Here is a 287056-nt window from a genome sequence, read left to right on the forward strand (position 1 = left end):
TGGAGGTTCCCAGGCTAGGGGTCTAATCGGAGCTGCAGCCACCGGCCTACACCAGAGCCACAGCAACATAGGATCCGAGCCACGTCTGCAACCTACACCACAGCTCATGGCAATGCCGGATCGTTAACCCACTGAGCAAGGGCAGGGATCGAACCTGCAACCTCATGGTTCCTAGTCGGATTCGTTAACCACTGCGCCACGACGGGAACTCTGACTTTTTTTTTTTTTAAAGGGCCACACCCTTGGCATATGGAGGTTCCCAGGCTAGGGGTTGAATTGGAGCTACAGCTGCCAGCCTATACCACAGCCACAGCAATGCAGGATTCGAGCCGTGTCTGTGACCTACACCATAGCCCACGGCAAACGTCAGATCCTTAACCCACTGAGCGAGGCCAGGGATCGAACCCACAACCTCATGGTTTCTAGTCTGATTCATTTCCACTGCACCATGACGGGAAATCTGACAGTGACGTTTCTGAACAGTGGTTAAATCTGCACATTCATTGTCTACTTTCCTCCCCTTTCACTGCCCTATGGTCACCTTCAAACCCCACAGCCTGTGGGTTCTATAGGCAGGATAGGCCATCCCTCACTCTGCTATTTATGGCATGGACGACTCACGTTCCAAAGCCCATAATCTTCAAACTCAAAACCTCTTTCTTTAAAAACTCTGCTCTCTCACATATATTTCTGAAACCTGCTTTGAAAGATCAAAAAGACTTGACACTCCTTTTTTTTTTTTTTTTTTTTTTTCCTGCACCGTCATCCCTTCCCTGGAGTAGGAAGCAGAAAAAGCCCTGGCTGCTTCCTGAATGGAGGAAAAGCTCATAGGAAAACAGACCTTTGTGAAGAAGCCGGCAGTTAATAAAATATTATTGGAGCACACACACTACAGGGGAGGCTGTCTTTTATGGAGAAGCAGAACTGAGCCGAAACGTCTCAGAATTGAAAGCAGAGGCTGCAATGATACTGGAGTTCCGTGAGACTAGTGATGTCCAATAGAATTTTCTGAGATGATAGGAATCTTCTTAGAATGTGGCTAGGGTGATTGAGGGACTACATTTTAAATTTTACTTAATTTTGACTTCAATAGCCACATGTGGTTGGCGGCTACAATATTGGCCAGTGCAATTCTAGACATGAGTAGAGAGGGTGTGACTAAAAGTCATACAGCCCCACAATTATTTATATATATAAAAACGTGCCACGCCTTTTTGGTTTGTTTTTTGCTTTTTTAGGGCTGCACGTGCAGCATATGGAAGTTCCCAGGCTAGGGCTTGAATCAGAGCTGCAGCTGCCAGTCTGCACCACAGCCACAGCAATGCAGGATCTGAGCCACGTCTGCAGCCTACACACAACTCATGGCACTGCCAGATCCTTAACCCACTGAGCAAGGCCAGGGATCAGACCCTCAACCTCACGGACATTCGTCAGGGTCATTACTGCTGAGCCACAACGGGAACTCCCGTGGCTGATTTTTTTGGTGGTGTTGTTTCTTTAAATCTCAAAACGGAAATATTTCAGTTTGTAAAAATTATATTGATAGTGTAGCCATAACATAGTTGGTTAAATCAAATAAGACCATCGTTTAATTGGCGAGAGATGCTGACCTAATAAGCTGAGGCTAAATTCACAATTAATTAAAGATTTCATGTTCATTCAGCCAAGACATGCCTCAAACCATCTTTTGTTCAGCTGGCCAGCAAGATCCTTAGAACTATATTCAGGACATCTTGTACCTATCATCAACCTATGCGATAAATCCCATTTCAAAAGAGTTCTTCCATTTATCGGATTAGTAATTGTAGGAATAGCATTTTTCTCTATTGCATTAACTATTATATTTGTAGTAAATGAATATGAGAGTGTCCTAGATAAACCTTCAGATGTTATTTGATTGTTGGTGATTTAACAAATAGTTCTTTAACTTTGTATCATTTCTCTATGAGAGATGAAAAAACGGAGGCTTAGCGAGGGCATGGCCTTTTTTCTCTAAGGTTTATATACTTGGTATTTAGAATTCTAATATCAACTCACATCAGTTTGATCCAGAGATCCTACCTCCCCACAACACTGCTCTTCCTTGGCAGATAATGCTAAAACCTAAATGCAATCACTTTTGTTTGCCTAAAGACAGAAGCTGGGAGAAAGTCCCAGCCCTCTTCAAGAGCCACCTGATGCCAGTGGGCTGCTGCTGTGGAGGACACTGCAGGCCCCCACAGCTGATGGTCCTTGGTCTCCAGCGATGAAACGGAAATGAGAAGAGCCGTGAGGCTGGAATCACATACAAGAAACTTATCCTAATCACAGAAGGCCCATGAGCATGATTTTGGCTTCTGATCACCTGGTAGGTTTGGTGTAAATCGAGGATCGCGTTTCTGGGAGATATGCTGCGCCTGTTTCACAATCTGCCCATCACCCCCTGTGTCCCAAGCTTGACCCCGCCCCTCAACGTTCATCAAGGGGTCTTATGCAACTCGCTGAATGCCTTCCCGCAGGCCTAAATCTTCCTCCTGGGAATTCAAAGCAGCGACGCCTCGCATTCACTTAAAATACAAACAGGTGCATGCGAGAAGGGAGGAGAGTGAGAGGCGGTGGGAGGAAGAGAGGCAGGGGATTCCGAGGTTCAAACCCCCAGTTATACAGTACGTCGCGGGGACGTAATCTACAGCACACGGGGTACCGTCAGGAATATTGTAATAACTTGTATGGGGACCTGTGGTTACTAGGCTATCGTGGTGATCATTCCATAATGTATGCAAATGTCAAATCATTATGTAGTACACCTGAACCTAATAAGAGAGTGAACGTCAGAGCATTTCATTTTAAAAAGATGCAAGGGAAGACAGAAGCTCACTTTCTTCATTTGCTGTTCTATTCTTGGTTCCCCTTTGTTATTTGTAAAGCCGGAAAACCTTTCCCTTCCTAGAACGCTAAAGGCCAAAGCCTCGGGCGACGCCGCCTCCTCCCACCTCCGCTCCCCGCTGCACTTGCAAACTTTGGACAGAGGAAAGGTGGGCGCCGGTCGCGAGACTACAAGTCCCAGAATGCACGGCGCCCTCCGCACAGGCGCAGCGGGGACCCCCCGCCTGCCAGCCGGCCAGCCAGCCTGCGGAGACCCGGGTCCCGCGCCGGACCGGGGCTGGGGGCAGGCGGCCGGGGCGGACCTGGCGGCGCCCAGGGCGGCCCGGGCGTTGCGATGAAGGCGCCGCGGCGCGCGTGAAGAGGATGCGGCAGCAGGCGCCGCGGCGGGAGGAGGAGTAGGCGGTGGAGCCCCCGGGAGGGAGCCGCGCGCGGGCCAGACGGCTCCCGGAGGCTCCGCAGTGCCGCCGCCGTCGCCCCGGAGGCTCCGCGCGGAAGCCATGTAACCCTGCGGCGGGCTCCGGGCTGCTCCGTCCTTCCCAGCTCCGGGCTAGCGCGCCAGCGGGGCCAAGATGAAGAAGCAGTTCAACCGCATGCGCCAGCTGGCCAACCAGACGGTGGGCAGGTAGGTCACCCGCCGGCCGCCGCGGGCTGGTGCGCGCTCGAGGCTGCATCCGCCGGGGCGCGCAGGTGATGGAGCGGGTGCGCCGGCCCTCCCTTCCTCCTCCCTTAGCTCCGCACCGGCCCTCCCCGGGCGCTGGTCCCCTCCGGGCACCGCTCGCGGGCGCGACCCTTTCCTCTCTGAACTTCCCGGACCCCGGAGCCCTTCTCGCGCTCTGCCCGCCGCGCCGGGGCTCCGGTTGCCAAGCGCAGAGTGTGACGCATCCTTTACCTGCGTCCCCAGCTGCCCCTTCACCTCGTCCTCCCTGCCTTTCCCCGGGACTCCCTTCTCCCTCTGGCCCCTTAGCTTCTTGGAAACAGGTGTTTGCTCTGATGGTGCTGGAGGCAGTCGAACCGCAGCCGCTCCCTGAAGACGCCTTCCCCTGAGCCGGGTTCAGGGCTCCTCTGGGGTCCGGGGAAAATGTTGGGCCTGGTCCGCTTGGCAGATCTGAGCCCTCCTGCGGTGTTTGTTTGCTGGGACTGGGTACTGAGATGCCGGATTCCTCTCCTGGCCGGGTTTGTTAAGGCGTTGGGTGGCGGCGAGAGGATCTGTAGCGGCGCGGGGAGCGGGGGCAGGGAAGGTGCTGGTGGAATGGCGCTGCTGTCGGCTTGGTCCTGAGACTGATTTCACTGGAGGGAGGGAGGTTGCAGAAAGGGAGGCCCAACTCCTCTGGAAGATGAGATAAGCGGAGGATCGCGGCCAGGTAGGGGAGGGGGACTGAGGCCCCATAGGCAGGACGAGCCAGGCCCCAGGAAGCTGCAAGACCCAGCCTGCTGTCATCACAGCGAAAATGGGCTACATCTGGGCAAGTGTCTCCAGGAGCGGCTCCGCGGTGTGCCAACATCTATTAATGTTACATAAGGATTCTGGTGGGTCTCTTCCAAAGCTAGGCATGCTCTGTACACAGAATGGTTAGGCAGAGGGGGGTTTTTTGGTGCAACTTCTGTCCCTGGGGAGGGATTTCCATTGCTGATGTGGCAAAGGAATTCAGGTGTGTAGTTCTAAAGCAGGTGGAAAGCCTAGAACCCAGCCTCGGGCGGCGCCGCTCAAGTGCGCCGTTCAAGTGCGAGCTCACCACCTCGAGGGCCCTCCACTAGATTTCCTGAGAAACCAAATACCTTTCTTGGGTGGGAAGTGAACTGGCATGTGGGAGGGGTGGGGGTGGGGGGTTGGGCCCGGGCCCTCCCCGGGGACACTAGACTGCCATGTAAGCACACCACCCTCCTTACAGTGGTCCCTGGAGGGCAGAAGATGCAGTGGCTTCTTATGGAACCAGACTCCAGATGGTTTCCAAGTAGCAATGTCTAAAATTGACTTGGATGCGTTTTCATTTCCCAAACACATGTGCTTTCACATGAGGAAGAATTTATGAATAGCAGAGTCAGATTTCTGGCATGGTATTGCCACAGATAGAGCCTCACGTGGGCTGCCTTTGGATGTGTTGGACCCGGGAACAGTGTTTTCCTGTAAGGGCTGTTTGGCAGATGACAGTCAAGTTGACCTGTCTTCGGTACCTTGACTCCTGCGTCGCCCTGTGGGCCGGCATCCGTCTGCCCACCTGCCCAACCATGTGACCAGGAGGCCCCTGAACTAGACTGGAATGGCGTGTCTCATTTGGTCCTGGGGTTCCAGTTCGGGGCGCGAATCGAAGTGTTAGCAAGGTATTCACCCTTCTTCCCTGGCACCCTTGAAACCTGCCTCTGCCTCTTTCCAAAGTGGTAAGGTTTACGAGCCTCAGGCACAAAACCTTAATCCGTGGGTAGAGTGACCAAAGGGAGAAGGGCAGTTGGGTGTCAGGATAGACAACAGGTGGTCTCACTCATTTGAAAGCACATTCGTGGACGTCCAAGCACCAGGAGGTCCTTGCCCCTTGTTTATTGAGATGCTGGTGGACACTGGCACACGGACGAATTCTGTCTCTCTATCACATGGGATATTACTGTGTCATGTACCAGGTAGAATGATGGCCAGCCCACTATGGTGTGTTGATCATATATCATCCTTTTCTTTTCTTTTCTTTTCTTTTTTTTTTTTTTTTTTTTGGCCATGCCCATGGCATGCCGAAGTTCCCTGGCCAGGGATTGAGCCCAAGCCACAGCTTTAACCTGTCACAGCAGTGACAACGCCAGGTCCTTAACCCTGCTGGGCCACGAGGGAACTCCCAGGTTTCCATCTTGATGATATTCCAAGTGAAACTTTCAGGGCAAAAATCAGTTCATGTTCCTTTGCTGCTTAAAAGCCTCCCGTGGCGTCACATCGCACTTACTGTCCCAGCTCTTTCTGGGGCCCGGAAGACCCTGAGTGACTGGACCCCTTCCTTGGCTTTCCATCTTTGTTCTGTTCTTCCCGCCTGCTGCGCTCCAGCCACAAGGGCCTTCCTGGCCCCAGACACACCGAGCTCCTTTCCCTCTGGCGGCTTTGTTCCAGCTGCTTTCCATTCTGCCCGCCTGGGTCCCAAGACCTTCCAGAGGCCTCCCCTCTTCACTCTCTAGTCCATCCTGTTCATTTTTGTTTTTTATTTGCTGGGACTTCATTTTATGGACTTACTTTTTTTCTTTTTTGGCCTCCCCCCCTTGGCATATGGAGTTCCTGGGCCAGGGCTCAGATCCAAGCCACAACTGCCGCCTAAGCCCCTGCTGCAGCAACACCAGATCATTAACCCCCTGTACTGGGCTGGGGATCGAACCTGCATCCCAGCGCTCCCAAGACGCTGCTGATCCCATTGTGCCACGGTGGGAACTTCTGGACTTAGGTGTTATTGTTCAACCTAAGTGTCCTAAATAATTCAGGTTTACTCACCTGGGTTGTAAAAAACCTTATTTTCACGGTAGCGCACATAACCCGTTGCTCCTAGCCCACATCTTGCAGAAGAACCTTTGACTCTTTGTGAGGAAAACAAAAGGATAGACCTGAACTGCGAGGGAACTGAAGAAAGGGTTCACAACTGGACCTCTCAAGGTGTGCCATTGTGGACTGCGAGTCGGTGTTTGAGGTTGATCTGGCCTGTTCCTTTCGGTCAGAGCGGTCATCACTTTTGAGAGGGGCTTTCAGAATGCGAGCTCCCCTTGAGGAGTTGCTTGAGCAAAAGCCGCTGCATTCTCACCCTTGCGTGTTTTTGAAGTGACTCTCCTGTCTTTGTGGGAAGATGTAGATGGGCGGGAGGTGGCCCTTCCTCCCGCCTCCTCACCCCACTTGCCTTCCAAAAGCAGCAGGGTCTGGAGGGCTTCTGCATATAAAACTGCCAAGGGGCTCAGATCTTAGCCCCTTTAAGAATGCAGGCATCGCTGCGTGTTGTGTGGCATTCACAGTAATTTCTCTTGAAGCACCCACCTCTTGCATGCGGAGGGAGTCGATGACTGGGAAAGGAGTTTTAAACCCACTGCACTTAACTGGGAAAAGCTGTGTCACCTCCTTGGTCTGTGTAGCTATCTCTGCCCATGTTCCTGCTGCTTTGGCCTCACCGCTGTGCCCTGTCACATCAGCCTCATCCTTTGGGAAGCATCCTGGCCCTTCAAGGCTGGACCACCATGCGCCTAATGGTTTGAGGTAGCACTGGGTTTCAAGTGGAATGGGTCTGTTTTGTGGGCTGCTGACTGTAGTTGAGCTGAACTCTGCCCCTTAGTTTCCTCATCTGCAAAGTGGGCATGATAAGGTTTGCACGGTGCTAATTGTGGCAGTGAGGACAGGAGATTACCCCTGAAAAGTGCCCAACATCTCTCTCAGCACTAGGACATACTTCATAAATAGTAGCCACAGGTATCTTTGGGCAAGTGCCATAACTGTCCCTGGGTTGTACGCATGTGGCTCCCATTCATTCTTTTCTTTCATTCACTCAGTAAATGTTTATTGGGTGCCTGCTGTTGTGCCAGGCTCTGTGCTGGTTTAGGGAATATTACCATGCAGTCAACAAAATCCCTGTTCTCTTGGAATCTGTTAGAAGGGCATGTTAGGTTATAGTGTGTCATCAGTTTTATCTCATCTCATTTATCGTTTCCACTAGACGTTACCTTCCTGGTGGGCAGGACAGTTGTCCTAAGGCCTGGTGTATAGTAAGCTCTCTGAAATTCTTTGGCGACTGAATGCTTGTTTGAGCAAGAGGTCCCTTCGTGGTGGACGGGGAAGTCACGCTAAGCAGTTCTAAGACGGGAGAAGCTCCGGCCACTGTGCCTCTGTCATTTTGTGATGGGAGTGGGTGTACAGAGGCGTGAGCACAGCTGCATTGCTGGGCTGTGGAAGGACAGAGCAAGATTTAAGGGAGAAATCTATTCGTGCCTGACTTAAAATGCTAGGAGCGTCTGCAGGTTGCTGGGGTGAGAGGCACCCTGAAAAGCATAGAGTACTTTTCTTGCAAGTGGCATTTGGTTTGTGTTGGGCGGAATAAAGCCCTGAACTGAAATTTAGAGCCCTACTAAATGACCAAGAAAATGGAAGTAAAGTTGGCACCTTGACCTGAGGAGGAGGACAATTTTTTCAGCCTGCACAGCAGCCCTGCCTCAGAGGACTGTCAGGAGGTCAAAGGAGCCCGGCTTCAACCAGGCGCCCAAGAGTTGGTGGGTGTCATTCATTGTCATTTTCTGCTTCTTGCCCAGTCAGTCCTCTGAAAACGCTGGCCTCCCAGACGTAAAGTGCTTCTTACATTTCCATCACTGCCTGGTGATGGCTGTCAGTGGGGCCCTGTGCTCCCCTGCAAGAGTGGGTAATGTTCACGGGGACCAAGAGTAAGCAGGGAGCTCAGCAAGTGTGGGAGGGAGGCATGGACAGGCAGGAGCAAGGCTGGCTGGATTGCATTCTTTTGGGTTTGGGGATTATGCATTAGGGAGCGGGGGGAGCAGAAGGTCAAGTTTGCACAGCCCTGTTGTCTGTTCTTAGATGGCTCAGCCTGCCACCATGCATGGGCTTGATTGCTGGTGCAAAGCCCGGCTGAGCATCATTGCTGCTGCGCAGGTCTCGGGATGTCACTACAGCTGCCAGTGGTACCCAGATAGATGCTGAGGATGCAGCAGCCTCTGGGAGTCCTGGTGCTGCAGGCATTTTTACTTGGGCCTAAGCAGCCGAAGCCAGCACGGATCTTTTCCTTGAAGGTGTCTGTGAGACAGCGCCTGGTCATCAGCAAGCCTCTGAAGAGCGGGGACCTGCGGGTGGGACATCACGGAAAAGTCAGAACCAATTCCAAGTGAGTCATCAGACGGCTTTGTCTGTATTTCCCTGTGAGCTGGACCATGGCTCCCTGATAGCTCAGCAGGGCCGGGCAGACCTACCCTGTCCCCCAGGTAGCACTGTGTACGTTTTCTAGGTCTCAGAGCAAAGGTTTTCATTCATTTTGTCGAGGCCCGTGTCTCGCCACCTGCTGTGGTGTGTGTATGTGACAGAGAACAGAAGGTCCTCACAAACTGATGAATGGGCTAGCACATCTGGAGGGGATATTTTCTGAGCCCATTACTGTGTAGACCTGCCAGCGTGCAGCCTTCCTGGGCTACTTGCAGCAGTAGGATTTCCTGCAGCGTGCTGTTCTCCCAGACCTGCAAGTCATGATAAGGAGCCATGCTTTCCAACAGCAATTAATGCCTTCCCCGCCCATTGTCCATCCTTCGTCTTTTTCATGATGGGTGAACAGGACTCCCTCCCCCCAGAAAAAGGGAATCAGTGGCCCCTGTGCGTCAAAACAGTCATTTAATTCCTGGTTGCTCTTTTGAGAGGGGATTGCTTCCTAATCATTAAGAACAGGTTCTTGCAAATGCTGTGTTGCTAAGGACAGCAAAGCATGCAGCTGGGCTTCTGCTCCATGTGGAGATAGTTGGAGGATGCAGGGAAGAACAAGGGAGAGCCGGGGCTCTTCCAAGGGGCTCGGGGCATCCCAGCAGGCTGGCACCTGGTACCCTACTGTCCTGGGGAAGTGTGTGGCCATCTAGCCATTTCAGACGCCCCTTTCCGTCCAGGAAGCAGATGTTTTTGCTTTTCTTTTCCAAACTCGAGAGTTTATTTTTAGGAGAAATGTTTATTTTCCCACAGAATTCGATTTACTTTTTTTAACCTTCTTTCTGGTTACATAAGTGATAGTTGTTTATCAGAGAGAAGTTATAAACTCATGGGTGGGCAAAAAGGCCAAAAAAAAAAAAATCATCCATAATCTTAGTACCTGGAGGCCCCAGTTAATATGTTGGGTATAGTCTTCCAAGTTTTCATAGGCATATAGCTGTTCTTAAAAAGAGACCGTTTGGTGTATACTGTTTTGCAGCCTGATTTTTTTTTTTTTTTTTTTGGTCCTCCTGTTGTATTATGTCTTGAATATCATCCCAGGGCAATAATCGTGTCTCTACAGCATACGCTTTCAAAGCTCTGTAAGATTCCATTAGAGTCTGCCAATTTCGTTTTGCTAACATGTAGCAAATAATTCTTAGGGGTTTACTTTCCTAGGGTGACATCTTCGCAATGGAATTGCTGGGCCAAAGAACATGTGCATTTTTAAGACTTTGTACGTCTTTTCAAGACTCTGCAAGTGTATGTTTTATGTCTGTGAACACATGCACGTGTTCTGTTTCCACCCGCAGAAGAATCGTTCATTTTCTTCTCCCAACTCGATCAACAACGAAGGGTATAGCCTTGTCAATGACATGAATAAATCCCAAAACTTGTCTTCTCAAATTTCTAGTGAGGTTGAGCATTTTTTAGGTCTCCTAGATATCTGGGGCCTTTTCTGAATTGCCTGCCTAGGGCTTTGCGCCAGTGCTCTAAAGTCATGTTCATAATTGATTTCTGATTGGTTTTTAGGAAATTGTTAATATATTAAGCACATAGATGCTTTGTTTTATGCCATACACATCTCCCTATGGGTTTTGTTTTGGGTTTGTTTTTTTTTTTTTTTTGCCTTTTATGTTTTGTTTCACGCTTTTCATCATATTTTGCTTTGAATGTTAGGGTGGGGAACTCCTTTCTCCGCAGGAGATTACATACATATTTATAGGTTTTCATTACCGTGATATAATTTCATTTGACCATCAAGTCTTTATCAAGTTCTTTAATTTTGGCGTGTGACATATAATAGGTGCCACATGTAGTCTTCCTTTAAAAAAAAGTTATCCCGATCATCAACTTGAGTAAGGTAATTCATGCCCAGCACGTGAAATGTCATCTTCATCATGGACTGACAGATTTCGCCTCCTTGTATCTGTTTCTGGGATTTCCAGTTTGTTCTCTTGACCCATAGGTCGGCAGGGATATGAGGTGGTCTCTGCTGCTCAGATGAGCAGCGGCGGGTTGGTGCGTCCCATGCTTTGGACAGGCGATGCCATGGAGTTGGTCTGGGCTCCTCATTCCAGCTTCATCTGGGACAGCTTCCTTGGCTTGGCAATGAGGACTCAACAGCTTTGCCTAAAGATCTGGTGCTACCTTGGTCCTAGCTAATCTACAGACTGCTTCCTTATAAAAGAGGCGATTATTTTCTTCTGGCTTCGCTCACTGGTTTATTCTTCCTCATTTTTTGAGATGGATATTACAAAACAAATAGATTCACAGACATAGACAATAAACTTATGGTTACCAGAGGGGGGGTGGGGGGAGGGATACATCAGGAGTTTGGGATTAACAGAGGCACACTCCTGTACATAAAATGGACAACTAACAAGGACCTACCATGGCACAGGGAACTATACGTGGTATTTTGTAATAATCTATAAGGGAAAAGAGCCCCCCCCCCCCCAACGTATATTTATAACTAAACCACTTTGCTGTACACCAGAAACTAACACCTTTTAAATCAACTATATTTCAGTAAGAATTAAAATAAGCCAAAAATAAAAAAAATAGATAGAAATTTAAAGAGGTAGATAATCAGACATACTGACAAATGCTTATATGCAAAATGTTTACAAAATAAAAGGAAAAATAACCCAGCACCAGCCCCCACCCCCCGCAATGTATATATTGGGTTGGGGAAAATTGAAAGGTTTTTTTTTTTTTTTGTCTTTTGTCTTTTTGTTGTTGTTGTTGTTGCTATTTCTTGGGCTGCTCCCGCGGCATATGGAGGTTCCCAGGCTAGGGGTTGAATCGGAGCTGTAGCCCCCGGCCTACGCCAGAGCCACAGCAACACGGGATCCGAGCCGCGTCTGCAACCTACACCATAGCTCACGACAACACCAGATCCGTAACCCACTGAGCAAGGGCAGGGACTGAACCCGCAACCTCATGGTTCCCAGTCGGATTCGTTAACCACTGTGCCACGATGGGAACTCCGAGATTTTGTTTTTTAATCATGTTACATGTTGCATAAATTTATTTTGAATTTATCTTTGGCACTGAAGGTAAATTTGATGAACTATATTATCATTGGATTTAAAGATAATCATATGTTTTCTCCTTCATTAATGTCTTCATTCAATAACTGGTGCCATAAATATTTATTGAGCACTTGCTATGGTCCAGGCATTTTTTGGTGCTGGGGATACACCAGTGACAGAGTTCCTGCAGTTTCTACCCACTAGGAGCTTGTGTTTCATGTTCTTGAACCTCAGTAAATTTTCTAATATTGAGCTCTCCTCGCCTTCCTCTAGTTGATCTTACTTGACTATGATTTGCTGATTATTTTTATATAATGCTAAATTGAATTGTTTTATTTAGGATTTTGGCATTCGGTATTCATATATGAGATCATCTGAATTTTTTTCCTTTTGCTAAAGCAGTCAGATTTTGAGAACATTGTAACACAAACTGCCTGCTTGCTTCTTTTTCCATTTTCTTTTTCCATGCAGTGGTGAGGTCAGCTTTGAAATGACCTCTCCAGACCACTTTTTGGAGGTGGTTCTTTGACAGCTTTCCCAATGTCTTCAGTCATCATTGGGCTATTTATGTTTTCTATCTTTTCCTGAGTCATTTTTACGAACCTATTTTATAGAAAAGCATTCCTTTTTTGATGATTTTAAAGCTTAATGGAGTCTGTTTTGAGTACGTGGTTGTATGGCCTTTGTCAGTCTAATTTGCATTTCTCTTTTCACTTGGCTTGGCTCCCCACACCCCACAGAATCAGCTCTTATTAATTATTCCTTTTTCTTTTTTAAAAATTCTTTCTCATTAGCTCTTGATCAGTGTGTTTTTTCTATTTGTAGTAAATCCTTCTTCTTCTTCTTTTTTTTTTTTTTTAATTTTTAGATCCCCTCCTCCCGATTTCCTTTGGCTTATTTTGTTCTTTGCCTAGTCTTGAGTCTTCCGTGTTGAATTAGGATCAGCGAAGCCCTGCCATGGTAACACATGAGCTGTGGAACCTCCATGGCCCAACATAGCCAATGTTTATTTTTAAGCTCATGTGAAATGCGGTGGTTGCTGGGGACTCCTAGGGACAGTCGTCCATGCGTGATTCAGCGGTCCAGTCTGCACCCCGCCCCCCATCTCCATGTGTAGCTTTCAGTCACTGCTAAAGGTGAAGAGAGGATGTAGAGAGGCCATCCGGGCTCTTACATGCCTTGACCTGGGATTTACAAATGTCATCTTTGTTCGCATCTCCTTGGCTCCGACTCTTCCCAGAGCTCCCCTGGATATGACTGGATATAGGGAGCCTTTCCCACAGTTGAATAACCTTGGAGATCTCTCTCCCCTCTCCCACTGCCTGTCTTTGAAATCTTTCCTGTACCCTTGCTCACTCCTGCCCCCTCTTCTGCCCTCTCCTCCAAAGTGCAGCTATGAGAAGGGTCATTCTTTGTCTCCGTCCTAGGAGGGTGGCTGTGGAGTCTCTCAGTGTCCAGGAATCAGCTCCTTTAGGAAGGAGCTTCTTTAGGAGAACAAACATTTTTCATGCTGATATTGACTATCTCATGTCAAAATGTGTGTGTACAAATAGATACATGTATATATACATACATACCCATATAAATACGTATTTTTTTTTTTTTAAGTTCTTCCTGCAGTGGGGAGAGGAATGATGAGAACAGAAATTCTCATCCTCTCACACCGGAATGACACCTGCTGTATTGGGCTGATCACCAGGATTAAATCAGATAAGAAATAGAATATCCTTAGCCTCAGGCCTGGGAAATAATAAGCACTCCCATAAATTATAGTTATTACCACAAGCCTCTGCTGCGCCGAAAGTCTCTTTGACATGAGGCACTTGTTTGGGCCTGATTTATATTCATAAGTAGCTGAAAATTTTACAAGTTGAAATGGATACCCATTTGCCTTCTGCTCGCAAGTCAAACCCAGTTTTTCGATGTTGAGTCCCAGAGATGAAACCTCTTAAGAGAGAGTACGGATGGCCTCACTCATTTGAAATGCACTGTGACGCGTAGTTGTTGCACTCCTTGGGATGGTCCTAGTTGTGCTGCTGTAACAAAGACACTCAGGATCCCGGGTGGTGTGTGCACTGGCCGCAGGGAGCAGCCCTTCAGGGCCCCAGACTCTGTTCCACGTGCTCCTCTGTGATGGCAGGGGCCAGGAATGAGGACGCGGTGCATCATAGCCTGGCCCCCAAGCTTCTCTCTGGAAGTGACACATGTCGCTTCTACTCACACTCATTGACTGGAGCAAATCACCCACCCCACCCCACTTCAGCTGGTGCAGGGGAGGGCATCCTTCAGGGACCCAAAGAAGAAAAGCTCAAAAGGCTCAGCTCTGTCCTCTGTAGCCGAGAACTGGGCTGTGTCCTTCATAGGCTTTTTTTTTTTTTTTTGGCTTTTTAGGGCCACACCTTCGGCATGCAGAGGTTCCCAGGCTAGGGGTCTAATCAGAGCGACAGCTGCCAGCCTATGCCACAGCCATGCCGGATCTGAGCCGCGTCTGTGACCTACACCACAGCTCACGGCAACACAGGATCCTTGACCCACTGAGCGAGGCCAGGGATCGAACCTGCAACTTCATGGTTCCTAGTCGGATTCATTTCCACTGTGCCACGACAGGAGCTCCTATAGGCATTTATTATTATTACTGGTTTTTAATGACCACACCCACTGGCGTATGGAAGTTCCTGTGCCAGGGGTTGAATCCAAAGCACACCTGTGTCCTGTGCTGCAATGGGGCAGTTGGATCCTTTAACCCACTGCCCCAGGGCCAGGGATGGAACCTGCCCCTCTGCAGTGACCCGAGCTGCTGCAGTCAGGTTTTTAACCCACCGAGACACAGCAGGAACTCTTATAGGCATTATTTTTGTTGACTCCTGGCAACATGGATAGAAATTGGGTGCTATTTGTGGCTCCATTGTATAGATGGGGGATGGAGGCTGCAGAAGTACCAGGCTAAGAAAGGGGCAGACCAGGTTGGAGCTGCATCCTTAAGTAGGTCACGCCCAGGCAAACGCTTTCCTTGGTCCCCTCGCTCCTGGGGGTGGATCTTGGCAGCCTCAGGGTCCCTAAGGTCACTTCACGTGGTTCTGGAAATGCCAGTTAACCGCTCTTGACATGAATAAAAATTAAAATGTCACATTCATGTAAGGTAATCGGGTATCTTGTATGTAGCTAGCCACCAAGAGCATGCAGTAATCTGCCGATAGAAAATTCTCCACTTTGCTTCCTGTCTGCAGTTTCAGAAGAAAGGGTAAGAGCGTGCCCTTTGGAAGTATTTCTTTCTTTTTTTTTGTTTTTTTTTTTTTACTTCTAGGCTGAAAGAAAAGCTGTTTCTCTGACTGCAAAAGCCCCTACAGACTCCTACATAACAAATAAACCAAATAGGGACCTTTAAAAAATAAGGACTATGGGGAGTTCCCGTTGTGGCTCAGTGGGTTAGGACCCCGACTAGTATCCATGAGGATGTGGGTTTGATCCATGGCCTCCCTCAGTGGGTGAAGAATCCGGCATTGCCATCGGCTGCAGCGAAGTTCACAGATGTGGCTCAGATGTGGTGTTGCCATGGCTGTAGTGCAAGCCATCAGCTGCAGCTGTCATTCCGCTGTCATTCCGCCTCTAATCGAGGAACTGCCATGTGGGTATGGCCCTAAAAAGACAAAATGAATACATTAATTAATTAATAAGGACTGTGGGAAGCAGGCAGAGCTTTTGGCTGTTTCCGTGCGTGTGCACTGTTGACGAGCATCATTTTCACAGCTGCTCTTGGTCGAGTGTGTCCCGTGACAGACACTCAAGTGTATGTTGCAGATACTCCCATTTCACCCTCACAGCAGCTCTTCAGAGCAGGTTCTGATCTGTCCCCCCCTGTCTATACAAGTCTCAGAGCAGGTGAGTGTGTGTCATGGCTGGATGCATTGTTGGGAAGGAAAGGACGGTAGTTGAGATTTGCTCCCGGAGCCACTGGTTTTGATACAGAAGTTCTTTATCGCTGTACTTTAATGAGCCTGCAAGGGGGGTGTTCCTTTGTGGCTCAGCAGGTTAAGGATCTGGCATTGTCGCTGCTGTGGCACAAGTTCAGTCCCTGGCCTGGGAATTTCCGTATGCTGTGGGCACAGCCAAGGAAAAAAAAAAAAAAAAAAAGGCAGAGTTCCCATTGTGGCCCCCTGGGTTAAGAACCAGACATCGTCACTGTGAGGATGCGAGTTCAATCCCTGGCCTCACTCAGTGGGTTAAGGATCCTGCATTGCCACAAGCTGCAGTGTAGGTTGCTGATGTGGCTTGGATCCAGTGTTGCTATGGCTGCAGTGTAGACTACAGCTACAGCTCTGATTAGATCCCTAGCCTGTAAATTTCCATATGCCACAAGTGTGGCCCTAAAAAGACCAAAAAAATCTGCAAGAGGAGAAAAAGTGGAACACTTTACATGTCTCACGTTAGTGGAATGATTAAGTAAATTCTGGCACATTTATGCAGCTGTAACAATCTTAGTGTTTTCCTAACGTTCAAAAAAATGTAAGGGCTTGGGAGAAATGTTTCAGATAAGGAAACAGGATACAGGAGTGCATACAGAGCTGAGATTGTACAGTCTTTTCAGAAATTGTATAGAACAGCCTGGAAGGAAATCAGGAAAGCCTGGAAGGGGGAGCAGGTCGGGTTTATCTTTGGGTAGGATTACGAGTGATTTGGTTTCTTGCTGCTGGTACTTGCTAAAAATTTGCAACTTCTTGAAAATAAAACATGTCTTTTTTAATAAAACAAAACCCTTCCAGGACTCAAAACAAAGTGGGCAAATGTAAAATGTTGCTGGAATTTCTCATGTTGATGTTTTAGGTTTGGGGCCCTTTTCAGGTCTAGGTAGAAATATGTTCGAAGTCCTCCTGAGCCTTAGTTTTAAACATGGGAACCCTCTTATCTTCATGCTCTGGAAAGGCTGTGCTGTCAGATCTCATTTCACAGAATAAAATCATCTGCTCTTAGGACGTGATATTCTAATAGCCTTTGAGGGCAGCTAATTTAAAAGAAAAAACGTTTTGAAATTTGGTCTGAGATGCATGGTGCCCCGTGACCTGTTAGGGCTCTCTGGTTGCAGCAGTAGAAATAGCTAATTTGGGACAAATGGAGATTTGGGAAAGGGGGGTGGCTCATAAAATCAAAGGAGTGACCAGCTGGTGCCCCTGCTACAGGGCAATGGGACAGCTCTTCAGAGGCCATCTTCAGATGAGCTAGCTTCCCTGCAAATGAGCTTATGTACAAAACAGAAAGACTCACAGGCATAGAAAACAAATTTATCGTTACCCAAGCGGAAGGGAAGAGGGGTAGATTAGGGGTTTGGGATTAGCGGATATGACTAGTATATATAAAATAGATAAACTCAAGGTCCTACGTGTAGCATAAGCCATAAATGGAAAAGAATCTGAAAAAGAATATATATATATACACCTATATACATACATACATACATACATATATATACACACAAAAACTGAATCACCTTGCCATACACCAGCAGCCAACCCGACATTGTAAATCAACTATGCTTCAGTATAGGCTGGTGCCATCTTGAGCTCAGCCCATGCCCCTCTGATGCCTTAATCAATCTCTTTTGCTTTTCTTAAAAAGAAGGAAACTATACTTCAATTGACATACAAGGGTGGGGTTACTTCCCAGTTCTTTCCTGTCGTTAGACCCCTCCGACGGGTCTGTGTCAGATGAGAGTCTGATTGCCTTGGCTCGGTCATGGGACCTGGCCAGCCCGTGGAGACTGTAGGAGGGTTGGAGGCGGACCAGAGCCCTGTCCGCACAGCCTGCTATGGGGAGGAGCAGTTCCTAAGAGGAACATCTGAGGCTTCTGCCCACAGGACCAGGGAGGGGTGGTGACCTTTCAGTCCACCCAGGAGTTGACCAGACTCTAATCAGTGTCATCAAAGGCTCTACCTTGGTGATTTTGCCAGGGTTCTGCGTCCCCAGCAGTGACCTAGAGAGCTGGTTTCCTGGTACTCCGAGGTCCTGCTTCACCCCTCCATAGCCAGTTGGTGCCTCTGAATCTGTCTCTGAATTACAATTTATCTACGTCTGTTCTTGCATTCCGGGTTCTTAATTGTCATCTGTGTCCTTACCCTTGACCGTGGCGGCATCCTCCTCATTTGTATTCTTGCCTTGAAGCTCCTCTCTCTGGCGTCCTGCAACACAGGGCAGATGATATTTTTGAACCACGGACAGAAGAATGTCCTCTTCCTTCTTTATCAAGTTTGGTTCTGTGGGAAAAAAAATCCTTGGACTCTGAGGAATGCGGCTCGCTGTCCATTCTTCCTAGAAACTTAGGGTCTATGTTTCTGTGTAAGGCTCTAAGCAGGTCTGCAGGAAAGAAGACCGTTGCTCGTTTGTATCATCTAGGATGCTTTTAATGATAGGATCAGATGTCAGTTCAGAGAGGCTCAAATGAGAAGGAGACTTTGTTTCAAATGACCGGGGGTCCAGAGGAGGGGAGAGTGCAGGTGCCTGGGACGGCGCCGTCTGTCTCCCCTTCCCCTTCCCTCCCACCTCTTTCTCTCCATGACGCTTTGCTTTGCCTCCATTCGTGGCTCGGCCTTGTCCTCAGACTGGCTTTTTCATGGTTAAAATAGCGGCTAGCAGCAACGGAGGGAATTTTTTGCCATGCTTATAAACCCAAGAGAGGACCAGGGTGAGAGGGGATATGGTCTGAATCCCCCCAAATCGTGCCCCACTCCCCCCAAATTCAGGCTGAAATCCTGATCAGTGAGGCGATGGTATTGGGAGGTGGGGCCTTAGGGAGGTAATAAGGTCCTGACTATGGGCTTGGTGCCCCTGTAAGAGCATCCCTAGGAAGCTCCCTTGCCCCTTGTGCCACGTGAGGACACAACAGAAAGGCGCAGTCATAAACCAGATCGCGGTCACCTTGACCTTGAACTTCCTAGTTCCTGAACTGGGAGGCATTTCTGTTGATTGTAAGCCACGCAAATACCTAAGGTATCGTGTTACGGTGGCCCCAAATGATTAAGACAAGAGGGGCAGACCCAAGGGTCCCAAACCTGGGGTGAGATAGTTTAAGGCAGTTTACTTGCGTGCTCATCACTGACTGTTAACACGTGCCCAGGGGAGGTGTGGGGGGCTGCCGGGGCTCAAGCCTGTGTCTTTGACCCAGTCCCTGGCCGGGCAGGCAGGACAATGATGACCATTTCCACTGAGGGTCCCCCTGGAGTTGAGGTTGGGGACGCTTCTAAGGCAGGAGACGTCCACAGGCATGGGACAGATACCTGAATGCAGTTGGGGTTCTGCTGGAGAGGGAGGAGGAGGAAAGCATCTGGGCAGGGGGTTCACGGGGTCGACTGTGGCATGTGAGAACCCAGCATTTGGAGGGTGGAAACCATTTTCCGTGGGCCCCTCCTACGTCAAAGTAGAGTCTTCAGGCTCATTAGGAGGGCTGGCCAAAGAAGTTACGATCTTCCTTTGGCGATGTTTTCGCCTTGACTCAAGCTGTTGCCTTTCCTCTCTCTTGGTCAGGACTGTTGCTCTGTGTGCCCGAGCCTGCTTCACATTGATCCATAAAGCGCGGTGCATTGTGTCATCAGAGTCGTTCTGCCTGTAGTCTGGCCCCCCAGCACAGCGTGTGGGAGACAGGAGGGGCTCAGGGAACAGTCACGTTCATTCTGAGAGCTCATTCCAATGCCACCCCTTCCTGTCTCTCCCTGCGATCGTGTCTTCCTTTGTGCTTCCACCCACTCTGCTTGTTCTCTGATACCTCCGACTTCACCCCGCTCGGAGTTCCAGTTGCTGCTGGTTGTGTGTTCCTCCCTGGAGGGGACGCTGTGTGTCGGCAGGACCAGAGCTGACGTCTCCGTGCCCCGGGTTGTCCACAGCGCTGTGCAGAGAGCAGGGGCAGGTCCTTGTCAGCGACGTGGAAATGTGGCTCTGGGTCCTGCTCTCACAGGTGTCAGCGTGGATTTTGTTTTTAATCCACTAATTTGGGGTTTCCCACGCTAAATATGTAGCCGTAGGCTTGTAATCATGCCTTCACGATGGCCAAGATTTTACTCCGCCAGCAAAAAATAGGACACGTCTTTAGAACAAGTCTGTAGTATGTTGTCTTTAATTGGAAAGTACGATTCTCCATCCATAAGCCAGACTCGTGCCATGGCGTAGTCATGTCTGCTAAGGGGGCGCATGTAAGGCAGGAAACTTACCGAGTGAAGAAGCCATTCATTAAACAGGTAACTACTGACCACCTGCTGTCACAGGTGGGGGCCCAGGAGGCGGATGGTGAGAGTAACATCCAAAATGGCTTATTAGGGAGCACTCTTGGCCTCAGCATCCGTGGACAGGTGCAAAAGGAAACAGGACCAGGCAGGAAGGGAGATCCAGCTGTGGTGTGGCCCCAAGAAAGCTCTCAGCTGCTTCCCTGCTGGGTCCTGGAGCTTGAGTGTCCCTTCAGAGTTGTCCTGAGCTGGGGAGAACGGATGGAGCCGTCATCCCTCTGCACTGATCAGGCCCTGGAATCGGGCTTTCCCTGGAACACAGCGTGACCTTCAGCCAGAGCAATGCCGGAGGGCTGGCAGCTGAAGGCGCTCTTACGGCTGCGTTCCTAGTAGCTGGGGCATGCGTTTCTCATTCCTGAAGGGGAGTCTGCTGTCCACTGTACCTACCAGGTCCTCTGCTAGAGACAGGAGGGTGAGTAGAAGGGCGATGAAACAGGCCGTCACCACGAGCGGTGTCTTGGATGATGGCTGAGTCGTTCTTGGTACCGTGAGAACATAACGGTGTTGGCGGGGAGGTCCTGCAGGCTGAGATCGAGGGTCCAGGCATTTCTAGCAGGGTAAGAAAAGCGTGAAAGCCAGGGGTTGTAGACTGTGGCCCCTCAAGGAAGTAAAGCAAATTCTTGGTCTGGAACTGCGTCGGGCGTGGAAGTGAGACTTGCCAGTAGGATGATCGTCTCATTCACTGTCCACACGAGGCACTCCTGAGAGTGATTCCATAAATCCGCGCCAGGGACAGCAGGTGAAGACGTGGGCAAATTGTGCGGTCCCCTTACTTAAACCTGACTCCGCTGATGGGGATTTTATCCAAGGACCAGGGGTGAATTACTGGGCGGCCATCTGACCTCTGCCCATAGTCTAGGAGTTGTGACCAGGGCCTCTGATACCAGATTCTCATAGGTTTCTATCTTGCCTCCATCAGTTTGCCAAATCTCGGACACATCAGCTAGGTTTTGTCAGCCTCAGTTGTCTTATTTGCAAAATACGGATATTAGTGATTCCTCCCTTGTACTATTTTAAATGAATCAATACACACAAAGTACTCAAAATAGTTGCCGGGACCCTCAGAAAGCATAAGATGCTGCTGTGACTGTTTTAAAACAAAGGAGTAGATTTGGGCTTTTTAGAGTCATCACTCTGGATGCAGGGTGGAAAACCACGGGGACGGGAGCAAGCCCAGGGCAGGGGACCAGTTAGGAGATGATGCTTTTGACAGGGAGGCTTGATAAGTTGTCCAGGTGGGATTTGGCCATCTGGGTCAGAATTGTGACCATGAAGCGGGGAGACATGGAGAGGTTCCGGAAGTATTGAAGAGGTTGCATCGGGGGACCTGGGTGGAACTTGAGAGAGCAGCAGGACGTAAAGCTGCCCTGAGGTTTGGGAATGGGCAAAGGGTGGATGGTCCTGCCCATCACTGAGAGATGCAGGGGGAGACGTCCAGGGGACATCTGGGTCTGGTGCTTGGGAGGTGGACCAGTGATGGAGTTTGGAGTTCTCAGCAGGTGGCTGGAGGTGAACTGGGGAGGGTGCTGGGAAGAGGGGGGCTGAGGAGTGTCCTGAGGAGCCATGGGAATACTCGGTGGTGTGGAAGCCAGGGGAATGCACCCAGAGCCCCCATTTTAGCTCAGAGTGTTACCCACAAGGGAAAGCCTTGCTCCATCCACCGTGTTAGTTTCCTACAGCATCTTCATAAATGACCGCGGACCAGGTAGCTTAAAATACCAGTATCATTCTCTCACATCTCTAAAGGCTAATTAAGTCCAAAAGCAGGGCCAAGCTCGCTCTCTCTGAAGGCTTAAGGGGAGACTATGTCCCTTATAATAATAATTACATTATTATCACGATGTAATTTAGAATATTTTGTTTTCAGCCTCAGTTGCTGGCACAAAGCTTCAAAAATCTGTGGGATTTGAGTAGTGCTTTCTTTGGTGATGAGGTGGCTCTTGGTGGGTCCCTGGATCGCTTCAGGCTGGGGGCTGGCCCCCACAAAGACCACTGCTCCTCTTTCATTCCTCTTGAAGCCATGAGCTTTAGAAAGCAAGATGCCTTCCCCAATTGAGAAGGTATAGAAGTAACTCTACACCCCTCTGCTGAAACTGCTGCATAAGCTTTTCGACGGAAAGAGAATGGAGTCTTAAATTAGAGTAGAATGTGATGAGGGATTATGTTAGGGTAGCAATGGCCCTCGCCTGTGCCTGAGAGTCTGAGGAAATTAATGTCATTAAAAGTTCCTGGATGTGATAAAAAGTTACGGAAATTGGAAAGAAACCCTAAACTATCATCATTTTTAGGTAAGATTGTCTATGTAAACAACCCCCAAACCCTGAAAATAACCAGTTATGAAGAGTTTGTCACATTTGGTCTGTTCGAATGAAAGGGGTGCACCTTAATATCAAAGGCAGTCAATTTCAGATCACCGAAAACTACAGAGATAAAGAAAGACATTATATAAGAGGTTCAATTAATCAAAAAGACATAAAAATCCTAAATGAGGACAGAGGTTCAAAATCCATGCAGCAAGAAGTGATAGATGGATAGGGCAGATCCAGTAATAGGTGGAGGCTTAAGTGCTCTTCTCTGGTATGGATAGAATTAGGACACAGAAAATCGACAGGAACGAGGAAGAACTAAATATGAGTACAAACTAACCGAATCTGAGTGGCACATAGAGGACACGTCCCCCAACAGCAGGATGATGATGTTCTTTTCAGGTGCCCCTGAAACATATGCCAAGGTTGACCATATCCTGAGCCATTAAATATTAACTTAATAATTCAAAATCATGCCAAGTATGTTCTCTGACCATAATGGAATTCAACTAGAAATCCATAACGGAAAGATAACTGGATGATCCCGGTGTTAAACAATATGCTTATACGTTATCCATGGACCAAAGAGGAAATTTCATGGGAAATTAAAAAGCTTTTTGGCTGAAAATGAAAATACAGCATCAGCATTTAAGAGATACAGCTAAAGCTTAGAGGGCTCTTAATAGCATTAAATGCTTAGAGTAGAAGAGTCTCAATAATCTAAGCTCTCACCTTAAGAAAATTGAATGCCGTGGGTGTGGCCCTAAAAAGACAAAAAAAAATAAAAATAAAAAAGAATAGAAAAGTAGAAAACAGAATGCAAGTGAAACAGAAAGAAGTAAAGGGATGAATGAGAAACAGTGAAATATAAAACAGAAAAACCATGGAGAGGACAAATGAAACCAAAAGTTGATGTTCTGAGATTAATAAAGTTGATTTAACCTAACGGACTAAAGGAAAAAAAAAAAAGAAGACATAGGTGACTAATATCAGAAATTGATAAGTTATTAAAAGTATTAAAAAATACTGCAAACAACCCTGCATATAATTTGGACAACTAAGATAAAATATACAATTCTTTGAAAGCCACAAATTGCCAAAACTCACCAAAGGAGAGACAGATCACTGGAATAGTCTTAAATCTATAAAGAAATTGAGTTCTTTCCAAAAACAAAACTCCAGGTCCAGATGGTTTCACTGGTGAGTTCTACAAAACATTTAAAGAAATAACATCAGTTCTACACAATTTCTTTCAGAAAAGGAAAAAGAACACTTCCCACCCACTTTGTGAGGCCAGCCTTACATGACAACAAAACCAGACATAGACATTACAAGAAAAAGAAACTGTAGACCAACAGCCCTCATGAACATACAGGGAGAAGTCCTGAAAATATCAGCAAATCAAATATAGCCATATATATAATAATACCCTATGACCCAGTGGGGTTTATCTCACTGGGTTGGTCTGACCTTCACAGAATCAATATAACCTCCTACATTAATTGACTGAAGAAAAAACCCCAAATGCTCATATTAACTGGTACAGCAAATCATGTGACAAAATTTAGAATCCATTAATGATAAAATAATCTTGTCAAGTTAGAAATATTAGGTACTTGAATCTAATAAAATGTATCTAAGGAAGCTCTGAAGCTAATATCGTATTTAATGGGGAAAGACTGAATGCTTTTCCCTTAAGATAGGAACCAAGGCAGGGATGTTCTCTTTCACTTCTGTTCAGTGTTGTACTAGAGAGCCTCGCCAGTACAATCAGGCAAGAAAAGTAAATAGAAGATATATATATTGGAAAGGAATAAATCAAGCTGCCCTGTTTATAGATGACCTCATTGCCTATGGATAAAATACTGAAGAATCTATACAAAAACTCCTAGAACTAATAGGTGAACAAAAGCTTATTACCAAAAAAAGCTTACCAAAGGCTCAGGATGCAAAATGATCATAGAAAAGACAATTGTATTTTTAATAACTTGCAGGGAACAGTTGGAAATAAAATTTAGAAAACAGGAATAAATCTAACAAACTATACACAGGATCATTATGCTGAAAAGTACACAACAATGATGAAATTAAGAAGACCTGAATAAATGAGACAGATCATAATCAAGACCGCAAGAGTCAGAGGTCCTGCTGTGGCTCAGTGGGCTTAGAACCCAGCATAGTGTCTGTGAGGATGCACATTTGATCCCCGGCCTCACTCGGTGGGTTGAGGATCCAGTGTTGCTGTGGCTGTGGCCAGCAGCTGTAGCTCTACTTTGATCCCTAGCCTGGAAACTTCCACATGCCGCAGATGCAACCTAAAAAGAAAAAAAAAATGATTGCAAGACTCAATCTAGTTATGGTGTCAGTTCTCCTTATGTTACTCTATAAGTTGAATGCAATTCCAGTCAAAATTTCAGCAAGATAATTTTATACATACAGATAAGCTGACACTAAAATTTGCATGGAAAGGCAAAGGAACTAGAGAAGCCAAAACAATTTTGAATAATACGCTATTTTAAGATTTTATTTATTTAGGGCTGCATCCAGGGCATATGGAAGTTCCCAGGCCAGGGATCAAATCTGAGCCACAGCTGTGACCCATGCCACAGTTGCAGCAATGCTGGCTCCTTAGCTCACTGCACCAGGCTGGGGATCAAATCCATGCCACCATAGAGACAACACTGGATCCTTAACCCCCTGCCCACAGCTGAAACTCCTACTCAATTTTAATAATTACTGTCAAGCTACTGTAATCAAGACAGAGTGGTAGTTTCAAAGACACAGAGAATTCAATGAAGACTATTTCGTTAGGATTGATTTCCACATTACAACCTGGGAAATGTTTTGATAAACTGTTGTTGAGCCTGTACTGTGTACCCCCGGCACTGTCATTAGAATACACAAAAATGAGGAAGTTTCCATGTGGCACAGCAGGTTAAGGATCCAGTGTGGCCATGCGGTTCAATCCCTGGCCCAGAAACTTCCACATGCCATGGTTGCAGCCAAGAACAAAGAATGCAAAAAATGAATTTAAAAGTCCTAGAAGATAACATAGGAGAAAACATAGATGCCTTGGGTGTGAAAATGACTTTTTAAAATATAAAACCAAAGACTATTCATAAAAGAAATAATTGCTAATCTAGGCTTTATTAAATTAAAAACTTCCACAAAAAAACAATGTCAAGAGACTGAGAAGACAAACTACGTACTGGGAGAAGATATTTACAAAAGACACATCTGATAAAGGATCTTGTTATCTAAAATCCACAAAGGCCTCTTAAAATTCAACAATAAGAAAACAACCCAGTTAAAAGATGGGCCAAAGATCTTAAGAGACACCTCACTAAAGAATATAGGTAGCAAATGAGCATAGGAAAAGGTGCTCCACGTCATGTGTCATTAGGAAAATGCAAAATAAAACAGTGGTGAGACACTGCTACATACTTACCAGAATAGCACAAATCCAAAACATCGACAATACCCTGTGCTGTAGAAGGTGTGGAGCAGCAAGAACTCTCATCTGTTGCCGGTGATGGGAATGGAACATGGGATAGCCACTTTGGAAGATAGTTTGGTAAAGCTAAACATACTCTTACCATATCAGGCTCTTTAGTATTTAACCAAAGGAGTTGAAAACTTATATCAGTACACAAACATTTATAGCAGCCTGATCCATAACTGCCAAAACCTGGAAGCAGCCAAGATGTCCTGCCGTAGGTGAATGGACAGATAAACCATGGACTATCCAGACAATGGAATATTATTCAGCACTAAAAAGCAATGAGCTGTCAAGTCATGAAAAGACATTAAGGAACCTTAAATGCTATTACTAAGTGAAAGACACCAATCTGAAAAGGCTACATACGTACTGTTTCTTTCCGATCATACGACATGCCAGAAAAGGCAAAACTATGTAGACAAGAAGAAGATCCGTTATTGCTAGAGATTAAGGAGGAGGGATGTGTAGGCAGAACACAGTCTTTAGGGTGTGGAACTCCTCTGTGTGATACAATAATGATGAGTGCATGTCACTGTGCGTTTGTCTAGACCCTGAGGATACAACACCAAGAGTGAATCCTGATGTAAACTATCTGGGTGAGAATGTTACACTGTCAATGGAGCTTCATCAGTTGTAGCAAATGTACTTCTCTGCGGAGGGATGTTATAAGAATGGGGGAGGTTATACGTGTGTGGAGGCAGGCGTACAGGGGAATCTCTGTACCTTCCTTTTAATGTTGCTATGAACGTAAAACTGCATTTACACACACATATATATGCATATATATATTATAGGCACATGTACACACACACACACACACACACATACGTGGCTTGTGTTGGATCCAAGATGGATCATGTTTTTGAGGGACACATTGACTCTAGTTTTCTCAGCACCACACGGTACCTTCACTGATGCCCTGTACAGTGTGGTGGATCAGGTGATGCAGGATTTCCAGGTAGATGTGGGTACCAAGCAGCTAGAATTAAAAGACAGAGCCTGGAAAAGAGGAGTGAATGATAGGGATTTTACATTATACCCCTGTGATCGTTAGGGAAGACATGGGGATATTTGAATCTGGGGAGAGGAATCTTTGGGTTTCCTTCCCTTGGGACATTCAGAGGCTCTGAAGACTGGATCTAAGCCCTTGGGCTGGCGGGGGGGGATGTTTGTCTCCTGGCTGTATGAACAGGGAAGGCATCATAAAGGCTCCAACTGTGATGAACTGCCCTAGTCTTCATGCTCTTTACAAATGTACCCGTTACATTTTAGTTGGAAAGTTTGACAGACGTTTGGCATGGATGACAGGCTCACCATTGGGGAGAATGTGGGGGTATTTGGACAGCAGAGTTAAAAGCAGCAACATTGTGGACAAATGGAAGGTGCTGGTCAAAGCTGACCCAAAGCAAAACAAGATCGAAAGCAAAACCCAAAAATGTAGGTTTGGGGATGCATTAGGGCTGTGATGCCTTCAGTTGCTTGCATTTACCTGGGTATCTGTGATGAAGGACACCCTTCACAGTGCCACTGAGGTGCCAAGACTGGATTTTTTAGTTTGGATGGTTTTCATTCACAGAAAGATCAGAAGGTTATTTGCAAAAAGCTCTGAATGTACCTTGAACCTAGAAATTTTCAGTGTTGCCCATATGCAGCCATCTCAGTCTTAGTATGCATAAGATGAAATTCATTTCATTGTATATTACACATTGTTAGAAACTGGGCATATTACTATATAATGAGATACAAATGGAACGGGACAAGTAGCTTTGCCTGGCTTCCTGTGAAGCAAGAGAGCCAGCGAGTAGGTATCTGATGGTTGATCTCACACTCTGATCCCAAACACCACCTAGAGAGGATAGAAAAACAAAAGATAGGAAGCAAAGCATTATCTCTCTTTCCTTTGGATTGTTTTCTGAGCAATATGAATCACCACCTTTTTGATTTCATGTTTAGCATTGAGTATTTTTTTTGTCTTTTTTTTTTGCCATTTCTAGGGCCACTCCTGCGGCATATGCAGATTCCCAGGCTAGGGGTCTAATCAGAGCTGTAGCCACCGGCCTACACCACAGCCACAGCAATGAGGGATCCTAGCCGCGTCTGCAACCTACATGACAGCTCACGGCAATGCTGGATCCTCAACCCACTGAGCAAGGCCAGGGTTGAACTTGCAACCTCGTGGTTCCTAGTCAGATTCGTTAACCACTGAGCCACGACGGGAACTCCCAAGCATTGAGTATTTTTTTTTAAAAAGACACCACAAAGACAAATCTCTCAGCTTCACTTTCTGGATCAGCTGACTTGTGATAGGAAAAGATGTGGGCATCTTAGTTTTTGCTTTGCTTTTGATTGTCAGCTTCCTGGATCTCTCCAACAGTGTCCGTGAAAGATTTATACATCACGTAATCATCTTATCTGAGGTCTTGGTGTAGATGAAAGAGTTCCAGTAAAATTAATTATGGACACTGGTATTTGAATTTCATGTAATTTTCACAGTTCATGAAATATGTTCTTCTTTTGGCTTTAAAAAAATCCACTTAGGAGTTCCTGTCGTGGCTCAGTGATTAACGAATCTGACTAGGAATCATGAGGTCGCAGGTTCGATCCCTGGCCTCGCTCAGCGGGTTAAGGATCCGGCATTGCCGTGAGCCGTGGGGTAGGTCACAGATGCAGCTCAGATCCCATGTTGCTGTGGCTGTGGCGTAGGACAGTAGCTGCAGCTCTGATTAGCCTCCTAGCCTGGGAACCTCCATATGCTGTGGGTGCAGCCCTAGAAAAGGCAAAGAGACAAAAAAAAAAAAATCATCCACTTACTATCCATCTACAGATGAATGGATTCGAAAGATATGGTACATGTATGCAATGGAATACTAGTCAGCCATAAAGAAGAACAAAGTAATGCCATTTGCAGCAACATGGGTGGACCTAGAGATGATCATACTGAGTGAAATAAGTCAGAAAGAGAAAGACAAATATCATATGTTATCACGTATATGTGGAATCTAAAATGATACGAACACACTTATTTACAAAACAGAATTAGACTCATAGACATAGGAAACAAACATTTTCACCACAGAGGAGAGGTGGTGGGGGAGGGATAAACTTGTAGTTTAGGGTTAGCAGATACAAACTACTCTGTATAAAATAGACAGATAGCAAGGTCCTAGCGTGTAGCACAAGGAACTGTATTTAACATCCTGTAATAAATGGTAATAGAAAAGAATCTGATAAAGAATATATATATATGTATATATAAGTGTATAACTGAATCACTTTGCTGTAAACCAGCAACATTGTCAATCAACTATACTTCAGTTTAAAAAGTCCATTTAAAACTTACACATCATTGTTAGATTCTGGGCCATATAAGAACAGGTGATGAGCTGGATTTGCCTGCTGGCCATAGTTTGCCAACCCCGCAGTAGGTTGTCACGGACTTCCCTTGGCTTGGGAGGGAGAGTGATGACAACCTTTCTGGTACCTGGGATAAACCCCCTGTGCCTCAGGGACTTCAGTGCCATCAGGTCTGTGGCGCACAAGTAAGACAATACTCCATTTAATAAACCATCATTGTTAATTATTCACAGAAAGAAACCAAGTCTAGAGCACAAGCCATTTGCAAACCGGGGTAGAATTGTCTCCTCACCTTAGGTTCTGAGTGGAAGTGATGAGAGCTGAACAAAGACAGTTGTGCCCAGCCGTCGAGCCAGAAAAAAGTTAGCCTGGATAATGAAATGTTGGTTCTCCTGGCCGCCCTCCTTGCCTGGGCAGCCTCTTCTTCCCAAGGCACATATCCGGCTTGGAGGCTGGACTTAAGTAATTAAATGTTAAGTCTCTGAACGAGGCAGTTGCTCTGCTATACACGTTGATGGCCAAGCCAACAAAAGTGTTGGGTAGATCTTTATACCAAAGACGGTGGTAGCGCTGGGTCGTCCTTTCTCTTTATCCTTTGCGCCGCACAGACAGATTCTGCTTTCTGGCTTTTTTTTATTCCCATGGTCTCATAACTCAGAAATCTGCTGTGGTTAAATATCCAACTCAGTGTAGACTCTGTAATGATGGAGTAATCTTCTGTCTGGCACGCTTGACAGCGGAGATTGGCCACAGCGGGTTGCTTGGGCGGGTGCGACGGTCTTTATGATAATATGAACCTTCAAAATCCCAGGTTCCCTGCCGACTTCTAATCAATTTGCAAACCCTTAAACCCTCTCGAGGTACTTCCCCTGAGCTTTGTGCTTGTACCTGAGGCAGTAAACGCTGCTGCGGGAAGCGACTCCACAAGGCAGGTTGGTACCCTCGTGGATTCTTTACCATCCAGCTCCAGTGGTCCCCTATTGCTGCTTCTGAATCCTACCATCAGCTTCACCTTCCACTTCCGAGAGAAAACTGAAGCTCTGCCAGATGCATGGATGGCCTTAACTTTCCACTTTGAAACCGGAAGCCAGAACCCTGGTCTGTCTGGATCTCTCTTCCTTCCGACCTGTTCCAGCAGAGGAGTTCTGCCTGTGCTCTGGGTCTTACCGCCTCCTCAACCTTATTATGCTATTGAGCATCCCTTCTTTCTCCTGTAGCTTCAACTACCTTTTCAAATAGTTCATCCCATCACGACGTGAAGCAGGTCGGTTTGTTTCCATTTCAACAGCAAAACCTCCCCTGACGCTCCCCGCGCCCTGGTCACCTCTCCTTACAGCCAGCCTTTTTGCAGAGTCTCTGTTCCCTGTTTCCTTGCCTTCCATTCACTCTGCATCCCATTCTGTCTGGCTTCTGGCCCTATTCTTTACCCATATCCCTCTGCTGGAACTCAGTAATGTCCCAGAAAGGCACCAACCTGACCGCTGTACGCAGTGGACACCGCTGAGTTAGCTCCCCTTCAGCTGCGTTGGGTGATCGCTTTTTCTGAAGAGCTTTTTTCTTCCTCCCATGGCTTCAAGGATTCTCTCTTCTGCTGGGATTCTTCCTGTTTTTCTGGCCATTCCGTACCTGTCTCCCTTGCAGGAAATAATGGATTTCCTCACGGATCATCCTCCAGTCTCGCCCTGTGCAATTTCCTCCACACCTTTGGCTTCACCGCTCTCGGCAGACGACTCACACACCGAATTCTCATTACGCCCTCTTTGAGCTGGTCCTTAGGACACCATGGAAAAGCATTTGAATTTTCTATGAAGGAGCAATTACGGTTGCACTGACATTTTCAAAAGCTTACTCTTCCTGCTGTGTGCAGAGTACATAGCAGATGAGGCCAGCGTGGAAATGGAAACAGCTTAGGAGACTCCTACCCCGAAAAGACGTCATGGGGGGCTAGGTCAAGGTTGACGTCTTGGGTTAGATGTTCAGATGTGCCTTAAGCCTAACACTTTCAAGGCCTGATTCATGGCCTTCTGCCCAGGCTTCCCTATTGTCATGTCTCCCACGACCATCCATCTAGTTTGATGGCTGCGAAACATTGACCCTACCTGTCTCAGCCGGTTCCGGCTACTATATAACAAGATACCATAGACTGGATATCCTATGAACAACAGGAATTTATTTTTCAGAGTTCTGGAGGCTGCAAGTTCAAAGTCAAGGTAGCGGCATAGTCTGGTTCTGGTGGGAGCCCTCTAGCTGGTTCGTAACTGGCACCTTCTCACCGTGACCTCACACATAATGAAGGGGGGGGTCTTTCTGTAGGCTTTTCTATTATTATTATTATTTTAATTATAGTTGGTTCACAGTATTATGCCAGATTCTGCTGCACAGCAAAGTGACCCAGTCGTACATCTACATATATGCCCTTTCTCATATTATCTTCCAACACGTTCTGTCACAAGAGGTTGGATATAGTTCCCTGAGCTGTACCGTGGGACCTCATTGCTTAGCCATTCTCCATGGACTAGTTGGCCTCTTTCATAAAAACATTTATCTCATGCATGAAGCCTCCACTGTCATGAGTGCATCAGCTTCCAAAGACGGCATGTCCGAATACCATCATCTTTGAGGGTTGGGGTTTCAGCACATGAATTTTAGGGGGACACAGCCATTCAGATGACAGCATCACCTTTTCCTTCCAGTTCAGCAATGCGTCCCACCCCCCGGCCCGCTTGCCCTTAGCTTCTTACACGGTAGCCTGAGACATCCTCACAGTGCAAACCCGACGTTGTCCCCCAGCAGATGCATGCAGGGCCGTCCCCTTGCTCTGAGGATAACATCTGGAAACCTTCCCGTGCCCCCTTGTGAGCTTCTTCCCAGTCTGGCCCCGATGGACCTCCAGAGCCCTCTCCCACCTGCCTGCTTGTGCTTCTGCTCTGCCTTCTGCCTGAGTTCCTCTCCACCACCCTGACCACCGTTGCCTGCATGTCTCCCTTTCTTCCGGAATCGGGGCTGAAGCATCACTTGGGGTGAAGATCCCCAGTAACGCGTGACCCCAGTTTAGGTCAGATTGTCCCATGTTCCTGGAGAATCGGATTTCTTTCCTTTGGGTGGGCTAATCTGTTTCCTAATATATATTCCTTTATGGGGTCCTTCGATGACTCTTCTTTTCATGACATGAGGGGCTGTGTTCCTTACAGTTCCTGGAACAAAGCCAGTAGGATGTATGTATCTAGACAAGGGGGGATTCTTTTTCAGGAGTTGGCTCATGTGATGGTGGGATCCGGTAAAGTTTGAAATCTGTGGGGCAGGCCGGCAGGCTAGAAAGAGAGAGGGCGGGAGGGAGAAGTTGTTGTGGTCCTGAGCCTGAATTCAAGACTCGAGAGTTCACTCTTGGAGGTCCTGCTGTGGCGCAGCAAGATTGGTGGCATCTCTGTTGCACCAGGACACAGGTTCTGTCCCCAGCCCCGCATGGTAGGTTAAAGGATCTGGTGCTGTGGCAGCTGTGGTGTAGCTTGCAACTGCAGCTGGCCCAGGGACTCCATATGCCATGGGGCAGCCAAAAAAAAAAAAAAAAAAAAATTAAAACATTTAAAAAAGCAAGAAAATAATTCGTTCTTCCTCCGAGGACCTTAATCTCGATCTTTTCTGCAAAAGCCCTCAACTGATCAGGGGCGGCCCGCTCACATCGTGGAGGGAGGGTGGTGTAGACTGAATGTTTGCTTCCTCCCCAAATCCATGTGTTGAAACCTATTTCCCAATGTGCTGTTCTTTGGCCCCCCGGGGTCTGGGGAGGGGGTTTTCTTGAATGGGATGAGGGCTTGCTGTCGGGTGAGGACGGCGAAAGACACAGCTGTCTCTGAGCCAGGAGGTGGGTCCTCACCAGACAGGGACACCAACACCTTGATCTTGGACTTCCCAGCCTCCGGAATTGTAACAAAGACGTTTCTATTGTTTCCAAGGCATCCCGCTTTTGCTGCTCAGTAATCGCAGCCTGAGTGGACTCAGATGGGAATGTGCCTTCCCTCAAGTCTACTGATTTAAATGGTTGTCGCATCTAAAAAACACCATCGTGGCAACATCTAGACGGATGTTTGACCCCAAACTGGGTCCTGTGGCCAAGCTAGGTCGACACATAAAATTAACCCTCCCCTGGCGCCGTGTCTGTTTGAGCCCATCATACCCTCATTGCCTGCCACAGGGCATGATATGTAGAAGGCACTCTATCAGTATTGATTATATGGCTTTGGGAACCTTAAATTTCTAGATTTGCTACCTGCAGCCAGTGCCAGTGGGAGAAACGCATCTTGTGGCTGCATGCACTGTGTTTTAGCATCTTTTTTGGTGTTCATTCCAAAGTGTATTATTCATAAACACTTTTCTGGTTCAACAGATCGCTCTTATTTTTGACAAATTTGCTTCTCTAAAAATTTTTGAAAAATTTGGAGTTCCTGTCGTGGCTCAGGGGTTAACGAATCCGATGAGGAACCATGAGGTCGCAGGTTCGATCCCTGGCCTCGCTCAGTGGGTTAAGGATCCGGTGTTGCTGTGAGCTGTGGTGTAGGTCACAGATGCAGCTGGGACCTGGTGTGGCCGTGGCTGTGGTGTAGGCTGGCGGCTACAGCTCTGATTAGACCCCTAGCCTGGGAACCTCCGTATGCTGCAGGAGCAGCCCTAGAAAAGGCAAAAAGACAAAAATAAAGTATAGTTGATTTACAGTGTTCTGTCAATTTCTGCTATATAGCATGGTAACTCAGTCACGTGTGTGTGTGTATATATATATAGTTTTTTTCATTGTCATCCGTCATGTTCTATGACAAGAGATTGGATGTAGTTCCCTGTGCTGTGCAGTAGGACCTCATTGCTTATCCATCCCAAACGTAATAGTTTGCATCTACTAACCCCAAACTCCCCATCCGTCTCCCTCCCTCCCCCTCGCTTATTTGTGATGCGTTTATAATCCCTCTGAGATTGTTTCTTTACCAGCCCTTCTAGGGGATCTGATAAGGAAGCCGACTCAGCCACGCGACTGAATCATTTGATTTCCTCTTCTCTGGTCTTCTTCTTGGTGTGTTTTTCCCTTTTTCTTGGGTCCGGGAACCAGAGCCAGCCTCGTTTCCAGTGTAACCAGACCATGGCTTTATTTAAAGAAGATAATTGCATTTATGCTTCCCAGTGCTCTTAGATGTGACAGGCCCTTTTGGCTACAGCAGCACATTGTGCTGTTGCTAAAATCAAATGTGTCGCCCTGGCCCTGTCTGCAGAGTTTTCTGTCTCCATCACTGGTGCCAGACACCAAGACAGGACCGCTTGGAGTCTTCCGTGCCTTTTCCAGCCTAACTCAGTTCCAAGGTTTTCTTGGTTCTTTTTCAATACGATCCTTCAAAATGGAGCCTTTTATTTTTCCATTTCTTCCCACAAGGACTGCTGCCGCAGGATAGATTGATCGCTGGTATGTCTACCACTGTTGTCGCCCAACCTCAGCCCATTGTGACCAGAAATGTGAGATGAGCCTTCGGAAGTATTGTCGCAAGGACACTCTCTTCTCCGCAGTTGTCCACACCCATCTGCTCCCTGGAGACTTGTCCGCGAGTCCTCCCCCTACCACGTAGTCCAAACGTTATTTTCTTTCTTTATAGGGCCTTCAGCAGAGGGCGAAGTTAATCCAGCTTCTCAATCAGGACACACCATATCCTCTTTGGTCCCTGGACGTCTGTTGTCTTTTTCATCTTTTCTCTTTCCCCAGAAAAGTGATTTGCGTGGATTGTCTTTTGTCCGTGCCTGTTCTTATAAAATAGGTTTTTTCAGGAGTTCCTGTTACAGGTCAGAGGTCACTAAGCCGACTAGGATCCATGAGGATGCAGGTTCAATCCCTGGCCTCGCTCAGTAGGTTAAGGATCCCGTGTTGCATAAGCTGTGGTGTAGGTCACAAACGAGGCTTGGGTCCTGCGCTGCTGTGGCTGTGGTGGAGGCCGGCAGCTACAGCTCTGATTCGACCCCTAGCCTGGGAACCTCCGTATACCACGGGTGCGGCCCTAAAAAGCAGAGCAACAACAACAAGCCCAAAAAACAAAACAAAAAACGTGTTGTAATTTGGAATGTTTTAATTTATGTGAACTTACCCTAGATCTTGTTTTGTTTTGCTCTGTGTGTATCACTGCTCGATGCAATGGACACGCGGAGATTGGGGCCTCTCATGATGGTTTTTCTTTTAATCACGTCATGGTCTGTACTGATGAGACGTTAATTCTTTTCACTGCAGAGAATGTGCTGGTTTAATTTCTATGCATTTCATGGTTCGCGATGCTCTTGTGATGGACATATTATTATGCTATGTTTTATAGTTGGGTTTTGCTGCTGTAAACCGATGGATTTTTTTGGCAGGTTATCCTATATCAGCAGCCTTGATGCAGTCTCTTATTAATTCTCATAATTCTCTGTATCATCAACCTTGATGCAGTCTCTTATTAATTCTCATAATTCTCTGTATCATCAACCTTGATGCAGCCTCTTATTAATTCTCACTATGAGAATTACTTCAAACTAAGTCACTAACGTCGAATCTTGTGGTGCTGATGGTTTGACCATTTTTGCCTGTAAACCCTGTCGTTAAACCGTTCAGCCTCACAGATGATCATATTTATCTACAAATAATGATACAGGTTTTGTTTTTTTTCCCTTTTGTATACTTCATATTTTTTCTTTCCCTGGATGTTTCAGAAATCCCAGACCATGTTAAGTAGCTCTGATGATATTGTACAGTTTTCCTGTTTTAACTGCCTTTTTGGTTCATGTATAAATACTTTTATCAACTGTATTAAGTTCTTTCTTGTCCTAGTGTGCAACAAGATATTTTTGTTATTTTTAAAAATCACAAGTAACTGTTGAATTGTATCAGTTGCTCTTTCTGCATCCATTGAAATAATGATAAATTTTCTTCTTTACTCTCTATAAATGTACATGAACTAGATAAATTATTTTTTTAATGTTGAATCACCCTGGTCTTACTGGGATAAACACTACTCAATTATGAATTTTTATTTTATTTTTGTCTTTTTTTTAGGGCTGCCCCCCCCACCCCCCATATGGAGGTTCCCAGGCTAGGGGTCCATTCGGAGCTATAGCCACCAGCCTACGCCACAGCCACAGCAATGCGGGATCCGAGCTGCGTCTGTGACCTACACCACCGCTCATGGCAATGCTGGATACTTAACCCACTGAGTGAAGCCAGGGATCGAACCCAAGTCATCGTGGATCCTAGTCGGATTCACTACAGCTGAGCCAGATGAGAACTCCTAATTATGTATTTTTAAAATATCCAGGTGGATTTCTTTTGCATTTTATTTGGGTTTTTTTGTATCATATTCACAAAAAGATTGGCCAGTGGCTCTGTTTGCTTATAATTCTCGTGTGACTTAGGAATTTGATTTGCAGAGTTTAGTCTCATTAAGTAAACTAGGTAACTTTCTATTTTCTGGACCAGTTTGTATCAGGTGGTTATTAAGGGCTCCTTGAGAGGCAGAACCCACATGAAGACTGTGGTGCTCGGCATCCGAACGACCCGTGCACCCTTACCTGGACTGCGTCCCTCTGCCGCCTCTGCCCATCGAATCCTGCTGGCTCATCATGCCTGTGTCCTTCTCAGCCTGTTCCGCTTGCTGTTCTTCTCAACCTGCTGACTCTATTTTCCTCTGTCTAAACCTTATCTCCCCAAGCTCACAGTACCCTCCAGATGACTCCTGTAATCCTTTCTGCTGCTCCCAGCCTTCCAGCAGCCCTCCCATTGTGAGTTTTCAATGGCATTGCTCGTCTCATTCACTCTTTGGACCCTTAGCATGAGCTACCTCGCCCGCCTGCTTATTGATCCCCAGGTGCCTATGCCACGTCACCTCTCCCAGCCCTGGATTTTAAGCCTCACGCATAGCACCTCAGTTTTATTGTAAATTCTAATCGATGGGGAGGGTCATTTGATTAATTCACAGATGGATCTTTTCAGGTTATAATCCCACCAGACGCATTCTCACCTTAAGGCTTTGGCACCATTTTTCCTCTGCCTGGAATGTTCTGTCTCCTCTGCAAGCATGGCCCTACCTTTAGTAGTCTTTGCCCAAATGTCACTTTCTTGATAGCGCCTCTCTTGACCACCTGCAGACCCAGTGCCTTAGCGTGGGATGTCCCCCAAAGCACTTAGCACCTACTTACTCTACGTACATATTTATTTTCCTTCTCCTCCCAATATAAGGTAAGGTCCTCAAAGGTGGAGATGTTGGTCTGTTTGTTCACTAACTATCTTGGTGTCTTAAAGTGTACCTGTAACATGATTGGCACTCAATAAATATTAAAATAAATGAATAAAATAGACCAGCCTTCCATTAAGAACTTGTCCTGCAATTTAGCCTTTCTACCACTATGTGGCAGCACAGAAGTCTTGGTTGTGTAAGTTCTCGGGGTTTGGGCTGTCAAGGAGATTGACGTCCTTTCATAAGTACTTCTTTGAATGCGTACCTTCCTTGCCTAAAACAGCTATGAGTCTTTTTGCTCTGATTGTTAAATTCTTTTAAGCCAAGGAACTTATTTTCTGTCTTGAGATGTTCTGCTGAGAAGATTATTTTATAGGGACAAGAAGGATGCTTCTGTTTCCAGCTTGCTCGGATTGCTCTGGGCGCCAGCGCTCAGCTCTGTTCCTCTCAGATTCATTTGGGAGATGGGGGAAGATTGATTTCTCAGATTCTTAAACCTTCTGTTTTTAGATTGTTTTCCACTTAATGTCTTGCACCACACATGTCTTGTCCTTATGGAGGCCGTTTCTTGGTTGAAGTATTTTCCTTTATAGCGTTGCTGTGCAGAATCTGGATTAGCTTCTAGGTAGTCCCATCACTCATTTCCTTGGGACCTTAGGCAAGTCACTTTATCTCTGGAAGCTGAAAATGCCTCTCCTGTAAAATGCAGGAATCAGATGAGCTGCCTTGGAAATTCTTTTTTCTAGTGGCTTCACATACAAAAAAAAGAAAAGAAAAAATCTATGAAATTTGTTATTTTTTCCCCCTTTGGATAGCGAGCTATTCCAGACAGCTCTCATCTGGTGTTTTGCTTAATTTACACACAATGATTAATTTACACACATGCTTAGCCTGTATCCCTTGGCAACACTTAGCAACCACCTGCTTGGTGAAAGTGGTTTGGTCAGGTTGTTTAAAGGGACATTATCCATGTATCAGAGCAGAGGAGCGGGGATAAAGTTGATTTCAGTTGGAGACCTATCTTCGACTTTGCAGTTATTTTTCTTTCCATTCCCCATCTCTGTTTTCTGCCCCCTTGTACAGTTTTCCTGAATCCTTCCAGAGGTTTATTTCTATTCACTTTCTCGGGATTATTTGTTCAGCACTTCCGATATTCCAGACTGGTCCTAAATTCACGCCATGTCTTATTTCATTCTTCAGCAGCTCTTGTGAGGTAGGGGCTGGTTGTCTCCTTTTGCAGATTCAGGAAAACATCCTGAGGTCACAGGCCTTTGGGGACCAAACCCAGCAGTCAGAGTCCGGGCTGCCTGTTCACCTCCTGCTGTCATTTGCTCCTTAATTTCACCGAAGTAAAATGGCAAAGACAAATCTTAATCATTAATGTCGAATAACATCCAGCATCGAGGCTGCAGAGAACAAAGAGATTTATCTGGGGTCTTAAGAATTGCAATTCGGGGGACACAGATTCAAATAAAAATGAAACCGTCTTCCGGGCGGGAGAAAGGGGCTGATAAAGACAAAAGCCATGAGGTTGTTCAAGAAATTGATTGACTCTGTTGGAAGAAAGGTAGCAGTTGTCCTTAAGGGTTATGCTGTCAAGAGTTCTTTGAAGGTAAGGATGCAAGAAGTATTTTGAGTTTCTGGAACATCGGGCAAATATTCTGGATGCCTGCGTTGAGAAAGAAAGAAAGTTGAGATTCCATCTGGGCTGAGCCGTACCTAAGCCACACTTTTTCAGGCCTCTCCTGGAGTCGCAGGAAGGGGGGACCCCTTCCGAGGTGGGAGCATGGGCTCTTGTCTAACACTTGGAAGTGAATTGTCCGAGGAGACAGACGTGCTGACAAAGCAAAGACTTTACTGGGAAGGGGCACCCCCCCACCCCCCGGGCGGAGAGCAGCAGGTGAGGGAACCCAGGAGAGCTGTGCTGCCATGTGGCTCACAGCCTCAGGTTTCATGGGACTGGGCTTAGTTTCCAGGTTGTCTCTGGCCAGTCGTCTTGCTCAGCCCATACCTGGTCTGTCTCGGGGTCCTTCCTGGTGGCCCCACACCTCTCAGCCAAGATAGATTCCAGCGCCAAGGGTCCTGGGAGGTTGGCCTCCTCTCTGCTGCTCTTGGTTAGTCTTCAGGACAGCACCACAGTCCTTCTCGGGGCCTCCCGTTGAGGGACAGCTCATGCAAGTGGCAGTGACAGCGCCTGGCCAAGGTGGGCGGTTTTAGTCAGTGGTCCCGTCACACAGGCTCCACTGCAGAGAGCTCTTAGCAGTATCAACTCCATTTTGATTTTCCTTTCATTGCTACTATCGCAGTAGAGAAAGAGAGGGTCCAGCCTGAGCTGAACTCCACTCTGATTTGAATGGAGGTGACTGGGCTTTTGCAAGGGATGCTCAGGGAGTGGGGGGGGGGGGGCTGGGCAGGGGCTCAGCAGCGTCTGGGAAGTGAGATGTTAGGAAAGGTCGGTCACAGCCAGTGCCGTCGAGACGGGCAGTGGTCCCTGGTCGGAGACTGGGAGGCAGAGGCCCCATCCTTCAAAGAAGTGGCTTTCAGGTCCTGGGAAGCCACTCCTAAGTTGTAGCGGGTACATGTGCCTCTGAAAGGGACGGAGGAAGGATTCAGAACTGTAAGCCCTTTCTCATAAATGCTCTAAGAAAAGGTGGCTGGGGCCTTGGGGTCAGATGGGCAGAACAGACGGTAGGATCTTTGGGCAGCCTTGAGTTTTCTTGGGCAGGCACTCCAGGGGACCTCAGGCCATCCTAGGAATGTGGTCTTTTTTTCTTTTTTTTTTTTTTTTTTGGTCTTTTTGCCATTTCTCGGGCCGCTCCCGCGGCATATGGAAGTTCTCAGGCTAGGGGTCTAATGAGAGCTGTAGTCACCGGCCTACGCCAGAGCCACAGCAACTCGGGACCCAAGCCGCGTCTGCAACCCATACCACAGCTCACAGCAACGCCTGATCTTCAACGCACTGAGCAAGGCCAGGGATCGAACCCGCAACCTCATGGTTCCTAGTCAGATTTGTTAACCACTGAGCCACGATGGGAACTCCAGGAATGCAGTCTTAAGCTCTTTGAAACTGTTCAGCAGTTCCCACTGTGGCGCCGCAGGAATGAATCTGACTGGTATCCATGAAGATGTGGGTTTGCTCCCTTCGCCCAGTGGGTTAAGGATCCAGCGTTGCCATGAGCTGTGGTGTAGGTCCCAGACGTGGCTTGGATCCCCCGTGAATGTGGCTGTGGCGTAGGCCAGCAGCTGTAGCTCCGATTCGACCCCTAGCCTGGGAACCTCCCTATGCTGCGGGTGCGGGTGTGAAAAACGAAAAGAAAAACAGAGCAAAGATGCTGCGTTCCTGTTTCCTCTCTTGATGTAGGAGGAGGGGCAGCCAGGACCTTTTGTGTTGAGAGTCTAGTTCTTTGAGTCCAAGGTTGAGGCCTGGTGGAGAAGGGGGCTCAGCCAAGCCTGGGCTCAGCGTGGTCAGGGAGGGGTCTTGTCACCTGTGTGGTTTGTGAAGGTGAAGCCTGAGAAGCGGGTCCAGATTATTCCACAGTTGGCTTCTTGGATGGACCAGGTGCCAAGTCATTACATTGTTCAAAAGAGACCCCGGGCCCCAGGTGGAGTCCCTGTGCTCCGCCCACCTCACCAAACCAACACCCAACAGCTGACCTACCTGCGGTTTAGCCTCCCAGGAATGTAACCTGGAACCGGTCAACCTGGAATTACCTAGTCAGCATCAGAAGGTAACCTGCCAAGTAAACTCTTCCCTTAGGAAGGCGACCGTGCCTAAAACAATGGGCTCTTTGCTGGCGACGTGCTCCCCCCCACACTTCTTTTCACCTTTAAACCCTTCCCTTTCCTATAGCTCAACGGAGCTCCTGTCTTTTCTTTTTTTGCTTTCTAGGCCCGCACTTGTGGCATATGGCGTTTCCCAGGCTCGGGGGCAAATCGGAGCTGCAGCTGCAGGTCTACACCACAGCTCACGGCAACACTGGATCCTTAACCCCCCAAGCAAGGCCAGGGTTCGAACCCACGTCCTAATGGATACTATTTGGGTTCGTTAACCACTGAGCCACAAGAGGAATTCCAATTTTAAGAAAATGTTTAATTGAAGTACAGTTGAGTTACAGTGTTGTGTTAATTTCAGGTGTATAGCATAGTGATTCAGTATTTTTACATATTATACTCCATTATCTGATATTACAAGATATTGAATAGTTCCCTGTGCTGTTTATCAGTTTTATATATAGTAGGGTTTCTCTCTTAATCCCAAACTCTTAATTTATCCCTCCTCTCCTTCCTCTTTGGTAACTGTAAGATTGCTTTCTACATTTCTCACTCTACATGAGTCTGTTTCTGTTTTATAAATCAGTTCCTTTGTATTTTTTTTAGATTCCACAAATAAATTATATTATATGATATTTGTCTTTCTCTAACTTATTTAGTATGATAATCTCTAGGTCTATCTAAGTTGCTGCAAATGGCAATGTTTCATTTTTCACGACTGAGTAATATGCCATTGTATAAATACACCCCATCTTCTTTATCCATTCATCTGTCAATAGATACTTGAGTTGCTTTCCTGTCTTGGCTATTGTAAATAGTGCTGCAGTGAACACTGTGACGCATGTATCTTTTCTAATAAGAGGTTGTGCCTTTTCTGGATATATGCCGAGGACTGTGATTGCTGGATCACATGGTAGTTCTATTTTTAGTCTTTTAAGAAACTTCCATCCTGTTCTTCATCGTGACTGCACCAACTTACATTCCCACCAACAGTGTAGGAGGGTTCCTTTTTTCCCACACCCTCTCCAGCCTTTGATATTTGTAGACTTTGTGATAATGGCCATTCTGATAGGGACGAATGAAGTTTTGATTTTGCATTTCACTAATAATTGGTGATGCTGAGCTTCCCGTCTTGTGGCTGTTGGCCTCCGTGACCTTATTTTAACGCGTCTGCACATGTCTTCCTCCTAGTCCAGGGATGTGATGATGTAATGACGTTATGCCTCCAGCTTTTACAGTTGGGAAGCTGGTACCCACTCAGCCTGAATGTCTGTCCTCCTCAACACTCTTAACTCTTTTCTGCATTTTTTGTTGTCATTTTCTCCTTTTCCACTTTGCAGGACGTGTGGTTTCTCTTGGATGGTGTCACAGACCTGGTCACTTTAAAGAGGGTTATCTTTGTGATGGGGGCTGGGCCCTGCCCCTCGGTCCATGGATCATCACCTGGTTCAATTCATCCTCTTCTTTGAATTTTCCTCCTCCCTACCTCCTTTGTAGAACTGGAAGCACTGACTAAATGCCAGGGGCTGTTCCATCCCCTTCCCACTGCCTGCCCTCCAGAAGCCCAAAACTGATACTTCTTTTTTTTTCTTTTTATGGCCACACCTGCAGCATACGGAAGTTCCCAGGTTAGGGGTTGAATTGGAGCTGCAGCAATGGCAATGTTTCATTTTTCATGGCTGAGTAATATGCCATTGTATAAATACACCACATCTTCTTTATCCATTCATCTGCCCCTCAGCCACTCACTTCCTACCCGATCCCTTTCTCGCCTCTTCTTCTCAGTGCCTCGTTGACAGTGTGCTCCTACAAAGTGTGCCAACTGTAGAGATGAGGTTCACCTTCTCTGCGTGAGGAATGGCGCTGCTGTGAAAGTCTACAGCCCTGGAAAGCTGGTCGTGGGAAACAGAAGTGCGGCCCCGGATTGTGTTTTGCTTATTGGTGGGACTAGTGAAATGGCTCCTGTCTCCAGCACTGGCTTCTCCCTGAAGATACCGTGTAGCCTTTTTCCTCCTGCAGTTTAACAAGTGATTTAGTAAAAGCGATTTTCTTTTACCAAAGGGGAGTAACAGTTGGGTGTCAGAGTAGTGGGCGAATTCAGTGGGAGGTGGACAATTTAAGGAAGCTGCCAATCCATTCTTGTTTCAAAGTTTCTTTTACAATGCCAGCGTCCCTTTTTGAATAATGACGTACACACGTTTTTATATATAATTTTGGGTTTTTTTCCTATCATAATATGTGGTATATTAAGTATTATAAGAATAGTTTTTCTAATCATTGAGGGTTTAATTGCTTTTAATTATTTCACTTTTTTGGTTGCTAAGGAGACTGAAAGGCAAGCTTGCTAAGATGATTGGAAAATTAAATGCATTTGTCTTCATCCCAGGTATTCTTGCCTGAGAGAGGGAGGGGGAGGGAGAGCGAGACATTGGGTGTGATCCAGAGAATGTCCATAGAAACCCTTGTGGCTGCAGGCACTGGTCTTAGGACAAGTTTAATTTAGAAAGGACTCAGCAAACCGGGGGAAATGTTTTCAGCTCAACTGTAAATGACAAAACGGGGTCAATCAGTAGGAAAAAAATTGAAAACGTCCCATTGAGTGGGGATCGGTTTGTAACGTATAGAAGCAGCGTCACTGCATCATTCACCCGGGACGAACATTGTAGGTCATTGGACGTCACAACCAACCAAGCCATCTTCTAGAAAAGAGAGATGAGATTCGTACTTACCAGAGATGAGGGTGGGGAAGGGGGCATTGGGTGAAGACGGTTAAAAGGTACAAACTTCCAGTTCGAAGGTGAATAAAAACCGGGGTGTAATGTACACAGAATTATCCTCACGACTGTTGTATGTTATCTTCGGACATTGTTGAGAGTAAATCCTGAGAGGTCTCATCACAAGGAAAAAAAATTTTTTTTTCCTTTTTTATCTGGGGGGAGATCACTGATCTTCATGAAGTGTTTTGTGGTCTTCATTTCATGATACGTGTAAGTCAGGTCCTTATGTGGTACCCCTTAAACTCCCACAGTGATGGGTGTCAATGAGGAGAAAAAAAAAACAAACAACAAAACAGCCCGATTGAGTAGAGGCTTACCAAAACCCATAAGAACAAGAAAAAAAGGTGTGCAGATGTGTGTGTGTGTGTGTGTGTAAGAAATATTTTTGGTGGTGTTCCAACAAGATGAAGAAAAAGCAGTATCAGTTTCTTGGAGTTTCTGTTGTGGCTCAGCAGGTTAAGGACCTGACATAGTGTCGGTCCATGAGGATACAGGTTCGATCCCTGGCCTCACTCAGTGGGTTGAGGATCCGGTGTTGCCACAAGCTGCAGCATAGGTTGCAGATGTGGCTCGGATCCTGTGTTTCTGTGGTGTAGGCCAGCAGCTGCAGCTCCGATTCAACCCCTAACCCGGGAACCTCCATATGCTGCAGGTGTGGCCATAAAAAGAAAAAAAAAGAAAAGAAGTATCAGTTTTGGGCTTCATGATAAAGAGTAGAAAAGATAAGCTAATTCCTTGGGCTTGATGATATAGATTGGTGAATAAGAAGGAGGAAATGAGGCTTCTCAATTACTTTGTGTCTTCTATCCACTGGGAGGAGTGATCTGATTTAAAAGGGTAAAAAGAGCTTTAGCAATTTGGAGTTAAAGCCTCAGATATCGTAAAAGAACATACCTTTACACCTGGGCTGGTCCAATTGCCAAACAATGACTGGTAAATCTATTTAAAACACAACTGAAACATTTTTTAATGGTAAAAACGCATAACAGAATTTACTGTCGTTAGAGTTCCCGTTTGGCTCAGTGGTAATGAATCCAGCTGGTAACCATGAGGATGCGAGTTCAATCCCTGGCCTTGCTCAGAGGGTTAAGAATCTGGTATTGCTGTGAGCTGTGGTGTGGGTCACAGACGTGGCTCGGATCCTGTGCTGCTGTGGCTGTGGTGTAAGCTGGTGCTGCAGCTCCGATTGGAACCCTAGCCTGGGAACCTCCATATGCTGCAGTGTGGCCCTCAAAAGCAGAATTTTTTTTTTAACCATAGTTAGCATTTTTAAGTATACAGTTCAGTAGTGTTAAGTATATTTGCGTTATTGTGCAAGTGATCTACAGATTGTTTTCATCTTGTACAACTGACACTGTGCTCCCATTACCCACCTCACATTTCCCTCTTCCCCCATCCCTTGTAACCACTGTTCTTTTTTAATTTTTTGGGGGGGGTGGGGGCACACATGCAGCCTATGGAAATTCCCAGGCTAGGAGTTGAATCGGAGCTGCCGCTGCCGGCCTATACCACACCCACAGCAACGTGGGATCCTTAACCCACTGAGCGAGGCCAGGGATCAAACCTGCATCCTCATGAATTCTTGCCAGCTTCTTAACCCACAGAGCCACGACGGGAAGTCCTTTAATTTTTTTCTTATAGTTGCTTTACAGTGTTCTGTCAATTTCTGCTATACAGAAAAGTGACACAGTCTTACATTTATATACATTTTTTCACATTATCCTCCATCGTGTTCCATCACAAGGGATTATAGTTCCCTGTGCCGTACAGCACGATCTCATTGCTTATCCACTCCACATGCAATAGGTTGCATCTACTAACCCCAAACTCCCCGTCCATCCCACTCCCCCCTCCTTCCCCTTGGCGACCACAAGTCTGTTCTCCAAGTCCATGGGTTTGTTTCTTTTCTGTAGACAGGTTCGTTTGTGCCATATTTTAGATTCCATATATAAGTGATATCATATGGTATTTGTCTTTCTCTTTCTGACTTAGTTCACTTAGTATGGGAATCTTTAGTTCCATCCATGTTGCTGCAGATGTCATTATTTTGTGCTTTTTATGGCTGAGTAGTATTCCATTGTGTGTCTGTACCACATCTTAATATATTCATCTGTTGGCTGGACATTTAGGTTATTTCCATGTCTTGGTTATTGTGAGTAGTGCTGCCGTGAACATAGGGGTGCATGTATCTTTTTCAGTGAAAGCTTTGTCCGGCTATATGCCCAGGAGTGGGATTGCTGGAGCACGTGGTAGTTCTATATTGAGTTTTCTGGGTACCTCCATACTGTTCTCCATAGTGGTTGTACCAATTTACATTCCCACCAGTGCAACAGGGTTCCCTTGTCTCCACACCCTCACCAGCATTTGCTATTTGTAGACTTACTACTGATGGCCATTCTGACTGGTGTGAGGTGATACTTGATTGTAGTTTTGATTTACATTTCTCTGATAATTAGTGATGGTGAGCATTTTTTCATGTGCCTGTTGCCCATTCGTATGTCTGCTTTGGAGAAACTCTATTCAGGCCTTCTGCCTATTTTTCACTTGGGTTGTTCGGGGTTTTTTTTGCTGTTGAGTTGTATGAGTTGTTGTATATTTTGGAGATTAAGCGCTCGTTGGTTGTGTTGTTTGAAACTATTTTCTCCCATTCTGGCAGGTTGTCTTTTTTTTTTTTTTTTTTTTTTTATGGTTTCCTTTGCTGTGCCAAAGCTTGTAAGTTTGATTAGGTCCCATTGGTTTATTTTTGTTTTGATTTCTATTGCTTTGGGAGACTGACCCAAGCAAACGTTTGCACAGTTATTTGTCAGAGAATGTTCTGCCTATGTTGTCTTCTAGGAGTTTTATGGTATCTTGTTTTACGTTTAAGTCTTTCAGCCATTTCGAGTTTATTTTTGTGCATGATGTGAGGGTGTGTTCTAGTTTCATTGATTTACATGCAGCTGTCCACTTTTCCCAGCACCACTTTCTGAAAAGACTGTTTTTTTCTCATTTTATATTCTGGCCTCCTTTGTTGAAGATTAATTGACCATACGTAGGTATCTGGGTTTATTTCTGGGTTCTCTGTTCTGTTCCATTGGTCTGTGTGTCTGTTGTTATCCAAGTACCACACTGTCTTGATTACTGCAGCTTTGTAATATTGTCTGAAGTCTGGGAGAGTTATGCCTCCTGCTTGGTTTTTGACCCTCAGGATTGGTTTGATAATTCTGGGTCTTTTATGGGTTCATATAAATTTTTGGATTCTTTGTTCCAGTTCTGTGAAAATCACGATGGGGTAATTTGATTGGGATTGCATTGAATCTGCAGATCGCTTTAGGTAGTATGGCCGTTTAAACAATATTAACCCTTCCAATCCAGGAGCATGGACTAGCTTTCCATTTCTTTGAATTCCCTTTAATTTCCTTGATTAATGTTTTATAGTTTTCAGCATATAAGTCTTTTACCTCCATGGTCAGGTTTATTCTTAGGTATTGAATTTTTGGGGGTGCAGTTTAAAAAGTTATTGTATTTTTATATTCCTTTTCTAATATTTTATTGTTAGTATACAGAACTGCAACCAATTTCTGCATGTTAATCTTGTATCCTGCTGCTTCGCTGAATTCATTGATCATTTCCAGTGGTTTTTGTGTGGAGTCTTCAGAGTTTCCTATATAGTGTATTGTGTCTCTGCATAGAGTGACAATTTTAACCTCTTCTCTTCCAATTTGGATACCTTTTATTTCTTTTGTTTGTTGGATTGCTTGCGGCTGAGACTTCCATTACTATGTTGAGTACAAGAGGTGAGAGTGGGCATCCTTGTCTTGTTCCAGGTTTTAGCAGGAAGGCTTTCAGCTTTTCTCCATTGCATATTATATTGCCTGTGGGTTTGTCATACATGGCTTTTATTATATTGATATGCTCCCTTTATACCCACTTTGGTAGGCGTTTTTATCATGAATGGATGTTGGATTTTGTCAGATGCTTTTTTTCCATCTATTGAGAGGGTCATGTGGTTTTTGACTTTGCTTTTGATAATGTGGTGTATGACGTTGATTGATTTGTGAATGTTGAACCATCCTTGTGAACCTGGGATGAATCCCACTTGATCAAGGTGTATGATCTTTTTTTGTATGTTGTTGTATTCAGTTGGCTAACATTTTGTTGAGAATTTTTCTGTTTATATTCATCAAAGATAGTGGCCTATAATTTTCTTTTTCTGGTAGTATCCTTGGTTTTGTTATTATGGTGATTGTGCCTTCATAGAATGTCTTTGGGAGTGTTCCTTCTTCTTTAACCTTTTGGAAACTTTTGGGAAGGATGGGTTTAAATTCTGCTTTGTATGTCTGGTAGAATTCACTGGTGAAGCCATCTGGTCCTGGACTTTTGTTTGTAGGGAGTGCTTTTATTACACACTCAATTTCATTTCTAGTAATTGGTCTGTTCAATTGATCTATTTCTTCTTGATTCAGTTTTGGCCGGCTCTGTGTCTGTAGAAAGTTGTCCATTTCCTTTAGGTTGTCAGATTTATTGTCATGTAATTGTTCGTAATAGTCTCTTAACTTGTTTTTTGTATTTCTGCAGTATCTGTTGAGATTTCTCCTTTTTCATTTCTTATTTTGAGTTCTTTCACTCCTCTTCTTGGGGAATCTGGCCAGAGGTCTGTCGCTTTTGTTTTCTCTTTCAAAGAATCAGCTCTTGGTTTTATTGACTTTTTTTCCTATTGATTCTTGAATCTCTATTTCATTGATTTCCTCTCGGATCTTTGTTATTTCCTTCCTTCTGATGACTTGAGGTTTTGTTTGTTCTTCTTTTGTCTAATTCTTTTAGGTGGTAGGTTAAGTTATTGATTTGAGATTTTTCTTCTAAGGAAGGCCTGTATTGCTATGCACTTCCCTCTAAGAACTGCTTTTGCAGCATCCCATAGATTTTGAATGGGTGTGTGTGTGTGTGTGTTTCCCAATCTCCTAATTTGTCCCTCTGCCTCCCTTCCTTCTGGTAACCATAAATTTGTTTTCTATGTCTGTGAGTCTATTTGTGTTTTGTAATTAAGTTCGTTTGTATCATTTGTTAAGATTCTACATATAAGTGAAATCATATGATAGCTGCCTTTTCCTGACTGACTTCACTTAGCATGATAATCTCTGGGTCCATCCATCTTGCTGCGCATGGCAATATTTCATTCATTTTTATGGCAAAAGGTGATCTCAAAAAGTCAAAAATCAGTCCGTCTCTTATGACCTGCTATTTGCAAGAAGAATAGAGTGGAAAATGGGGAAATTCCTATTCATGTTCTTTTTTTTTTCCCCACTGTACAGCAAGGGGGTCAGGTTATCCTTACATGTATACATTACAATTACATTTTTCCCCCAGCCTTTCTTCTGTTGCAACATGAGTATCTAGACAAAGTCCTCAATGCTATTGAGCAGGATCTCCTTGTAATTCTATTCTAAGCTGTGTCTGATAAGCCCAAGCTCCCGATCCCTCCCACTCCCTCCCCCTCCCGTCAGGCAGCCGCAAGTCTCTTCTCCAAGTCTGTGATTTTCTTTTCTGAGGAGATGTTCATTTGTGCTGGATATTAGATTCCAGTTATAAGTGATATCATATGGTATTTTTCTTTGTCTTTCTGGCTCATTTCACTCAGTATGAGATTCTCTAGCTCCATCCATGTTGCTGCAAATGGCATTATGTCATTCTTTTTTATGGCTGAGTAGTATTCCATTGTGTATATATACCACCTCTTCCGAATCCAATCCTCTGTCGATGGGCATTTGGGTTGTTTCCATGTCTTGGCTATTGTGAAGAGTGCTGCAATGAACATGCGGGTGCACGTGTCTCTTTTAAGTAGAGTTTTGTCCGGATAGATGCCCAAGAGTGGGATTGCGGGGTCATATGGAAGTTCTATGTATAGATTTCTAAGGTATCTCCAAACTGTTCTCCGTAGTGGCTGTACCAGTTTACATTCCCACCAACAGTGTAGGAGGGTTCCCTTTTCTCCACACTTGTTATTTGTGGATTTATTAATGATGGCCTTTCTGACTGGTGTGAGGTGATATCTCATGGTAGTTTCGATTTGCATTTCTCTTATAATCAGCGATGTTGAGCATTTTTTCATGTGTTTGTTGGCCATCTGTATATCTTCTTTGGAGAAATGTCTATTCAGGTCTTTTGCCCATTTTTCCATTGGGTGGTTGGCTTTTTTGCTGTTGGGTTGTATAAGTTGTTTATATATTCTAGAGATGAAGCCCTTGTCGGTTGCATCATTTGAAACTATTTTCTCCCATTCTGTAAGTTGTCTTTTTGTTTTCTTTTGGGTTTCCTTTGCTGTGCAAAAGCTTGTCCGTTTGATGAGGTCCCATGGATTTGTTTTTGCTCTAATTTCGATTGCTCTGGGAGACTGACCTGAGAAAATATTCATGATGTTGATGTCAGAGAGTGTTTTGCCTATGTTTTCTTCTAGGAGTTTGATGGTGTCCTGTCGTATATTTAAGCCTTTCAGCCATTTGGAGTTTATTTTGGTGCATGGTGTGAGGGTGTGTTCTAGTTTCATTGATTTGCATGCAGCTGTCCAGGTTTGCCAGCAATGCTTGCTGAATAGACTTTCTTGTTCCCATTTTATGTTCTTGCCTCCCTTGTCAAAGAGTAATTGACCCTAGGTGTCAGGGTTTATTTCCGGATTCTCTGTTCTGTTCCATTGGTCTGTCTGTCTGTTTTGGTACCAGTACCACACTGTTTTGATGACTGTGGCTTTGTAGTATTTCTTGAAGTCTGGGAGAGTGATGCCTCCCGCTTGGTTTTTGTTTCTCAGGATTGCTTTGGCGATTCTGGGTCTTTTGTGGTTCCATATAAATGTTTGGATTGTTTGTTCTAGTTCTGTGAAAAATGTCCTGGGTAACTTGATAGGGATTGCATTGAATCTGTAGATTGCTTTGGGTAGTATGGCCATTTTTACAATATTGATTTTCCCAATCCAGGAACATGGAATATCTTTCCATTTTTTTACATCTTCTTTGATTTCTTTGATTAAAGTTTTATAGTTCTCGGCATATAGGTCCTTTACCTCCTTGGTCAGGTGTATTCCGAGGTATTTGATTTTGTGAGGTGCAATTTTAAAAGGTATCGTATTTTTGTATTCCCTTTCTAATATTTCATTGCTGGTATACAGAAATGCAACTGACTTCTGAATGTTAATCTTATATCCTGCTACTTTGCTGAATTTATTAATCAGTGCAAGTAGTTTTGGGGTTGAGTCCTTAGGGTTTTCTATGTATAGTATCATGTCATCTGCATACAGTGACAGTTTTATCTCTTCTCTTCCTATATGGATGCCTTTTATTTCTTTTGTTTGTCTAATTGCTGTGGCTAGGACTTCCAAAATTATGTTGAAGAGCAGTGGTGAGAGTGGGCATCCCTGTCTTGTTCCAGATTTGAGTGAGAAGGCTTTCAGTTTTTCATGTTCTTTTTTTAAGTAGAGACGAAAACTCTTTTAATTATTATATAAATAATATGTTTGAATCAGAGGGTAGAAGTGCCAGTTTTCAAGCTGCCATCTTCCTGGGGACTTCTCTCTCATACTGCCCTTTTTTGGGGTGTCAATTTCCAGCCTTCGATACGAACTGTTATTTCAGCATGGAAACGCTGTGCTTCTGTAATCACCTTGTCACCATCAGCCCACTCACTTCTCACTTTTTATTAAGTTTGTTGATTGGGTATGAAACGGGAGTATCCTTCAAGTATTTTTGCTAAAACATTTTCCCCATAATTCATGCCAAAGCCTGCCTTTTTTTTTTTTTTTTTTAAGTCAGAAGCTACTTCTGGAAATTGACTAATAAGTTTTCTGGGAATATTCATTAAACCTGTATCAGGGCACTTAGCTGCCTCTGAAATCTGTGATTTGCTTCACAGTCTTTCCTGGATTCTAAGATGCACGAGGACAGATGGTTCTTATCGGGCAGTGTCTGTGTTGTCAGAGGTACCTCGGCGTACACGTGTGTTTATCCAAGGAAGTGTTGGCTACATCCTAGCTTTTAGATTCTAGCCCATAAAAGAACAGAGTCGGGGTGAGAGCACATTTAAAAGTACAGCTTTGATGGTGTCATGAGTTTCTAAGTTTCGCAGGTCGGAGACCTTGTCCCGAGGTTTCTGTGTGTGTGGACTTTTCAGAGTCTGTCTGACGTGGCTTCTGGAGTCCGTTTGATTGCATTTGGGCCAACAGCGCTGTGGGACCTGGCACTCCCCCTGCCCTGGGCCTCCCTCTCTGCTCTCTCCATCACCTGCCTTTCCAGCCTGACCCCGTACCAGTCTGTGCTCGGCACTCAGGATATCTGACCCTGCTGCGTTTCTAGCCCTGGCTGGGCTTATTCACCTGACTCTGATTTTCTATTTCTGGTTTGAATCCTGCTTGTTGCCTGGAACCCCATCTCTCTGGCTTCTGATGTCAGTTAAGTAACTTAGTTGTTCTTGCTGAGTTGGTTCTTTTTTGTTTTTAGGCCCTTTTGTTTTCTCCTTGTCTGACCCATTAGCCCTGTGTGTGCTAATCATTAAGAAACAGGAGTTCCCGTTGTGGCTCCTCGGGTTAAGAACCCAGCATAGTGTCTCTGAGGATGGAGCTTCTATCCCTGGCCTTGCTCAGTGGGGTAGGGATATGATGTTGCCACAAGCTGCAGTGTCGACCGCAGAGGTGGCTCTGATCCCGCGTTGCCATGGCTGTGGTGTAGGCTGACAGCTGCAGCTCCGATTCAAACCCTAGCCCAGGAACTTCCATATGTCGCAGATGCAGCTGCAAAAAGAAAAAAAAAATTTTAAAAGAAAGAAAAGAAGTAGACTCATAACATGGAGAACAGACTTAGGGTTGCCAAGGGGGAGGCAGATGCGGGGGAGGATGGGCTGGGAGATTGAGATTAGCAGGTGCAAACTGTTATCTATAGGACGGATAAACAATAAGGTCCTACTGTACATACAGCACAGGGGACGATATTCGGCATTCTGTGATAAACTGTAATAGAAAAGAATTTTTAGGAGTTCCCCTCGTGGCACAGCAGAAACGAGTCTGACTAGGAACCATGAGGTTGCGGGTTCAATCCCTGGCCTTGCTCAGTGGGTGAAGGATCCTGCATTGCTGTAGCTGTGGTGTAGGCCTGCAGCTCTGCAGCTGTAGCTCTGATTGGACCCCTAGCCTGGGAACCTCCATATGCTTCGGGTGTGGCCCTAAAAACCAAAAAAAAAAAAAAAGAGAGAGAGAATTTTTAAAAAGAATGAGTATATATGATAACTGAATTGCTTGGCTATACAGCAGCAATTAACACAACATTGTAAATCAACTGCTCTTCAATTAAAAAAAAAAAAAGAATTGCCCAAGCCCTGCCCCTAAAAGAGTCTGAGGATAACTGACAGTATTTGCTAACTCTTGGCTTTCTGAAATATGAATCCCTGCCATGTCCAAAAACATGATGGCACTTATTATAAAAGATAGGTCGCATTTTCTTGTTTATTCCTTTGCTTCCTTTTTTCAGGCAGCATTGGATGCTGCCTAATCGAGGATGACACGCTTGTTTTTGTCCGAGACGTGGTGGAGTGAGTGTGATGATTCAGTGTATCTGTCGTGGAAATGTTCGTTTTTATCCAAGACCGAAAGGAATTGCCTGTAACAGAGCATCCAGGTTGTCCTGCTGCTTCATGCAAGGCACCAGATTCACGTGCGCCTGCTGGGATGGAGGCGGGGCAGCACTGCCAGAGCGGAATGTCACCGCCGTAGGAAGACGCATCAAGGGATATGCATCAATTATAAAGACAGAAGGATCCGATTCAGGAGTCAGGAAAGCTCAAGAGCGTGTTCCCAGCAGCCCCATTTTATAATCAAGGACACGAAGGCTTAGATGCATGACGAGAGTTGTCCAAGACCTGCCCCAGAGCTGATGGAGAAGGAACCTGGCCCAGGGCTTTCGTAGCGACGGAATTACACATAGCCAGTTGCCTTTCACTGTGTACTTTATGTATTGATGGGATTAAACCGTATTTTTCTTTAAAAAATTTTTTAAATTTACAATGCTGTGTCAACTTCTGCTGTACAGCAAAGTAAGCCCATCATACATACATATATACGCACATTCTTTTTCTGATACCAGCTTCCATCATGTTCTATCCTGAGACTTGGATGGGGTTCCCTGTGCTGTACAGCAGGACCTCATTGCTTGTCATCCTACATGTAATAGTTTGCATCTACGAACCCCAAACTTCCCGTCGTCCATCCCACTCCCTCTCCCTCTGTCTTGGCAACCCCGAGTCTGTTTCTGCTCTGTGGGTAGGTTCCTTTTAAAACAAGCCAGAGACAAGGAGTGGGTTGCCATTTGATGGAAATTGCAGTAGCCTTGCTCAGTTTCACTGACCCATAGGGGATCCTTTGTCTTCCTGTGTGTGGAGGGTAAAACCACCTTTCTCTGAGCCCATGCGTCTGCGGACAGGGGTACAGGAAAACGAGGGGCTTTCTTGCGCTCCAAAGTGCACCCTCTCCTGGCTTCGCATCACCGTGGGTAGGTGGGGAGAGTAGCCAGGGGCTCTGGATGTTTCAGCTCCTATCCCTGGCTCCCTCCACCCCACCTGCCTCCGCCTGGAGCCTTGAGCTGTATCCTTCTGTCTCTAGGGTCCAGACCAGCTCCTTCTCCATAGCATTTGCTCAAGAAGCATTTGGTGAATGAATGAATAATCTTTGGCTGAAGATAGATGCTTCTTCTCGTCCCTGAGAATCATGCAAATATTGGACAGCCTGGGGCCTGGGTGCCCAACAGAGGAACTGGATTTTACTCCACTTTGTTTTTTGAATAGTTGTGATTTTTTTTTTTCTCTTTTGCCTCAGTGTGCAGCGGCTCGATGTGGGATCTCATTTCCCAGACTAGGGATTGAACCTGGGCTGAGGCGTGGAGTCCTAACCACTAGACCACCAGGGAACTCCCACAGTTGTGATATTTTGATTTGTCACAGCAAATATGTATTTCGCCTCTGTCCCCTGCTCCTAAAACCAATGGCATTCCCCAGGGGGCAACAGCGGTAAAGGTGTCTTGATATCCCTAACAACCCCCTTTCAACCACACCGGAGCTCATGTAAGTGCGACTTCCTGGAAAGCACCAGTGGAGGGGGGCTGGTTGGCAGAGGGAGCCAGTCATGTGGTCAGAAGGTTAGAACTTTCAGCCCCATCCCCTTGACCTCTGGTGCAGGGCGAATTGATTGCCTGTGGCCAGTGACTTAAGCAGTCGTGACTCTGTATTGAAGGACTGGGCTTGGAGAGCTTCTGGGCTGGTGAGCACGTGGAGGTGCTGGGAAGCGCCCTTGGCGGGATCGGGGCAGGGGCCCCGTGCATCTCGTCTGCTCTGCTGTTGCTGAGTTAGAGCTCCTCAACCAGTAATCGGGTCAGTGCAGGTGACGCCTGAATAACACGAGTGTGCGCTGCGTGGGTCCTTGTACCCGTGGACACGTTTCAGCCAGTACCGTGTATTTAACTACATGATCTGCATCAGCGACTGGTTGAATCCACACAGGGCTGCAGTGGCGGGAGGCCACCTCTGGGACTGCGCCATCCTCCGGGTTTGGGGTCAGGGTGGGTCCTGCATCCCATCCCCTGCATTGTTCAAGTCACCTGTAAAACGTTTCTCTGAATTCTGTGAGCCCCTCTAACGAATTAATCACTCCTGAGAGCGAGTCACAGGGGAAGGGCAGATCTGTGGCAGGTCGCCCAGAGGCACAGGCGACAACCTGGACTTGCCATTGGCGTCTGAAGTGGGTGGTGGGCGGTGGGCGGTAGGTGGTGCAGTCTGGAAGGACGTGCCTGTGGCATCTGCGGCCATCTCTGGGCAGACAGTGTCAAAGGTGAGTTGATTTGTAGGCAGCGAAGCTGGTGTTGCAGAAAAGTGGTTGGTGGCGTGGAAAGAACCCCCCCCCACACACACACGTGGGAATTAAAATCAGAATTAAACCAGTGCATCAGCTTTTGTGAGTCACTTGCACTCTGCTCGTGGGTAGAATGAGAGGGTTAGATGTGTCGATCTGTAGGGCCCTCCCAGCTGTCTTGCCTCTGTGCTCCCGAGTCCATGCAGGGTCCCTCTGCACAGCTTCGCCGGCATCACGGGAAGCAAAGCCTGGACTCCTCAGCTGCTTCCCATCAGGGCCCTTCTCAGCCACGTGGGCAGGGCATTTCCCTTCCCTGACTCTTTCGGGGTCTGTCTTGCTCAGCTGGCCCTTGGAATTGGCTTGGGATGCATATAACAGGAAAGTCCTAGATGGTAGAGCTTTAATCAAAATGGAAAAGCTTCCAAAATGCAAAAGGCAGAAGAAGCTTCTTTATCTCTTCGGGAGACATCTGGAAGGTCGGGAGGCTCCCCCTCCTCTTCCCCACCCCGAACTAGGACCTAAAATCTCATCCCTGAGCTCTTGTCCGCACTCGGAGCTCCGCCCCCCAGAAGCTGGTTCTGATGTTCTAAATAGAGGAAGGGAATTGCTTTCTAAATGGAGGATGTGTGTGGGAGCAAATCAGCAATCAGGTGCTGCCTGCTTTTGTCAGCATCTTATTGGCCCAACATGGGGACCATCTGGGTCAGAGGGTGGCTGGGGGGTGTCATCTTTTAGGCGGCATGATTATGCCCCGCTGAAAATCAGGCGTTATAAACATGAGCTTGTCGGAGCTCCCGCCACAGCACGGATGGGTTAAGAATCCGACTGCGGTGGCAGGGCTTGCTGCAGAGGTGCAGTTCGATCCCTGGCCGGGGGCTGTAGGTTAAAGGATCCGGTGTTGCTGCAGCTGTGGCTTTGATTCAGCCCCCAGCCAGGAACATCCATATGCTGCAGGTGTGGCCATTAAAAAAAAAAAAGAGAGAGAGCGCCTGACTCATCAGTTTTCTTGTGCCGTCTCTGATTCTGCTCTCCAGGGTATAGAAGTCATTGCCCCCGCTTCCCCTGTTTTTTTGGAGTAGTTTGAAGAGAGGACGGATGCCTGCAAAGTCGATTGGTGTGAATTGTTTGCTTTGTTTTAGGGAGTGGTGATCATGAAACGGATAGATTTTTATATTCCGATTACATTTATTTTGCCAAGAAAGCTTTACTTTTAAAGACTTTCTTCTCAGTGTAAGTAATGTATATGGTTTTGGAAAATTTTTAAAAACTCTCCTTTCTCATTCACAGTATTTATCATTTGTGACTTTGCTTCTTTTGTTTTTGTTTTTGTTTTTTAAATAGCTTTCCCAGGGGCTTGTCTGTTTCATGTCTTTTCAAAGACTCCATGTTTAACTTTGATTAATTTCCTCTATTTCTTATATTATGTTTCTTCCTTCATGTTTATGTAGCTATTTATAAATAGTAATTTATGTATGTGTGTATTTATACATTTATATGTAATACATTTATATTATATGTGTTTTTTTCCTCTATGCTGTTTGGTCTGGTTCAGCTGCGTTTTTTAAAAATTATTATTTTAAGAGAGAAGTGAATATTGATTGCATGGTCAGATGAGGGTTTTTTTGGTTCATTTCTTGGTGATTTAACATAACTCATTTCATTACACTGATAGTGGTTTTAACATTCTTATGAGTTGAAAAATCTCTACAGTATATGTAATGATGTTGACTCTTTTTTTGCTGTAATTTTTTTTTTTTTTTTGGTCTTTTTAGGGCGGCACCTGTGGCATATGGAAGTTCCCAGGCTAGGGGTTGAATTGGAGCTGCAGCTGCCAGCCTACACCACAGCCACAGCAACGCCAGATCAGAGCCATGTCCGTGACCTACACCACACACAGCCCATGGCAACGCCAGATCCTTAACCCACTGAGCAAGGCCAGGGATTGAACCCACACCGTCATGGAGACTAGCCAGGTTCTTAACCCACTGAGCCACAATGGGAACTCCCATTGCTGTAATTGTTTTGAATTTGTGGAATCTCTATTTTTTAACTGTCTTGAAAGATGCTTGCCTATTTCATTCTTTTTTGTCTTAGTGATCAATTCTGTTGTTTTCTATTTTTACATCACTCATTTCTGTCCTTAACATTTTATTTTTTCCTTTTTCTTCCTTTGGGTTTACTCTTTCTTTCCTAGGCCCAAGTTTTTTCAAATAACATTTTGCTTGTAATATAGTCAATGCTAAATATTTTTCCTTAAGGAATATTTACCTCTACCCCACAACACTGATCACTTACATTTTAGTTATCATTCAGTTCTAAATATTTAATAATGTCCATTGTGATTTCCTTTTAAAATTTTTTTATTGAGGTATAATTGTATAACACTGAGTTTGAGGAGGACAGGGTAGTGACTTGTTATTTGTAGGTATTGCAACATAGTCACCACAATAAGTAGTTAGCATCTGTCACTGTTTATAGTTACAAAAATTGGGGCCCTTTTTAAGGGAAAAATAAATGTGTAGTCTGCATTTTGGGTGTAAGGAGCATCATTGTATTTAATGGGTACTTTCAGGCACCATCTATGTTCAGAGTAGTATATTAAGTACCAAAGGGCCCCAGATAGGCGTTCCCGTCATGGTGCAGTGGAAATGAATCTGACTAGGAACCATGAGGTTGAGGGTTCAATCCCTGACCTCACTCAGTGGGTGAAGGATTTGGCGTTGCCATGAGCTGTGGTGTAGGTGGCTGATGTGGCTTGGATCTGATGTTGCTATGGCTGTGTGTGTAGGCCGGCAGCTGTAGCTCTGATTGGACCCCTAGTCTGGGAACCTCCATAGGCCATGGGTGGCCCTGAAAAAAATGGGGGTGGGGAGGGCAGATAAAATGAGTAACGGATTTCCCAGGGCCTGGCCCCTGCCAGTGATGTGGGGGGAGGGGGAGAGAGGATGAAACACAGACTGCTAGAGGGAAGGGAGGGAAAGGTAGGATGGACATTGTAAAAGTGGGGGTGAGCCATTATGAGAAACATTCCATGTAGAAGTGATGTCATATGGTATTTGTCTTTCTCTGTCTGACTGACTTCACTTAGTATGATCATCTCTAAGTCCATCCATGCTGCTGCAAATGGCGTTATGTCATTCTTTTTGATGGCTGAGTAGTATTCCACTGTATACATGAACCTCATCTTTATCCATTCCTCTGTTGATGGCCATTTAGGTTGTTTCCATATCTTGGCTGCTGTAGACAGTGCTGCAATGAACATATGGGTGCATGTATGTTTTCAAATTATAGGTTTGTCTGGATATGTACCCAGTAGTGGGATTGCTGAATCATATGGTAACTCTGTTTTTAGTTTGTTTTTTCTTAATTTTTTTTCTCTAATGATTTTTATTTTTTCCATTATAGTGAGTTTACGGTGTTCTGTCAATTTTCTGCTATGCAGCAAAGTGACGCAGTCACACATACATATATACATTCTTTTTCTCATATTGTCTTCCATCATGCTCCATCATAAGTGGCTAGATACAGTTTCTATTGCTATAAGCAGGATCTCATTGCTTATCCATTCCAAAGGCAATAGTTTGCATCTATTAACCCTAGATTCCCAGTCCACCCCACTCCTTCCCTGTTCCCCTTGGCAACCACAAGTCTGTTCTCCAAGTCCATGAGTTTCTTTTCTGTGGGAAAGTTTATTTGTGCTGCATATTAGATTCCAGATATGTGATATCATGGTATTTGTCTTTCTCTTTCTGAGTTATTTCACTTAGGATGAGAGTCTCTAGTTCCATCCATGTTGCTGCAAATGGCATTATTTTGTCCTTTTTTATGGCTGACTAGTATTCCATTGTGTATATATACCACATCTTCTTAATCCATTCATCTGTCGATGGACATTTAGGTTGTTCCCATGTCTTGGTTATTGTGACTAGTGCTGCTATGAACATACGGGTGCATGCGTCTTTTTCAAGTAGAGTTTTGTCTGGATATATGCCCAAGAGTGGGATTGCTGGGTCATGTAGTAGTTCTATATTTAGTTTTCTCTATTTTTAGTCTTTTTAAGGAATCTCCATGCTATTCTCCATGGTGATTGTGCTAATTTACATTTCTGCCTCTCCTACTTTAAAGTCCCAGGAGAATTGGATCAGTCACACATCTTCACCCTGTCCCCATCACTTCCAGCTGCAGGGATGGCAGTTGTCACATTGTCTGTGGGGTGGCTGCTTCCAGAGGTGTTAGGGCAAATGAAGTCAGAAGTCTGTTGTCCCTGGCAGGGGAATGTCCTTCTTCTCTGCTTTCCTGTGCGTGGCCTGAGAGCGGTGATTTTCTGCTGTTTTTTAAAAGCACTGAGACTATATATAGAACCCTATGGAAAGCTAGCCCTAAGCAGTTGTGAAGTCGGTAACTTTTAAAAAAAATTTTTTTTGGCTTCCTCACTGTCTTCCGTAGTAGGTGGTTTTTATTTGGAAGGTACTCTAGGGATTGCCAGGACCTCTGCACTTTTTAAAAAGCTGTGATCATATAGAGGATACGAAAGTGGGCTCTGAGCTCAGAGTGGGTTTGTCATCTGCTTCTCCAAGCTTTGTGACCTTGGGCGAGTTATGGACATTTGCGGAACCTCAATTTCCTCATCAATAAAATGCTGTTATTAATAGTCTTGACCTCAGGGGTTGTTGGGAAAGTTAAACAAATGTCAGGTTTTCACATGCTACAGAGTACTTGGTGGGGGTTTAATAAATGTTTGTTGGGTTGGGTGATTTTTCATAAATAATGACACTGCCCATGATTATGCATGCTCTGGGCATTTTCTTCATACCCCCATGCCTTCCTCAGACTTGGAGGTTGACATTTTATAATTTGTATTCTAAAAGTAATATAATGACCGTACTGCTTTCACTTGAAGGATAATGATGTTACCTCTTTCCAGCAAAATCTTCCCCTGCCTCTTGCCAGACCTTATTAAAAAAAAGAAAAAGTCGCCTTACTTCTCTGAGCCTCATTGTCTTGCTCCTAATTAGTGGCAAAGCCATTCCTGCATCCTACATTGGGTCTCTCTTCCCACTTCCTGCCCCTTCCCCTGGAAGCTTGTTCTCATGCAGGAGCCAAGATAAACCCTTCCTGCAGAGACCTGATGATGTCTAATAGAGGAGAATAGCATCTTAAGCCACCAAAGGGTTGGCTGCTTCATTATGGTATTTGGGGCATTGCTCCCAGCATTTTGAAGAAGTAAGAAATGAGCTACCTTGAAATAACCCAAGTCACCTCACGTGGGCCCTGGGAGCTTAATGAAATGTGAGTCCAGCCCCCATCTGAAAAGGAAAGTCTGCGTTTTTACTAGGTTCTGCATTGGTCCAACCCTAAGTAGACCATGTGGATTCCTGAGCTGCTGATGGTTTGAGAAGGATTTGGAGAACCTAAAATTTAGGATAGAGTCAATATCATTCATATTCAAATTGGAAAGCTAGGAAGGAATATTTCGTCAAAAAGCCAGACACACGCCATGTGATGAACGTCCCAACTACAGTGTTCCTTCCAGCCAGGGCCCAAGGCGTTCATATTTCAGCCCAACTCTGTCCGTGCTGATCCTTAGTTCCCCTGTGTACTCTGGGGACCAAGACCCATTGGTATTGGCTGCTGCCAGGCAGGATGGAGTAATTGTACCCTCTTGCCTTACAGACATGGTGCTGAAGACTGAATGTTTGTGCCCACCCCCCAAATTCTTACAGTAAATTCTGTTAAAAAAAAAAATCCAAAGTTTAACTGAGTAAATTTGAAGATCTGATTTATTTTATTAATGGTTCATGAATTGGACAGCATCCCATCTTAGCAGATAGGAGCTCCTATGTGCAAAATGAGAGATTTTTATCGACAGAAAGGGATGGAAAAAGGAAGTTTCTAGCTAAGAGTGGATTGTTTAGGACAAGGTCACCACCTTCCTTTTGGGACAGACGGGGGTCTCTCAGGCAGAACCTCACTAGTACTGGTCATTAGTTCAAGGTCACATTCCCGGGAGAGGCTGAAACTGCAGTCAGGGGTTACATCTTGGTTTGCTGGCATGGGGGTTGGCACAAGTGACTCCATCTTGAGCTTATTCCTTGGTAACTGTCCTAATCCCCCAATGTGAGGGTATTTGAAGGTGATTCTGTCATGAGGGTGGGGCCTTCCTGAATGGGATTAGCGCCCTTATAAGGGAGACCCCAGAGAGTGCCCGTGCCCCTGCTGCCATGTGAGGACATAGGGATAAGACATCCGTCTGTGAACCAGGAAGTAGGTCCTCACCAGAGTCCAAATCTGCTGGCACCTTGATCTTGGCTTTCCCAGCTTCCAGAACTGAGAGAAATAAATCCTGCTGTGTGTGAGCTACCCCCTCCAAGGTGTTTTGTTACAGTCACCTGAACAGACTAAGGCAGGTGGGAAACAGACACCTACCATTACGTGTCTGCCCCTTGAAGACACCCACGTAAAAATGTAAGAATGGGTTTATAGTCTTGTGGAGGGAAAAAGGCAACACTCTCCAATGTAGCTGTCCTGGAGGACGTTCTGTCGTGGCAGAGTGGCTTGGAGGTAGCTGTTTTCTAGGAAATGATTCGTGACCATGTTTCTTAAAACAAGATATTCTGGCTGCTAACAGGATTTACTTGTTCATGTTATTTATTTATCTATATCCTGCCCCGTGCTAAAAGGGACTTGTAGATTTGTTCCTCAGATGTCATCAGATGTTGCTTAAGATGATGTTTGATTTGGAGTCGGGGTCCCGGATAAGCTGCAGGAACGTAGCCACTCCTCGTGGATGGAAAGGTTGCCACTGTTATCCTGTCTGTCCTTGTGATGCTGATACTGACCTGTGTTGAGGACCCCACAGGTTCTTGCTTCTATTACGTATTTTGAGAAGCCAGAATTTGCTCGAGCTTGGAAGGAGGAACAGGAGTAAGTCTTACGCCAAGTCTGTAGTAAGCCTTTGGCTGTGCGTTCGCCCATAGTGTGTGGGCACAAGAATCTTATGAATGGAAAGTTCTGACCGAGTCTGCTGTGCTGAAAACACCCGGGCAAGCCAGCCAGGGGCACTGTGTGTCCAGCGGTCAGATCTCATTCCCTTCCTTTACCTGCCCTTGGGTGGCGGGGCTGAAGCTCTGAAATCCCTCAAGCAGAGCTGCCCACTCACCTCCACTTCCAATGCCCAGGTGAGGCCTAGGAGAGTCAGGGGGCTGCTGGCCAGCGATGTGTCTGTTCCCGCTGGGACCCTGCGGCTGTGCCAGGATTCTGTCCATTTCTCTCGTGTCAGGCCAGATAAAGGAACCCTCCTAGGCCCCTTTTCCAGAGTTGAAACTCGCAGCCTGGGGTGTTGTCATTTCAAATAAGAAATACACATTTACTCTTTTTCTGTTTCTGGAACAGAACTTTCAAAAAACCCTTGGAATTTCCTAAGTGATGAGCGCTGTAAAGGTGTCTTTTTAGCTTTTTTAAGCTTCTGTTACGTTCACGAGGTGACTCACAGATGCCACCTGAGGATGGAGTCTGGTGGCCTGGAGAACCAGCCAGTGATGAGAGGGTTGGAACTTTCAGCCCCAGTCCTGGCCCTTGACCTTGGAAGGGGAGAGGGGCTGGAGGTTAGGTTCCGTCACCAGTGGCCAATGATTGAGTCAATTATGCCCGTGTAATGAAGCCTCCAGTAAAAACCCAAAAGGATGGGGTTCAGAGAGCTTCCGGTTTGGTGAACACGTGCAGGTGCTGGGAGGGTAGCAGGCTCCATGCTCAGGGAGGGTGTGGGCACCCCCGGCCCCTTCCCCACACCTTGCCCTGTGCCCTCCTCCATCCGGTGGTTCCTGGCTTATGGCCTTTCACGGTAACCGGGTGATCCAGCGAGTGCAGTGTGTCTCCGAGTTCAATGAGCCACTCCAGCAAATCAGTTGAACCCAAGGATGGGGTTGGTTGGAACCTTCCATCTATAGCCAGTCAGCAGCCCAGGTGACAGCCAGGACTTGAGGCTGGCATCTGAAGTGTGTGTGTGTGCATGCGTCGGAGGGAGGGGCAGTCTTGTGAGACTGAGCCTTAACCTGTGGGATCTGATGCCACCTCTAGTTAGATGGTGTCAGCACTGAACTGTAGGACACCCCGCTAGTGTCTGAAACTTGGTACTGTGACCCCACCTGCACCCCCACTGCAATCGAGAGACTAGAATTGATGATCTGATCTTTTTATTGGCCTTTGAGGCTTTGCTTTGATAGTAGCAAAGAGGGACAGATTGGGGTGAACCAAAGAAAACACCAAAGGACCAGGAGCTCCTTTGGGTTGAACTGTGTTCCCCGCTAACCCCCAGCACCTGGGAAGGTGACCTGACTTAGAAACAGTCTTTGCAGATGATCTAGTTAAGGTGAAGTCGTGAGGGTGGGTCCTGATCCAGTGGGCCTGTGGGTGTGTCCTAATCAAAGGGGGAATCTGGACACAGAGAGAGACACGCATGCGCAGAGGGGCCATCGCAAGTCAAGGAAGACCTGTGGCAACCAAACCCGAGGAGAGTGTCCCTCTCTGCCCTGGGGAGAAGCCCCCCTGCCAACCCTTTGGTTTCAGATTTCTGGCCTCCAGAGCCGCCAGGCAGGACACTGCAGCCCCAGGAGACCCGGGCTGGAGCTTTCTTTTCTTTCCTTTCTTCTTTTTTTTGTCCACACCCAATGCACATGCAAGTTCCAGGGCCAGAGATCAAACCTGCACCATGGTAGCAACCCAAGCCATTGCAGTGACATTACCAGGTCCTTAACCTGCTGTGCCACAAGGGAACTCCCTGTACGGGAGCTTTGCATCCAGCCTGCAGTGGTGGCGATCTGCTCTCCAATTCCTGGCACGAAGCTCTTACCCCATCGGGTCAGCTTAGAGCCAGAAGACACCTCTCCTCATCTCTCGCACTTTCCAGGCTGCCCTGCTGCACACATGTTGGTTTGGCCCCCAGGACCTGAAGACTGTTTCTCGATACTTCTCTGTTCTTCTCCCTCCAACTGCCCGAGATGTCCCCCTGTTGTTGTGGAGTCCTGTCTGTCCCCTTCTGCCCTAAAATGTTCCTGGGACTTGTTTCAAGGAGGCAGAATGAGGCACACAGATGTGACAATGAGTGCCATCAGGAAAAGAGCCTTTTTATTGTCCACCGTCCCCTAGAAGCAGGAGTCATGGGCGCCCCGCAGGGCCATGTGGAGAAGCACCTTTGTTCTGGCCGAAGGGGGCGGTGGTGGGGGGGGCAGTGAAGCAAGAGAGGCAGGCGGTACAAGGTCAGATGGGAATATGTGAATAATGGTGGTGGTCGCTGGGTTGTAGGGACCGGCCCTGGTTGTCTCGCCTGGGCTTGGGCTGATTCGGGGAGCTGAGTAGTGTCTGAGAAAAAGAAGGGTAGGGTGTGAAAGGCAGCCTGGCTGGTGAGTTGTTTCTTCTCTTTAGGAACTAGTTAACCCCTCGAGGGGCAGTTCTGGTCCATAGGCTGCAAACATCAAAACGTCAAGAATACAGAAGGAGAAAGAATGTGTGTGTGTATATATGTGTATGTGTCTATGTGCATATGACTGGGTCACTTTGCTGTGCAGCAGAAATTGACAAAACATTGCAGTGACAACAAGCCATTGCAGTAAATCAACTATAATAGAAAAAATAAAAAAGGAAGAAAAATTAAAAAAATCTTTCAAATAAAAAGAATACAGAAGGAGGAATTTCCATGGTGACTCAGCAGGCTAGCAACCCAGTGTTGTCTCTCTGAGGATGTGGGTTCAATCCCTGGCCTCGCTCACTGGGTTAAGGATTGGGCGTTGCTACACGCTGCAGTGTGGGTCACAGATGTGGCTTGGATCCAGTGTTGCCATGGCTGTGGTGTAGGCCTGCCGCTGCAACTCTGATTTGACCCCTGGCCCGGGAACCAGATGCCACAGGCACGGCTCTAAAAAGAAAAAAGAAAGAAAGAAAGAAAGAATATAGAAAATAAGAGAGTTAACCTGTGTTATCCGGTGTTCAGTTTTATCTGGCTCGTTCCAACTGCCCCTCCAATTACACTTGAAAGAACTCCTGATCCCATGGTTACTAGATTTACCGTGGCGATCCCTTCAGAGTGTGTACACCTGAAATGAACATTATTATACATCAATGATACTAAAATCAAAAATGGTTGGATTTGAAAAGAAAAAAAAAAAAGAAGAATTCCTGGTCAAGGTACCAAGACTCCTGACAAATGTATCGTCTCTACTCTTTGCAAGGTGTCTGTGTCTTGACAAGACTGTCCAGAAACGCGGTCTTCCGCATTCACCGTCATCCATCCAGCCCCCCACCACCCCTGCCGTCTAATTTGCATTTCTTCTTTTTTTGAAAGCTGTGACCTTCAGAGGAAAGCAGCGTGGAAATGCCACTTGCAGCCTGCGTTTTCCTGCCGGCCCTTCCAGAATTCTAGACCTATTTCCCGGTTTCTTCTGCCCTCCCGTTGGTCCTCACGGGGTCCTTTCTGCTCCCTTCTGTTCATTTGCCATTCCCTGTTTTTCTGGTGACCGAGCCCTGGTTTCCCCCAGGGAGCCACGCCTTCTCCACTCGGGGTCCACGGGGTGTCGGTGGGGCTGGTCCCACCCTCGCGTGGAGGATGCGACTAGGTCCGGCCGGAATCATTCAAGCCGAGCGGTGAACCACATCGGGCCACTCACTTGGTGTATTTGTTTCCTGTGTCTGCTGTAACAAATGACCTGCTTAGAGATCTTTTTAATTTTTTTTTTTAGAGCCGCACCCACAGCATAGAGGGGTTTCCAGTCTAGGGGCTGTAGCCACAGCAACGCCAGATCCAAGCTGCGTCTGTGACCTACACCACAGCTCACGGCAACACCAGATCCTTAACCCCCTGAGCAAGGCCAGGGATCGACCCTGCGTCTTCATGGATGCTAGTCAGATTCATTTCCGCTGAGCCACGGCAGGAACTCCTCCCCGCTTAGAGACTTTAAAACAACACAACTTTATTATCTTATGCTTCTGGAAGTGGGAAGTCTGACATGGGTCTCCCCAGGCTCAAATCCAGGTGCCCTCAGCAGGGTAGGGGTCTGTCCTGGAGGCTCCAGGAGAGAATTCACTTCCTTGACTTTCCAGGCTTCTGAGAGCCCCACGTCTCATTTCTCAGGGTCCCTTTTCTCCATCTTCAAAGCCAGAAGCTACGGGTCACGTCTTTCTCACGTCGCATCCCTCTGACCGCTCTTCTGTTATCCCATCTCCCTCCGAATCTCTCTTCTGCCTCCTCTTTCACTTTGGAGCACCTTGGGTTACCTTGGACCCACCTGGATAACCTGGGATCGTCTCCCCATCTCAAGCCCATCATTACATCCGTGAGGTCCATTTGCCGTGTAAGGTGGCATGTTCATGGGTCCTGGGGATTAGGATGTGAGCATCTTTAGGGGGTTAGGATTCTGCCTGCTGCTGACCGTGCCATTCAGCTCAGTGACTTTCAGCTGGACTTCCTGAGCACAGAAGCTTCCATCTGGAGCTGCTGGCAGCTGGCTTGGATAGAAGGGGGGGAGTCCGCCAAAGAAAGGAACTCAGACTGAGCGAAACGGACCTGGGTGATGCGGGGAGGCAGGCCCCGCTTGGTGATGCCGTTAGGACCACCGAAGCCCACGCAGAAGCTTCAGTCACTGGGTCACACTGTTCTCCCGCCCCGTCATCGTGTGGCTCCTCCTTGTGAGGTTGGTCACAAAGCTCACACAGGATGGGGCTGTGGGGCATGAACGACTCCCTTTCTCAGTGCTGGTTGGAGCCCTGGGTGCAGCTGGATCCTGAGAACATGCGGGTGGATCCCCACAAGCAGTGTCACAGCCGAGTATTGTTCCAAGGGTGGGATTCTGCTCCCTCCTTTCCTCGGGGTCCTGAGCTCTGCCACTCATGAAACTGCACAGAACGGCCCAGCTCACGGGATCTCCCCTTAAGGATCACTGAGCCCAATTTCCTCCCTTAACAGCGGAGGGAACTTCAAGAGGCTGAGAAGCTTCCCTTGGAGACGGAGGAGCCCAGCCGGAAACCAGGGTCTCTGGTGGCTGACCCCAGGACACCACGTTTCTCAACCTCCTTGACCTAGTTAAGTGAACGCACTCTTGTCACCTACGGGTATTTCCCCTCCTCTTGGTAACATCTCCTGTCGTTCCCTGAGTCGACTCAAGATATTTGCATCTCCGCCTGAGAACTGACATAACATTTAGCACGTCGTCTTCCTGCTAAGTGCATTTTAATCAAATGGAATTATTATATTATGCAGGTGTCTTCCTGTGTTACCTCTGACAGTCGTGTGCGTATCAAAAAAGTGGATGGTTCTAGAATCTTTTCAAAGCCATCCCCCCTCCCCCCAAAAAAAGAAGACGACCAAGAAAAGTGGAGACAAGGCAGAATTCTTGAGGACCGTGGAAATTCTGCATCAAAGTATAAATCCTGGAGGACTCTGGGGAGACGCCGGACTGACTACGGGTCCTTGATTTCTTCTGTGGACTGGCGTGGTGAACAGATAAAATGGTGGCCGTCCTGTTTCTCTTGTAATACGGTGTGACAGGCCACCCCCAAACCTACTGACCTGCAGTGACAATGACGTCTTCCTCTTGAGTCGCTAACAGGGCTCAGAGAGAACACTAGCTTATTTCTGTGATGCTCATTTTCGGCTCTGATGGTTTAGAGGCTGAGGCTGGTGTCATCTCAAGCCTTGCTCACCTGTCCGTAGGTCTTTGCTGGCCATCAGCTGGGGCCTGAGTTGGGACTTTTGGCCCAATACCTGCACTTGGCTGTCATGTGTGGCTTGGGCTTCTTCACGGTATCATGTGTGTCTGGGCTTTAGGCCAGGGCATCCTTGTGACCTAGCCTGGGACGTGATTTCTGTCCCACCTTATATGATGAGGCAGTGACACAGGCCCTCTCCGGTTCAAGGGGATGGACATAAATTGCACATCCTGATGGAGCAGCGGAAAGGCCCTGGTGGGGCACACAGGACTGGAAATAATGCCACTTGGAAAACCACTTTCTGCAGTAGTGACAAAGCTTCAGAGGTTGAGTCTGAAATCAGGAATTCACCTAGGATACCCAGAGATGGGAGACCGTGCTGGGCTCGGTTTTTTGTGTATGGAACTTGGGGGGCGGTGCACGTGGGAGGTGGGGGCAGCTGCTGTGATTGGAGGAGCTGGAGTGGTGCGGGCTGACCCCTCCTCAATCCTGAGCATCAGCACTGTTTGTCTTGCAGGAGCTATTTTATACTTTTGACCACAAAAGATTGAAAGAGGAGTGAGTCGGAAGGCCAAACTACCCCTTGGCCTTGTGATTAGGAAATGATGAGCATTTGGGATGCAGTGCCCTGTGGCACCTCTCCTAGATCCTTCACCCCCAGCCTGCAGGGGGCTGTATGTTCCCCTGAAACTGCACCCCTTCTCGGATGAGGCTCACACCCAGTCAAAACTCAGATTGGGACTCGAACACATAATCCCTGACTTGGGACTTGAACCCGCTGTCTTTTTAGGGCCGCCCCCACAGCATATGAAGTTCCCAGGCTAGGGGCCCAATCAGAGCTACAGATGCCGGCCTACACCACAGTCACAGCAACTCGGAATCCGAGCCAAGTCTGTGACCTGCGCCACAGCTCACAGCAACGTAGGGTCCTTAACCCACTGAGCAAGGCCGGGAATCAAATCTGCATCCTCATAGATGCTAGTTGGGCTTATTACCACTGAGCCATGAGGGGAGCTCCCCACTGTCTTTTAATCGAAACTGTTCCTCTGGTTCCAGGACTTAACCGAAGCTGAAGTTCTTTTGTGTTGTTGCAGGAAGACTTCAGCATAAGGCCAAGTGATAGGTAAAGAGTGAGTTTATGGAGTTCCTGTTGTGGCTCAGTGGGTTAAGAACCTGACATAGTGTGTGTGAGAATGCAGGTGCTGTCCCTGGCCTCACTCAGTGGGTTAAGGATCTGGCATTGACACAAGCTGTGGTGTAGGAAGCAGATGCAGCTTGGATTTGGCATTGCTGCGGCTGTGGCATAGGCCAGCAGCTGCAGCTCTGATTTGACCCCTAGCCTGGGAACGTCCATTTGCTGCCACTGTGGCCCTAGAAAGAAAGAAAAAAGTGAGTTTCTTAGCATGGGATGTTTATGAGAGATAGGAGCGGGCAGGCAAGGGAGCCCAACCATGAGAACAAAGCGGGCTACACTTCTGTCATCAAAGACGAAGGGGGAGGGGGGGAAGACCCCCTTCCTCCTTTCTGGGCAGATGTCAAGGCTTCATCAGTAGTTCCTCCTTTGACCCTGTGTGGTTTAACCGGGACTATCATCGCAGTATTTAAATCATCTGTATGGTAGCAAAAGGGTGGTAAAATACACTAAAGTATGATCATCCATCTCAGGTCTTGGAATAATGGCCTCTTTCCCCAGCTTTTTCACCTTTTACCTACATGCCTGTCCTGGCTACATTGCAGCAATGCTACTCTTCAAGTTTTAACCGTCAGGGTTTGTGGCTTGAGAGTGTGTGGCGCTTAGATGTACCTGGACTTCCTTCAAGGCAGGGAGCACTGTTGCTAGGCTACTGGACTCTTTGCATGAGTGATCGATTAGCTTGCAGCCGTCTCCCAAACCACCATGAGGTTCCCATTCTGTCTTTAATCCCCTAGTGTGATTTCTAAACCGACTATTTAATTGTCCTCCTCTGTCCCTCTCACTGCTTCCCCCCACCCCCGTCGGCTCTTGCTCCACTAACTCAACACCAAGAGCTGAAAGTGTACAGGGGGTAGGGGACAGGTCCCTGTAAGCAGGCAGGGAAACACCACAGCTCACTTCCAAGGTCATGGCCACAGGAAGTTATGAGTGCAAACTCGAAACTGGAAAAAATAGAACCTGCTGAAGTAGAACTAAAAAAAGAGACAGAAGAGGACATTAACAACGTGCAGTTGACTCTCAAGGAAATACTGCTGTCGAGCAAAATAGACATAAAAGCATGAGCACTGTTTCCATATTATAAGGTACTTTTTCAGATTTAGTCAAGAAAGCAGTCACTGCTAAGAATGTAGTGACTATTCTGGACCATAAGAGGAACAGATTTCTCAGGCCACAAAGCAAAGGCCTTGAGAGGTGAAAAACACAAGGGAAAAGATAGGAAACCTGGAGATCAGATTCCAGAGACTTAACCTGAACCCAGAGGAAAAGAAAGAACCAGATAGAAGAGGAGCAGTCGTTAAATAAAGGTAGAAGGAAAGTTCTCAGAGTTGAAAAGTCAGGCAGCATGAATGAATATTTCAAGCTACAAATGTAGACATTCTAGAGTTTTATGGATAAAGAGAAATTTTGTGTGTTTGGACAGACAGAACCAAAAGAATCAGATGACTATTGGATTTCTTATCAGCAGCTCCAGAAGATAGAAGCAGGTGGAACAATCTCTGTAGACGATTAGGGCAAAAAAGTTTTCCAAATCCTCTATCAAACCTAATTACCCAAAACCTAAGGTTAACACGAAGGCTTTAGAGTGACACCGTTATAACAGCTGTTTATGACTAATGAAGCATCACTTCTTAAGAAGATGGAGGCCTTAGAGTTTATTTTTTATGTAATCCAGCTGGGGAAGACAGCTGGTAACATGGCAAAGCTGATGGAGGGCTCCAGAAACTGGACGATAAGAGGACGGAAAACAGCGGTGAACAGTGGCTCTTATGACCAGAATGCAGTTGAGTTGAAACAGATGAGATGATTTTTGCCGGGAGTCCATTGTGTATGTTAAATAATGATCATTGCAACTAAAGAGACAAACCCTAAGGGAAAGATCTAATACTTCGCCCGAGGTCAAATCTCCACCAAACTCGAGTGGAGTTGGGAGTTGGGGCTGGGAGGAGGAGCACTGGGAAAAGAAGCAAGTTCTAAGTGTTTGCTCTCATGGATCGGGGGAGAAGGGTGAAGAAGTAACACAGTTTGGGGGCGGAGTGGACATAATTGTCTTCTACTGATGTGTGGACAGGAGCAAGTAGGTTCAGCTATGACTTAGGCAGGGGTCGGGGGAGTTCCTTTATGAGTGGAAAGGGGGTTCTTCTCTCCGGGTTCTCCCCTTACAATCGAGAGAACGTGAAGTTTTAGCGTGTGTCTTGCTCGTCTACATTTTGTTGTCTACCTTGTTGTTTTGGACCCCAGGCAAAGGGCGGTTTGGATTACTTGGCTTGGAGAAGCTCCCTCTGCCCCAAACCCTTATCTGGAGAGCATCGTCAGAACTCTTGCTCTCTGGACCCCACAGCATCAGCCTAGACCACCGTCGGCCTAGCTTCATTTATGGCTGCACCTCCGTGTGGGAGTCTTCCCAGTGTGGTTTGGAGGTGAATTGGGTCCCGGGTGGAAAGGATGGGGAAGAAATGGTCCAGGATGTGCACCTGTCGACAGCCCACTAGGGCGTCGGACCGGGAACAGTTCCAGGACAGCCGTTGTCTGGGGGTAGGGAAGGACACCAGAAGACCATCCACCAGTACTAACGTGAGCGTCTTGTCTGCATGGGATGCTTCTCTTTTGTACTCAGGGTATAGCACCCTTGTTAGCAGAATAACCTTGTCTTAATCTCCCTGAGCCCTGTCCTGCCAGAACTGCCAAGGGCAGGGAGCCAGTGAAGAGTAAGCCCATGTCCATGGCCCTGGTCCTTTTGTCATAGTGAACCGTGTCCAGAGTCCTGCCTGCTGGACCCTGGGGCTGGCGTCCCCCTGTGAGATCTGCAAGTCACGCTCACACCAGAGCTATGCTGCAGGGTCTTCTTTCATTTTCGATGTCACAGACTTGCACCTTGGAGACCTATACTTAACAAACCACTTTCCCTTGGGCTGGGTGACAGGTTTATTTTTAAAACTGTGCCCAAGCCATAGACCAGAAAAAGACCTTGGCCAGTCATTGAGTCTGTGCTCAACTTCAGAGAGAATCACACTGAAGCTCCACCCGCAGGTGCCTTCTGTAGTTGAAAGACATCATGAGAATAGCTCCCAAGGACGGCTTGGAATCTGCTCGTCCCGAGTCATGTAATCGCTTCTATCCAGGAAACTCATCAGGCCCTGCTCTGTGGGTCACCAGGCCCTGGTCTCTGGCAAACGCAGGGACCAAACCACGAGCAGAGGGCGAGTGTGACAACTGTGCAGTGCTTTCCCCCTCTGTCCTCCGGCCCTGAGAGCAGGTCGTAATCCACCCTTAAGACCACAAAGGGCCACAGCGCTTAGAATTCACAGTGACCAACTGGTGGTTGATTCCAGAGTGTGCTCCTGCCAGGGTCCACCACAGCCACAGTACCAAAGTGCCACCACCAGGCAGCTTTTAACCATGGCAATTAATTTTCTCATGATTGCAGAGGCCAGACGTCTAAGATTGAGGTGTTCACAGAGCTGGTTCCTTAAGAGGCCTCTCTCCTTGACCTGCAGACGGCCGCCTTCTTCCCTTGTCCTCATGTGGTTTCCCTCATGGGTCTGTGTCCTGAGGTCCTTGTCTCAGGAGACACCAGCCATACTGGATAAGAACCCATCCTAACAACCTCGTTTTAACTCTCTTACCTCTGTCTGTAAGTCCAGTCTCCTTCTGAGGCAAGGGAGGTTAGGACTTAACATACGATTGGTGGCAGGGGTACGGAAGACACAGTTTCCCTACAGACACCTCCAGAGATCACCAGGAGCACGTATTGCATCCTAAAACCACTTCCAAAACCGTGGGAAACCCACTCTTCACAACCCTGGTCCAGGTATGGTAACTCGTGAGAAGGTTTTTTTTTTTAAGGCATTTCAACTAAATACGTAAAATGCATAAGAATATATTATATAATTAATATTATTTAATATAACAACTGTATCATACTAATATATATTAGGTATCTTCTTTTGCATACATAGAGTTATTTTAAAAGTACAGATTCTTACCCCACACCAGGCTAAAATTATTTGGAAGACCCAAGAAATACATATTTAAAGATTTACTATAATAAGTATCAAGACATTTGAGATTGAAACATCTAATTTTCGAGGAAGAAATAGTAATTAACTTTGGGGCTTGAAAACGCCCTTGGCAAAGTTTGGCATCGTTGGAGAGACTCAAAGGAAGCCATGAGGAATTGGTCGGATTTGGGTTAGAGACAAAAAAATAATGCCTGGATGTTTTGGAACCAGCAGGGAAATTCCTGTTTGGGGATTCAGGAAAAAGTAACATTTGGAGAGAATCTAAAATAGTGCAGTACCTTTAAAACATCTCTTGTAAATGTACTCATTTGATTAACCTTAGCAATACTAAAAGTTTATTTATACCTTGCTGTGTTCATAAATTTATCATGTGACATATAAAATATTCCACTGTACATTATTTTGTAATTTTGTCTTTAAAGCAGGTTTTTGGTTTGTGTTTGTTTCTTGAGAAGTGTAAGGTTTACAACCAAACCAAGAGGAAGGTACAGACATTTCCCTTGTATGACTGGATCGCTTTGCCCTACAGCAGAGATTGGCCCAACATTGTCAATCAACGCTACTTTTAAAAAAAAGGGAAAAAAAAGTCCCATAACCCCCCTGCCCCACACATGCACGGCCTCTGCCGTGATCAGCATCCCTGACCAGGATGGTACATCTGTCACCCAGGATGTGCCTCCATCAACAAACACATCCTCCTCACCCAAAGGTCATGGTTGAGCTTGGGCTCACTCTTGATGTTGTGCATTCTGTAGATTTGGACAAATGTGTGTATAACACACATCCATCATTAGAATATCATACAACCTATGTCACTGCCGGAAAAATGGTTGAATTTTATTTCTTTTTATTTTTTTAAGTGTAGTAAAATACAACAGAAATTTACCATCTTACCATTCCGTAAGCGTGCAGTTTAGTGATATTAATCACCATGCCACTGTCCCCACCAGTCATCCCCGGAATTGCTCCTCTTGCAAAACTGAAACTCTGTAGCCATGGCACAGGAACTCCCTGCAGCCCCTGGCAACCACCTTCGCAAGACATCTTACAGGATTTGGAAATGAAGAAGAATTAGAACATTTGACACAACAAAGGATGGACAGAGGCTGACTGGTAACACTTTAACATATATTTTAACTTTTTTTTTTTTTGCCTCTGAGTATCCATATATGTAACTTTTTCATTGGCCATGCCCGTGGCATATGGAGGCCCCTGGGCCATGGATTAAATCTGCACCACAGCAGTGATCAGAGCCATAGCAGTACCAATGCTGGATCCTTAACCCACTGAACCATCAGGGAACTCCCATGTGTAACTCTTTTTTTTTTTTTTTTTGCTGTGCATACTGGTTTATAGCTTGCCTCTTCTCGCTTCATATACCTTAAATACCTTTACATGTCAAATATATGGCATCCTTTATTTATTTATTTACTTATTATTGTTTTTTTGTTTTTTGTCTTTTTTAGGGCCGCACCTGCGGCATATGGAGGTTCCCAGGCTAGAGATCTAATCAGAGCTGTAGCTGCCGGCCTACACCAGAGCCACAGCAATGCCAGATCCAAGCCGTGTCTGCGACCTACACCACAGCTCACGGCAACACCGGATCTTTAACCCACTGAGCAAGGCCAGGGACTGAACCCCCAACCTCATGGTTCCTAGTCGGATTCGTTAACCACTGCGCCATGACGGGAACTCCTATGGTGTCCTTTTGAATACTTATATGAATGTCCATCCATTTAAGCATGTCAAACATATGGCATCCTTTTGAATGCTTACGTGAAAGTCCATCCTTTTGGATTTGAGGGAAATCGTTGGGTTTTTCCAGTGTATAGACATCCTGGAGGTGAAGACAGAAGGTTAAATACGAACATAGACCTCCACGGGGCAGTAGCTCCGATGACCTTTCTTGGAGTTAAATCTCTGTCGACCTCCTCAATTACTTCTTCAGAATGAGCTCTTCCATTGACGTTACTTTGAAAAAGGTTTCCTGTATTTTCAGGCTTAAAATATTTTGCCAAATTGCCTCCAAAGGAAGATTGTACCATTTCCCGCTTCCAGCAGCTGTGGGTGGGCACACCTGTTTTTCATGTCTCCAGCACCATTGTCACTTACAAATCAAAGTAACAGGTGGATGTGGTTTAAAAGAATCAAGTTTCAAGAAGGACTTGACCATGAAAAGATATCTGCCCTCTTACCCCGATCCAACTCCCAGGCCTGCTCTCTGGAGACAAATGCTTTTAATTGCTTTGGTATTTAATGCCTCTGTGATCTGCCTCCACATGTCGAAATAACACGCTTATGCTGGTAGTTCTCTCTCCTACACGCGCAAACACACAATTTACTTCCTCCTGGGGAGATAAGGTTTTGAGTCTGTTATACCACCTGACTTCTCCTCCATATCCATTTTTTTTTAATTGTTGTAATGAACAACATTTTACTTCTTTTAAAAAAATTTTTTTATTGAAGTATAGTTGATTTGCAGTGTTCCAATTTCTGCAGCAAAGTGACCCAGGCATACATATTTATGCATTCTTTTTCTCATATTCTCTTCCATCACAGTCTATCCCAAGAGTCTGGATCGAGTTCCCTGGGCTGCACAGTAGGACCTCATTGCTTATCCATTCTACACGGGATAGTTTGCATCTACGAACCCCAAACTCCTAGTCGATCCCATTCCCTCCCTCCCACCCCCCACCTCGGCAACCCCTAGTCTCTTCTCTGTGTCTCTGAGTCTGTTTCTGTTTTGTAGATAAGCTCATATGTGTCATATTTTAGATTCCACATCTAAGTGATAGCATATGGTATTTGCCCTTCTCGTTCTGACTGACTTCCCTTAGGATAAGAATCTCTAGTTGCGTCCATGGCATTTTTCCTTTTGATGCCTAAAGCTCTCCACAGATGGCACAGTGTCGCTCGGATGGCTTTAGTGAGCATTATTCATCTCTCTCAACTGTCTTCTTGTCCCTCTTTCTTTCCCTCCGTTCCCTCCTCTTTTTCTTCTGCATATCCTGACTCTCCTGTAATCATAATTATGTCTTCTATGCTTTGTTCGTGGGTTGATTCTAAAAGTTCAGCCATCAATGAAGTACTTCTTTTTTTATAGCTATTTAAATGTGCACTGCAGAGCCAAGTAATATGTCAACAGTATTTCATTCTCTGTGGTTGCAACATAAAGATACCTACTCAGATAAAGGAGTCTTTGCCTGGCGCCAGGAGGCACAAAAAAGTCTTTCCTTACATTCTACATGTTATTCAATCATGCATCACCTTCCTTTGATTCATATTTGAATCTTACTTTTCTCGGGCACTTTTGCTGGAATTTCTTTGGGATTATCTTGGGATTTTTTTCCTACTGAGAGAAATCACATGCCTTCATACCTTCCACCTTACGCTTTTCATCTGTTACTTTGTTGACTCTCTAAGAGGCCACTGAAGTCTGACCTGGATTTACTGCTCTCCAAGCCTCCTGTGGGTCTGACCTCCTTGGGTTTCCTCTTGCTCGTCTTGGTTTATTTCTGCCATTGCTTCCTGAGTTAGAGTTTTATTCTTGTTTTTCTGGAGTGTATCCTCAAGGGTTTTCTCAGAGAGGTCACCTCCTTTTCCATTTCTAAAAATGATTTTATTTTGCCTCTGTTCTTTACTGATAAGTTACCATAGTAAGTTTCTTTTTTCTGAAGTGAAATGAACTTTCAAGCAGAATTTTGGAATTGCTCTGTTATAACCTAACTTCAGTTTTTGCTGGTAAATTCTGCTGCTGCTCTGATCGTTGCAGCTTAACAGTTTCCTTTTCCCTGACGGCTTTTTGGGATCTCTTCTTTATTTTCACTGTGTGCCTTGCAGCCCAGGTCCTAGCAGTTTGAGGACTTGGGTGTCTCTCCAGCTCTAGGAAAATTTCTCTCTCTTCCCCATCCCCCTCCCTCTCCCTTTTGCAATAATTTCCCATTCTGTGCCCAAGAACTTTACTCGCAGAAGTCATTCCCATGTTCTAGTTTTTTTCTCCATAGCTTTCTTTTTTTTTTGTCTTTTGTCTTTTTGTTGTTGTTGTTGTTGTTGTTGTTGTTGCTGTTATTTCTTGGGCTGCTCCCGCGGCATATGGAGGTTCCCAGGCTAGGGGTCGAATCGGAGCTGTAGCCACCGGCCTACGCCAGAGCCACAGCAACGCGGGATCCGAGCCGCGTCTGCAACCTACACCACAGCTCACAGCAACGCCGGATCGTTAACCCACTGAGCAAGGGCAGGGACCGAACCCGCAACCTCATGGTTCCTAGTAGGAGTTGTTAACCACTGCGCCACGACGGGAACTCCAGCTTTCTATTTTTTATAGGTGTCTTTTTCTCCTTGAAGGTCTCAGAAGAAACTGGCTAATAAAGTTTTGAGTTTCTTAATTTAAGCATTCTCTATACTTTGTTTTGAAGATACATATCTGTCCCCACATTAGAATAACTCAGGGGAGTTCTCATCGTGGTGTAGCGGAAACAAATCTGACTCACATCCACGAGGACTCAGGTTCGATCCCTGGCCTCGCTCAGTGGGTTAAGGATCCAGCGCTGGTGTGAGCTATGGTGTAGGTTGCAGACTCATCCCAGGTCCTGTGTTGCTGTGGCTGTGGTGTAGGCCAGTAGCTACAGCTCCGATTCCACCCCTAGCCCGGGGACCTCCATATGCTGCGGGTGTGGCCCCCAAAAGACAAAAAGACCAAAAAAAAAAAAAAAAAGAATTGTAACTCAGCCACTTTTTCCTCCCTCCTCGCTCTTGTCCCTTAATTCCGAAGAGGTGATCTTCCTCTTTTTAACCTTCTTTTCATTTAATAGCTTTTCCTTGGTGTTAAGGGGCTGCCTTTGGTGGCTGCTCTGCCATTTGGGCCTGGAGGAGATCAGTGTGCTGACTCAGTAGGACTTTCTGGAGAAGAGATTTTGAGATTTTATTCCAGACACCAGTGTTTCACTTGGGGCGCTTCTTAAAACCCAAACTTCTGGAGTTCACTTCCAGAATTTTGGACGCAGTAGGTCTGGTTGGGGCTGGAACATGTACAGTTCTAACAAGTTTGAAAGTGACGCTGATACTCTAGGACTAACTGGTGTATATTGTATGAAGGTGACAACTTCATTTAGAGTAACTTCATTTTCTTGTTTTAAAAAAATGGAGCTAATCACACCTTCCAGTTTTGTGGGGGGACCTTTTGGGTTTGGGTTTTGTTCTTTTCATGGAATCAGTGATTATATTAACCCTATATTCTGTATTCCTGATGCTCTGGCTTCGAAGCTTCAGTAACTTGGGAGAGACTCCCCTCCCAGCCTGGCTAATTGCTAGAGAGAATATCTTTGATATGCAGGCAAGCAACCCAGAATCCATACCTCCACTCACCTCTTATCAGGCTCCTGTAGTCTGGACACTGTCCTTCTGCCCCTAAATTACTCCAGGGCGAGGTACTGAGCCACTCGGGACCCTCTTCTAGCCCAGAGCCCATTAAAATTACGCATTATCCTGTTAGAAACCTGCTCAGCTTGCTTATCTTGCCAAGCCCATCCTTGTCATGGAAATTTTTTCTTTGTCTTTTTGCTATTTCTTGGGCCGCTCCCGCAGCATGTGGAGGTTCCCAGGCTAGGGGTTAAATCGGAGCTGTAGCCACCGGCCCACGCCAGAGCCACAGCAACGCGGGATCCGAGCCGCGTCTGCAACCTACACCACAGCTCACGGCAACGCCGGATCCTTAACCCACTGAGCAAGGGCAGGGACCGAACCCGCAACCTCATGGTTCCTAGTCGGATTCGTTAACCACTGTGCCACGACGGGAACTCCCTTCTCATGGAAATTAAAGGCAGTCACCCATCCTTTCCCCTGGCTCCTTCTGCCTCCTGACCAGCCCTGGTGCTTCCCCTTGCAGCCCTGCATTGTGCACTGTGCCTCCTGATTCGAGGAATCTGTGAGTTTCTTCATGACTATTCCACATCTGTATGTCTTACTGATTTAAACAAACCTTGGGCACGTTTGAAAACAGTGGTATAGTGCTTGGAGAGTACTTTGCAGTGCACCTCATTAGCATTAGGCAAAGGGGACTTTTTTTTTTTTTGTCTTTTTGTCTTTTTGCCTTTCCTAGGGTCACTCCCGCGGCATATGGAGGTTCCCAGGCTAGGGGTTGAATCGGAGCTGTTGCTGCTGACCTACACCAGGACCACAGCAAGGCAGGATCCGAGCTGCATCTGCGACCTACACCACAGCTCACAGCAACGCCGGATCCTTAACCCACTGAGCAAGGCCAGGGATCGAACCTGCAACCTCAGGGTTCCGCGTCAGATTCGTTAACCACTGCGCCACGACGGGAACTCCCAAAGGGGACATTTTAGGAAGAACATCTAAAGGCAGAGTGGATGGTGAATGGGAGGTGGGGGTGGGGACACTGGTGAGAAGGATCATCTGGCTGTTCTTTGGGGCCCCGCCTGAGACTCTGCAGAGAGAAAGAGTGCAACAGGCATTGAAAACATTAGCGACATTGGACTTCCCTGGTGTTACGGATCCGGCATTGTCACGGCCATGGCTCAGGTTGCCGCAGTGGTGTGAGTTTGATCCCTGGCCCTGGAATTTTCACATGCTGTGGCTGCAGCCAAAACAAGAGAGAAAATATTAGTGATATAAAATTGAGAGGATCTTGGCCTCTCTCATTGGGTCAGGGACCTGGCATTGCCATGAGCTGTGGTATAGGTTGCAGACTTGGCTTGGATCCCGTGTTGCTCTGGCTCCAATTTGACTCCTAGCCTGGGAACTTCCACATGCCATGGGTGTGGCCCTAAAAAACAAAAAAATTTAAAAATTTAATTAAAAAATCGAGAGGATCTGGCAACTTCTTGGGTGTCACAAGCTGGTGGCTTATTATCTGAAATGCTTTATAATGAGTCTATTTCTGCTTTAAAGGTTGCCTCACTGTTTCCTCCCCTGACTTCTGAGAGTCCACCTTGCTTGGTTCTCAATTCACCTAAGCGCGTCTCTGTGACAAGGCCAGAACTCCTAGGTAGCATGTCAGGGAAGATCTCCAAATATTGCCTTCATCCTCATGTTTCCTAAACTATCCTCAGCCCTCAGGGCATGGTTGTTAATCAGTGTCGTATGAAATGTATTTTCACATTTTTATAGATTTGGCAAATGATGAGTTAGCTAAATTTCCTGCAGGACTTCTCAGAGCCTTTAATCCTTTAATGGGACTCTATTAATGGAGAATATAGCCTTCAGCCTTTCCCTAAGTTATTTGTCGACAGAACCTTTTCCTTCATCGTGTCTAATGAGAGAGTTCCCTGGTGGCCTAGTGGTTAAGGATCTGGCATTGTCACTACTGGTGCGAGTTCGATCCCTGGCCCAGGGATTTCCATATACTGTGGGCGCGGCCCCCAAAAAACCCAAGGAACAAAAAACAGAGTGTCTAATGAGTCTGTTTTTTCATGGAACACATTCTGGGAAATGAAATTGTGAACAAGCCCATGTATGCCACCGGTGACAATCAGGGATTTTCGTGGGTGGTGGCGGTGATGGTTCCCCTGCGGCCTGTAAGTAGAACAATGCACAGCTTTTAGATCCCGTTGCCAAGACTCTGTTTGGCTCTCATCTCTTGGTGTAAAAATAAAAAAATATGACTCGTACTCAGATGTCACCTACACATTGCCTGTCACCCTGTGGAGTGACTCATCCTCTGAAAATGGTAGCATTCATTGTCTTGGTAATGAACGATGTTCTTTCATCTACAAAGAGACCAGGCCCAAAATACCCAGGTTCCTAAAATTAGCATCACCCGTTAGCCCTCCTCCTTCCTTAGGTCCGTATCTAACGGTCTGTCGAAGCGCTTCCAGCGCGATGGAGGGAGGTCCCAGGTGGGTGGACAGTTGGGCTGAGTGACCTCCATTGCTCCATCCAACTCACAGTCCATGAGTCTTTTCCTGAGTCAGCAAAACTGCCTGGAAATCTCTTAAATCTTTCTGATCTTCAAATAAGTTGAGGACTCCAGACTTTTAAGAAAGAACTTGAAGAGCAGAATTTGTCTCCAGCACGAGATCCTTTGCTTTTAGAGGAGAGAGCTTGTTGCCTTCTTAGCAGCTGTGCAGTTACATTGTTTTTATTGGTTATTTTCATTTCTGTGTAGTTGCATTGTGAGTCAGTGCTCTAGCCAGCTGTCAGGATGCCCTAAAACTCAGCTCTTGCTTTTAAGCAAAAACTGGTAAAAAAAAAAAATCTTGGAGTTCCCTTGTGGCACCATGGGTTAAGGATCTGGAGTGATTGCTGCAGCAGCCCTGAAAAAAAATGGTAAAAACGTTAAAGAAAATGGTATGGTTTATAATGTTAGTTTTATTTATACACACACATGCACACACATGTTCATCACATGTATGGATATGGTGGTATGTATATAGGACGTGGTATGCTTGTGTATGGGGCTCTGTGTGTATGTCTGTGTATATACACACATACAGACATATATATGTGTGTATATGTATATTTTTTAAGCCATCATGTAGGTAATCTAATGAACATATTTTTAGTTAATTTTGATCTTGTGGGATTGTAGGAATCCTTTATGCAAGTTTATGCTTAATTCTTGGTTTTTGTTGACTTTTTATATTGTCTATTGTTTGATACATAGATTAGCCTTATCCTTGTATATATGTCTGAAACATGTTAAGAAAGCTGTGACCCCACTACCCAAATTCAGAACCAGAACATTCCAGCTATGGTGGAGCCCCCTGTATATCCTCCCAAATCCAATCCCCCTTCCTTTCCCAGAGATAACTGCTATCTGAAAGGCTTTCTTTTCATTGTATTGCATGCATATGCATCCCTTAATGATATGTTCTTTAGTGGTGGTTAGTTTTGAGCCTTATGAAAATATCCGAATTTAAGTAGTCTTTTTGTTAATTTTTTCCATAATTCAAACACTGTACTCCTAAGATTTATCCATGTTGTTTGGGGTAAATTTTATTTACTTTTTATTACTATAAGATATGTCATTATGTAAATATATTCCAATTTCTTTATTCTCCTTTTTTTTTTTTTTTGGCTTTTTAGGGCTGCACCTGGGGCATATGGAAATTCCCAGGTTCAGTGTCAAATTGGAGCTGCAGCTGCCAACCTACACCACAGCCACAGCAACGCAGGATCTGAGCTGCATCTGCCGCCTATACCATAGCTCACAGCAGCGCTGGATCCTTAACCCACTGAGCAAGATTAGGGATCGAACCTGCAACCTCATGGATACTAGTCAGGTTCATTACCACTAAGCCATAACGGGAAGTTCCTTAAAAGATTTTTCATTTGGAGTTCCCGTAACGAACAGACTCGGCTTGGACCTGGCATTGCTGTGACTGTGGTGTAGACTGGCAGCTACAGCTCTGATTCGGCCCCTAACATGGGAATCTCCGTATGCCACTGGTGTGGCCCTAAAGAGACAACAGCAGCAACAACAAAAAGGTTTTTCAGGAGTTCCCATCGTGGCGCAGTGGTTAACGAATCCGACTAGGAACCATGAGGTTGCGGGTTCGATCCCTGCTCTTGCTCAGTGGGTTAACGATCCGGTGTTGCCGTGAGCTGTGGTGTAGGTCGCAGACGCGGCTCGGATCCCACGTTGCTGTGGCTCTGGCGTAGGCCGGGGGCTACAGCTCCGATTCGACCCCTAGCCTGGGAACCTCCATATGCCACTGGTGTGGCCCTAAAGAGACAACAGCAACAACAACAAAAAGGTTTTTCATTTGGGTACCAAGTTTGAGTTTCAGATGTACAAGATAAGGACACATGGCTTTTTTTTACTGAACATAATGTCTTTAAATATCTATTCAAGTGGTCATGTGTATGTCAACAGACCCTTCCAATTTATTGCTGGGTAGTTTTCTGTTCTTAGGCCACTTACCTGATGAAGGATAGTTCAGTAGTTTCTATATTTTTTTATTTTGCTTCTACACATAAAGCTTCTCTGAACATTCATGAGGTTTTTTTTTAATGTAAATTTTATTTCTGTAGAGTAGGATTGCTGGGTCACATGGCAGGTGTATGTTCAATTTTATAGGAAACGGCTGGGGGTGCCCACTGCAGCTCAGCATGTTAAGGATCTGTCATAGTCTCCATGAGGACGCGGGTTCGATCCCTGGCCTCGCTCAGTGGGTTAAGGATCCAGCATTGCTGCAAGCTGTGGTGTAGTTTGCAGATGCGGCTCAGATCCGGTCTTGCTGTAGCTGTGGTGTAGGCCAGCAGCTGCAGCTCTGATTCGACCCCTGGCCCTAAAAACAAAAAAAGCAGCAGCAAAGAAATGTTGCATTTTGCCCTGCCTCCACCGGGTGTGGAAATTCCTGTTGCTCTCCATCCTTTCCAGAACTTGGTCTGTGGTCAGGGTGTTGCTCTTTTGTTGTTGTTGCGATTTCATCATAGCAATAGCACTGCCTCCTTGGGGCATTAATTTGCATTTTCCTGGTGGATAATGATGTTGAGCAATTTTTCTTGTGCTTATTTGCCATCCGTTCATCTTCCCTGATAAAGCTTCTCTTCAGCCTGTTAGACCCACTTTCTAATAGGTTTGTTTTCTCGGTGAATTTGAGAGTTCTGCCTGTATTCCGGATACAGTTCTTTTATGTGCTCTGCAAATATTTTCTTTCCGTGGGTTGTCTTTTCGGCTTTTCACACTGCCTTTCACGGAGCAGAAGCTTCTCATTTAGAGGATGTCAAAGTATCCCTTTTCTTTTCTGGACCATGCTTTTGATGTAACTTCTAAGAACTCAATGCCTAACCCAAGGTCAAAGGTATTTTCTCATGTTTTCTTCAAAAGTTTTCTACTCTTCTGTTTTATATTTAGACCTAAACCATGATGCCTGAATTTTTATCCATGATGTGAATTATGGGTCGAGGTTTATATTTTTATGTGAATATCCAATTGTACCAGCACAGTTTGTTAAAAAGACTCTTGTTCTGCATCTTTGTCTAAAATCGGTTATTTTTATCTGTCCAGGTCCCTTTTCGTTTTTCTGTCCCATTGATGTGTTTTCCTCTCCTTTCACTATCATATTCTTTTGATTACTTAAGGGTCTGGCTGTCTCTTTGGTGGCAAGGGTTTGATTCCCAGCCTGGCATAGTGGGTTAAGGCTCTGGCATTGGTGGAGCTATGGCTTGGATTCGATCCTTGGCCCGGAAACTTCCATATGCCATGGGTGTGGCCAAAGAAAAGAAAAAAAATGTATTTTTGTGTGTTTATGTTGTGGCCTCCATCCTTGCTGAACTCATGTATCAGTTCTAGGAGTTTTTTTTTTTTTTTCAGAGTCCTTGGCCTTTTCTGCATAGGTAAGCATGTCATCTGCAAATGGAAACATTTAAATTTGTTCCTTTCATATCTATGTTTTTTATTTCTGTTTCTTGCTGCCTTGCCCTGATTCAAACCTCCAGCACCGTGTCACGTGCACGTTGACAGTTGTCTGTCCTCAACACTCATTGCAAAGACTTGATCCCAGTCTTTGTGGGGAAACATCAAAACGTCTAGCCTTTCACCATTAAGTGTAATGTTCATTGCAGAGTTTGGGGGGAACATTTTTGGAGATGTTATTTATCAATTTGAGGAAGTTCTCTTTTATCTCTTGTAGGTGTTCGGAAAGTTTTTACCAAGAAGGAGTTTGAATTTTGCTGCTTCTTCATGTGGTTTTTCTTCTTTGAGCTGTCGGTGAATTAGATGGATGGATTTTTAAATCCCTGGAATAATATCCCTGGAATAAATTTAAGTTGGTCATATTGAAAAATCTTTTTATATCTTGTTGAGTTGTATTTGGTAATATTTTGTGAAGGATTTTTGCATCTGTATACAAGGAATATTGGTCTGTGATTATCTCTCTTCTCTACTGTTCCTTGGCTGGTTTTGGTATCAGACGAATACTAACTTCATAAAATGAATTAGAAGTTTTTTCTTCTCTCCTGTATCCTGGAACATATCACGTAGAATTGGTGCTAATTCTTGAAACACTCAGTAAAATTCTTTTGTGAAGCCTTCTGGATCTGAGTTTCAATTTTGGGGGGGGGGGGCGGTTTGAGACTTTTAATAGAACAAGCTCAGTTTCTTAGTAGTTACAAGGCTACTCAAATTATTTGTTTCATATTGAGGGTATTGTAGTTACTGTTTTTTAGGTACAATTGTCAAATTTGCATGTATAGAAGTTGTTCAAAGACTTCTTTTTGATATCTACAAGGTTTTGTAGTGCTATTTCCTGTTTCATTCTTATTCTTGATAATTGATGTCTTCTCTTTTCCCTTATCTTCAAATGTGTGGGAGGTTTCTGTCAATTTGTCTTCCCAAAGAGCCAACTCTTTGTTTCTTTGCTTTTCTCTGTTGTTTTTGTTTTACATGTATTTGTTTATGCCCATTTTAATTTCTTCTGCTTGCTTTGGACTTATTTTTGATCCTCTTTTTATAGATTGTTGCACTAAAAACTAAGATCTCTCGTTTGAAAATGTCTCTCTTTCCTAATGTATGATTTTACTGCTATGAAATTTCCTTCCAGCGCTGCTTTGGCTGTGTCCACCACTTTGATGTGTTTCATTTTCATTTTTATTCAGTTCATTCTTTTTTCCCTTCAGATTTTCTGTTCCATGGATTATTTAGAACTGTTCTGTTTAGTGTCCAAGTGGCTTATCTTTCTTTTACTGCTAAGAGAATACACTGTACATGGTTTCAGTTTTTTCAAGTTAATTATTTTATGTCATCTCTCTTGGTATATGTACTGGAAAATAATATGTATTCTGCTAATGTTGGTTGAAGTGTTCTATAGGTGTTAATTGAATTCTATTGGTTAATTGAATTGTTGTTCTTATATATTCTTGCTTATTTGTTTATTCTTGCTGGTTGGTCAGCTCTTGAGAGGTGGGATATCAAAGTCTCCATGTGGATTTGTATATTTTTTCCTTTCAGTTCCATCAGTTTTTGCTTCTCACAGTTGACAGCTTTGTTGTTTAGCCCACATTTAAGATTGCTCTGTCTTGGTGGATTGATCCTTTTATCATTATATTATACTCTTCTGTGCATCTGGTCATTTTCTTTATTCTGAATTGAGTTTATCTGATGTTAATACAGCCACTTTTGCTTTCTTTTAATTCATGCTTGCATGATGTCTTTTCCTATCCTTTTACCTTCAGCCTACTTTTATCATATTTGAAGTGTGATTCTTGTAGACTGCAAGATTTCTTTCAATCACCTCTGTGAATCTGTCTTTTCATTGATGTGGTTAGGCCATTTACATTTAATATACTTATGGATATGTTAAGGCTTAAGTCTGCCATTTAATTTTTTGTTCCTTCTGTTTTTTTTTAAATGTTTTTTGCTTTGTATTCCTTTTCTTTCTTTTCTGTGGGTTAGTTTACATTTTATTTATCTATTGTGTTTTTGAGTGTCTCTCTTTACGTGGCTTTTTAATTTTTTTTTATATGTAATTATATTACATATAAATAGCTTACCTCAGTCTCCTGGTGGTGTTATTTTATCGGTTTGAGTGAAATCTACAAACTTCAATCCCTTAAGTTCCCTTTACTCTCCCCTAGTTTTAAGATAATTGTATTAAAGATTTCATCTCCATACATCACATGCTATACATTTTGCTTCAATTATCAAGCATAATTTAGAAAACTCAAGAGGACAAGATAGCCTATTGAATTTACCAGTTTTGCTCACATGTCCTTCTTTCCTAATAGCTCAAGGTTCTTTCTTTCACTTTTTTCTTATCCAGAGGCTCTCTTTACCAATTCTTTAAGGTAGACCTGCTGAAGACAAATAGGGTTGGTTTTCCTTTGTCTGAAAATATCTTGATTTTCTCCATCATCCCTAAAGGATATTCCCACTGAATATAGGATTCCAGGTGGACACCTCTTTCACTACTTGGAAAATACTGTGTCGCCTCTTGCTGCCCTCCATGGTTTCTCATAAGAAATCTACTCTAATTATAATTGTTTCCCCTGTGTTATTAAGATATCATTTCTCTCTTGCTGCTGTGAAGACTTTCCTTGTCTTTAGTTTTCAGGAGTTTGACTGTGAGTCTTGGTGAGGATTTATTTGTGTTTATCCTGTATGGGGTTTTCTTAGCTTCTTCAGTATGTAGATTTATGTCTTTTGCCATAGTTAGAAAGTTTTCAGCCATTATTTCTTTGAGTGTTTTTTCCATTCTTTGGCAATTCTGACGACATAAATACAAGTAATCTTTGGTTGTGGTCCCACAGTCTCTGAGACTTTGTTTTTGTTTATCTGTTTGGACTGCTTTTGCTCTGTTGTTCAGGTTGGCAATTTTCTATTGCGCTTTTGTCCAGTTCTTTCCTCTGCCCACTCCGTTTTGCCCTTGAACCCATCCACTGAGATGATTTGTTTAAATTATTCCATTTTTCATCTCTAAGATTTTTCCTTTGGTTCTTTGTATCTTCTGTTTCTTTTATGAGACTTTCTGTTTTTGTTTTTTTTCATTTGGTTTTTTTTTTCATAATTGTTCTCTGAAGCATTTTCTTGATGAATGCTTTAAAATTTTTGTCAGATAATTCAAACATCCTGGTACTGGCATCTGTTGACTGTCTTGTTTCATTCCCCTTGAGTTTTTTTTTTTTTTTTTTTTTTTGGTCTTTTTAGGGCCACACCCATCACATATGGAAGTTCCCAGGCTAGGGGTCTAACTGGAGCTGTAGCTGCTGACCTATGCCACAGCCACAGAAATGCCAGATTGGGACCACATCTACGACCCATAGCACAACTCATGGCAATGCCAGATCCTTAACCCACTGAATGAGGCCAGGGATCGAACCCACATCCTCATGGATACTAGTTGGGTTCATGACTGCCAAGCCACGATAGGAACTCCACCTCGAGATTTTTCTGGTTTGTGGTATGCTGAGTAATTTTTTATTGAAACCTAGATGTTGTGAGTATTATATTGTGAGACTCCAGGTCTTAGTTAAGCTGCTACTTTTGCTGGCTTTCTCTAAAGCCAGTTGGGAAAGGTAGAATTGTGCCTTTTTACTGCTGAGCGGGAATAGAAGACCAGGGTTCCCACTTTCCTTCACAGCCCTTCCCCTAACAAAAGAGGGTGTTTCTCTACTTCTGGGAGTGGAAGTGCTGGCTCCCCATTAGGCTTTCCATGATACCTCCCTGGCTAGGGGAGTAGGGGTGCCCTCTTACTGCTCCCCACTTGGTCTCCATTGAGACCATGGAAGAAGGTGGCCTTGTTACCATTTGGTGGTGGTACAAGTCCTGACTTTCCACTGGGCCTCCTGTGCTACTTTCTCCGTTGGGAATCAGAAGGATGCTTATCACCACCAGGTAAGGGTGGATGTCCTGGCTACCCAGGTGCTTTCCATGGTCACTGCCGGGCAGTGATCAGTGTCCCAGCTCCATCCTCCTCCTCCTCCTCTGAAGCTCCTTCACTGACCAGGAGCAGGGCAGGGGCTGGGTGCCTCATAGGGGCTGGGAAGAGTGGACATCTAGGCTCCCTGCCCAGGCTTTGCTGGTGCAGGTGGGCTGGAGCCTCAGTTTTTCCGTGGTGTTTGGCTGGAGTGAGCAGTTCCTATCCACAAATGATCTGTCTTGCCAGGCTTCCCCTTCCTTAGTCCGTTGACTGCAGAGATCTGGCTTTTGTCAGGCTTTGCTCGTTTTGAACACATTGGTATTTTAGGTCTCCGGCTTCTTAAACTGCAAGTCTGGAATATGTGGAGTAAAAACGCCCCACGTGGCTCTTCTTGAATCTGGAGGTACCTGGCTAGTCTGCCTTCTCTCCGCCTTGCGGAGTTTCGTTTGTTTTATACATCATGTCCTAGGATTTTGTCTGCACGTAGTGAGAAGAATAGGTAAGATGTGTTCACTCCATCTTGCCAGGAACAGAAGTCCTCTCATGTATTTTCTAATATATCACTTCCTTAAATATTTCATATGTGTGTTACAGTCTTTAATAATTCGAGCCATTGAGGAAGAAGTCCTTCAGGCTCTATATATGTTGTCCCTTCTTTCTCTGTACTCTTAGCCTTGATGATTTGTCTTCATGTGAGCACACGTGTGTGTGTGTGTGTGTGTGTATGTGTGTGTGTGTGTGTGTGTGTGTGTGCACGCGCCAACGGAGAGAGGTGAGAAAGAGAAAGAGTATCATCAGCAGAACTTTAGCTCTAAGAACCCAGATGCCCTGAATTGGAGATGCTTTTCTCCAGGAGGCTGTGTGTTCGCCTCTGATGTGAGGCAGGGGTCACTCCCAGGTTGGGACACTTCAGCCAGCGTCCAAGTTGTTTCCCTGAACATGTTAACCTCAGGTTCAAGCCCCCCACTTTCTGGGAGTGGGAGCTCATGCTGGTTGCCTCATCTCAGACGTGGCGTTTGCATGTGTCACGGGGACTCAGTGCTGTCTCCGTGCTTGCTGTTGGTTGGTCTCTGCTCAGATTTCTGCTACCTTCTCTTGTTTGTTTGAGGGAGACCTGGGGAGGGTGGGTCTCCACTTGACCTCCGCTGATACCACGGAAGAAGGTGGCCTTGTCATCACTTGGTGGCGGTGCGAGTCCGGACTCTCCACCGGGCCTACTTCATTCTACTACCTGAAAAAAAAAATGTGTGGAGACGGAAGAAGTGTGTTTGCTGTGCTTTCTCCAGGCTCCAGCCTGGAGCAGGAGACGCTGGGCAGCATCTTGTTCATCGTGTTCTTGCTGGAATACTGGTTCCTTGAGGTTCCAGTAAATTCCAGCACTGTCTTCATTTTCTCTTGTTAGAAACAGCTGCTCTTCGTGGCTCTGTTTTTCTCGTCTCTGTATATGTGGAGGGAGTATACAGAGTATGAGACCATATTCCTGGTGCTTTTTAAAAGAACTGATTTGCCTCTCAATTTTCTTTTTAGGGCCGAAAAGACCGAAGTTCTGAGTGAAGATCTTCTTCAGGTAAGGTGGCCGCTGGCCCGTGGCTCAGCTGGATGCTGGGGACATCGTCCCTTCTGCGGCTAAGCCATTCCCACCGCGGTTCCCCCTGCTCCCGGGCTCCTCATCCCATCTCTTTCGAGACATAGCTTTTCTTCTTGACCACAGTACCTCGCATTGGGAGCCCCGGTTTGGGGGAGACGGCTCGGGAGACCTTCAACGTCATTACCTCGTGACTCCCCGAGGCTGGGATTGGTTCCCTGCCCCCACCCCGCTTCCCCAGCCTTGGGTGTCGTCTCCGCAGAAACTGGGCCCATCCTGCCCCATGACCCCACGGTTGACCTCGCCCCACCCACTGCTCTGTCCATCCGCAGGTGGAGAAGCGGCTGGAGCTGGTGAAGCAGGTGTCCCACAGCACGCACAAGAAGCTCACGGCATGTCTGCAGGGCCAGCAAGGGGCCGAGGCCGACAAGCGCTCCGTAAGTGCCCCCCCCCCAGCCCTGGGCGGGGTGAAGTTGGCCTGCTGGTCTGGCCGATGTCTGAGAATTATCTTGCAGTGTGGCAGCCCCTCCCACCTCTCTGTGCCCTTGGACCCTGCCTGAGGCAGCATCCCCACCACCAAGCAAGATGGGGTCCCCATCCTGTCCTCCCCAGCCTGGGGCAACCCGCAAGGAGAGTAGGGCGGGCCGAGACCCCCACTGTTAGCAGTTGTCACCATCTCGTCCCTCCGCTGCAGTCCAGTGACAGATTCCTTTGCCTCAAGAGCATCTTAAGATCGCACGGAAGATATTCGCACTTGGGGGAGTTCCCGCCGTGGCTCAGTGGAAACAAATTTGACTAGTATCCATGAGGACGCAGGTTTGATCCCTATCCTCCCTCGGCGGGTTAAGGATCCAGTGTTGCCGTGAGCTGTGATGTAGGTCCCAGACGCGGCTCGGATCTGGCGTTGCTGTGGCTGTGGTGTAGGTTGGCAGCTTGAGCTCCAGTTCGACCCCTAGCCTGGGAACCTCCATATGCTGCAGGCGCAGCCCTAAAAAGACAGTATAGCGCACTTTGGAGGTCACAAGTGACCTATGAGGCTCTTAGGAAGATTTTCGCTGTAACGAAGCAATAAGGAACGTCGGCCACATACAGGTGCTCCAGGGCCCTGTCTGGACCCTGCGTTACTCATCGCAGGCGCTGCATCGCGTGACTGCGTTGAAGGTCCTTGGGGGTCAACGATCGTGGAGGCTCACTTCCCTCTGACTCTCCCGCCCCCATCATCTCCACCAGAGATGAAAAGAGATTCCTAGATGGCCATTCGGTCTCGCTGCAGGGGAGGTGCCATCCAGGAGGTTTCTTTCCTCCTCGGGTTTCCGATGGACGTGTTTGGTGTCTGCTTTTTCTCCGACCTGGCGTTCTGGTGAATTCGTGGTGGTCGCCCCAAGCACCGCCCCCACCCCCCAAAAAAGGTCTCTTGACCGTCTCGGCATGGGCCTGCCCTGTGCTCCCAGCTCACGCTGCACGACCGGGACCACACTGCTTCCTCTGGCGCTCACTCCACTTTCTCTTCCCAGCCCTGCTCGCTTCTTTCTTAATAGTCCCAGCAGGAGTCGCTTATGTGTGGTAGAAAGAAAATGTTTACAGCTTTGGAAAGGGTCTGTGGAAATAATTGGGTGTGTGTCGGGAATTTGAGCGGGGGAACCTGACAGCCGAAAGGAAGGCTTTGCAGCATCGCTTTCGATGTGAAACCCTTTTAGCAAACAAACGTGTGGGGCTATGGAAGCTATTCCAGTTGGGGGGGTTGGGGGGATGGGGGGGGCTTGGCCTGGCCTGTCTGTGTCTACGTCCCTTCTTTTGTTCCCAAAAGTGCTGTTTTTAAAATAACCCAAAAACAGGACAGTAAATATTGGTATCAAGAGTAGCAGCTGATGGGAGTTCCCATCGTGGCTCAACAGAAACAAACCTGACTAGCATCCATGAGGATGCAGGTTCAATCCCTGGCCCTGCTCTGTGGGTTAAGGATCCAGTGTTACCGTGAGATGTGGTGTAGGTCGCAGACACGTCTTGGATCTGATGTGGCTGAGGCTGTGGCATAGGCCAGAGACTGTAGCTCTGATTTGACCCCCAGCCTGGGAACCTCCATGTGCTGTGAGTGTGGCCCTAAAAAGCAAAAAAAATAAAATAAAAAAATTAAAAAAAAAGGAGCAGCTGAGTATTAGCATCAGAACCTTGAAACTGGTCTGGAGAGTTGGAGGTCAGTTACTACCAGTATTGTTTCTCTGGGAGGAGGAAGAATGACCTAGACTCAGTTTGAATTGCGTTGAGGGTCTTACAGGTTGCATAGAAGGCGATGGCTCCCTGCGTGTTCTAAAATACCCTGAATCCACAGAAAATTTGAGCAATGGCAAGGCCACCAGGTCAGGGGATGATGGACGTTGAAAGGCAGTTTGTCCCAGGTCACCAGGGAGGGGAGCACCTAGGCCACACAGGGCCACAGGGCGAAGCACCAGGGTCAGGCAGGAGGCAGAGGAAAATGCAGGCAAGGGGCTTTCCTGGGGTTTCATGGGAAGGAAGGAAGGAAGGAGGCAGCGTGAGCAGGCTCAAGATGGGCGGGTTTGAATCCTTTCCTAGGAGCTGTCCCCAGTTGTTTGGTACGTGCACGCCCTGAGTGACTAGGGCAGGTGGGTGCTGACCCGAGCATGAGAACCCTGAGTAGAAGGTGGTTGGCCTCTGGGCTCTGGATTGGTCGGTCTGCATTTGAAAGGCACCCTCAGGAGTGAGTTGCTTACTCTCCCCAGGAACTGGCTCATCCTGGGAAGGGCACTCCTGCAAGGGTTACCACGGCCTCAGAATACAGAAAATAAAAGATGGAGTTGAGAGATTGAGTAATCACGGCTTCGGCAAAAAGGCACTTACTGTTGCACTTAAGATGTCCGGGAAGTTCCCTGGTGGTCTAGGGGTTATGATTCAGCACCATCTCTGCTATGGCCAAGTTTGATCCCTGGTCTGGGAGCTGAGATTCCATGTCAGGCTGCTACATGCATGCTGTGGCCAGAATTCCCAATGACATGTGTTCACTCTTTTCTGAAGAATCACACCGAGAGACGGAACAGGAAGTGTGCCCCGTATTAATTGCCTCAACTCCTGAACTGGGTGCCCATTCTTTGTGATTATTTGGAAAGGAGCTGCTTCAGGATCAAAGGAATGGGTGAAAAGAATGGGTAAAAGGAGGGAACCTTTTTTTTTTTTTTTTTTTAACTAGAAGGAGAGGAGTTCGGGAGTTCCTGTTAGGGCACATCAGTGACAAACCCAACTAGTATCCAAGAGGACGTGGGTTCGATCCCTGACCTCGCCCAGTGGGTCAAGGATCTAGTGCAACCATGAGCTGTGGTGTAGGTTCTAGCCTGGGAACGTCCATATGCTGTCGGTGAGGCCCTAAAAAGAAAAAGAAAAAAAAAAAAAAAAAAGGAGTTCCCACTGTAGTTCAATCCCTGGCCTGGCCCAGTGGGTTAAGGATCCCGTGTTGCTGCAGCTGCAGCGTAGGTTGCAGCCATGGCTCAGATTCAGTCCCTGGACCAGGAACTTCCCTATGCCGCAGGTGTGGCCAAAAAAGGAAAGTGGGAGGTGGGGGGAAGCCGGGGATGAACACCTGTCGGGGAAGCTGGGCTCAGGAGGGCCAGGAGGCGGATGCTGTGGAGGGAGTGAGGCTGGCGGACGGGAGCGTGTGGGTTCAAGTCTCAGGACTGGAAGGGGCCTTAAGCGGCTGCAGGGCACGCTCTGTATTTTATTGGCTCACAGGTAAGTTGTTGCTTTTCCTTCCTTCTCTCTGAACAAAGCCCTTCGCTCCTTTGAAGTTCGCTTTGCGTTTCCAACACTAAAACGTTTACATTGTGCCTTTCAAGGCTTGGCCCGCAAAGCTGGGGCTGGCTGCCCCATGGGAGTGGACCGAAAAATGGGTGTGATTGCTAATATCTCAGTGACGAGAGCAGTATGAACCTGAGTTAAGCTCGATGCCTCCTGTGGGGCGGGAACTAGAGAGGACATGAATTAGGTTTCTGTTGTGCCTCCTTCAGTCCAGGCTAATCGCTGGCGAAATCACAGGTTTTTCAGATCCTAAGGACAGTGAAAATGTTTGCCCTCTCCCTGCCCTTGGTTTATTACGGGAAGGTCATGTTCGGCAGAGACACAGTTAGAAGAGGAAAGGATTTCTCCACCTTACTCTCCAGATGCTTAGAAAGCACCCGGACTCGACATGTTCTCAGACAGCATTGCTGTGCCAGGCAGCGCGTATGCCAGGGGCTGAGCGGCATCAGCTGGCTCCCTGCCCTGTGCCAGCGCCCCATCTGGAGGGATGCAGGCATGCCACACAGAGTTCACCAGATCCTCACACAATGTCTTCGTGTCAAGAAGAACAGCTTAGTAGGAATTAACTCGTAGAAGGGTTCCACGAGGAGCAGCCTTGAAGGACCAGCCAAAGGTGGCAGCTCCGATGCCCGATAAACGCACCTCTAGGATAGGGTATGGCGTGTGCTGAGTTCCCAGAGGCAGGATGGCATTGGGGGGTTTTGGTGGCCAGGATAACTGGAGGCTAGAGAATAAGGAGGAGAGGCCGTGAGATGGGGCTGCGGGGGACCCAGGGTCACCCCGTTGAGGATCTGGCCGTTTCCCCTGAGAGCAGTGGGACGCCAGAGCGTTAATCGGAAGCGTTAACTGGGATGGGATGTGCTGGGGGTTGTGCGCAGGACAGATGAACGGGGCGGGGCCGTGGAGGGTGTGGAGGGCCGGTTGGACACATAGGGACCCCATCAAGGTGGGACACAAGGGGGAGGACGAAGATGGAGAGATGCCCACAGGCATGAAGGATGCTGGATGCAGGGTACCAGGACTTGGCTTAATGTGGGGTGTGAAGAAGGGAGAGGGGTTTCAAGGTCCCCAGCTTCAGTGATTGTTGGATCCACAGGAGGTGACGAAATCCCCTTCAGAGAAAATACAGGTGAGAAGACTGAGGGCCCTGGAATTAACCCCCCACCCCCACCCCGGGAACTGCAGCATGTTGTGCTCCAACGAGGTGGGGGGAGCGGATCTAGCCGAGAAGCAGAGAGTGGTACCTGAACCCACCCACTGCCTCAGTCTCCATCCCAGCATCGTCCTCGTCCTTACAGTTCATTCTTCCCCCACGTCCATTCCAGTAAGACCTGGCTCTTCTTGCAAAGAATTTTCATCTGCTTCAATGGTAACCAGTCTCATCACAGCAACGATCATCCGGTGCCCAAACCATCAGTTCCCGTCAGGTCCTCTGCTCCCCACCTCGGCCCCCCAACCCCTTCGTATCTCGCCCTCTACAGCTGCCCGGGTGGATGTTTAAAACAGAACCCGATGCTTCAACCCTCTGGATGCGTTGGCACTGTGGCCCAGAATCCAAGCTCCTTGCTGTGGCCCTTGGTCCCTGCGTTCAGCTCCGTAACCCCCATCCCCCGCCCCAGCATCCCTCTCCAGCTCCACTGACCTGTGATTGAACGTGCCCCCCTCAAGTCCATTCAGACCCTCTGGGCTGCTCTGCCCTCCACGTGGATCATTCTTGCCTAGCCTTTCAGGTTGATCTTCAGCCCCGATGTCACCTTGGTACAGCCTCCTAAGCCTTAGTGTTTTTGTGCCCCCCACCCCCACCCGGCGCCACACCCCCCATTTCACTTTCTCATAGCACGGTTCCGTCCCTGAAATCGATGTGTTCGTTCATTTGCTCCCGTGTCTGTCCCATTGCTGACACGTGAGCTCCGTGGGAGCAGGGACCGTGCCTTCGCATCATGGGTACATTCTCAATGCCTGGAGCGGGGCCTGCCACATGCGGGCAGTGCTGAAAATAGATGTGTCACCACTGCATGGCCTGGGGGTATTTTAGGCACAGGACCTGCCCAATGCTCAAGCCAGTCTGAATCTTTCCAGTTCTTTACAGAAGCAATTCAGCGTGATGGTGCTGAGCTTAAGTGCTGGGATCTGACTGTCTGAGGTCAGAGCCCAGTTCGGCTGTTTCCTAATTTTGCCTGACTTTGGGCAAGTCCATTACCTCTGTATGCCTTGGTTTCTTCATTTCGAAAATGGTAATGAGGAATTCCTACCCAGCAGGGCTGTTGGAGAGTTCGAGGAGGTGATGCATGTAAATGCCTAGCACACTGCCCGACATAAGTACATAGTAAAGAAATGCACTGCGGTGCAGTGGTTTAAGAATCTGACTGCAGCAGCAGCTCAGCTCACTGTGGAGGTGCTAGTTCAATCCCCAGCCCAGGAACTACCATATGCCACTGGAACAACCATAACTTGTAAAATACACACACACACACACACACACACCACTGCTCTTATCATGGTCCGACTGTTAGTCCAGAGTCACTGTTAAGAATGGCTGAGCCAGAGTTCCCACTGTGGCTCAGGGAGTTAAGAACTCGACTAGTATCCATGAGGATGCGAGTTTGATCCCTGGCCTCACTCAGTGGGTCAAGGATCCAGTGTTGCTGTGACTGTGGCATAGGCCAGCAGCTGCAGCTTTGGTTCAACCCCTAGCCTGGGAACGTCCATATGCCACAGGTGTGGCCCTTAAAAAAAAAAAAAAAAAGAACAGCTGAGTCCTGAGCAGTCACTGGGATTAGAGGCTGGTAGACGGCAGTTTTCAGAGCTGGAGGATGGGGAGTGTGTGTGGTGTTTGGGAAACAGTGTCGCTATTAGAATAAGACTTTTTGTCTCTGAGTCATCCTACAACCAGTGCTGCTTATGCCTAAGATAATTTTAGCGAGAACAGTCATCTCAGACAAGTCAAATCGTCTCCTTCCAAACCCTGGAACGTTCTGTCTCCCTTCCCTTAACACTTATGGCACTTCCAGAATCGGGAGAAAGTTTATCGTATTTTTTAAGGTTGTGGGTTTTTTTTCATTTATTTGTTTGTTTGTTTATGGCCATGCCTAAGGCACGTCGAAGTTCCCAGGCTAGGGGTCGAATCTGAGCCACAGCTGCTGGCCTACACCAGAGCCACAGCAACTCCAGATCCGAGCCGCGTCTGTGACCTACACCACAGCTCACCGCAACACCGGATCCTTAACACACTGAGTGAGGCCAGGGATGGAACCCGCAACCTCATGGATCCTAGTCAGATTCACAACCTCCTGAGCCACAACGGCAGCTCCAATTTACTGCTGTTTTTTTTTTTTTTATTGTAGTTGATTTACAGTGTTTTAAAGTGGGTCAGTTATACACACTATATATGTGTGTGTGTACATATTATATACATATATATTATATATATCTCAGGTTATTTTCCATTATGGGTAATTATTACAAGATATTGATTATAGTTCCCTGTGCTATACAGCCGGCTCTCGTTGTTTTATCTGTTTTATGAGTGCGTTTCTGTTAATCCTAAATTCCTAATGTATCCTTCTCCCTTCCTTTCCCCTTGGAAACCATAAGTTTGTTTTCTCTGTGTCCTATTTCTGTTTCGTAAAGAAATTCATTTGTATCATTTTTAATTAGATTCCACAGGCAAGTGATAGCATATGGTATTTGTCTCTCTCTGACTTGCTTCACTTAGCACGATCCTCTCTAGGTCCATCCATGCTGCTGCAAATAGCAGTATTTCGCTCTTTTTTAAGGCTGAGAAGCGTTTGTTTTCATAGCTTCTCTTTCACCTGGCAAACCACTGGTCAGGCTGAAGTTTGTGGGCACTAACTGTCCCCTCAGTATCAGGTGATTCTCTCAGCCTAGATCCTTGTCAGCAAGAGAAGCACATTTGGGCAACTTGTCTAGACTGTGGGCAGTTGAATCCTTCAAGAACTCACTTTCCTTATGTGTGAAGTGGGGGTGATGGCGCGTGGGGCAGGGAGCACGTAATAACTCGGTTCCAGGCGGACATTAGGTTAAATAAGTCAGCACCGGGTCCTGTATCTCCCGAGCCTCCGGATTCTCCTATGTCTCAGAGAATTTTCTTAGAAATAGAAATACTTTGCAGTCTGTTGTAGGTTACAGTCCGTCAATTTCTCTTCTCCCTTGGGACAGGAAGGTTTCCCTTCGTACCTCAATCCATTTCTTCCTCATTTCTTTTGGTGGCTTCTTTCTAATTTCTCGATTCTTAAAGCATCTGCCCAAGTAAAAACGTACCATGAACTGAGGCTTTACCCCATTAACCCTGTGCCCTTGGATGCCAGGCACTCACCCTCCCTCACCGTCTCTCCTAGAACCAGTCCCTTCTTGTAAGCATCACCTGCGCGTCAAGCACAGATCCTGGCTTGTGACACTATTCCATCAGCGCGAGACTTGCCTGAATACTCGCTGTCATCCTCACTCCGGGGACCATGTAACCATTTAAAAAGGGACAGGCAGCTTTGTCTTGATAGGAAATGAAATGAATGATGTCTGTACGTGATAAAGGAAAGCAAAGTGAAAAGTGGAGTGTATTGTGTGCTAACAGGTGCGGTGGAAAATGTATCCTTTAAAAGTGGACACCCCTCCACACACACACACACACACAACACACGCGCGCGCGCGCACACACGTATCTATGTAATTGTATCTTCTTAGAATATCTCTGGAAGGATGCACAGAAAACTGGTCACCATTTCTGGTTTCTAGGGAGGGCAACGCAGTGGCTGAGCCTGAAGGGTGGGAGGAGACTTCTTGCTGCAAACCCTCCAGCATCTTTTGAGTTTGGTGCCATAGGCATATTTCCCCGTCTTGAAAATGAAGTCATTTGAGACAGAGAATGAGAAAGACAGTAGGGTTATTCTCTGTGTTCAAGTCTTAGAGAATTAATGAGCAGTTTGAACAAAATTAACTTTCTCTTTTTCTGGTCCTTCGCCCGTTAAACTTAGCCTTGGTTCCACCTCTAAGTGTCTCAGGATCATCAGTGAGGGTGCTGAGTGGATGGAAAGGGCTAGAAAATAAAGTCGGCCCCTCCCCTTGCTTGGGAATAGCCCCCTCCCGTCAGTGCAGTTCCAGCTGGCTTTTCCAGTGTGCATTTTGGAGAAGGGACGCCTGGCTGGCCGACTCCCCCCACACCCCGCTCCAGACTCTGATGGCCTCGGGGTCCTCAGGGCAGCTCTTGGTGTGTCCTTCTTGACCTTCTGTCCCTTAGGCGCCCCAAGCACAGTTTTCTGCTCGAGTCACTGGCAGGACTAATTGGACTGATCTTTTCCCACATTTGGAAAAATTCCCTCCCGTGGATGCATTTCTCTGAAGGATGCCAGCTTCCGGGCTGCTGGAAGGTCCCTGTCATCCGCTGCGGGCGAGATCCTCTCTCCTTCTGCTTCCTAGTCCAGTTCTGAAGCAGGACTAGGGAGGCTTGAGCCCCACCCTAAAGGCGATGGGTCGTGGGACACTGGAGCCTCAGCATAAACCCAAATGGTCTTGTGTGAGCCCACCGACCCCGCGCCGTGCCTTCTGACGCTGGGTGTGGGGCCAGCATCTTCGATGGTTGGTTACCGAGATGTTTTAAGAACTTGGGGATTGAAGGCCTTTTCTTTAAACTAAAACCTCAGCCTCTCGATGTTTGGGGCCGGGTAATTCCTTATTTCAGGGACCGTCCTGTGTGAGGCAGGATGTGTAGCAGACTCCCTGGCCTCACCACTGGGTGCCGGTGATGTCCCTATGTGGTGACAGTTGTCTCTTATCTCCAGACATTGCCCAGTGTCCCAGGGGATGGAAGTTACCCTGGTTAACTAACCACATGCCTTGATCCGCGCTTTTTCTCTGGGTATAACAAATCTTATACCTGCTTAACTCTTTTCTTTTAAAGCCATTTTAGACATGTTTCTAAAGTGTACTTGAGAAGTAACTGTTTTTTGTTTGTTTGTTTGTTTGTTTTTTTGTCTTTTTAGGGCTACACCTGAGGCATATGGAGGTTCCCAGGCTAGGGGTCCAATTGGAGCTGCAGCTGCCAGCCTGCACCACAACCACAGCAACGCAGGATCCGAGCCGCAGTCTACGACCTACACCACAGCTCACAGCAACACCAGATCCTTAACCCACTGAACAAGGCCAGGAATCGAACTCGCATCCTCATGGATGCTAGTCAGGTTCGTTAACAGCTGAGCCACGATGGGAACTCCAAAAAGTAACTTAAAACCAAACTAAATAAACAACCCTTTAGGATGGGAATAGATGTCCTAAGATACTGTCCCTGTACCTTTAATTAAGTCTCTGGAAACTTGGACCTAGAAGCTTTGTAGGACAACTGGCAAATGGTATTTAAATTAGGATGTGTTAATTCTTAGTTGCCTGGTCTAGTTTTTACCCAGAAGAGTGTCCCATTTTATGTGAAATGATGGGACAATTCCTCGAGGGACAGGCACCTGACTTCTGTGGGGTGCATGTGTCTGGAGGGGGTGTGATATATTTCTTCTTCGTCTTTTTAGGGCCACACTAGCGGCATATGGAGGTTCCCAGGCTAGGGGGTCTAATCAGAGCTACAACTGCCGGCCTACACCACAGCCACAGCCACATGGGATCTGAGCCATGTCTGCAACCTACACCACACCTTGTGGCAACGCTGGATCCTTAACCCACTGAGCGAGGGCAGGGATCCAACCTGTATCCTCAGGGATACTATTGAGGTTTTTAACCTGCTGAGCCACAGTGGGAATTTGGCAATGGGAGCGGGTATTTTAGATACATTGAAGGCCTCCTGACCCAACAGGTGTCCTGGGTTCGGCCCCACCTGGGGCTTACTCCAGGAATCCCAGGAACCTCCATGCCACTCTTGGGGGTGGACCGACCACCCTTGGGCCTCCCTGGAGATGCTGAGAGCACTCCGGTCTCCTGTGGATGTTCAAACCAGACCCCTGAACACCCGTCCCCAGCTTGACTCCCTCTCAGGTCACTCAGTTGCTGGGCTCAGGATTGAATAATTTGAATCTGATCATGTTGTTGTTCTTATTTTTTGGCCACACCTACAGCGTGACAGGTTCCCAGGCCAGGGAGCGAACCTGTGCCACAGCAGCGACCTGAGCCCCGGCAGTGACAATGCTGGATCCTTAACCACTAGGCCGCCAGGGAACTTCCCGTCATGCTGTTCTTAAACAGGCCTCCAGGGGTTCCCCCAGGGCCCCTAGATGGAAACCCCAGCGCCTGCCTCTGGCTGACAAAGACCTGCCAACCTCTCCCCCATCGCTCACTCTGCTCCAGGCATGCTGGTGCCCCGGGGATGCTGAGCTGGCCAGGTAGCCCGCCTCGGGGCCCTTGCACCTGCAGTTGCTCTGCCTGGATATGCTCTTTCCCTGGTCATCTTGAGGCACAGCTGACTTTCATGTCAGGTTATTTCTTAAACATCCCTCCCTCTGGGGGGGGCGGGGTCTTCCCGCCGCACTGTCCCCTCCCCCACAGCTGCCCACTCCGCCCATCATCCTGCTTTCTGCCTTCCCCGTGGCACTTCCATCGCCTTCGTAGTTCTGCAGATATGACTTCTCTCCCTGCGCTGGGATGTAAGCTCCGTGAGAAGGGTGTCTGGTTTTGGTCTCCACGGGCGTGGTACCTGGGTAGACGCGCCTTTCATGCTGGGTTGTGAGTGAGTTACAGCCCAGGCACTCTCTCTACTAAGGCAGGGGCCCCTGGGCTGGGAGATCTGGCAGTGTAGACGGGGAGACCTGAGGATACACCAGCAGTTCTTCCTTTGCTGTTTCCCTGTGTGCCGGGTGCTGGGTGGTTTAGGCTCAATAAAGAGAGGGCTTGTTGGAGTTCCTGTCATGGCTCAGTGGTTAGCGAATCCGACTAGGAACCATGAGGTTGTGGGTTCGATCCCTGGCCTTGCTCAGTGGGTCAAGGATCCGGTGTTGCCGTGAGCTGTGATGTAGGTCGCTGGTGTGGCTCAGATCCTAATGAAATGCTGCCAAACTTTTCTACAGTGCTTGACCACTTTACATCTCTGCTGGCAAAGCAGGAAGGTTCCAATTTCTCCACATGCTCATCAATACTTATTTTGTGTGTTTTTTAGAAAAAATACAGTAATATTATGAGAGCCATCCCCGTGGGAGTGATGGTTTCTCACTGTAGCTTGGACGTGGTTCCTTAATGACTAATGATATGAAGCATCTTTTCATGTGCCTGTTGGTCATCTTATATCTTCTGTGGAGTACGCCTTCATTTTGATGACTGCTTTGTTTGCATGGTCATTCCGTGTGCAGGTTTTTCTCTGTCTTGACCGTAAGCTGCCTTGTTGATAAAATGGGGCTGATGTGCTTCTCGCAAGAGATTGCTTTTTAGAAATGAAAGCATTGTTCAACTCTTTAGCATAATTTCGAAATGTCTCTCTTTTTCCTTGCTGCGATGTTCCTTCATTTTAAAATTCAGCTTATAAACCTTAGCCTTATTTTCCAAATTAGAAAACTTAATTGTTTTAATTTTCCAAATGGTGACATCTCTGAGTCTAACCCACCCTTGTATCCTCTGAATATTGAGGTTTTATGCGTATTTCAGGTGGTTTGTTTCTCAGCGGATGTGGTATCTAGGCGAGTATTTGACTTCCGGCTCTTTTTTGAGAACGTGGGTGACTATCCAAGCTGTTTTCCTGACCACATTTTTTTGTTTGTTTGTTTGTTTTCTTTTCAGAAAAAGCTGCCTTTGACAACACTGGCTCAGTGTTTGATGGAAGGGTCCACTATCCTGGGAGATGACACGCTTCTTGGGTAAGGTGACACTGTGCCTGGGTTTGTGCCAAATCTAGGTAAGTCCCCGTCCTTAGGGGACGAGCACTCCTCAGGGAAGTGGAGAGGGCACCTGCAGTCTGGCTGGGGACTGGACGGGGAAGAAGGAAAGGTTGCTGGTGAGAAATTGCCCCCCCCCGCCCCGCCCCCCAAACTCATCTCTTCTGTACAGGAGGCAACTCCCAAGGGGAGAAATTAACGTGAGACTGTTGAAGGACATGCGAAACCCCTTGGGCTCCTGCAGAAGCAAATATGAAATCTCTCCGTGTCAGATGTCAGAACTCATAGAATTCCCAGAGGAACAGCCCTTGCTGATGGTGTGCTCCCAATAAAAACAGACTAAAAATAGAAGCATCATGAGAGAGGATCAGCAGGCAGGGGAGGGGGGGAGAGGGGGGAATTGCCCCTAAGAACTAAAAATAGTAGGACAACATGAAAGGAAGTGGACAGTGATTAGGTTTAAAATGAAATTTTAAAATGTAGTAAAGACAAAAATTCTGGGAGTTCCCATCGTGGCCAGGGGTTAACCAATCCGACTAGGAACCATGAGGTTTTGGGTTCGGTCCCTGCCCTTGCTTAGTGGGTTGACGATCCGACGTTGCCGTGAGCTGTGGTGTAGGTTGCAGACACGGCTCGGATCCCGCGTTGCTGTGGCTCTGGTGTAGGCTGGTGGCTACAGCTCCAATTCGACCCCTAGCCTGAGAGCCTCCATACGCCGCGGGAGTGGCCCAAGAAATCACAAAAAGACAAAAAAAAAAAAAATTCTTGAAAACAGTGGGCGGGGGGGGGGGGGGGGGGAGGCAGAATTAAAAATCAAATAGGACTTTGACCAGTTCAAACTATACTTACAAATAAGTGCTTGAAAAAAACTTCATTGAGGGTAACTGGAAATTGCACGCAGATGTAGAGATGGGTGAACTTGGAAACAGATCTGGAGTCACCACGAAAATGAACAGAATCAAGGTCAAGAGAAAAGGATCAAGACAGCATTAGATGGAGAGGCTGGGATGGCAGGATGCAGAAATACAGCCTTCTGTGTGGCAGGCATTCCCGAAGAAGAAAATAGCTGAATTTTCCTTTTCTAGATTTGAAGAGAAACATGGACCTTTAGATTTAGGAAGCACAAACAGTCCCGCTTGAGATCAGCAAAAAGAAATCGGAGTTCCCATTGTGGCTCAGCGGTAACAAACCCGACTAGTATCCATGAGGATGCGGGTTCGATCCCTGTCCTCGCTCAGCGGGTTAAGGATCTGGCGTTGCCGTGAGCTGTGGTGTAGGTTGCAGATGCAGCTCAGATCCTATATTGCCGTGGCTGTGGTGTCGGCTGGCAGCTGCAGCTCTGATTCGACCCCTAGCCTGGGAACTTGCATATGCCCCAAGTGTGGCCCTAAAAAGACAGAAAACAAAACAAACAAATAAAAAAGTCATTTTTAGAGACGTCACCAAACATAGGAAAAGATGTGCGTTTCCAAGGCAACAAAGTGTAGGAAAATAGATGTACAGGGGACTAATAGAAGCTGAGGGTTAGTTAGTAAGATTTGTAATGAGAGCCCACTGGGCTGATTAAGCGTCTCGAGTGGTCTCTGGGAGTTGACATCTATCTTTCCTGGTAGAGGGGCCAGGGGTCACCTTTACAAATCGGTGTCCTGCTCTTAGACACAGAGGGAGAAGGTAGAGAGCTTTTTTGGTATCTGCTTCTTCTCAGTTGCTTTCAGCTCAAAATACTCATTATGCCAAAGTGGGCATATTGTGAGGAGGCGTAATCGGCTGCCCTTCGGTGTAAAGAAATAAAAATCAACAGGGGATTTTGAGAAATGACGGCATAATAAGAATTTGGGAGGGTTAAAGCAAAAGGAAACGAAAAGACTAGAAAATAGCAAATAGGAAGCTTTGGAAGGGGCGTGAGTGCTTCAGCTCTTATATGAAAGGAGGTAAAGACAGTACATTGCAATTTAAAGTGCAGTGTGCCTGTTGGAAAGGTAAGCATAACCACAGATTAGAAAGAGAACGTTTACCTTCAGAGTTAGGTGAGGGATGGCAAGAGGGAGAAATAAAATGGGGGGGGGGGGGAAGCATAGAAGGAACTACAAGAGAAAAAAGGAGGCAAAGTGTAATAAATCGAAAACAGGAAATGAAAGGAACAGCAATTAGGGCCTCTGTATCTGTGACCATAAGAGACGAACTGGGATAAACTCACCTGTTGCTGGGAGAGACTCTCCGGGGGGTCAACGTGGAATCCTGTTGGGTGTACTTTGAGAGCCGTGCCAAAAATGCAATGACACAGCAAGGTTGAAAGCCAGGGATTGGAGGGCGCCAGGTGAGACGACGGACTGTTCACACAACGCTGGATTTTGTTCCCTTCCCAAATCCGCTACAATCAAGGGTTGGTTGGTTTTTTTCCCTCAAAAGACCTAAACCCACAAAGGCAGGAGAACAGGAGAGAAGACGCCGTTCTGTGAGCTGCAAAGCAACGTAGGATTGGCTGGGACCTGATTTTGCAAGTCCCAGCAAGCGGATGCCCAAGCCAGGAGCTGGATATGCTGAGAGCAGAGACGGGTAGACCATGACATGCCCACAAGGCCCAGGAATTGGGCGCCTGGGCATCTCAGGAGTAGTGGTGATAAAAGTCACGAATGGGGGCTGAAAGCTGGTCAGAGACGCAGCTGTTACCCACACCCCCAGGAAACTCATCCCTCTACAGTCTGGAGCTTTATCCTCTGGAGGAGGTAAAACAGAGCATGCTTAGACTCGGGACACCGGGCACAGCGGAGAGTTGGGTACCGGTCCTTACATTTCCACAGGAGGAAATACTGCATCTGTGAAATAAAACAGCAGGATGTTAATTAAGACATACGTCCAGGAAAGAAAGGCTCAGGGATCAAAAGCAAACTCACAGAAGTGAAAATCGTGACCTTCTCAGTCGAAGGTTTGGAAGATGAAGTTGAAGAAATCATCCGGTAAAGAGAGCAGAAGACGGGGACACAGGAAATGGGGACGTTAGAAAATCCCAGGATCTATCCAGGCCATCTTAGGCCTGAATGACAGGAACTCCAAGAAGAGGTGAGGAAGAAACCATAGTTTAAAAAAGAATCCGAAAGTGTTTTCCGGACGTGAAGGATGTGAGTTTCCTGATTGAAAGGGCCCATTGAGCTCCCAGTATAATCGGAAAAATTAAACCTATGCCAGGGCACCCCACAGTGAGTATTAGTGATAAATAAGAGAGTCTGTACCTTCTAGAGAAAAAAAAAAATTTTTTTACAAACAAGGGATCAGAAATCTGAAGGCTTCCAGACTTACTAAAAGCAGTAACGAAAACCAGAAGATGATTGAACAGTGCCTTTGAAATTCTGGAAGAATCTATGTCTGCTCTCCATCCATACAAATATCTCTAAGTATAAAGAACTCCTACAAATAAAAAGATCCCAATACAGAAATCACCAAAAAAATAGGAAGAGGCATCTCATGGAGAGGGACCCTCTTTTAACCCAGGTAAAAAAGTTTATATCCACAGCGTGACATTGAACCTGTCCTTCTTTTGTTTGCTTTTGACATTCAGCACTATGTTTGGGGCTTATCCATCTTGATACGTGCAGAATGAGCTCAACCAGAATGATGAATGTGAAAAGCCAGCAGTTGAGCCAGGGGAAGCAGCTGTTATTCTATACTGTATGTAAACACATACCTCTGCAATGAAAGTAAAAAATATGGATGGGAAAAGTACATACTAACCTTAGAATGACAGTGACCTCTCCTCATTGGTGAAAACTGCTTGCATGACTTTCAGTTCACACGGTCCTCTGTAGGGAGAGGACCGCTTATATATCATCTAGGGTAAAGGGACATCTTTGAAATACTGTATTCTCCCGCCTAGGAATATGGCACAACTTCCTGCTCATTGGGATTTTCTGTCATTCATTCGTTATTAATAAACGTTGACATGGTTTTCCCTGTCAGTTTTTCATTGAAAAATCGTCCCCTCGTCCTGTATTAAATAAGTGTTCATGGCTTAGCGGAAGGAGTTCCCTTTCTGTTATAGCCTCGTGGAATTGGGGGTTTGGTGTGTGCTCGAGGATGCTGGTTGGTGTGTAGCTTTCTTTTAGCAGTTTTCTCCAATGGTCTCGGCAGGTAGAAGCGTCCGGCTCTTTTTAGGATTTGGCGCGTGGGAGCCTGTTCTCGCCACCTCTCTCTTAATGTCCCCACAAATCCCCTTGTACGCCAGGCACATGGTAGGTATGCAGCATCGATGAGAAAGTAGACAGTTTCAGAAATGACAAGACACAGAGCTTGGTCACCGGGGTGGCGTGGAAATCGGCCACTGTATGAACACGGTCTCTGCAGGGTTTTTTTGGGGGTGGGGGCAGTGACGTCAGGAGGCAGGTCACGTCTTTCTCCCTCGGGAATTCAGGATGGTTTTCTGCCCTCCTGTTGCAGGAAGATGCTGAAACTCTGTGGCGAGACGGAGGACAGGCTGGCTCAGGAGCTGATTCATTTCGAACTGCAAGTCGAGCGAGATGTGATCGAGCCCCTGTTCTTGCTGGCCGAGGTCAGGAGCGGGGGTGCCGCGGTGTCCAGTCCTGGGCTGTTGCTACTCCTCCGCCGACTCCTTGGCACTGGCTTTTACCTGGTTTTCACTGGGGATGGTTACTGCCCACCCGCGTGGACAGGAGCCCTTTGAGCTGTGGTTCACCCCCTTCTCTAACCCTGATCCCCTCTGCTGGCATTCCTTGGGTGCTGCTGCAAGGCTGGCAGCATCACGGCTCCCTCACCTCACCGCCCCTGCAGGGTTTCTGCTGCAGTCGCCACCCCCCACCCTCCCCCACCTCAAGTCCTCCGTGCCGCAGCCCCTCCACCCCAGCCAGGCTGGGGACTCATATCCAGGAGACTCAGAGACCCTCTTGTAGTTTCTTTCTATATTGGTCTCTCTTCTTTCTGCTTTAAAGGACACTAAAAGAGTTCCCTGGTGGCCTAGTGGTAAAGAATCTGGCGTTGTCACTGCTGTTGCTCAGGTCACTGCTGTGGCGTGGGTTTCATCCCTGGCCCAGGAACTTCTATGGGCTATGGATGCAACCAAATAAAAAGGGGGGGATAAGAATTTCCTCTGAAAATGAGGATTGGGAGACCTCTAGCAAACTTGTTGGGGAGCTGTCATTAGTTCCTTAAGTATCTAGGCTGGGTCACAGACATAGCAAATAAACTTACGGTTACCAAAGGGGAAGGGGGATAAATCAGGAGTTTAGAATTAGCAGATACAGACTACGATATGAAAAAACAGATAAACAGCAAGGTCCTCCCGTCCGGCACAGGGGACTCTACTCAGTATCTTATAATAACCTGTAATGAAAAAGAATCTGAAAAAGAATATGTGTGTGTGTGTGTGTGTGTGTGTGTGTCCTGAATCACTTTGCCGCACACCTGAAACATTTAAAGTCAACTGTAATTTTTAAAAGTTAAAAAAAAAAAAATTCTGTCTTGGGCTTCACGTTGACTGTCCTTTTTCTCCTGTGCCCGCAGGTGGAAATCCCAAATATCCAAAAACAGAGGAAACATTTAGCAAAGCTGGTGCTGGACATGGACTCTTCTCGAACGAGGTACCATGCAGGTTCTTTGTGTTCATTTCTGCTCCTCTGAAGGAGCAGTGATCATATTGCGGCGGGGGGGATAGGAGGTGTATGTGTGAGCGTCTTCACTCGTCAGGTGTTTCGGACACCTGCTCTATGCTGGGCGCTGGAGGTGCGGGGCTGGGCTCCCGTGGCGGCTGCAGCCTGATTGGGAGATAGATGCCAGGGACGAGAACAAGCACACGAGGTGATTTCAGCAGCTGCAAGTCCTATCCAGGAGCAGCACAGCATGCTTTTGGAAGGGGCCGTGGAGAAGCTGGGCTACAGCATTACCTAGGGTGAAACAGAAGGCTGTTTTGAAGAGCCGATCCTTGGTCTGATAAGGAGGAGGCGGCCAGGCAGAGAGCTGGTGGACAGCTGTCTATGCCTGGTGCAAAGATCAGAGGCCAAGGCCCTGCGGTGGGAATAAAGGTGAGATATTCAGGATACAGAATGAAGGGCAGCATGGCAGGGCCAGGAGGGACAAGGGCAGAGAGCAGTGGCTTAAAGCATCTGGCATTGCCGCAGGTGTAGCGTAGGTCTCAGCTGTGGCTGGGATTCACCCTCCAGCCTGAGAACTTCCATATGCCTCAGGTGCCGCCACAAAACATTTGTAAAAGCAAAGAAAAAAAAGAAATTTTGTAGCAGCAGCATCAGTTGAAAAGCAGTGCCCTTGGCTGTAAGGATCAGGTCAGCGTAAAAGCGAGCGGGATACGGGCAGCGCCTGTGTTAGTAAATTTTAGAGCCTGTTGCCCGGGGCAGGCTGTGCTTGTTAAAAGCGGAAGAGGAGGAGGAATCGGAAAGGTGTCGAAGTTGTTCTCTGATCAGACCTGAAGCTCCCCGCTCAGCGCACGAGGAGGAAGAGAGCAGGTTCCTGGCGAGTAGGGGTGTGGCGTGACTTCCCGCACATCCTGGCGCCGTGGGAAATTGCCTCCCGACACTGGCGCTCAAGTCCCTCATTTGGGGAGTCGCGTGAGGTGGTGGTGGAAATGCAACTGGTCCCACTGTCAGGAGGTGGTGGCCACCGTGCCCCTGGGTTTGCGTTCCGAGGTCTTTTCTCTGCTTCTGGAAGGAACGCCTGCATCTGCAGCCCAGCGCTTCCGCCCAGGGGGCTGGACGCCAGCATCAGAGCTGTCTTGGCCTTGTCCACTGACATACCTGTGTTCCGTCGCCTTCCTTAGAAAGAGGGTTCCCCTGGGTGACAGCCGTGGCCAATCCGGTTTGGCCTCATGTGTTTCATGGTGACACCAGGTGGTGGGGAGGCTCTGAGAAGTGTCCTCAGAGCCCGCTCGTCCATGATTTAACAAACTTTTTCCCATCTTCAGCGCCTCCTCTCTTATGTGTTGGGCTCGGGTCAGGAAGCCTCGCCACAGTTTTTTGTTTTTGTTTTTGTTTTATAGCTTATCAGCACTTCATGGTCCCGTGTTCCATGACTGGATGTTTGCATTCTGCCCCAACACTGGGCAACGTTCTCTAATCCAACTGATTTATCCTGTGTTGGATGAAGTCTAAATCCATTATGTGTATTCATTTCTCTTCAAGAAAATCTGGCTTGTGGCTTCAAAAGCCAATTGTATACATCTTAATATCCTCAGAGAAGACTGAAGCTTAGAAGATAAGGAAAGGATTAGAGATGGAGGGAGTTCCCATTGTGGCTCAGTAGGTTGAGAACCCAGCCTGTTCTGAGGGTTCGATCCCTGGCCTGGCTCAGTGGGTTAAGGCTCCCACATTGCCGTGAGCTGTGGGGTAGGTCACAGGTGCAGATCGGATCTGGTGTCGCCGTGGCTGTGGTGTAGGCTGGCAGCTGCAGGTCCGATTCGACCGCTGGCCTGGGAACTTCCAGATGCCGCGGGTGCGGCTGTGAAAAGAAAAACGATGATAGGTGAGAAGATTGGAGACCCAGCCAAGGACGCGTTCTGTGGGATTCAAGTTGGTGAACTGAACTCTCTTGGACAAATATCCTTGTTCTCCTAACAGAGCAGGACATTTATTGAGTTTACTTTAGAGCATCTGGCTAAGAGCGTTGTAGTTGATTTGATTCTCTAAATGAGGGTAACATTTTGCCCTTTTTGCCTCCGTGTTGGCTGGTCCGAGAGCCAGATGGAGCCCACAGAGCTCTCTGGTTTGGCCTGCATAGTGTGGCTGTTGTTGTTACTATTATTTTGGCTGCACCTGCAGCATAGGAAAGTTTCTGGGCCAGGGATGGAACCCGTGCCACAGTAGCAACCTGAGCCACTACAAGGAGAATGCTGGATGCTTAACCTGCTGAGCCACCAGGGAACTCCTGCATAGTGTTCAGTGGACACCATGTAACTGTTGCCACGTTTCATCTCATGAGTGCATGTGATGGTTTCCAACTGGTCAACTGAAACATCTGTCACTCGTGGTCCCACATCTGCCTGGGCCCCACCAGCCCCAGCCACCCTCCGGTGACTCCCCGCCAGGTCCCCGTCCCCTCCCTGCCGTCACTAACTTCCCGAGGCTACACCAGGCATCACCTGACCTTGTCATCCTGATCACATGATGGTTTTTCTTCGAGCCGAGCGATCCTTTTAGATCTCATGTCCCTGTGACAAGAAGGAGATAAAGGCTCGGGTGGATGAGTTGTCAAGGTCATGACCCATCTGGCTTATTGTCTTACTTGCTGGGCCCTATAAGCTGTGGGTTTTACAGACTCCATGGGAGAGGCGTTATTCTTAGTGGAATAACAGCCTTCTCTTGGGGTCTTCTTTCGGTGATTCCCTGATACAGACTTAGCAACCAGAAATATCTGTACTTCCCCCATAAACATTTCCCAAGGGGCTTCCTCAGAAAGCTGGTACTCTGCCCAGAGGTTAATATTTAAGAGAATATAAATGAGGAGTTCCCCCTGTGGCTCAGTGGGTTAGGAACCTAACATAGTGTCCATGAGGTTGCAGGTTCAATTCCTGGCCTCGCTCAGTGGGTTAAGGATCCAGCATTGCCATGAGCCGTGGTGTAGGTTGCAGACGTCACTTGGATCTGGTGTTGCTGTGGCTGTGACTCTGGTCTAGGCTGTCAGCTGCAGCTCCGATTTGACCCCTAGGCTGGGAACTTCCACATGCTGTGGGTACAGCCCTAAAAAGAAAAAAAAAAAATAGAAATGAGGTATCCAAGTGTGGATCCAAGGTTGCCCTGTGCTTTTACTGGTGGAGATTTTTGCTTTCAGGTTTGTTTTAACCTTATCCACGCACCCTCTGACCTTAGCATCCATGATTGGCTGCGGCCAAGTAGGTGAATGTTTTCAGAACTCAAATGCCCGCAGGACAGGCAGGGAACTAGAAGGAGTGGCGTGGACCATGTTTGAAGAAAGAAACAGTGACATCCCATGGCCTGAGGGTTCAGAAGACAGTAGGCAGGATGGTGGCAGATTGGGGATGCTCGCTCTGTCTGAAGGGGCTGCATCCTCTACCTCCATCCATCCAGCCATGAGGATGTTGGGCCCTTTTTCCTGGTATGGGTACCGAGTACCTTTCCACCACCTCTCCTGCAGAGTGAGGACATGTCATTGCCGGGGTGGTACCCATACCAGCTGTTTGTCTGCAGCCAGAGATGTTCCCAGGGCTCTGTCTCACACGTCTCCTTTTTCTCCCGTCTCCCGGCAGGTGGCAGCAGACGTCCAAGTCTTCGAGTCTGTCCAGCAGCTTACAGCCTGCGGGTGCCAAAGCCGATGCCCTCAGGGAGGAGATGGAGGAGGCAGCCAACAGAGTGGAGATTTGCAGGGTACCCCCCTCATTGCTCCCCTCCACCTGGAAAGATGGGGCAGGTCCATGGGTGTCCGTTTTTGTTCACTGGAGATTTATTGGAAGCTTAATTGTGAGCCCTGGTTGCATCGGTGTCCCCAAGCTCACCTGCTGGCATCTCCAAAGAGCCCAGGCTGAACCCCGAGAACTGGGGCTTTCTCGATGACCGGGGCAGGGGCAGTGGCGGGCTGTCATTGGTATCCCTGCTTGGTCGGCAAAGCACGGATAACCTCGGTTTCCGTGTGAAATCGTAGATTCCAGGCCACGCAGAACGCTTGAGAGTTTAAGCAACAGATGATCTTTAACTCACCGTCGGCATTAAGTTATTTTCTTGTGCGCCTTTTACCATCTCCTGAGTTCACTGTATTGGTCCTTTGCTTCCTGGGAGATGCGTATCTGTGTAGTTGAAATGCTCGCCAAGGAGACAGTCACCAAAAAAAAAAAAAAACCTGCCACGTGCAGGAGAGGGGGCCTCATGCTGCGGAGGGGCCTCAGCCCTGGGCTGTGACATCGCCTCCCCCACCCCATCCCCATCATCTGTCATCGAATGGTTCTCACCTCCTTTCCCCACACATGTTTTATGGGGCTTCGTTAGTAATACACCATCTGTAAGACTGCGTACCTGTTCATCTGCATACGCTCAACTCAGCTAGTTTTGGTGTGGATCCAAGGAACAGAAATAGCTTATGTTTCTGGAACCGGGCTGGTACCTGTGTCTAACCATGTAGAGTTCCACCAGAGAGGAGACACCCTGCCTGCAAATATCTCTGTTCTTCACAGCCTGTCGAGGCTTCTCTTGACCCTCAGCGTCTGCTTTTACAGCCACCCTGTGCAGGGGCTTCTGACCTTACCTTCAGGGGACATTCAGAGTCAGGTAGGATTTCTCCCTGGAGGTAGAAACATCACAAAAAAAATCTCGAAAGCCTTCATGATCTCTCAGCCTCCAGATCTGCGGTGCTGAGCAAAGGCTGACCAGTCCTTGAGTCCCACGACTCATCAGGAATAAAGCTGATCTGTCATCGGAACTCGTGAGTTGATGGCGAAGCTGTAGCTGGTCCTGTTTTCGCAGAATCACTCTTCTCTCATGCTGACTTCCCTTTTGTTCTGTGCATTCCCTGTCCACTTACCAAGGTTTGTGTGTCCTCCGGTTGGAGCTTGTTTCTTACAATATTCCTTGTTCACTAGACACAAGAGGTGGTGGTGTGAGGGGCTGCTGAATGCACGCGTCCAGCTGCATCAGGGTCGAAGCTTCGTAACTTCTTTTTTTTTTTTTTGTCTTTTTGCTATTTCTTTGGGCCACTCCCGTGGCATATGGAGGTTCCCAGGCTAGGGGCTGAATCGGAGCTGTAGCCACCGGCCTACGCCAGAGCCACAGCAACGCAGGATCCGAGCCTCGACTGCGACCTACACCACAGCTCACGGCAACGCCGGATCGTTAACCCGCTGAGCAAGGGCAGGGACCGAACCCGCAACCTCACGGTTCCTAGTCGGATTTGTTAACCACTGCGCCACGACGGGAACTCCTGTTTTTTGATATGAAGCTGTATGAGGTATCTGTGTATTCTGGAGATTAATCCCTTCTTGATCACTTTGTTTGCAAAGATTTTCTCCCATTCTGTGGGTTGTCTTTTTTTTTTTTTTTTAATGATTTTTATTTTTTCCATTGTAGTTGGTTTCTTTTTGTTTTTTTAATGGTTTCCTTTTCTGTGCAAAGGCTTCTAAGTTTAATTAGGTCCCACTTGTTTGTTTTTGTTTTTATTTTCATTACTCTGCAACGTGGATCCGCAAAGATATTGCTGCAGTTTTTGTGCAAGAGTGACATATTTATATCTGCCTGCATTTTCGCCTGAGCGTTTTATAGGATCTGGCCTTACACTTAGATCTTTAATCCATTTTGAGGCTATTTTTGTGGATGGGCTTAGAGAATGTTATAATTTCCTTCTTTTCCGTGTAGCTGTCCCGTTTTCCCAGTACCACTTACTGAAGAGACGGTCTTTTCTCCATTGTATATTTTTGCCTCCTTTGTCATAGATTTTTCGACCATTGCATTGCCTTTGTTGCTGTTGTTGTTGTTGTTGTTGTTGTTGGCTGCCCCACGGCATATGGAATTCCCGGGCTGGGGATCAGAACCGAGCTGCCGCTGTGGCAAAGCTGGATCCTTAACCCACTGGGTCAGACAGGGGATCAAACCTGCGTCCCAGCTGCTGCCAAGACACCGCTGATCCTATTGCACCCCAGCAGGATCTCCTGCCGTTGGCTTTTGGTTTTTGTTTACGCTGATGTCTGCCGTTAAAAACTTGGTCATGTACCTGTATTGGGAGAAGACCCCAGCTCATCCATCAGGCACCTGCCACCTAAAGGTTAAGAAATCTTTTTACTTTAATTTTCTTTTAATGTCTCTACTACATCTTATATACCTGTTTGTGCATGTAAAAATCTACTTTTGTGCATGGTTTGAGGTAGAGATTTTTTTTCCCCCCCAGATGCCAGTTATGCCAGCATCGTCTTTGGAGTAGCCACCTCCCCTTGAAGTGAAAGCCTACCACCTGACTTCTCAGGTTTACTTCTGGGCACTATGTCTATTCACCTGCTGTCTGTTCCTGAGAGAAGACTTTACACTTTCTATTCTAATGATTTTGTAGCCCTTATAATATTCAGTGACATAACTCCCACTCCCTTTCCTGGTCATCTTGGCAAGTCTGTGGCCTCTGTTTCATTACACGAACTTCTGCAATGATCAGATCCCGTTCCTAAAGCCACGCATTGTGCTGCAGGAGCTTTATTTGTGTGCTGAGCCCGGCCCCTTGCGAGCAGGCACTGATACTTTTGTTGAAGTTTTCTTCTGACTTCTCTTTGATTTCTACTTCACTGGGTGCCAGCTGTTCTGAATACCCATCACGGGCCTCCTCCCCCGCTGTCTGGCTCTCCCCACACGGGCCACTTCCCCTTCTATCTTCAGGCCTTTGTGTGTTCTCCCCAGGCTGTCCCACACTGCGGCAGCCCCACAAAGGCGAGCTTGTGGGCTGAAGGTGGTCCAGGTGGCCTTGGGGCTTCTCTGTGTTTAGGCTCAGAGATGCGCATGCAGAGCTCCCTGGATCTTTGGACCCGGAGAGCTTCAGCCCACTAAGAAAATCATGTTGAGGTGGGTTCCATGAGACGGAACCTCGGGCTGGTGGGCAGGTGCAGCCTTCCTTGCCTGCGTCTCCTTGGTAGCCCCCCCATCTCTACCTGGCTTCCGCATTTCAGACAGGGACACGCCCCACTCTCCACGCCTGGTGCTGCCTTTCCCTCCTCTTTCTGAGGCCCCCGTTGAGACCCTTAAACCGATACGTCCGAGGGGATGCAAGTCACTGGTACATTTTCAAGAAGGGGAGAGATGGTGAGGAAGGACCTGTGAGCAGTGAAGTAACAGAGAAAACTGGGACCTGAGAACAAACCTGCTGGGTGACGCAGCGTCGTTATTTTGTTTTTCACGCAACGAATGAGGGAGGCCGGCTGCCGTCCTCGGGTTTTCCCTGGAAGGTGGTACCTGGACCTCCCCCTTTCCAGCCTGCGCCTCCCCTGGGGCTGTGGCCCCCAAGCCCATCATGGACCTCCGTGTCCTCAGCAGCCCTCCCCTCCCTCTCCTTCTCTCTCCAAAACTGTGGCTCTTCTTTCTCTCCTTTTCTTCTCCAATATAGAATCTTTGCTCTTTGAAAATCAAGCTTGAATCCAGAAAAGATGGAAACCAGAGGACAGATCTCTAGCCTGTTTTGTCACAAAACTGAGTCTTTTTTTTTTTTTTTTTGGTCTTTTTAGGGCTGCATCTGTGGCACAGGGAGGTTCCCAGGCTAGGGGTCCAATCGGAGCTGCAGCTGCCAGCCTATGCCACAACCGCAGCAACGCAGGATCTAAACTGCATCTTTGACCTACACCGCAGCTCACGGCAATGCTGGATCGTTAACCCACTGAGCAAGGCCAGGGATCGAACCTGCATCCTCATGGTTCCTAGTCGGATTCCTTTCTACAGAGCCACAATGGGAACTCCCTATAATACTGAGTCTTGACTCACAGCTCCTCTTCTTAGAAAATGAGTGCGAAGGTAGGTCAGTGCCTGAGACCCTGGCAGGACCTGTGCCCTCTCATTTGGAGGCTTAGGGTAGTGGAAGAACACTCACCTTCCGGGATTCCTTCTGCCAGAAGAACCTACTGCCATGAGCCCTAAGGGCAAGCATGGCCACACCCCATGGGAAGCCAGCAGGTGGCAGGGCTCCCATCGTGTGAATGTTCCTGACACTGCTGGCATCTTCTCTGACGTGCCAGGCAGCAGTTCCACTAAGGAGGAAGGGCACGGCCACATCACCTGCCCCAAACAGAGCGCAGGGCACCGAATCCACAGAAAGGGGCTGCCTGGCCTGCTGGTTTCACCAAACTCAGAGAAATAATAGCTGTGGACAAGGGACATTGTCTGCAGGCCTTCCGTGTGGCAGCTCGTCCCCACCCAGCCCCACAGGCTGCTGAGTCCTTTAACTTATTTCAGGCAAAATGTAGGTTCCGAGAAGATTCTTTTGGCGTGGGCAGCAAGGGGCCAGCGAGAAAGGCTTTCCATTTTCATGTTAGGAAGAGAGTCTCAGACAGGTTATTTTCTTATGTTTGAAGATGAAAGTAAAGGTCTCAAAAATTAGGACACTTCAGGAGCTCCCGGGGTGGCTCAGGGCTTCCCCCAGACCATCCAAGCACACCCTCCCCCACCGTTGGGGACATGGCTCGGGTCGCCGGTGTCGGAAAATGAGACACATGCACACGGGGAGATCTCGACAAGGCGCTTTCCTTGTGCAGGAGCGCGCGGGTGCTCAAAAGGCGCGGCGCCAAGAAGAAAAGCCCCTCCCTGTTGCCCCCTAACGCAGGCGATGGACCGGTCCCCTTCCCGTGGGTCAGGTCAGGGCGTCCATTCTTCTCGGCTGGCTCATTTGAAACAGATTGTTACTGGGAGAAGAAGGAAAGAGGAGAGAGGCGCAGGAGGGTGTTTCGGCGAAAACCAGAGCAAAGTGGAGACACCAAGACATTCCTTTCCACACCCACCACTAGTATCTGGCACCACAGCGACACTCTGTTACTCTGTGCACCCACGCTGGCACCTCATTGTCAGCCAAAGCCCGTGGTTTCCATTGGGTTTCATTCTTGGACTTGCACCTTCTGGGGGTTTTGACGAATGTGTAATGACATGCACCTGCACTGTAGCGTCACACACACTATTTTTTACCGCTTTCAAAAGCCTCTGTGCCGGTTCAGCTCTCCATCCCCCCAGCCCTTGGCAACCCCCTGTCCTCTTACTGGCTCCACAGCTTTGCTTTTCAGAATGTCCTACGGTCGGAGTGACACAGTGCTATCCTTTTCTGACTGGCTTCTGTCACTTAGTCACATGCCTTTAAGCCTCCTCCCTGTCTTTTTCTGGCTTGGGAGCACTTCCTTTTTCTTTAGTGCTGAATGTCGTCTCTTGCCTGGCTATGCCACAGTCGAACCCCTTCACCTACCGAAGGACTCTTGGTTGCTTCCAACTTTGGGCAGTTGCGAATAAAGCGGAACATCTGCGTGCAGGTTTTTGTGCAGACACGCGTTTTTTAAATTCATTTGGGTGAATGCCCAGGAGCGTGACTACTGGATCCTACACGCCGAGCATCTTTAGTTCTGTAAGAACCTGCCAAACTGCCTTCCGAAGTGGTGCTACCATTCTGTCTCTCCCAGCAGCAAGGAAGGAAATGTGGAGTGCCTCCGCCTCCGCATCAGCCGTTGGTGCTGTCCACCGTGGCAGGTGTGTGCAGTGGTATCTCGTAGTTGGAACGTGCAGTTCTCTTTTGCTGTGGAAGGTCCTCTCGTGTGCTTGCTTTGCCGTCTGCATTTCTTCCTCGGTGCTGTGTCTACCTGGGCCTTTTGCCCAGTTGTTTTAAATTGGGCTCTTATTTAGGAATGTGTTTCATCTCCAAGTGTTTGGGGATTGGTCAGCTCTCTTTCTGTTACTGATTTCTAGTTTTAATTCCATTGTGGTCAGAGAACAACCACTGTATGACAGATGCTTTTTTCCAGTTTAAGGTGTGTGTTAGGGCCCAGAATGTGGTCTATCGCAGTGCATGTTCCATGTGAGGGCAAAAAGAATGTGTATTCTGAAGTTCCTGTTGTGGCTTAGCAGGAACAAACCTGACTAGTATCCATGAGGACGCGCGTTCAATCCCAGGCCCCGCTCAGTGCATTAAGGATCTGGCGTGGCTGTGGCTGTGGTCTGAGTTGGCAACTGCAGCTCTGACTCAACCCCTCGCCTGGGAACTGCCGTATACCTCGGGTGCCGCCCTTAAAAAAAAAAAAAAAAAAAAAGTGCATTCTGCTGCCGTTGGGTGAAATCTCCTGTAGACGTCAATGAGTCAATGATGTCTAGTTGCCTGAGGCTGCTATATTGAATTCAATAAGTCCTTATGATTTTCTGCCTCTTGGTCTGTTCCTTTCTGATGGAGGGGAGAGAAGTTGGTAGAACTCTTGGAGGGAAAACTCAGCCAAAGTGTGGGGGCTCCCCAGCGAATAGGTCCCCCTGGAGTTTTTGATTCCCAGACTTGTCCCCCCGAGCCTCCTACAGCTTGTCAATTACAGAGGACACACAGTCGGCCTGGCTTGTCTAAGATTCACCTGCTGCGTCGCTGAAGGCGATTTGATGTGACATTTACTCCCTTCTGAGATTCCTTTTGTTTCCTCTCTTTGCGGAACCATTTTCATCACGCGGCTCTTTGGGTTTCCCTGACTTAATCTATCCCTCTTGCGCCTGCCAAGCTGGTGATAGATGTTTCCAGACCAGCGCTGCTGCTGGGGTGGCAGAAGAGCTTAATTCCCGACAAAACCGCTTTCTCTTGGACCGTTGACAGATTGGGTGGCCCTACAGAGGCGTCATTGTAGGGGTGCTCTGGTGGAAGCGAAGAGTGTGGTTGTAGAGCCATTTCATCCTTTGGGAGAGCTCCCTGGAACTCTTGTTTCCCCTCATCTGAAATTGGCATCTTGGCTCTATGGCCCCGTGTACAAGGGCTCTTTCGGGATGTTTGTTTGCCTCACCAGGACGCTGGAAAAGGGAACAGCTTACTGTGCCCATCCCAGAGCTCCCTGAGGACAGCGTCATCTGCAGCTGGAGGGGCTGCCGAGGCTATTGGGATGGGTGCACAAGGCTCAGGGCTCCATGAGAGAGACTTCCTGCATCACGTAGCTGCCTGCCTCCAGTCCATCAGCATCTGGGTCAGCTTTCTGGTGCTGTTTTTCCTTTTTTTTTTTTTTTTTTTTAATTTGTACGGGAAAATTGTTGACACATAACATCATGTTAGTTTCAGGGGTGTGGCATCAGGATTTGACCTTTGCACGCATTATGAAATGGTCGCCAGGATAAGTCTAGTGACCCTGTGTTCCCAAAGGTATTACAGTATTACTGTCCATCTTCCTTATGCTCTGTATGCCATGCCCGTGGCTTATTTATTGTAAAACTAGAGGCTGGTACCTCTTAATCTCCCTCACCTATTTCTCCTGCCACCCCACCCCCCACCACCCCCTTCCCTCTGGCAACTACTGTTTGTTCTCTGTATCTATGAGTCTGTTTTTGTTTGGGTTTGTTTTTTTACACTCCACCTATGCGCTCTTGTGGTATTTGTCTTTTCTCTGTCTCAGTTCACTTAGCTTAATACCGTCTAGGTCCATCCATTGTTTTTACAAACAGCAAGATTTCGTTCTTTTTATGGCCAAGTAATATTCCATTGTGTGTACATACCACTTCTTCTTTATCTGTTCCTCTAGCAGTGGGCACTTTGGCTGCTTCCATATCTCAGCAATTAGAAATAACACTACTGCCGTTCCTACTGTGGCATAGTAGGTTAAGATCTGACCTTGTCTCTGCGACAGCTTGGATTCAATCCCTGGCCCAACCCAATGGGTTAAGAATCTGGCATTGTCGCAGCTGTGGCTCAGATTTGACCCCTGGCCCAGGAACTTCCCTATGTCGTGGGTGTGGCCAAGAAAATAAGTAAATAAGTAATCCTGCCATGAGCATCAGGGTGCTGTTTGCATGGTGGCCTCAACCTGAACAGATCGACTCTTTTCTCCTCAACTGAGCATCTCTTCTGAAGCTCTACTGTCAGTCAAGGCTACTGAACAGAGAGGGGGGGCGGTGTTAGAGATCACGTGCCTTACATAGACAAGTTTAGAGACGTGACGTGCTTGCCCAAAGATATGGTCAGTAACCGAATTCCTCATCTGCTCGAAAAGCACTTTTATCTACCATGCTGGAGGTGTTTCTGTGCCACTGGAAACAGTCCTTCTCAGAGGGGACACTTGCTGGAGTCACACACAGCCCTCCGCCACTGCCCTCGGTCCAGCCACATGGTGAAGGGCTCATCTCCCTGTGAGATTCGCGTGTGTGATGTTGGGTGAGTCTGGGTTTCGCCAAGTCTGGAATCAGCAGCGCTTCTCCTGCCCACCTCTCTTAGCCAGCTTCCCCCAGCGTGTGTGTTTCTGTCTCCCCCCATGTGCTGGTGACCAGCCAATCAGTGTTGAGGATGCAGGAGCCCAAAGCTGACTCATCCTCAGAGAGAAAGGACAGAAGGAGGAGAGCGAAAGCACAGCTTGTGCCTGGCGGGGCTGCTTCAGACGGTGGCGCCCGCTGCAGAGATGGAGGGAAGTCATGGCACGTCCCTCGCCCACAGCAGCTTTCCCAGCTCTCCACGTGGCCCGTGAGATCAAATCCCTAGCGCAGCACTTGACGTCGATGTTCTTTTCACACTTACTCATCCTCCAGAGCCGTGGTTGGGACGCGTGGGAATGTCCACGGGCAAAGTTTGTAATCCGTCAAGTATGAAAAATAAGGCGCTTTCTTGTGTGATGTGTCGATTCCTCCATCAGCCACTCTTCATCCCTCTGTGCTTCTCCTCCCACAGGACCAGCTCTCGGCAGACATGTACAGTTTTGTGGCCAAAGAAATTGACTATGCAAACTACTTTCAAACGGTAAGGGTCTGGAAAAAGGGAGGTGGTTTGAAGTCTGCAGGCATCACGGTGCCGACAGGAAGGGACGTGGGTCTCAGCAAGGGCCCCTTGGTGGAACGTGTTCCAGAAATGGGCGGGGCTTTGACCATTTCTACCTGTGAAGACACCCTGCCTTCTGGTTCTCCTTTGTATGGATTTCTCCAAAGACCTAAGCATAAAATTCACCCCCATCCATGAAGATATTGCAACGGGGTGATCTATGGCTGTGGTTTGGCCACATCTGGAGACATTTTTGGCTCTCACCATTGCGGGGAGGGGCTTCTGGCACCTAGCAGGTCAAGTTCATCGCTAAACCTGCTACAATGCACAGCATGGCTCCCACAGTGGAGGGTTATCCAGCTCCAAATTGTCGCATGGTCAAGGTTGAGAAACCTCAGTCTATCATCAGTAAGGAACTTGGGAAGAAGAAGATGATAACCCCACCCCAGCACATAGTTGTTTTTAATTTTTTGCCCAGATGGTGACAAATAGGTAAATGAGGATTGATGTGCCTGTTGGCCTGTCTCTCACGGGGAGAGCAGATTTAGAGAAAAGAGAAACAGGATCTGAGTCACCGTACTTGAATAATCTGGCCCAAATAATTGGGTCCCTGGCTGTTTACTGGGGAAAATACAAAGCACGAGGGGGTGGGGGGGAAACTTGAAAGAAAAAAATACCCATTAGAAGTACAGTTAGGATCCCCTGCTTTCAAAGATGGGAATAAAACTCAAATCGAAAAGCATCTCTTTATGGTCAAAGAAGTGACAGAACGATAAGGAAGGAAGGGGAAGGAAAGAAGGACGAAGAATCCTGAGAGGCTTGAATAGCTGGATGAGTGTGGGGCGGGGCTGCGGGCGGCCAGCCCTCCCCCTGCCTGTACATCAGTGGCCCAGAGGTCTAGAGATCTAGAGTTTCTTCCACCCCGAGAAAGGAGAAAGAGCTGGTAGGTATTCCTCCCAACTTGGAAACTTATATTTCAAGTAGGAACATTTGGGGAGTTCCCTGGTGGCCCAGGAGTTAAGGATCCAACATTGCCGCTGCTGTGGTACGGGTTTGATCCCTGGCCTGGAACCTTCTGCATGCTGTAGGCAGGCCAAAAAAAAAAGGTTCTTTTTTCAAGTATATTCCGTCAGTTTTATTTGCGAAGGTAATATTTCTGTTTCATTTTAGGGTTTCTTTCTCTAGTTTTGTTTTTTGTTTTTTGTTTTTTTTGTCTTTTTAGGGCCTTACTCTCAGCATATGGAAGTTCCCAAGCTAGGGGTCAAATTGGATCTATAGCTGCCAGCTTACACCACAGCCACAGCAATGAGGGATCCCTAACCCACTGAGCAAGGTCAGGGATCGAACTCGATACTAGTCCTTATGGATACGAGTCTGGTTTCCTCTGAGCCACAACGGGAACTCTCATTTTAGAGTTTCTAAAACTCTTGAAATTGTTGGCATTCCAAGCATTCCTAGGCTGCCTGATTATCATGTGGGCACCGCTTAGTTCAACCTCCTCATTTTCTCCAAATTCCCTTTCAGTTGTACTTGGGGGTGACAGCATGTACTCTCTGCACCAGACTTTTAGGCAGAGTGACTCCCTCCCCTTCCCGCACACAAGCTCAAATTTTTTTTTTGTTTTGTTTTGTTTTTTGAGGGGGCAGAGATACAGAAAATACATGAAGTGACTATTGTTCGCTGGTTTTCGTCTGCTCATACCACCATCTCAGCAGCTTTTTTCGTGGCGGGCTGGGCAGAATAGGATGCCCTGAAGGACTTTGTTCTTAGGGCTGCTTCACTCTGACCAAAGCAATTTTAGCTCCCAAGGTAATTCAAGAGGACTGTGGATCAAGCCACAGCCTCTCCAGCCTGTTAGATCTTGAACTCCTTTTGCAGAAATCACACTGCTTAGAGGCTCAGGGCCTTTAGCGCTCTCTCGAAGGCAAATGGATTTCTCACTTGTTCTCCACTGACGGTTTATTGCTGCACCTCGTGGGTGCCTTTTGCCATGAAGATAAGGGCAGGGCGTCCCCTGGATGGGGTAGCAGTGAAGGTGGGCTGTCTAAGGCAGGTTCAGCTCCGGGGTGTCCTCCCTCGCCCGCCTCCCAGAATTCCTCTTGTGGTCACCCCGGGCCGCAGAGGCTAAGCGGGGATGCGTGCCCATCACGGCAGGTGGATGGGGGAGGGAGGGGGGGGCGGTTGGGCAGCCTGTGCGCCCCACCCTTCTGCAAAGGCTAATGCTTGTTGTAATTCCGCAGCTCATAGAAGTGCAAGCCGAGTACCACAGGAAGTCGCTGACGCTCCTGCAGGCTGTGTTGCCTCAAATAAAAGCACAACAGGGTGAGCGCAAGCCCTGCCTGGGGCAGGGATGGGGGGTAGGGGGCTGGGGTGGGAGGGTGGGGAGAGCCCGCCTCCTAGAGGAGGCTGATGCCCTGGCTTCCTTCACCATCCGCGCCCCCAGCAAGGTCACGGTTAGCCGAGAACTGGATCTCCGCCGGCTGGTGCCTCGAGGCAGCGGCAGTGAAGCCAAGCACGCTGGCACACGCTGCCGCCCGCCCGTCGGGAATGCGGCGGGTGTGCCCTGGAACCCGGGCATACCCCCCCCCCCGCCCTCCCCCGAACCGCAGGAAGGGAGGCTCTGCTGGGTTTCCGTGTCTTTGGGAGACTTAGGAAAAGCGGCATGATGAGAGGAAAGGCAGATTTCTGGGCGGGTGGGCTCCGCCGACCCTCTCACCCACCGCCTCTGCCCGCCCCCAGAGGCCTGGGTGGAGAAGCCTTCCTTCGGGAAGCCCCTGGAGGAGCACCTCACGATCAGCGGCCGGGAGATCGCCTTCCCCATCGAGGCGTGTGTGACGATGCTGCTTGAATGCGGGATGCAGGAAGAGGTGCGTCTGGGCGCAGCCTGGCCGGGTCTGGGGCGGGGCTTCCCGCCCAGGGGGTGGAGCCTCCAGGACCTCCTCCTCTGTTACCCGCCCCACCCGCCCCCGCGAATCCAAACCCGTGAAGACACCCTACAGCCCCTGCTTCTTCCCGCGAGCCTTGATTCTCCACGGACAGTGGCGGCTTGGGGGACATGGGACCGCTGGCCCCAGCACCTTAGAGCCCTACTCCAGCCCTTCTTCCTGCATATTTAACGCAATCAGGGCATTCTCCGCTCCCCCCCCCCGCATTCCCTCCCTCTCCCCTAATTTAAAAAATAGACCTTTTGACTTTTTCGATCATAACTCCTTTATAGAGACCCCCAAAATATGATTGATACAGACATTAGAAAGTACCTCTTATAAGCCACATGTAAAAGTCTATGAGAAATGGATGGCTGTTGCTTTTATTGCTGGTAAATCGTTTCCCAGGAGCTAGACCTCATCTTTGGTTTCTTTTTCTAGGCAAAAAAATATAAAAATCATTTCTCCACCTTCCTCTGGTCTGATCAGCTAATCAGTGTTTATGTAGCGCATTGACCACTGAGCCACATCAAAAAGAGGGAGATGGGGGCTGATGAACGTCCTGGGGGAGATGAGTCTTGCATCCATCAACTAAATCTCATTCCAAACATTCTGTAAGCTCTTCAAGGGCCACTAGACCAAGTGGGGGTGGGGGTGGCGAAACGGCAGAAGAGCAGGCAGCCTGGGAAGGTTTCACTCGAAGCCCGGCCTGTTTTAGATTCAGCTCTTCAGAAGGGAGGGGAATAAATGTGTTTTGTTTGTTACCATGTTTTAAAGTACCGGGCATTTGCATGTATATTGTCAATGAAAAGATAGATGGTCTCTTCCGTCCCTGAAAGACGGTTTCTCAGAGGAGATGAACGGAACCTCTTCTTTCCCCATCCTTTTTTGCAGTTGTTGGGGGTTTTGTTGGTCTGTTTGGTCTTTTTAGGGCCAAACCCTCTGTCTGCGGAAGTTCCCAGGCTAGGGCTTGAATCCGAGCTGCAGCTGCCGGCCTACACCACAGCCACAGCAACGCAGGACCTGAGCCGCATCTGCAACCTACACCACAGCTCACGGCAACGCCAGATCCCCAACCCACTGAGCGAGGCCAGGGGTGGAACCCACATCCTCATGGATGCCAATCGGATTTGCTTCTGCTGAGCCACAGCGGGAACTCCTCCCCAACATTTGTTTTTGATGGTGGAAAACCAGAGAGACATAAAGGTGAGATGATGAACCTGTCGCCCAGCTTATGGTCAGTTCACTCCCCCGCTGCCTCCACCGGCTGCCCCAGCCCCTGCCTTGGACAACCTGAAACCCACCCCAGATGCTCTGCCGTTCCATCTGCAGGACCTTGCTGGGTGTCTCTGCAAGATAAGGAGGTTTCTAAATGTAACTATATGATATTATACAAAAGTGAAAATAATTGATTGCTGTCTGCAGATGCCTCATCCGAGGGAACAGGATCTTGAAGAATGGATCCTCCAGCTGTTCCCACCCTGTCTCCTAACTCCTCCATCCCCCCTTTCTGGGCCTTTCCATCACTTGCCAGGCCTCAAGCTCATGGTCATCTTCCCCTGCTTGGCAGCCGTTCTTCTCCTTTGATAACAAATAGACTCAGGTGGCCCCCAGCCTGGAAGTGTAGCTCCTCGAGCCCAGCCACAGCCTCGTGCCCCTTTCCTCACTCTCCGGTTTTGTTGTGTTTTGTGCTACCCAGTTTCTTTTTCTCGTTTTTTCGTTTTAAATTTTTTATGAAAGTATAGTTGATTTACCCAGTTGTGTTACTTTCTGGTGTACAGCAAAGTGATTCACTTATATCTATTTATATTTTTTTCATATCTTTCCCATTATGGTTTATTATAGGATATCAAATCTCTCTCCCTGTGCTAGTCAGTAGACCTTGTTGTGTATCCATTTTATGTGTAGTGGTGTGTATCTGCTAATCCCAAATTCCTCATTTATCCCCTCCGCCTTCCCTTTTGGTAACCATAGTTTGTTTTCTGTGTCTGTGAGTCTGCTTCTGTTTTGTAAATAAGTTCATTTGTATCATTTTACTAGATTCCACATCTAAGCGATGTATGACATTTGAGTAACTTCACTTAGTATGAGGATCTCTAGTTGTATCCATGTTGCTGCAAATGGCATGATGTCAATCTTTTTTTATGGCTGAGTAGTATTCCACTGTGTACATGTCCCACATCTTCTTTATCCATTCATCTGTCATGTCAGTGGACCCTTAGGTTGCTTCCATGTCTTGGATATTGTAAGTGGTGCTGTAGTGAATATTGGGGGGCATGTATTTTTTGCTTTGGACATGGGTTTATCTGACATCTCTTATCCTGAGAAGGGAGTTAGCCATCTCAGCAGGCAGAGGACTCCGTAGTCAGTTGCAGAGACAATGCTGAGTAGTTAGGCTGTGAGCCACGGGGCAAGTCCCAAACTCAGTATTCCAGCTGAGGAGCGTTTTCTTCTGAAGGGTCTTGGAAGTCTGAGTGGCCATGAATGGCTTAGGGGGCAGAGGGGATCCCGCCAGCCTGTTTCTCCGTGTCCGGGTTGCATCGCAGAGTGCGAGCCGCTGAGCAGGTGGAACAGACCAGCGGGTCTTCACCCCGGGTCCACCTTCCCTGTGACTCGGGGTCCCCTCCGACGCTGAGCTGTACCGTCTCCCCCCGCACACACCCCACCTTCCTCCTCCCTTTCTCTGCAGAGCTCACTTTTGCAGCACTTCCCTTGGAAGAGGCGACAGTCACTGAAAAGTAGCTTTAAGATGAAACGTGGAGAAACCAAAGGAGGCACCGCTCCCTCGCAAACCACCCTGTCTGCCCGTCCCCTGAGGGCACCGACTCTACAAGTTTCTGAAAGTATAGCCCCATGCCTCCTGACACACAGACACACACACACAGACCCAGAGACACACACAAAGACGCACATATACACACAGACCCCGAGATACACACACACCCACATACAGAGACACACAAAAAGATGCAGATGTACATACACACACGACACAAACACAGAGACATACGCAAAGACACACAGACACACATATACACACACACCCAGAGACACAGACACAAACACATGTATACCCTACGACACAGACACACACACAGACACATGCATGCACAGACCCACAGAGATGCAGACATACATACACAAAGACACACAGACACACAAAGTTGCTGACACAGATACACAGTGAAACAGACACACACACATAGACGCACACAAAGACACAGACACACAGACCCAGGGACTCACATATACACACAGACACACACACATGCACTCATCATGGTAGACCTTTTTTCTGCATTCTTGTCCTGCCCTCCAATTCTGACCAGGTCTCAGATTCTTCTCCAAAATACGTCTTTTTAAAGAATGTCTGTGTAGTTGCTGTACATTACATGCGTGAGCTCCAGGTGTGCAACACAGTGATTCATGGGTTTTCAAGGTTATACTCCACTTACGGGTGTTATAAAATTGCCTCTTTTCCCCTGTAGTGTGAATATATCCTTCTAGCTTTTTCCACCTCATAGTTGGTCTCTCCCCCTCTCCTACCCCGATGTGGTCCCGTCCCCCTTCCTTCTCCCCACTGGAAATCACTAGTGTTTGTTATTTTCACTGGGTTTTTGTATTTTTTAGCTTCCACATATAGATAACATCATACACTGCTTGTCTTTCTCTGCCTGACTTATTTCACTTAAGCATAAGGCCCTCCATGTTGCTGCAAATGGCAAAATGTCCTTCTTGTGTACGTAGTAATATCCCATCGTGCCCATACACCACCTCTTTCTCCATTCCCCTGGGGAGGGACCCTTAGGTGGCTCCTACGTCGTGGCAGTTGTAAACAGCACTGCTGTGAACACTGGGGTGTGTGCATCTTTTGGAATTAACGTTTTATTTTTCCACACTGTGGCTTAAGTACACAAGAGCAGGAAGTGGATGTGCCCAGGGTTCATTTATCCAACAAATACTCAACCAGAACACCGAGTCACCCTACTAGGCTCTGGGGACACAGCGTGGATGAGGCCTGGGTCCTGCAGTCAGATTGCTCACGAAGAGACATTTTGGGAGGTCCCTGGTGGCCCAGTGATTAAAGGACCCAGCACTGTCAGGTCTGTGGCTCGGGTTCAACCCTGGCCTGGGAAATTCTGCAGGCCACAGGTGCGGCCAATAATAATAATAATAAAAGAGGAGACATTTAGAAAAGAGGCTGCCACAGTGTGGACGCGGTGACAGGAGGCTCCCCCCTGGGGGGTTATGGAGGGAACGGTGGGCAGACTGCCTGTCTTGTCTGTTGGCTTTGCTTTTGTGCCTTTGAGGTGCAGGCTGTCCAGTGACCCTCTGTCCTGTCGGCAGGGCCTCTTCCGAGTGGCCCCGTCGGCGTCCAAGCTGAAGAAGCTGAAGGCGGCGCTGGACTGCTGCGTGCTGGACGTGCAGGAGTACTCGGCAGACCCGCACGCCATCGCAGGTGCGCCCGCGGCGGGAGGGCCGGGGGGCCGGGGGAGGTGCAGACACGGAGGCCTTGCGGCCACGAGTCATGGAGACCGGGTGATGGGGCCCCGAGAAAGGCCTCCCCCTCCCCCACGTGCCAGGCAGAGGGGTGGCGGGGGAAGCGTGGGGGGGGGGGCTGCCATCCTCACCCACGGCCTCGGATCCAGTCACGTGGCGGCCGGGTCAGGGAACCGTCCCCGGCTGTGGCCCCAGTGGGTGGCGCCGGCTGGAGAATGTCCCTGGCATGTCACAGTGGCTCACAGCACGTACGTCTTTCACATCCAGGAGCTTTGAAATCTTACCTCCGGGAGCTGCCAGAGCCTCTGATGACCTTTGAACTCTATGACGAGTGGATCCAGGCTTCCAAGTGAGTCCAGCCGGTCTGGAGCGTCCTGCGGGTCGGGGTGGGTTCGGAGGTACCTAGTGACGTTACGGAAGCACTGCCCCCCGTGATCCAGCAGGTCCACCGCCTGGGGTACCTCGTGGGGAAACACCTGTCCCTGTGCCTGGGGGGGTGCGTGCAAGAGTCTTGATGGCGCTGTTTTCCTTGCGGGGGTGGCAGGCACGACCAACGAGCCGCGGTATCCCTGCGCTGGGACGTGGCCCCCAGCACCGCAGAAATGGGTGGAACTCGTCTGGCTAATGTGGAAGGATGGGAGGATTTATTTTTGAGGGACGTAGAACAGGTGAACAGGCACACAGCAAAAGAAAAAAAAATCATCCAGCACACTCAAAGCGGTACAGTTTTAGGAGGGCTTCTGTCTATGTGTAAAGGCACAAAAGAAGGTTCTGGAAGGGCTCTCACTGGCGGTGGGGGGGGGGGGTAGTGACGCTTTCTGGAGAAAAGAGCAGGACAGAGCTGTAGCCACAGGGCTCTTTATCCTCATCTGTAAGAGTTAAAACATATCAACAACCAGTCATGGATAATTAACATAAAAGCACAGTGGGCACCCTTCTGAAGACAAGCCTCGGGGAGGGGTCTCTGCCGGGCAGGGCCGGGGGAAGAACAAGGCCCAGACTCTGGTTGTTGTGTCTGCAGAGAAGGCTATGGCCCCCGGCGGGGCTGGTGCCCAGCAGAGCGGTCACCTGTGTGGCTCTGAAACGTGGCTTCCTTTTGATTTCCAGCTTCCTTCCTGATGGATACATGACGCTGATTGCTTTGTGTATCTTCTCAGGCCACAAATAAGTGCTGTCTTTCATGCCTGGGAGGGATCTGATTTCACTGGCTGCGCAGATACGGCTTGTGAGGACATAGGAGACTCAGCACCAGAGAGCGTGGGTGGCGATGAGGGTGATACGGGAAGGAGCAGGACTGAGCTGGGTGCCCATCAAAGGGTGATTTTTGCTTATGGGATTGAGTCATGAAAGGCAGTCTGCCTGGCTGCTCCGGAAGCATGCTGGAGGGTGTCTCTGCTTCTGGAAGAACCGGGGCTGCCCGAGAACCCACCTGGCCCGGAGGGGAAGCCAGGCGGGTGTGCACAGAGTTCGGGACAGCTGGCCCTGCTCCCCTTGCATACCGCTGGCATTCAGCCCAGGCAGGACAGAGGGGAAGCGGATTGCAAAGGCTGTCTGGGTGTCTATCTACCTCTCATTGTACAAAGGGAGTTGGGAATTCCCTGCTGGCCTGGCGGGTTAAGGATCTAGCCTTATCACTGGGTTTGATCCCGGACCCAGGACCTTCGGCATGCCATGGGCATGGCCAAAAAAAAAAAGCACGTTTGGGCTTTCACAGTGATGGCAGTAATTATAGGCGACAGCGTTTGTTGAGTGTCTCTTAGAGTCTTGCCGTTGTCTAAGCTCATTATATGTCTTCAACTCATTTCATCTGCACAACAGCCCTGTGCAGGGGGCTGTGCTGTTTTGCCCGTATTACAGATGAGGAAGTTGAGGGCAGGTGATCAGGGCAGGCACGTGCTGTGGAAGAAATGACAGGATGAGGCTTGGAAGCCCAGGGGTCTGGCTCCAGAGCCCTCGTGCTTCACCACAGCCTCTCTCTAGAACGACACTGGGGCCCTGGGGGTGACGATGGAGGGGCACAGAGCTTTGGATGGAAACTGCCCCTCTTGTTTCCTGGCCGTTGTAAGTGACTTTGGTGACACCAAGCTGGAGAAGGAGAGGGCGTGGTGCTCCAGGACCTGGGAGACGCGCTCCCCCATCACTCGCAAAGCTGGGCCCCAGAAGGAAACAGGAAAGAGCCCGATGCCTCAGGAGCTCAGGTCTTGGAACCGAGGAAAAGCCGAGGCCTCTTGCTGCCCCTGGAGGAGAAGCACATTGTTCCTAAAGACTCTGGTGATTCGGTGGCTGCCTTTGAGGCCACAGTCTCTAAAGAAAGTCCTCTTGCCCAGGCAGCCGCCTCCAGCCCTCTGCGTGCATCCTGGGAAGCTTTAAAAGACACCAGTGCCTGGACCTCTCTCCCGGGAGTCGGATTTAATTGGTCTGGGCTCTTCGTTTCAAAGCCCCCAAGCCTATTGTGTCGATAACCATTGGTCTTTGGCGAAACCTAGTCTCCCCAAAGAGCCACCGTCACCCTAACAGGGAATTGCGTTTCTGGCAAACTCTGCAGGGCACGACCGGGTCTGCCAGGGGCTGGGACATCCAGGAGTCAGAGGGGGCGCCAGGGAAGCGGTGAGAACAGCAGTTAGGGATCCGCCAGGACAGGGCCAGATGGCCTGGGACTCAGAGGGCGGGTCTTTGCAAGTCACTCCCATGCCAGAGCCGTGCCTGCGAGCGGGCAGGAGGACCCGCCAGACCAGGGACCTTCCTCAGATGGACGTTCCCTCTGCTTGGCACCAGCCGTCCCCCCCAATGCGACTGGTTCCCCAAACCTCCTGATGACCTCGGAGGGCCTTCCTTCCGGAAGACCTGATGTCCAGCAGCTGGTGGCCGGGGTCTGCCCCATCCCTGGTGCTCCTGCTGGGCAGCAGACTGATCTCGGGTTCGAGGCTGTGTGTGTTCAGGGTTGGGGGGACAGCCGCCTCCGGTGGCATCCTGCTTCCCAGCCCTGCCCACGGCCCTTGAGCCACGGAAGGCCCTCCGCTCGTGCGTGCTGATTTGTACTGGAGGAAAGGCCCTGGCAGCGTCTGCCTCTCCCCTTGGGAAGGATCGAGGAGCGGGAAAGGATGCGGGCTCGCTGCCTCAGGAGACGCCTCGGCTGCTGGCACAGGAGGGGGCGGTGGCAGCTGGGACGGCTGATTGGACCGAGGGCTTCCGATGGGCCAGCTGCTCTGCTTGGCACCTGCACAGATGCTCCTTGAGCTGCGCGCACTGGGTCTGTGGGCGCAGTTCTTGCCTTAGGTCCATTTTACACGTGAGGGTGGTGACGGTCCCGGAGGTCACGTCACTGGCACGAGACCACAGGTGGGGTCTTCGGGGCTTCCAGACGCAAAACCCTCTTTGTCCAGTTTTGGTCAGATTACAACCAGTTAGCAAATATGATGTGTTACCTTCCATTTCTTTTCTTCTTCTTGTCTTTTTTTTTTAAGGCCCCCACCCCCCACCCCTGGCCACCCCCGCAGCACATGGAAGTTCCAAGGCTAGGGGTCGAATTAGAGCTGCAGCTGCTGGTCTATACCACAGCCACGCCGGATCTGAGCCGAGTCTGGGACCTACACCACAACACCTGGCAATTCTGGATCCTTAACCCACTGAGCGAGGCCAGGGATCAAACCCACATCCTCGCGCATACTAGTTGGGTTCGTTACCACTGAGCCACGACGGGAACTCCCACTTTTTTTTTTTCTTTTGTCTGTTATGTCCGTATGAGTCTGAATGTTTACGTGTTCAAAAGGTGTTTATTGAGCATCTCTTATGTGCCAGATACCAAGACGCTCAATGTGCCTCAAATATCATCCATGGAACTGGGCATTCGGCTGCCACCATGGTGGGAAAGTGGTGTCCTCTTTCTGTGTCAGAGGCGCCCTCCTGAGCCACCCCAGCCCTGCCCACTCCAGAGCAGCCTCTGCCCTCCTTCCTCACCTGCTGCCCCAGCACACTTTCACCCGGGCCGTGTGACACCTGCAGGGGAGGTGCTGTTACAGTAGCACAGGCTTGTCAGTGAGAGCCTGCTGACGCTGACAATGGCTGGTTTCTTTTTTTCCTCCAAGAGTCTGATGACTGGCCAATATGAATGGTGGTAAGACATCACTGATTCTCAACCCGTGGCTTTTCCTGTTCCTTTCTCAGTATCCAGGAGCAGGACAAGAGGCTCCAAGCTCTGTGGAATGCTTGTGAAAAATTGCCCAGGGCCAATCACAACAACATCCGGTAAGTGGACCCTGGGGACACGGGGTCAGGGTTATTTACACCTGGAGCACATGTTTCCAGGTCAGAAGGCATGGTTACTAGCAGGCCTGGCATCACACAGTGCCCAAAGTGTGGCTGACGTGCAAGTCTCTTTTCATCTAGTGACTTGCTGATTCAGCTAAATTCTGTGAGTTGCAGGAAGCAAAGATGAATGCAGGCTTTCAGGTACCCGGGTGTATTATAAAGCTCTAGGTGCCGGCGGAAAGCGGGGAGCAGCTGCCCAGACCCGCGGCTGGACTTGGCAGGTGTGGCCTTGAGCGGGTCTGCAGGAGGGAGAGAATGTTCTCGGTCCCCACCTCTCACCAGGGATTCTCCCTGCGTCTGTCTCTCACTTTTCCCACTGCTCTGCGGACTTTTTCCTCCCGGGCTTCTGCTCCTTCCCACTTTCTGCTTTCTCATCACTTTGTCCTGCCTGTGCAGCTTGCTTCTGGCCCTGCACCCTCTGCTCAGAGTTTCCTTCGAGGCAGATTTTCAGCTTCAGTTCCTGCTGCCATCTGCCTGATTATTTCTGTTTTCCTGTTAAAAAATCCCAGGAGCAACGTCTCATGGCGGATCCTCAAAGATTTAAATACAGACTCACCATATAAGCCAGAAGTTCCCCTTCTGGATGTGTACCCCAAAGTTTGAAAGTAGGGCCTTGTACATTTGTACAGGCATAGAAAAGAAATACTGCCATTTGCAGCAGCATGGATGGACCTAGAGATGAATCAGAAAAAGACAAGTCTCATGTGATACCACTTATATGTGGAATCTAATAAAATGATCCAAATGGATGTATTTATCTAACAGAAATAGACTCACAGACACAGAAAAACAAACTCACGGTTGCCACGGAGGGCAGGTAGCGGGGAGGGTTGAGTTAGGCGTTTGGGACTGGTAGGTACACTCTACTTTATATTAAATGGATACTCAACGAGAGCCGACTGTATAGCTCAGGGAAATTTACTCAAGATTCTTAATAACATACGGAAAAAGAATCTGAGAAAGAACAGATATGTGTCCCTGTCTGGCTGAGTCACTCTGTGTACGCCTGAAACTAACCCAACACTGTACGTCAGCTATACTCCAATATAAAATAAAGAGCAAAGAACATAAAATTTTAAAAATTGTAAAAAGAAAGTAGGGGATGGAGTTTGTACACCTGTGTTCATGGCAGCCGTATTCATCACAGCCAAGAGGCAGAAACAGCCCGAATGTCCAGCGATGGGCACATGGGTATATACACACACACACTGCAACGGTCAGCCTTGAGAAGGAAGGACGTTCTGGGAGTTCCCGTCGTGGTTCAGCAGTAACGAACCCGACTGGTATCCACGAGGACCTGGGTTTGACCCCTGGCCTTACTCAGTGGGTTAAGGATCCGGTGTTGCCGTGAGCTGTGATGTAGGTGGCAGACTTGGCTTGGATCTCGCATTGCTGTGGCTGTGGTGTAGGCCGGCAACTACAGCTCCAATTCGACTCCTAGCCTGAGAACTTAGATATGCGGCCCTAAAAAGACTAAATAAATAAATAAAGATATACATTATAAATACATAATATATATTATGGTAAACACACACACACACACGTGTGTGTGCGTATGTATGTGTGTATGTATAACCACAGTTTTTAGAAAATCCCAAGCATAAGAACCAGGCTGGTACACCTCATCCTGTGTGGCTGACGACAGCCCTAGGTCCCTGGCCAGCCATGGCCTGATTTTGCTCGACTCAGGCCCCCGTCCTCGTGCAGGCATGTGTGAGGCCTCTTGGAGGGTGTGACATGGCTGGAGAGGCTGTGGATGGAGGTGGCCCAGGGGCAGCTTGGGGACTGGGGGGCTTTTCTGCTCCAAGGACAGAAGGTAAGTTGTCAGTTCCCGAAGGAGCCACTTGCCTGTGATCCAAACAAAACAGGGCTAGATCGGCAGACCATGTAACCGGGATCCTGGAGGAGATGGGTCCAGGGGGTCCGGGGCCCCCTCGGAGCCTGGCAGGCTCTAGTGTGGCTCCTGAGCTCTCTTTGTGCCTCGTGTGTGCAGAGCTCACTCTTTGCAGTTTTTTGGTTCTTTTGTTTCTTTTTTTATGACCACACCTGTGGCATATGAAAATTCCCCAGCCATGGATCGAATCTGAGCTGCAGCTTTGACCTAAGCACGGCTGGGGGCAATGCCAGATCCTTTAACCCACTGTTCTGGGGCAGGGATTGAACTCATGCCTCTGCAGTGATCTCAGCTGATGCACCGGGATTCCTAACCCACTGCACCACAGCGGGAACTCCACGTTTTTTGTTGTTTTTTTAGTAATAACGTTATCGAGATCCAGCTCCTATACATTGTTCCCTGTTAAAGTGTGCAGTTGTGGCGTTCCCATTGTGGTTCAGTGGAAACGAATCTGACCAGCATCCACACAGGTGAAGGTTCAGTCCCTGTTCTCGCTCAGTGGATTAAGGATCCGGCGTTGCCGTGAGCTGTGGTGTAGGTTGCAGATGCGGCATGCATCTGGCGTGGCTGTGGCGTAGGCCGGTGGCTGTAGCTCCAGTTAGACCCCAAGCCTGGGAACCTCCATGTGTCATGGGTGCGGCCCTAAAAAGACGAAAATTACTAAAGTGTGCTGTCGCTTGGGCTTGTGTATACCTGAGGAGTCGTGCACCTGTCACTCTGTCTAATTTTAGAACAATTTCATCACCCCAAAAAGGAAGCCTGTTCCCAGTAGCAGTCACCCCCGACTTGTGCCCACCCAGCCCCTGGCAAACGCTCACCTCTGTTCCGCTCTGTGGCCCTGCCCGCACTGGCATTTCCCGCGGTGGAATCAGAAACGTGGGCTCTCCGTGGCTGGCTTCCTTCATGCGATGTTGTGTTTCTGAGGCCACCCCCAAGGTAGCGTGCTTTTCGGGCTGCCGAGGGTTCCGTCGTGTGGATTCGCCACGGTGGATGCACCCGCGTGTCCCCTTCTGGACATCCGGGTGGTCTCCCCGTCAGTTCTGATGACGAGAGCTGCTGTCAGCATCTGTCTACACCTCGTGTGTGAGGGCATGTTTCTCCAGCAGTGGAATTGCTGGGCCACCTGCTCAGTCCAGGCTGCACTTTGTCCTCACTGGCTGTCAGAGCCCCACAGAGGTGAGCCCCCCTGGGACCCACGCCCGGCACGTAGTTGTCCCCTCCCACGCCACCTCCACACCGCTTCTCACCTCTGCACACAGGAGGATGGCAGGTGACAGAGGCTTGAGAAGAGCAGGGACGTTCCAGGTCGTCCTTTACCGAGGCTGAAGGAAAGCCGGAGCCGGGTTTTTCTGGCCAGATGTGAGCAGACAGCAAGAGCTGAGGCTGTCTTTGGAGCGTTCCTTGTCCTGCCACATGACGCGTCCTGATTACACGGCAGGACGTGTAGTCTTGCTGTCCATCAGACGTGCTGCAAGGGAGAAGTGTCCACCCAGCGCTGGGGGGACAGGGCCGGTGTCGCGCTCTCATTCAGCCTGGCCCTTCTCACTGCCTTTCAGGTACTTGATCAAATTCTTATCCAAGCTCTCAGAATATCAAGACATCAACAAGATGACGCCCAGTAACATGGCCATTGTGCTGGGACCCAACCTGCTGTGGCCACAGGCAGAAGGGTGAGTGCGGGGAGGGGCGCGTGGGTGGAGCCAGGGCCCGGGAGGGGGTCTCAAGCCTCATCACTAGGTCAGGTCAGGTTCCGTCTCACCTGTTCCTTTCTGAGACCCAGGAGGAGGCCCAGCATTGTCAGGTCTCACCCCCACCCCCACCCCCCCGTGAGGCGTCTGAGAGCCAGGCCTGCAGGGAGGGTCTTTGCTGAGCTGGTCTCTCCCCGCCCCCGGGGGGAGCTGACAGCCCAGCGCTGGGCGCAGAGGGACAGAGGGCTGTCCCAGCAGAGCACAGAGGTGGAGGAAGGAGGAGGCTGGCACTTGTGAGAGCCGCGCCTCCTGCTGTGGGCCCATCCCGCGGCCCCCGGAGGGAGCACTTCCGGGGCGGCTCCGTCTGGGGGCGGGGGGGGAGCGGGCTCCACCCCCGCGCGCAGGCTCCGCCCCGCGCTCAGCCCGTCCCCCCGCCCGCCCGCCCGCCTGTGCTGCAGGAACATCACCGAGATGATGACCACCGTGTCCCTGCAGATCGTCGGCATCGTCGAGCCCATCATCCAGCATGCGGACTGGTTCTTCCCCGGGGGTGCGTGGCGGCCTCGGGGGCGGGAGAGGGCTTCCCGGGCGGCGGCAGCGTCCCTGTGAGTCCTGAACCTTTGAAGCCAGACCCCGCTGGCTAGAGGTGGGGGGGTGTTTTGTTTTGCTTTTGACACACACACACACACACACACACACACACACACACACACACGTCACTCAGGCATGGGTGGAGGCGTGGCAGCAGCTTTTTTTTTCCTCTTACAGCCAAACCTGTGGCATATGGAGGTTCCCAGGCTACGGCTGAAGCAGAGCTGCAGCTGCCGGCATGCACCGCAGCCACAGCAACGCCAGAGCCAAGCCACATCTGCAACCTACGCCACAGCTTGTGGGAACGCTGGATCCTTAACCCACTGGGCAAGGCCAAAGATCAAACCTTGGCCTTGAGGATGTAAACCCACGTCCTCACAGACGCTAGGTTGGGTCCTTTACCAACCGAGCAACATGGGAACTCCCGGGGCAGCTTCTTATTCTCCTGTTTCTGTCCAGGGGAAGTCCTGGCCTGAAGATGTCCACTGCCTGCACTAAAATGCCCTCGGATTTTATTGGGCTAACGTCTATACCAGAGTTTCTTAAAATCTGTGAATCATGAGAAGCAGGAGCAGAATAAAAAGAGACGTTCTGCTCTGCAGATGCAGAGGCTGAACCTGGAGTTGTCATGAACCTGGGGTTTTGTTCAGGGCTCAGGGGTCACCTGGATGCCATCTTTTTGTTACTCTAGGCTGTGTCCTTTGAGTGACCCTCAACATGGGAAGGTGGGGCTTAAAGGCAACGAGATCCTTTTTTGTACCTGGTTCAAAATGAGGCTCCCTAAGATGGAGCCGCAGAAGTGTTCTTAGCCATGGAAGCACATTGGATAAAGGTACAGTGCTCACTGGTGACAGCTTTGAAGAGACGGCAGTTTTCACACGAAATTCAGTATTTGCTTTTTAAAAAGTGATACCACGCTTTGTGTTAACTAAACATTAAGGGGTATGCTTTCAGCCGTGCAACAGCAAACTGATAACTCGTGGGGATAACATACTAATAATTCTGGGCTCTGTCCGTCAGTGATAATCAATGAAGGCTGATCTAACCTCAGAGAAGTTTGATTGTCTTTTGACTTTGTGTAGTTTGACTGTGACAGCTCTGAAATGAGAGTTCAGTTGAGGATCAAAGTCAAGTGTGATGGCAGGATATCAAGATAAAGAAGTAAAGGACTTCTCTTGTGGCTCAGTGGGTTAAAGCTCCAGCATTTGCTCTGGTGCAGATTCAGTCCCCATCCTGAACTTGGGCGTGGCACGGGTGCAGCCAAAAAAGAAGAAGAAGAAGCAAAGAACGTAGGAGTTGAAGGCATAAGTCTATAGCTTCTGTGGCTGAGCTGACTCATCGCTGTTGTGGCTAAATAGGCTGTGACCAGGAATAGATGAAATGGGATCCGTTTGTTAGCCAGTGACCTTAGTGAAATCTCCTACCAGTTCTAATCCTTTTTAATTTGTTTTTCTCCTCGGTCTTCCAGAAAGACCATATTGGTGTCTATCGAGAGTAGCATTGCCAGTAATTTTATTTTCGTGACTAATTCCATTGGCTAGCACTTCAATAGTGTCAGAAAATCATGTTGAGAGTGGGCATGGCTCTTTCTCCTGATTGGATCTAATCTGCTCTGGTGTTTGGCTCTTAAACATGAAGTTTGAGATCGTTGGTTTTGCCTTTTTCCCAAAGTGCCCATCTGTTCCTATTTGACTAAGTTCGTCTCAGTGATTACAAAGCCTTTATTAAATGCCCGTCCTGTTAGGTGCTAGGTGGGCACATATATTAATAGGATGAATTCTATGAAGATGAATTAATATCGTCCAAGGTGGATGAGCTAACATGGAACCATGGGACAAGATTTTCAGGGTGGCACATAAAGGAGCAGCCATTTCTGCTCCTCTCCCTGCTGCCCAGGAAGGGCCGGGCTGATCCACAGCCTGTGCACACCCATGCTTTCTCCCCTGCAGAGATAGAGTTCAACATCACGGGCAATTATGGGAGTCCGGTGCACGTGAACCACAATGCCAACTACAGCTCGATGCCCTCCCCAGACATGGACCCCGCCGACCGGCGCCAGCCGGAACAGGCCCGCCGGCCCCTCAGCGTTGCCACGGATAATATGATGCTGGAGTTTTACAAAAAGGATGGGTATGAACTTGTGTCCCTTTCTCAGCATTGGGGGTTGGGGGCGGGAGGGCTGAGACGGGTTGACAGGAAGGCTGCGCTTACCGGCAGCGGTGTCAGTGATCCGTGGCCATTAGCCTGTCCCCTCACTCTCCCTGCTTCCATCTGTGCTAGTCGGGGTCCTAGACTTGCTTCCTGCTCTTTGGGCCAGAGGTAAGTCCAGCCTTCTCAGCTGGCAGTTGTGATCAGTATTGATTAGCTCTCATCAAAAGGAAAAAAGAAAGGTGAACAAGGGGAATTGGAAAAAAAAAAAAAGAAGATACTTAAACCCTTTATTTTGACCTACCGTGTACAAATGTGCATCAGTTCTCAAACCTTCAGTGGTTTTACTTGGATGATTTTTTTTTTTTAATCTGGCATCAGGACCGCATATAATGTGTCATTCAGCATTCCCAGTTTCAGTCTCCAAAACAGAGGGACAATCTAAACCCTGAAGCAAGGGCAAAATCCTTGTAAGCTTCTGAGAGCCCTTCTTTCCCCTTCTTTGATGATGGTCACCAACTTGGTTGCAGTTGTCACGAGACTCACGGATGCATCAAACACCATTTGCCCAGAAAGAACCCTCTTGCACCCATATCGAATGAGTGCGTGTTACCTAGTGTGTAATTGCAGGATGGGATTCCCATAAGAAGTAAATGAGTATCAGCAGGTGTCCTAACGGGCACCACTGAACCAGGGGAAGTGGCAGCTCAGCTCCGGCCCCCAAATACGTGGACTTCTGCACGTTCAGCAAACGGAGGGACCAGCCAGTCTGTCCTATGGAGGGAAGGTTGAAAACACAACTGTAGAGCCACACGATGGGAAGTGTTCAGAAGGACCGCCACCCCTGCTCGTTACCTTACCCACCAGAGACCCTTCCCGTGAGAGGCGGTGGGGGCTGTGGCTCTGCTCAGCGCTGTTGTTCATTGTTCTCTATCTGGCAGAGGAAGAAAACCTGGAAAATCTTACAAGTTGAGGAGAGGCGGTGTTGGGGGTTCCTTCAGCCTATAAAAAAGAATATACTTAGAATCTGATCTTTGTATCGAGAGAGAGACAGAGATCCAGAGAGAGTGCTCGAGAGCTAGCAGGTGCTTTGGCACATGGTTTTAAAACCAGCTTGAGCAACTCGGCTTCTTTGTGAGGTGTCTCTAGCCAGGAAGATGCCCTGGAGAGTCAGTTCTGGTCCTGCCGTCCAGGCGTTTCTGCTTTAGGCATGGGCTCCCCATCCTCCCTGCCAGACCCCGTCTGATTCCCAGTCCCCTCCAAAAAGCCATCCAGGTGACCTCAAGAAAGGTCTCACTGTAGCATCTTGGGACATTCCAAGGCCACTGGCCCCCATGATATGCAGGCAGACGCAGAAGCAGAAGCGATGGTATTTAGGTGTTTGCATCATCTCGGATAAGGTTCTCTCCCAAGAATTTGTGACTCTTATGGCCGTGCCACACACCACGCTGATTTAGAGCTGAAACTGCTCTGTATGCCTTAAGGATGTTCAGACACATTGGTTACTGTTGTGCACGAAGCGACTCTATTTTATGGGTTTTAAAATTTGAATTAAACATGAAATGGAGGGCTTACCAGTTGAGGGTGCACTCTCTGAGTTGCCCAGGGTCTCCATGCCTATGTTTCGAACGGCATTTAGGAGTTCCCATTGTGGCTCAGTGGGTTAAGAACCCAACTAGTATCCATGAGGATGCGGGTTTGATCCCTGGCCTCACTCAGTGGGTTAAAGATCTGGTGCTTCTGTGAGCTGTGGTGTAGGTGGCAGATGTGACTCGGATCTGGCATTGATGTGGCTGTGGTGTAGGCTGGCAGCTACAGCTACAATTCCACCCATAACTTGGGAACTTCCAGATACCACAGGTATAGCCATAAAAAGAAAGAAAAAAAAATACACTAAAACCAAAATGGACTGGCTAAGGACAGTGGGAGGTGAGAAGAGTGGGGAGTGGGGGTAAGGACAGTGGGGGTTGCAGCAACAGGCTCCCCAGGATAGGGAGGACCTCCTGTGGGGGCTGGTGGGGGGGTGGCCGATCCTGGCTGAGTCTCCTGCGCTCTCTGTTTGTTTCTAAAAGAACCTTGGCCAAGACGGCCCTTCTGATTCTTTCGTTCTTTCCTGCCCCCCTGCTGGGGCAGGGCAGTAAGACTTGGGGTGGGGGGGAAGATGCCTCCTCTGTCCCTTCACCATCCAAGGTGTGATTCAGCGTCTCCTCCCAAAACCCCCTCTGACTCCAGGGTCCCTAGAAGACTCGGAACCTGCAGCAAAGGTCTTGCCTCTCCCCTCTTTCTTGTTCGCTTGGCTTCTACAGAGACCGCCCCCCCCCCCACCCAGTCTCCTGCTGTTCAGAGTCAGTGTTAGGGAGGGGAGAGATCTGGTGACAGGTCCTGTAGCCTAGGTGACATGACCAGAGGGCGTCTTCCCAGCCCGTCCATCCCATCCTGCACCTGGTTCACTGGTTCAGTATCCTTCCCTCCCCCAATCATTCATTCCCTCCCTCATTCATTCATTCATTCATCGAGATGTGATTAACATACAACCGCACGGCTTCAGGTGTACAGCCTCCTGATTTCGTGGGGGGTATGTCACGGAATGATCACCACAGCAGGTCTGGGTCACATCTGTCCCCACGCTTAGACTTTATTTTCTTACGGTGAGAACTTTCACGATCTGCTCTCTCAGCATCTCGGTACCCAGGACAGCAGCATTCACCACAGTCACCTGCTTGCTGTCCATCTCCAGGGCTGCTTTGCCTTAGAACTGGAAGCTCGCATCTGTTTTTTTTTTTTTCTTTTTAGAGCTGCACCCTCAGCGTATGAAGGTCCCCAGGCTAGGAGTCACATCAGAGCTACAGCTGCCGGCCTGCCCCACAGCCACAGACACGCCAGATCCGAGCCACGTCTGCAACCTACGCCACAGCTCCCGGCAACGCCGGATCCTTAACCCACTTCGCAAGGCCAGGGATCAAACCCGCATCCTCATGGATACTAGTCGGATTCATTTCCACTGTGCCACGACAGGAACTCCCTATGGCAGGTTCTAACCCTGCTGAGCTGCAACAGGAACTCCTGGAGTTTGTGTCTTTCGACCCCTTCACCCATTTACAGGCACTGTCGTCCACCCCCCACACCCAGCCTGGCCTCTGGCAGCCACCCTCCCTGCTCCCTTCACTCAGCTTGTTTTAGACCAAGGCTCGCGCGCTCTTTCTTTCTCCAGGGAGGTATTTTTTTTTTTTGTCACCTGTGCTTGGCTTCGGCAAGAACAGAGCACGGTCATTGTCAAGGCTGCTGCCTACTGGCCGAGCAATGCGCGCCCTGTTCTGTTTGTACCTTGCACCCTCCCTCCGCGAGTGAGAGCGGTTATTGCCCCGTTTTAAATGGATGAGCAGAGAGATGGATGTTAAGTCCTTCGTCCACGTTGCACAGTTAGTTACTGGAAACCTGGGATTCAGACCTCAAATCCCTCCTTCCAGAGTCCACATCCTTGCTCACGGGCTGTGCTGCTCCCCAGAGCGGGGCGATCGGGACGGGACGGGAAGGGAGTCTGTCCTGGAGCTGGACCCCAGCCCGCACATTCCAGCCACCAGGCCCCGATCTTCCCTCCATCTGATGTGTACGATTCTCAGAGTTCCCTGATGGCTCAGCAGGTAAAGGACCTGGCATTGTTGATGCCATGGCGCGGGTCACTGCCAAGGTGCAGGTTCGATCCCTGGCCCAGGAACTTCTGCATCCTATGGGTGCGGCCAAAAAAAAAAAAAAAAAGTGGGTATGATTCTTTGCGTCTCCAGCTTCTCACCCATTGGTGAGAAGACCACCAGTTGATGTGGGTTTCCCCTCTCACACTCACTCACACGCCCCCATGGTGTGGACACCTGGCTTCCACCCAGGTGATGGTGCAGGGCGAGCGGAATATGTCTTAGCACCAGCATCATCCATCACTGGTCACTTCCTTCATGGAGACGCTGGAGGTGGGGCAGGAGGCATCAGCCTCGTTCTGTGGCTGAGGGGAGGGCCCTACCAGTCAGCAAATGGTTCGGCTGGGACTAGAGGCCTGGATCATTCCAGAACCTGTTCCGAGATACAGTCGCTCCTGACAGGTACAAAGGGTAGCCTGGGATAAGCTCCCTGTGAGTGTGAGGTCCTGGGAGGCAGGGAGAAGCTAAACCCGGCAGAGCCAACTTCAGGGGCCCGCCTTGCCCAGGTGAGGAGTTGCCAGCCTGCCTGCCCCGCAGGAATCCCAAGCGCCAGCAGGGGGCGACGCTGAGTCCCCTGCCTCACCCTCAAGGGAACAGTGGGAGGCCGGTATCTCCACTTGAGGGCAGCTCCCCTGACCAGAAGGCCCTTGCCTGCCGCCTTCCTCCCTCCTCGGAAGATCCCGGGAGGCCACAAGAGGGTGTGTCCTGCCTCCTGCCTATTGATGAGCAAACCCATTGCTCCCAGGTTCTTCCTGGCCACTCGCCTTGATTCAGCTACAAAGGGATCCCCAAACCAGGTTCCTCTCGTTTTCCCAGAAGCAGCGAGTGGCCGTGGGAAATCTCTGACATCCACACAAGACGGGGGTGTCTGTGATGTGACTTCTAAGGGAATCGGCTCTTGATTAATTGAACTTGGTCGTTTTTAAATAAGATGCAGTTCTTTTGTTCTGGCGACTTTTGCTTCTTCATGGGATAGAATAGCGCATAGAAAACGGGGGAACTGCTTATCTAATCTCCTGGCTGCCTCCCTCTGCCTCGGAATAGCTTCCCTCTCTTGGCAGCAGGCCAAGCAATTGCATCGTTTTTCTCTTTGGGCTGCGTTCTAGACGGTCAGACCTTTCAATCCAGCAGTTTTCTTCCGAAGGTGAAGATGCTTTGAGGACCCCAAGGGTATCGGTGTTGCCCTGGTGATTGCTTTGCTCTGTCGTAAAGATTTCTATTACCTTTTGAAAACGTCAGCGAACCTCTGATGCCTGTCCCCTGGGCACACAAGATGCTGCCTCCCACACGAAAGTCCCTTCAGCTGGGAAAGTGGTGACTTTCGTCGGCACAGCCACCTCTTTATAAAACCTGGAGTGTGCGTTTACCTCTCGTCTCTTGGTTGCTCATGCTTTGCCGCTGACGTTTAGCGGGTCTCTTTGGTCCCTGGCCTGGGTAAACCTGGAGAAGATCATTGGGGAGCCTGGTGTCTGGCGTTAATGGTGCTTAGAAATCAAAGGTGTCCCCCACCAGCCTTGATCCCAAATGCCACGCCTCCCGTCTCAAATTGGAAAAGTCTTTCTACCTGAAAGAGAACAGGCTAAGGAAGAGAGGACGGGGCGAGGCGTCCGTCCTTTGAGCTCCTCTGTTGATCCCACAGGGAAACGTCCTACCATCGTTGCCAACATTGCAACCTGGCGGTGTTGGTACCTTTTCTCAGGGGCAGTGTTCAGCTTTTTGCTCTTTTCATCCTGATAAATTTGGAAACTCGAGGAGCGTCGTTAGTGGTCCCTGGCAGCCCCTTTAAATACTAGGGAGACACAACCAGAACTTGCCCCAGGGCTTTTGAGTGGCTCCCAGGAGTGACTGGCCTAGAGAAGGGGCTTACTTATTGCTGGAGGGTCCACAGAGCCAAGACAACTTGAACACTAGTGGGTCCCGGAGAGCGATGCTTTGGAGAGGAGAAATATTAACAGTGACACTGGACAGGAAGGGGTCTCTGGGGGAAACAGTGTCGGAAGATGTCCCCTTCCTGCGATGTGCTGCTTTAGCCCCTCTTCCCCACCGTGTCCCTCACTGAGGCTCCCCCCTTCCCTAAAGGACCCACCTCCCACCGGCTGCCACTAATCCCCCACCTTGGAGCTTTTGTTTTAACCTTGCGAGGTGAACGTGACCTTTCAGGTGGACAGAATGTCTTGGTGGGAAAGCTGTGCCCTGAGCAGCGCGGGAGAGGGGACGCTCAGGGCAGCTCTCCCGGCGGAAACGCCGTGGCGATGGGTGCTGGCCGGTGCGCCCCCTGCAGGAACGTCTGTCTCCTGCATCCTGGAGGTGTTGGCCCCCAGTTATTTCCCAGACCAGAGGAAAGTGAATCGACCCCCTTCTAAATCATGTAACAGAAGCCAGCCGAGGGCTCCCTTTTTTTCCAGCTCCCTCCCCCCCCCCAAAAAAAACCAGTGTCAACCCTTCAGGGTCCCTCTTTCTTCACGTGTGAGTTTGGTAGGATGATTATACAAATAGAAAAGTCACTTTAGGAGTTCCCGTTGTGGCTCAGTGGTGATGAACCCAACTAGTATCCATGAGGACGCGGGTTCGATCCCTGGCCTTGCTCCGTGAGTTGGGGATCCGGCGTTGCTGTGAGCTGTGGTGTAGATCCCAGATGTGGCTCCGATCCGGCACTGCTGTGGCATAGGCCAGCCACTGTAGCTCTGATTCGACCCCTAGCCTGGAGAATTCCATGTGCTGAGAGGGAGAGAGAGGTCACTTTACCTCGAGGGACCCACTACATTGAACCAATTTCCTGGCACAGGAAAAACGCCGTGCTCAGCCCCTGACCTTGACAGAGTCTGCCCCTGTGCCCCCAGGAAGGCGCAGTTTTTTTGACACTAATATCTGTATGTTTCTGTCCCTGCAGCCTTAGGAAAATCCAAAGGTACGGTATCCTCGGGTAGCTGCCAGGCCACGTTCAGTCTCTGACAGCTAAGCAGGCTGTGCCTTAGCGAGCGCTGCAAGGGGGTGAATGTGCGTGTCTGGTTGCTTGGCCAACTTATTTAATGCTGTGTTCCCCTCGTTCAAAGGGCACCGGGGCCCGGGCGTGACCGGAGGCATGATCAGCCCCTTCCCTGCTGCGTAGACCCCGCAGAGGCTGAGCTCGGCCAGCAGCCTGGGGCTGGCGCGGGACCCTGGAGTCGGTCCCGTGCTCCAGACCCCGCCAGGTGACCGGAAGGAGGAGGATGGATGTTTAGATGCTCCCTGCTGGTCGGCGCCCTGTTCTAGGCTGATGCTGCGCTGTCCCGCTCTCCTCCATCTCCCGTTCGGGAGGAGCGCCCCCTCCCGTCCCCCGCCAGGGAGCCCCACTCTGCTCCGGAGGGAAGCTTGGATGCGGGGGAAGCTTGTCGGGAGCCCCGCCCGGAGCCGCCAGGATGCTGGGACTGCGGAGCACGGCCGCCACCTCGCTTCCCTGGCCCAGGAGATGCTCGGGGCTGCGCTGCTGGACCGCTTCGAGGGGGGGGTGAGCCCGGCACCCAGCGCGGGGGGGTAAGTCTGGGTGTCTTTGTGTCCCTGCCAGCATGGGCGTGAGGGTCATGGACACCTCGTGGGTGGCTCGAAGAGGCTCCTCGGCCGGCAGGAAGGCGTCCTGCGCCCCGCCCACCATGCAGCCCCCCGCCCCGCCGCCCGCTGAGCTCGCCGCCCCCCTGCCGTCACCCCTCCCGGAGCAGCCCCCCGACGGCCCCCCTGTGCCCGCGCTCTCTCCATCGGGCCTGGGCCTCCTGCCTGGGGCTGAGCGGACCAGGTAAGCCAGCCGCTGGCCCCCCTCCCCTGGGGCCGTTACGCCTGCAGTGCTCACGGGGTGGGAGTGGGGGGACTGGGTTTGCTGTGCCCACTCGAAGCCTCTTGGATGTGGTCCTGGCCCCCTCATTTCTGTCTTTTTTTTTTTTCTTGCTATTTCTTGGGCCGCTCCCGCGGCATATGGAGGTTCCCAGGCTAGGGGTTGAATCGGAGCTGTAGCCACCGGCCTACGCCAGAGCCACAGCAACGCGGAATCCGAGCCTCGTCTGCAGCCTACACCACAGCTCATGGCAACGCCGGATCCTTAACCCACTGAGCAAGGGCAGGGACGGAACCCGCAACCTCATGGTTCCTAGTCGGATTCGTTAACCACTGCGCCACGACGGGAACTCCATGCCCCCCCCCCATTTCTAAGCATCTGCGTGTGGCTTTCTGTGTGTGCTGGTCCTCAGTCATCCTCGGCTCCTGGATCCTCAGGGGGAGTCCAGGCTTTCCAAGAACAGAATCCGCAGGCCCACTTTCAAGGTGGCAGCTTGCGCTGCAAGGCAGGGATCCCAGTGCCCAGCTCCTCCTACCCCTCCAGTGTCGGCTCCTCCCACCCTCCCAGTGCCCAGCTCTGTCTGTCCTTCCCAGAGCCATTACTGGTTCCCTGGGGGGTTTTTTGTATGGTTCCCTGGGTTTTGTCTGTCTGTCTGGTTTTGCTTTTTCTGGCTGCATGGTGGTATGTAGAAGTTCCCAGGCTAGGGGTCCAATCAGGGCTGCAGCTGCCAGCCTACACCACAGCCACAGCAATGCAGGATCCTTAACCCCCTGAGCGGGCCCAGGGATTGAACCCACATCCTCATGAACACTAGTCGGGTTCTTAACCTGCTGAGCCACAGTGGGAACTCTGTTCCATTGTGGTTTTGTTTTTGCTTTTTGTTTTGTTTTTTCCTGTTCTCTGGCCATTTGCAGCCCTGCCCATGTGTCCTCCAATAGCCCGAGTCCTGTTACGAGGCCCCCTCCCCTGAGGGTGGCAGGCCCTCCCTTCCCTCTGGCTGCCCCCAGCCTTCCCGAGGCCCCTCCCTCCACCCCTTCTGGCCTGAATGCTCCCTCCAGCCAGGCTCAACCCCGCCTCCTGCCCCTCTGCTTAGCCTTAACTCTAGCCCCAAACTCCTGCCACTTCACTCCCCAGCTCGCTGGCCAAGTCCTGCATCCCCAGAACCAACCAGCCTGGAGCTGCCATAACTGTGCGGCCTCCATCTGGTCCTTCTGCTAATCACCTTTCAGCCTCCCTCCCCCAGGTCAGCTGCACCTGTGCTGCAGAGCGAGGCAGGAGGCTGGGTTGTTCCTGGGATGCGGAAGTGGGGGTGGGGGCGGGAAGGATGAGCTGCTTGGTCCTTCCATTCATTCCTCAGACAAATGTCGCTGTTCCCAGGAGGAAAGGACAGCCTATGACCCCATGACAAGCAATTTGTTGCTTCGTGTGTTCCTTTGTTGTTGTTTTTCCATCTGCTGGATGGTGGCAGAGAAGGATGGATATTTGCCATGAATGCCTGGATGCCTCCTGACCTTGCACCCGGAAAAGGATGAAAGACAATTTTTTTTTTTTGTCTTTTTAGAGCCACTTTGTGGCGTATGGAGGTTCCAGACTAGGGGTCAAATTGGACTACAGCTGCTGGCCTACACCACAGCCACAGCAACGCGGGATCGAAGCCGCATCTGCGACCTACACCACAGCTCACGGCAACGCCGGATCCTTAACCCACTGAGCGAGGCCAGGGATCGACCCTGCGTCTTCGTGAATACCAGTCAGGCTTGTTACCACCGAGCCGCACCAGGAATTTCTTAGCCACCTGAGTGGGGCAGGGGCTCCTGTTCCTGTTGCTGCTGTCAGTTTCAGTCACAGGACAGAGCCGGGAACAGTTGCTCTTCTCGCGTCTGAGTGCGATGGGCTCTTTCCCCGGGAGTGACCTGGCTGCAGTGTCAGGCGTCTCCTGAGAGTCTGCTTGAACGTGGTCTTGCCTCCGTGCCACGTGTCGGAGAGCTAGCAGCCCGTTGCTCGAGTTCGCTGCCCTAGCCCCGCTGCCTGTCCCCAGCCGCTCCAAACCCTAGCTCTCCACCACCTGCCGTTTGCAGGGACATTTAGGGAGGAGATGGGCTGTGGCTGCCTTTGCAGGAAGAAACAGCCATTGCAAAGTATTTGGCTTCCCACCCTCCCCACGGCTTAGCTGAGGGCATCAGAAGCCTGGGAGGCTCCAGCTGGGAAGAAGGAGGGCTCCCAACTCTAGAGTCACCTCCCCTGACTCCCTAGGAGCTGACGGAGCATCAGGTTGAAGACATGCGAATCTGCGGGGCCGACAGGGAGAGCGATGGGTCACGTCTGCCGTGGGCGGCGTATGGGGTTGGTGGCGGGAGGAGTCGGCCGAGGGTTTGCCGCCCCGGGTCTGTGCACTGAAGTGGAGCAGAGCGCCTTCGCATTCGTATGGCATCCTTTGGAGGATGCCCCTTTTTTGAGGACCTGGTGACGCGGGCTGCCTCTTTAGCAGCTCCAGAAGCCCTCCCTGCCACGGACCCTACCCCTCTAAGCCTGGAGGACTGGCTCCTGGGCTGACCTGTGTTTGGGAGCACAGCCGTGGCCTGGGTCAGCCCTCCCACCTGCTGGGGTCCGTCGCTGAGTTTGAGGACGGCTTTGGGGTGCAGTGGAGGCTCAGGGCGGGTGGCTGCAGAGGCGGGAGCCCGCCAGCAGCACTCGTCAGCATCCTGACCCTCCGGCCCTCTGGCCTGGCGTGCTGTGCTATGTTCGGGGACCCCTGAGTCGGTCACAGGCTCTGGAGCAGCTCAGGGCCCCGCCTCCCCTGTGTCTGGAGAGAGGGCAGAGGCGGGGAGAGGTGAGCAGAGGGCGCCGGCCTGGGTGCCACATGGAGAGGGGAGTGGGACCAGGCCCTCAGAGCCCCAGGAAGAGACGTGCACATCTGGGGGCATCTCAGATGCCCAAAGAAGGGCTGAGACGACCTCACGTGCCCAGAGGAACGTGTGCTGGTCCTGAGGTCGCCCCAGTTCAGGGCTCCCTTGTGCTGTGTGCTTGTGTTTCAGCACTTCCAAAAGCAAGGAACTTTCTCCAGGATCTGGGCAGAAAGGAAGCCCAGGTTCCAGCCAGGGGACACCCAGTGCTGGGGCGCAGCCGGGCACCAGCCCTAGTCCCAGCCAGCTGCCCGCGGACCAGAGCCCTCACACCCTCCGGAAAGGTATGTCACCGCCGCCACGTGGGGCTCAGGCCAGAGGCAGCTGTCACACCACCCAACTCACTTTCCTCCATCAGCAAGGATAGACGGACTTCCAGAGTCCGGTTTATTGAAATATTCCTGGTCTAGGCACGGGGGCTCCTGGAAATGCACCAGCCCCAAGTGGGGCTGTTTGCTTGTTATTCCTCGGCTGGCCACTTCCAGCGGCAGGCCCGGGGTGGGGCGGACACAGGACCCTGCTTCCTGCTCCCAGGACCTGGTAGGACATCCCAGGACAGCATGTGTCTTCACCCACCTTGCCAGGCCTCCCGCCACTGGCCACGCTGGCATTGTCTGTAGAAGGGGCCACGGTGCAGGAAGCCTGCCCTTTGTTTCTCTAGCAGGGCTAAGAATTTCATCACCGGCTCCCTGAGCCGCCCGCCCCGGGTTTCTGCTTCTGGAACCCTGCAGAGGGCCCCGTTTTTCTCTCTGCAACGACCCCCAAAGCTGAGGCACACTCCAGGGTGACATTTTGTACTTGGGGCTATGCGGCCTGGGCATTACCAGAACCCCCTTTGTTTTTGGCTTCTGTCATCTCTCCACAGAGCCTCGGAGGTGCTTAGAATAGCACGTGGTTTAATTTGTCCCCAGTCCAGGCGTGTCCACTTCTAGGTGTGCCTTTGGGATGTGGGACCAGACTGGCCCACCCTAGCCACACTCGGCCCCCTCCTGCCGTCGGGGGGATCCAGGCTGCAGTGAGAGCCTCTCCCCCCGCCCTGCCGTCTGTTTTACCTTCTTCATCCCTCACACAACCCCACGGATGGTCATTGAGCCCCTGCTACATTCAGAGCTCCGGGCTGTGACAGAGCCACGGGCCTGGCCTCTGCAGGCAGGTACACATGGAACCATGGTGCAAGGCTGGTGCTGCTGCACTGCCCGTGGTGACCTCGGCACTGTGGGTCACATGGCGGGGGGGTCCCTTGCAACACATGAGGCTGGCCAGCATGGCGGAGGGGTTTTGGCATTCCAGGGCTTTCTCTAGCACCAGCACGTTTTTAGTTGTGGCCCGGATGTCAGTCTTTGGCCATCTTTGTTTCCACGACTTTTAAGCACCTCCCCTGCCCCAGCCGCCCCAGGCAGGGCGATGGCGACACCCTGTTCTCTCCAGTCGGGTCGGAGCTCCTGTTCCAGGCCATTGGGCTTCCCGCGGTAGGACGTGGGCCCTTTCATTCGTCACAGCACCTTGGACCCAGGCAGGGGGTTCCCAGGTGACACCGAGCAGCTCAGAACCATCATTGGAAAGGCAATACTGCCCCCTAGTGGCGTCCTGAGGTTTGTACCCCTATGGAGCAGCTCAGAGCTGTCGCTGGGAAAGTGCAACAGTGCCCCCTCGTGGCGCACTGAGGTTTTGCACCCACTCAGTTTTTTGACGCTATGCTTAGTTTTACATCAGGGCCGAGTCCTGTCCCGGATAAATGTCACCACAGACATCGCGGTGATGTCACCGCACCCCCCCTCCCTCTGCGGCTCACTGGGGGAAGGTGATACCTGGGCTCGCCACTGGAGGAGAAGCACGTACCTCCTGCATCAGCCAGGTTTTATTCTAAGCCATGACTTACACGCCGCTTGACGCCCGTGCTCGCGTTTCGTTAGCAAACAAGCCGTGGAGGAAATGCGGGTCTTCCCAGCGAGGTTTGGGTAAAACCCCCGGGCTTGCAGCAAACAAGATGGTATAGGAAACTGAACCCAAGTTGGAAGGACTCGGGCCTGCTTCTTGTCTGTAGTGTGCACTCGAGAAGCCCGCGTCCCTCGGGTGGACTGGGGGGTGGGTGGGGGGGAGAGGGGAAGGTGTTCTTACGGCCACGTGGATGGCAGCCATCACTTAACCCCGTGTCCTGCCTGTTTTCTCCTTCAGTTTCCAAGAAGCTGGCACCCATTCCCCCCAAGGTCCCCTTTGGCCAGCCGGGGCCCCTGCCTGAGCAGCCCGCCGGCCAGCCGTCCCCACTGAGCCTGTCCCCGACGCCCCCCAGCACGCCGTCACCCTACGGACTGAGCTACCCCCAGGGGTACTCCCTGGCCTCGGGCCAGCTCTCCCCCGCGGCCGCGGTGCCGGCCCTGGCCTCCCCCTCCGGCTTCACGAGCACTTTGAGCAAATCGCGGCCCACCCCGAAGCCACGGCAAAGGCCCACGCTGCCGCCGCCCCAGCCTCCCACCGCCAGCTTCGCGGCCTCCAGCCCGCAGTCCGCGGAGCATCCTGCACTGGACGGCGTGGCCCCCGGAGAGAGCATGTCCACAGGTGAGCGAGCCAGGCTGCCCGCAGCCTCCTGCTCCTCTAGCACAGGGGCTGTGGGCTGGGGTTAGGTCTGCTGGCACCATGCATGGCATCCAGCGTGATGGCAGGAGGCCCTGGGGCCAAGTGTCCTGTGATGTGTGTGTGTGTGGGGGGGGGGTCCGATGAGGGAGTTCTCCCAGTTGAATCCCGCTCCCCCCAGCAGAGGGTTCTGAGACTACACTTAATTTGAGGGTTGAGCGCCCTGAGTCGAGTGGGTGGGGCTTCCGGAGAGGTGTAGGATGCTGCCAGGTGGGGACAGCACAGCGGTGCCCTCCAAGCACAGGTGAGGTCGGAGGCTGTCCGCGGAGGTACTGTGCCCCATCCTGCCTGGCACGTAGGCCTTGTCAGGCCCATGACTTCTGAGCAACACAAATTTAAAAAGGGGTCAGTTTTAAACGATGCCTGCCCCCTGCTTCCCTGAGGAGCTGACTGGGCAAGCCCACCCCCTCGATCTAGCTTAAAAGAGCTGCTTTCCGCCAGGAAAACGGCGAACACGCAGCACACACACACTCCCCCGAGGGCTGTGCTTTGCCCCCCGCCCCTCCAGGAGGGCGGTTGTCCCTCAATTCGATGCAAGGTGAGCCCAGGACCGGTCTGGTCCAGGAGCTGGACACACAGATGGGCTGCTGCTTAGTGTCCATGTGACTCGGGCCCAGCTGCTCCCGGCACCCTAAGGCTCGGATTCAGATTCAGGTTCAGATTTAAGTCCCCGCAGAGCCTGTGAACGCAGCCTGCGCTGGAGGCTCACTTTCGGGAGAGCCTGTGGTGGGAAGCGGCCTGGGCCGCTGCCCTCCGGGCTTGAGGGGCTGCCCTCCCAGCCCCGGGGAAGGGACGTGGGCGGTGGAGGGGTCCGGCTCAGCCCTGCTCCCGTGAGCGGGCACCTCGCCCCCAGGACAGTCCCTGAGCAGGGGGGCTGTGGCCCGGCGTGGCCCGTCTGTGATGCTGGTCTGTGTTCTGTTCTCGTCTCATCGTGTTCCTCTCTCCCCATCCTGTCACTGTGTTCTTGCAGCTGTGTGACACGGGGGACGCGGTTGTGGATACGTATGAGGGGGATTCAGGGTAAGCGGCCCCGGCCTGGCCCCTTCTGCTCGCAGCCAGGCCGCAGCTCCGCAGTCTGCATGCGCCCCACCTGCACGGCGCCTCCCGCAGAGGCTGCAGCTCATGGGCCTCCTTCCTTTTCTCGGAAGGAGGTGGGGGACACATCCAGGCCCTGCTTGTCCCCCCCCACCTTCTCGCCCCGGTCCCCTCACCCCAGCTGCTCCCCCCCCACTGTGGTCTGGAATGAAGGGGAGACGGCCTTGTCTGTCACACCATGTGTCTGTGTCACCGGGCCACCTGCTGCATACGTGTGTCCTATGTTTGGAGGCTCACGTGCACCCCAGCTTAAGGAAGGCAGGGAGCATAGTGTCGGTTCTAGAACCCACCACCCTGAACTCCTGGTCCCCAGCACGTCTAGAGTGGCCAGGGCCTCTCTGTCCAGCTCACCAAGACACCCCGGGCACCTCTATACCAGCCTCTGCCCGGCCTCCTAGAAAGAGCAGCTGCTCTAAAGGGAAGCGACCCAAGAGCACAAACGAAGCCTGACGGAAGCCTGTGCTCGGGCCTCAGCAAGGAGGGGCGGCCAGTTACCTGGGCGCCTGCAGACGCGTGACAGGCACCGCTCCCGGGCATCTGGCGCCCACCTGGGCCCCACGACTGGCCCTTCTGGAGCCCCCGACACAGGACCAGCCCCCCTCCCGGCAGTCAGTGGGGTGTCTCTGCCCCTGCACCCCAGCTGCCTGAGCCACCTCCCCGCGCAGGTGTCTAAGGGGACAGCCAGGATGGCACCTTAGCCACCTCCCCGCGCAGGTGTCTAAGGGGACAGCCAGGATGGCACCTTCCCCCCTGAGCTACCTGCACCCCCGACTGCTGGGGCCCAGGGACAGCAAGAAACTGCCTAAGGTTATGCCCCCCCGCCGCACAGAGGGGACTCTGCACCCACACTCGTGCCGCGCTGCTCAGTCAGGCATCTTGGGGACAGTTGGGGAGGGTGGAGAGAGAGGGGCCTCTGTCCCAGTGCTTGTTTCTTTTTGGACAGTATCCAAATGTCTGTCTGTCCACCTGCTGTGGTTGTTCCTTGGGCAGCACATCTGTTTTACAAACACGAAGGATGCACCCCCCACACCCCCCCCAACCCCGTCTGGCCGAGGGCTGCTCCCTGTCCAGGCGCCCGTCCCGTATCCTGGGCGCAGCCAGGGAGGGAGAAGTTGGACTGAGCGACAGGCGCCAGGGTCCAGCCCCCGAGCACTGTGGCCTGCACCACCCAGAGCCCTGCTGCCTCGGTCCCTCCTCCTGCTCCCCTCCCGGCAATGGCACTTCCGGTGCCCCTGCAGGGCTCCCCCAGGGCCAGGAGGGGCAGCGGGGGTCCTGCACCACCAACTACCTCAACGTCCCGGCCGTGGTGGCACAGGGGCCCCCTACCCCTCCAGCCCTGAGGGAACTAAATGCAGCCCTGAGATCCCCAGAAGGGCGTCACTGAGACCTGCCCAGAAGGCACCTGCTTTCTGCAGAGTAAGTATCACGAGGCCCGGCTGGGGGGCCGGCCCGAGGGTCGGAACCAGCGGGCAGGGCCGGGCCGGCTGGCTGGGTCCCCGGACTGGCGGGACAGCAGCAGAGCAGGCCAGCCCCCCCCCCGCCCCACAGCAGGCGCTTCACCTGCCCCCAAACCAGCGCCCCACCTGCCGTCCACGCCGCCGGCCTTCAGCCGCCTCTCTCTGCCGCCCGCAGATCTCGTCCACTTTGACGTCCCCGCCATCCACGTAGAGCTGGGGCCGCCACTGCGCCCGGGTCCCCTGGAGCACGGACGGCGACACGCGGGGGCCGAGAAGAGGGACTCGGAGGAGGAATCTGAGAGCACGGCCCTCTGACGGGCGCCGCGGGCTCCCGGCCGTCACTGCCAAGGCCAGGTTGGGGTCTGCAGGTGGCAGTGGGGCCGAGGGCGTCCCTTCCCTCCGGGCAGTGACTCTGGCCTTTCGTTTGATCTTTGCCTTTTGACTTTGTGCCTATTTCGATGCACTTCCAGCCTCCACGCCCATCGGCAGCCCTCGCCACGCACGGGCCGGTGTGTCGGAAACGACCCGCACGGGTGGGGTGCGGAGGGGCCGGTGGCCCGCAGCCCCGGGGCGCCCGCCTGCCCGCGCCGCCTGAGGGCAGAGGGGGGCTGGCCAGCGTGAACCAAAACCCTTGGGCGTGAAAGGAAACGGCTGAAAACAAGTTATGTCTCACTTCCCAACAGTCGAAATGCTCCCCACCGTGGACGGACGCCCCCTTTCCTCTCCCATGTTTCTGACTTCAAAGGACGATCCTGTGCGTCTGGAGGGCCCCAAGGGGGCTCCCCGGGCCCCCCTGCTGAGACCCCCCAGCCCCCCCACCCCGGAGGTCCCCGTGAATAGCAATAAAGTTACCCGAAGCGCAGAGAGGGAGGCCGAGCGGCCCTGGGCGCGGACAGCTCTGCTCACCCCGCACCTCGTCCCGTCCGCCCCGGGAGCCGTGGCCACTCGGGTGAAGGGAGCGGGAGCCGCGCCTCATGCATGCCAAGTCCAGCCTTCCAGGTCCATCCCTCTACCATAGACGTACCTACACATGATATAATATTTGTATATATGAAATCTATATTTGTTTAATTTGAACCACTCAGTCTCAACCACTGTACAGGTGTACAATGAGAAAAATTTAAATGCGTAGTTATTTTTCCCAACAAGGTACAAAACACCCCTCTTCCTGCAGGGGGCCTGCAGGTGTCTGATGTGACGGCTTTGCTCGCTTCCCGGCGGGGCTGCTCAGTACCCAATTCGCCATGGAGCCCGGGGTCGAGAGCTACCTTTAAACACGTGTACAAACAGTTGTCCAAAGTAATGTTATTAAAATAGATTTATTATCCCTGAGCGTGGCCCATCTTGTTTTAATGATAATAAGCTCGGGGGCACCTGGGAGTCATGCCACGTGCTACCTCAGGAGGAGACCTGAGATCACCAGCAGGGCAAGGGAGCCTGGCGTGCGTGGTACTTCCCAACACCCGGAAGGGCACTGCAGGGCTCGTCCATGCGGGCCCCGGCACGACTGGCAAGACTGGCGCTGCCACGCCACTGCATGGGCCGGGCCCGTCACCTACCACTGTGGTGAATCAGCACTTGATTTCCACCAAGTTACGAGGCTGCACAGGGGTGGTGGCCCTAGGGACAGGCTCCGGGGGCCCTGGGCATCATCATGCCACTTCTGGGCACGGTGGGTACCTGGTACCTGGGCCAACAGTCAGGTGCCCAGCGCACTGCTGTACTGTCCTCAGGAGGCTGGTCCTGGAGGCCAGGTTACCACAGAATCACGTCCGCAGCCTGGCGCTCCCGGGCTGGGCCGCCACAGGGGTGGGGGGTGCTCCCGTCCCACGCGATGCTTTCAAACCAGATGCTTCCACGCTTCCTCCACCGGCAGCGGCTCCGCGCGCCTCTACTGGGCCCTGACCTTCTTGCTCTGCGGGCTCGGGGGCCGCTCGGCGTGGGCCCGTTTCTGGGGGGGCTCCCCATCCCCGACCTCCGCGAGCAGGGCCGCCCGCACCTGCCGCAGTTCCCGCTTCTCCCTGCGCTCCTCCATCTCCTCCAGGTCGCCCGCGAACAGGGCCTTCAGCGGCGCCATCAGCTTGGGCACTGTCGGGAGGTCTCCCAGGCTGACCTAAGAGGCAGGACGAGGACAAGGACACACTTCAGAGGGGCTGGAGTGAGGCCACCACAGTCCAGCCCAGGGGCAGCGGCTAAGCCTTCAGCAGATACAGACGGAAAGAAAGACTGGGCCGTGGGGAGAGGCGGGACGTCACGGAGGAGACCAGGCCCGGGGGGACAGGCTCCTGGGACTCCCCACCCCAGGCCCGGGGAGGGCACGGGCCCAGCTTTACCGCTGCGGAGCACACTGCCCAGAGGCATAAATGACCACCGTGGGGACAGACTGGGCCCCAAGCCTCCAAGGGGCTCCCCATGGACTCTGTCCAGAGGCTGTGCTGATGGTGACCCGTGTGGGTGGAGGGAGTCTGCCCGGGCAGCACCGGACCTTCATGTGGTCAAAGGCGATGCCCACTTTCTCGTTGAAGTCAGAGCTGAAGAGCGGGATCTTGGCGTAGCGCTGGCTGAAGTGGTTCAGCAGGATGAACTCCGCGTGCATCCGCATGCCCACGCCGATGGCCTGGGACGTGGTGCTGCAGGAGAGGGCGATGCGAGGCTGGGGGGCGCCGCACAGACAGACCCCTGCCCAGGCTCTGCTCTGGCCCCCGGGGGCCGGGTTCCTGCCACCTCCGGGCAAAGCCCAGGCTCTTGTGCTGTCAAACCTCCTCCCATAAGGGTCCCTGAAGCCACAGCTCTTCTTGGGGACAATGCTTCTCCTAATATCAACAGCCCGATACCGGGTCCCACCTCACCCCCTCGCCGGCTCCCAGCCTACCCAGCAAACTGCACTGTTCTCGGGGTCCCCGGACCTCGCCGAGGGCGCAGCGGCAGTAGAGGCAGGGCCCGCAGCGAACCGCCCGCACTCAGGAGCCCCGCAACCCTTGGTGAGAAGCAGGCGGCCCGGTATCCCCAGAGAACACAGGTTGCTCACGGTGTCACCAAGTGGGGGGACACGCCGGTGACAAAGGTGCCGCTACCTGTGTGTCTTCTCCACGGCTTCCTCCTCCAGCCCGTCTTCCAGCGTGGCCTCGTGGATCAGGAGGGTGGCGTCCTTCCCTAGAGTCAGCACAGGGGAGCTGCACTTGCCCGGGCTCTGGGCAGCGCCCACCCCAGGCCCCGCGGCCTGTCTGTGTGCTGAGATGACAGCCGGGGCCCCCCACTCACCCATCTGGACCAGAGCCTCGCAGGGCATGGTGTCCCCCGAATAGACCAGCTTCCAGCCAGAGGGGTGCACCAGCGCACAGCCGAACGCGTGCTTGCAGTGCCGGACCAGGCAGGCCTGGAACTGAAGGGCCAGGGACTGGCTGAGGGCCGGCCCACGTCACGTGTCCCCGGGCACCCCCCGCACTGCACCGCCGGCCGCCCTACCTCCTTCAGGCCGCATGTTTCTAGCAGCAAACTAATCAACCTTTCGATGTCGGGGTTGGAAACCTCAGCTCCCTTCTGAAGGCATTTGGCAGGAATAACACTGTGAGAAGATAAAACGTTTAAAAAACAAACATGTCCCTTGATGCTGCGTCTCCAGCTGGAGCCCGAACTTGATCCCTACAGAGCCGCGTGGCGACAGCGGCCCTGGAGCGGCCCAAGGGTGAGGTGCTGGCAGAGGCCCGGAAACAGGCCAAGAACTGACGCGGGCGGCAGGGGAGGAGCGCGTCGGAGCAGAGCTACGTGGCGACTGGAGGGCAGCCCGGGACCACCAGGGACGCCTCCGCTGCCCGGAGGAGGCCGCTCACCTGACATGCTGTAGCACCCGCTGGCAGTGGTTGTGGTACTGCTGGAGCCAGGTCCTGAGCTGGGTCGGGGCGACCACGAGCAGAGGGCGGAGCGGCCTTCCCAGCGACGCCTGAAACCAAAGGGCGAGAGGAGAACCCAGGGCAGGGGGCTCCTGGGAGGTCCAGGGCTTAGGACACAGGGCTTTCACCACTGCGGCCTGGGTTCAACCCCGGGCCTGGGAACTGAGATCCTGCATCGAGCTGCTGCACGCTGTGACCAGAGCAGAAGACTCCACGGCAGACATTTCGGTGAGAAGGGCTTGGAGCAGGACGCAGGGCTGCATCTGTCCTCGCATGTGTGCACGTGCAAGTTCCGAGGAAACACAGAATGGCAATAAAAGCAGGTGCAACTCACCAGAGCTCGCTCCCTCTGCAGCAGGATGTTCAACAAGCCCTGGGGGGGTGGAGGGACAGGGATCAGCCAGGTCCAAGCCCAACCTTCCCCCTGAAATTTGACCCTGGGGGTCCCCGTCTTGCAGGAGCTCCAAGCTCTCCGCCGGCCACCCTCCCTCTGATGCCCGTGACCCTGTGCCCTGGGCAGACGCAGCTGCTCGCCCTCCATGAGCAGCTGCATGGAGGGAGGAGCCCTGGCTGCATAACACCCGTGCCACGGGGTCGTCACAGACCGGGGCACAGCGAGGCGACAGCCCCGAGCCCCGGGCAGGCGGGACCAGCAGGAGCGTCCACTCACTGTGTGGTGATCTGCGTGCAAGTGGGACACGAACACGGCAGCCAGGGCGCCCAGGACCCGGTCCACGTCGTCTCCGTAGTGGCGGCACAGCTGCCCGAACGTGCCCTCCCCACAGTCCAGCAACAGGGTCGTGTCGGAGCTGGGGGTGGGGGGGGGATATTTCCACTCAGAGAGGGCGGCCAAGGCTGCCGTTTCCTCTCCCACAGCCTCAGCGCCCATCAGGAGCAGGCGGTCTCTAAAACGCGACACGAATGACCCTATCACGGAAACAGACACTCTGAGGAGCAGAGAACAGACCTGTGGCTGCCGAGGGGAGGGATGCCCGGGAAAGGGGTGGGGAGGAGGCTGGGACGAGCAGGTGCAAAGGAGCACACAGAGGATGGATGCACAGGGGACGGGAAGCGCTACCCTGCAGTAAACTGTAGGGAAAGAGCACAAAAGCGAACACACCAGCCCAACGCGGCCACTCTGCTGCATGGCAGAGATCAGCACAGGAAATCAACTACGTTTCCAAAAAGTTACGCGTACAAGAGAAAACCGAGGGAGGGATTCTGTTGCAGTGTCAGTTCTAGAACCCACCCCGGGCCCCTGGTCCCAGCCTGTCCAGCTCACCAAGACACCCCGGGCACCTCTATACCAGCCTCTGCCCGGCCTCCTAGAAAGAGCAGCTGCTCTAAAGGGAAGCGACCCAAGAGCACAAACGAAGCCTGACGGAAGCCTGTGCTCGGGCCTCAGCAAGGAGGGGCGGCCAGTTACCTGGGCGCCTGCAGACGCGTGACAGGCACCGCTCCCGGGCATCTGGCGCCCACCTGGGCCCCACGACTGGCCCTTCTGGAGCCCCCGACACAGGACCAGCCCCCCTCCCGGCAGTCAGTGGGGTGTCTCTGCCCCTGCACCCCAGCTGCCTGAGCCACCTCCCCGCGCAGGTGTCTAAGGGGACAGCCAGGATGGCACCTTAGCCACCTCCCCGCGCAGGTGTCTAAGGGGACAGCCAGGATGGCACCTTCCCCCCTGAGCTACCTGCACCCCCGACTGCTGGGGCCCAGGGACAGCAAGAAACTGCCCAAGGTTACGCCCCCCCCGCCCCCAGCCGCACAGAGGGGACTCTGCACCCACACTCGTGCTGCACCTCACAGGTCCCTGAGCAGGGGTGGCCCTGCCCGGCCGTCAGCACAGACGTCCTGAGGCAGGAGGGCAGGCCCCCAACCTCTGCTCAGTCAGGCATCTTGGGGACAGTTGGGGGGCATCAAAACAGCAAAAGAATAAGACGTGGCACTTAGCATCTCCCACAAACGCATTAATAAACCATCTAGGGAGCTCCTGTGGCAGCTCAATGGTAACAAACCCTACTAGTATCCATGAGGATGCGGGTTTGATCCCTGGCCTTGCTCCATGGGTGAAGGATCCAGCGTGGCCATGAGCTGTGGTGTGGGTCGCAGATGCGGCTCGGATCTGGCGTTGCTGTGGCTGTGGTGTAGGCCGGCAGCTGTAGCTCCAATTTGACCCCTAGCCTGGGAACCTCCATGTGCTGTGGGTACGGCCATAAAAAGATCCAAAAAAAAGCCATCTACATGGAGAACAATTAGCACAGAACATCTACTGAGCGTTGGCAGAAGACCTCAGACCTCCAAAGAGGGCAAGAAAAACCTCCCCGTAACTGAGCAGAACAGAAGGAAAAGAGAGGCAGGACGGGAGTGAGGACGGAACCCACTCCTGAGGGCCGTGAAAGAGGAAAGCACCCCGCCCCGGGGAGCCCCCTCACTGATGGGGCGCTTGGCAAGATCGAGGTGCCTCGGAGCCGCAGGGCGAAGCGCAGCAGCTGGACTGGGGTCAGGGGGCGAAGCCGAGCGCGCACCACACAGACCACGGTTCCCTCCCCGGACACCACAGCCTGAGACGCTTGCAAGGGGGCCGGGGCCGAGACTCGGGCTCGGAGGAGGCCGGTTCCAGGGAGAGGACCGGGGTGGCCGCACAGAGACCGCCCGGGGGGAAGCGGGGAGGGCGCACACAGCCGGGGGAGCACGGGCGGCGGCCTGGGCCCATGGGAGACGCCAGGGGCCACTGCTGGGGAGGGCCTGGGAGGAGGACGGGACCACCACGGGAACATCCTGCTCCGCAGGCACGAGGGCTCTTGGGGGTCAGGTGCAAACCACCACAGCCATCCTGGACTCCGAGGGGGGGGCGCCACCTCCCTGAGGGTCACTGCCACTGCCCAGGGACCAGCAACCAGGAGCCTGCCGCCCCCGCCTCCCCGGGGGTCCTCACCACTGCCAGGGGCCTGGCCTCCAGGTCCCCCAGCTCCTTGGAAGCCCCAACGGGCCGTGAACCTGCATGCCCCCTATCAAGGGGATAACAGCCTGCACAGACCGAGGGAAGAGACGGCAGGCACCCACACCAGAGGCAGCCCTCCCGCCAATAAAAGGCTTCACAAGCCAAGCAGGGGCGCTCCCGCGTGTCAAAGGCCCCCTAAAGCTACAGGAGGTAATTGTCTTCCCTAAACTCACAGAGTAAGAAAAAACAGAAGGCAAATGAAGGCGCTCAGGAACCGTTCGCTGTGGAAAGAACAGGAGATCCCCCTGAAGAAGCAAACAACCAGACCTCTGCAGTCGAACAGACACGGGTTCAAGAAGAGGTGAGGAGATACTGAAGCAACTTAAAACGGCTACCACCCGTACACAGACCCCTTCCAACAGGAACCTGAAACTATGAGGAGGAGCCAAGAAAATTAAGAGTCGTCTGCCAAGACGGAAGCCGAGGTAAAGGAACTGAACAGCATACTGCGTGACGCAGAGGACCGAGGAAGTGGCTTGGGAGAGAGAGCAATGGAAATCAGCCAGTTAACAGATAGAGGAGTTCCCGTCGTGGCTCTGTGGTTAATGAATCCGACGAGGAACCATGAGGTTGCGGGTTCGGTCCCTGCCCTTGCTCAGTGGGTTAAGGGTCCGGCGTTGCCGTGAGCTGTGGTGTAGGTCGCAGACGCAGCTGGGATCCCGCGTTGCTGTGGCTCTGGCGTAGGCTGGCAGCTACAGCTCCGATTCGACCCCTAGCCTGGGACCCTCCATATGCCGGGGGAACGGCCCAAGAAATGGCAAAAAGACAAAAAAAAAAAAAAGACAGCAGCCAGAAAACCAAACGAAAGCAATATAGGTGATCTGTGGGATAATATATAAGCCATGCCCATCTACGCATAACAGGGATTTCAGGAGAAGAAAAAGAAAATATATTTGAAGAAATTATGGCTGAAAATGTCCCAAATCTAAAGAAGGAAACAGATACCCAGATACAAGAAGCACAGAGGGCCCCAAACAAGTTGAATCCCAACAGACCCACACCAAGACATATGACAAAAATGGCAAAAGTTAAAGATGATGAGAGGATTCCTAGAGACAGCAAGAGAAAAAGAGTTAATTACAAGGGAACCCCCAGAAGGCTGTCAGCTGATTTCTCTACAAAAACACTACTGGCCAGAGGAGAGTTGCAGGACATATATAAAGTTCTAAAAGGGAAAATTGGCAACCTAGAATACCCAGCTAGATTATCACTTAAAATGGAAAGAAAAACAGGGAATTTCTCAGACAAGGAAAAACTAAAATAATACAGCACTACCTTAAAATCTTAAAAGAAATTTTAAAAAGTATCCTCTAAATAGGAAAGAAGGATAAAATAGGACGGAGGGAAACATAATCGGAATGTCCTTTAAGCCAGTATACAGATTAAAAGGAAACAACCACCCAGTCTTTGTGCAAGTGAGTATAAACACAAGGGCAGCAGCAGGACCAGCACGAAGCTGTGAGAGGCCGCCCAAGCCGCACGATGTGCGGAGCAGAGTCCAGAGTCTAGAACGTGCTCGAGCCTGCAGGAGTCTAAAAAGCAAGCTGATACGAGAAGGGGTTAACACTTGAGACACAAGGCAACCACAAATCAAACACCACATCTGCAAAAACCAGAGAAGCAGGCACAAGCATAAAATAAAAGGAAGTCACTCAACCAAAAAAACAAAGGAACAAAGGCGAAACCTAGAATCAACTGGCAAACAGGTTTGAAACGGCAATGAAAACATTTACCCATAATTACCACAGATGCTGATGCACTAAATTCTCCAACCAAAAGACAGGGTGGCAGACTTGATTAAAAAAACAAGAGCCTACAATATGCTGCCTACAAGAGACCTACCTTAGGGCAAGGGACAAATATAAACTGAAAGTGAGGGGATAGGAAAAACAAATATTTCTTGCAAATGGAAATGACAGCAACGTGGGAGTTGGCAATACTCACCAGACAAAACAGACGAAAACAAAGGCATAAAGATAGATAAAGGAGAACATTTTTTAATGATAAAAGTATCTACGGTTAACACCATACTGGGGCACAAAACTAACCTCAACAAATACAAGGGTAGAGAAATTACTTCAAGCATCTTCACTGGACACGATGCCCTGAAACTAGAAATCAACCACAGGAAAAGAAATGAGAAGAAACCGACCACATGGAAACTAAACCACATGCCAATAAAAACCTACAGGTCAGTGTGGAAATCCTAAAGGAGATTAAAAATACCTGGAGACAGATGGCAATGGAAACACAACCACACAAGACCCATGGGACGTCGCAAACGCAGTCCCTGCAGGGATGTTCGCAGCAAAACAGGCCTTCCTCACAGCAAAGAAAACCTCAAACAACCTAACCTACCACCTAGAAAAATTAGAAGAACAACAACAAAATCTAGTCAGCAGAAGGAAGGAAATCATAAAGAATAAAGAGGAAATTAATAAAATAGATCTAAAAAGAACAGTAAAAAATGAGCAGGTAAACAAAATTTACAAACTTCTGGCCAGACTCACCAGGAAGAGAGCAAGAACTCAAACAAAGTAAGAAATGAAAAAGGAAAAACCTCAACCAATACCGCAGAAATACAAAAAACCGTAAGACAATACTCGGAACAATTATATGCCAAACTTGACAACCTAGAAGAAATGGACAACTTTCTAGAAACATACAGTCCGCCAAAACTAAAGCAAGATGAAATAGATGACTTGAACAGATCAATCACTATACATTGAATATGTAATTTCAAAACTCCCTACAAACACAAGTCCAGGACCAGACGGCTTCACAGGTGAATTCTACCAAAACATGCAAGGAAGAACTTATACCAATCCCTCTGAAACTTTTCCAAGACTCAAGAAGGAACACTCCACACTCCTAGAGACGTTCTGTGAATCCATCACCCGAATACCAAAACCAGACAAAGACACTACCCAACAAAAAATTTTAGGCCAATATTTTCAATGAATATAGATACAAAGTTTCTCAACAAAATTTTAGCCAACCAAATCCAATGACACATAAAAAAGATCATACACCACGACCCAGTAGGGTGCACCCAAAGTTCACAAAGACGCTTCAATATACGCAAAATCAATGTCATACACATGAACAAAAGAAAAATAAAAAAAATCACGTGATTGTATCAATGCAGAAAAACCATCTGATAAGATCCAGCATCCATTCTGATCAAAACTCACCAAAGTGGGTACAGACAGAACTTATCTCAACATAAAAGTCATTTATGACAATCCCACAACCAATACAATACTCGAAGGAGAAAAGCTGAGAGCCTTCCCACTAAAATCTGAAACAAGACAAAGATGCCCACTCTCACCACTTTTATTCAACCTAGTATTGGAAGTCCTAGCCACAGCAATCAGACAGACAAATCAAATCGAAGGTACCCAAACTGGAAGAGAAGAGGTAAAACTGTCACTCTATGCAGATGACATGATATAGAAAACCTTAAGGATTCCACAGAAAAACTACTCAATCTGATAAACAAATTCAGCAAAGTAGCAACACTCAAGATTAACATTCAGAAACTGGTTGCATTTCTGTATACTAACAATGAAATACTAGAAAAGGAATATAAAAAATTACCCTCTAAAGTGGCACCTCCCCAAAATAAAATACCTAGGAATAAACCTAAGAAAGCGAAAAACTTATCATATGCTGAGAACAATAAAACATGAAGAAAGAAAATTAAAAAGGATTTAAAGAAATAGTAAGACACACCATGATCCCAGATTGGAAGAATTTTTTTTTTTACAATGACCATACTATACGTAAAGCAATCTACGGATTGAATGCAATTCCTATGAAATGACCCATGCCATTTTTTACAGTACTAGACTAATCCAAAATTAACATGGAGCCATAAAAGACCCAGAATTGCCAAAGGAATCCTGAGGAACAAAAACCAAGCAGGAGGCATATAACTCTCCCAGACTCCAGACAACATTACAAAGCCACAGTCATCAAGGCAGTGTGGAACTGGTACCAAAACAGACAGATCAATGGAACAGAACAGGGAACCCAGAAACAAACCCAGAGGTCAATTAATCTATGATAAAGGAGGCAAGAATATAAAATGGGAAAAAAGACAGTCTCTTCATCAAGTGGTGCTGGGCAAACTGGACAGTCGCCATGTAAATCAATGAAGCTAGAATGCACCCTCACACCCTGCACAAAAATAAACTTAAAACGGCTAAAAGACAGATACCATGTAACTCCTAGAAGAGAAGAGACAAAAACATTCTGACCTCAACCACACAAACGTTTTAAGCCAGTCTCCCAAGGCAACGAAAATAAAAACAAAAATGAGCAAATGGGACCTAACTGAACAGGTGTTTGCACAGCAAGGGAAACCATAAAAAAACAAAACCTATGGAACAGGAGAAAACAGTTGCAAACGATGTCACCGACAGGGGTGACTCTGCAAAATATACAAACAAGTCATACAACCCCAAGACCAAAAAACCACCAGCCCAATCAAAAAACGAGCAGACCTCAACAGACATCTCCCTAAAGACGACACACAGACGGCCAAGAGGTCCAGGAACACGCTCAACGTGCCTGGTAAGCAGAGAAACGCCAATCAAACTACCATGAGGGACCACCTCACAGCGGTCAGAATGGCCGTCACCAGCAAGTTCACAGGAAACAAAGGCTGGAGGGGGTGTGGAAAAAGGGAGCCCTCCGGCACTGCTGGTGGGAATGGAGACTGGTACAAGCACGACGGAGATCAGCATGGAGGCTCCTCAGAACACCAAGTCTAGAACCCACCGTATGACCCAGCCATCCTGCTCCTGGGCATACGTGCGGATGAAACTTCCATCAAAAGGATACACGCGCCCCTATGTCCACGGCAGCACTCTTCACAGCAGCCAAGACATGGAAACAACCGAAACGTCCATCAGCAGGTGAACGGATGAAGGAGGTGTGGTACACACACACCATGGACTACTACTCAGCCCTCAAAAGAATGAAATGATGACATCTGCAGCAATACGGATTCAACTAGAGATTCCCATACTAAGTCAGAAAGAGAAAGACAAACGCCATATGACATCACTAACGTGTGGACTCTAAAACGAACCTGTCTACAGAGTAGAAACAGACTCACAGACGCAGAGGACAGACCCGTGGTTGCCAAGGGGGAGGGAGTGGGACGGACGGGCAGTTTGGGATTAGCGGGTGCGGACCACGACGTCTGCGATGGATAAGCAACGAGGTCCTGAGCACAGCACAGGGAACTACATCCGCCTCTGTGGGACAGAACACGATGGACGCTAACACGAGAAAAGGAATGTATCTGTGCGTGTGACCGAGCCACTCTGCTGTATGGGAGAAACTGACACGACACTGTAAATCAATATACTTTAAGGGGAAAAAAACCCTCAAATTAAAAAAATAAATTTTAAAAAGGCATCTGCGGACCCCGATGCCCTGTGAAGCACAGGCCGAGTATCCAGAGCTGCACAGATGCTGGGCCTCTAGGAGGTTCTGTGAGGAGGGTCAGGAGACGATTTAGGTGGAGTGTGGGGGGGCCGCCAGAACAGCATCGTGCAGAGGAGCCCCAGATGCTCTGGTTCTCCCGCAGGGGCTGGGCTGCCGATGCACGTCCAGGGCCTCAGAGAGACGTCCCTACCCGGCAGCCACTTGGCCCCAGGAGCACCTCAGGAAAGCTCCGGAGCCTCCACCCAACCGCCCTTCCCCTGCCTTCACAGACACACTCCACGCTCCAAGTGCCAGAGTTACCCTGGGGGGCCCTGGAGTGGGGACAGGCCTGCACTCTCGGGAAAGGCCACAGCCATCTGCCAGGCGCGCCCCTGTCACAGCAACCTCTTACCGTCTCTGCGACTCATTTATTCGCTGGTTTGCCAGCCCAGCGGCAAGCGAAATTTACAAACAAGCAGCCTGGCTCCCTGCAGACACCCGTGCACGAGCGCCCCGCCACCTCACGGCCCCTGCTCACTCCCCCTGCGCACAAATGGCGCCAGGCAAACCCTGGGCTCGAGGGGAGCACGAAACAAGCGCAACAGCCCAGGAGCCGCTTCGCCAACCAGCCATGCTGGTTCCAGGGATGGCGAGCCCCGGCCCGGGTCTGGGCCCCCGGCTGCGGGACCCGATGGGAAGACGGGAGGTTGGTCTTCACATGAGTCCCATGCAGGGTGAGGGAGCCAGACCGCCTCCTGGCACGGTGCGGGCGCCGCAGACCGGCTGCCTTGTCAGGGACCTGACGGACCGGGCTGGGCGGCTCCCTCAGGCCCACGTTAGCCCCGCAGGCGCTGGGACAGGCCCGGCCCTCACCCCCCACGGGGACCCCGAGCGCCGCCTGGCGGGCGGAGCAGGCTCCGTCCAGCAACCGCGCGCTCCCGGCGTACCTGACATTGACGAGCGTGGAGCTGACGTTGCGGATCTTCATCGGGATGGCGGAGCCCGTGCCCAGGAAGACCACCTCCGGGTACCGGCCTCTCTCCTCTGCGGACAGACACAGGGAAGCAGCGCACGTCTTCGGGTCAGAGGGGGGCCCGCCTCCCCCCAGGAGGGCTGGGGGCCTCCGCCCGGGGAGGGGAGCAAGGACGCCCCCGGCCCGGCCTCGCTGGAGCTGCTCCGAGTCGCTGACGCAGCAAAGGGCACGTTTCTCACGCTAGGGCGCCGCCCCAGGGACGGGGGTGGGGGGTGTGAGGGCCAGCTCCCAGGGGAAGAGGCTCCCAGGATCGGGTCCGAGAGACCCGAGGGCCGTGCTCACGGTCACCACTGGGACCTAAGCGGGTCTCTCATCACATCGCAAACCGCGGCAGGTGCAGGAAGAAGTGGTCCTCCCAGGACACAGGCTGGCCTGGCGCCGCCTGGATGACCCGCCGCCCGCCTCCCCCCCAGCTTTTCCCCTGCACCCACCAGCTGGAAACAAGACTGGGAAGAGGTCGCAGGTCCTGATGGGGCAGGGAAGGCCCAGCCAGGTGAGGGAGGTGGCCAGGGTCTCCTGTGGACGTTTCTGGGCAAAGCCTGGACTGGAGCCCAAGTGGCCCCGGTCCCCACCCCAAGTTCTGTCAGGACCTCTCAGGAGGTCCCAGAACCGCCACTCCACCCCTCGTGGCCTTGTGGACAGAGCCTGGTCACCGTCACCTAACTGGCCGGGGCAGGGGACAAGCCCTGTGACAGCGAGGCACTGACTTCACCAGACACACAGCAAGCCCGGGCCATGCGCCCCTGCGGAGGCGGCCCGGGCTCCTGCTCACCTGCCGGCGGGTCGTCCTGCGCTGTCGCCCTGTACTCCTGCAGGCGCTCCCGGAACCCGGGGAGCTCCATGGCCTCGGCGATGAATTCCTCGGGGTTGCAGGTCACGACGGCGTCCCTGCAGGAGGAGGGCAGCTCAGGGGACCAAAGGGAACGAGGGGCCTCGAGAAGCACCCTGGATACCCGGAAGCCACCCCTGGGGTCCATCTGCAGAGCGTGCTCGGCACCCCCGCCCTCCTGCTGGTGGGACCTTCCCTGCTCAGTGGGTCTCGCAGTGAAGCTCCAGCTCCCCGGAACCTCTGGGCTCAAAGCAGGACGGGACACCCTCGCACCACTGACCCCTGGGGTGGGGAAGGGAAGGGTGGGAGCGCCCAGGGCAGCTCCCTGACCCCTACTCACTAGACCCTACCCGCATCGAGCATCCCCGTGGGGGGCTGGGGGAAGGGGAGAGGGCATTTAACACAACAGTGCCTGGTGTCCAGACGCGGTCGACCCTAACAGACACCGCGCCCTGCATGGGGCTTGCACGTCATTCCAGACTCAGACTTTAAAAGTTAAAGATGCAGGACAAGAAGCACCTCTCACAGGACTCGACAGCGATGTCTGCGTACCAGGTGCCTTAAGCAGGGCCCCCCTGACCCCGTGATCCCCCTCCAAGAATTACCCTAAGGGAACAAGTGCCACTCAAAGTTCTGACAGGTAACACTTGTCACACCTGAACATCCCTGTCCAGCACACCGCTGACAACCTGACATGGACACTCTCAGAGGAAAAGACAGACAGCGGGTCAGGCTGTAAAGCCACCAAACCATCCGGCGTGCAGAAGTGCCCCAGGCTGGGATCAAATCCGTGCCACAGCAGTGACAATGCTGGTCCTTAACTGCTAGGCTGCCAGGGAACTCCCCCCAGAGAAAGAGCTCAGGAGAGGCAGAGAAAGGGACCAGAGGGCAGAGCGGAAGGCCTAGGCTCACCTCCTCTCATGAAAACACCAAAATCACAACCAAATGCTGAACAACCATCAACAGAACAGACTGGAAGCTACCAAAAAAGATACCTTACACCCAAAGACAAAGAAGCAGGCACACTGAGATGGTAAGAGGGGTGCTTCTGTGATAGAAGCAACCCCATACCCCCAGGTGGGCGACCCCCGCTGCAGACGGGAAAATAACTACATCCCAGAGGCTCTCCGCAGGGGTGAAAGCTCTGAGCCCTATGTCAGGTTCCCCAGCCCAGGGGCCTGGCACTGGGAGGAGGAGCCTGGAGCCTCTCAGGCACAGAGCCCTCTCATCACGCCCAGAGACAAAGCCCCACCCACCAGAGGGACAAGACTCAGCTCCACCTACCAGTGGGCAGGCACCAGTCCCTCCCACCAGGAAGCCTGCAGCAAACCCCTGTACCAACTTTGGCCACAAGGGGGGCGGACACCAAAGCAAGGGGGGCTACCACCCCACAGCCTGCAGAAAGGAGAGCACACAGAAAGCGGGCCAGGAGGAAACAGCAGAGAAACAGGAGCCAGACGACGAAACAAGGCCAAACCCCAGAGAAAGAGCTAAGTGAACTGGAGGTGAGCCACCTCCCGGAAAAAGACTTAGAGTAACGACAGCAAAGATGATCCAAGATCTCGGAAAAAGCCAGAGGCAGAGACTGATAACTTAGAAGACACACCGAACAAACAAAACCCCCAAAAGACAAGACCCACAGTAAGTAAAAGTAATCATTAAGGTCAGAGCAGAAATAAACGAGACAGAGACTAAGAAAACAGGAGTTCCCATCGTGGCTTGGTGCTAACAAACACAACTAGGAATCATGAGGATGAGGGTTTGATCCCTGGCCTCACTCAGTAGGTTAAGGACCTGGTGTTGCCATGAGCTGTGGTGTAGGTCGCAGATGCGGCTTGGATCCTGCCCTGCTGTGGCTGTGATATAGGCCAGCAGCTGCAACTCCGATTGGACCCCTAGCCTGGGAACCTCCATATGCCACGGGTGCAGCCCTAAAAAGACAAAATAAATAAATAAATGAAACAAGAAGCTGGTTCCTTGAAAAGGTCAACAAAATTGATAAACCTTTAGCCAGACTCACCAAGAGAAGGCTCAAACTGATACAATTAGAAATGAAAATGGGAGTTCCCGTCGTGGCGCAGTGGTTAACGAATCTGACTAGGAACCATAAGGTTGCGGGTTCGGTCCCTGCCCTTGCTCAGTGGGTTAAGGATCCGGCGTTGCCGTGAGCTGGGGTGTAGGTTGCAGACGCGGCTCGGATCCCGCGTTGCTGTGGCTCTGGCGTAGGCCGGTGGCTACAGCTCCGATTCGACCCCTAGCCTGGGAACCTCCATATGCCGGGGGAGCGGCCCAAGAAATAGCAACAACAACAACAACAACAAAGACAAAAGACAAAAAAAGAAATGAAAATGAAGTTATAGCAGACATCACAGAAATAGAAAGGAACACAAACAACTAGTAGGAGCAACTGTAGGTCAATAAAATTAACCACCTGGAAAAAATGGACCAACTATTAGAAAGGCACAATCTTCCAAGATAGAACCAGGAGAAATTGAAAACATGAACAGACCAATCTCAAGCACTGAAACTGATTAAAACACTTGCAACAAAAACATCTGGTCCAAAACTGGATGGCTTCCGGAGCAAAATCCATGAAACATTTATAGAAGAGTTAACACCTAACCTTCTAATATTATTCCAAAAAGCTGCAGAGGAAGGAACACTCCCAAGCTCCCCAACTTTAAGACCACCATCACCGTGATACCAAAACCAGACAAAGACACCATAAAAACAATTATAGGCCAATATCACTAATGAACATAGATGCTGAAATCCTCCACAAAATACTTGCAAACCGAATCCAGCAATACATCAAAAAAGGGTCGTACACCATGATCAAATGAGATTTACCCCAGGGATGTAAAGATTCTTCAATATCCACAAATGAGTCAGGGTGATACACCACATTCACAAACTGAACAGTAAAAACATATGGGCCTCTCAACAGAGGCAGAAAAAGTTTTTGACAAAATCCAACACCCATTTCTGATAACAACCCTCCAGAAAGTGGGCCCAGAGGGAAGCTACCTCAACGTAATAAAGGCCATGTATGACAAACCCACAGCACACGTCTTCCTCAATGGTGAAAAGCTCAAAGAATTCTGATCCCACCAAGATGAGAAACAAGACAAGGATGTCCACGCTTGCCACTTGTATTCGACATAGTTTTGGAAGCCCTAGCCATGGCAATCAGAGAAGAATAAAATGAAAGGAATCCAAATTAGGAAAAAAACAAAAAAAAGAAATAAAACTATCACTGTTTGAAGATGACATGATGCTTTACCTAGAAAATCCTCAAGACGCTATCAGAAAACTGTTAGGGCTCTTCGATGAATGTGGTAAAGTTGCAGGATATAAAATTAAAAGAGAAATCCACTGCATTTCTATATAATAACAATGAAAAATCAGAAAGAGAAATTAGGGAAACAATCCCATTTACCATTGCATCAAAACAGAACAGAATACCAAGGAATAAACCCACCTAAAGAGACAAAAGACCTGTATTCTGAAAACTGTAAGATGCTGATGAACAAAGATGACACAAACAGATGGAAAGATGTACCATGCTCTTGGATTGGAAAAAATCAATATTGTCAAAATGACTAAATTACCAAAGGCAATATACAGTCAATTCAATCCTATCAAATTACCAATGGCACTTTTTACAGAACTAGAACAAAGTATTTTCAAGTTTGTTTGGATGCACAAAAAACCCAGAATAGCCAGAGCCATCCTGAGAAAGAAATATGGAGCTGGAGGAATTGGGCTCCCTGTCAGACTATACTACAAAGCTACAGTCATCAAAACGGTGTGGTTCTGGCACAAAAACAGACATATAGATCAATGAAACAGGATAGAAAGCCCAGAAATAAACCCATTGCACTTATGGTCAGTTAATCTATGACAAAGGAGGTAAGAATATACAATGGAGAAAAGACAGTCTCTTTAATAAGCGGTGGGAAAACTGTACAGCTAAACATAAAAGAATAAAATTAGAACCCTCCATAACATCATACGCAAAAGTAAACTCAAAATGGAGTAAAGACCTAAATGTCAGCCCGGAGACTGTAAAACTCTTAGAGAAAAACACAGCCAAACACTCTCTGACATGAACCACAGCAGTATCTTCTCAGACCCACCTCCTAGAGTAATGACAATACAAACAAACGGACCTAATTCAACTTAAAAGTTTCTGCACAGCAAAGGAAACCCTCAACAAAATGAAAAGACAACTCACAGAATGGAAGAAAATATTTGCCAATGAAGTGACTGACAAGGGATTAATCTCCAAAATATATTAATGCCTCCTGTAGCTCAATACCAAAAAATCGAAATACCAAACAATCCCATCAAAAAATGCGCAGAAGATTTAAACAGACAATTCTCCAAAGACGACATACAGATGTCCAAAAAACACACGAAAAGACCTTCAACCTCACTCATTATTAGAGAAATGCAAATCAAAACTACTATGAGGTGCCACCTTACACCAGCCAGTATGGCCATCATCAAAAAGTCTACAAAGCAATGAGTGCTGGAGAGGGTGTGCAGAAAAGCCAACGGTCTTACACTGCTGGTGGGAATGTAAACTGGTGCAACCACTGTGGAAAACGGTATGGAGATTCCTCAAAAAACTAAACACAGAATTACTGTTTGATCCAGAAATCCCACTCCTGGGCATATATCCAGAGAAAACCATGACTCAAAAAGATACACGTGGAGTTCCCATCGTGGCTCAGTGGTTATCTGACTAGGAACGACGCTACGGGTTCGATCCCCGGCCTCGCTCAGTGGGATAAGGATCTGGCGTTGCCGTGAGCTGTGGTGTAGGTCGCAGATGCGGCTCAGATCCCACACTGCTGGGGCTGTGATGTAGGCTGGTGGCTACAGCTCTGATTAGACCCCTAGCCTGGGAACCTCCATATGCCGTGGGTGCGGGCCTAGAAAAAACCAAAAAAAAAAAAAAGAGAGAAAAAAAGATACATGTACTTCAATATACAATAGCCAAGACATGGAAACAGCCTAAATGCCCATCGACAGAGAAGTGGATAAAGAAGACTCGGTAATATATACACGATGGATTATTATTACCCAGCCATTAAAAGGAAAGAAAGGAGAGCATTTGCAGCAACATGGATGGACCTAGAAATTGCCATGCTAAGTGCAGTTCGTCACTGAGACACAAACGCCGTACGTTATCATTTACATGTGGAATCATGAACGTCTTTGCAGATCAGAGACTGACTCAGAGACTGCACAACTCATGATTACCAATGGAGAGAGGCTGTAGGGGAGAGGGGCTGAGGGTGTGGGATGGAAATGTTGAAAATCTGGGTTGTGATGGTGGCTGTACAACTAAAAATATAATAAAATTGAGTAAATGGGGAGAAGACCTAAATAGACATTTGTCCAGACATACAGAAGGCCAAAAACATAAGAAAAGATGCTCAACATTGCTAATTATCAGAGAAGTGTAAATCTGAACTACTGTGAGGTACCACCTTATACCAGCTACACTGGCCATTAACGAAAAATCTACAAACACGGAGCTCTTGCTGTGGTGCAACAGGATCGGTGGCATCCTGGGAGCTCTGGGACATGGGTTCAATCCCTGGCCTAACACAATGGGTTAAGGATCCGGCAATGCCACAGTTATGGCTTGGGATCTGATCCCAGATCAACTGTGGCTCAGATCTGATCCGTGGCCCAGGAACTCCATATACTGCAGGATGGCCAAAAATGAAAAACAGAAAAAAAAAAAGTCTACGAACAGTAAATGTTGGAGAGAATGCAGAGAAAAGGGAGCCCTCCTATGCTGTTGGGAATGTAAATTGGTACAACCACTATGAAAAGTAGTATGGAGCTTCCTCAAAAAACTAAAAATAGAATTTCCATATGACCCAGCAATCCCATTCCTGGGCATCTATCCAGAGAAAACCATCATCAGAAAAGATAATGCACCCCCAATGTTCACTGCAGCACTACTCACAATAGCCAAGACATGGAAGCAACGTGTCCATCAACAGAGGAATGGATAAAGATGATGCGGTACATATATACAACAGAATATTACTCAGCTATGAAAAAGAATGAAATAATACCATTTGCAGCAACATGTATAAACCCAGAGATTGTCACACTAAGTAAAAGTCAGTGGAAAACATTTATCACTTATATGTGGAGTCTGAAAAAAGGACACAAATGAGCTTCTCTGAACAACAGAAACAGACTCACAGACCTTGAAAACAAACTTACGGTTACAATGGGGACGGGATGGGGGATGGACTGGGGGTTTGGGACTGGCCTCTGCAAAAGGAGGTCAAAGGAATGACTGGCCAACGGGGACCTGCTGTACAGCACGGAGACTTGTACCCAACACTCTGATAATCCACGTGGGAAAAGAATCTGGAAGGGAATGACGTGCGTGTATGTGTAACAGAATCACCTGGTTGTACATCAGAAATTACACAACCCTGTACATCAACCAGACTTGAATACAACTTTAGAAAATGAAAAAAGTTAAAACACACACAAAGTGGACAACTGTTACTTCAGGGTGACAGGATTCCAGGTGACTGACTTTCTTCACCAGGCATCTTCCATGTTCCAACACCAGGAACACATACGGCCGTCATCAGGACAAATGGGTGTCAGGAGAGGGTAACCTGGCTGCCAGCTCCGAGCCTCACCTGGTTTAGTCAGCTTGTGCAGTGACCAGGTCTGCGTTGGGGACACAGCCACCCCAGCCAGTGTGTATCGTCTATGGCTCTTGCTGCTATGCTGCAGAGACCGAGACACTGAGCACCTGGCCCTCCCCAGAGAGAGCCCGCCCTGCCACACTGACCTCTGCCACTCCCGCCGGGGCCGGAGCTGGTACTTGAGGAGACACTGGCCCCGCACTGTGGGCACTTGGAAGGTGGCAACTCCTTCCTGCAACAGACAGAGCCATGGTCCGTGGGGAGAAAGGGGTGGGGGGTGGGGGGAGGGGCCGAGCCCCAACAGGGACCCCCTGCAGCGGTGCTACCTGCGGGTGGAGGCTGGCGAGTTGGGGGAAGATGCCGGAGTGGATGAGATTGAGCTGCGTCTGGATCTTGTGGCTGCGGAGGTTGTGGACCGACTCGCAGTGCTCGTTCAGAACCAGGTGCTGGGTGTCAGGCCCGAACCTAAGACGAGAGACTGTCACAGGGTGCCCTCCAGACACTCCTGTCTGCGGGGTGGTCGCGCAGCTGCAAGTGTCCAAGGGGATGAACGACCCCTCCAGAGGGAGCGCCGTGAACGGCCAAACACCCCTGCTCCTCCTCCGCAGGGTCTGGACCCTCCAACGCCTTTGGGTGTGTCGGAAAGAACCCAGAAAATCGGAAGTTAGAGCCCAGAGCCACAGCTGGGGACTTGGAGACACCGGAGCACTGGGGGCGGGGGGCAGACAGCACTGGGAGGGGGGCGAAGGTGGAGTGGGAGGAAAACGGATGCGGACACCAATGCTGACACCCTGGGGAACAGGGCCAGGGGCCAGCGGGGAGGGGACGTGCCATCTGGCGTCCCCACAATTCCGGAGTCCGACCCCAGCAGCTCCTTCCAGCCGACGCCAGCCTCGGCGTCACTAAACATGGGCAGGTGGCAAGACCCGAGAAAGTGAAATGCCATGTGTTTAACACACTGCCCGATTAAGTGAATAATCCATCGTTATTCAAGAAACTGAAGCTTCTACTTCATGCTCTCAAGTCCCTTCTTTGGACACACACAGGGAATCATGACAGAGGCAGGATTCCTTCGGAGGGGTGTGGAGGGTGTAGCCTGAAGGAAACCAGCCCGGGGCAGACGGGACCCGCGCAGACATGGCGCCACCTGGGGGGGACTGTCCTCGCCTGCACAGGTGCTCCTGCGGCGGGGGCGGGCGCCAGCAGAGCCTCATTAGGCTTATGGGGGGGAGGCACGGCGGGAGGGGGAAAGGTGGGCTGCGGGCGGGGCGGGCTCCTACCTCTCCATCCACTGCTGGTATCTGCTGTCCAGGAGCACAGACTCAGGGGCCATGTGAACCACCAGGGCCACGGGGGCTTCGGCGTTTCCTTGGTAACTGGGAGGAAGGAAACAGGAGGCTTTGCTGCGTCGAGATGCAAACTCTGGGCGGGAGCCCAGGCCAGGCAGGAGCAGCCACAGGTCCCACGAGGGGCTCTCACCTCCCCACCCGGAGACTCCCCCTCACCTCCTGAAGGTGGCGTTCTCACACACGGGCTGAATGAACCCTTCGTCTGGACACTCCACCACGACGAAAGCGACCCCAGGATCCGGAGGCGTGCAGATCTCTTCAGGCAAAATCTGCGAAGTGGCCGGGGTCAGAGTGCTGGCAGGGCAGTTCTGGCTCAGCAGCACATCAAAGGGCCCTCAAGTCAACCCTCCTGAGTGAGCAGCACCCACAGAAAGATCACCCCCTGCACCCTCCCTGGTCCCTCTGCTGGGCCCCGACAGAGGCTGGCTTGCAAAGGACGCCTCACTCCCAGGGCGGCCAGCAGCCCGGCCTGGCACGCACGGTCCTCTCAGGTCTGTGGCTGCTGCTCCTAACACCTCTGCATCTTGCTAAGAACCTAGTGTCATTCCTTTGGGCCACGCACCTAAGTCCTTCTTACGGACTGAGTTCAAGTACAAGGGAGAGCAGCCATCCTACTAGGAGGACCCGACATCCCAAAGAGAACAACCCACAGAAGGGCCCCCAGCCAGCCAGCGCCGACGAGCAGGACAAGTTGAGACCAGAGACCCTCTTATCGCTTAGCTACGTGAGGAGATCCCAGCTGTTCACCTCCCTCCGAAATGGGGACTGCCAGGCCTGAACCGGACAGTGACCGTCCAGTGTTCCAGGTCCTGCCTGCCATGACAACTGGGAGCCTCACCTCTCTTCCTTCGTAGGTGACACTCTTCCCATCCTTGACAGCAGCAATGATGGGAGCAATGGCGGCTGTTCCGCTGAAATGAGAGGCAGGGGCTCGGTGGAGGGGGCGGGGCTTGGTGGAGGGGGCGGGGCTTCGTGACAGAGGCGGGGCTCGGTGGAGGGGGCGGGGCTTGGTGGATGAGGCCAGCCCACCCCACCACTCACACTGGGAGGCCCAGCTCCTTTGCTTTGAGTACCAAGAAGTTTCCCTTCTTCAAATGGAGCTGCAACAAAGAGAACTGAGTGTGATTTCAGTGGCTAATGACGAAGTTTGGTTTTTATCAGTCATCTTAAAATCGGTTTTGTGTCAGTTTAGTATTATAAGCTGAATAACTTACAACCATAGTGCTCTACTTCCCAACATGAACTCCTTACGTATCTTACAAAATATACATCATTTCGTTATCAAATAAAAAGTGCCCCTCAGGCACCTGGAGGAGAAACACTTGTTTTAAAGCCCTGCGCTGATCAAGAAACAGCCAAAGGAGCGTGGGCAGAATGCTGCCCAGCACAAGTGATGACACAGGCCACCGTGTGACACAGCATTTCAGGAAGGGACACAAAACCAGTGTGGGTGCTTCTTCTCTACTTTTCACATAGCTGGTAAAACTGCGCTGTTCCTTTTATACCGGAAAAGAGTCACGATGAAAAACTGCCAGGGTTCTATTATGTTAAAAGGAAAAACAACAATCTTACCACAAAAGTTCAAAATTTATGATGTACTTGTGTCCAAACACCTTAGAGAGTCACATATTTCACACAAAATAACAGAAAATAGGCAGAAATGGCACATAATGTCTTTGAGTGCTTATTTTGAATTTCATTTTCTTCTTTAGATATTTAAAATTTTTCTGCATTTTCTCTTCACTTCCTGAAGTTAGGAAACTCCTCTTAGGATCCTAAAGCCTGCTGTTTGGATCCTAAAACCTTATTAGAATTCTGGAGTTCTCTTTTCTTATTTTGGGGGGCACATACCAGTGGCATATGGAGGCTCCCATGCTAGGGGTCGAATCAGAGCTACAGCTGCCAGCCTACACCACAACCACAGCCACGCAGGGTCTCAGCCACGACTGCGACCCACACCACAGCTCATGCCAACACCGGATCCTTAACCCACTGTGCAAGGCCAGGAATCCAACACGCAACTTCACGGTTCCCAGTCGGATCCGTCTCCGCTGTGCCACAATAGGGACTCCAGGAACTGTGGAGCATTCTTTCAGAACATTATCCTAGAGTAAAGTGTGTCGCTTCCGTGCATGCAGGTAACACTAAGAGGACAACACTTAGGTGACAGATGCAGATGACGACGTCAACAAGCGCCGTAATAACCGCAGACACCGACGGAACCCAAGGAGCACAGACACGTGTCTAACGCGTACCGGGACCTCCGGCCCTGGGGGCGGGCAAAACCCTGCCTCCCCTGCAAGCCGAGGTCAACCCGTAGAGAACGCTGCTCCCGTCTGAGAAGCAGAAGCCAGCTCCGGGGCCGGGGGGCCCATGGCTGCCTGAAGCCCAGGGCTCCTCTCAGGCACAGCCTCAGACCCACAGGCACAAAGGCGGAACCTGCACCTGCACCTGCTCTGCTTTCCTGCCTTCCGAACCCGTCCCTGAGCAGCAGCAGGTGAACGGAGGGAAAGGGGCTGCAGGATGACCCCATGAGACCAGCTCCCAGCAGCCACGGAGGGGCGGGCAGAGGCCAGCGCACCACCTGCGGCTACTTGGCGTTGGAGCCTCAGCTCCCAGGACAGTGGCCCCCAGCAGCCCTGATCTCACACACACACACGGCATGCTCCAGGGCAGCCACTCAGAAGGACCCACACGACCACAGTTCCACCTAAAGGGCTTTAAAGAGTTACTTAGCTGCCTAAAGATACAGACTCACAGAACTGGCAGGTCTACTGGCAGCAGTACTTAACTTGGAAAAATGTAAATCACTCAAAAGGAAAACATTATCTAAAGCGGGTGGAAGTGACGCCGACAATGATCTCAGGACCAATAACCAGTATGACCGCTGACCTTTCATACGTTCTTACTGGGTGTTAAAATGTGGCTGAAAATTACAAACATATTTTAAAATGAACTTTAAATCAAATATATTTCTTTAAAGAGTCAAAGCCCACAGGAGAGAAGAACTGGGAAGGTGGAAAAAACAGCCACACCGCTGCATACGACAGATGATTACTGAAAACCTGTGGTGTGGCACAGCAAAGTCTACTCACTGGTGTGTAATAACTCACACGGGGAAAAGGAATAGTTACAGTTATGTTACTGATTCTCTTTGCTGTGCACCTGAAACGGACACAACACTCTAAGTCAACTATACTCCATTAAATTAAAAAAAAAAAAATCAAAGCCCACAAGAAACGACGTAGTCTCATCACACAAGTGTTTGCTGCAGACCCCACTATTCTAAAGAGTAACGTGAGCTCTTACTAATGCAGACCGTCGGTCAGACGGGCAAGTCCCTATTAAAACTCCGCTGTCACAAAACCTGACCAGCCTCAGACTTACTGACCGAGGCCTCCGTGGATGCGCGGCAACGCTAAAATGAGTGCCCTGCTGACGACGCGAGAGGACATAAACTAAAGCATTCAAGGAGTCTCAACACAGGCCGGATTTGTTTGAAGAGAAACAAAGCTTTCTGTGAAGTCTTTAACTTCCGAAACTTGGCCTTGCGTGGCTGTGGCTGTGGTGCAGGCCGGCGGGAACAGCGCCGATTAGACCCCTTCCTTCCATATGCTGCAGGTGCAGCCCTAAAAAGACAAAAAAAGAAAAAGACACTTAGCCTTTAGCTGCTCCTCACGTCGGAGGAGGAGGGTCAAATACAAAACCTTCTCAGCAGATGGGCTCTGGCTAGAGGGGAACCTGCGCGCACGCGCACACACACACACACACACACACACGCGCACGCACGCACGCTTGAGCTTTCCCGGCAACGGGTGTCTGCGCCCTGAACACAGGCTGACGTCGGAGCCGCTCCGTTCAAACATCAGAAAGGCTCAGGGGGCTCCCCGCCTCCCGCGGGCACGGTGCTTACCTTACAGATGAAAGCGACCACCAAAGAGGGGTCCCTGCCACGCGTGTTCTGGCCGACACCTGAGGAGCAGATGATTGTGACCAAGCAAGCATGACGGCTTAGTGTCACACACCAGGGTCGTCTGATACCTAATTACAATCTTAAATGGACACAACTGTTCTTTCTTTTTTTTGTCTCCTCAGGGCCACAACCTGCAGCATATGGAGGTTCCCAGGCTAGGGGTCAAATCAGAGCTACAGCCACAGCCACATCAGATCTGAGCCTCGTCTGTGACCCACACCACAGCCACAGCCACGTCTGTGACTCATGCCACAGCCACAGCAATGCCAGATCCATAACCCACTGAGCGAGGCCAGGGATCGAACCCGCCCGCCTCCTTATAGATACCAGTTGTGTTCTTAATCCACCGCGCCACAACGGGAACTCCCTGGACACAACTGTTTTGATACGAGGCACAAAGAAACACCAGTATTTTCCCTCAAGCAGGGCATCTCTTTTTCCCACCCGTATTGAGATCTGAGTAAAGAAAAATGCAAAACCCCAACCAGAATGCCAAGTGGAACATTTAAAAAATGACACAGTTTATGTGGAAGTGGAGGTAAGAAACAAGCTGTGATATGCTTTATAAAGTATAAGAGTGCGGAAAAGAGGAGTTCCCTGGTGGCCTAGTGGTTAGTTAAGGGTTCGGCACCGGTCACACCTGTGGTATGGGTTTGATTCCCGGCCCAGGAACTCCTGCATGGCATGGGCACGGCAAAAAAAAAAAAAAAGGAAAGTAACACAAAAGTTGAAAGGCTGGTAGAAACAACCTGGCTTGGGTGGGTGTCAGCCCCGGCCCTCAGCCACAGCACCCAAAAAGGATGGCTCACAGACACGGCCTCGGCAGGACAGAGACAGGAGCTTGTCAGCTGTGCCCCTCACTGGACATCTGTGCCCTTAAGCAGCCCAATTCCCTGGATACCTCTCATCTGGAACTTTAACTCTGTGTGCCAGCAGACTGTCATTCTGGGAGAACGGGTGCAAATCCACTCTCAGATACGGCTGTTTTATCAGCTCAGGTGTTAGTTTCTGCAGCATGAAAAATTCACTTGCATCACTGCTGCCTTAAGGAGAAAGGTGAAAGGTGCACCATGCCTCCTTGAGGCCGCTGACGCCAACTGCTGGCACAGCCCTGCGTTTGGAGACGTGGAAACACGGCAGGTGCACAAAGGCCGGACCCTGACTTGAGGATGACACAAGCCACGTGTGAAACGGGAATTCAAAAAAAAACCCAGGTGTTCCCATTGTGGCTCAGGCTCAGCAGTAACAAACCCGACTAGTATCCATGAGGACGGGGGTTCGACCCCTGGCCTCAGCGGGTTAAGGATCCAGTGTTGCTGTGACCTGTCACAGATGCAGCTTGGATCTGGCACTACTTGTGGCTGTGGTGGAGGCCAACAGCTGCAGTTCCGATGCAACCCCTAGCCTGGGAACCTCCATATGCTGCAGGTGCAGCCCCCACCCCGCAAAAATAAATAAAAAATAAAATCCGAAGACAAACAAATCGTAAAGTCTTAGTGAACTGTATTGTATGAGATAAACACTGTGATTTTGTAGCAAAAGAGAGAGAGAAAACACAAAAGCCTGTTTCAACCACCTGCCAGGCCCTGCTCTCCTCTGGCCAAGCTGACCCTAGGTCTGGGGTCCTCCCAGGTCTGTGCACTGGCCCTGCAAGCTCCGCGCGGCCTCCTTTAAGATAACCCTGCTCACCTGCCGCACGGCTGAGTCCTGACGTGACAAGAAAGACACCCAGCTTTCCTAGGATGGAGACGCCGCCGCAGAGCAGCGGGCTGAGCAGAGGCCCCCCACCCGACGGCGGCTGCCGCCCGAGCCCATTACCCTCAGCAGGGCGCTGCTCCCCTTCAGCTGATCCGGGGTCCGCAGCTGGCTGTGCACTCGGCCTCTCTGGACTGGACGCTGGCTGGGGCGTCCCCGCCGCCTGCTCACCTTCTCCTGGGGGTGGGAGGGGACATGTGAATCACACACCAGGCCCTGCACCCCTCACCCAGCCTCCGGGCCGTTCCCTCCTCCCATCCTCGCTCAGCTCCCAGGCTGAGCCGGCAAGGCCCCTGTGGAGGGGCACAACCCGAGAGCACATGGCCCTGGCGGGTTCACCAGACCCTCCCCACGCGGACCTTGGTCTAGGGTCCCCAGCACTACGAGGAGCACACTTGGCCGTCAGTTCAGACTCAAGGTCAGCTCCTGGCCTGGTCACACCCAGGTCTAAGGGGGACGGCCACCTGCTGCAGAGGAACAGGGAACACAATCCAGACTCGGGGGTCGGAGGGGGGCAGGCCTATGCGCCCTGTGACCTCGCCCACTGCCTCCCTCCCAGCCCTGAGCGGTGCAGGCCCGTGTCCCTGCTGCTCCTGGGCTGGGGGCTCCCGTCTGCACCCTTTCCGCACCGGGCACGGGTTTAACGCACCAAGGGTCAAGGACACGTCCTGTCGGCCCTGCAGTCCTGACGCGGAGGGTTAACCAGACTAAAGGCGAGGGGACACCGCAGGGACTCACGTGCAGACTGTGTCTCCAAGTCAAGACCCCGCCGTCTGGCCCCGGGACCCGAGAGGGCTCCTGAGCCCCTGACCCCCGGCGCACGTGCACAGGGCGGCTGCAGGAGTCCGAACACAAACCCCTCCAGGCCTCGGATCGCGGGGGACAGTGACACCCTCAGCAGACAAAGCCCAAGCCCTACGTGGGCAAACCTGAGCGCAGAGCTCAACGAGGTGAGTCCGAGCATCACGCGGGAGTCCCGCGTGTCTGTCCTGCGGCTACAAGCTCCCAAGGGCAGGAACCGCATCTCAGTCCTAAGCTAAGCTGACGCCGCACGCTCTGAACCCCAGGCCAGCGTTCACCCCCCACTCACTGCAGATGGGGACCTGCGACACCGTCATGGTCTCGTCCTTGTACTCTGGCGCCGAGTGGGGCCGCACGGCTACGGAGAAAGACCCGCAAACACAGCTGTGAAAACCAGCTCTCCAGGTCACCACCCACGACCAACCAGACGGCTCTGGAGTCCGGGCGAGCATCTGCGGGAAAACTGGAACTGCTAAGGAAACCAAAACCTCCAGAAGAGACCTTTCACTCGGCCGTTACCTTTCACGATGCCATGTGGGAAACCGTGTCGCGATCACTGGCGGCCGCCCACCGGGATGAGAAAGCAACCGGTATTTACGTCAGTGTGAGATGGAAACGAACACCCGGCACCGGGCGTCAGAGAAGCGATCATCTCGGCTCTGAGGGCCGGGGCCCGGCCTGAGATAAAACGCACGGGGGATGCTCCCAGCCCCGGGCCCCTTGCCCAGCCCCGAAGGGCCACTCACGGCCCTTCCCTGCAAGGAGCTCAGGAGCCGGGCCCAGGGAGGCGCCTCGACGCCCCACGGAGACCCCCGTCCGGCCCGCGCACGGCGGCTTTAAAGCCCTCCTGCCTTCCCCGCCCGGGTCTGGGGGTGGCGTGAAGTGGCGGCAGAGAGCGTGCAATGGGTGATGTTTTACAAATTCACCTCACAAAGACGAAGCATTTGATTTTAAGGTTTCGTCTCGCCAGTTTTATGGATTCCAACCTGAGCGATGAGGGCCTAAGAGAACCGGCAAATAACGGTTCACGACGGAGGAGAACGTACCCAGGTCTATTCCTTTCAGTGGACCGGAAAATATTTTGATGGCGTCCAGGTACTTCTCCTGGGAAAGAAAAATAAAGGAGTGAGCAGGGACGGCTGCGGAAGTGGAGGACACACATCCAAGCACGCGAGGCCTCACAGGTGTGGAGTATTTTCAACCTCCTTCCTGCAAACCTCGAATATGAGCGTCCACCACACGTGAGATGCCAGGGAGCGGGCCGTGAGAACCCGGGGAGGAGACAAAAACCAAACAGGTGACAACAAGGAGCAGCCGTCCTTGTGCTGAGTGACCTGCAAACATGAACACCCCAGGGAGCTGGGGGCCTGCTCTTTCAGACAGGCTGGGTGGCTCCTGAGCACAGGGCCTGGCAGTTGAACCCTGAAGGTCGGAAGGACACAGGCAGGGCGAGGGGGGATCTATGTGCGGACGAAGGCCTGAGAGCCAGCCACGCAATCCCACCTGGAGGCCGGGGGCGGACACCAGCGCAGGGGCCACAAAGGTGTCTGGAGGCCACAGCCACAGAGGCCTCTGCAGAGTTCAGGATGAAAAACCAGCCTGCAGTTATGCTCCAGACAGGCCCCTCTGGTCCTGGTGGCGGAAGGTCACCAGGAGGCGGGAGTGGGTGCAGGGACAGAGCTACCGAGAAGGAGGCCGAGCAGACAGACTTTACAGGGCTTGGTGACCGGCTGCTTTCACCTTCCACCTGGGAAATGAACCCTTACACTCAACGGCTATAAGGACGTGCACACAACAGTGTGGGAAGCCGGTCTGGAAGGTGTGTCTGAACTCTGATAAGAAGAAAAGCGAACATCCACCGTGTGCCCACCTGGTGTGAAACAGCTACCGCAGCAGCACTGAGTACGGGGGAGGCGTTACCTCCTTTAGCCCTTAACAAGGCCAAGCCCTGCGCAGGTGCAGACGAGGCTCCAAGAGGGAAAGCAGCTGCTTTAAGATCATACGAGTTAATAAAGCTTTGGGCTCAGGTGTCTTTAACTGGAAAGGTGAAGTGTTTACTCCACTATCAGTTTTCTCCGGAGGGGAGGCGGCTGACTTGGAAACGTGGAAACACGTGTTAGTCACATTAAACCGAAGACTTGGCTCTGAGCTGCGGCAGGAGAGACTCACCAGCTGGGGAGGCCCAGAAAGCACACACTTTGGAAGCCCGGTCTCCTTCAGCGTGAGAATCATTCCTAAAAAGAGCAGATAAAACCAGACCTCTCAGCGCCCTGCCCCGGGGTGGCCACCCAGAGGGACAGGCCTTACTCAAACTTGCTATTTTTCTACCTGTCCTCATCTCACTTCCAGTTATCAGGGCGCACAGGCAGCCCATCAGTGATGCAGGCCAGAGGCCCGAGAGCAAAAGAACAGGACGCAAATGCTTCTAGAACCTTCTAGAACCAGGGGGATTTGCTACAAGGGTGAGGCGCCCAGGCCTGCCCATTCAATTCTGCACCCTGGGCCTCCTCGCCTCCTCTGAGCCTCAGCTCTGGGACACCGACTGGTTCCACCGCCACTCCTCCGGACCCACCGCACAAACCTCACACCATCTGGCAGGAACACAATCTCGATCTTGCTAATTGATGGGCGTTAACAAGGGGGTGATCTGAATCCTGGGTATCTGAGTGGAGCTGATGGTCTCCACGGCAGATACACTTACAGTAACCACCACCACTACACTCTCCGTTTACGACCCGTGTCTCCGGTCCGGCCACTCAATAAATGAGATGAATGGTTACACCTGAAGGCAATATCCAGGTTTTTTTAAAAGATCTACTTTTGTTAGCTTCTGATGCTCCACACTGCAGCTGACTGGGCTGGCATAAAAAATTCCGGCTTCCGTGAACTCCAAAGACAGGGGGTTGGTGAGGGGGAGCCAGGCAGGTTAAACCCCCCCAGTCCTCCCTCCAACCTCTGACCCTAGATACTCACCACACAACCCGCCCACATTAGCCCAGTGCATTCGAGTCAGGAAGATGTTGTCCAAACGAGACACCTTCAGCCTAAGAGACAGAAAACACTTGAGCAGGACAAAGCAGACCGACCAGGGACCCCCTTCTGCTGCTGTAAAAACACCCCTGCCACAAGCTCCATTAGCGTCTCCACCCCAAGGAAAATGGCCGGCTCACTTGTGCTCCTGCATGAGTCGCTGGACGCCTTCCCCGCAGTTGAAGAGATACCTAGAGAGTGAACATTACCCAGAGCAGTCAGAAGATTGGACTCTAAAACCCTGCCACCGTTCAGCTGTTCTGCTGGACACCCTAAGGAAAAAACTAAAAAACATGTGCTCTGCCATCAGCCGCATTTCTGTTAGAACGCTGGGTTTAGGACCCTCCTCAGCAGGGGCTGGGGCACGGGGCGGGGGCGAGCTGGTTCCTCTCCCCATTGGGTCCTCTCCCCATTACCTCCTCCGCAGACCTGCCCACCCCACACACCGACTATGGAGCCTCGGTCCTGGGGTGCCCAGGAGGAGGGGGCTCGGGGCGCAGGTCTGGAAAGGGCACACTCATACCCAAGTCTAAAGCTCACGGGGGCCTCCCGGGGCCCAGGCTCTCTCACCCTCACCGTGAGGAGGGGCCCCGGTGACCCTGCGCGCAGCCCCGAGGCTCGCAGGGTGGGGCTCGGCTAGGGGACCCGCGGAGCCGGCTAGATCCGGCGCGGCGCACTGACCGGTTGTATTCGGAGAAGACGTAGAGCGCGGCGCCCGCATCGCGGCCGCCCGCCGCCACCACCTGCACATACACTGTATTCGGGCCCCCCGGCGCCCACGATGGGCCGCGCTTCTCCCGCGTGCGCAGGTGCCGTAGCGGGTCCTTGGGTGGCCGCTGGCGGCGTGCCGGCCCCTGCGACATGGTGCGCCCAGCCACAGACCGCAGCCCCAGCAGCGAACGAAGCGCCCACATGCACCCCCGCCTGGCCCCGGCCTCAGCGCAACCGGCCGCCGGCGTCCCCGCGTGCCCCGCGTGCACACCGCCCCTCTGCCCTCGTGGGCGCCCCAGCCAATCAGCGCGCAGCCAGCCGAGCCGCCCGCCTACACGAGGCCACGTGTCCAATAGGAACGAGCTTCGGCTCTCATCCTTGTCAATTGGCCGGGCCATAGAGAGCAGGCATGCTAGAGCGCCCTGAACGGCCCCACGACTGGTCTTTTTCCGCGTTTCCGGAAACCCTCGCCTGGGCGGGACCTCCGGGACTGCAAAACCGGAAAAAGCAATGCCGGTCGAAGAGCTAGTACTTGCAGTGGAATGTGGTGAAGTGTTCGAGACCCGTCCCCGCCAAACCACCCCCAATTTCTTTTTTTCCAAAAAGTTTATTTTAGTGAAAGATAAACACAATGAAATGCACCTTTTACAGTGTCATGTTAGTTTCAGGTATACAGCAAAGTGATTCAATTCTACATACATAAGTTTCTTTTCCAGATTCTTTTCCTTTTTTAGGTCACTACAAAATATTAAGTAGAGTTCCCTGTGCTGCACAGTAGGTCTGTCCTCACCAATTCTGAGCTGTCCCCTTAGACAAGTCAACCTCTTGTGGATGTTGTTAGGATTCAGTGTGAGGAGATAAACTAGATAGGGCATTATCGTGGGAGTTTTGCTAATTTTATGTCCATTGCTATTCGAATGAACACACGTTACAGATGTTTTTACTGACTTTTGGAAAGAAAAGCAAGGTCGGTGGTTAAGACAATAGGCTCTCTTGCACACCTGTACCTTATATACTTACATCAGCTATACCTCAATTTTAAAAGGAGAGAACAGGGAGTTCCCATCGTGGCTCAGTGGTTAACAAATCCGACTAGGAACCATGAGGTTTCCGCTTCGATCCCTGGCCTTGCTCCAGTGGGTTAAGGGTCTGGCGTTGCCGTGAGGTGTAGGTTGCAGACTCGGCTTGGATCCTGCGTTGCTCTGGCGTAGGCCAGTGGCTACAAATCCAATTTGACCCTAGCCTGGGAACCTCCATATGCCACGGGAGCGGCCAAAGAAATGATAAAGAAATAAAAAATAAATAAATAAAAATAGAGAACAACTCCAAAACAAGACAGGACTGGATCTTTTATTACTTGAGTGATCTTGCCTTCTCTGAGCCTCTTTCCTTCTCTGTCAAGTGGGGATGGGAGCAGTACTTTTACTGTTTTTAGAATTAAATCACCTAGTGGTATATTGAAAGCTCTTTGCGTGGCCCCGCCATTGAGAACAGGCTCTTAATAAATGGCAGGGAAACTGAAAAGGACGAAGTTCCTGTGTGGCACCGCAGGTAAAGGGATCCAGTATTGCTGCAGCTGTGGTGCAGGGTGCAATTGCAGTGCAGGTGGAAGCCTTGGCACAGGAACTTCCACATCTGGCAGATATGGGAAAGAAAGAACGGAAGGAAGAGATAAAGGAAGAAGAAAGAAGGAGGGAGGAAGGGAAAAAAGGAAGAAAGGAAGAAAGAAAGAAATTAATCGAAAAGGAAATAAAATGTTTGAACCCTCATGAAATATTAAAGGAATGTTGTCCAGGGATGTCGTGGGGTGGACGGCCCGGCAGAGTCCTTTTGAAAAGCAAAAATAAATAAATAAAAGAAGAGGGGAGTGGCCTAGTGGTTAAGGATTCCAAGTTGTCACTGCTGTGGCTCTGGTTATGAGTTCGAACCCTGGAGGAACTTCCACTTGCCTCAGGTGCAGTCAAAAAAAAAAAAAAAAAAATCAGAAAAGGACCCTGTTATTCCCTTTCATAGCTAAGGAGGTTTGTCCCTGAGCGAGAGCTCTGTTAATCCACTAGAAACATAAGGAGCTTACTTCAACAGAGATAATCCTTTACCTGAAAGTTCTACTCACATATGAAATTGGTTCTGTGGAAGATTATCACGCAACTATGTAAAAACATATTTTGTACTTGAAGTAGCCTTGCCCCAAAAGGACCAGGAAAACTGCAGATCTGCTATTTTACATCTTTCCAGGGCTTAAGCCCTGAAACAAGGATGACACTACCTCCCCAACGAATATTCAAAATAAATATTTCATCAACAAAATGAAAAGGCAGCCTATGAAACGGGAAGACATTTCCAACATACATAAAGAACTTAAACAGCTTAACAGAAAAAAAAAATCAGTTTAAAAATGAGTGACCAACCGGAATAGACATTTTTCCAAAGAAGATATACAAATGGCCATCAGATATGCAAAAACTGCTCAACATCATTAATTATTAGGGAAATGCACATCAAAACCACAATTAGATCATACCTGTCAGAATGGCTAATATCAAAAAGGCAAGAAATGACAAGTATCTTCCAGGATGTGGAAGGATTCTGGTGCATTATTGCTGGGAATGTAAATCGGTGCAGCCGGTGTGGAAAAAGTGTGGAGTTTCCTTAAAAAAAATGAAAAATAAAACTACCGTATGATCTAGAAATTCCACTTCTGGTTATATATCTGAAGGAAATGAAAGTACTATCTCAAAGACCTATCAGCAGCCTGTGTTGAATGCAGCATTATTTACAATAGCCAACAACCTCAGTGCCTATTAATGGAGAAAGAAACTGTGGTGTGTATATATATCATATCGTGTATATATATATATCATAACATACATAATGCAGTATTACTCAGCTATTACAAATAAAGATATGCAACATCATGGATGAAACTTGAAAGTGCTATCCTAAGTGAAATAAGTCAGAGAAGGACAAGTACTATACGATGTCACTTATAGAATCTTAGCAACAAAAAATGAACGCATAGAAACAGTAAATTAGTGGTTGTCAGGGGCTGGGGTGGGGAGGACTAGGCAAAGACGGTTGAGTTGTACAAACTCCTGGTTATAGGATGACTAAGCTCTGTGGATGCAATGCAAGCACAGCCCCTATAGTTAACTCTACTGTATTGTATGTCTGAAAGTCACTAAGATAGTAGATCTTAAAAGTTCTCACCACAGACACACAAAAAGGCAACTCTGGAGTTCCCGTCGTGGCGCAGTGGTTAACAAATCCGACTAGGAACCATGAGGTTGCGGGTTCGGTCCCTGCCCTTGCTCAGTGGGTTAAGGATCCGGCGTTGCCGTGAGCTGTGGTGTAGGTTGCAGACGCGGCTCGGATCCCGCGTTGCTGTGGCTCTGGCGTAGGCCGGCGGCTGCAGCTCCGATTCAACCCCTAGCCTGGGAACCTCCATACGCCGTGGGAGCGGCCCAAGAAATAGCAACAACAACAACAACAACAAAAGACAAAAAAAAAAAAGACAAAAGACAAAAAAAAAAGGCAACTCTGTGTGGTAGCGGGAAGACACATCGACGAACCTTGTGGTGGTCATAGTTTTGCTATATATACTAACCTCACATCATTTCACTGTAAACCTTAAACTAACACAATGTTAGATGCTAAGCATATCTCAATAAAGCTAGGGAAGAAAGCAAAAACAATACTAAACTTAAAAAAATTTCAGGAGTTCCCTGGTGGCACAGTGGGTTAAGGATCTGGTGTTGTCACTGCTGTGGCTCGGGTTTGATCCCTGGCTTGGGAACTTCTGCATGCCACAGGCGCAGCCAAAAAATAATACTAATAATTTTCTTTTAATTAAAAAAAAATTTAGGGAGTTCCCATCACGGCTCAGTGGTTAACGAACCCAATTACCATCCATGAGGACATGGGTTCGATCCCTGGCCTCGCTCAGTGGGATAAGGATTGGCGTTGCTGTGAGCTGGGGTGTAGGTCACAGATGTGGTTTGGATCCCTCATTGCTGTGGCTGTGGCGTAGGCCGGTGGCTAGAGCTCCCATTCGACCCCTAGCCTGGCAACCTCCATATGCTGCGGGTGCGGCCCTAAAAATTCAAAAAGATAAAAAGACAAAAGAGACTCTCATCGTAAATGAAGAAAGTCGGAAAGAGAAAGACAAATACCATATGCTACCACTTCTATCTGGAGTCTAATATACGGCACAAAGGCACCTTTCCACAGAAAAGAAACTCATGGACTTGGAGAACAGACTTGTGGTTGCCAAGGGGGAGGGAGAGGGAGTGGGTGGACGGGGAGCCTGGGGTTGGTAGATGCAAACTATAGCACGTGGTGTGGAGAAGCCATGAGATCCTGCTGTACAGCACAGGGAACTATATCCAGTCACTTGTGGTGCGACATGATGGAGGATAATGGGAGAAAAAGAGTATGTGTATACGTGTGCGTGTGTGTGTGTGTGTGTGTGTGTGAGAGAGAGAGAGAGACAGACTAGGTCGCTTTGCTGTACAGGAGAAATTGACAGAACACTGTGAATCAATTACAACAGAAAAAATAAAAATCATTAAAAAAATTAAAAATTTAAAAATTCAGAAGCGCAATAAAATATTGATTCCCCCCATGACGACTTTGATCCTTTTTTTAAAAAAATGTTAAATTTCGCACACAAAAAGAGAACGTTTGGATCTTCTGCTGTCCTGGTTCCCTAGGCCCACATGGGTCGGATGATCCCAAACGGCTCCTACCTTTGAAATAGGCTGGCTCCCCGGAGCTGGATGCGGACGTCACAGGAGGTCTGGGTGGAGGAGCAGGGTGCTTCCAGCCCCCGGAATGCCTTTCTGCACCGATGCTCTGCGCCACCTTTGATGCCTGCCGTCTGAGCACAAAATCAGGGACTTCCCCAGCCTGAGGTTACCCTGGAATCCAAGCCCCCCCGAGCTCAGGGCTTTGTCGGCCTGGTTCTCTCCTGCATCATTAGCTCCTGGGACCAGCCCATGGGTCTTCGGGAACTAGCAAGAACCCAGCCTTTTCAATGAGATGGCGGCCTTGCCATGAAACAGGGCCCCACGTTCAAGGGGTTATCAGGGGGCGTGGTCCGACTGGTCCCTTCCAAAGAAAAAGTGACTCCAGACTCGGAGAGGAGGGCGCCAGCGGCAGGGTAGCAGCAGCCCGGGGCTCGCAGGCCTCAAGGAAACCAGCGATTAATAGCACTCAACCCTCCCTCCGGCTTTTGAGTCTCTGTTAATGACTCGGTTAATTATCTGTTGCTGTGCATACAAACTACCTGCAAACGATTTCAACTCTTTTATTGCCCACAGCGTGCACACCAGGGACGCTTGCCCCTTCCTGGCAGTGGCTGCCAGGGCAGCTCCCTGGTGGCTGGGGCTCCCCCACGTGGCCTCACTTCCCCTCCGCAAAGCCTCATCCTCCGCCTAGACGGTTCTCACGCAGGATTCAGGCTGCACTGCTTTGCACGGTGGCCAGTTCCCAAGGAGACGCAGGGGAAGCTTCCGTGCTGCTGAAGGGTTAGGCCTTTAAGTCAAAGCAAGTCACGACCAACGCCACCCAGACACCCTAACGAGCAGGACCCTGTGAGGCCTTCCCAGCGGGGGCCCCCCACTCGTGTCCCCCACTTGCCTTTCTAGCTACAGAAAAACGTCAGTGAAAGAATCAATTGAATCGGAGAAGTGAGAAAGTGTTATGGCGGCTGCCAGCAGCCCAAGGCCGCAGTGTACCAGCTCCAGCAGCTCTTTCACCCGGCGAGAAACCAAGCGAGCACTCGGAGAGTTGGAGAACTCAGGTTTATGACGCCGGCGGGCTCAGAGGAGATCGCTCTTCGAAGTCTGAGCCCCGAAGAGGGCTTTCACAAGGCTTTTATGGGCTAGTTCTTCCGGGCCCATGCTTGGCGGACCAGAGTGAGAACTGGCGAAGTAACTGACGTAGAAGTGAGTTTTACAGAAGCAAATGTGTAGGGAGGGGTGGTTAGAGGTAGTTGACTGGGTTAGGGGCAGTTTGGCCGGATTTTGCTTGGTCATCATGGCTGGGGCGTCTCCTTTTTACCTTTTTTTGTCAGGTCATTTTCCCTTACAAAAGTACAGAGAAAAAGGAAAAGAGTCAAGCAAGACAGAATAATACCAGTGCAGCCATTCAATGAAGACTTTAGTCAGTGCTTCTTCGACGGCTATCGATCACATTCGGAGCCAGGCCCTTGGAGCTGTTCGGCAGGTGCTGACGCCCCACCAGGAGGAAGACGTCAACTGCGTGCTTCCCACAAGCACCGGGACCCCAGACCAGCTGGAACCAGAAGGTTGATGACGCTGCCTCCCAGTGACCTCACCACCACCAATCAGGAAAACGTCCAGAGGCTGCTCCCGCCCTGCTCCTCCGACACTGGAAGACTCCACACTACGCCCCCCCCCACCCCAGGGGGGGCGGTGTCCTTGAGGCAGTAGCCCCGCTGTGTTCCCCTCTCTGCCTGGCGATTAAAGCTACTTTTTCTGTTTCCTCCAACGCTGTCTCAGCGTTTCTACTTGTCATCGGGGTGTAGAGGCAGCTGAGATTTGATATTCGTTACCACCACCAGTTTTTGGAGTTCCCATCAAGGCTCCGTTGGTTAAGAACCCAACCAATATCTTTTTTCTTTATGGAGGTTCCCAGGCTAGGGGTTGAATCGGAGCTGCAGCTGCCGGCCTACACCACAGCCACAGCAACAGCCACATCAACATGGGGTCCCAGCCGCGTCTGCAACCTAGACCACAGCTCATGGCAACGCCAGATCCCTAACCTAGTGAGCAAGGCCAGGGATCGAACCCGCATCCTCATGGATACTAGTCGGGTTTGTTAACCGCTGAGCCACAACAGGAACTCCCCAACTAGTATCCATGAAGATGTGGGTTCAATCCCTGGCCTTGCTCAATGGGCTAAGGATCCGGCATTGCCATGAGCTACGGCTCGGATCTAGTGTGGCTGTGGCTGTGGTGTAGGCCGGCGGCTATGGCTCCCCTTTGACTCCTAGCCTGGGACCCTCCATATGTTTTAGGTACAGCCCTAAAAATACAACAACAAAATCCAAATTATAAACAAACAACAAAAAACCCCCACAGTTAAAAAAAACAAAACAGAACAAAACTCTGGTGTGTTTTTGGAGGAAGGTCTGCTAGAACCTCCACCTGTTCTGGGGCATTCCACAGCAGACAGTGCGGGGCTATGGACAGGGCTCCCCAGACTTCACGCCAGCCGTGCACGCTGAACCGGAACGGAGCAGTACGACATCCTGGGGGAAATTTGAGGGATTTGGGGGACATCTTACATAAAGCTGGGAGAAAATTATCAGTATGTTTTCTTTATATCATATAATTGTAATAAAACTACCAAGGGAAAATAAAGGTAATAAATATTAAATTTGTATAAAACTTTCAAATAAACATGTTTAAAGTTTTTTTTTTTTTTTTTGGCCTTCCTTGCCCTCAGCCGGTGAAAGTGCCCAGGCTAGGGGTTGTACCTGCACAGCTGTAGCCAGAGCCACAGCAGTGACAGTGACGGAGGCTTAACCCCCTGAACCATAAGGGAACTCAAAGTTTTTTAATGAAGAAAAAATTTAAAAAACAAAAAAAATCTGGGTCTTGTTTAATATGCCAGGAGTGTTTTAAAAAAAGGTTCAGCCTGGCCCAGGGAGGCTGGGGCTCTTTAGAGCCTCAGCATCAAGCAGAGCCCCCGAGCCTCGGTGGAGGCTCAGCAGAGGCTTGCTGATGGCATGGAGGGCCTGCCTCGCTGAGTCGGCTCGGGCTGTCAGAGCAGACGGGGGCGGGGGGCGGGGGGGGGGCGACGACCACAGCGATTCTCGTTTTCTCGCGGTGCTGGGGCTGGAGGTCAGGGACACAGGGTCAGCAGCGCTGCCTTCTCCTGAGGCCTCTCCTCTCAGCTTGCAGACGGGCCTGCTGCCTGCGTCCTCAGAGGGCTTTTGCTCTGTGCAGCCCTGCTGTTTCCCTGTGTGTCCAAATACCTTGGCACCAGGCAGGCTGGACCAGGGTCCACCTCCATGGCCTCATTTTACCTCAGGCACATCAATAAAGGCATTATCTTCAAGTTCAGGCACATTTCCAAGTACTGGGGGCTGGGACTCTAAGACCTGAATTTGGGGGAGGCACACAATTCAGCCCACCCTCTCCTCCCCCAGCCCCCTCTACTCAGGACCCCTTGGCTTCTCTGAGTCTGATGTCCCTGGAGCTTCAAAGGGGGAACGGCAAGGTGCGTCTTTTGCTATTGGCCCAGCTGGTAACTCTGAACCAGAGTCTGCAACGAGGGGCTTCATCCAGCACAGCCTCTAGTTCGGAGGCAGGGAGGCTGAGAGGCCGCCCAGTCTCCACCTGATTGGGATATTCAGAGTTGCAGGGGGTGGGGGGCACCCACGGGCCCCTCCCCTGATCCAGCACGTGCTCTCAACCAGAACCGGGCTGCAGCCCTTAAGTCCTCCAGCTCCTCAGCGCACGTTGAGATCCATCCCCCATCCTGCGTGAAGCATTTTTTGGGTGGCTGCTAGCATCTGCCTCCACGTCCCAGGGTCAGAGTGGGACGGGTGCCACCCAGACTGGTCCCAGCTCAGGGTCGGGTCCTTGGAAAGGTCCCCGAGAAGTGCAACGCGCCCCTTGGACACTAGAGGGCGCAGCCAAGGGGACGGCGGAGCGTCCCAGGAGGTGGCGCCTTCCTTCAGGGTCCGCTCGTTTAAGAGTGTTTTTCCAGCGCCAGCAAGGGCTAAGCACACACTTGCCGGTAAGAAAAAGGCACCGTATTTCACCAAGGAGCTTGCAGACTGGCTGGAGGCTGGCAAATGTGAGCCATACTATTTCCCCTCCTTCAATTTATACTGAAAATGTCAAGTGCTCATTAAACACCCACCACTTAGATGGCGTGGTTAATGTTCGCTGTAGGTGCTTTAATCACACATGGTTCATCTGCCCAGCCCTTCTCCGTCCAACATTCCCTGCAACTTGAAAAAGGGGAGGCATTTAATTTTGAGATAGTTTCTTTTGGGGAGTCTTCCTCGCTCTTTTCTTTCTTTCTTTCTTTCTCCTTCTTTCCTTCCTTTTTGCTTTTTAGGGCCCCACCTGCGGCATATGGGGGCTCCCAGGCTAGGGGCTGAAGCAGAGCTGTAGCCGCCAGCCTACACCACAGTCACAGCAACACCAGATCCGAGTCGCATCTGCCACCTATACCACAGCTCACGGCAACACGGGATCCTTAACCCACTGAGCGAAGCCAGGGATCGAACCCACAACCTCATGGTTCCTAGCCAGATTTGTTTCCACTGCATCACAATGAGAACTCCTTCCTCGCTCTTTTTTCAAAAAAATCAGCTTCTGGGGGCTCCCTGGTGGCCTAGGGGTTAGGGGTTAAGGATCCAGCGTTGTTATTCCTGTGGCTCAGGTCACTGCTGTGCATGGGTTTTATCCCTGGCCCCAGAACTTCCACGTGCCTCTGGTACAGCCCAAATGTACCAGCTTCTGGGAAGAGAGGGCCTGTTGGACAGATGCAATGTCTCTGGCCGAAAGGTGAGAAAGAGTCTCTTTGAAGCTGGGGTGGCTCCCTTGGGCTGAATGGAGGCGCTGAGGGCAAAGGGAAATGCAGGCAGAGGCCCAGGGACACCTGCCCCATCCCGTTCCCTGGCAGAGCCCCTGAAGGGGTCCGGGCAGGGCTGGCTGGCTGGGCATCAGGGCACCTGGGACCGAAGTGATGAACATCTGAGCATCTTGGAGCCCTGGGGCCTGATGAATGAGGCCCAGATGGGCCCCCCATTCGCCTCCACAATGGGTGAGCTTCCTCTATACCCCCTATTATAAACTGAACTGTGTGTCCTGTTGACTGAAAAAAAAAATAACCTAAAAACTGAGAGTTATGTTTTGTTCGGTGGCCATTCTTAGGATTTCCAGCCTGAGAGACAGCATCTCGAATAACTCTGAGACTGCTCTGAAGAGGCGAGGAGGGGAGCCAGGGTATGTAGGAGGTTTTGCTACAGAGACCAGGTACATATCCTGTGTGTTAGTCTCTTTTCACTCTTGCTTCATTTTAAAATCACTGTAATTTTTCACCATCTTTTCTTGTGCAGCTGTGTTTATTGGTTTGATTGCATTTGGCCCACCTTAGGGTCTTATTTGTACCTTTTTGCCTCTTTTCTTTTCTACATTCAGCATACCATTTCATTCTATATTTACCTCTTTCATATTTTCCATTCTATCCCCCGAATATTGGCCCATTCAGTATTCCCAAAACTTAGCCTTATGTTCACCCATGTAGTCATGGTAAGTCAACTATACATCAATGAATTAAAAAAGAAAGTAGTTTGGGGCACTTTCTTGTGGCACAGCGGGTTAAGGATCCCACATTGGCTGGATCACTGCTGTGGCAAGGGTTCGAGCCTCAACCCGGGAATTTCTGCATGCCATGAGTGCGGCCAAAAGAAAAAAGAAAAAAAGTCGTCTTGTCTGATGGGGGAAGAAAAGGTAAAAGTGGGAGGGGGACTTCTGCTGCCCTTGCTGAGGAGGCATCCAGCAGGGAGCTGGCTGCGGTGGTTTTAACGGCCTGGGAAACACAAGCGCCCCGACAAAGGCAGCTCCAGCTGCCGTGTACCGCGCACCTGCCACGCACCTGCCAATGCTTTTCACGGCTCATCTCATTGGCATCACTGGCCCCTTCTGGCCAGGTCACAGGCAGCCATGCCCTGCCTGGGGTCTGCGACCTCCCCACGAGGTCAGCCACAGAAAGTCTTGCCCTGATACCCCCTGCAAATGCTGCTCCCTGCTCCTCAGGTTGGGGGGTATTTTTCAAAAAGGTGGGGTGGGACTTCCCCGTCTCCTTCAGGAGCCTGAAACCACAGCCCAGAAGACTTCTTCATTCTCTGCTCTCTGCTCTGCCTAATTCCTCCTAATTCCTTTCCCCCCCTTTTTGTCTGCACCTGCAGTCTGCGGAAGTTCCCGGGCTAGGAATTGAACCTGCACCACACAGCAGCCCGAGCCACAGCAGTGACAACAGCAGGTCCTTAGTCTGCGGAGCCACAGAGAAGCTCCCTCCTAATTCCTAATTCCTCCAGAGAGTAGGCCTGGCTGTTTGGGCCCCAGGGCAAAAGGGAATCCCTAGGAGGAAACATCGATTACAATTTTTTTTTCTTTTTTCTTTTTAGGGCCATACCCGCAGCATCTGGAAGTTCCCAGGCTAGGGGTTAAACTGGAGCTGCAGCCACCAGCCTATGCCACAGCCAGAGCCACACTGGCTCCGAGCCTCATCTGAGACCTATGCCGCAGCTTGAGGCAACACCGGATCCTTAACCCAGTGAGCCAGGCCAGGGATCGAATCCGCAGCCTCATGGCTTCTAGTCTGGTTCTTAACCCACGGAGCCACACGGGAACTCTTTAATTGCAACATAAAGACATTATCCCACCTGGTTCTCGACAGTCGGTGGAGTCCCCTTCTCTTGACCACGTATCTGACTTTCTTCTCCCCTCCGTCCCCAGCACCCAACCTTTATAATGTAAGAAAGGAGAGGAAGAGCGTTTCAAGGATTGCAAATATCTGTTGCTGACAAAACGCTACAAGCTCCTATTTTATAGGAGAGAAAAATCGTACGAGAGCTTCTTGAATGCTGCTTTATGCTCATATCCATTCTCCTTCTCACTCTCTCTTTTTTTCTCTCTTTCCACAACTGAAGGAAGCTGGTAGCAACCACTGTGCTCGGCAGCCCAGCGGCTAAAATGCCTGGAGAGCAGCCAGGGGCCTGGGTTCAATCTACTGATAAGTCATCAATTTCTTTCTCACCCAAAACATCTGGTTTCGGATCCTGAGTTATGAGCTAATATTAAATATAAAAGTTTATAGCATCACATATATAATGCTGTTGATTAGAAACATCAAGAAAAGTAATTGACTGGAGGGGAACTCGGTGTGACCAGCTGGTTGAACATCTGGATGGCATCCAAGGGGCCGGAATTGAATTCCCAATCCATCCGTTCTTTCTTGGTCAGCAATATGTGGTCCGGGATCTTTGAAGAGTTAGGCCCTTCTCCTTGAATACTACTTTCTCCCAATGTTTTACATACAAAAAAAAGGGAATGTGTGTTTGAGCTCACTGGAAAAGACTAAAATGAAACAACAACTGTCGCTTTTATCCTCTTACGCGTTCGTTCTTGAGACATTTCTTGGGCTTCACGGTTTCCTTAGCCATGTTGTGTTACCAGCCGTGACCACTTGGTGGCAGCGTACCGTCGTTTTCCCCCACGGGCTGAGGTTGGGGAGGAAAAAAGCAGCCACGCACCCTCCTCCATCTGGTTTGCAGCTGAGCAGTCCCGCCGGGGGGGTGGGGTGGGGTGGGGGGGAGTTCCTGCCAGTCCGGGCTTTGTTCTGGGGGGGGGGCTTCACTTAACGTCCATTACTTCGTTCTCCACAAAATTCCTCTGCCAACTGCCTCCCTGTGACCAATAGCTTAAGTTACCCAAGGGTTTTGGCGACACTCTGTGTTCGGCTTTGCTGAATGGCTGCTTCCCCCCCCCCCCCCCGCCCCCCAGATCATCATGAGTTTCTCCATCTTCCCTGAGCCCTTTGGGTCCAGGATTTAAGAAGGGCAGTGGTTTCTTTACTGGAATCGCTTCTCAAGCAGCTACTTCCCAGGATGGGGTGGGGGTGAAAACAGTCCGCCTCTCCCGCGCCAGCTCTGATTGGTTGAGAGCAGCGGCACAGACCTTTGCGTTAAGAAGGACGCTGAGGGCTCGCAGTCCAGTCCAGGCTCAGACCAAGAACTTGCTGTTTGATTGTGATGTCTGCTCAGTACTTGCCTTCTTTCCACTTTGCCACGTGGTCGGGAGAGGTGCCCCATACCCGCCGGCATCCTAATCTGATCTGTGTCGGGGAAGAACATCTCCGGCTCCTTCTGATGGGGATGGAGTCGGAGTCACACAGGTGGTTGCAGAAGTCCCAGCAGGGGACCAGAGAGCGCGAGCGAAACCTAAGGAACTTCGGGAGATCCCTGTACGGTCATAATCCCTCAAGCCGTGGGAACAACTTGGAACGAAGCTGAACTGTAACATCGTACATAACAGCATGAGCTATACTTCAGGTCGTTAAGTGAAAGATAAAATTCAAGTTCAGCAAGACAATGGTCCTTAGGGCCAAGGGCCGGAGTTTAAGGGAAAGATGACCTTCCAAAGTCGGAGACCCTGAGATGATTCGACTTATTTTAGCACATGTCACCCCCGCTTCTGCTGATTTGCATAAGCACCACGACAGCCCTAGTTCGACCTCAGAGGGTCAAATACCCTCTTACCGGATCCGGATATGGAGGAGGAGTTACCCTCCTTAGATTATAAAAATGTAGCCTCCTCGCCTGTGGGCTTGTCTCTCACAAGTGTCCTATCTCAACAAATCTATTTCTGGCCTTTCCCTTTGTCTCCCGATGACCTCCCTCTGCGCTGAGACACAAAGAACAGTGAAGCTCAGGGAGTCCGGACACCAGGTGAGTGATTCTAATTAACGAGGTGGGTTCAGGCCCCAGGCTGGGTTCTGGCTAGGTTCCCGACAGAGGCTTTTTCAGTTTCACGTCCATCCCTCACAGGAGCCCTCTCCCCTGATCCGGGGGGTCGGGGGAGGGGGGGAGGAGGGGGTATCACCAGAGCAGCCCTCTTCCTCCAGAGCACTGCAGGTTCAGGGATCAAAAACCATTTAGTATGTGTCAGAGAGCCACTATTTACCGAGTACCTGCTAAATTCTAAAATTAAAAGACAGGGGTGAGTGACTTATTAAAAATTGGTAAGCTATTTATAGAAGCTGATTTTTTGAAAAAGATTCACCAAGAGCAGAAGTTCTCAACACACGCACTCTGGGCCCATAGAATCGGCATCACCCAAGAACCTCTTACAAATGCAAATGCCCAGGCCCGTCCAGACCCCAGAGGCGGGGCTCAGCTGCCTGGGGCTGCAACTCATCCTCTGATGCTCTTTGGGAGGGAGCACCACTGAGTTTGAGAACACCCTTCGCCCACCCTCTCCTCCTCCTTTGTTTGTTTATTGAATTCCTTTGCTGAGTAGGTTACCTACCTGGCTCGAGGTCCCTGCCCTCAGAGACTTTACAAATTGACAGGCTGGACAGTAAAAACCTGGGCAGGCGATGGTGCGGTAGGCTCGAAGACTGGAAGCTGGGAGGCACAGATGAGACGCAGGCACCTAGCTTTGGGCAAAAGTGAAACGGGGTTGCAGAGCAAGTCCAGAGCAAAGGGTGATCCAGCGCTTCTCGGCTTTCGTTTTGCTGCTCTGAATCCGCACTTACTACAAACACGCTATGTCCCTCACCAGACACCCCCCAGTGGTTTCTGGGCTATCGAGGTGGCAGTCTCTACAGCCTTCAGCTACCAAGCAAGTGAAATGGGTCAGTGGCCAGCGGGCCAAAGAGAGGACCGGCCAACCGGGTCCCCAGGTCCCGGCCTCCACCCTGGGCGGGGGGGGCAGCTTTGCTCAGAGCTCAGCCGTGGTTCCCCAAGACATGCAGGCCCAGATGGCGCCAGATTTGAGACTGTTTTGCAAGTGAGCCTGGAAAACTAGGTTGTTACGTGAAATTTCCCGATAATAGTTATAAACATGCTGTGGGCCAAGAAAGGAGATGCGTGGAAGTCAAAAGTGGGCCCCAAGGAATAGCCATTTGAGAATTTGTCTCCACCACGACTGCCATCTAGCGGTTAAGATGGGTTACTACACCCTTGGCTTTTGGCTTTTCCAGGAAGCAGGACAGTTCCTTCCTGTCTTCTTAAATTGGTGCGTTTTTGTTAGTTTTCTTTTTAGGGCCGCACCCGCAGCAGATGGAATTTTCCAGGCTAGGGGTCTAAGTGGAGCTACAGCTGCCGACCTACACCACAGCCACAACGGAACTCCCTGGGTTTTGATTTCCAAAAATCTATTACTATGAAAACGTTTAGAATGCCACTTGGATGGCCATTCTGCTCCTTCTTCCTCTGGAAATCAGTTAAACTGAAGACGGGGTCACGTTGCCAGGGTGCGCTGAGGCCCTGCAGAGGATGAGGTGATAGCCAGGTGTCCCGCCCTGCTTTGCGGCCTGGACCTTTGCAGGCCGACTCCAGTCCTTCGAGTGAAATGGAGTAACCCCTGACCTGCCTGCAGTCCAGATCCTAAAACCTGAATGAACATTAAGGATACAGGCAGGGTTCTGCCTACCATGGGTTCTGCCGGCTGAAGATGGAAAATAGTGAAGGAAAAAAATTCCAGAATGTTCTAAAAAGCAAAACTTGAATACGTGGCACATAGGCAGCTATTTACAGAGCATTTATGTTGGAGGCGCTATTATATGTTATCTAGAGATGGTTTAAAGTAAATGGGAGGATGTGTGTCGGTTGTAGGCAAACGCCATGCCATTTTATATAAGGGGCTTAAGCATCGGTGGATTTTACTACCTGCAGGATCCAGAAACCAACCCCTGGGACACCCAGGGGTGACTATATACGGTTCTAGAGGCAGAGCAGGCATTGTCAGCCGTGATCCTCAAGGCTGAGGGCTTTTCTTTCTTTCTTTTTCTTTTCACGGCCATACCTGAGGCATATACGGAAGTTCCCAGGCTAGGGGTTGAATTGGAACTGCAGCTGAGGCCTACACCACAGCCACAGCAACGCCAGATCTGGGCTGCATCTGTGACCTACACCACAGTTGAGGGCAACGCCACATCCTTAACTCACTGAGCAAGGCCAGGGATCAATCCCACATTCTCACAGAGAGAAGAATCATACACCATGACCAAGTGGAATTCACCCACAAGTTCACAAAGATGCTTCAATATATGCAAAAATCAATGTCACCACCTCATTAACAAAAGAAAAGTCAAAAATCACATGATCATCTTAATAGAGGCAGAAAAAAAGCATTTGATAAGATTCAACATCCATTCTGATCAAAACTCACCAAAGTGGGTATAGAGAGAACCTATCTCAACATAATAAAAGGCATTTATGACAATCCCACAACCAATACAATACTCGAAGGAGAAAAGCTGAGAGCCTTCCTGCTAAAATCTGAAACAGGACAAGGATGCCCACTCTCGCCACTTTCATTCAACATAGTTTTGGAAGTCCTAGCACAGCAATCAGATAAATAAATAAATGGTATCTAAATTGGAAGCGAAGAGATAAAATTGTCACTATGCAGATGACATGATACTATATATAGAAATCCTTAACCACTCCACACAAGAACCACTCCATCTGATAAATTCACCAAAGTAGCAACATCAAGATTAATGTTTAGAAATTGGTTATATTTCTGTGTACTAACAATGAACTATTAGAAATATAAAAAAAAATACTTCTTAAAAGTGCAGCCCCCAAAATAAAATACCGAGGAATAAGCCCAACCAAGGAGGTGAAAGACTGATACACTGAAAACTATAAACCATGAATATAGGAATTAAAGAGGATTTGAAAAAATGGAAAGATACCCCACACTCCTAGATTGGAAGAATTAATTTTGTTAAAATGGCCACACTGCTCAAAGCAATCTACAGATTTAATGCAATCCCTATGAAATTACCCGTGACATTTTTCACAAAACTAGAATAATCCCAAATTTATATGGAGCCATAAAAGACCCAGAAATGTCAAAGCAATCCTGAGGGGAAAAAAGCAAGCAGGAGGCAAACTCTCCCAGACTTCAGACAATATTACAAAGCTGTAGTCATCAAGACAGTGTGGTACCAGTACAAAAATGGACATATGGACAAATGGAACAGAATAGAGAGCCCAGAAATAAACCCAGACACTTATGGTCAGCTAATCTCCCACAAAGGAGTTGAGAATACAAAATGGGAAAAAGACAGTCTCTTCAGCAAGCGGTGCTAGGAAAACGAGACAGGTGCATGTAAATCAATGAAACTAGAACACACCCTCACACCACGCACAAAAATAAACTCAAAATGGCTTAAAGACTTAAACATAAGACACCATCAAACTCCTAGAAGAGAACAGAGGCAAAACATCTTCTGACAGAAATCATAGCAATGTTTTCTTAAGTCAGTCTCCCAAGGCCAAAGAAACAAAAGCAAAAATAAACAAATGGGACCTAATCGAACTTATAAGCTTTTGCACAGCAAAGGAAACCATAAACAAAACAAAAAGCCAACCTAGGCCATGGCAGAAAAGAGACCTAGCAGAGGACCTAAATAGACAGTTCTCCAAAGAAGACATACGGATGGCCAACAGACACATGAAAAGATGCTCAGCATCACTAATTATTAGAGAAATATAAATAAAACTACAGTGGGGTACCACCTCACACGGGTCAGAATAGCCATCATTAAAAAATCTGCAAATAACAAATGCCAGAGACGGTGTGGAGAAAAGGGAACCCCCTCTACACTGTCGGTGGGAAGGTAAGTTACAGCCACTATGGAAAACAGTATGGAGGTTGCTTAAAAAAACTAAAAAAAGAGCTACCGTATGATCTAGTAATCCCACTTCTGGGCATATATCCGGACAAAACTTTCATTCAAAAAGATACATGCACCTCTAGGTTCATAGCAGCACTATTCACCAAACAGCCAAGACAGGAAACAACCCAAATGTCCCTCAACAGAGGAGTGGATAGAGAAGATACGGTACACATATACGGGGGAATACTCCTCAGCCACGAATGAGAACAAAATAATGCTATTTGCAGCCACTGTTTGGTCAATTTACCAGAAACTCCCTGACCCTGAGACTTCTGCTTAGTAGTCTGTCCACTGACCCCCAGCCCTGCTCCTTGGCCATAAATCCCCACTCCTCCTTGGATTCAGAGTTGAGCCAGGTCTCCTCCCTCCACGGTAAAACCCCACTGCAATGGTCCCACACTAACCAGGACAGTCCCTCTTGAATAAATTCTTTCTCACCACTTCTTTTTTTTTGGCCGTGCCTACAGCATGCAAAAGTTCCTGGGCCAGGGATTGGACCCGAGCCACAGCAGTGACAATGCCAGATGCTTAGCCTGCTTAGCCACCAGGAAGCTCCTTTCATCACCATTTTTTTTTTTCTTCTTATGGCCGCACCTGTGGCATATGGAAGTTCCCAGGGTAGGGTTGAACTGGAGCTGCAGCTGCTCGCCCATGCCACAGCTTGCAGCAATGCTGGATTCTCTCTCTTTTTTTTTTTTTGTCTTTTCTAGGGCCACTCCTGAGGCATATGGAGGTTCCCACGCTAGAGGTCTAATCGGAGCTGTAGCTGCAGGCCTACGCCAGAGCCACAGGAATGCGGGATCCGAGCTGTGTCTGCAACCTACACCACAGCTCACAGCAATGCCAGATCCCCAACCCACTGACTGAGGCCAGGGATTGAATCCACAATCTCATCGTTCCTAGTCAGATTCATTAACCCCTGAGCCACGACGGGAACTCCATTTTTTTTTTTTTTTTTTTTTAGATTCTTAACCCACTGAGCGAGGCCAGGGATTGAGCCCACACCCTTGCGGAGACGATGCTGGGTTCTTAACCCGCTGAGCCACAATGGAACTCCGCTCACCATTTTGAATGAGTGTCATTAATACTTTTTTCTTGGAGTTCCCACTGTGGTGCAGTGGGTTAAGAAGCTGACTGTAGGGGAGTTCCCGTCGTGGCGCAGTGGTTAACAAATCTGACTAGGAACCATGAGGTTGTGGGTTCGGTCCCTGCGCTTGCTCAGTGGGTTAACGATCCGGTGTTGCCGTGAGCTGTGGTGTAGGTTGCAGATGCGGCTCGGATCCCACGTTGCTGTGGCTCTGGTGTAGGCCAGTGGCTACAGCTCCGATTGGACCCCTAGCCTGGGAACCTCCATATGCCGCGGGAGTGGCCCAAGAAATAGTAAAAAAAAGACAAAAAAAAAAAAAGAAGCTGACTGTAGCAGCTCAGGTCAGTCGGTTCCTAGCCTGGCACAGTGGATTAAAGGATCTAGCATTGCCACAGCAGTGGCAGAGACTGCAGCTGTGGCTCGGATTCAGACCCTGGCCCAGGAACTTCCATATACTGTGGGTGATCCCATTAAAAAAAAAAAAAAAAGAAAGGATACTTGTTTCTTTAACACTGATGGGAGCCTGCTCATTATTCAGGCCCTAACTGGAGGTTATTTCTTCTAGATACTCTTCTGCCTGTTCCTGTCTTGTCTGGGCTTTCTTTGCGTGTCTTACACATTTTGGTAGAACCCCTAGACACAGAATACTGTACGTTTCTTCAGGTAAAGCGGTTTTCAAGCTTTTAAAAAAAGTATGGCACACAGGATTCACTGCAGGAATCAGACGCATACACTCTACAAGGAACTGGGGGGGGGAGGAAAGATCCAGAATGGGAGCCGAAGCAGCAGAGGGATGGCCACAGCTACCCTTCCTGCGGTGCAGGCGCCAGCCGGAGTTTGTGGGGCACTCTGGGAGGCACACGTGTCTAACTGCTAGAATTTTTAGAATGTTTTCACCACAATCCATAGTAAAAGCATTTTTTCACAGCAAGATGGGCTGGAAGGACACACACACACATACATGCAGAGGAGCAACTGAGAACAAGACCTGCAGGGAAAACAGTGGTGCCTGCTGAGTGCAACTGTGACATGAATACACTCCATCCCCGGCTTCCTAAAACCCTGAGCGCTCCTGAGTGGCAGGAGCCTATGTTGTTCTTTATGAGCCCCTTTCAACCCTACCTGCCTTTACACTGATGAGGTGGCTCTTGGCAGGACCCTGGGCAGCTTAGGATGGACGCTGGTCACCAGAGGACCCAACCCTTTGAGGAAAGTTAGAACTTTCAGCCCCATCCTCTGACCTCCAGGGAGGGAAAGGCTATAAGGTGAGTGAACCTCCAGTGGCAATGATTTAATCAGCCATACCTGCATAACAGGATCTCGATTTTATTGTATTTCATTTTTAGGGCCGCCTCCGAGGCATATGGAGGTTCCCAGACTAAGGGTCGATTTGGAGCTACAGCTGCCGGCCTACACCACAGCCACAGCAGCATCAGATCTGAGCCGCGTCGGCGACCTATACCGTAGCTCGCAGCAATGCTGGATCCTTCACCCACTGAGCGAGCCCAGGGATTGAACCTGAAACCTCAAGGTTCATTTCCGCTGCGCCGCAACAGGCACTCCAACGGGATCTTGATTTTAAAAACACAACTCACGACTACTAGTTCTGAGGCGCTTCCAGGTGGGTGAGCATCTCCAGGTACCTGAACATCGACTCTTGCACCTGGGACCCTGCAGACCCGATCATTTGACTATTTGTTTCTATCCATCATCATCAACTGTATCAGGATGTTTCGCAGCTGCTAGGTTCTGTGACTCATTCTAGCAAATTTGTCAAACCCCAGGGGCATCCTGGGAACCCCCCAATCTGTAGTTGGCCATTTAAAGGGCAGGTGCCTGGGGACCTCGTTTGTGGTTGGCGTCTGGTGGGGGGGGTGTGCAGTCTGTGGGACTGAATCCTCACCCTTCGGGGTTGGTGCTACGTCCAGGTAACTAGCGTCATAGCTGAACTGAACTGTTGGACACCAGCTGGTAGCCAGAGCGTCGGGGAGCTGGTTGTGGGTGGTGCTGTGCTGTAAAAAGGACCAAGAATAACATAAACTGATAGTTTCTATTCTCTTCTAATCATTTTTTAAAGAATATTCATGCTCTATTACTTTTTTTAATGCCATTTGTAACCGACTCAATCGAGTTTATAACTCTCTATTCAATCACAACTCATAGCTTAAAGAACACGCTGTCATATACTGGAAGGTTCTTAGACCCTGGTGCCTCTTATGCCCCATAAAATATTCCATGCAGAGATGGCACTGTGATAAGTTCGCAGCATCTGTGAGTGAGGGAATGAATGAATGAATGACATTGTCTGATTTCTGGCGTGGTCTTTTCTGGCTCAGGTTTCAGTTTTATGAATCTACGCAGGGATGTTCAGACTTAGTGTAAATTTGCGCCCCAGCATCAGGCAAGTCCTACATACTGGCGAGTTAGCTGAGTCGTCCATCCTGGGACCATCTGGGGTGGGGGGAGGGGTATCAGTCCGTGGGGGTGGTTTGCTTGCCAAGCATCAAAGGGCACTGGTTGTCCCCAGGGGTTGTTTCTCTCCGGTGGGGCACCTGTATGAGCTGATCTTCTCAGTTTGGAGCTGTTTCTGCCAGGACACCATCTACCAGGGGCATGGTTGGGGCAGCCCCTCCCGTCATGTCTGAGGGTGTCACCATAATAGCTGCCCTGTGTCCCTTAAAGCCGACCCTTCTTGAATAACCTCCGAGTTTTCATGCTGGGTGGAGATGGAGGGCACACCCCAGTCTCATCTGCAAGGCACTGCCACCAGGCAGTGGATGCCTGCAGACGGCTAACTGCTTCAATTTCATGCTCCTTCTTATTAGCTTGAGTTGAGCCAAGTTGGCATTTCCTGACCCGGTTCTCCAATTCTGGGGCTGAGCGCCGTCTGAAGCCCGCAGACCCTTCTGCACTGAAAATACACAAGGAATAGCTACCGAGTGATTCAGCTGATATTATCCAGCAGCGTTTTGGCCTGCGGCTGACCCGGTCCGACCTGCCAGGTCCTGGTCCCAAAGGCTGCTAGATGGTCAGAGGAATCTTCGGCATCCAGGGTTTGTGGAGACCTCCTGCCCCACGAGGTGGCAACCTCCAGCCCATTCTGGCTTCACGTGCCACTCTGCGCAGATTTTCTGAAACAGACGGCAAGTGTCCAAAACACCCCTGTGGGTTTTCCATGTGGAGCCGATAACAAAGGCGCTTTCCTCCCTCTTGCAAAGACCTGCTCACCCATCTGGTTTCCATTTGTGTCCAGAAAAGGGTTAATGACAACTGGAGGGAGGGTTCTGTTGACTTGGTGGGGCTTTGCAGGAGTCCAGTTTCTCCCAGCAGCGGAGTTCCATCCAAAGCAACCCAGGGGGCTGAGGAGGGCGGCTCCTGCACTGCGACAGGACTCTCCAGGAGCAGGAGGAACATGGCACGGAGATCTGGAAATTTCGGCAACGGCGGCAGCGGCGATAACGGTGCTGCCGCCGGGGAGAGTGTCTGCAGAGAGCACGGCCGGAGTAGCAACGGACCGGCACGTTCATAACTTAATGAACATCACGTTTCTGTAACTGGATAAGGCCCGGGCCCAGGCCTGTAACATCCCTGGTCTAAATGTGATACAAATTGGACACAGACGCCTGGGCCCTTTGGCAAACGCTCACCCGGGGATTATTTTCATAGAGACTTGACTTCTGACTGGACTTCAGTCTTGTGAAGCTGGGCTTCTTTTTCCGATGGCTGATTCCCAAAATTAACACCTTTGACTTGTCCTTGCTGGTCCCACTGAAGGTTTCCAAGAATGTGACATCCTTTCACCCACAAAGACGAGCGCTGGGACGTGTTGGCTGGGGCATTTTCAGTAATTGCTTCCTTAAGGGCTGACATGAGAAAGGAATTATTCACATGAGGCCAAAAGGAACCAGTTTTCAGAAGGGCCGCTCTCCAGGCTTGAATTAAGCAGACGTGTCTAGGAGTTCCCTTGTGGCTCAGCAGGTTAAGGACCTGCTGTCACTACAGCACCTTGGGTCGCTCCTGCCGAGGTGGGTTTGATCCCTGGCCCAGGAACTTCCACATGCCACAGGTGTGGCCAAAAAAAAAGCAGACTTGTCTACATCTCACTGTTATGATATTAAGAAAATGAGCCAGAGTGTTTGATCTCTTTGTGTTTTCTGTGAATGCTATTATGCTAATACAATGTCTTCTTTGGTTCTAAGAGCCATTATTAACCTCTAAGAGGGATAATAAAAGAGGGGGTAGGGGATTAAAGCACAATTTAGGGCAGAGCAGTGCCACGTCTAACAGTGAAAATGTTTGCTGCCTTCTTTATCAGAGGGCTGTTTTATATCCCATGTTTGTTAATACTCCCAGAGCCCAAAGAGGGTTGTCCATACTCTATCATTTGAAACTGCATTGAAATTTTCCATATTTTATCTAGTTAAATCTTCGAAGCAGCCCCGTTAGGTTAAGCAGTACGGTTGCAGAGTCTTCCTATTTTCTGAGTGGTGAGCGGTGTGCCCAGCGCCCCCTCGTGGTGGGGAAAAGCTGACATGCACGCCCTGCGCAAGTTTCCACCCCGCTGTTTTGCATCATTCTCTTCTGCCATCCGTAGAATTGAGAAATGTCCCTGTGCGGCATCCATAAGCCTGATGTTTAACATGACCACGGGCAGCTGCTGCTGCAGAGTAAAATCCACCTGCATTAAACCATCACTAAGATGAGAGTCATACATTTAACTCTGGGCCCCGAATCGCAGGGGGTGACCCAGAATAACAGGGCACTTCTGATCTGCTTTCAGTACGTCTCCTGCCATCCCCACAACTGTGTAGGATGGTTTGCAGACCAGCGGCATCAGCGCCCCCTGAGAGCTTGTCCAAAATGCAGACGCTCAGGCCCCATGGTAGACCCACTGAGTCAGAATCTGTATTTTTTTTAAACTTTTATTTGCATTTTTTTTTTTGCAGAATTTATTCCCAGGCCGTGAGTTTTTGTTTCTTCAGTTTCTTCCAGGATATCTTTTTTTTTTTTCTTTTTAGGGCTGCACCCATGGCATATGGAGGTTCCCAGGCTAGGGGTCCAATCAGAGCTACAGCTGCTGGCCTACACCACTGCCACAGCAACGTCAGATCCAAGCTGCGTCTGTGACCTACACCACAGCTCATGGCAATGCCGGATCCTCAACCCACTGAGGGAGGCCAGGGATCGAACCCGTGACCTCATGGTTCCTAGTCAGATTCGTTTCTGAGGCACCATGACAGGAACTCCTGGGATATCTTTTTTTCAGTGCAGCCTCCTCTTCTGGCTTAGGAACAACCTGCTCCTTTTCAGTGAGGATCACCTCAACATGGCAGGGAGAACCCATGGATGGGTGGATCCAACCAGGAGCGCGGTCCGTCCTGCACTGCACTTTGGCGGCTTTGTTCACCTGGATGTGTTCACTGACCAGGAAATCTACATCCAAGCCCTTACAGTCAGCATTCCTTTCTGCATTTCTGAGCATGTGCAATAAAAATTCAACCCTCTTTTTGGGCCCCCAACTCTGTGTCCAGCCCCTCTGTTTGGCCTGGGCACACCCACCAACTCCACCACTGCAGCGACAGAATGGTGCACATGGCTTCTCAAAAGTGACATCCTTCCGATTCTTGGTGGCTTTTGGATAGGCATAGCCTTCACAACATGGGCAGTTCCACAAGGGTTCGTAAAGTGAACAGGAAGATTTGAATCTCTTGATTTGCATGATTTGGTGGGGTTGTCTGGGTCAAGGGAACAGAGAACCATTTTTAGAGATCATCTCAGGCTACTTTGTACCGGAAAAGCCAGAATCTGTGTTTTCACAAGAGCCTCCAGCGATCACAGCACGTTGGCGCTCGGAAGGGCTGTGTCCAGAACTCATGCTTTTGCTCAGTCCTGCCCACTTTACCTTCCTGAGCTCTGCCACGTACATGTACAGAGAAGCGAGGAGGGGGGGACCAGGCAGGATATTTCCACTGACTGCACACTTTTCCTAAGGACTGAAGGAGAAGTTGGACCAGAGGCGGGTGACAACTGCGGCTGGAAGAACCCAGGGAAGAGTTTGGAAATGGAGAGGAATTTGCCAGCAGCCCACATCTGGTTTGGTCTCAAGCAAGCAGGCAGAGATTCTGACTTTTTGAAATGACAGACACTCCAAGGGCCTCTTGTTCACGGGCACTTTGGGATGTAGGGTCAGAGAAGCCCTGGTTTGCTCCTGACCGGGGGCTTGGTCAGGCTGACCATCCCTGCAGGTGGCGTGCTGACAGGCTGGGGGCGGGAGGAAAGCCCAGACTCCCCACTTTTTCCATTCACGCCCGAGCTCCTCCGCCCTCAGCTCTGGGGTCCCAGCTGCAGGTGTGAGACGTCGGGCGCCTGGTCCAGCATTGGGACCTCCCTGAGGCTGGCTAACTCGGCTCCTGCTGGAGGCTCAGCGCGTAGGCGGCTGGAGCCCAGAGTCCTTCTCATGTGGGTCTGAGCCCCCCTCACCCCCTCTTCCGGGCCTGCATCTTTGCTTCGTGCAGGAGCTGCCAGATGTCAAACTGCTCCTTCTCCTGTGGCTTTGGGATCCAGGCAAATGTCCATGAAGGGGAGGCTTGTAACTGTGGGGACGCAGCATGAATACGTGGCCCGGGGTCCGGTTGCGGGCGAGTATGGTGAGTGACTTGAAATGACTCTCCCGGGAGCTGGTTGTCAAATTTCTGGTGTGTTCAGGAAATGTCTGCCACCTTTTATATCCACATATTCAAACTGCAAGTGAGTGAAGTGGTGCATGGTAATGAGTGAGTGAAATGGATGGACGGACGTGCCAATGGGAACAAGCCTGGGTCACAGCAGCAGCTCATTTATGAATTAAGAAACAAAAAATTCCTTGGTGTGGAGCCACTGTGCCCGGGGCTGGACTGCCAAGACCCAATGCCAGGCGTAGCCACGCTGCCTGGAGGACTTCTCAGTGCAGACTGGGAAGGGCTGAGGGCCTCCTGGCTTTCTGCCATCACTCATAGGGTGGAAGGTCCATAGGAGTGGAAGGGTGGAAGTCAATCCAAATGACTTAAATATGCCTCTAGTTGCTCCCCGACTCAGCCGTGGGGTTTGTTACTCAAGGGTTCGAAGTATTTATGTTACCCTCACCAGGACTCCCTGATACTCAGGGACTCAGCCCCAGCTGGGATCCATGTCTGTTATTCCATCTTGTTCAGCCAGCGAAGGCCCTCTCTCCCCAACCTGCGTTCGCTTTCCCCATGAATCCTCCTGCCACGTTTCCAAGAAAAGACACGACAGCCAGACCCCGCAAGACAACTTGCTCGACATGATGCAGCTCTGAAGTGCAGAGCAGGCTTTTGGTGCCATACCAGTGGTTGTCAAAGTGGGCTTCCCTGGAACAGCAGCAGCAGCGGCAGCGGCACCTGGGATCCCGTTAGAAATGTAAGTGCTCAGGCCCCACCCCAGACCTTCCAAAACAGAAACCCGCATGAGAGTCGAAACCAAAACGCGGCAGGGCCCGGCGGGAACGCCCCCTCCAGAGGACGCAGGTGCCGCCTCAGTGGGGACAACCACTCTTCTCCACCAAGCCCCGGATCCCGCCACGTGTGTTGTTTCAGCCACTAGCCTGTAAGCTCCCTGGAGGCAGGACTTCTGCCTTCATCTCCGAGCCAGGCACTGTGTGAAAGCTACGAGTAACAGCGGGTGATTGAACTCTCACAGGTGGGCGTCTGTCTCGTGCAGTCCTAGGAGGCAGCCTCGGAGGCAGGTACGGTGACCACCTGCTTCTTACAGGTGGGGAGCAGAGGGGTGGAGCAGCTTGCTCAGAATCCAAAGGACTGCGTGTGGAAGCCGGGAGGTGACCCTAGGATTCGAGCAAGCTCTTCCTCCCCAGGCCCTCCTGTTCCCCACGCACGTATTGAATTGACCCTACCCACCTGGACCCTTCCATGTAACATGGGGGAAAATCCTAAAATACAAAAGAACTGCCGTACAGAGCAGCCTGGGGGGATAGGGAAGATTTGCATTTCTTGCAGAAAGGAAGGCATAACTTTCTTAGGGAAGCAAAACCGAATTATTACGGCCCTTTAATTTCATTCCTCACAGATCCAGTTATCTTGACCTCAGATTCAGAGATGGTGCCAAATCCACCGGGGACTGTTGATTCCTAAGACACCTGAACGCCTTGAATTCCTACACCAGAAGGTGCAGGCCTCCAGGGCATCAGCGGAAGTGGGTGGTGGGGTCAAGGGTCTAAGGGTTAGGGCTCCGGTACAAGCAGACCTCAGAGAGATTGCGGGTTCAGGTCCAGACCACCACAAAAAATCAAATATCGCACAAAGAGCAAGTAACATGAATTTTTTGCTTTCCCAGTGCATAGGAAAAGCTATATTTCCTTTAGTCTATTAGGTGTGCCACAGCATTATGTCTTATAAAAATAGCATACACACTTCAATTTAAAAACACTTCATTGTGAAAAAAAAGCACGCACCGTCCTGTGACAGCACGGAGTTGCCACAAACCTTTCATTTGTGAAAAGCGCCATACCTGTGAAGCAACGGAAAGAGGTCAGCCTGCAAACCACCTGGTCCAGGTCACGACTGTGCTGCTTAGAATGCGTGTACCACGTTGGCCATAAGCCACTTAGGCTGTCGGGGCCTCTGTCCCTTCGTCTGCAAAGCGGGGCTCACGGTCACGGCCCTTTGACTCGTGCTGCGCGGAGGAGCCGGTGCCCCGGGAGCCCCGCGTTCTGTGCTCCGCCCGGGGCGCGCGGCGGGGCCGGGGGGCGCTGAGGAGGTGCCCACCCCGTCTTGATGTCCAGAGATTCTTCCCCAGAACGCATGGGTGTGATGTCTCATCGCTCGCGACAGCACTCAGGCCGGATCCTCTGAGCCTGGAAACCAGTTCAGGGCCCTTTTGTACCCGGAACTTTCTAAAGAGAAAGCGCCCCGATCCAGGGGACGCCGCGGGTCCCCGCAGGACACGGTGTTGTTTTGCATCCCAGCCCTCAAGAGAGGGGCCTTTCTCAGCCTGGACGTATGGAACCCCATTTCGATATCGCCTCCCCCCACCTCCTTCTCCCTGATCCCTCTTCGGGCACCAAAGCGCTTTCTAGAATGTCTTCACCGCTCATGTGACGCCGGCACGCAAAGCCCCAGCCCAAAGGAATTGAGAGCAACCCCGGTCCGCCAGGTTTTGCTCGTGTCCCGGGGCCACCCGAAGCGAAGCCGGGATACAGTCTCGAGGCGGGGCGCCTGTGTGCGTAACCCCTTCCTGAGGAAGATGGGGAGCCTGTTGCAAACGAGGGGGTGATGAGGAGTCCCACGGGCCTGTTCCTGTCGCGACGTCCCGTCTGGGTCGACGACATCAAACCGCTTTATGCGTGGATGTGGCCCCGAATAGAGTCCCTTCCCCTTTGTTAGGGAGCTTCAACAAAACACAACCAAAAAAATTTCTTTAAAAAGAAGAAAAAAGAGGAAAACAGAACAATGGAAGCCAAGCCCACCCACGTGGCTCTCCTGAGTGAGGCTGCTGGCCCCCCACCCCCCACGGCATCTCCTGCAGGTCTTGCGACCACATCTAGGGAGGGGTTTCCTTACAGGGAAAGAGCTTGGAGGCTTTGTTGTGGATGCAGGGCTTTAGGCCTCAGCAGTTGGGCAGCTGAGGAAGAGCCCCCAGACCTGGTGTTCTGTCTGAGAGCTAAGGCTCAGAGCAGACGAAGTACCTGGAACGCGACTCTGGAGCATGTCTAAAGAGCAGCTTTTTCATCTGTGATGCAGGTTTGGCAGCATCTCCTTTGAACCCTGCCCAAACGAGGATGACTGGTGGGTCCCTGGAAGGACAGCACGCAAAGGACCTGCCTTCCGGTTGGGTCCACCTCCTCGTTTGATTAACGAGGAGACAGGCGCTCGCAAGAAATAAAGCCTCCTGACCAAGGACCCCCATGGGCTCGGATGACGACCGCAAACCCAGTCCTTCACCCTTGTGGGGACAGGGGCTGGCTTTCTTTTCGGCTAAGAGAGAACTTTGTTCATTCCCAGTCCCTGGGAATGAACGTAACTTTAGGCTCATCTACCTGAGCAGGGAAGCGATCTGGCAGAGTGTGGCGGGGGGCCCTGGAGGTCTCCACTGACCGCTCCTCTGATCTAGTTGCCCAAGGGCCCAGCTAAGAAGCCATCCTGCTGCCTACAGCTACGGCCCTGGGGAACCCAGCCAGCCAGGGAGAAGGTCATCGGCCCCATCTGCAAGGCAGCCAGGGCCTGGAATGCACGACGAGTAAGTGGAACTAGCTGAATCAAAGTCAAGTTCTAAAGTTTCCAAACTGTGACATTTTACTGAGTCTCCTATATGGAGATAGGACAGCTAGCAATAAAAATGCAAACAGAGCTTTCCTGTTGGGTTGTCTGTGACACTACAGAGAAGTGACTTTTTTTTTTTTTTTTTGGCCTCGCCCATGGCATGCAGAAGTTCCCGGGGACAGGGATCGAACCTATCAGATCTTTAGCCCACTGAGCCAAATGGAAACTCCAAGAAGTGACAGTTTTGATGATACAACTCCCCAAAAAGTAATATTCCTGGTCCAGATTTGGAACTCGTTTCAGCCAACCGAATTTGCCCAGATAAATAAAAGAATTTCCTTTACCTCATTAAAAGGCAAAAAGAGATTTCTAGAATGTTTGCTGGATGGGGCAAATGGGAGACGCTAATGTTTCCTAAATGCTCCCGAGAAAGGCCTCACGTTGACTGCTGTTCATCTATATTCTGGGGCGGGACTTGGCTGTGGAGCCTGGCAGGGAGCACAACTGGACATGTTTCATTAAGACTGCATCTCCGTCTTTTAATTAACTTCTTGTTCCTGTCTTTGGTGAAATATTAATTATTTTTTAATCATCACTGGGATGCACTTTAAGGAGAAGCAGCTGGAATCATCCAACCTTAGTTTCATTATACAGATAGGTGTTATAATAATTAACTTAATTAGCTTGTCACTGCTTGCATAAAATATGACTGTATTTGGAGAACAGATAGCGCTTTGCTGATCCAAGGTTAATTAAAAAACAGAGTGTGCAAGAGGTCAGGTTGAGTGGGGTTGGCAGCATCCTGAGAGCTGGCCAGCACGACCGAAAATGTTTCCGTGGTGGGCCAGCCCACAAACCAGCTGAGGCAGCGTTCTAACCCCAGCCCGGGGGAGCCTCAGCAGCCTCAGATTCAGTGGCTACAGCCCACCTGGGGTGATTCCTTCTTCTTCTCCTTTTTTCTTTGGCCACACCTTCAGCATGTGGAATTTCCTGGGCCAGGGATCGAACCTGTGCCACTGCAGTGACCCATGCTGCTGCAGTGACAACGCCGGACCCTTAACCTGCTGCCCAACAAGGGACCTCCAAGGGGTGGTTTCTTCTTATTTTGGGATCCATGAACCTCCACAGGACAGAAGGGGAAATTAATCAGCTACTTTCAGTGGAAGATGGTGCTTTGAGATGCTTTGGATAAAACCCGGAAAGAATGTTCTCTGGGAGATGCAGCTGACATTTACCAGATGCTTCCCACCTTCCAGGGACCAAGCTAAGTGATATCCACAACTGACTCACTTAATCCTCACCAAAATCCTAGGAGGCAAATAGCGTGCTCTCTATTTTGGAGTTGGGGAAACGGAGGCCCGGGGGAATAAATTACATGTCCAAGGCCACACAGCTACTCAGTGGACCAGCCAGGGTTTGAATGCAAGGGAATTTGTTTCCAGAGGCTAATTCTCAGTCCTGGACCCTCAAATACTGCTTTGATATTGCGATATGACGCTGCCGCCTCCCCCTCCTCATTGAAACAAGTGGTGTTTCTCGGGAAAAGAAAACTTGATAACACAGAGCCACTCCTGCAGAAGCAGCAGGATGCATGCAGTCAGAAAGCGGATACCAAATCAGAATGTTTAATCCTATCTAAAACCCTGAAGAAGTGCCCTGGTGGTGCAGCGGGTTAAGGATCCAGTGTGGTCACTGCTGTGGCCCCAGTCACTGTGTGGCATGGGTTCGATCCCTGGCCTGGGAACTTCCCCATGCCATGGGTGTGACAAAAGTGGGGGGGGGCAAGAAAACACAGAGGAACTGGCACGCATTTGGGAAAATCATTCCACCTACTCCTGGTCAGCATGCAGGGATCTTTTTCATGGTTTTGTTTTGTAATTATGCAGCAGCCCATTAAAGGTTGATTTGGATCTACAGCCAGTCCAACTTCCTAATAACTCATCTGGAGGGGTAGATGGGCTTCATGAAGAAATTTACAGCTTGGGAGACACTGAGATAAGCACACACCACATCCCTTGGAAATGGCTCATCTCGTTAAGGGTGAGATTGTCTGGAAAACTATGGAAATCTCAAGCTACTCGGGCTACAAAACGGTGCACAGCGTGGTTAGCGTTCACCCTCAAACCCTCATGGCAGTGGCTGGAAGGGGGTGTCACGTGCCCCAGGCACTACCTGCCTCATGAGATGCAATGGACTGTGCCAGGCTTGGAAGATTTGCCTGCGTTTTGGGGAAGATGGTCTTAAAATCATTTGCTCTGATTCCTCACGGACGTCTGGGTTTGATTTTGCATGAGGGCTTACTGAGTTTCTCCACTGGAAGGACCTAAACTCATTTTAAACGTCACCGTTTGCACAACACTGCTATAATTTTACTTGAGACTGTTATTAATTTGCCCGAGAACGATGCGTGGTTTATATGGGATCTTGCCTATGTGGTTTGTCGTGCACGATGCGAAACGGAGGACAGAAGCTTGGAGAGGGGGAAATGAGAATGTGTGTGTTGGGGGAGGGGGGAGGCAGTGAAAGTGACTGTGGCTTGAGTCATGTGTCCTACGCGGCTGCTATTTGGATCAATAATGTCTCTTTTTCAGATCACGGGATCCAACAAGTGGGAAGTAACAGAGGAACAGGGCAAGCCATTCCAGGAGTCATCTAGGTACAGAGTCCAGGAGTTTTTCTAGGTGTAGAGTCCGGGGGGAAAGGACAATAGTATGTACAATAGACCGCCGCTCGCTGTGCAAGGGGTGATGTTTGGGAAGAGAAGTACCGTGGAAACAAACACGAGAAACAGAGTCAGCATCACCCCCAGATCAGACACCTGAGTTTTTCCGAGTTGGTTTCCCCTTCCTCGAGGTGATGGGAGAGGGTGGATCACAGAAAACACCAGCCTGGATAATAACTCTAAACGGAGTATAACCTTTAAAAGGTATGAATCACTAGGATGTGCACCCGAAATTTAACGTGTTGCATATCAACTGTACCTCGATAAAAAAGGTGGTACCAATAGGGGAGTTCCCCGTGGTGTAGTGGTTAGAGTTTGGAGCTTTCAATGCTGTGTCCTGGGTTCAATCCCTGGTCTGGGAACAGAGATCCCATATCAAAGTGCCACACCTGCGGCAGGGGAAAAAAAAAGAGGAAGTTCCTTTCGTGGCTCAGCAATTAACGAACCCGACTAGGATCCACGAGGATGTGGGTTTGATCCCTGGCCTTGCTCCGTGGGTGAAGGATCCTGTGTTGCCATGAGCTGTGGTGTAGGTTGCAGATGCAGCTTGGATCCCATGTTGCTGTGGCTGTGGTGTAGGCCAGCGGCTACAGCTTCAACTTGACTTGACCCATAGCCTGGGAACTCCATATGCTGCGGGTGCAGCCTTAAAAAAAAAAAAAAAAAAAAGAGAGAGAGAGAGAGAGAGAGAGAGAGAGAGACAGACAGACAGACAGAAAGAAAGATAATGATAATATAAAAAACATAAGAAGCGGAGTTCCCGTCGTGGCGCAGTGGTTAACGAATCTGACTAGGAACCATGAGGTTGCGGGTACGGTCCCTGCCCTTGCTCAGTGGGTTAAGGATCCAGCGTTGCCGTGAGCTGTGGTGTAGGTTGCAGACGCGGCTCGGATCCCGCGTTGCTGTGGCTCTGGCGTAGGCCGGTGGCTACAGCTCCGATTCAACCCCTAGCCTGGGAACCTCCATATGCCGCGGGAGCGGCCCAAGAAATAGCAACAACAACAACAACAACAACAACAACAACAACAACAACAACAACAACAACGAAAAACATAAGAAGCTATGTTAAAAAAAATAAAGGAGATCCTGCTGTGGCTCAGCGAGTTAAGAACCCATCATAGTCTCCGTGAGGATGCGGGTTTGATCCTTTGCCTTGCTGTTTTGTTCAGTGGGTAAAGGATCCTGTGTTGCTGCGGCTGTGGTGCAGGCCGGCAGCTGTAGCTCCTATTCAACCCCTAGCCTGGGAACTTCCATATGCTGCGGGTGGGGCCATGAAAAAAGAAAAAGAAAAAAATAACTCGAGAATTTGGGTGGGGTGATACACTGTTCCGTTCTGAGTGTGGTGGTAGCCCCACAGATCCATTCATGTGTTCAAATTCTAGAACTGTACATGAAAAACTGTCAATTTCACTGTTTGATAATCCTAAAAATATTAAACACATATATTTATAGTTTTGTAAATATACGATTTGTATAAAAAAATCACCCCAGGCCATAGGTGGTACCCGGAAGGATGCCTTTGTGGGTGGGGGAATTAACAAGCTGTGGTACCTCCATATGATAGAATACTGCTCACCAGTGAAAACCCCAAAACTGTAGGTACATGCAACAGCATGCACCCATTTGAAAGGCTCTGTGCTAAGTGTTTTTTTGTTTTTGGTTTTTGTTTTTAGCTTTTTAGGGCTGCACTCTCGGCATATGGAGGTTCCCAGGCTAGGGGCCTAATAGGAACTACAGCTGCCGGCCTACCCCACAGCCGCAGCAACACCACCAGATCCGAGTCACGTCTGTGACCTACACCACAGCTCACAGCGATGCCAGATCCTTAACCCACTGACTGAGGCCAGGGATTGAACCCCAACCTCATGGTTCCTAGTCGGATTCGTTTCCACTGCACCACGACGGGAACTCCAACTCTGGGCTAAACGTGTAGCACAATGAACTATATTCAATACTTCATAAGAGCCTAGGGTGGAAAAGAACCTGGAAGAGGAAAAAAAAAGTGTGTGTGTGTGTATATACATCTCAATCACTCTGTTGCAACCTGGAACTAACACCACCTTGTAATCAACCACACTTCAATCCAAAATTTAAAAAATAAGAGGCTTTGTGCTGAGTGCAAACATCCAGTCGCAAAAAACGTAATGTACCATATACTTCCATTTACATGAACTTCTAAAAAAGACAAAACTATGGTGACAAAGGAGGAATCAGTGGTCACCCATGGTTCACGGTTCGTGCCCAAGTGAGGGAATGAAGGGGTAAATGAGTAGAAGTAACAGCATCAGGGTCTTCTGAGATGATGTAATCATTCAGTCACTTCTTGAGGTGTGGTTTACGCAAATCTTTACACAAACTCATAGCAGCGTGCAAACATGCACAACTTCCTGTGTGTTAATTTGAACAAATATTGAGAGAGATTGTTACTTCTTAATTTTAATTAGCCTCCATATTTGTATCCTAACACTGACTTGATACAATATCACACAAGAGTTCCTATCATGGCTCAGCAGTTAATGACTGGAATCCATGAAGACACAAGTTCGATCCCTGGCCTTGCTCAGTGGGTCAAGATCTGGCGTGGCCATGAGCTGTGGTGTAGGTCGCAGACACAGCTTGGATCTGGTGTTGCTACGGCTGTGGCATAGGCCGATAGGCCGGCAGCTGTAGCCCCGATTGGACCCCTAGCCTGGGAACCTCCATATGCTGCAGGTGTGGCCCTTAAAAGCAAAAAAAAAAAAAAAAAAAAAAAGAAGAAGAAGAAGAAACAGCATCACACATACATACTATGTTTCTTTTATGTTAAGTTGGCGTAATTTTATTTTGTGTCTGAGAGTTGTCCAGGGTTTACCACAAAATAATGAAAGCATCTAGAAGGCTTAGAGGGTGTGCTGGTTCCTTGGGGGATTCTGGTCAGTGGAGCCCCAGGATTGGCCTTCAGGCAAGTGTCAGATGGGGGTCGGGACCAGTCCTAGGAGAGCTCTTTTAAGCAGTCAAGGTGGTTTGCTGATTTGACCCGGCTCTCCTCAAGCCATGCCTCCGTGCTGTGAACAAAGACCGTGCCAAGGAATAGAGGATGCATGTTTGCTTCACGGGGACTTCAGATACCTTAAGTATTGGAGTTTATTAAAAGAACACCCTAGCGCAGAACCCCAGGAGGAGCCAGACAAGGAGGCCTTGGGAAGAGCAGGAAGTGGGGAGTGGTTAGGAATCCAAGGTGGATCAGTGGACTTGTGTAGCTGGAGCTGGTGAGTCTTTGTTCTGTGCACCACCACTGATCATAGTTCAATGGTCGTCATTAGTAAGTCTACAAATAACAAGTGCTGGAGAGGGGGTGAGACAAGGGAACCCTCCTATGCTGTTGCTACAACCACTAGGGAAACAGTATGGAGGTACCTCAGAAAACGAAATAGAGAACTACCACATGATCCAGCAATCCCACTTCTGGGCACATATTCAGACAAAACTATATACAACTTGAAAAGTTACTAAAGAAATAATTGTTATAGTGGAAAAAAAAAAAGTGCACGCACACCTATGTTCATTGCAGCGCTATTTGAAATAGCCAAGACGTGGAACTAATCTAAATGCCCATCAACAGATGAATGGATAAAGAAGATGTCGTACATATATAGGATGGAATATTACTCAGCTATAAAAAAGAATGAAAGAATGCCATTTGCAGCAACAGGGATGAAACTAGAGATTATCATACTGAGCGAAGTTAAGTCAGTAAGAGAAAGACAAATACCTTATGAAATCACTTATAGGCGGAATCTAAAATATAGCACAAGTGAACCTATCGACAAAACAGAAATAGACTCACAGACATAGAGAACAGTCTTGTGGTTGCCTCGGGGAAGGGAGTTGGGGGAGGGATGGAGGGGGAGGTTAGGGTTAGCAGATGCAAACTATTATACGTAGAATGCATAGACAAGATCCTACTGTACAGCACAGGGAACTATTATATTCCGTGTCCTGTGATAAACCGTAATGGAAAAGAATATATATATCAAAAAGGATATGTATATATATCTGAATCATTTTGCTGCGCAGCAGCAATTAACACATTGTAAATCAGCCGTGTATATATTCAGATCTATATATATGTCTGAATCACTTGGCTGTACAGTGGAAATTAACACATTATAAATCAACCATACTTCAATAAAAGAGCCATCATTCAGCTGATTTTCTCATGTCTGATTCTTCCTGTCTAATTATTAACTGGTTTATCCTGTTCTTTGATTCTTTATTTCCTTTCTCTGTCTCACAGCTTTCACTCATTCCTACAGTCTGCCGCCTTACAGCTGCAGCTAATGACTGCGATTGTACCTCCGCTCAGCTCTCGCTGCTCACTGCACATTTCTTGACGCGTGGAATCTGGCCCAGCTCGTGTCTGTGTGCCCGTCCACATCACAGACCCCTGGCCAGCTCAAGAATTGGCTGTCCTTTAACTCCAGGGCCTGTTCCAGGTCCTATTAGCTGTCACGAGGTGTGGGAATAGTCAAGCTGCATCTTCATGACACAGTGGCGCTTAGAAGACGCTGTGGGCTGGGAGGCACCATGGTCATCCGTCTACTGCAGAATTCCACCGTTAGCAAACCACCCGGGAGAGAAGACGACAAAGTGCTAAATGCTGTAAATGTCGAGATGCCAAGAACTATAAAGCGCCTGGGCGTTTATCCTACTTGGAGGCTATTAAGCTAGTCTATTACTATTTCATGGCTGTTGGCAGAAGATATGCGATTCCTGGGTCAGAGACAATCTAATTACATAGCCCAGCAGGCAGCATGAGCTTCTGGTCGCATCAGTTCCCCAAGACTCCCAAGTCCCTTGGGGGATGGTATGGAGAGCCTTGATGGATGCCTTCACAAGCGGCATGAAAGAAGAGGAACGCGGAGCCTGGCGGCATGCTGGCCAGGAGGGCTTGCTGCTTCATGGCTCAAGCGTGCTTGCTGGCCCTTGAGAAAAGGGCCAGCTGGGAGTGGTCAGGGTCTTGCCTCCTTGGCAGACCCCGCTGGAGCATGCGGGTGCACTCAGAGCAAGCAATTATCCTCCCAGCAAGCCACCCTCCCCAGCCAACGGAGAAATAATGGAGAATGCAACCAAACAACGAGTGTCCATCCATAATCACGTCTCCCACAAAGTACTCCTGGAAACACCATCATTGGAAGACTCAGAAGTTAAAGGGGTCCCACTTTCTTCCCATCCTCAAGCCTGCCCATCTCCCTCTGGAACAAAAATCTTTTGGCTAACCTCGAGACTGCAGGGACCACTTGTGGTCAAGGGGTGACACACTGTCAAAGTCGACTTTTCTTTGAGAAGGTTTGTTCTTCGGAACGTGATGCAGGAGTGAGGGAGGGGGCCAGGGTCCCTTTCAGTCATCCAATGAGAGCGGACAAGAATCCAGGGGTTCCCTACCTGGGACTTATCACACACACCTCTGAGCATTCTGGGTCCCCTTTGACCCCTGGGGTCTGAGGCTTGATCTCCCCGAGGCCACAAGGCAAACCCATCCACCTCCACACAAACCTTAAGAATGGCGTTAGTTGAGGAAGCTACCTTCTTCTTCATCTGGGATCAAATCCCCAGTCCTTCTCTCCAGGGTGGGTTATCAGTCTTTTATGGAATCTACTTGGTGATTCAGGATGCAAAGACTGGAGTTCCTGCTGTGGCGTGGTGGCTTAATAGTCTGGCTTGTCTCTGCTGAGCGCAGGTTTGATTCCCCACCTGGTGCAGTGGGTTAAGGATCCAGTGTGGCTGCTGCTGTGGTGTAGGTGGCAGCTGCAGCTTGGATTCGAACCCTAGCCCAGGAATTTCCATATGCCTGGGAGCGGCTGAAAAAGAAAAAAAAAAAAGATGCAAATATGCAAAAATCATCTTCTACTGAAAGTCAGGTCACTTTCCTAGGGCCGTGCTCATGGGCACGTGTGAAAACTGGGCTGACGAGGGGAGCTTTCGTCCTGCATACCAGGAAGCGTGCCACATGCTGTTTCATTTTCACAACAGCTCTACCAAGCAGATAACGTTTTACCCATGCTTTCCAGCCAGGGTAACCGAGGCTTATTTCCCAGGGTCACACAGCTTGTAAGCGGTAAGGTCAGCTAGGAACCCAGCGCCAGAGGCTGAGCAGCGCTGCACCACCCCTGGCCTGCTCTTCGACGCGGACCGCCCGGGGGTCCCTGAGTGCAGCCGCAGGAAATGCTGGCAAAGAGCGCAGAGCTCAGCATCAGGAGATCGAGGACCACAGGCTCCTCATCACGACACCCTGAGCTGGCGCTCGTACGGACCACAGTGTCACTGCCCTCTCTCCTGGGCAAGAGCTGGCTTCTCAGGTCAGGAAATGAACTCTGGCCTCTTCTCACGTTATAGGGTTCCTGAGACGGTTGGATGTCCGGAAGGCTGCCTTGTAAGCTCATAGCAGTTCTCTCAGTGTACCGACAAGAGCAAAGTGCTTTTTGCTCTCAAACGCCCAAAAATGCAGACTCTGGCTTCTGCAGGGGCTCGGCCATCTCTCAACAATCACACAACAAACTTTAATTTGGGGGCCAAATGGCTTTGTTTTGGTGGGACGGGCGCCGACCGCCCTGTGTCCAACTGGACTCGGCAGAGCAGGGCCCTGGCGGATCACTGCAGCAGCTGGTGGAGGCGAGGGTGCTGACACTCGTGCCCGGTGATTCCACGCTGGTCTTGGGGTGCAGCAGGACAAACGAGGATGAGGCGAGTATTCTGTGGGGGCCCTCAGGGATGTCACCTAGCAGAACCACTCCTGCGGGGATTCCTTCCGAATCAGAGGAGTTCTTTGGTACCTTGAGGTACCCACAGTGGGAGAAGGGGTCGTCCCACTGTACCAACGGCCTGGGTGGTCTTTGGTCCTGGAGGCATGCCTAGGCCTGCCTCCTGGGATAGGGGACGGGGCTGGGAGCCTTCTGGAGAAGCACATCTTCCAGGACGGGGCCCACGGGGCCATGAAAACCTCTGCCAGGGGATGAGATAAGACGTGCTGAGTGTGAGCATGCATGGCTGATCCCACAACTTCTATTAAAACCAGGCCTCCTGCCCCATCCTTCACACATGGTTCTTCCTCTCTGCCATCAGTAAAGAACACTGTTAGGGAAGTAACGCCGACCAAAGCCCAGGACCAGGACTCTGAGGAAGGGATCCTTGGTGTGGCAGGATATGGAGCAGTGGCAGCTGGAATCGTCCTCGGTCTGGGTGGCCAGGCAAACCCCTCAGGGACCCATGTGAGGGGCCTGGAGTTTTCACCCCTCTCTTTGCAGAAAAGGGTTTTCACAGCGGCTTATAGCACTTTGTGCTCTTCTTTGGGAAATAACCCTCCCTGCCCCCCTACTGAAACACGTTTATTTATTTACTTATGTTTTTGCTTTTGGGGGCCGCACCCACGGCGTACGGAGGTTCCCAGGCTAAGGGTCCAATCGGAGTTATAGCTGCTGGCCTACGCCACAGCAAGATCAGATCCAAGCTGCGTCTGTGACCTACACCACAGCTCATGGCAACGCCGGATCCTTCACCCACTGAGCGAGGCCAGGGATCGAACCAGCAATCTCATGGTTCCTAGTCAGATTCGTTTCCACTGCGCCACAACGGGACCTCCTAAAACACATTTAAACTAAACAAAGGAAACACTGGTAGCCCCACTCTTGAGGGTTAACCATTGTTTGCATTTTGAGGTACATCTTTCCAGCACCACCACTGCACATACGAGTGTGGGTAAAAATACAATCCAACCATAGATCTGACCGTCCACCATGGCAGCCGGTAGCCGCATGTGGCTGCTCAAATTAGAATCAGTTAAAACAGAGAACACAGAAATTCAGTGTCTCTGTTACACTAGCCACAGTTCGTATACTCGAAAGTGGCATGTGTGGGAGTTCCCTGGTGGTCTAGTGGTTAGGACTTGGCGATGTGGCCCAGGTTCAATCCCTGCTCTGGGAACTGAGATCCCACATCAAGCCGCTGCATGCTGCGGCCAAAGAAAAGAAAAGAAAAGAAAAGGAAAGAAAAGAAAAAGCTGCATGTGGCCCTTGAGCAGATGGAACATTCCCACCCACACAGAAAGCTCTGCTGGACAGCACCTCTCCGAGGCAGTCCTGTGACCTTTTCTCTCTGACTACGACATCTTTCTTGTCACAAAATAAGACAGTACAGTAGCCTCTTAAATGACTCTAGTATTCCTTTGTGTCCATCTTCAATTACTTTTAAGAACCATTTCTCTAAAGCTCAAAATTCAAATCATTTCCAGTTTGTCACAGTGATTTAACAAACTTTCTAAGAGTTAAATGCTGATCGGCATGTGTGGTTACTTTCTTACTATTACTTCCAAAGCAAGTTGCACAGTTTTTTGGTCTTCTTCATACCTAGGAGAAAATGAACTTCTATTAAGATTGTATAAATTTATACTCTTTCTAAACAGGACATGAAAGCACTTTTTTCTTTCTTTCTTTTCTTTCTTTCTTTCTTTCTTTCTTTCTTTCTTTCTTTCTTTCTTTCTTTCTTTCTTTCTTTCTTTCTTTCTTTCTTTCTTTTTTTTATGCTTTTTAGGGCTCCACCCGGGCATATGGAGGTTCCTAGGTTAGGGGCTGAATTGGAGCTATAGCTGCCAGCTTGCACCACAGCCACAGCAATGCAGGATCCGAGCTGCATCTGCAACCTACACCACAGCTCATGGCAATGCCGGATCCTAAACCCACTGAGCGAGGCCAGGGATCAAACCTGCAACCTCATGGTTCCTAGTCGGATTTGTTTCCTTTGCGCCAGGACGGGAACTCCAAAGCATCTTTCACTCTAACCAATAGCTTTAAAAATTATTGCCACTTTGATAATTTTCTTTAAATCAAAGCTGCATTATCTCTTTGCTTTGCAGTTCTTGTGACTTGAATTTGCTGAGCTTTTAATTGAAATGTTTATCCCCTTCTAATGGATTCATATAAGATCTTTATATGTGAATGAATTAAGCCTCGACCACAGAACTTAGAAAGTCTTGTTTTGGTGTGTGTCATTTGCTTGTCAATTTTTTTCTTTCACTTTCAAACTTTATAAAGTTGCATTTAGTCAAATCTCTCAAGTCTTTTTCTTAGATTTCTCCTTTTGCATTCATTGTTGCTGTTGTTGTTGTTGTGGCTGCTCCTGGAGCATGTGGAATTTCCTGGGCCAGGGATTGAACCTGCACCACAGAAGTGACAAGGTTGAATCCTTAACCACTAGGCCACCTGGGAGGTCTTAGAGTTCTACTTTTGATAAGACAGCTCTACTTTGCTAAAAAATTATATATAAATACTTATTTATTTATTTTTTCTTTTTAGGGCCACACCCGCAGCATATGGAGGTTCCCAGGCTAGGGGTCTAATGGGAGCTACCACTGCCAGCCCATGGCACACCCATAGCAACACCAGATCCAAGCGGCGCCTTTGACCTACACCACAGCTCACAGCAATGCCGGATCTTTAACCCACTGAGCGAGGCCAGGAATCGAACCCACAACCTCATCCTTCCTAGTTGGATTTGTTTCCGCTGCGCCATGATGGGCTCTCCCTTTATTGTGTTTAATACTTTACTTTTTTTAGGAGTTCCCACTGTGGCTCAGCGGGTTAAGGATCCAGTGTTGTCTTTGCAGTGGCTCAAGTCGCTGCAGAGGCACGGGTTTGCTCCCTGGCCCAGCACCGTGGGTTAAGGATCTGGCGTGGCTGCAGCTATAGTGGACGTTGCAGCTCCAGCTCTGATTTCATCCCTGACCAGGAACTTCCATATGCTGCAGGTGTGACCAAAACAAGACCAAACCAGAAAAACACAAAAATATAGAGTTTACTTTTTTTAGACACCTCAACTTGAGCACATCTGGAATTTATTTAGGGTGTGACTTTGCTATCTACATTTCCTTTCTAAACAGTTAGCCAGTTTTCCTCAAGCCATTTGTTGAATTATTAGTCCTTTTTAACTGATTTTAAACTTCGTCTTTATCAAATATTATATTTATACATACACTTGGGTCTGCCATCATTCTCCCATTTATTCCTCTTTCTAATTCAGTAGAAGTAACATATTGATTTCATTATTATGCGATATATTACACATTCATATTTGTGTGGTAAGTCCTTCTTGTAACTTTGCTTTTCCAAAATATTTTTGGCTTTTCTAGTGTGCACGTTCTCTAATATGAATGTTAAAGTCATTTTGCGAAGTCTCAGAAAATAGTCCTGCCAGAGTTTTCATCGGCCTTGATTGTATAAAACTAAATTTGTGAAAAATTGATATTTTATCAGTACCAAATCTTCTCATCAAGAAATATGGTATGTCTTTTAATTTATTCTCATTCTTGTCTCTTCGAAAGTTTATCAGTTGTTTCCTTCATGAGGCCTTGAATATTACTTATGAATTTCACTTCCACTTTGCTTAAAACTTGGCTACTTTCCACCATTAAGACATATCTGGCCCTGGTTTCTGGGGGCAGGCGGGGAGAACAGGGGGCATACCAGAAAGCAAACTTCCTGGACTGGGGCATATGATGTACTATTTTAATTTTTAAAAATTGTTGTTGTGGAGTTCCCAATGTGGTGCAATGGGATCAACAGCCTCTTGGGAGCACTGAGACACAGGTTCGATCCCTAGGCTGGCAAGGTGGGTTAAGGTCTGGCATTGCTGCAGCTGTGGCTTGGGTCGCAGCTGTAGCTTGGATCTGATCCCTAACCTGGGAACTCCGTACGCTGAGGGGTGGCCAAAAAAGAAAAAAAAAATGTTGTGAATGACATCTTTAAGTACCATTATATTTTGAACATATTTGTTCAAATATGTTCAATATATGCAATATATAGACAATATATACCTTTTGAATATTTATTTCATAATTAGGTTTTAATAGTTATAAATTTATTTGCTGCATTTTTTTTTTGATTGCCCCGCAGCATATGAAGTTCCTGGGTCAGGGATTAGATCCAAGCTGCAGCTGTGACCTATAAGCTGTGGCAATGCCAGATCCTTAACCCGCTCACTGTGCTGGGCCAGAGGTCCAACCTGCATGCCAGTGCTCCAAATACACTGCTGATCCCATCGTGCCACAGCGGAAACTCCTATCTGAGGCAATTATTTTAGGTTGGATATCTTGGGCTTTGCCAAGAGATGATCATTTTACTTGCAAGAAATATTTGTCAATATTTAGAATTTTGACTTCTTTTTCTTATTATAGGTCAATACAGTGCAATGCTAAAAAAGCATAGCGTTTCAGACAGACAGACCAGGGAACATTCCTACTGTACTGCCTGCTAACTCAAACCTTCTGCATTTTACCCAATTTCTGAGGCTGTTTCCTCAGGCTGTAAAAAGGGATAATGATACCTACTTTATAGGGATCTTCTGAGGATTAAATGAAATATTGTCCATAAAGCACAAAGCCTAGTACCTGGCACATACAGCATCTATTATTGCTTGTCTGATTGCAGTTGGCTGCAGCTTCCAGAACCTTAAATATTAACTGTAATCGTGGACGTCAAGCTTTAATGGCAAGTGAGTCATTGTTAAATAGAAATACCAGGCGCTGTGGATGATGATGGCGATGATGGTGATGATGATGTGGATGATGATGATGATGGTGATGATGTGGATGATGATGGTGATGATGATGGTGATGATGTGGATGATGATGGTGATGATGATGGTGATGATGTGGATGATGATGGTGATGATGATGGATGATGATGATGGTGATGATGGTGATGATGATGGTGTGGATGATGGTGATGGTGATGATGGTGATGATGTGGATGATGATGTAGATGATGATGGTGATAATGATGTGGATGATGATGGTGATGATGATGGTGATGATGATGTGGATGGATGATGGTGATGGTGATGATGTGGATGGATGATGAAGGTGATGATGATGGTGATGATGTGGATGATGTGATGATGGTGATGATGATGTGGATGATGATGGTGATGATGATGTGGATGATGATGATGGTGACGATGTGGATGATGTGGATGATGATGGTGATGATGATGGTGATGATGATGTGGATGATGATGGTGATGATGTGGATGGATGATGTGGATGATGGTGATGGTGATGATGGTGATGATGATGGTGATGATGGTGATGATGATGATGGTGATGATGATGGTGATGATGTGGATGATGATGGTGATGATGATGGTGATGATGATGGTGATGATGTGGATGATGATGATGATGATGGTGATGATGATGATGGTGATGGTGATGATGTGGATGATGATGGTGATGATGATGGTGATGATGATGGTGATGATGATGTGGATGATGGTGATGATGATGGATGATGATGATGGTGATGATGATGTGGATGATGATGGTGATGATGATGTGGATGATGGTGATGATGATGTGGATGATGATGGTGATGATGATGGATGATGATGATGGTGATGATGATGTGGATGATGATGATGATGATGGTGACGATGTGGATGATGTGGATGATGATGGTGATGATGATGGTGATGATGATGTGGATGATGGTGATGATGATGGATGATGATGATGGTGATGATGATGTGGATGATGATGATGATGATGGTGACGATGTGGATGATGGTGATGATGATGGTGATGATGATGGTGATGATGATGATGATGTGGATGATGGTGATGATGATGGATGATGATGATGGTGATGATGATGTGGATGATGATGATGATGATGGTGACGATGTGGATGATGTGGATGATGATGGTGATGATGATGGTGATGATGATGTGGATGATGATGGTGATGATGATGTGGATGGATGATGTGGATGATGGTGATGGTGATGATGTGGATGATGATGATGGTGATGATGATGTGGGTGATGGTGGTGCTAATGACTAACATTTATGAAGCATTTGTACCCTGTCCAGCACATATGCTATAAAGACAATTACAGGAAATTACTCCAACATCTTGCAAACTTGCCCCTAATCATATTGCTTTTATTCATCTACTCCATCATTCAACTAAATCAATCAACAATTATTTGTTGAGCATGCATTGAAGCTCTCGCTGAACATGCCTCAGTTCTTACTACCGTCATTTCAGACCGGGTGTTATTCATCTGATAAAGAGAGAAGGAAGAAGTAAATAAAGACACAATGGAAAATGACTGCACCTATGCTCCATGTGTAAACCATGTCTAGAATCACACGCATGTATAGATTACGGTGCAGTTCATCCCCATGGTCCTCCTTGACCATTTTGTATGGACCATCGTCACTCACAGCAATGGATGAGGAGCAGGGTTTGTAATGGGATAAAGAATGGGGTTGATAGTACTTAACAATAACCAAGACACAGAACTAACCTATGTCCATCGGCAGATGAATGGATAAGAAGATGTGGTGCATACATACAATGGAATACTACTCAGCCATGGGAAGAACAAAATAATGCCATTTGCAGCAACATGGATGGAACTAGAGACTCTCATGCTAAGTGAAGTAAGTCAGAAAGAGAAGGACAAAGGCCATATGATATCAGTTATATGTGGAATCTAAAATATGGCACAAATAGACCTGTCTACAGAACAGAAACAGTCACAGACATAGAGAACAGACTTATGGTGGCCAAAGGGTGTGAGGGAGGAAAATTCAGGAGTTTGGGATTCGCAGATGTTAACGATTACATACAGGACGGATAAACAGCAAGGTCCTACTCCACAGCACAGGGAACTCTACTAAATATCCTGTAATAAGCCAGATGGAAAAAGATATGACAAAGAATATATACACTTAGTATGAGAATCTCTAGTTCCATCCATGTTGCTGCAAATGGCATTATTTTGTTCTTTTTTTTTTTTTTATAGCTGTAGTATTCCACTGTGTGTATGTACCACATCTTCTTAATCCATTCATCTGTTGATGAATTAAGTCAGAAGGAGAAAGACAACTACCATATGATATCACTTATACATGGAATCTAAACTATGGCACAAATGAACCTATCTACAGAACAGAAACAAACTCATGGACATAGAGAAGAGACTTGTGGTTGCCGAGGGGGAGGAGGAGGGAGTGGAATGGACTGGGAGTTTGGGATTAGTAGATGCAAATTATTGCATTTGGAGTGGATAAGCAATGAGATCCTGCTGTATAGCACAGGGAACTAGATCTAGTCACTTGTGATGGAAAATGATGTACAATATTATGAGAAAAAGAACATATACATATGTATAACTGGGTCACTTTTCTGTACAACAGAAATTGACAGAACATTGTAAATCAACTATAACACGAAATTTAAAAAAGAATATATACACATATGTTCCTTTTCATATGCTCTTTTTCATATATTCTTTTCAGTTATATATCTACATGGAGTCACACTGGAGCCCATAGCTTAACTTGCCAAATAGCCTGTTCTGTAGTGAAGCTGAACTGAAAGTAGGTGGACTTTGTGATTAAGCTAAATTTGAAGTGTGAAATGAAATATTGCCGGCCATAGCAGTAAACAAAGGATGTCATAGTTATCCACTGCAGCCACCTCTGACAGTAAGCTCAGTCCTGAGAGGACTGAGGAAGGAAACAAAGTATCCTTGCCATCTAGCAGCTGCCAGACAGCAGCAACTCTGGAAGACCTACTCTGTGAGCCCTCAGGATGTGAAAACACAGGATACAGACCCCAGCGAGCTGAGGTGCATATCAAAGGAATGCCCAGACCCTTGCATCTTCCCATACACAGAAAAGTCTATAAACTCCTTCGGAGAGCTGCCTTGTATTAGCAGTAATCTTTTGTCTTTACCCCTGCCCTTGGTTGCAAAACTCCTATATATCCTAGCTCCCCTCCACCCCGTTGGAGCAGTTTTTTTATTTATCTATTTTGGCTGCACCTACAGCATGTGGAAGTTCCAGGGCCAGGGATCGAACCTGTGCCACAGCAGTGACATTGCCGGATCCTTAATTCACTGAGCCACCAGGGAACTCCTAATCTTAAACAATTTTTTTGTTTTAATTTTGTCTTTTTAGGGCTGCACCTGCGGCATGTGGAGGTTTCCAGGTTAAGGGTTGAATCAGAGCTGTAGCCACTGGCCTACCCCACAGCCACAGCAACACGAGATCTGAGCCACGTCTACAAAGTTTTCTACACCACAGCTCATGGCAACACCAGATCCTTAACCCACTGAGCAAAGCCAGGGATCGAACCTGCGTCCTCATGGATACTAGTCAGATTGGTTTCCATTGAGCCATGGCGGAAACTCCTTAAAACATTTAAAAAAAAAAATCTTTTTTTATAGCAGAACCTGCAGTATATGGAAATTTCCGGGCCAGGGAGCGCATCTGAGCCACACTTTGGCAACGCTGGACCCTTGAACCCACTGCACCAGGCCGCAGATGTAACCTGAGCCACTGCAGGCGAATTCTTAACCCAGTGGGCCACCGGGGGTACTCGAATCTTCTCAGGGTTACTTGAGATGCTGCCTCCCAGGCTTAAGGCCTCAATTTTGTTCACCGAATAAAATATCACTCTCAATTTTTAGCTTGTGCATATATATATATACATATATATTTTTTTTTTGTCGACAGAAGCCTGGCTCCAAATTAGAGCTTGTCCTATACAGCTTAAAGAGGTCAGCAGAAGGTACACGAATGGTGCCCTGTTAATGTCCATAGTCGAGACACATCCTGGAGCCAAGCCAGAGGAAGAAAGCAGACGTCACTTTCCCAGGGACGAGATGGGGGCAAAAGGAGGGGTGGGAGGAATCCACCGCTTTTGGGAGATGTTGATTTTCTTCGAATTAGCTCAGCTTCTCCATTTTCCTCTTTCCGTCCTTATCTTTTTCTTCTCCTAGATCCTCATTCAGCAGGAGGTTTCTAGGCTGGTGAGAGTTCTTGTAGCACTTGCGAACTGAAGTTTGGCACCTGCCATCAGCCTCTCCGTGGAGGAAAACACTGCAGTTTTACTGGAGTAAAGCCACGGCAGCTGCTGATGGGCAGCACCCCCTGAGGGGAGCTCGGGGTGGAGGCCCGGAGTGAGGCCCTCTGTGCTCTGGGAAAACTGGAAGGGCAGGCCTTCGGATGGTCAGAGGTTTTGGGGAGAAGATTTTATGAGCCCAGTTCTTGCATCTCCTGGTACCTAGCAAAACGCTAAAATCCGCCAGTGATGGCGGATGTCTGGGACTAGTAGTGACCATCCCGAGACCAGCAGCAAACTTGCGTAAAATGTGTGCGGGCTGCAGCCCCCCCCCCCACACACACACCTTCTCCCTCCGTACTCCCCCCTTTCCTCTTTGGGACCGTCTGTCAGACTTATCCGAAATACTGCCTCCTGGGCTGTAGTTAAGTGACAAAAAGATGTCGGGTCATCCCGTGGGAACAGCCACTCCCAAGGGCGGGCCAGGGAGCCCTGCGGGAACTCCGCCGAGGATGCCGAGAAGACCGGCCCCCAGCCGAGGTGCGTGTCAAAGGGGGGAGTCCAGGAAGCCAGGCCTTTGCGTCTTCACCTAGAACTGGTTTTCTGTAGATCTCCTTCTGGAAGTCCGGTGATCTGTAAAGCTTTTGTTCCTGCTGCCTTCCCTTTGCTGCAAAAACTCACACCCTAGCTTCCCAGCCTAGCTCCCCGCCTCGCCTCCTCAGAGGGGTTTCTCAGGGCTCCCTGAGATGCTGTCTCCCGGGGCCTAGGTCCTAATTTCTCCCCAAATAAAACTGAACTCTCAACTTTCAGGCTGTGCAGTTTTTTAGTGGAATATTAGCTGGGGGTAGAAGAATATAATTTCATTTCAAATTATATACAAATGGTCTATTCCGGAAGGATGGACCCTCCCCCCCCCCCGCCCCGGCCTCTATTACCTGCTGATGAATCCAGAATTGGGGGGTTGATTCATTTGACCCCCAGAGTCAGCTTCTTCTCTCTACCCCACTCCCTTCTCAGGTATTTGGGTTTGGCAGGCTATTCGTGGGCGGAACCCACAGACACAAGGAAGCGATTTTATGGACTTTCTTCTGGGCTCATGTACACTTTTTAAAAAATTCCTTTTGATCCCCTAAGATCCCAGCAGCCAACTCTGGTTAGCATCATCAGGAAGTAGCTACACCCAGGCCTGTCCTAGGAGCTGGGGTCTCCCGTGCCAAGCTGCAGGCAGTTCTGTCTCCCTTCCTGGAACTGGAGGCCTCTGGAGAAGATTGGAGCAAATGGCAGCGGCCGAGTCAGATCATTAACATGTGAATTTGATCAATGTTTATATCTGGGCAAAGCGTTTAGTACCGAATAAATCTCTCAGAAATTCCACTGCCATCCTCCCCACCTCTAGGTTGAATAGCTTAACCTTCCGTTCTTTTATAGGAAATTCCCGACGCAGTGCTTAGTAAGAGCTTAAGCTTGATCCTGTTCTGAAACTTTAGCTGCTTCTCCTGAAATTCCTAGAGGCGTTTGGATCAGAACGCTGACCCGGGGCACAGACTGCAGGAAGTGCGTAGAAAGCGGAGAACTGGAGAGAGACAAGGGCTGCGATTATCGAGAGACTTCAAACATTAACCAGATTTAGGAGCCAGATCACAACCACTGTCTCCAAGTGCCTGGGGCCCAGCCCCCCCGTCTGGCTTTGGATCAGACTTGCCGGGGCGGTGTTTGATGACGCTGTGAGCGCTGACAGAGAGAAAATGCTCACAGATCAAATACCATCGAATACAGACAGTGCTGTCGGTTACGGAGTTCCTGTCACGGCACAATGGAAACTGGGAACCAAGAAGCTGTGGGCTCGATCCCTGGCCTCGCTCAGTGGGTTAGGAATCTGGTGTTGCTGGGACTGTGGTGTAGGTCGGCAGCCGTAGCTCTGATTTGACCCCTAGCCTGGGACATCCACATGCCACAGATGTGGCCCTAAAAAGCAAAACAAAGAAACAAAAAATGTTTGTTACGAGCTTGATGCCAGATTGGACCCCCCTTTTTTTTTTGCCACATCCACTGGTTGTGTGAAACTTCCTGGGCCAGGGATCAAACCTGCACCACAGCGGTGACCCGAGCCACTGTGGTGATACCACTGGGTCCCTAACCTATTGCGCCACCAGGGAACTCCTGGACCCATTCCTTTTTTTTTTTTTTTTTAAGCTACCCTGTGGTAAATGGAGTTCCCAGGCCAAGGATCAGATCTGAGCCACAGCTGTGACCTACACTGCAGCTTTGGCAACGCTGGGTCCTTAACCCACTGTGTTAGACCGGGGATCAAACCTGTGTCCCAGGGCTCCAGAGATGCTGCTTATCCCCGTGTGCCCCCTTGGGAACTCCAACCCATTCTTTGTTTTGATGGGATTTATAGACCAGTTCGATCAAGGAAGTACAGTCATCCTAGTGCATCTTTTATTTTAAACATTTGCACTTTTTTTGTTGTTCTGGCTTCCCTTACATCTCCCCCCCCCAATTTCATTGAGATGTAATAGACTTATAACACTGTGGATGTTTCAGGTACACAGCATACGGATTAGCTATGTGTACAGACTGCAAAATGATTACCACGGTACGTTCAGTTAGCGTTTATCACCTCGCATAGTTACCAAGTCTTTTCCCTGGGATGAGAACTTTTAAGATCTACTCTCTCCACAAGTTGCAAATATACTTTCAAATATACAAGATAATATTGTTAACTCTAGCCAGGTACAGGATGTATAGTACATTCTATGCATAGAATTTGTTTGTGGATGGATGGATGGATGGATGGGTTTTGGCTGTGCCTGTGGCATGGGGAAGTGCCTGGGCCAGGGATCGAACCCATGCCACAGCAGGAATAGGAGCCACAGCAGTGACAACATCGGATCCTTAGCCTGCTGAGCCACCATGGAACCCCTGAGCTGTGTGTTCATAGTATCTCCACGTCCATAGAAAACTGTAGATTGAATACAATTAGGAAGAATTGTACGTTATTGAGCTCACAGTGACTCACAGCACTCAAGCCGGTCGAACCCTTTTCCCTGTTTCAAGTTTGATGGCAGATTTCAGACTCTTTAATGTTGCGGATAACACAGTAGAAACACTAAATAACGGAATTGAACCCACCCAGAGGGCTCACGTCATGGGTCCGGTGGTGGTGGTCGGGGAGCAGCGGAAGCTGGCCGTGGGTTCTCTTCCTCCTCCCCTCCCGCACCCCCTTCTCTCATTCATCTCTGCAGCATGTAAACGAGTATAAGCCCCACGCAGGGCTATTGAGAGACTGTACTGAGAGATTACGTGAGATGCCGAGAAGTGGGTGAGGGGGCGTCATTCTACACTCTTCAGCCTGGGCCCAGGATTTCTGGGTGGTCCAAGATTACAATTTCCTGAGCAGCACTAGCCGGGACAGAACTCCAGCCCTAGCCCCCCCCGCCCCCCTTCTTTGCAGAAGATGCTGACGTTGCTAAAATAGTCTTTGGGAGAGATGTCGGCTACGTTCTGGAACAGAGCGTTCAGCGCAATGAAACGGGGGCATGGAATTCTGCACACCCTCGATGTGTCCTCCTAACCGGGCAGCCAGGCCTGGGGTAAAGTGACGGCTCTTTCATGTGCCTCTGCGGAGCCACACACACCAAAAAGAGCAGCCGAGCTAAAAACAGATGGGACATCAAATGCATTCAGGCCACAAGATCCAGAACCAGCGTTTTATTTATTTACTTACTTACTTACTTACTTATTTATTTTTGCTTTTTCTAGGGCTGCTCCCATGGCATATGGAGGTTCTGCCGGCCTTCACCAGAGCAACAGCAACGCAGGATCCACGTCTCGTCTGCAACCTACACCACAGCCCACGGCAACGCCGGATCCTTAACCCACTGAGCGGGGCCAGGGACCGAACCCTCAACCTCATGGTTCCTAGTTGGATTCTGCTGCACCACGTAGGGAATTCTAAGAACCAGCATTTTAGGTGGGCCACCACATGTGTTGCAAGTAACGATTCAGTACTGAAGACAAACATTTTGGAGCTAAAAGGGACTGTAAGAGGAGTTCCTGTCATGGCTCAGTGGTTAACAAATCTGACTAGCAGCTGTGAGGACGCAGGTTCGATCCTTGGCCTCGTTCAGTGGGTTAAGGATCCGGCATTGCCATGGGCTGTGGTGTAGGTCGCAGACACGGCTCGGATCCCCCGTGGCTGTGGCTGTGGCGTAAGCCAAAAGCTGTTGCTCTGATTTGACCCCTCGCCTGGGAACCTCCATATGACGTGGGCGCGGCCCTAAAAGACAAAAGACCAAAGAGAAAAAAAAAATCCTGGATAAAATAAATAAACATAGGAGTTCTCTGGTGGCCTAGTGGTTAAGGACCCGGCATTGTCAATGCTGTGGTTCGGGTTCGATCCCTGGCCTGGGAACTTCTGCATGCCTTGGTCAGGGCCGAAACAACAACAACAACAACAACAAAAACCCCTTCGTATCCTGATAAAAAATAAAATAAAAATGAAAAAGAGAGCTCTCTTGTTGTGCAGTAGGTTGGGGATCTGGTGTTCATGGCAGCGGCTCGGGTTGCTGCTCTGGAGCAGGTTCAGCCCTTGGCCTGGAAACTTCCACATGTTGGGTGTTGCCCCCCCATCCCCCCAAAAAACCCTCTTTGATGGTTTAATGAGGCCAGTAGAGTCGAGAAGAAAAACCATTGAACCCTGTTAAATAATCGTGCCATTTATTGGGACCAAGAAAAGTGAATACAGGTTTCACTGGGAAAAGCCTCGGGGGAAAATGAGGGACTGAAAGACTCTACTGCCTCGATGTGACAGCAGCAGAGATACTAGCTTTCTTCGAATTTGCTCAGTCTCTCCATTTCTCTACATGTCCTTGTCCTCCCTCCCAGAATCTCATTCAGCAGCAGATTTTCTGTAACAGAGCAGGGCCCTAGGTCCTTCCCCCATGTCCTTAGCCTGTCTTTTTTTTTTTTTTTTGTCTGTAGAAATACTTTGGCCAAAGAATAGATCTGATCAGAGAAATGAAAAAAAATGTAGAAGCACAGAGAAGCAGCCAAACAGGGTAAAATAATAATAGTTTCGTCATTACACAAGGTCAAGGACCTATAGTTTCTCCTCAAGGGCTATAGATCATATGCGGAGCCATATCCGATGAGCTGTTTTTCAGACACTGAAACCCCCAGCAGGGAGAAGAAGTTAACTACATGATAACTAGACTGCAACCCTGGCATAAGCTGCTCCATCTCACACAATTCTGAGAACTGGCGTCAAAGAAATGGGAAAAAAAACTGACCCTGGCATTGAAGACTAACTGTACTTAAAACAGCGGTGACACGGATCGTCAGACCATTGCACAGCCAATTTTAAGACGACTGTCGGAGCTGACTGCTGATCCCCACCCCACAACGATGCACCCACCCTTGAAACTCCCTTCTAAAAACTCTTGCCCCCAGATCGGCTGTGGGGAGTTGGTTCTTTTGTTTTTCTTTTTTAGCCACACCCATGGTATATGGAAGTTCCTGGGCCAGGTTCAAATCTGTAGGCTACACTACAGCTGTGGCAATGCTGGATCCTTAACCCACTACACTGGCCCAGAGACTGAAGCAGCAACTACACAGAGACAAGCTGGATCATTAACCCACCACACCACAGCAGGAACTTTGGGGAGTTTGTTCTTTGAGACATGAGTCCACCTTCTCCCCAGGATTGCAGGCTTCCTCAACAAAGCTGTTCTTCCTTCTACCTAACACTTGTCTCTCAGCGCTGGATTCTTGAGCAACAGGCAGCCAAACCTGAGTTCAGTAACATTTCTAGTTCATGTGGATTTCTCTGAAGAGGACATTATATTTCATATTAAGAAGAGGTTAGGCAAACTGAGGCACAGAGAGTACAGGTGATTTGCTAAAGGGCACATAGCTGATGAGTGATAGAGGCTCAAGCTATGTTCCTTGCTGTCAGTCCAGAGCTCTTTCTTACACAGCACTCTGACTTCCTGGCTATTACTGAACCAGCCGGGCTGCATGCCTGTGAGGATTTGTTCTAAATCTTTTAAAAATTCTACAGATGGAGTTTGCATTCTCACGAGGACACTATTTAGGGCCTTCTGCCCTCCACTCCACTACATTCCATTGAACTCCACTCCACTCCATTTCACTCCCCTCCATTCCACTCCACCCTGTTCCATTGCACTCCACTCCACTCCATTCCACTGCACTCCACTCCATTCCACTCCACTCCATTTCACTCCACTCCACCCAATTCCACTCCATTCCATTGCACTCCACTCCATTTTACTCCACCCCACCCCATTCCACTGCACTCAAATCCACTCCACTCCATTCCATTCCACTCCACCCCATTCCACTCCACTCTACTCCACTCCATTCCACTCCACTCCATTCCACTCCACTCCACTCCATTCCACCCCACTCTGCTCCACTCCACTCCATTCCACTCCACTCCGCTCCACTCCACTCCATTCCATTCCACTCCGCTCCACTCCACTCCACTCCACTCCACTGCACTCCGCTCCACTCCATTCCACTCCCCTCCACTCCGCTCCACTCCACTCCATTCCACTCCACTCCACCCCATTCCACTCCACTCCACTCCACTCCATTCCATTCCACTCCACTCCATTCCACTCCACTCCACTCCACTCCACCCCACTCTGCTCCACTCCACTCCATTCCACTCACTCCGCTCCACTCCACTCCATTCCATTCCACTCCGCTCCACTCCACTCCATTCCACTGCACTCCGCTCCACTCCATTCCACTCCCCTCCACTCCGCTCCACTCCACTCCATTCCACTCCACTCCACTCCATCCATCCACCCAACTCCATCCATTCCACTCCATTCCACTCCACTCACTCCATTCCACTCCATCCACTCATTCATTCACCCTCCACTCCATTCACTCCACTCGCTACACTCACTCCATTCCATTCCACTCCGCTCCACTCCACTCCACTCCATTCCACTGCACTCCGCTCCACTCCATCCACTCCCCTCCACCGCTCCACTCCACTCCATTCCACTCCACTCCGCTCCACTCCACTCCATTCCACCCAACTCCATTCCATTCCACTCCATTCCACTCCACTCCACTCCATTCCACTCCACTCCACTCCATTCCACCCAACTCCACTCTACTCCACTCCATTCCACTCCCCTCCACTCCGCTCCACTCCACTCCACTCCACTCCGCTCCACTCCACTCCATTCCACTCCCCTCCTCTCCATTCCCACTCCATTCCACTCCATTCCATTCCACTCCACTCACTCCATTCCACTCCATTCCATTCCACTCCACTCCATTCCACTCCACTCCATTCCACTCCACTCCATTCCACTCCCCTCCATTCCACTCCATTCCATTCCACTCCATTCCACCCCACTCCATTCCACTCCACTCCACTCCATTCCACCCCACCCCATTCCATTCCACTCCATTCCATTCCACTCCACTCCATTCCACCCCCCCCCCATTCCACTCCATTCCATTCCACTCCCCTCCATTCCACTCCATTCCACTCCACTCCATTCCACCCCACTCCATTCCACCCCACTCCATTCCACCCCACTCCATTCCATTCCATTCCACCCCACTCCATTCCATTCCATTCTACTCCATTCCATTCCACTCCATTCCACTCCACTCCATTCCACCCCACTCCATTCCACTCCCCTCCATTCCACTCCATTCCATTCCACTTCCCTCCATTCCACTCCATTCCACTCCCCTCCATTCCACTCCATTCCATTCCACTTCCCTCCATTCCACTCCATTCCACTCCACTCCATTCCACTCCACTCCATTCCACTCCATTCCACTCTACTCCATTCCATTTCACTCCACTCCATTCCATTCCACTCCATTCCATTCCATTTGGCCTTCTGCTTTGATACAAATGTCTTAGGGCTTCCTCACCAGGAAAGCATACAACCAAAGATCTTATCAATGAAAAAGACAGAGCAGGAAGCAGAACTTTGACTCCCTGTTTCTTATGAAGTCTGCTTTGCAACACACCCCATTGGAGTTTTATAGCTCTGGTCAAAAGGAAAATCCATCACTCTCAATTGCTTCAGTGTGCTCAGAATGCCTTCCTGACATCATGGCAGTATGGGGAAAAGCATTCACCTTTGCCACTAGAAGGCTTGGTTTGAATCCCAGAACTATCATTTAGTAACTGAGTTTATTTAACCTCTCTAATCCATGGTTTCCTTTGTAGAATTGGCCTATTTCCTGGAGCTGCTGTACACAGTTACCTGTCTAACATGGCTCTTGCCACCAGAGTCATTCCACAGAACAGGTGTGCAGGTCCCTTGGCTTGGTTGACCAAGATGCCCTTAAAGTCAGCAGCACTGGTTTGGCGCAAGCAACACTCAACAGTTTTCCAAGCAAGACTATGCTCCAACCCCTCCATCTTTCTCATGTTACATGTTGGTCATGGGACACAGAGGCTGAGGAGTGACCCATTATCCTCAATGGATAGCAATTTCAAAACCCCAACTCCATCATTGCTGCCAGTGGTAGTTAACTGTAGTGTCAGCTTGGCTGGGTCACCACGGTCCCCAGCTATCTGGCTAAACATCCTTCTGGATGTATCTGTGTGGTATTTGGGGAAGAGATTAAGGAAGATTCCCCTTCTCCATATGGGTGGGCATCATCCAATCCATTGGGAGCCTGAAAAGATCCAAAAGGTGGAGGAAGGTTGAAGCCTCGCTCTGATTCAGCTGGGACACAGTCTCTTGCCCTCAAACTTGGATTGACACCATCAGCTCCCCTGGTTCTCAGCCTTTGGACTCAGACTGAAGTAGACCACCAGGTCTCCAGGGCCTCCCATTTGTAGATGGCGGATCATGGGATTTAGCCTTCATAACCATATGGATATATCTATTTTATTGGTTCTATTTCTCTGAGTTTTTGTTACTATTGAGTTGGATTCTTCCAATTCCAAATTTGTTTTATTTTTGTAAATGTTAACCTTATACCTAGAGCAAGGGACCGACAGGTATTGGTATACATTGTTTTAAGCTTACTGTGGTAAGCAGAATGATGTGTCTCCCCTCAAAAAATATCCATACCTTAATCTCTAGGACCTGTAAATATGTTATGTTACAAGGCTAAATAAGCTTTGCAGATGTGATTAATTGATGGTACAGACCTTGAGATGGGAAGAGTATCCTGGATTGCTCTGGTGAGCCCAATCTAATCACTGGAGTCTCTGAATGGGGAAAACCTTCCCCAGCTGTGGTCAGAGAGGAATGTGATGATGGAAGTGAGGTCAGAGAGATGCCACCTTGGTGGCTTTGAAGATGGAGGAAGGGACCTGGAGCCAAAGAATACAGACAGCTTCTAGAAACTGGGAGAGGTGAGGAAAAGGATTTTCTCCTAGAACCTCCAGAAGGGGACAGAAACCTGCTGATGCCTTGACTTCAGCCCTGTGAGACCTGTGTTGGACTTCTGACCTACAGAACTATGCAGAATGGTAGGTAATAAGTTTGTGTTTTAAGTCATTAAGTTTGTGGTCATTTGTTACCGCATGTTGTAGCCACCCTTCAGAGACTGGGTGGATTACCACCCCAAATTTGGTTCAGATGTTGAGACTGATGATACCACACACACGCAACAGATATGAAAAAGCTTGTTACTCACACAATAAGGCTTTCAGGATGGCTCCCAAGCAGGTCCAAAAATGGCTTGATAAAGTGGAGAGAGGAGCCTGGCTGGGAGATTTTGGGGTGGTTAGGGAGTGGGGCCAGGGTGAAGAGTCCTGAGCATGGTTTTATCACCCCACTGAAACCAATTCTTATCAACTTTCCCAGGTGTGCGGAAGAAAGGGAATAGCATGGAGCGATGCTTCAATACTGTCAGCAATCCAATATCAAAAAACGGAATCAGACTTAATTATCCAACAACAATAGAAGATCCATTCAATAAGCTTCCCCTGGCTCCATCTTAGCAACAACCCATCCATCCATCCATCCATCCATCCATCCATCCATCCATCCATCCATCCTTTCATTTACTCATTCAATATTTTACTGCATAACCACCGTATGCCAGCCACAGTTAGAGATTATGGATACAGTAATGTCACTGAAATAATTCTTCCTCTACTGTGCTGTCTGATAGGAGTGACCACTAAATTGATTCATGAATATTTGATTATTTGTCAAGTATCCCCATTGTGATACACAAAGAAGGCTAAGAGAGCACCATGGAGAAAAAGTTTTCTTCCTGGGAATTTCAGGGCAATATTCTTTGAGAAGGTGGCAGTTTGCACTGCTCTTGAATAACTCCTAGGAGTTCAACAAGCGGGGATAAAAGTTGAAGTGTTTTAGATCCCTAAAGGGGACACTATGGACAACCGTAGAGAGGCATGATGTTTTAATGGTGTGACAGTAAAGAGGATTAGCAGATGAGGGTTTCCCTAGCCTCTGATCTCCTGTGGATTTGGGATTGAGGGATGATGGGATTTCATGAGATAATTTGGAAGAAGAAGCTGCACTAGTGAAGCAGAGCAGCATTAAAGATGGTTATCTGCAGGCGCACCTAATTTAATGATGGGCTTTTTTTTTTTTTTTTTTTTTCCTGAAGCCACTGACTTACATCTGGTTCAATATATATGAAGAAAAACATAGGGGAGACCTATACCTGGGACAGGACTGGGAAGAAAGGGGTTAGTCAGGAATGAGCCTTTCTGACATAAACTACAGTTTTTTTGTTTTTTGTTTTTCCCAATCATGGTCCAAGGAAATGAAGCATAGAGTATGAAGAATTATAGGATGGCTTACCAAGGGGAGGGTGGGTCTGCAGGGCTGGCAGAGGAATAAAGCTGATCATTCGTGAGTCAGAGGGCGTCTCCTTCCCCTTGGGTCCTCCTCGTGACACCCTAGAACCCCCTAGGACATTGCTGGTCTTTGAACTCCACTCCCCCACCCCAGAGGTCTGGCAGGCTCGTAGCAGCCTCCACCCTCATGTGGGTATCAGCTGGGGCAGCCTGGATTTTTATAAGAATTCCAACGTTAACGACTAGGTCCTGTTGGGGGGAGACAACAGTCTTCTCTTTAAGTCCTACCCCCCACTGCAGGCTGTGTCCTCACCTCTCTCTCCCTCTGTTTCCTATTTTAGACTCGAGAGGACCTTTCACAGATCTAACAAGTTCTTGCTTTGAACTTAAAAATAAACAGCATGAAAGGAAAAAAAGTACCGTCCCATCTTACTTGAAGTGCTCAAATATGATCAGTATTAGAGTGTGAAATACCTTTGCCTTATCTCCAGCCACCAGCTGCTAGGAGCATTTTCAGGGATTGGGCTGCTTGTTGTGATGTGTTTGTGTGTGTGTTTTTTTTAAAAAACAAAGTGATCCGTGTATATATACACTTTCCAAACAATCCCTTTTGTCAAAAGCTCAATCTTTCTAATTTTTATTCCCTCGTCACTGGGCCTGATCCCAATTCATGGAAGTCAGTGTGGGAATAAAATGGAATCCAATCTCAGTCTGACCATTTCCCTCTTTCTTCCCTCTGTAATTCTGCCTTTCTCTTTTCTCAGCCTGCCTGGCTGCGTCTAAGGACTTCCCAATCGAAGAAACAAATTATTGGGGTCATGCAGGCCACGGTTGCTGTGTATGGGCCAAAAAAAAAAATGCTGCCTGGCATTTTCAGAAATGATTTATTAATACACACAGGGGGGTCTTGCATGTCAACAACTGCAAATTATGGATAACAGATTTACATCGTCTATAACTTCATGGCCTCATTCGGTGGAACTTTAGGAGCTTAAAAAAAAAAAAAAAGGCTACATGATAAAGTGTTTTTTCTTCCCCTCAAATCTTTTTTTTGAACCAGCTGCCTACCTCTTTCATCAAAAAGAAAAAAAGAAGAAAACAAAAAAGTATGTTTCTCTTAACTGACTGAAAAGTTTAGCTTTAAAGCAGTAGACAATTTTAAATCCATGAATTACTCTGTGTATGATGTATGAACCAATTACAGAAAGAATAGGAAATGGCTAACCATTTCACATCCATCTCCAGCTAAACCACGTTCAGGAAAATTAATTTAGGATTCAATCAAACAGAGAGTTAACGTTAAGTTCCTTCTGAGCATACTGCTCTGGAAGAATATTTAAGGGATACTAAAGGTAAAAGATTATGCATTTAATCTTCAGGGAATGGGAACTTTTGGGGGAGACAAGACTTCAAAAGTTGTGTGTTGACACTGAAAGTTTTCCTAGCAATTTACTTCTAAGGAAAGGCCAAGTAGCAGAGGAAAATTAATTAGTCAATAAGCAATAAAATCATAGGTGCCATAATTGATGGCGTTATTGCAGGAGTGGAGAGCTCTGGGAGGATTTCAAGTGAAAGATGGGATTTTTTTTTTTCTTTCTGGATTTCAGATAGAATTGAAATCTTAGTAGGAGGGAAAAGCCAAGAGGGGGAACTTTCGCATGTTGCAAGCATGCCCCCCCCCTCCAAAAAAAAGAGAGTAGGGCTGAGAAGACTTGGAGAGGATGACCTGGAGATGTTCAGGGAGCAGTGAGTAGAGCTGCTTCACTAGTTTGGAGGATTTGTGGAGAGTCGCAGTTCAAAAGAATACTTTAAAGCGTCTTAATATAATACTTTATATACTTAATATAATAATATAATATAAATACTTAGGAAACACCCAAAGAAAGATATTCTAGACTTCGACACCAAAAAACTGCTCATAATTAGCCGCAATAAAGGGAAGGATATACCATGTTCATGAACTGGAAGATTCAACCTTGTTAGAGCATCTTCCCTTCTCGAAATGTCTCTATGGTACCGCCATCCCAATCAAAATCCCAGCGAAAGTCTTTTTTTTTGGTGGAAATTGACAAGCCATTTCTAAAATTTATATGGAAATAGAGAGGGCTCGGAAGAGCCAAGGTAGAAGAAGAACAAAGATGATTAAGCCTTGTGATTCATTATAAAGCTACAGTCATTATGACTGTGGTCTTCTAATATAAAGATAAGTATACGGAAGGGTCCAGAAACAGAGCCATACGTAGTCCGTCACCTGACTTATAACAAAGTCCCCACCTACGTTACTGGTGACTGGCTTTGGAAAACCGACGGCATCTAATGAAATTAAACACAAGAACATGCACTGACCCAGAAGTTGTAGAGTCAGGTGTACCAACAGAAATGTGTACATACCTGTAAGAACGTACATAAGATCACTGTCTCGTACTGCCCCCCATTAAAAACAAACCTATCAACAACTGAATGGATAGGTGGGACACAGTACAGCAGGTTTGGGCGGCTGGAACGAAATACTACAGACAGATAGCTTATAAATGACAGTTCTGGAGGCGGGACCGTCCAGGATCATGGCATGTCAGGCTCTGTCTTTGGGGAAGGGCTTACTTCCTAGGCAGCTGTCCATCAAATCTTGCTTCTGTAAAGGGTCAGACAGTAAATATTGCAGGTGTTGCTGGACATAGCGCCTTGGTTACAAGTCCTCATCTCTGTGGTAGCATGAAAGTAGCCACAGATAATCCACAAACAAATGAGCATGGCTGTGCTTCTAGAATTTATGGACTCCGAAATTGGACTTTCATATGATTTTCACATTACAAAATGTTATTAATTTATTTATCTTTTTGTCTTTTTAGGAGGGCACCTATGGCATAGGGAAGTCTGCAGGCTAGGGGTCGAATCTGAGCTGCAGCTGCTGGCCTACACCACAGCCCTAGCAACGCTAGATCCTTAACCTGCTGAGCAAGGCCAGGGATAGAACCTGTATCTTCATGGATACTAGTTGGGTTCATTACTGCTGAGCCACCACAGGAACTCCCATAATGTTATTTTTTATTTTTATTTATTTTTTATCATGTATTTTATTTTTGTTTTTTGAGGGCCACACCCATGGCATATGGAAGTTCCCAGGCTAGGGGTCCAATTGGAGCTGCAGCTGCTGGCCTGCACCACAGTCACAGCAACACCAGATCCAGGCTGTGTCTGCGACCCACACCACAGCTCATGGCAACCCTGGCTCCTGAGTCAAGGCCAGGAATTAAACCCATGTCCTCATGGATACTCGCTGGGTTCGTTCCTGCTGTGCCACCATGGGGACTCCCCTAAAACGTTATTTTTTAAAAACACTTTTGCAAACATTAAACAATAAATATACATATATGTACGTATAAAATACATATACACATGTAATACACAAGTATATACACATATACACATACCTATAATATATGTATATATATTTTATACTGTTTTATACACACACACGCACACTGTATGTAGCATGTGGACTGTAAAAAAACATTTTCTCTTTGAGGAAGTGAAATGAAGAGAAATTAACCACTGGCACACACTCGACAGTATAGACGAACTTCACAGATAATAACGGCAAGTGAAAAGAACCTGACCAAAATATTCAGAAGCAGACAAAACTAATTTACAGTGCTGAAGGTCAAAAAAGTGATTCTCCAAGACGTGATAAAATAATCAGGCAGGCTTCTGAGTTGTGGCTAATGTTCTATTTTGTGATCCGAATGGTGGCTAATCAGCTGTGTTCACTTAATAGAACTCAAGTTATCCTGTAAAGCTGCTGTATTTTCACAGGACAATTTAAAAAATTGTCAGCAGGTTATGAAACTGACTAGTATCCACGAGAACGTGGGTTTGATTCCTGGCCTCGCTCAGTGGGTTAAGGATCCATGGTTGCCATGAGCTATGGTGTAGGTCACAGACATGGCTCGGATCCCACATTGCTGTCGGGTGGTGTAGGCCGGCAGCTGTAGCTTCGAGTTGATCCCTAGCTTGGGAACTTCCATATGCCATGGGTGTGCTCCTAAAAAGGCAAAAAATAATTAATCTAGGGTCACTTAAGAGAGAGTAGCATGGGCTGGCTAAGCATACAGCATCTGTAGACAGATTGCTTGCTCGAAATCTTAGTGTTCTCAAGCTTCGTGACCTTGGGGAAGTTGCTTCACCTCTCTGTTTCTTAGTTTTTCTCACTTGTAAAACAGGGGACAGCTATGGTTCTTTCCTTATAGGATATCTGTGAGAATTCTGAGTTAATTCACATTTATATGAATTAGAGCAATGAACCTAGAACAATGCTGGCACTCCCTAAGCACTCAAGAAATGTTAGCTAGCATTCTCGTGACCAATAAATTTTTTTTTGCTTTGGGTCTTATGTTCCAGCCTGTTAAGATGTTTATAAACTCTTGATTCTGCCATATATTATGTTTACTTTTAGATTAAGTCTCAGGCCAGGAGCACAAAGAAGTCTTTCTAACCCACATGTGGTCCAGCCCGGCTCAGCAGGAATACTATTCTGGAGAAGAGCCTGGGAGTGTAAGCTTGTGGTCATAAATAATATAAATATCCCTCGTCTTATTTAGAATGTGCATACTGCCTGTGAAAAGTTGCAGTGTCAGTAGGTGCTAGCTGAAGACTCTGAGATCTGGGATTCCAAACAAATATATATTTCCATTCTGAACTAATCATTTTTATAGGAAACAGAAGGGGCTTGCGGGGGGCGGGGCATGAACAATATATTTTCTCACTGGTCTGTTCTCTAGGCCTGGGTCTTGCATTGCAAGTGCGCCCGGGGCTGGATCGCTTGCCTCCAGGACCTTTATAAAGCGTAACCCCAGTCACCCGCTTTAAATCTTTTCCTGGAAAAAGGGCTGAGAACAAATAAAGATAGACATAAACATACTGTCAAGGGTGTCCTCTCTTCAGGTTTTATAAAGGACCAGTCTACCAACCTGGAAGGCATCGTGTTCCAGTGTTAAAAAATGAATCCAATAGCTTTTCCCCCTGACGTGTGACATTTGCCTTCCGTTCAATCATTCAACAGCATTTATCAAGTGCTTAATATCGGCTGCATAAAAGGCCAAGGAAATTCCACATGGAAGAAATCTTTTAAACTTTTTCTTTGTTTAAGATGTTTCTTGGGAGTTCCCGTGTGGTTCAGTGGGTAACGAGGCCGACTAGGATCCCTGTGCGGATGCGGGTTTGATCCCTGGCCTCACTCAGTGGGTCAAGGATCCAGCGTTGCTGTGAGCTGTGGTATAGGTCGAGACTCAGCTTGGATTCCACACTGCTGTGGCTGTGGTGTAGGCTGGCAGCTGTAGCGCCCATCTAATCCCTAGCCTGGGAACTTCCACATGCCGTGAGTGAGGCCCTAAAAAAAGCAAAAAAAAAAAAGTGTCTTTAAAATTGTTGACCATGGAATGTCACAACCCCCTCTTCTTTGTTCTTTCCCTAGTCCTACCCACTTATATGGCAGAACAGACTTTGGGAAATGCTGAGTTAACCAGTCCTTTACTGCTGAATACTTAGGTTTCCCAAGTTTCGCTGCCATAAATAACAGTGTGGTGAACATTCTTGAACCTATGGCTTTGCACACATGTTAGATTATCTCTTTAGGAAAAATTCCTAGGAGTGGAATTGCTGAGCTGAAAGCTCTGTTTCTTTTTATGTGCATAAAAGACCCTGTGTCAGTTTTACAAATCCCGGGTAATCACAGACTCATAAAACATCAGAGGTGGACGGGATCTCTGAAGGCACCTTCTCGAGCTCTCCTCTCGCGCAGGGCAGACGGGGGCCAGAAGCCAGGTCAGCCCTAATGGCCCCTCACAGCTCTTTGTGGGCGCAGGGGCCGCCCTCACACAGAAGAGAGCTGCGTCGGAGGGAGTCGGCGAGGCGTCATGGAACCAGCGTGTGCACCTGCCGCTGGGGCTTCTTCGCTCCATCTCCTCCTAGTGGCTTTCTCCTCCAAGCCTGTGAGCCATGCTCAGGAGCCATGGGGTATTTACCAAGAATAAAACGCCAGGGAAGCCGAGATCCAATTTAGTGCCCATTCTTCCCATTAAAGGATAGCCAAGGCCCCAAAGATGTCCACTAAGGCTACTCTGTGTGTGGGTGTGTGCACGCGATGCGCGTTCGTGTCCCAATGGCTCTGGGAAGCTTCCAGGAGACGCACACACACCACCCCGCGATTCTGATTTCGCTGAAGCTCAGTTCTGACCCTGCGGCTTAGGTTGTCTCAAGAAAGGACTAGGTTGGCAGTTGTGTGAATTATTTCCTAGGCTTGCCGGGGAGCTGGCTACCATGTGCTGAGTGCATGGGTTTGAAAGGCTCTTGGTAGGAGGTAGCCGGCAGCTGGGGGGGCCCCTGGTCTGAGCAGCCTCCCAGGCACCAAGGAGCAAACTGGAGACATGCGAAACCCAGAATGGACTCAGGCGCTGGATCCCCGGCCAACCTGGACTCCCGACCCAGGGCCTTCCCCGGGAGCCCCTCCCCGTGGTGGACTCATCTGAACAGAGCCCAGCTTTTCTCAGGAGAAAAAAGGGACAGAGGAACCGCCTGCTTTCACTGGGGGTCGGGGGAAGAAGTCAGCACCTCTGCGCGAAGGGCCTCAGAGCAATGTTCCTATTTCTGGCTTGGAAAGTTCTTGATGTTTCATAGACAACCTTCCCACATCCGCCCACACCCGTCTGCTTCCTCCATGCTGCCCTGGCGTCTTGTGGGGAAGGTCTTATTAGTGGGACAGGATATGGGCTGGCAAAGAAATCTGGTCCAGGGCTGCCCAGAGCTGCCCATGGGGACCTTCTGGAAATCTGCTGTCCTGCATCACCTGGCTCTGGGCATTCCTGGAAGCCTCATGCCAGGAAGGCTGGTGCACCTGATTTAGGATATGGGTACTCTCTTTAGTCCACCATGGGGTCACATTAAGCCTGAGGTTAGCCCTAGGGGCAGAGACATGGTAGCGTCTCGTTCCTTACATATCACCTCCCGCGATTTCTGACCTCAGAAACGGACACCTAAAGCGCTAGTGGTTTACAGTCTGAGATTTAGCCCCTAGATTTATAGCCACGGAGAGCTCCTGCTGGTGGTTCCTGATCATTCCCAGACCTCGATTGTCCCATCTCTAAAATAGGTGCGTCTGTTGATATCCCCCTGGAACGGGAGGAGGGACCTGTCTCTGGTCTGCCGTGGTCCTGGGCTCCTAAGTGCCTCCCAGCCCAGGCACTGACGTCCCCCTGGCTCTGTTCTTTTCTTGTTTTATGAGCCATAAATCATCAATGACTCATCTCATCTAACCCTTTGGGCCTCCCCCTCGGATCCCTCTTTTCCTCCTCAAGTCTTCCTTAATTTATAGACCTTTATGTAAAGAAGCTATAAACAAACCGAGGTTTCTAAAGACACTCTGCTCTTTACATCAAACTGCAGGCAGGCGCAGAATCACATGAGCAAAGGCAATTCTTCCTGATCGGGGAGAAGGGTTCAGAGGAGATTAACTTTGTAGTGGGGGATAAAGCTTGATCCTGAGGCCCCTGCCTCTGCCTCCCGGCGTCATTTAAGAGCAACAGCAGGACTTCCCGCTGTGGCGCTGTGCACTAACGATCTGGCTTGTCCCTGTGGAGGCACCGGTTCAATCCCCGGCCCAGTGCAGCGGACTAAGGATCCGGCACTGCTGCAGCTGTGGCTTAAGTTGCAGGTGCTGCTTGGATTTGATCCCTGGCCGGGGAACTACCGTGCACTGCAGGTGTGGCCAAAAAAGGAAAAAAAAAAAAAAGATTGTCCATTCACATAATAAAGGGCTTCAAAACCATACTTTATTCAATTAAGAGAAATAAAAATAAAAAGCATCATCAGGAGTTCCCGTCGTGGCGCAGTGGTTAACGAATCCGACTAGGAACCATGAGGTTGCGGGTTCGGTCCCTGCCCTTGCTCAGTGGGTTAACAATCTGGCATTGCCGTGAGCTGTGGTGTAGGTTGCAGATGCGGCTCGGATCCCTCCTTGCTGTGGCTCTGGCGTAGGCCAGAGGCTACAGCTCCGATTGGACCCCTAGCCTGGGAATCTCCATATGCCGAGGGAGCGGCCCTAGAAATGGCAAAAAAAAAAAAAAAAAAAAAAAAGCGTCATCAGGTTCTTCTAGGATGGAACAAAAATCCCTTCTGTCTGGTCTGCTGACTCATCCTCAGTTAAATGTGAGATTGGAGGGTGAATGATAAAATAATAATAATAAAGAAAACCAGGTTGGTGAGACTGAGAGTTTAAGTTAGTTAGTTAGTTTCTTTCTTTCTTTTTTTCTTTTTCTTTCTTTCTTTTGGCCTCGCCTGCAGCACGCAGAAGTTCCCAGGTCAGGAATCGAATCCTCACCATAGCAGTGACCACACTGGATCCTAAATCCTAACTGAGCCACCAGGGAATTCCTTTCTTTTCTCTTTTTAATACTTTTTATCCCCTTGCATAAATTCTCCAATACAACCAAGATTTCTGCCAGGGGAAAGAATTCAGGGCACCAAAGAAATTTACCAAGAATCAGGAAAAAAACAAGATAGAAAGCAAAAAGGAAATTTAATAAAAACCCTGCAAACTTCCCTCTGGCCATACATATTTCTTACAAGACAAACGCCTGACCGATATGTGCCAGGGCCAGTAGAAAGCCTTGCATTTTTTCCCCTGTTCATTAAATAGGTTTTGAAAATCTTCTTGTATTTCTTTCTTAAAACTATTCATTACCTCTTACTAAATAATTGACGTCATTGATAATTTGAACGTAACCCTGACTTTGGCAATGTCCTGAGTGCCCTCAGCGTGTGTGGTGACCCTTGCATCTTTGCTTTCGGTACCCTGGTCACCTCCATCTCTGCCTCAGTGGCGCCGCACTCAGGCGGCCGTGTGGTGGCGCCATTACTTGCTTATGTTTGCATTTGGCTTCACAGGGACAGTGCCCTTCCAGACACATTAACCTTGTTCCAGCTGAGCAGCAACCTGCAAGGCAGTCAGGATATGTTGCTCTATTCTGTGGTCGAAGAAATGGAGGTTTAGAGGCGACAAATAACGTGACTCAAGTCACAGACGAAGGACTTGTCATCCACAGTCTTAGAATCCGACATCCTCCTTCCTGGTCTGGTACGTTTTCCATAAAACTTCCATCTCCCCTCAAAGAACCACGTGGGCAAATCCCACCACTTACTCATTCATCATTAGACCTTCAACAGTTATTTCAACCTTGGTAACTCATGCTAACATCTCCCCACTAAAATAACCTTTCCTCAGCCTGTGGAAGGCTCAATCCCAAACTGCCTAAAAACCACTTTTGTTGGGGAGTTCCCACTGTGGCTCATCGGTAATGAACCTGACTAATATCCATGAGGATGCAGGTTTAATCCCTGTCCCCACTCAGTGGATTAAAGATCTGGCGTTGCCGTGAGCTGTGGTGTAGCTTGAAGCTCAGATCTGGTGTGTCATGGCTATGGTGTAGGCTGGCAGCTGCAGCTCTGATTCAACCCCTAGTCTGGAAACTTTCATATGCCATGGTGAGGCCCTAAGAAAAAAAGAAAGAAAGAAAGAAGAGAAGGACGGAAGGGAAGGAAAAAAAAAAAACACCACGTTTGTTGGGAGTTCCCTGGCGGCTCAGCAGGTTAAGGACCCAGCATTGTCACTGCTGCGGCATGGGTTCCGTCGTGGCCTGAGAACTTTGACAGGATGTGGGCATGGCCACAAAAAAATCCCCCAAACAAAAAACACGCTTGTTTGTTTTCTTCTACCAAATAGTCAACACTGTTTGTTCAGCAAAGTCACCCCACAAAGTCCTAGGTCTTTGCATTCATACCTGCAAATGGGAAAGAAATGCCTCGCCTCTGCCCAGCTCTCTACCATCGGCAGCAGCCCTGCACGATGTGAACGGGAGGAGCGGGACCCCAGCCCCGATCCTCCTCCTGCTCCAGCCAGGGGGCCCTCTGGTCTAGCGGGAGCCTTGCTTTCTGGCTCCCTCCCTGGGAAGAAGTGGTCGTTCCTGGAAATCCACTCCTAGTCTCCCCCAGCCGTCCAACAACGAGTGTTTACGGCTGCAGAGCTGCAGCTGGGAACCATAAGGCATGAATGAACGTGTGTCCATACTTTGGAGCCGATTTTTGTCAGGAATGTCCTAAACACTTCATAAATTAAGTCCTTGGCTGTCAAGCTACCTCTGACATTAGATTAGTCATTGCTGGCCCTTCCCGATACAAAACCCAGGGGAGGAGGTACCGGATGGACCCGGAGTTTTGCTTTTTTTTCTTCTCTGTTCTTTAATGGAAAATGTGTGCTGAGGAGGGAGTTACCGTGTCCCTCGCTATGCGCTCCCAGATGTGAGTGACGCACACTCCTCTGGTTCCCCAGCGCCCCAGCCTCGAGTCCTTCCCCAGCGCATCCCGGGGCAGAGGGGCTTTTCATGGGGCGCCAGGATTTCCCTTGGGTTCTGTGACTGCCAGGCGCTGATGTGGTCACTTTACACATTTAGAGCAATCAGAACTCAAGGATGTGCTTGTGATGGGGGCACACCTCACCCCCACTGGACTGTGTGAGTCACTAGTCCAAGGTCACTTCCCTGGCGCACAGCAGCGACGACCTTAACCGCCCACTGCGCTCTCCCTGCTCTGCGGGTGTTGGACCCAAGTCAGAGCTGCTCTGCTGGCAGAACGGGGCACATGTGTTGGGCCGGGAGCGTTAACCTCAGCCCTCGAAGCCTACCCACTTGTTTATTAATGCAGTAATTAGTTACTCAGGATCTGCTGCCCTCAAGGGTCTTAGGCAATTTTCTTTTATCGGTAGCTCATTTTTATCGCTATTTTTAAAAATTATTATTATTATTTTTGGTCTTTTGTCCTTTTAGGGCCACGCCGGCGGCATATGGAGGTTCCCAGGCTAGGGGTCTCATTGGAGCTGTAGCCGCCAGCCTACATCACAGCCACAGCATCGCGGGATCTGAGCCATGTCTGTGAACTATACCACAGCTCACGGCAACGCCGGATCCTTAGTCCACTGATGGAGGCCAGGGATCAAACTCACAACCTCACGGTTCCTAGTTGGATTCATTTCCGCTGCACCATGACAGGAGCTCCTATCACTATTATTTTATTTATTTATTTGGCTGCACCCATGGCACATGGACATTCCTGGGTCAGGGAGTGAATCTGAGCCACGGCTGTGACCTATGCCACAGCTGCAGCAATGCTGGATGCTTTAACCCACTGCTTGGGCCTGGGGATCGAACCTGTGTCTCTGAAGTGCCCTGAGTCATGACAGATTCTTAACCCACAGCAGGAACTCCGGTAGTTCCTTTTTTTTTCCTCCTCTTTTTTACAGCACACCTGTGGCACATGGAAGTTCCTGGGCTAGGGGTGGAATTGGAGCTACAGGCCTACACCACAGCCACAGCAACATCAGATCCAAGCCACATCTGTGACCTATGCTGCTGCTTTTAGCAATGCTGGATCCTTACCTACTGAGCGGGGCCAGGGATTGAACCTGCATCCTCATGGAGACGACACTGGGTTCAAAACCCACTGAGCCACAACAGGACCTCCCAGTATTTCCTTTTAATACATTCTGGCATATTCCAGCCTATGAAATCATTATTGGAATAATGAAATCATTATTCCAATATATAATGTAGTCACGGAGCTGCCCTGGGGAACAGGAGGTAGGAACACAGAATCCCAACACACTCGGTCTCTTGAGGTGGCCTCTGAGGTCCTTCCCAAACAGGGCCCCCTGGAGACCCGTGGGCATCTCCAGATCAACATTTCCTTGGGTAGATTTAGAAGAGGTGCTGGTCTGGCTGGGAAAGAAAGACAAAGCAGGATGACTGCGGCAACAGCACATGGTGTTTCTTCATTTTCGGGAACCACTTAACTCTGGTCACAACGTGCGTGCCTCTCGAGGGCCAGCACTTACTTAGATGGTGGGAAAGGTTGAAACAGTGTGCGTGCGTGCGTGCGTGCGGCACAGAACCACCGAGTGTGTCTGTGTATCGTTTGAGCCACATGTGGAGCGGGGAGAGCTGGAAGGGGAAACGTGTTAGTAACCCGGGTACACTCTGTTCCTCTGAAGGGATTTGCCAAGAAAGGGATAGTTTTATTTATTTTTTCTTTTTTGCCTTTTTCTAGGGCCGCTCCTGCGGCATATGGAGGTTCCCAGGCTAGGGGTCCAATCGGAGCTGCAGCCGCTGGCCTACACCATAGCCACAGCAACGCGGGATCCGAGCCGTGACTGCGACCTACACCACAGCTCACGGCAACACCGGATCGCTAACCCACTGAGCAAGGCCAGGGATCGAACCCACAACCTCATGGTTCCTAGTCGGATTTGTTAACCACTGCGCCACGAGGGGAACTCCAAGAAAGGGATAGCTCTAGATAAGGAGTCTGCCGACAGCTGTTCTTACGCGCACTTATGCTGAATTCTCCACTATTCTTTGGCCTGCAGGTGACAGGAACATACCCTAAGCTGGCTTAGGTTGAAAAGGGGATTTATGGACATTGACGGGCAGGAAGCAGGGGTCGAGGGGACCTGGGCACAGAGGAGACCAAAGCTCCAGCGCTGTGCTCCTTCCCCTCTCTCCTTCCCGCTCTCTCTCTCCTGAGCCGCGCTTCCCAGGGTGGGCTGGCCAGTCCCTCTCCGTGTGGACGGACCACCTGAGGACCAGCACGCACGCTGGGTTCGGAGGCTCACGCGGCTCCCACTGCCCGTCTTCCCGAGACAAGCCGTAGATTTTCCTGTTACCCTACAACCAGGAGCTCCTGATGGGTAGCGGGTTGCCTTGGACGGAGGCACGAGCCCAGCTCTGAGGCCACCCTCAGAGTCAGTGGTTCTTGGCTGAGTAGCCTCGTCAACATACACCCCTGTGGGGAGGCAGGGGGTGCCAGGGTTTCCAACTGTTGGAAACACACCAAAGGGAAAGAGATTCTTCCTCCAAGGAAAAGACACGTGCATTCGCTATACATTATGAACAGACCGTCTGTGACCTGGGCCTCCAAGCACCTTCGTTCTCCACTCTCAGATTCACTTACTTAGTCTCAGCATCTCTGTGGAGACCTGCTAGGTGTCTGGCTGTTCCGGCTACTCTTAGACTCCATGTCCATGCTTTGGGGTCTCTCTTAGGTTGTGAGGGCTGCTGTTAACAAAGGACCCCAAGTCGGGTGGCTTGTAATAGAAATGTATTGTCTCACATTTCTGGAGGTCAGATGGCCAAGGTCAAGGTGTCAGCAGGGTTGGTTCCTTTGGAGAGGCATGCGGGAGAGTCTGTTCCATGCCTGCCTCCCAGCTGCTGGTGCTGCTCTGGCAGTCTGTGGTGTTCCCTGTCAAAGCATCGCCCCAATCTCTGCCTTCCTCCCTGTGGTCCTGTCTGTTTCCAAATTTCCCCTTTTTAAAAGGACGCCAGTCGTACTGGATTCGGGTCCATTCCAATGACCTCACTGTAACCTGAGTACCTATGTGAAGACTATTTCCAGATAAGATCAGAATCGAGGCGCCGAGGGACAGGACTTCAACATGTGCCTCTCGAGAAGGTGCAGTCCAGTTCCTCCCAGCGTCGGAGTGAGAGGGCGGTTCAGAGCAGGCGAGGGCTGGGCAGCAGAGGCATTTTCGATGAGCGGCAGGGTCAGCTCCTCCTGCTCTTTACTTCCCGAGTGATACCCCGTCTCCAGGTGAGAGAACCGACGACTCCCCCCAGCTTTCCTGAGGAAGGGTTCTCCCTCAGTTCGAGTTTTAGTCAATGAGCTTGTGAGCAACAGGAAAGGTGGGTTTTAACCCTGGATTTTGCTGATCTGAACATTCTGGCTCTGAGGAGGGCGCTCTACCTCAGGGGTCCTTTTGAACTTTGAGAGGGACATTCGGATGCCAGCGACCCTCTCCCAGGTTTCTCCATATGGTAAGAAGTTACCATCCCAGCTCACACTCCACGCATCTTCTCAGCCTCTAGCATGCCATCCTAAAAGCCTATCCCTTCCTGAATGCCTGCCAGCTGATGGCATCATTCAGGTCTCCTGCTCAGGTGGCTACCCTACCAGGACAGGTCAAGTATCTCGCTTCCTGTTGCCATGTCAACAACCAATACCCAGTAACCTGGTCCAAATATGCTGGAGAAGGCTAGAGCCTCTCATATGAGTTTGTACTAGCTCCCCAGAGCTGAGCACACACCATCTCTTTCAACTCCACCTTCCAGGGATTCATGTTGGTGGCTCAGGGTTGGCTGCGGTGGGAGCCGCTGAATCATGGAATGAACCAACGCTACAGACTAATATTCTCCACCGCTCCCAGAGCTGGAGGCTGGACACATCCAATTGCTTAACATCAATTTCTATTTTATCCAGGACATTCCCCCCCCCCGCATTTTTAAGGTTTTATTGACGTCTAGTTGATTTACAAGGTTGTGATAATTTCTGCTGTACAGCAAACTGATTCAGTTAGACATGTACACACATCCATTCTCTTTCAGATTCTTTCCCCACACAGATTATCACACAATATTGGGTAGAGTACCCTGAGCTCTACAGCAGGTCCCCGTTGGCCAATTATTCCATATACCTCAGAGAGTATATCCCAATCCCAAATCCCCAGTCCATTCCTCTCCCCCCACCTGTCCCCTTTGGTAACCATCAGTTTTTCGAAGTCTGTGATTCCATTTCTGTTCCGCAAATAAGTTCATTTGTATCTTTAAACATTTTTTTTTCTTTTGACGGCCACAACTGCCAGCACATGGACGTTCCCAAGCTAAGAGTCCAATGAGAGTTGCAGCTGCCCAGCCTACACCTCAGCCATGGCAGAGTGGGATCTGAGCCCCATCTGCAACCTACACCACAGCTCAAGGCAACGCCAAATCCTTAACCCACTGAGCAAAGCCAGGGATTGAACCTGTGTCTTCACAAAGTTGGATCCTTAACCCACTGAGCCACAATGGGAACGCCTATATCCTTTTTTAAGAGTCTACATATAAGCGGTATCATTACCCAGGACATCTTGATTGTAAGAAACACACACCTGTTTGAATTAGTTTCCCTGAGGGGCGTTGTGCTAGGCGGGCGTGGATCTCAGAAACGCCCATAACACGGAATGTCCAGCTCCGGGGAACTTGATGTTGAGACCTCATGGACTTTCAGCTTCCTGTGCGGATATTAATGGGACCGGCTACCAGTGTCCCCAGTCTCTGTGTTTCTTAGTTCAGAATTGTGGGAATTAGGCCCTCCACAGCCCAGCCCACCCAGCAGGGGTGGGGAGAGGGAAGGAAAAAGAGCAGACACTCGACGCCAGGGCTGTGTGACTCTCTGTCTGTCTCATCAGTGAGGCTTTAAGCCTCTAATCTGGCCCCTGCTCACCTCCTCAGACTCCACACCCCTGACTCCACCGTCAGGTCTATTCTCCAGCAGCTCCGAACTATGCTCGGCTCCATAATGTTTGCATCTCCGCATCTGGAAGAGCTGTTCTTCCTCAGCCTGGGAGCCCCTCTCAACGTCCCTTCTTTAAGCCTCTCTTCCTTCCCCTGGAGGCCTCCTGGAATCATCTCTCTCTCTCTCTCTCTCTCTCTCTCTCTTTTTTTTTTTGTATTTTTAGGGCCATACATGAGGCATATGGAAGTTCCCGAGCTAGGGGTCGAACTTGTCACAGCCGTAGCAACACAGGATGCAAGCCATGTCTGCGACCTACACCACAGCTCACAGCAATGCTGGATCCTTAACCCACAGAGCGAAGTCAGGGATCGAACCTGTGTCCTCATGGATCCTAGTTGGGTTTGTTACTGTTGAGCCACAATGGGAACATCCTGGAATCATCTCTTTATGTGTAAGAACAGCTATGAAACCTTAGTGGCACATGATGATAAACAGTTATTTCTTGAGAGCCTGCAGGGTTCAGCAGTTCTGGGCTGGGCAGTGGGCCATTCTGGTCTTGGCTCCCCTGGGGGCTCTGTCCGAGGCAGGTGAGGTGGGGGCACCATAGCTAGAGCAGCCTCACTGTACACGCTCTCCTTCCCCTGGCACTGGGAGGCTAGCCCAGGAATCCCCATCCCCAAAGGGAGCCCCCCTCTACAAGACCTTCTCAAAATGCTTCCCAGATGTTCGATCAGATCTGCAAACGTTCCAACAGCCACAGCAAGTCATATGGCCGAGCTCAGAGGTGGGGACCTGTGCCCTGCACGTAGTGAAAGGACAGTCAAAGGATGTGGATACAGGATGCAATGCATGGCTGTTCATATCATCAGGCACATCTCCACATACAGGTTAGGCTTTGCTCCGAGTGTTGGGTCACTTTTCTAATGTACCATGAGAATCAACACACATAATTTCTTACTCCTGTGCTAAACAATACTGAGACCAAGCAAAATTAGCCTGACTGCTTGCTCCTGCAAGATGCACTGAGAATCAGCTCTACAGTGCACTGTGTACTTATCCACAGCAACCGTTCGTTCATCAAGACCTGCTTCAGCAATCTCACTCTTGGGCATCTATCCCGAGAAAACTCTAATTTCAAAAGATACATGGACCCCAGTGTTCCCAGCTGCACTATTTACAATAGCCAAGACATGGAAGCAATCTGAATGTCCATCAACAGAGGAGTGGATAGAGACGTGGTATATATATACAGTGGAATACTACTCAGCCATAACAAAGCATGAAACAATGCCATTGGCAGCTACATGGATAGAGATGATCGTATGAAGTGAACTCATAAGTGAAAGGCAAATATGATATCACTTAATCATGTGCGAAATCTTTTTTTTTTCCTTTTCTTTTTTATTAGGGCCCTACCTGTGGCATATGGAAGTTCCCAGGCCAGGGGTCAAATCAGAGCTGCAGCTGCCAGTCTATGCCACAGCCACAGCCATGCGGGATCCAAGCCACATCTGCAACCTACACCACAGCTGAAGGCAATGCTGGATCCTTAGCCCCCTGAGTGAGGCCAGGAATCAAACCCATATCCTCATGGATACTAGTCGGGTTCATAACCCACTGAGCCACAGCGGGAACTCCTGGGCAGGTCTTTGTGATGATCCAGACTGGGCTTCTCCTTGGAAATCCAGGCTTGTGGAGCTTGTCACCCATGGAGACCATATAAAAATCCCGCGGTACCCTAGTTTCTGAGACAGCTGTCCACAGACCCATGGATCTGGGGAAGAGGTTGGTTCGTCTCCTGCTTCCTCAGAGAACAGCATTTTAAACCATGTTGTCGAGGAGTTCTTTCAAGAGGGTCTTTTTAAGTGCCCACAGAATAAACAGCCCTTGCTTTCCATTTTCTGTGTATATTTTGTGTCAAAGACATTGTCAGTTAAGTGTGAAAGGCAACGTGAAGTCCCGGCCTGGCTCGGAAGAGTTGTTAGGAATTTAGATCCGTCCGCTGGGAGATAAAGGGGCTGCCAGTTCTGACTTTCTTTGATGCTAAGGATTTCGATAATATCTGCTGGCTGTTCATTACAGCCCGGGCTACTGACGCATTTACTCCTCTGAGCAGCCCTCTGATGAAGGAAGGATTTTTTACCTCCATTTTTACAAGCGAGGCTCTAAAGACAAAAACCCATCAGAAACTTCCAGGTTCATTTGCAGAAAGAGGAGTCTCATCCTCGCAAATGGCACGGGAGACTGGCTCTTCCCACACTTAAAAAATTTTTTTTATCTATTTATTTTTTTAGGGCCGCACTTGCCAGAGCCGCATCGGCAACCTACGCCACAGCTTGCTGCAATGCTGGATCCTTAACCCCCTGAGCAAGGTCAGGGATCGAACCCATATCCTCCTAGATACTATGTCGGGTTCTTAACCTGCTGAACCACAACAGAAACTCCTCCCCACGACACTTAGTCACCAATTTTTGGAGGATATGACATGAGAAGTAAGGCAATCGGTGAATAAAGATCATTTATCATTGACCAACAACTAGCAAATGTTTACTTTGCCAAAGCACATAAAGTTTCCTTTTACATGGAACATACTCATCTAGTTTACAGGCTTGAAGTCTGCAAAATCGTTTTCTCTTTCTCTTTTTGACCACACCCGCAGCATGTGAAAGGTCCCGGGCCAGGGATAGAACCTGCACCACAGCAGCAACAATGCCAGTTCCTTAACCTGCTGAGCCGCGAGGGGACTCCTGAAAAATCATTTTCTTAACAGAGGAATTAATTTCTTCAATAACGAAACTCTGTGGAGCTACTAAAATTCTTTTTTTGTATAAAAATCTGATTACACATAGTTTTTCTTGCAATAAGCAGATGATCAGATTTGGCTTAGGTGGAGTTTTATTTTTTTGCTTTGTTTTTTAATATATATAATATGGATTGATTATTGTTATTAAGCTGATTCCTAACCTCTGTGTGCTCGGTTTGCCCACCTCTGCAGCACTCCTTTCCTGGGGGGTCTCCAGAGTATGCCCATCAACAAATGCTACTCCAGGCACGGGTGGGGGCCGTCCCTAGGCTTTCCTTCCTCTTCTCTCCTGGCACCTTCCCAGCACTGCTTCCTTGGCCCAGTGCTCCCCCCCCGTGGGCTCTGCTGGGTCCAGCTGCCACACCAGGGCTCCCTAAGGGGCTGAGGCAGCTCAGGTGGGAGCTCGCTCTGGTCCCTCTGTGAGACCTGCCTTCGTTGTAGGTGTTGCCCTTAAGAAAACAGATGCCAGATCTTTCCCCAGCAAAGGTGGCTGCACCTGGGATCTGCTGAGAACTGCCCTTTGTGGTCTGCAGCCACAGTGAACCAGGTGAACCACATGAAGTCCTCACATGGCAAGGGATGGAGATGGCTTTTATAGAGGGGACAAGGGGGTGGGAGGGCGATTGTCAATAAAGAGTCCGGGGTTTTTCATTGGCTGAGTCCTGGCCAGGAAAGAGGAGTCCTCTACTTCCTGTTGGTTTGGCTGTGTCACGGGGCATGAGAGCTCCCCCTTCTGGTGACTCTATTTAACTCAGGTTGGTTGCTTGGTTGGCTTTTTTCTTGCTGAAATGAGTTTATTCTGAACCATATCCAGGCGACATAAACATGATCAGACATAGCCCAAGATATAAGATTCCCACTCATTTATATCATATAGAATGTATAGCACATATATTGTGCATGCGCAGCTTGCTAGGCAGGTGCACAGGCAGGACTCTGACTTCTAACTCAGATTTCTAATTATTAATGTTTTACAGAGGGTGACAGAACAAGGCTTCACTCTGCAGAGCGCTGGGCACTGTCCCTGACCACAGAGCTCGGAGATGTCCGTTTGTCCCTGAAGGGCTGGACTGCAAACAGCAGCTTGCTGTTCTCACACTTTGTCTCCTCCGGTCAGGAAATCCTCGTCACCGGGTCACTCTCTCTCCCTGACACTTTTCCCTTTGATGGATTTCTCCCTGGGACCCTCTGCAGGCTTCATGAAAATCTACTCTGGCCGGCAGCCCCCAAACTGTGTCCCACGTGCTTGGACTTGCGTGAACTTGAAGTAGAAGTGGCTGAGACTGGGGCTAACAGACCAGCCGGCAGAAAGTTCATTTCCTAACGTGCAGATTGGGTTGTTCAACATTCAGGCCCCTCCGGGAGAATTTGCAATTCTAGCATCCCCCGTTAGGGGAGTGAGGTGAATGTGGAGGGCTTAAAGAAATTTAGAAATAAACGTTCTAGGAGTTCCTGGCTCAGAAGGTTAAGGATCCGGTGTTGTCACTGCTGTTGGCTCTGGTTACAGCTATGGTGTGGGTTCAATCCCTGGCTTGGGAACGTCCACATGCTGTGAATATGGCCAAAAAAAAATGTTCTAAAGACTTTTTTTTTTTTTCTTTTTTGGCCACCCCGCAGCACATGGAGTTCCCAGGCCAGGAATCAGATCCAAGCCACCATTGCGACCCAAGCTGCAGCTGCGGCACCGCCGGATGTGGCACAGGCCATCACTGTGCTGGGCTGGGGATCGAGCCTGCGTCCTAGCACTCCAGAGAGGCTGCCGATCATGTTTCACCACAGTGAGAACTCCTCAAGACATTTTTGACTACATTATATATCTACCTATATCTATATCTGCTTATTTTTTTGGCCTCGCCTGAGGCATGTGGAAGTTCCTGGGCCAGAGATGGAACCTGCACCACGGCAGCGACCAGAGTCACTGCAGTGACAATGCTGGATCCCTAACCTGCTGTGCCACCAGGGAACTCTGATATTTAATAGTTTTTAACAAGTATTTTTGGTTTCTTTAGACACAGAGGTGCTCAGGATTTTTTTGGCCTGGGGATAATCCCGGCTGCCTTGGTTCTGGGGCGAGGTGCTGGCACTAACAGATCCGCCCCACGCAGGCCTTCACGGGCCCTCTGCTTGGGCATCACATCTTACATGCGCTTCTCCACTTGGGGGTCTCCCGTCTGCTCTGAACCCCTCACTTCAGGCACCACATTGCCGCTCTCAGCTCTCGCCTGCCAACACTCTCACGTCCCCTTTATGGCTTCTGGAAGTCTCCTGGCACAGATGGTTCCCCCCGCCTGTCATTTTAACAGCTCCAGTCCCAGTGCTTTCTGACCTTCTCTGTTTTTATTTCAGAGGAGTCTCAGGAAGGCTCCGGAGGTCGCGAGCTGGAAGTGGGCCTTGCAGGCTCTGGAGAGAGGGCAGGTGCTCTGGGGAAGACTCGCTCGCAGGACCTCTCCTGATGTGGGGTGGCCTCGAGGTCTTGGAGGAGGATGCCTGTGGCCTCAGGTGGGCCTCTCAGGCCCAGACCACGTCCAAGGACCACGGCGAAGGGCCGCCAAGTGGGACGGCGGGGGCTTTCCACGCCGCGCTTGCGCTGGGCAAGGAGTCAGGAGTGGTGTTTGAGTTTTGCAGGCGGAGGAGCTGGAAGGGTCTGCACCGGGAGGAGGAGGAGGAAGTCCCGATGGAGGTTGTCGGCCGAGGGCGCTGGAGGCGGGCTGACTGGACCTGGCGCATCCTGCGGGGTGGGTGAAGCCTTCAAACAGAGCATGAACATCTTGCCAAGATCAAATGCCTCCAGAGAGCCAGAGCCAAGATGTGAACCCAAGTCGGGCTCTTCCCAAGCCCACCCCTCCCCCATCATTGTGGCATAACCTTTTAGCATCAGCTTAGTTGCTGCAGGAAGCCGGTTGGCCTGGTTACCATGGAGATCAGGGGAGCACAGCCCCCCTTCTCCATGGCTCAGCTGTCTGCACGCTTCCGAGGGCTTTCCCTGAATCCACCGTCAGGTCCCGTTCCCTCTTTTCCCACTTTGAAAAGTATTTTTTGCATTTTAAAAACTGTGATAAAATACGCATCACTTAGGAGTTCCCGTCGTGGCGCAGTGGTTAACAAATCCAACTGGGAATCATGAGGTTGCGGGTTCGATCCCTGCCCTTGCTCAGTGGGTGAACGATCCGGCGTTGCCGTGAGCCGTGGTGTGTGTCGCAGACGCAGCTCGGATCCTGCGTTGCTGTGGCTCTGGCGTAGGCCGGTGGCTACAGCTCCGATTCAACCCCTGGCCTGGGAACCTCCATGTGCCGCGGGAGCGGCCCAAGAGAAGGAAAAAAGATGAAAAAACAAAAGAAAACACATCACCTGATATTCGACACGCTAGCCACTTTAAAGTGTGCCGTTCACAACAGCGTGCAAACACCACCACTATCTGGTTCCAGGCCGTTATCATCATTCCAGATGGAACCCCTGTCCCATTAGCAGCTTCTCCATTTTCCTCTCCTTCACCCCCTGGCAGCCCCTGATGCGCCTGTTCTGGGTATCTCTCCCACGTGGGACTACAGAATAATAGGTCTTTTGTGTCTGGCTGCCTTCACTTAGCGTAATGTTTTCTTTTTTTTCTTTGTCTTTTTTTTGGTCTTTTCTAGGGCCACACCCAAGGCATATGGAGGTTCCCAGGCAAGGGGTTAAATCAGAGCTGTAGCCGCCGGCCTACGCCAGAGCCACAGCAACGCGGGATCTGAGCTGCGTCTGCAACCTACATCACAGGCCACAGCAATGCCAGATCCTTAACCCACTGAGCAAGGGCAGGGATCGAACCTGCAACCTCGTGCTTCCTAGTCGGATTTGTTAACCACTGCGCCACCATGGGAACTAGCATAATGTTTTCAAAGTTCATCCGTGTGCTAGCACGCACGAGGGCTTCTTCCTTCTAAAGGTGGGAGAATATTCCACTGCACGGACAGGTGGCGTTTTGTTGACCTGCTCATCCACCGATGGGCACGTGGGTGGTTTCCACCTCCTGCTGTTGCGAATTCTGCTGCTGCGAACATTCGTGGACGAGGTTTTGTCTGGACGCTGAGCCACCCTTGCTCCAGACGCTACTGGGCCCTCATCTGCCTCCCATACTGAGCCTAGACTCCCCCCCAGTGCAGTCCATCTTCTGCAACCACCGGACAGGCAGAGACAAAGGAGAGCAAAACACAGGACAAGATCCCCACGACGGCGCCCCTCCTGGGATGGAAAATCATACTTTTTTCCCCTTCGGCTGCGGCGTGCAGCAGCTTGGTGTGGTCAGACCAGGGTTCATCATTGCCGTGGTGAAAGCACAAAGTCCTAACCACTAGACCACCAGGGAACTCCCCCAAAGTCATACTCTGTAAAGCATGCAGGACAGAAACTTCTCGAGACCTCTATGCACACGAAATATTATCTTAGGCTGAATGTCCTACCCTTTTCTGTGCCTGTCCAACTGCTATTCCTCTTTCATATCTGGTTTCATTTTTTTCCCATTTTTGGGACTGTACATGTGGCATATGGAAGTTGCCAGGCTAGGGGTCCAATCAGAGCTGCAGCCACAGCAATGCAGCATCCAAGTTATATCTGTGATCTGTGCCACACCTTGCAGCAAAGCCACATCCTTAACTCACTAAGCGAGCCCAGAGATCGAACCCTCTCACCCTCATGGATACTGGTCAGATTCTCCTTTATTTTTATTTTTTGTCTTTTTGCCATTTCTTGGGCCGCTCCCTCGGCATATGGGAGTTCCCAGGCTAGGGGTCTCATTGGAGCTGTAGCTGCCAGCCTAGGCCAGAGACACAGCAATGCAGGATCCGAGCGGTGTCTGCGAACTACACCACAGCTCAGGGCGATGCTGGATCCTTAACCCACTGAGCGAGGCCAGAGATCGAACCTGCAACCTCATGGTTCCTAGTCAGATTCGTTAACCACTGCGCCACGACGGGAACTCCCTGGTCAGATTCTTAACCCACAGGGCCACAACGGGAACTCCTCAACGTCACCTCTCTGATGTTCTAAGTGGTATTCTTTTGGGTGCAAGCTACTGAAAGCAAATGCAAAGCATATCCTAAATAAATCCACGGGGACCTCGGGACAGGAGCTGCTGTGCCAACGGGGGTTCATGGTCACTGTGAGCCAGGAGTTACTGGCCACCGGGCCCGAGACGGCCACCTTCTCCCATTTTCTTCTCCCTCCTCTCCCTCCGGCCTGCTCCCCCTCCCTCACCAGATGCATAATGACCTTCACCTTTCTCCTGATCTCATCTCCAGGGCTCCCCTGCCCTGCTCTTCGGCTTTCTTGGCTCTGTACGCCCTGACCCATCACAAGCATCATGGCTTCTCTGTGGCCCTTCTTTCAGCACAGTCCTTCGCTTCAGGGCTACAGCTTCCCGTCCCTCTGTTGATTCAACCCATGATTTCTGCTTCCACACAGGTGTGTCCTCTTATGTCATGTGTGCCCTCTCCTGGTCTGTGACAGCTGAGGCCAGGGTCACATGGCCCCCTGCCCCTGTGGGAAGGACAGGTGAGCCAGGGGTGGACCCTCCAGACATATCTACTTGAATCTTCCAAACACAGGTAATTTTTTTTTGGGGGGGAACCCTACAGCATATGAAGTTCCCAAGCCAGGGATCAGATCTGAGCTACGGTTGCAACCTACACCGCAGCGGTGGCAATACCCTCCTTCAACCCACTGTTCTGGGCTGGGCACCGAACCTGCATCCTGGTGCTGCAGAGATGCTGTTGCACCACAGCGGGAACTCCCTTGCTTTCGGGTTCGCTCTTACAGCACTTTTTAATTTGGACATATAGAAAAATAAATAATGGAGGTTCCCATTGTGGCGTGGTGGAAACAAATCCAACTAGTCTCCACGAGGATGTGGGTTCCATCCCTGGCCTCATTCAGTGGGTCGGTGATCCGGGGTTGCTGTGAGCTGTGGTGTAGGTCACAGACTCGGCTCAGATCCTGAGTTGCTGTGGCTGTGGCGTAGGCTGGCAGCTACAGCTCTGATTTTACTCCTAGCCTGGGAACTCTATATGCCACAGGTGCAGCCCTAGAAAACAGTAATTTGTTTTAAGAAAAATATTGAGAAATAGTAGTGGATTATCCAGGTAGGCATTTGGTACCTGGGGTGTCCAGGTGGCAAAAATCCTGAAGGCGGCACAAAAAACCAAGTTAGGCAAACACTGGCATGTGAGAATTCTCTGAGAATTCACTTCCCCCTTCCTCCGCCTGCCCCGTTCTGTTTGTAAATTCAGCATATCCTTAAATGTCAAGATAGAATCCCCCTCCATCATAAGCCCCAGAGCAGGCAGTCCCTTCTCTAAACTTCTTCAGCAAACCCTTGGCCCTCCCTGTCCTTGGGTTCCGCATTTGCAGATTCAACCAACCAAACGTCGGAAATATGTGGGAAGAAAATTCCAGAAAGTTCCAAAAAGCAGAACTTGAATTTGCCACACACACACACACACAGGCAACGATTCACATAGAATTTACACTGTGTTTACAACTGTGTACATACGTGTGAAATATGCATTACATTGTATGACGTATTAGAAGTAATCTAGGAATGATTTAATGTACAGATGGTCTAGAGGCACATAAAAATGCTCAGCATTGCTCATCTCATCAGGGGGACGCAAACCAAAACCACAATGATTGATCACCTCGCACCGGTCAGAAGGACTATCACCAAAAACCTACCAATAGCAAATGTGGGTGAGAATGTGGAGAGAAGGGACCCCCCCCATACACTGTTGGTGGGAATGTAAATTGGTGCAGCCCCTGTGGAAAACAGTATGGAGGTGTCTCAGAAAAGGAAAATAGAACTAACATGTGATCCAGCAGTTCCACTCCTGGATATATATCCAAAAACCCCTCAAAACATGAATTCAAAAGTGTACATGCACCCCACTGTTTACAGCAGCGCAACAGCCAAGACATGGAGACAACCTACGTGTCTATCAACAGATGAACAGTCCAAGAAGATACAGTATTTATATTGAGAATGGAACACTACTCAGCCATAAAAAAGAATGCAATTTTGCCCTTGGCAGCAACATAGAGGCACTTGGAGGGGATTATGCTAAATGAAAGAGGTTGACAGAGAAAGATAAATTCTGTATGACATCACATATGTGGAACTGAAAAATACAACAAACCAGTGACTATAAGTACAAACAGCAGACGCACAGATGTAGAGAACGCAGGTGGTTACCAGTGTGGGGGGGAGGGGCAAAAGTCGGCTGGGGGAGTGAGAGGCACAGATTACGGGCAGAAGAGAGGCCCTGGGATGCATCGCACGACATGGGGAAGAGAGCCAATATTTTGTAGTAACTCTAAGTGGCAAGTACCCTCTACAACTGCATTGAAGACAAGCATACAGGAGGATGGGCGTAGGCCACATGCAAATACCTCACCATTTTATGTAAGAGCCTTGAGCGCTGTGGAGCTCAGGGTCCGTGGGTGTCCTGGTCCCTCGGGGGTACCGAGGGATGACAGTGCTGTCTTCCCCTTAGTTCCCAGTGAGTTCTCACAGCTGCAAGAACTGTATGGCTGGTTCTGTTTCAAGGTGCTTAAGACCCATTTTTCCAACAGGACCTCAAACTCTTGGAAGGGGAGGACTGGGTCTCCTCCGTTGGTCCACCTGCAACCAGAGGTGTGGGACACTGCTTAGGGACTGGCACAAATTCCTCAGCCTCTCCAAGCTTCAGTTTTCCCATCTGCAAATGGGGGCCATAAGATGTTCCCTGCTCTGTCGCCAAGATCTGGGGAGAGGGTGCTGTGGAGCCCTGCAGAACCCGGCACCTGGAGCACAGCCAATCCGTGGTGACTGTGTCACTGCTTTCTAGCAGGACCATACGAACAGACGCAGCTCTGCTCTCCGTCGTGGACTTTTTTTTTGCCTTTACCACAGCATGCAGAAGTCCTACAACCAAGGACTGAACCTGTGACACAGCAGTGTCAACACCAGATCCTTAACCTGTTGCACCTCCAGGGAACTACTCTATTCTGGAATTTTATGTAGTTTATTATTATTGGTCTTTTTTTTTTTTTTAATGGCCTCACCTGCAGAATATGCAAGTTTCTGGGCCAGAGACTGAATCCAAGCCACAGCTGTGACCTGCGCAGCGGGTGTGCAATGTGGGACCCTTTAACCTCCTGCGCCAGGTGGGGATGGAATCCGCGCCTCCACAGTGACCCCTGCCGCTGCAGCCGGATTCTTAACCCACGGTGCCACTGTGCTAACTCCATCAGGGGATTTAAAAAGAGCCGGAGAAGAAAAAGCACATAAGGGGCCAGTTGGAGAGAGTGACAATTTGTCTCTCAGGGTGCGGGTAGGAATGTCCCAGGTCCCAGGCAGCCACGGGGCCCATTCTCATGACCAGGTCATTCTCATGACCTGGTCACATACGAAACCTTGGGGGTGTCTGAGTTACTGAGGGCGCCACGGGAGCTGGTGTGGGCACAGACACAGTAAGAAACGTCTGTGAAACGGGACAAAGTGTGTCCTTTCTCTGGGCTGAAATCCCCAGAGTCCGGTCTTAAGGGGATCTGACTTGATTGTTATTTTCTTTAGCAGAAGACGCCGAGGTGTGAATCGAGGGCAGCTCTTGGCGGTGCCGGATTCCCTGCCACCATCAGCATCCTGAAATGAATGGGGGTATTATGCCCACCATTAAAAGTTGTGGCTCTTAATTAAAAACGGGATCGTGGGTCTTTATGGAGACATTGTTTAGGTTTTCTTGAGCTGTTAACACCTAATAAATCATGGAAAAAGGACCTTTCTCCCTCTTGCTTAATGGTTGGTGTATTTTAAGAAAGCCATTTGAAAATAAAACTGGGATTACATGCAGTGTTTCACAAGGTGCTAAGGGGCTCACCACCTCGCAGGGCTAAGACAAGAGGGCTTTGCTTGGTCTGCTACTGATGTTCTTGCCTCACCAGCTCCAATCTGGCTTCCCTGGTTGAAACGGCAGGGTGACTTTGGTGTCCAAGGTTTAACGTGTGGGGACAGGGGAAGAGCTGCCACCAGTCCACTCTACCCAAGCGTCCTTTTATTATCTTACAATTGCAAAGCGGGCAACTCTGCGGAGAAGCAAAGCCGGCTTCTTTTCTGGACTCTCCTGGGATGCCGTCAAGGAGGGACAGTGTGGGTCATGTGTGGGCACAGGCGAATAATCCATAAATCCCCAAGAGCGGGGCTCTTTTCTTCTTCCTCAAGCAGGTTCCCTGAGGGTGGAGTAAATGGCATGAGGCTTTGGGTTCCAGTCCATTTGGGGGCTTCTCCGCTTATGAGGGGACCATTGACTGAAACTGCCCACCTTGGCCAGGCATGATAATAGCCACTTGTGTGAGCTGTCACACAACAGAGCCCTGATCTGGAGCATGGTACTGCCCTGAAGACTAGCCTGGGGGATCTGGGAGGGGACAACGGGGGGAGGAGACGGCCAATCTCCCAGGACCCTCGGTGCTGGAATCCATCTTGGCTGAGGGGTGTGGGGCCACCAGGAAGGACCCTGAGCCAGAGCAGGTACGGGCCGAGCAAGACAACCGGCCAGAAATAACCCAGAAACTAAGCCCATAAAACCAGAGACTGCAAGCCACGTGGCAGAGCAGCTCTCCTGGGTTCCCTCACCCGCTGCCCTCCACCTGGGCGCCCCTTCCCAGTAAAGCCGTTGTTTTGTCAGCACGTGCGTCTCCTCCAACAATTCATTTCCAAGTGTTAGACAAGAGCCCGTGCTTGGGCCCTGGATGGGTCCCCCTCCCTGCAACAGCTGGCGACTCTGGGGGTATTCCTGAAACATGCTGACAGAGGCGGGAACCACTGTGGGTCTGAGTCAGGAAGATTCCTCAATCTCTCGGGCTGTCCTGAGAGCCTTTGAGTTGGAGGGCACGGCGGAGACAAAACTGAGGGACATGCCCTGAGATGACGTGGGATCTTAGCTGGGCAATGCTGTTAGCTTTCGAGCTGCCCGTGTTTTCTGCCAAGGAGGACGACAGTGTTTCCAAAGGGTAGGATGAGATGACAAAGATCAAAGTGTTTGCAGACTGCCAGTCCCCAGGCACATCAGAGAGATGATGATGATGAGAATGATGACGCTTCTAGCCAGTTTTGCAGTCATTAAAAAAAAAAAAAAAAAAGGCATTTCAATAAAAAAAGTCACTTCTCCGCAAATTTCTAGTTGGCCATGAAGATGGTTTTGGCTTTCTGTTTCCCCTTCCCTAACAGAACTTCCTGGTAGAGAAAGGTGTTATCTTGTTTGTTGCCAGCCGGGAAGCTTGCTGTCCAAGAGTTTTCCTTGCTTCCTGGCGCCCATCTCCAAGCTGGGCCTCAGGGCCTCCGAGTGGCTGTGCCCCCACGAAGCCAGTAGAGGGCGTGCTGCCGCCTGCTCTCAGCACCTGGGACGCAGTGGCCGCTGGGCTTCCCTTTCCGTGTCCTGGCTGTGACCTTGACTCTTGAGTACCATGGAGACCACACACAGAGTGGGCAGCGGTTTTCATCTTGTTTACTGAAGGGGAAGGGAATTTAACTGGAATTCCTCAGAAATGACAAAATGCCAGACTTCTCATTCCTGGTTACCGTCCACTCCAAAGTTTATCCCTTATTCAACCCGTGGCCCATCCGGCTGGGAGCCTCTCCACCTGTGCACCGACTTGGCCCAGCCCAGGGTCTGTCCGCCTGCCTCCGGCGGGCGCTCTGCCTCCCCCACAAGTCCTTGAATTATTTAGAGACAGTGACCATGTCTTGGAGTCTTCACTTCCAGGTTAAAATGCCCACTTTCCTTCTCTGGCTGTTCAGCTCTGTGCCATAAGAACATTTGCCTGGTGCCTGCTCTGTGCCAGTACCAGTGACTCTGTTAGATATTAATTGTGATTGCGACACTCTTATATTGCAATTATATGCCAACAATGTTGCAGGTATTAGATACTTTCACACCATCATTTGGTGAATTCTTAGTCTAGAGAAGTATACACATGCGACACAGAAGGAGAAATAAAGTCTTCTTTTCCTGGTCCACCCGTGCCATTTCTAAGGGGCCACCCACACTGATTCTGTGAATGTCTTTTCAAATATCTTCTCTGCCTCTACAAGCATATATGTGCAGATGCATCACTCCTCCCCACAAGAATGGGATTACGCTAATGGATACAGCTACGTCTTAATTTTTCCCACATAATAATTCCGTGGGGGGCATCATTTCCAACCTCTCCATCTCCAAAGGAGAAATTTGTCTCTCTCTCTCTTTTTTGAGGGGGGGGGGCACACCCATATGGAGGTTCCCAGGCTAGGGGTCAAATCGGAGCTGCAGCCGCCGACCTACACCACAGCCACAGCAACAAGGGGTCTGAGCCGCGTCTTCGACCTGCACCACAGCTCATGGCAACGCCGGATCCTTAACCCACTGAGCGAGGCCAGGGATCAAACCCACACCCTCATGGATACTAGCCAGATTTGTTTCTGCTGTGCCACAATGGGAACTTCAAAGTTTTTCTCACTTTAAAACTAATTTTATTACATATACACCTATACACATGTAATTGTATATATACAATTTTTCATAAATTCCTGGGTATGACATATATACCCAATTGTTTCCCACAGAAATATTTGATAAAATTCAAAAAGCAAATGTAATGCACCTATAATTTGTATGTATAATTATATGTATAATAATAAAATGAATACTTGGGACTCTACTGCTCTACTTGAGAATCGGAACCTTAACTAGAGCGGTTTCCTTCCCATCGTGTCTCTACCTTCTCTCCACGGCTCCCCACTTTTTCTCCTTCCCTTGCTTTGCTTAGTGGTTTTAGCATGCAAGTCCTACCTCGTTTCATTTTGCCCGTTTTTAGGAGCTTGAAAATGGATTCATGTTGATGTGTTCCACAATTTACTTCTTATTCGATATTATGTTTCTGATATTCCAGTACGTGGGGAGCCCTATTTCATCTCCCGTGGTGCCTGGCACTCCATTGTGTCACCAGGCAAGGATGTATCTACCTGATCCGGGGTGTGCTCCGTTTTCTGCTATGGCAACAATGCCATTCGTGTTGTGTATGTCTCCTGGCATATACATATTTAAAATAGCTGCATTGCATGGTTGACCTTAATTATCCTTTTATTAATAGATATGTCTGTGCGTGTGTGTGTGTGTGTGTGTGTCTGTTCTTTTGGGTGTGGTCTCTATATGGACGAAGAGTTTGTTTCTGCTGCCAGTTCTGGATGGATTCACTCTCATATTGGACCGCGGTCTTTCTGCTGGACAGACATGGATTTCTGTCACTTCCACTGCCACCAGTCCTCTCCCCTAGGTGTATTTCTATCACCACCCAGCTCCTTCTCTAGTCACATCTGCATATTCAAACGTTATCCTTTGAGCCCCATTTCTTTTTGCAGCAAGCACAGGACATCTCCATTCTGCAGCAGCACTCTGCCTCCGCCACGGCTCCTCTCTGCCTACCTCCTCAACTTTGCGCACAAAAGCTCTCTGTTGCCCTGATCAAGGTTTATAATGTTTGCGTTTTGTTAGGTAAACAAAAAGCAAGGGGGCCTCCTGTGCTTTGGCTAGAGTTGATTCTAAAAGTTGAAAAAGCATCCACAGCACTTATCCTCTTTAGAGAATGTAATTACTGCTCTTTGCAGAACCAACCAATGTGCTATGATATTTCCAAGAATGTGCTGAATGTGATAATCTCAGTACTCAGAGGAGAATCTTTCTCTAAGTTCAAGTTCAAATGGGATCTTTTTTCCTACCTCATTCATTGCTTTTATTATAGTATCAAAATTTCCCCAGTTTTCATCGTAAGAATTATTCTATCAATTTCTCCTACGCTGCCCCCCCTTCTCCTCACCTACTCTGGACCTGGTTATGCTTTCAGCTTGACGTTGTCCTCCTGGGACTTCTCTTCATTTCTCTTCTGGGTTGGATTCATTGTAGATTCCGTATCTTTCTCTCCCTTGGTCTCTTCACTCTCTCTTTGGCCACACCTGAAGCATGTGGATGTTCCCTGGCCAGGGCTTGAACCCGTGCGCCTGAGCTGCAGTGACAATGCCAGATCCTTAACACTCTGTATCACAAGGGAACTCCACAAGCAATTTTCTAAGAATAGATTGGAGGTAAACTTGCTGAGATCATTAGGATTATGAAAAATCTTTGTCTGACCCTTAGATTTGATTGACGCATGAACCAATAACACACAGTGATATTAGTCAACTTTTTCATAAAGCCACTTACTCAACAAGCATTCAATGACTCTCTACCATGTACCATGCACTAGAACTAGAAAGATGAACAAAACAAAATTTTGCCTTGGAGTTGTTCAGAGTGTGAAGGGGAAGGAAAAAAAATACACATACATAATTATAATACAATGAAATAACTGCTGTCATGGCACTATGCAATAAAATACTGAAACGTGCTACAGATAAACACAGTAACGTCCAATAACAAAGAAATCATTTTGGAAGGGATAGCTATGATCTAAATATTTGGTATTTCTCATTTAATTCTTGCAACCCTATGGGGTAGAGTCTACCATTCTCCCCAGGTTTGAAGACGAAGACACTGGAGTCCAGAGAGGGCACGTGTCTGAGTTCCAGAGGGGACTGTCAGACACAAGATAACAGGCCCCACGCGGAGTCATGTGAGCGAAGCCTCACCTCACCTCACCACATCTCAAGTAAAGCTCAGCTTCGGCCTCTCCCAGAAGCAGAATCTTCAGCCAGTCCTCCAGGAACTTCCTCCTCAGCACTAATAAGGTGAGATGTGCCCCAGGGATTCTTGTCGTCCGCGAAAGGAAAGTGACCTTGCCCTAACCAACCCACTGTGGCCACCTATCACTCCTTGTTCCGCTCCCTTCTGCCTGCAAAAGTCTTTCACCTATGTACAGGTCCTTGGAGCTCCTTTCTATCTGCTGGATAGGATGCTGCCTGATTCATGAATCATTAAATAAAGCCAGTAAGATGTTCAAAATTTACTCATCTGAGTTTTTTTTTTTTTTTCTTTTCTCTTTACAGCCACACCTGCAGCACATGGACATTCCCAGGTTAGGCGTTGAATTGGAGCTGCATCTGCGACCTACACCACAGCTCATGGAAGCTCTGGATCCTTAACTCACTAAGCGAGGCCAGGGATGGAACCTGCACCTTCACGGACACTAGGTCGTGTTCTGAACACATTGAGCCACAGTAGCAACTCCTGAATTTTGTTTTTTAGCAGCACATGGAAGAAGAATTATAAGGCAGACCTGGCTAACTTGGGACTTCCCCTTCTTCCCGTCCTGTCGTTCTACACCTGACAAGTGTGCTGTAAAAGAAGTTAGACCTGCGGCTGGCCTTGGCAATGGCTTTCTTGAGGAAGGTGAGAAAGGAACACGGCCTTGAGGGACTTTCAACATTTGTATAAACATAAGACACAGGGCAGGGAGTTCCCATTGTGGCTCAGTGGTTAATGAATCCAACTAGAAACCATGAGGTTGCGGGTTCGATCCCTGCCCTTGCTCAGTGGGTTAAGGATCCGGTGTGGCTGTGAGCTGTGGTGTAGGTTGCAGACGCAGCTTGGATCCCACGTTGCTGTGGCTGTGGTGTAGGCCGGGGGCTACAGCTCCGATTCAACCCCTGGCCTGGGAATCTCCGTATGCCGTGGGTGCAGCCCTAGAAAAGACAAAAAAATAAAAATAAAAAAGACACAGGGTGGAGGATTCCAAGTTACATTCCCTTGCAGTGGATGAGAGTTAAGTGTGAAAATATCAGAGTTCTTGTCTTTTTTATTATTTTTATTTTTTTTTAAGGGCCGCTCCCGTGGCATATGGAAGTTCCCCGGCTAGGGGTCGAATCAGAGCTACAGCTGCTGGTCTACACCACGGCCACAGCAATGCTGGATCTGAGCCACATCTGCCACCTACACCACAGCTCACGGCAACGCCAGATCCTTAACCCACTGACTGAGCGAGGCCAGGGAGCAAACCCGAAACCTCCTGGTTCCTAGGTGGATTGGTTTCTGCTGCACCACAAGGAACTCCTGCTAAAAAATTTCATTTTTTTTTTTTTCTATTTCTTTGGGCCACCGGCCTACGCCAGAGCCACAGCAACGCGGGATCCGAGCTGAGTCTGCAACCTACACCACAGCTCACGGCAACGCCGGACCCTTAACCCACTGAGCAAGGCCAGGGACCGAACCCGCAACTTCATGGTTCCTAGTCGGATTCGTTAACCACTGCGCCACAGCGGGAACTCCAAAATTTTCATTTTTTATTTTTTTGGCCGTGCCCGTGGCATGCGAAAGATCCCCTGCCAGGGATGGAGCCCAGTGCTGCAGTGACAATGCTGCACTGCGATCAGAGAGAACTTCCTATCAGAATTCTTTGTCTCTTAAACAATTTTCCAAGCTCAAGGAGAATGCTAAATGGGGCTTCCTCCTTCTCTCCTCCTCCAGGTCACATAAACATCCCTGGTGATGGCTGGGATGTTCCGCCTTTAAGCCCATCTGGCTTCTGAGGTCCGCGTCCTCTGCTGGTATTGTGCTTCCTGGAGGTTTGGAACCTTCTTGGGAGCCTCCCAGCCACCCTTGTGGTCCCGCTGCACGCTGCCCCTGGGGAGAGAGAGGCTGCCCACTGGCCAAGGGATCAACCAGCCCGCCACCGTCCAGGGAAAATCTCGCCCCTCCTCGACGGTGGCTGTCAAAGTCTCTGTCTGTCTGTCTCTGTCTCCCTCTGTCTCTGTTTGTCTCTGTCTGTCTGTCTGTCTCTCTCACAAAACACCCCCTCCCTTCTCTCTGAACCCCAAACATGCAATCTTTTCAACGAATTCCAGCTCCTAGGCTCCTAAAACACAGGAGGCTCAGTGGACCCATGACTTCTCTTTCTTCAACGTCTATTTTCAGCTCTGCCGACGTCTCTAAGGCGAGAAACTATGAAGGGAAAACGTGGAAACAGGACTGGGGGAAGTGATGCTGAAGATGCTCCTGCTTGGGGTCAGAAGTGGCAGTTTCCTAGGAGCGCAGGGCGCTCACTCGGTGTCGTATGGTCCACGACTGCTTTCAGGCTGCAGGGGATGGGCTGAGTCGCTGGGGCGGAGACCTCGAAACCTAAACTATCTCCTCTGGGTCACGAGCTCTGCTCTGGACGAGCAGTGCTGCCCGAGGTATGCACGCTTAGCTCTCACAGACGGTCCTGGAGGATCGCTCCTGACGGAGACAGCACAACTGCATATCTCAAGGGGATGGATTCGTACTGTGTGGTAACTCATGCTACAGGTTCCACGAAGGAGGAGCAGTGAAGCAGAGCTGGAGGCATCAATGCGTGCACAGCCAAAACGCAGCTAAGAGCAGAAGATGTGTTCCTAGCGATTCACTTATTTACATTTCAATAAAACCAGGAAGTGTGATACATATGATTCATCTGTTTATTGATCTAACGACCTATTTATCTATCTAATCTATCTCATCTATTTTATCTGCCTATCTATCCGTCCATTCACCTATCGAATCTATTTTCTCTCTCCATCATCTATATCTATTTATCTCTCCTATCTACCTATCTATCTATCTACAGTTTATCGATATATGTACACACATATATACACACGTACATACATTCATATACAGAAAGAGGAGCGTGTTACACAGTGCATTTACATTATAATGTGAGACATTACAGTATGCTCCACACCTACACATACGATGCGCATGCATAGAGATGTGCATGAATTTGGGTGAGAGGGCGCGGCGCAGCCCTGGCAACGGGAACAGAGGATGCTTTTCTAAACTTTTATTTCTACTGTTTTAAACAAGTTCTGAAGCAAAGGCAGCAAAAAGTTAACAATGACTACTTCTGAAGAGTGGGTACACAGATGTGTCACTTTGTCTTTTTTTTCCTTATACTTTTTTTTTTGTCTTTTTGCCATTTCTTGGACCACTCATGGAGGTTCCCAGGCTAGGGGTCGAATCGGAGCCGGAGCCCCAACCACCGGCCTACGCCAGAGCCACAGCAATGCGGGATCCAACCTGCGTCTGCAACCTACACCACCGCTCACGGCAACACTGGGTCCTTAACCCACTGAGCAAGGCCAAGGATCGAACCCTCAACCTCAAGGTTCCTAGTTGGATTCATTAACCACTGAGCCACGACGGGAACTCCAGTACTTTAAAAAACTTAAAAAAAAAAAAACCCACTAAGGGCACAGCACCTCATTTGGAAGTGGAGAAGGCAGGAGACAAGAAAAAAGAAATTCAGGCTTAGGAAGTGGGCACACTTGCCCTTTGGCTCGGGGCTGCTGCACACAGCAGGAGGTCACCCTGGGTGTCCGTCTTCCCTCCCGGGGCGCAGGGTCCCAGCTCTTTCCCGCCATCCTGCTGTTTTACGGCAGCTTCTCTCCTGCACAGATGGGATGGATGAAGTTTCATGACGAAGCCCTTTGACCTCCTGGGTTCTCCAGGACCTTGGAGACTGACTTCTCCCCTGGTTGGCGCTGCATCTGTTGTCTCCTTGTTTAAGCCTTGTCACTGGGAGCCCCATCCTCCGGGGTGACCTGCTGCTCCCTCGAGCCTGGGGGAGGGGTGGGTATGGATCTGTGTGCACCCATTTGTCTCCCCTTCACAAGTGTCTGTGGGGCCCTGAAGCTGCGGAAGGGCAAAGAGTCACCTGAGCTTCGCGAGTTGGGGAGGAGACCTTCCTGAGAACCAGTGCGGCTCTCTAAACTAGAGCTGCTCCGTTTATTGCTGTCGGTCTGAGTGTCCAAGGAATGGACTCCAGTTGAGACCTGCTTTACAGGTGAAAAATACGAAGCATGGAGACTTTCTTAAAAGACAAATGAATACATGCCCAAGAGTGGAATTGCTGGGTCATTTGTAGCAACTGGAAGGAACTAGAGACTCTCATCCTAAGTGAGTTAAGTCAGAAAGAGAAAGACAAATACCACATGATATCATCTGTATATCTGGAATCTTATATACAGCACAAAGGAACCTTTCCACAGAAAAGAAACTCATGGACTTGGAGAACAGACTTGTGGTTGCCAAAGGGGAAGGGGAGGGAGTGGGGTGGTTGGGGAGCTTGGGGTGCATAGATGCAGACTCTTGCCTTTGGAATGGATGAGCAATGAGATCCTGCTGTGTAGCACTGGGGACTATGTCTAGTCACTTATGATGGCGCGTGATAATGTGAGAAAAAAGAATCTATACATGTATGTGTGACCGGGTCACCATGCTGGACAGCAGAAAACTGACAGAACACTGTAAACCAGCTATAATGAAATAAAATAAAAATCATTATATAAAAATGAAAAATAAAAACAACCACCACCGAGCTGTGGGAACTCCCTCCTCTTGAAAAGGTAAAGCATAGTGAAACTGCCATTTTTGATCAACTTGCATGGACTTGTTGGTGAAGCAGACTTGAAAGAAGCTGTGGAAGAAAGGAGGGGTGGCACCTCACTGATGCCATGAGGAAGCCTCTGCTCACTACGACAGCATCCTAGCCCCACCGCCTCACATTTCCAAAGCTCTTCAGAGAAACGGGCCAGTATTTCCAACATGAACTCATTGTAAGGGATGCTACCGTCCCTTTCATCCACAAAGGATGAGATACTCTGAAAAATTAAATTCTGACAAGACAATTATGAATGATTTTTTGATGAAGAAGCAAAGGGGGAGACGTCTATAAAAATCAATGTGGCTAGACTTTCTGATGAATTCACAGTTTAAAAGAACACGCACAAGAGACGCAAGGAGAGGCTTCATACAAAGGATAGATGGAAAAAAGAGGCTGGCACGAATGAGTAAAAATAGAAAAATGCAGAGACTTGGAAAAAACACCAAGAAGACGGGGCTTCCTGAGATGAACCAAGAACAAGAATTGTAAGGAAGGTATAAGGCCTCTTCCCAGGGCAAATGGCCTAACACGTAAGAGATAGGCAGTAAAAGAAGAATGAGTCAAATATTTAAAACATTTTTTATTCCATTTTCTACATTTCTTGATCTCTAAATCTGAAAGGAATTGGACAGAATTCTGCAGGTGGGAACTGAAACTCTCTGAGATACGCAAAGTGGACATTTTAATTTTTACACTTTACTGATTTATGTCATTAAAATCATTCTTGTTTTAGAAAAAGAATTGGTGAATTTTTAAAATTTTATTTTTTCCGTTTTTGACTTCCACGTGGCACATGGAGTTCCCAGGCCAGGGATCAGATCTGAGCCACAGTTGTGGCTAATTAGATCCCTAACCCAACATGCTGGGCCGCGGGATCGAACCCGAGACCCAGCGCTCCCAAGAGGCCACTGACCCCATGGCGCCACAGCAGGAGCTCCAAGAGTGGGTGATTTTTCTGCTTTTTCTAGGTGAAGTGGCATTTCACCTGTTTTTTTGAACATTTGAGAGAACTCATTCATAAAATGAAAGACTATGATTTTTTTGTGTGTGGCCCTTTAACAATTTTTTTGCACTTCATTGTTTCTAAGCTTTTTAACTTTCCCATGTATTTGTTTCAACTTTCTTATGGTTTCCTAGAATATTTTCCATTTATTAAAAGGTTTATATACAACATTTGTTTAGGATTTAAAAAATTGTCTCTCAGGGTTCCCATTGTGGCTCAGCGGAAATGAATCTGACTAGGAACCGTGAGGTTGTGGGTTCGATTCCTGGCCTCGCTCACTAGGTGAAGGATCTGATGTAAGCTGGCAGCTGCAGCTCCGATTGGACCCCTAGCCTGGGAACCTCCAGGTGCGGCCCTTAAAAAAAAAAAAAAAGCAAATAAATACATAAATAAATAAAATAAACAATTGTCTCTCTCCTCCTGGCTGTAAGTGGATATAAATGGTAACATCCTTTTCTTTGACCTTGAACTGTGCACTTGCGTTTTTGCTTTTAATTCATGGAGCATTCCTCTATTTTGCTTTTCTTCAGTTTACTGATACTTGTTTTTATTGTTATTCCTTTCTTCTTTTCCAGATGGACCTCTGTATGTGCATATTTTGAAACTTCCTGAATGAAAAGTAGTTAGTTCTTTTATCTCCATTCATTCTTTCTAATAATAAAAGGCCTTTAAGAGTAGGGATTCCTGTTGAGTTTAGCGCTGGCTGCACAGCATAACTTGAAATATTATTATTGTCTTGAGAGCCTGTCATTGTGTTTTTAAAAGTTTTATTTTGAAATATTTTTGGATTTGCAGAAAAGTTGCAAGATTAGCACAGAGTTCCCCAGCTTTCTGTAATGTCCTGTAACGTCTTACATATGTTTGGTAGTTATCCAGGCTGAGGCACTCACATTGGTATAATACTATTAGTAAGCTGCAGGCTTTATTCACTAGTTTTTTGACTAATGTTTTCCAATATCCAGGGCTTCGTTATGTTCAGGGGTCGAGTCTCCTTGGCCTCCTCCAACGCTGGACGGTTCCTCAGACTTTGTCTTTCAGGACCTTCTTTGTCTCTCGGGACCTTGATGCTTCTGGGGAGCACTGCTCAGTCATTTTGCGGAATGTCCTTCAGGGTAGGTTTGTCTGATGTTTTCTCATAATTTTATTGAGTTATGATTTTTGGCAAGAATACCACAGAAATTGTTGCCTTTTTGTAGGGCATGGGACACGTGGTTGAAAAAGATATATCTTATTATTGGGTTTTGGTTTTGATCATTTGATTAGGGTCTGCCAGCTCTCTCTGAAGTAGCTGCTATTATTCTGTTCTGTTCTGTTCTACTCTATTCTATTTCATTCCATTCCATTCCATTCTATTCCTATCCTGTCCTGTTATGACCTGTCTGGTCCTGTCCTATTCTATCCCATCCCATCCCATCCTTTTCTCTTCCTTTTCCACTCTATTCTGCTTTACTCTGTTCTCTACATGCTGTCATATTATCTTTAGGGAGATGCTTTCAGACTGTTGAAATATCCTGTCCCGGCTGAGATTTCTGCCATCAAATTTTAATCTCGGTCATTACTGTGAGTTATTTTCCATTTTCCTCATTTCTTTCGCATTTTTTTTTCTTCTTTTTCAGCTGCCTCCACAGCATATGGAAGTTCCCAGGCCAGAGATTAAATCTGAATCACAGCTGCAACCTACGCGACAGCTGCGGCAATGCCAGATCCTCACCCACTGTGCCAGGTCTGGGATTGAACCTGTACTTCTGCAGCGACCCCAGCAGCTGCAGTCAGGTTCTCTCTCGCTCTATTTTTTTTTTTTTTTGGCTTCTCTAGGGCCGCACCCATGGCATATGGAGCTTCCCAGGCTAGGGGTCTAGTTGGAGCTGTACTCGCCAGTCTACACCACAGCCACACAGGATCCGAGCTGCGTCTGCGACCTACATCATAGCTCACGGCAACGCTGGATCCTTAATCCACTGAGCGAGGCCAGGGACCGAACCTGCAACCTCATGGTTCCTAGTCGGATTCGTTAACCACTGAGCCATGACGGAAACTCCTGCAGTCAGGTTCTTAATCCACTACGCCAGAGCAGGAACTCCTACTTTTGTATTTTTAATGGAATTCTCCTAGAGAGAATAGCTGTCCCTTCTCCTCCATTTATTTACTTACTCAATTATTTACTTACATCTGTATGGGCTCGTGGGTATTTACTTTGTTGTTCAATTATTCCAGTTTTTGGCTATTGGGAACTCTCTCAGATTGGCTGCTGCGTCCTTCCGCCAAGCCCTTGTTCTTTCTTCCTCACTTACATCCTGTTACCACAAGGCATTAGGTTTGCCTTGTGTTTTTCTTGCCCCAGCCCTGAAGGTAGCTACTTCACCAAGAAGTCTTGGCTCTTTTTGATTAAAAGATGGTATTTAGAAGCCAAGATCTAGGCACTGGGCATGCTCATTGCTACTGAGTTTTATTGCTTCTAAGCCCTCTCAGTGGAAAGAGATTGGAACTACATGACTACATATTAACCTATGGGTACCCCAAATCTCTGTCTCTCTCTCTCCCCTATTATCTAATCTTAAACTTCACATGCATTTAACTTGATGCTTCTAATCCAATCGATAGCACAGGGATTATTCTACCTCTCTCCTTTTTCCCCCTCTCATTTAAGGTGTACTTTTTTCATTTTGTAAAGTTTTATTGAAGTCTAGCTGATGTGCAATGTTGTGATAATTTCTGCTGCACAACAAAATGATTCAGTTATGCATGTGCTCACATCCATTCCCTTTCGGACTCTTTTCCCACGCGGATCATCACAGAGTATCGAGTGGGGTTCCCGGTGCTCTACGGCAGGTGCCCATTGGCCAATCATTCCATATGCCGCAGTGTTAATACGCCAATCCTGAACCCCCAGTCCATCCCTCTCTGCCCCCGACCTGCCCCCTTTGGTAACCATAAGCTTTTCAAAGTCTGTGAGTTTGTTTCTGTTCTGCAAATAAGTTCATGTGTTTCCTTTTTTAGATTCCACATGTAAGTGATACCATATGAGGCTTGTCTTTCACTGTCTAACTTCGCTAAGTATGATAATTCCTAGATCCATTCATGTTGCTGCAGATGGCATTATTTCATTCCTTTTTATGGCTGAGTAATATTCCATTACATATATGTACTACATCTTCTTTATCCATTCCTCTGTTGATGGACATTTAGGTTGCTTCCATGTCTTGGCTACTGTAAATAGTGCTGCAATGAATATGAGGGTGTATGTACCTTTTCGAACTATGGTTTTTCTCTGGATAGATGCCCAAGAGGGGGCTTGCTGAATCATACGATAGTTCTAATTTTAGTTGTTTTCCATATTAGTTGTACAAATTTACATCCCACCAACAGTGTGAGATGGTTCGCTTTTCTCTGCATGCTCTCCTGCATTTATTGCTTGTAGACTTTTTGATGATGGCTATTCTGGCTGGTATAGGTGGTACCTCTACATTTCTTCTT

General features: G+C 49.4%; 2 protein-coding genes, 2 long non-coding RNA genes and 1 pseudogene across 7 annotated transcripts; 2 read left to right on the top strand and 3 right to left on the bottom strand.

Annotated features, from left to right (window-relative positions):
- Positions 1-3067: 3067 nt before the first annotated feature.
- ARHGAP44 (Rho GTPase activating protein 44) lies at positions 3068-156630 on the top strand. 4 transcript variants are annotated; one of them, XM_047758821.1, is made up of 22 exons: positions 3068-3487; positions 90610-90649; positions 91000-91104; positions 103193-103269; positions 107719-107830; positions 108799-108875; positions 112508-112625; positions 121579-121647; positions 123906-123987; positions 124405-124532; positions 128937-129048; positions 129357-129438; positions 133254-133334; positions 136848-136961; positions 137438-137529; positions 139520-139700; positions 146461-146598; positions 146952-147176; positions 150248-150399; positions 152291-152671; positions 155474-155652; positions 155769-156630. In XM_047758821.1, exons 1-21 carry the CDS (start codon positions 3435-3437, stop codon positions 155611-155613), a joined length of 2559 nt encoding a protein of 852 aa, XP_047614777.1. In that variant the 5' UTR covers positions 3068-3434; the 3' UTR covers positions 155614-155652; positions 155769-156630. The 4 variants fall into 4 exon arrangements, with proteins under 4 accessions (XP_047614777.1, XP_047614778.1, XP_047614776.1 ...); XM_047758822.1 differs by lacking the exon at positions 155769-156630 and adding an exon at positions 153717-153766 and having other exon boundaries at positions 3069-3487; positions 155474-155612; XM_047758820.1 differs by having other exon boundaries at positions 3069-3487; positions 155474-156630.
- LOC125115075 (uncharacterized) lies at positions 128957-137320 on the bottom strand. Its single transcript, XR_007131977.1, has 3 exons — positions 136539-137320; positions 136110-136331; positions 128957-129463 (listed from the first exon to the last, which is right to left on the bottom strand). It is a non-coding gene; the product is annotated as an uncharacterized LOC125115075 (long non-coding RNA).
- On the bottom strand, positions 156599-188080 carry ELAC2 (elaC ribonuclease Z 2). Its single transcript, XM_047758824.1, has 24 exons — positions 187778-188080; positions 187237-187287; positions 187040-187110; positions 186236-186300; positions 185113-185170; positions 184356-184424; positions 183329-183442; positions 181451-181509; positions 178579-178637; positions 178376-178448; positions 177694-177806; positions 177469-177564; positions 176515-176653; positions 176335-176420; positions 169434-169549; positions 168576-168672; positions 159859-159997; positions 159523-159561; positions 159129-159238; positions 158764-158863; positions 158560-158680; positions 158373-158451; positions 157784-157928; positions 156599-157411 (listed from the first exon to the last, which is right to left on the bottom strand). The coding sequence occupies exons 1-24, from the start codon at positions 188008-188010 to the stop codon at positions 157190-157192; spliced, it is 2454 nt and encodes an 817-aa protein (XP_047614780.1). The 5' UTR covers positions 188011-188080; the 3' UTR covers positions 156599-157189.
- A 13083-nt stretch (positions 188081-201163) lies between these two features.
- LOC125114555 (uncharacterized) lies at positions 201164-210549 on the top strand. The gene is made up of 2 exons (XR_007131847.1): positions 201164-201302; positions 209183-210549. It is a non-coding gene; the product is annotated as an uncharacterized LOC125114555 (long non-coding RNA).
- A 757-nt stretch (positions 210550-211306) lies between these two features.
- On the bottom strand, positions 211307-212117 carry LOC125114810 (60S ribosomal protein L17-like; annotated as a pseudogene).
- Between the last annotated feature and the right edge of the window lie 74939 nt (positions 212118-287056).

Source organism: Phacochoerus africanus, chromosome 14 (assembly GCF_016906955.1).
Source record: "Phacochoerus africanus isolate WHEZ1 chromosome 14, ROS_Pafr_v1, whole genome shotgun sequence".
NCBI lineage: Eukaryota > Metazoa > Chordata > Mammalia > Artiodactyla > Suidae > Phacochoerus > Phacochoerus africanus.

Bases quoted from the DNA above. Each gene is read 5' to 3' on its own strand.
- ELAC2 (XM_047758824.1), bottom strand. From the start codon at position 188,010: ATGTGGGCGCTTCGTTCGCTGCTGGGGCTGCGGTCTGTGGCTGGGCGC. The intron at 185,171-186,235 runs GTGAGTCTCTCC...TTTCTTTCCCAG, and splicing joins TTTCTGGGCCTCCCCAGCTG to GAGAAGTACCTGGACGCCAT. The intron at 176,421-176,514 runs GTAGCACCGCTG...TGTCTGTTGCAG, and splicing joins TCGCCAGCCTCCACCCGCAG to GAAGGAGTTGCCACCTTCCA.
- ARHGAP44 (XM_047758821.1), top strand. From the start codon at position 3,435: ATGAAGAAGCAGTTCAACCGCATGCGCCAGCTGGCCAACCAGACGGTG. The intron at 108,876-112,507 runs GTACCATGCAGG...GTCTCCCGGCAG, and splicing joins ATGGACTCTTCTCGAACGAG to GTGGCAGCAGACGTCCAAGT. The intron at 139,701-146,460 runs GTATGAACTTGT...CCTCGTTCAAAG, and splicing joins GAGTTTTACAAAAAGGATGG to GGCACCGGGGCCCGGGCGTG.